This window comes from Thamnophis sirtalis, unplaced genomic scaffold (assembly GCF_051295495.1).
Source record: "Thamnophis sirtalis isolate CommonGarterSnake01/CBP01778 unplaced genomic scaffold, rThaSir2_p1.2 scaffold_6, whole genome shotgun sequence".
NCBI lineage: Eukaryota > Metazoa > Chordata > Lepidosauria > Squamata > Natricidae > Thamnophis > Thamnophis sirtalis.
This window is the reverse complement of record NW_028261386.1, coordinates 105,900,573-106,188,930: the sequence shown is the minus strand read 5'-3', so window position 1 is coordinate 106,188,930 and position 288,358 is coordinate 105,900,573. Positions and strand designations below refer to the sequence as shown.

At 38.8% G+C, this 288,358-nt stretch overlaps 5 protein-coding genes across 11 annotated transcripts; 3 read left to right on the top strand and 2 right to left on the bottom strand.

Moving 5' to 3' along the window:
* Nucleotides 1-71,407: 71,407 nt before the first annotated feature.
* ARMC2 (armadillo repeat containing 2) lies at nt 71,408-111,958 on the top strand. Of its 2 annotated transcripts, none has more exons than XM_014058220.2 (19): nt 71,408-71,473; nt 71,976-72,113; nt 76,801-77,022; nt 78,286-78,358; nt 80,062-80,233; nt 81,208-81,406; nt 84,558-84,634; nt 89,122-89,214; nt 90,563-90,738; nt 95,670-95,772; nt 98,340-98,560; nt 100,002-100,147; nt 102,522-102,621; nt 104,910-105,219; nt 106,384-106,506; nt 108,742-108,855; nt 109,425-109,557; nt 109,705-109,865; nt 111,612-111,958. In XM_014058220.2, exons 2-19 carry the CDS (start codon nt 72,091-72,093, stop codon nt 111,728-111,730), a joined length of 2,565 nt encoding a protein of 854 aa, XP_013913695.2. In that variant the 5' UTR covers nt 71,408-71,473; nt 71,976-72,090; the 3' UTR covers nt 111,731-111,958. The 2 variants fall into 2 exon arrangements, with proteins under 2 accessions (XP_013913695.2, XP_013913694.2); XM_014058219.2 differs by lacking the exon at nt 71,408-71,473 and adding an exon at nt 71,507-71,820.
* A 148-nt stretch (nt 111,959-112,106) lies between these two features.
* On the bottom strand, nt 112,107-162,911 carry SESN1 (sestrin 1). 4 transcript variants are annotated; one of them, XM_087718664.1, is made up of 11 exons: nt 162,770-162,911; nt 161,823-162,187; nt 128,345-128,410; nt 126,306-126,506; nt 123,006-123,188; nt 121,068-121,307; nt 119,630-119,777; nt 116,756-116,868; nt 115,148-115,368; nt 114,367-114,511; nt 112,107-113,669 (listed from the first exon to the last, which is right to left on the bottom strand). In XM_087718664.1, the coding sequence occupies exons 2-11, from the start codon at nt 162,108-162,110 to the stop codon at nt 113,583-113,585; spliced, it is 1,692 nt and encodes a 563-aa protein (XP_087574790.1). In that variant the 5' UTR covers nt 162,111-162,187; nt 162,770-162,911; the 3' UTR covers nt 112,107-113,582. The 4 variants fall into 4 exon arrangements, with proteins under 4 accessions (XP_087574790.1, XP_087574791.1, XP_087574792.1 ...); XM_087718665.1 differs by having other exon boundaries at nt 115,148-115,338; XM_087718666.1 differs by lacking the exons at nt 161,823-162,187; nt 162,770-162,911 and adding an exon at nt 133,418-133,622.
* CEP57L1 (centrosomal protein 57 like 1) lies at nt 162,710-182,228 on the top strand. 3 transcript variants are annotated; one of them, XM_087718670.1, is made up of 13 exons: nt 162,710-162,803; nt 167,485-167,566; nt 170,175-170,206; nt 171,794-171,917; nt 173,988-174,167; nt 174,458-174,579; nt 175,551-175,667; nt 175,992-176,069; nt 177,197-177,292; nt 178,277-178,345; nt 178,432-178,658; nt 181,163-181,307; nt 181,814-182,228. In XM_087718670.1, the coding sequence occupies exons 3-13, from the start codon at nt 170,201-170,203 to the stop codon at nt 182,021-182,023; spliced, it is 1,374 nt and encodes a 457-aa protein (XP_087574796.1). In that variant the 5' UTR covers nt 162,710-162,803; nt 167,485-167,566; nt 170,175-170,200; the 3' UTR covers nt 182,024-182,228. The 3 variants fall into 3 exon arrangements, with proteins under 3 accessions (XP_087574796.1, XP_013929138.2, XP_087574795.1); XM_014073663.2 differs by lacking the exons at nt 162,710-162,803; nt 167,485-167,566 and adding an exon at nt 169,653-169,868; XM_087718669.1 differs by lacking the exons at nt 162,710-162,803; nt 167,485-167,566 and adding an exon at nt 169,654-169,868 and having other exon boundaries at nt 178,471-178,658.
* A 925-nt stretch (nt 182,229-183,153) lies between these two features.
* CCDC162 (uncharacterized) lies at nt 183,154-259,934 on the top strand. The gene is made up of 48 exons (XM_087718663.1): nt 183,154-183,322; nt 186,113-186,245; nt 188,735-188,807; nt 189,087-189,197; nt 189,522-189,635; nt 191,931-192,125; nt 193,989-194,145; nt 197,630-197,778; nt 199,196-199,348; nt 200,205-200,306; nt 203,926-204,081; nt 206,021-206,136; nt 208,620-208,749; nt 208,869-209,072; nt 210,830-211,022; nt 211,692-211,819; nt 214,462-214,662; nt 215,396-215,517; nt 216,904-217,132; nt 217,638-217,840; nt 218,729-218,887; nt 218,956-219,046; nt 220,855-220,995; nt 223,560-223,696; nt 225,382-225,493; nt 227,553-227,602; nt 228,651-228,827; nt 228,984-229,101; nt 231,202-231,367; nt 231,857-231,995; nt 233,940-234,093; nt 236,266-236,361; nt 236,608-236,748; nt 237,870-238,072; nt 239,319-239,457; nt 241,832-241,952; nt 243,695-243,804; nt 245,421-245,570; nt 245,731-245,784; nt 245,922-246,089; nt 247,307-247,459; nt 248,705-248,839; nt 251,802-251,954; nt 253,182-253,391; nt 254,594-254,714; nt 257,722-257,781; nt 259,416-259,531; nt 259,797-259,934. The coding sequence occupies exons 2-48, from the start codon at nt 186,118-186,120 to the stop codon at nt 259,905-259,907; spliced, it is 6,549 nt and encodes a 2,182-aa protein (XP_087574789.1). The 5' UTR covers nt 183,154-183,322; nt 186,113-186,117; the 3' UTR covers nt 259,908-259,934.
* A 711-nt stretch (nt 259,935-260,645) lies between these two features.
* CD164 (CD164 molecule) lies at nt 260,646-284,115 on the bottom strand. Its single transcript, XM_087718662.1, has 6 exons — nt 283,839-284,115; nt 278,718-278,801; nt 269,955-270,035; nt 267,646-267,702; nt 264,836-264,922; nt 260,646-263,382 (listed from the first exon to the last, which is right to left on the bottom strand). The coding sequence occupies exons 1-6, from the start codon at nt 283,948-283,950 to the stop codon at nt 263,219-263,221; spliced, it is 585 nt and encodes a 194-aa protein (XP_087574788.1). The 5' UTR covers nt 283,951-284,115; the 3' UTR covers nt 260,646-263,218.
* Nucleotides 284,116-288,358: the final 4,243 nt, after the last annotated feature.

The following is a 288,358-nucleotide window of genomic DNA, read 5'->3' as shown; positions in this document are numbered from 1 at the left end:
TGGGAAAAACAGGGTAAAAAACAGGCAAAACCACAGAGAAACAGACACACGGATAAGAAGCAAGGATTTGCATTACCTGTGTTGAGATCTAAATATCAAAAAAAGGCAGAAAGTTCCAGAGGTCCTGGAAATCATATCATGGCTAAATGGCATGAACAGTTCCGAAGACAATGACTTTTGGTTATTCCAGCTTTATGACAATATAATGTAACAACCGCCAAATAGAGATGGAAAATATCGCTATTTTATCCCTTGGTGACCCAAGTGATGCTATCACTGCACTCTTGTGGAAGCTGTGGAGGCCTGGATGGGAGACAACTGGCTTCAGCTGAACCCCGGCAAGACCGAAAGGCTTTGGGTGTATGGAGCTTCAAGAACTGGGACTTTTGACATCTTTAATTCTGGATGGGGTGACACTACACCGCAACTCCTTTATTTGCGACTCTTGCTTGAAGAGGAGGTGACAGTTGCAGCCTGGAGACCCTTTGCACAACTTCAGATTATGTGCCAGCTGTGGCATTTCCTGGATCAGGAGTCCCTGCACTTAGCCATTCAAGCCCTGGTTATCTCATGCTTGGACTACTACAATACACTCTACATGGGGCTACCCTTGAAGAGCATTTGGAAGCTTCAACTGGTGCAAAGTGAGGCGCAGGAAGTCTTTGTGGCCCCTAGAGTGGATGGCAAACAAATTTCATTAATAAAGAAATAAATGGAACACCAGATGATCCGTGCTCAGTTCTTCACCATGAAAGAAATGGTTTGGTGGATGGAAATGATGCATTTACTTATTTTATTTAATTATTGATTAATTTATATTGCTGCCCACCTCACCTGAATGACGCAGGGTGGCTCAATTCAATAATTAATGCAATAAATAATTTTAAAAACAACTTAAAACACAATCACAACAAAAGTCATTAAAATAATTAAAAGTTAATTAAAACAGTATGACTAATTTGTGGGAGAGTACAGTACATTGCTAACAAAGCAACTAATCAGCAGGCTCTCTACCACTACCGGACCACCAGGCATGATGACAAAACCACATCTTAAGAGATTTCTAGAAGGCCCGCAGGGATGAGGCCCATCTCACCTATGGGAGAAGGAGATGGACGATGTTCTAAAGCAGGGGTCTCCAACCTTGGCAACTTTAAGACTTGTAGACTTCAATTCCCAGAGCAAAGCTGGCTGAGGAATTCTGGGAGTTGAAGCTCCCAGAATTCTGGGAGTTGCCAAGGTTGGAGACCCTTGGTCTAGCAGGACAGGTGTTGTAGCAGAAAAGTCTCTCCTTCTAGGTCCCATCAGATGACATTCCTTGCTAGACAGGATCCTTACCATGCCAGACCTGATGTTCTTCAATTTAAAGCAGTGTAAGATTCATTTCCCTTTCCCTCCAGCATTAAATGATGCTACTCACACTTTGGGCCATGTGTCATATTTTGAACCAGGCCACTAAAGCTTCTTTAAAAAGTCTGGGGTAAAGACATTATAATTTAGGATAACGTATGACCTCAATCTTTGTATCTTGGAGGCTTTCCCAAGCTTTCTTAGATGCATGTAGAATTGCAGCTTTGCTGCTTATTAACTATTTAGCAAAGAAAAGGGTATTGGAATCTTTGTGTTCCTTTGCTGAGCAGTGCAGACTTTGGAAATGAGGGAGCATATATAATAAATAGTATACTATGTCGGAGGAATAGTGGTTTTGATTATTCACAATATTGGTCAAAAGTAAAAGAATGGATCGTGGGAATTGTAGCTATTCTTATGGATGCCATGCAATAAACTTGTATTTTTTTTAATGTGGAATAGCCAATTTTTCTTTCTTAAAGCTAACTGGGAGGGCATGATTAGTGATTTGGAAATAGGTGGTCTTAATTGTATTTTTTTTTTAATCTCCACCATCTCCGAGAGAAGAGGCTGAAAAAGTTAGGAATGATGAGAGCTCAGCTGCCAAGAGTGCTAAAGCTGATCGTTAATATCAGAGGTATTTTACAGCAATTATTACATTATACGCTGTTTTGCCATGTCAGGCTACATCCTCTTGGTTCTCAGTATTTAATCTCCCTTGGTATTGTTTTTTAATGGAAGTACAGTCTGGGACAGTAAATCCTTCCAGAACCTTCTGAAATATTAATTAAAAAGAACATTATTCATTGTAAGACTTTAATAACTACATTTTTGTTACTAATTATTGCAAATTTACTCTGCTTTTCTGAGTATCAGTTATCTCTGAACTTGGTATTCTTTTTATGTTGCAACAGGGATGTTTAATACAAATTGAAAGAAGATGCTTTTTATTGTATTTCCTTCCCTTTTGTTTCATATCAAATCTGCTACCTGACTGCATGATCTTGCGAAGTGATAGCACAAATTGTAATTTTTATTCCTGTAGTTAGTGATTCTTGAAATTAATTCCATTAAGAGCTCATCTGTTTTCAGGTTGTGAGGAATGAGACCTTATTTTAGAGGCTTATCGGGTATATTGAAAACAGTATATTGGATACTTTGTTTTCCAGAGGTCTCAGATACATAAAGGTAAAGGTTCCCCTTGCACATATGTGCTAGTCATTCCTGACTCTAGGGGGCAGTGTTCATCTCCGTTTCAAAGCCAAAGAGTCAACACTGTCCGAAGACGTCTCCGTGGTCATGTGACCGGCATGGAAAACTGTTACCTTCCCACCAAAAGTGGTCCCTATTTTTCTACATGCATTTTTACATGCTTTCGAACTGCTAGGTTGGCAGAAGCTGGGACAAGTAACGGGAGCTCACTCTATTATGTGGCACTAGTGATTTGAACTATTGAACTGCCAACCTTCTGATCGACAAACTCAGTGTCTTAGCCACTGTGCCACCCATTCAGATGCATAGTGTATATTAAAAAAGATTAGAAAAAAAGACCTTCTAGTTCAGGGGTGTTAAACTGGATTTCTTTGAGGGCTGTATCAGGGTTATGTGTGACCTTGGAGGGGCAATGTGGACGTGGCCAGCTTGACGTCACTCCTGTCGGGGGTGCCTATGGTGGCCCAAGCTCTCTGCCAGCGAAAATGGGCTCCTGAGCTCTGTTTTCAGCTGTTACGGCCTCCTGCAACCCTCTGTCAGCGAAAATAGAGCTTGGGAGTACTGCCTGTGGCCCTCGTGAGCTCCATTTTCAGCTGCGATGGCCTCCTGTAAGCCTCTGCTATTAAAGACGAAGCTCAGGAGAGCTGCATGCAGAAGCACTGTGGGCCTGTCCTTCACTGTTTCCAGAGTGGCCCCGCAGGCCAGATCTAAGCACCATCCAGCCCCCGGGCTTTGAGTTTGATACCCCTGTTCTAGTTTCTCCTAAAGTATTAATATAAAGTGCATTTATTTTTAGAAGTCAGATGTGCGTTACATTATCTCTGTTTAAAAGATCATACACTGTGATCTACATTACTATTTAAAACTTGTGAAGAAATTATTTCTACTAATTCTTTCTCCACTTAATTCCCGGGAATAGAACAAATAAAATGTGAATAAGAACTAAATTATAGTTGCCTTCAATCTTCAAAGATCGTAATATCAATGTTAATTAGGCTGTTTTATCAACCTGTGTAACACAGACTGACATTTCAAATTCTGTTCTTTCTTTTTCCTGTCAAGTTAGACCTGGTTGACATTTTGTGATATTTCCTGATTTAGAACGGTAACATTATTTAGTTGATCACATTCTCAGGAAAAGGAAATACAGTTTAATCTAGTGAATGGTTCAGTTTGTAGAATATATTAAGTTAAAATGCGATTAGCTAGCTTGTGCCTCAGTATGCTGTGTGAATCCAGCCAATGTGGTTACTTTATTGTTCATGTAACCGGCAAACTCAGAAAATTGAATAATAACACAGCCACTGACATGATGCTGAATTCTTTCTTCTTCTCCTGTTTTCCATTTTCTTTGACTGAATTTATGGATCATGTTAAGCATTGACTGACCAACCATGATTTATTAAATAAGGCATAATTTGTGTGAGTGTATACAGCTCAGTTTATATATCACATGGATTAGGTGGAGAAAACATGTTGAAATACACATACAAAACTATATTTAAGCTTAGTTGGAATTCCATGTATCTTATCAGAAGTGGCCTAAAGTTCTTTGTAAAGGCTACAAAATGCAGTATTATGGTGGCCAGTAAACTACATGGATGCTACCAATTCACAAATTGTCCAGGAGCATCATTTTATTTATCACAAATGTTTCTATATCACCTCAATAAAAATCACTCTCTAAGTACCAGTAGCATAATGCTGCTGCCAATGTATAGAAGTCAGCAAACAGGATTATATTAATGCTTTCCATCCAATTCTTTTATCATAATATGGGGGAAAAGAATCTCACTGCCATGGTCTTTAGTCATATGTAGATTCATCGGTTTGAGATATTCTAAGGTGACCAGACGTCTCGATTTTGGCAGGACAGTCATGATTTCTAACAATTTGTCCTATGTCCCACTGCGTTTTTAAAAAGCCCCGATTTTCTGGCTTCATATTGAAAGCGCAGTGGATTTGCTTAAGAAATCCTAACCAGGGCAAGACAAAAGACACTCAGTCTAACCTCTCTCTCTGTCTCAGTATTTTCATTGAAGATATTAAAACGTTAAAGCAAGAAAACGTAACACCCCTCCCGCCCCTTTTACTTACTTTTATAAGAAAAGATGACCCAGTACCATAGAGCTCCAGGAAATACTTTGGCTAGAGTAGTAGCGACTGTTCCTTCCTGGATTTCCCAGAGGGGAGGGGCACGGAGGTTGGAGGTCGGCTCGTGTGGGAAAAATGGTGGCAAGGTTTCTTTGAAAAATATTTCCCTGGACTAATTTCACCATTTTAATTTGCTCAGTTCTTTGTATTAACATCTACATCATTCTGGATTGACTTGGAGTGCCTGCCTGCTGGTAAGTGAGCCGGGTTTTTTCTTTTATTTTTTTAATGTATTTTAAAATAATATTTTATTTATTGTGCATAGGATTTTTTAAAATAGTTTTATTCTGTGTGGATTCTTTTTTTAAATTGTCTTAGACTACTTAAAAATAAGATTCTATCCAAAATACAAAATACCAGCTGCATTTATTCACAAGAACTGTGGCAAGAAAGGTGGTATAGTGCGTTTAGTAACCAAAGTTACAATGGCATTGAAAAAGTGACTGATGACCATTTGTCACAGTTAGCGACCATTTTCACACTTAGCGACGACTGCAGCATCCTCATGGTCACACAATCAAAATTTGATGTTTGGCAACAGATTCGTATTTATGATGGTTTCAGTGTCCTGGGGTCATGTAATCGTCTTTTGTGACCTTTTGACAAAGTCCAATGGGAAAACCAGATTCACTTATGTTACTAACTTATATACTAACTGCAATTATTCACTTAAGAACTGTGGCAAGATGGTGGTATAATGTGTTTAGTGACCAAAGTTACAATGGCATTGAAAAAAGTGACTGATGACCATTTTTCACACTTAGCGACAATTTTCACACTTAGAGACCATTGCAGCATCCTCATGGTCACGTGATCAAAATTTTGATGTTTGGCAACAGTTACAATTTATATTTGTAAATTTTAGTTATGTTGAAATAAAAAAAATATTACAATACTATTTTTGCGTTGTATGAAAATTTTTGTTGCTCTGTATAAAATTTTTAATCAAGCCCCCACCCCCGGTCAAAGGTGTTCCCTCTTTACCAATCTGAAAATCTGGTCACCTTAGATATTCCCATTTTCATTTCTAATCCAAACAACTTCAAAAATGTCTCTATGGACTTAAATTTGTTTTTGAATGCACACAGGGTGAAGAGGTTTTTGTAATATTCTTTCATTCCACCTATTTATCATGTTCTTTCCTTTTTTATTGCCAAACAATGGCATACCATGCCTATCCATAGACTGCATTTTATTCTGCTCAAAATAGGATAGATAAATTCTCTTCCAGTACCAAAGTAAATCTGGATGCATTTCACAAGAAATTATCACTTTTTAAAATCTGATTTGTTTTATAGTAAGAGGCCATGAAATTAGCCTCTGACAGCCTGCATTCAGACATTGTTGCCTTCGGATTGTTCACATATCCACTGAAACACTTTGCAGATAAGTACAAACTGAAAGAGAATAGAACACTTTCTGGTAAAAAAGTTAGAGGAGGGATCAGAGGAGGGTTCTTAAAAAACAGCAAACAGCAACTGGGTGATAAAAAAAATGGAAAGAGAACTTGGTCAGAGTGTCCATGCATTATGGATGGCACAAAGAAAAATGGATCCAGACAGTGTTACACTGTTCAGGATTTCTTATTGGTTTCAATAAAAAGCAATATTGGTTGCTGGACCTAAATTGGACTGGCCTGTATATTAAAATGTGGAAGGCTTGTTAATTCAAACAAAAAATCTGGAGAACTTTGCTGTAAGGAAGATTTGGATGAGATCTGGGAGAAGATTTTGCTTACTCAACACAGATGACATCTCAGAGATCCCAGAACATTCTGTCAGTCAGGGCTGAAAACAGAGCATATGCCAATCTCGGAGAGTAAGAAGGCTGCCCAGTATATATTTAGCCCTTTCCTTATCTCTAAAGTAGGATGTAAATAGAGAGGAGTGCAATTATAAATAGCCCATATGCACAAGCAAATTGGAGCAACATTATAGCTTGCAATCATATATGAAGTTAAAGAAATAATAAGTTATGATATCCAGATGTAGAGAAGCAAATAAAAAAAGAGAAACAATGGCATCATTGGATGGTAAGGGGGAAAGAGAAAACAAAACAAAAAAAACATTTTGGAATGCAATTAGCTTGTTATACAGTAAATTCTTCTTGCAGAACTTACACTGGAGGAACTAAAACTAACGTTGGCTTTTCTTAATAAAGAAAAAAAAAGCAAAAAAGCAAAGGAAGCTAATGTTTTACTATGTCATTTATCAAATCCTATGAATCCTCATCTTAATCCAGTTAAACAAAACTGGGAATGATTGGAACCATATTTTCATTTCGATCATTTGTTTCACTTGTTTAAAAACCAAACAAAACTTATATCAGTCTGAAATGTAAAACTGTCTTTATTCCTATAGAATAGATAACTATGACTGCAGATGGTATGGAATTCAAAATAAAAACTAAAACTTTCTTTAGTTTAAAAAGCTGACACAAAAACTCCCATAATAATTTGTGCAAGTCAGCAAGTGGGCTGTTAATTTTATCAAATTCTGATTTTACAAAAAGAAAAAAGAAAAAACCAACCCAAAAAACAGCCTTTCATGGATTTCCATAATCACAAATTCAAGGCACATTGTATCTTGTTTTAAATGAATTCTCTAAATTGGTCTAAGTCTAATTGGGTCCTTTTCTATATAAGGAGAAAACTAATCGTGTGGCCTGGGCACCCTTCCACATTTTAAAATTTTATTAAATTTTTATGAATTACCAGGATATCATAGAAACGATCCTTTTTCTTTTCCTTCTATTTACGGTATTTCATCTTGATTGACATTTTGTGATGTTTATATAGCTGACACAGAAGTCTGTAACTTATTTTGTATGGGCCTGCCCTTGAAGATGACTTGGAAGTACCAGCTGGCATAGGACGCAGCTGTCTGCTTGTCCGCCAACACTAATCAGTCCAGCAGAATAATATCTATTTTGGAGGAGCTGCATTGATTGCCAGAAGGCTTCAGTTCAAGCAGGGGGTTGCAGTCTCTAAAGTCCTTGCTGACTTGGGCCCTTGTTACCTTTGGGACCATCTCCTCCAGAATCTGCCTTCTCTACATAGTTAGCCAAGAATGTAGACTATGGGTCCCATCCTTAGAGAGATGAGGGGGCACGTACCCAGTAAATGGTATTATCAATGGCATACTCTTCATTAACCCCAAGGTTAGGTTAACCTCCACCCTTTTATCTTAATAGAAGCAGGTAAAACCCTCCTTATTTCATAAGGCATTCCGTGAGGGGCCCTTTAAATGAGAACACTAACAGGCCTTGTTTTTAGTTTAGTACAGAATTGTTTTTATGGAGGTTTTAATGCATGCATAATGTTAGCCCTCTAGTCATATCAGTAGATGGCATTCAAATATGAATACTTCCATTTATTATTTTTAACTTGGCTTATTTTACTAAATTAATGAAAAGAAGTTATGGGCCCAACTTCGTTCTCTTTGATTGTATCAGAACTGTTGCTACCATACTCAGGTAGACCTTGACTTACAACAGATCATTTAGTGGCCATTCAAAATTACAGCAGCACTGAAAGAAGTGACTTGTGGCTGTTTTTCACACTTACGACCATTGCAGCATCCCCATGGTCACGGGATCAACTGACTCATATTTATGAAGGTTGCAGTGTCTCGATGTCATGTGATCCCCTTCTGCGACCTTCTCCATGCAAAGTCAATGAGGAAGCCAGGTTCACTTAACAACCTTGTTACTAACTGAAAAACTGCAAGGATTCCCTTAACAACTGTGGCAAAAAAGGCTGTAAAATGGGGCAAAACTCACCTAACAAATGTCTCACTTAGCAACAGAAATTTGGGGCTTATGTCTTAAGCGGAGGACTACCTGTATTCCGAACAAAGTTTGGTGAAAAAACAATGTGAGGACGTCTGCTGCATTTGATGATTTTTTAAAGAAAATAATGTGGTTTTTCTTTGGGGTTAAAGTTCAGCAAGACACAGTCATGGATTCTATGGATTCCATTCTGCATATCAGGATTCAAGATGGCTAAAGGGACATGCATCTGAACAAATTAGTGTGTGTTCTTCTCATCCAAAAGGTTCTTGATCAAGCAGATCACAACTTGTAGCAGTATTTTGGTGTCCAATAGAGTAAAACAACAGCTCTTTGGTTCATTTGTTTTTAAAGTACTTTGCTAGTTGTTCATTAGATTTTGGTTGTGATTATGTAATTTGAGAAAATATGGTATACATTTCTATATAGCATAAAGTTCCCCCAAAATGGTACAATCTGTAGAGATGTTTTTCTTGTCAGAATGACAGAGGCAGCTGCAAAAGAAACATATAATGAAATAAGCAATTTTAATTTGGGTAACAGGATGAATTCTTACTGAATTCTTAGAGAACATGACAGTTTAAGAACCTATAGCCAATAAGAGTGATGGCTAACTTTTTCAGCATATAGTGCCGAAACTGGAGTGCGTGCATGTGTGCACATGCGTGCCAGAGCACCAGAACCTGGAAGACAGCAGCTGCCTGGTATGCATGTGCGTGGCAGCCAGCTGCTCTTCGGGTTCTGGTGCACAAGTGCAGCAACCAGCTGCTCTCTTCTGGGTTCCTGGTCTTCACATGAAGTCTTTAAAACTTTGAAGTCAAACTTCGAAGTTGTGCAAAGTCTTCCAAACTTTAAGTCTTTTGCGCAAAGACCAGCTGGCCAATGCTCATGCGCTCACTGGAACCAGGAAGAGAGCAGGTGGCGGGTGGACATGCATGCTTGGCCAGCTGGCCAGCATGCATGCGCACAACGGAACCCAGAAGAGCAGCTGGTGATGGCATACGGGCCCACAGGGAGGGCTCTGCATGCCACCTCTGGCACGCATGCCACAGGTTCACGATCACGGGCCTATAGCTTCCTTTTAAAAAAAAAAACATTTTCTGTAAAGCTTGTAAATTAAAACATAATCCTTAAGCAAACTCTGGACTACAAATGTGTGAAAAGATACATGTGTATGAAAAGATACACCTTCCTTTGTGCCAATTTGTCATATATTTGTTTTAACCTCCAAGGCATTAGTACAGATCAATTTTCACTTATGGGAAGGGAGTGGAATAGTTTTGAAATATGCAAAACCTAGTCCAGGAACACAAAGGAGAGAAAACAAAAATGTTCAATGAAATTGTGCAAAGAAAAAAGGGATAATACTAATTTCTTTGGGCATATCTTCGTAGATTTCATCAGAAAGGTTCATATAGTACACCTGCCTTTATCTTGGCAGTCAAATCGTTCAGGTAGGATTCAAACCTTACTCATAAAATTCTGCTGGAATTGTGTGCTAAAAGTCAGAGTATAATATTCTCTTGAATTATAACAACTGGACAGTGTATATGGATTTCCCTGCCCTTTCTAAGGCCAAAAAGTGATTATCACAACACTGGAAGCATAAATGTATGATTCCATTGACTCAATGGATTGAAGACCTCATTATCCTTGCCACCTCTCAGTGAAATGCCTATAGATGAAAACCAGTGGTGGGTTTCCAATTTTTTTTACTACCGGTTTGCTCTCGCTCTCTCTCTCTCATGCAACGCTTCTGCGCATCTGGAGCCTCCCGCCGCCTACATTACCAGTTCACCCAATCCTGGCCGAACCAGGAGCAATCCACCTCTGATGTAAACATTGTATAATGATATATGGCATTCATTTGCAGTAGGTTAGTAAGCTTCATGATATAACTCCAGATTCAGAATCCTCCCTCATTCATTGGTAATAGCATTTTCTATATTGGCATTAAAGAACCCCATAGAAATTTTCTAAACAAAGAATTTATTTTCTGAAAATATTTTCTAGATATGTCAATTAGAATTATTCTCAGAATATAATTTAAACTGGGAAACATATTTACTTTTTAATATTTCATCCTTGCATGGCTGTAAATTATACTGCAAAGACTACTGCATCAACTGTTTTGATCTTTCATGCACTGTTCAGCTTTTGAGCCCAAGAAAATAAAATTGTTTACTACCTTCATTTGTTCGCCATAAACTGTAAATTTATTAAATACTGTATGTACTATAAATTGACATTGCTTTGGTCTTCTTAATATTTAACCTTATCCCAGATGTTCACTTTACATTTCTATTTTGATAATTAGCACTTTTCAGTCTTCCTTATATTTGGCCAATAAAGTGGGATTTTCTAAGTAGCTCAAGCTGTTACTGATTCAATATCAATTTTTTATAATAGTTCTCATCTCTTTTTTGCATAATTTGCAAATTATTTTATTAAAATTGAAACAAGAATTTAAAAAGTAACACAAATTAATATAAGGAATGTAAAAAGCAAAAGAAATAAATAAAAGAAAAAGCAAATAGTGCAAAAAACAATTTTTTAAAATAAAGAAATGGTTAATGTTCTTCACAGCAATTATAAATACAAACATGTTTTAATCTCTTTCTAAATTTACATCATAATTACTTTTCTTTCTACATCCTATGTAACCAAACCACAGATCACAAATCTATTTATTTTCAGTAAGGAGCTTCCAATCAATAATAAATATAGATAATAACTTTTATATAATCAAAGATGTCAATTCATCCATGTCAGTAAAATCTGACAATTCCACCAAGCATTTATCTAGAATGCGTAGTGTTGAATCTTTCCATCTTTATGTGTATAGTAATCTTGCTTTCATAATCATAGATTGAAATAATCTTCCATGGCTTTTTTCTATCTGTTTATCCATTAGTCCTAAAAGGAAAAGTTCTAGTTTTAATTGAATCTTTATCTTTAAAATCTTCTACATCAAGGTATATATTTGAATCCATTTTTTAAAAAAAATTGTATCTCAACATCAATGATAAAATGTCCCTTCATGTTGTTCACATTTCAAACATGTATTTGAAGCACCTTTACACATACTAGAAAATTTCTCTTATATCGTGTAGCAACAGTATATCATTTTATAAAAATTCTCTTTGAGATTATAATATGGTATAAATTTCAAACCCTTTAACCACTTATTTTCTCATTGATCCATTTGTATACTATAACCAAAATTCTTAATCCCTTTTATCATACATTGATCAACCTGTTCTTCCTGTTTCAAATTTCAACAACAGATTGTACATTTTAGTAATTAGTTTATCATAAGTACACAATTGTATTTCCAATTCTTACTTCGCTCCATACACTAAGTCTTTGTATTAATTTTAAGTCTTTCAGATAATTGTTCTGTTGATTTGATTTTAAATTCCCCCTTTGATTGTCTTCAAATAGGTTCCGGTAATTCAACCGTTTATCTTTATTAGCCCTTACTTTTCTATTATATGCTTCTTGAATTGAGATCCATAAAGATATTTTCAGACACAACTTTGGTTTATATCTATTCCATATTGTCAAGATGACATCTCTAATAATATGATTTTTACTGTCCACATTAATTTTAACTTTATCATTGCATAAATGTTCGTTTCATCCAAACTTTAGGCTGTGAACTTTTAACTGTAAAAGTATCTTATTTCTCAGCAATATTTCATTTTTATTTCATTCTTTCATTCAGACAAACCAACAACCAGTACAATTTCAAATTCAGAAAAGCCAAGCCTCCTTTCCTTTGCATCTTGTAACACTTTGCATTTCCCCCCCGTTTGCCACTGTTTAAATAATGCATCAGTTGCCAAAACTAGTATGGCCTGAAATAAATTCTAGGCAAAACATACATTTTTATCACAGAAATTCGTTACAACAGTAACAATTTTAATTTCTTCTTTCTTCTATTTTAATATATCTTTTTCACACAATGTCTTAATACTATTATTTTGAAGTAACATACAATTCATATTTAGCATAGTAATAACCAAGTATTTTACTTTTTTCTCAAATCTTAAAATCAGTTTTCTCCATCAGTTCTATTTTATCTTCTAATTTCATATTTTTGTCAACATCTGTCTTCTGATTATTAATCTTGAAACCTGCTAATGTACCAACCCCCCTTAATTTTTCCATTTCTAGTCCATTGAGTGGATCTTATCAAAAATCATCTGTAAATGTCTTCAATGAACACATTCTTTTTAAATCTTAACTCCCATAATTTTCTGTCTTATGACTATTTAATACCTCACGAACAAAATGAACAAAAATGCAGACAGCGGACATCCTGGTCTTATTCCTTTTTTAATCTAACATTGTTTTATTAGTTTTCTATTAACAATTATTTCTGCTTTTTGAGAAGCATAAATTGACCTTATCCACCTAATAACATTATTTCCAAGGTTCATATGTTCCAGAATTCTAAACAAAAAAATAAATCCAATTCAAATTGTCAAACGCCTTCTCTGCATCTATCAATGCAGATTATTTCGCATTATGTTGCTCCTACTATTGCAGAATATTAACATTTCTAACATTACCTTGTAATTGCCTTTTAATTAAAAACCTGCATTAACTTCATTAATAAAATCTTGTAAAATTATTTTTCGTCTTTCAGCCAAAAGAGTTTGAAATCATTATCCAATAAAAACATTGCTTGATAATTTCTTGTCCCTCATTAGATAATGTTATAATCTCTTTCCAACTATCAGGAATCTTTCCATTCTGCAAAATAATATTTCTTGACTTTAGTATAACGTCCCAATGCCAATTCAGGAAATCAACAGAGATTTGGCAATCTTTTCTCTGATATGCTCTCCATGTTCTTCTAGAATTGTTCTAAATCTTAAGCAATTTTTTCTCTGTTCTAATAATGCCAAACTGTCTGAATCCTTCTGCAATTCTCTTTATAACTTCTATCCTACTTCCCCAAACTTCCACTTTGTCAATAATTTGTTTGAAATCTGTAGCCAAAGTCCTATAGATTTTTCAGTTTTCTTAACTTTTTTTCTGATCTTTTTTCCAGAAAATCTTTCTTCTTTTTATCAAATTGTTCAAACAATTTCTGCAATAAATCCGACAAAATGGTCTTATCTGTAAGTTGTTCCAATGATCCCCATGTCCTTCTCCCAATTTGACAGTTTTCCTTGTGGTTGCCATGATAAGAAAGTAAAAGTATGTTAATTATTACAGAAAAAGTAAAAGGCAGGCTTCTTTTTTCTGTTTTGTTCTTCCTATATTTAACAATTTAGTCCTAATTGTCTCTCCATATTCAGTCATACAGTCCAGTTCACATTACTCTTCATAACTCTTCATAACAAGAAGTTCATAATCTTCTTGTTTTGTAAAATCCATCCATTATTACTATCCTTAAAAATAAACCATCAATATTTCCATAAAGATCCAATTTGTTAGTTTTTATTATTTTATTTTTCTAAAAAAAAACATTGTCCCCCTTGTCCATGTAAAACTTTCTTATATCATAATCTTGTTAAGCGTTTTGCTTTTTAAATTAAAATCCTTTAAGATAGCAGGGTTTTATTTTTTCTCTTCTTAAATTTCAAAAAGAAGGCACTCACGGGGTCTTTGATCTTCAATGCTATTTGGAATATCTCTCTTATGTTGTAAAGCAATTAAATTGTATAGTGATTAAGGTGGTGAGGCATTTGCAAGGTCAAAAGACTATAAAGGCTGCCCCGCAATTTAGGACACATTGTAAATCCCTTAACTCCCAAGCCGCTTGACTCACGATTGACCATAAGAAACTAATGTCCTGCAGCCTCCTCGAGAGACGCAGTTCTTCCAGAGCTTGTGTGGGTGATCCCCTAATTTCTCTTTCCTCTGGAGAAATTTGTCAACCTCAACCATCTCCTCCCTGGCAATTCCACTGCTGGGCTGTCTCTGCTTGCACAGTCACTCATAGAGACATCTAACCAGCTGAAACACTCACCCCTACTAGCTCTCATCTCTACTAGCGCTCATGCTGTATACTCACTGAGTTGATTTAGCAGATTATAAGGCCAATAAGCATCTTTGTCTTGCTCCCTTTTATATTCTAAAGCGTTCTGTTTTTGTCCAGATTAAATTTTTATGGAGGCTTCTTGCTCACTGTAAAGATTCCCCAGAAGAATAATCAGGTGTTCTGTCACAGTCACCAACCTTAACATACATGCTAACGTGATTCAAACAGTTCAAGTGCTGTAGCATCCAGGGACAGAGGAAATCTGTCAAAACAGACAAGATGGTGGTCAAAGTCACACAGTTAAAAACCTCGCTATTCTGGGGGTATTATTGTCCTACAAAAGTGGTGGGGCTTTAATTGTAATGTTGTAACTACCATCTTGTCTTTGATCCACCCCTGCAGATGCTGTTTGTCAAAGGGCTCTCAATAAAGATAAACCTCCTCCTTGTAATGCCTTTATTTCTGAAGGCATGCCTCTCTGCCTTTTCCAAAGCCTGATTTTTTTTCAGGTGTTATTTCTGTATGGTTCTACTATTCTTTGTAAATCTTAAGCAACATTCCACTTACAAGCATGGCCAAAATTAAATAAATGGAGTTACGTCAAAAAGCTAGATTATTACACAACTTTGTTCACATTTGTTGTAAGATAACTTTCATTGTCATTTTTTTCTTTGGGCACTCTGGCACACATTAAAAATGAAATTCTGTTGCCTGCTCTCTGTTAAGTGTTATACAGATGTTACTCTACGGGCTTAAATATTTAAATATTTTCATATCTATTCTGGATGCTTCCATATTTGACAGCAACTCTATTCCTCACTTTTTATTAGAATCTTTCATTTTATAATCCTGTTCATAATGGGTTTTTTTTACATCTTCTTTTAAAATAATTTGCCTCCATTAGATCTCTTCCAGAATTAGTCTTTTAAGTATTCCTTACATAGGTATTAATTTTTCCTACGATTCTTCTGACCTTCTTAAAAAGATCTTTCACTTTTTCTATTGTTACATTCCTCTGCATTCTTGCTGAAGATGTTTTAGCCTTTGTTGTTGGACATTGGGAGTTTACAGTCATTGTCCAGAGCTTTGTTTTTCCCTCACTGTCATGCTGGCTTGTTCTGCCAGTCACTAAGATGTTTTTTTTTTCTTTTTAAAATGTTGGTTTGGTTTGGTAGTATGTTCAGTGTTTCTTATCTTTTCCCATAGCCTTTCAGTTGCTCTTTCACATACGTTAACCGTATGGGACCTTATTTTTAACATTGATCTTATATTCTTATTGCGTATTTTCTAGGTCATACATTAATGGCACATCTGCTGTCTGTAATTCTCTAAATTTAACCTACATACTCAACACCAATAATTAATGGTTTGTCAATAATCTGCCCCAAAAGTATTTGGCTTCATCTTTTGTATCCTATTATGCAATTGATTTGGTTCCACTGTTGTCAATTCAATGAAGTTTGCATGTAAAGGCCATGCTTTTATTCCTGAAAGCAATATAAGCATTAATGATAAGCCAAAAAAAAAATCACTTCTCAAACCCCTGTTAATCTACCTAATATGTATTTGTTTTATATAATTTTATACAAAAATTGTACTCTATACAGAATTCTTGGATAGTTTCCTCCACTGCCTCTGCAGTAGAATAGGTACATACATTTACTGATGCTTACCAGATAGCTAATATTCTTGATAGATGTGTGGTATATCTTATTGGTTTTTAGCCTAGCAGGTACTTAGCAATTTCCTTTTAGAATAGATCTTGTTTTCTAGCCCTTCCACTGCGACTTTATTCCTTCAAAAGGATTCGTGGTCTAAACAATATATTCTCTGGCACCAGAGGAAGAAAGCAAAACAGCAGTTTCTCATTGTTGTACTTTAGCCTTTGACCCCAATACTCCCGCTACATGATTCCAGAGAACTGGATAGTATTTAGAGCATTGGGACAATGATGTTGGGGACTGCAGGTTGAAGAAAGAACTGTTGAATGTTGCTGTTGGAAATCTAAATTCAGATTCTTCCACAAATGAAAAAAAAAATCTAGTAAGACTGGATTATCCAGTACAAAAAGATTGATCAGAAGCAAGCCCTGCTAAAATTAAATGCACAGAATAATTTTGGGGTGTGAGAGATCTTGCTTGTGGCTTATTTTTAACAATTTAAGTCAGCAATTTCCATCTTGTCCTTGTATCACCGGTTGTTCTGTAATAGTATGAACTTCAATCTATACTGTGATCAGAAGGAAATAAAGAATTGTGGTTTTAATAGAGCATATAGTTTACCTTCTACAAAAATGTAAAAAAAATTAGAACAGTGTGTCATTGTTGACAATTTAAAGAGTGGATACAAAAACAGCTTTGACTTAGAGCTGCAATTATGATCAAATTACAATTCCCAGAATTTGAGCTAGCTGTTTAGTATAGTTGATATTTTATCAATTGTCTGATCATCTTTTTCAGGCCCAAGCTTTTCCTCATTTTCAGTGCTTGCATACTGTAAAAGGAAACTAGCGTCACTTCTAAAAATTGTCCACTGCCAATTGTCTACATTCAGGAATTATGCTTTTGGCCTGTGACATACTGCGGCTGAGATCCCGCCACAAGATTAGGTCTTAGGAGTTACCTAGATAAGTATTTGCGGGGGAAAAAATAGGTTTCATTTTGGAAGCACCTATGCCTTCAGTTAAAAACAAAGCGATCCCTTGTCAAGAGTCATGGATTTTCTGAAGAGCATCAGAAGTGATTTCTGGAGCTTGCAACCACAGGGCTCATACTTGGCACAAGGCTGCCTTTCCCTTTGCCATTTAAACTGTATTCTTTTGCTTGTTCTCACCAGTCCTGAACTCATCCAAGTGGCCGATTCTTTCAGAATCCCCCATCAGCCCCTTTTGCCTGGGGAACAGAGGCCAGCCTTGTCAAGGGGCTGCTAAATGAAGTGGAGGGTTCACTGGCAGAGTGTGAGAAAATTCTCAGCAGCTATTCAAGGCCATGGACCAGGTGCACCCACTTCCCTAGCACCAAGGAGCTGCTACTGCCTCATCTTGAGCTGCCAAAAAATTGTTTACTCTTTTTGGTAGCAAAACAACATTGTTTACTTTATTGGGGGGAAACAGCGAAGGCACAAAGTGTTTCAAACACACCAAGGGCTTCACAAACCTTCTAGTGTCCTATAACACTGAAAGCATTAAAAGGCAAAAAAGAATGCCGGCCTGCAAATGTGTGTGTGTGTGCACACGCAGAGAGAACGGAGAGGCCCGATACAAAACAAGGTTCTTCTCTTTGCCCCCAGTGTTCTGGGACACATTAAATGTAAGAAAGGGGAAAACAGAGGCTTAAAGGGAGAGCAGTGTTTCTTTATTTATCGCTTGGGTCTACAATAGCTACCTTTGTACTGCCTCACCAAGACATGCCTGCTTTCTGACCAAGAAAAGCCCATCTGCATCCAGTATATTAGAGATTGTTTTAAAAGATACAAGTTTCGTTCTTTTGTGGCTATTCCTCATATATTGATGCCAAAGTTATTGTCAGTTTAGGTGGTCTGCTAAATAATTAAAAGTCAACTATGAGCTGCCTAAGGGAAGGTTTAAAATGTGCTTTGTTTTTTTTTTTTTAAAGAATCATGCCTCCTAGGGACCCTTCCCTCATGGCTGCTTGGTATTTCCAGTTCAGCTCCCTTTTAGTTTTAAAGATGGGCTCCTCTGGAGGAGTGTGTGGTCCAAACTGCAGCTAAAAGGAGGCCACTCCAGCCTGTCTACCTTTGTCACCTGCTCACAACTGCTGAAGAATCAATTCAATATTTTATGTGTAGTTTTATCTGAGAAAATTGGAGATGTGGTCATGTTCTTTCTTCAAAGCTCCAAAAGTGTGAATATTTGTCAACTAAATCTGCCTACAAGGAAATGGAAGACTTGATGGGCTTCTGCACAATTAAGAGATTTTTGAATGCTGTGTTTTCTCTCTTCTCTGATCCTCAAGTCAGTTTCATGGACATAAAGGCATCTCCTGTGCTCCCTAGGAAAAGTTGACTCTTGGACAGATTGCTCTAGAACATAAAAGATTAGGCAATTCTTATTTCTGAAATTGTTCATGCCACTCTGATTCGATTACATTTTGCTCCCTTTCTTGTTTGGTGCAAGATGAGTTTCTAAACTGTTGCCTGTTTCCAAGTTTATAGATCTCAAATATGCTACCCATAAGTCACACGAACTCCATCTAGATATTTTTCGGCAGATTGCTTCCCAATTTGCCACCGACATTGCATTACATTACATTATAGTAGCATAGGTTGGGATCATATATTTTTCTATGGTCTCCACTACAGATTTTCAATAAAAGATTGGATTAAATTTAGAAATTTGCAGACCAGAGGGTAAATAAATGATACAGAAGAAATCATCTTTATGGGTATAGAAAAATGTGGTTTTTATTCCAGTTATATCCCCAGCTACTTTGGCCACACTCATTTTTTTCACAACACATTCTGTGAACTGCAGAAAAGATCATGCACTAGTAAGTTAGAGATATATTATGGGAAAAGGGACAACAAATGAAGTTTTTATGTACATCTTTTTAAACTTAAGTTTTGGGAGAAATTTTTTTCCAGAAATAGTCTTAGATTGCACCTTGTTTTTTCAAAATACACAAATTGGTGGTGTACTGGTTGCATGTGTACACCTATATTTTAAATTTATATAAATAGTTCAGAGCATTTTTTTTTAAAAAGACACTGATGTGGTTAATCTACTTGTGCTCTTCTCTTGGTTTATTTGGCGGCATCAAGTTGCACAATGCCAAAATCAGGATATCGGGATTATTCATATAGTTTAGCCCCTTATAGATTTACTTTGTTCTTCTGATAATGATGAAATGAGACAGAGCTCTTTAGATTTGCCACATTGGGTGATTGATGGACCTCTTGGGGCTCCAGAGAGACTTCGGGTTTTCCCCCCGAAAATCTGTTGGGCCCTTCAGATAAGGCTTTGGTAGCAGCCTGGAATAGGTGGATGACTGAGACCTTGAACCAGACTGCTCCTGTACTGCATTTCTCTATCTGCCAATCTTGATTTGTACCTTGTACCTTGATTTCCTGAGGGAGTACCAGAAGCAATCCCCAAAGTGACTTTGGAAAAAGACAAAGTGAATCTAACTAAACACAGGCCATCATTGTGGCAACAATCAGCATTTGCTGATAGCTGCCCAGTGGCAGTGGCCCTGCTTATAGTGACATGTACCTTATTTGGGGGGGGGGGCAGGCCACAGACAGTGTTTCTCAATATCTTATCACTTACGATATTGAATTCCTTGACAAGAAACACAAGGGAAGGCAAAATAATTTGGATTTGCCTGGATCATTTGTTCCACCTTCTCCAGTTTGATGCCCTTCAGAACTATTACAGTATCTCTTATAAATTAAAAAAGCTTGGGGAAAGCTTAATTAAAATTAGTTTTTCTTATGGTCTTTCATAATTGGCTAGTTTCTGCTGCCCTCTCTCTTTAAATAGAACAAAGCTTTTTTAACCAAACCACACTATTGGTGAGTGTGAGACGAAGAACAGCAAATTCCATTAAGTGCATAAATAAGGTGCATATATGGTGCAAGATATTCAGAATAGTTGATCAAATGATAAAAATGAACACGCATTTATAATAGTTTATCCTATACAATAGCTACTATGACTTTGATTCTTATGGCCCTCTCAGCTAATAGAATGTACATAGGTAGATGCAGTATTAATTTTCTGTTATAAAACTGAACAATTTAATGCAAATGCAATTTAATATATGAAATTTTTTTATAGATTCAAATGTGCTACAATTTTATTTATGTTGATAGGTTATATGTTTTGTACTATAAGTGCATTTCCATATATAGTACAATTACTCAAAAGTAGCTAATTCAGGGACTCTTTCTTCTAAGTAAATTGGTATAAGATTATTCAATGCACCACACAGTACTGCAAGGAGAGCAATCCTACAGTAAAAACAAAAATCTACAACACAGCTATGTTATTTGCACACATTTGCACTGTAAAATTCCCACCGCGCTTAAGACAGCGGTGGTAAGACCCCTCCTGAAGAAGCCGTCTCTGGATCCAGCTGTTCTTAATAACTATCGTCCAGTCTCCAACCTCCCCTTTGTAGGGAAGGTTGTTGAGAAGGTGGTGGCTCTCCAGCTTCAGCGTACCTTGGAGGAAGCTAACTATCTTGACCCCTTCCAGTCTGGCTTCAGACCCGGTTACAGCACAGAAACCGCTTTGGTCGCATTGACTGATGATCTCTGGAGAGCTAGGGATGGAGGCCATGCTTCCATCCTAGTTCTCCTGGACCTCTCAGCGGCTTTCGATACCATCGACCATGGTATCCTCTGCGACGACTGCGGGAGATAGGGGTGGGCGGCACTGTCTTGCAGTGGTTCTCCTCCTATCTCTCGGACAGGTCGCAGTCGGTGTTAGTGGGGGGGCAGAGATCATCCCTGAGGCCCCTAACTTATGGGGTGCCGCAGGGGTCGGTCCTATCCCCCCTACTATTTAACATTTACATGAAACCGCTGGGCGAGATCATCCGAAGGCACGGGATAAAATATCACCAATATGCGGACGATACACAGTTGTATCTGTCCGCCCCGTGCCAACTCAATGAAGCGGTGGACGTGATGAACCGGGGACTGGAAGCCGTTAAAGACTGGATGAGAGCAAACAAGCTGATACTCAACCCAGACAAGACCGAGTGGCTGTTGTGTTTCCCTCCCAAAAATTTGACCACCATACCATCACTCAGGCTGGGGGGACAAAATTTAAACCCCTCAGAAAGGGCCCGCAACTTGGGAGTCCTCCTGGATTCACAGCTAACTTTTGACCACCATCTCTCAGCTGTGACCAGGGGGGCATTTGCCCAGGTTCGCCTGGTGCGCCAGTTGCGGCCCTACCTGAATCGGGAGGCCCTCACAACAGTCACTCAAGCCCTTGTGATCTCTAGGCTGGAATACTGTAATGTGCTCTACATGGGGCTGCCCTTGAAGAGCATCCGAAGACTACAGCTAGTCCAGAATGCGGCCGCGCGAGTGATCGTGGGCGCACCACGGTTCGCCCACATAACACCGATCCTCCGTGAGCTGCACTGGCTACCTGTTGGTCTCCGGGTGCACTTCAAGGTCCTACTAACCACCTATAAAGCGCTCCATGGTAGTGGATCTGGCTATTTGAGAGACCGCCTTCTGCCAATTACCTCCCTGCGTCCCATCAGATCGCATAGAGTTGGCCTCCTCCGTATTCCATCCGCCAGTCAGTGCCGACTGGCGACTACTCGGAGGAGAGCCTTCTCTGTTGCGGCTCCGACACTATGGAACAATCTCCCCGTGGAGATTCGTACCCTCACCACCGTCCAGGCCTTCCGCACAGCCCTCAAGAACTGGCTAACCCGTCAGGCCTGGGGATAATCTTATTTCGCCCCTCCCGAATGCTGAGTGAATGTTGAGTTTTATTGTCTAATTTACTTTGTGCACATTTCTTTTTTCGTATTGTCCTACACTCCCCTTCCTTTTTGATTGTAAGCCGCCCTGAGTCCCCTCAGGGAAAAGGGCGGCCTATAAATAAATAAAACAAAACAAACAAAATTCAGAATTCTGAACCATCTACTTTTTATATTTGCTGATAAAATGTTTTTTAAAAGTTGATCTTATTTGCAGTGTAAGATTTCATATCATTTTCATGCAGTTTATAAAAATGTTATTTAAATTCTTCTTACAAACTTAACATAGGAACTAATTTCACTTGGGAACTAGATCTATATAAATTTGCATAGGACTAGCAGACTTATATGGAAGACACATAAAATAGATCAAAGAGGAAACCTATGAGAAACGAAACAGAAAATGTCTCTCTTCTAAAATTATGTTTTTTTTCCTTCTCTTGTTAATTTTATAAATTCTATTTATTCGTGTATCTCAGAATAACGTTTTAAATAAACTAACTTAATCAAATGGACTGCATTCAAAACTGCAGTTTTATATATTCCCAATAATATTTGCTTTACCATGTTAAAATAAATTTCAAGAAACTAAAGCACACCATTTTTTTAGACTAAACACAAAAGAAATAGGGAATCCAGGATTCTCATTATTACTTTACTTTGTAGTAACTTCTCGATGCACCCTGGAAATCTTGAAGCCATTCAATAATTGGGGTAGCAGACCTATCAAATAATTTTATTTCAATTTGCTGTTCACTCTTATGAAGATTATTTCTTCTAAGGTGGTATCCACAATCTATTAGAACAATTTTATCTGCGTATGCATACGCAGATTAAAACTATTCACTTTCTATCATCAGTTTCATTCTTGACTTTTAAAAATGTAGAAGCTTGTTGAAATTTTAAAAAAGGATGATGAGCACTAGCTTTATGTTATTTGGTAAGCTGGAAAGGAAGCATTAGAAGAAACATTAAAAGTGAGGTTTGGGATTTCAACCTGGAATATTTTTGAGAGAAATCTATATACTTTGTTTAATATTCAAACTACAATTTGTTATAGGAGCTCCATTTATTTATTGCACCAAGTGAATATAATTGTCCTTAATACAAACTCCTGGAACAAATTGAGCTCACAAAAATATTTTCAATTGAAAAAAAAATCTGTTGAAGAAAATAAATCATCTCAATTTAGCCATCCAATAACTGTTGTATTTTAGGAAAAACGTTATGGTTCCCAAAGAACTGCAATTTAAAGTAAGATACTGTGGTGAAAGAAAAAAAGATGCAATGGTGATAAGAAACCCAAAACCCGTATTGCACTATTTCAATATGACAAAGATGATTCTGGAGAACAACCTTACTACACACTACCCCTAGCTTGAAGCGAGGAGTCAAACATTGTTTGTGATATACAATTAAGGTCATCCATTTGATATCAAAATTATGACTGACATAGCTAAAATTATGGGCACAGCTGAAGTAGATTTATAGAGATTATAGCCAAAAGTATTACATGTTCAAGCTTGCCCATCATGACAACAATGTGTTTTTAGTCTCACTGTGTCTACATAGAAAGAATTAAGTGAGAACAATATTTGGCTGGGAAATTTTATAATGAACTAACGCATCTGAGAGTGAATTCCCAGGTCTAGCAGCAAGTATAAAAGAACGTTAGCGTTAATTGTTGTTGCTATTGTTTAGTGTGTTGGTATGTCAGCAATCGCAATTAGAAAATAGGGAGGAAAATTAAACTAGAATAGTGAGGCATGTGTACAGTTGCAATAGGAGCTAAAGGCTGGTAGCTATTTTTTGTTCAATCCTGGATACAATTGTTGTAAATTTTATTTTAATTAAATTGTCAGATCAACATTTCAAAAGCACAACAGACCTCTAAAGAGAAATGTCTGAATTTATATGAAACTCAAATGGATATTAGGATTATGTTAATGGAAATAAAATGTTCTGGAATAAGAAACAAACCTTTAAAATAAGAAAAGCCCTTTAAACTAAAAAATCTGACAGCCCATATTGCACAAATATTTCCGGTCTTGTCCTTGTTTCACCTTTTCAGTAGGAAAGAATATGATTTTTCTATATTTATCCAATGATGTATGAATCAGCTTTGGCAAATTTCAAGCAAAAAAACTGTTTAAACACAATTGAAAGAGATATGATTTATAAATTGTTGCAAGATCTATTTTTCTTATGTGAAATAAAATTTTCACAATTTCAGAGACTGATAACGTAACAAAAATTAAATTTTTTTTGTATATATTTATTTTTCATTGTTAAAATACAGAGCTGTTATCCTTTAAACATGCTTTAACTCTTGAATGCTATTTAGCCCAATTAGATATTTTCTCCTCCATAATTATGTTTCCTTATCAATTCTAATCTACATTTTTAAACTATAACAATCTAAAATTTATCATCACAATTTCCAGGTTTCTTATTTTAATTTATATATACATAGCAAATATATTAAAACACCATAGTTTTAAATGTTTTTGAAAAAAAACAGGAGTTTATTTAATGGTATGAACAACCGTACTTTAAAGTATTTTTAAAAAATGAGTTTCGATTAAAGCTAAAGCATGCATAAAAATTAGGTACAACTAATTTTTTAGAAGGTTTTTCAAAGCATGTACTATTGTACATAATAGAAAGAAGCTAATATACTATTTTACATAATAGAAAGAAGCTAATATAAAAGCAAATCAATGTAAGGGTTTAAACTGTTACCAATTTTTGAGACTAAATACTGGGGTGCATATGGATATGATACAGTTGTGTTATTTTTTACCATAAACTTGAATTTAATACATTGTAACACACACAACTATAAACATATTGACTTTATGGATATATATCTCTCATTTATCAGTAACTGAAGAACATGATTTTTTAAAAATGTATATGATCAAAAAAGAAGAAAAAAGGAAAATTACAACATGTCACATATTCAATTTCAAATGTTCCAATGAACAGCAGTTAAAATTTTAGTAATTAATTCTGTGCAGGACATGTGGATCAAAAAGATAATAAATAAGAAGAAATGTATCCTAGTGAATCTGGCAATTTGTTGAGCTATGTCTGATATTTCCAGAATACTTCTATTCTAAAGGAGTAATGCTCAACGCAGTGTAAATTAAGAGAATCCCAGCCTTTATAGATTTTCCAGTATAAGGAAGCCAAGGGTAGTTTTACCTATTTTAAATTTAAATCAGTTTTGTTATTTTTTCAAAAAATCCCCCTACAATATGTTTTTAATTTGGAAAGTGAAGCAAATGGCTACATTTAAACAGGATTCCTGTTCGTGCTATTTCATGATTGTCTATATTTCATTATGTAACAGTGAACATGAAATTAGGTCTCTTTTAGCTAGGCAGGAATATGCCTTCAACTATGATGCTTTGTATAGTACAACTCGATCCTGCAGAACATGTCAACTATATAACAGTATGCATTTTTTTTCCAAAGATGGGGAAATTACATCAAGAAGCATAAAGCCATAGGCACCTTACTAGAAAACCTACTGTCAACTTTGCTTTTTCATAGAAATACTTAGAATTCATATATTGCATCAATAAGGACTTGAAAAGCTTCAAGATATTCAGCATCAGCTTAAGATGCAAATAAAATGGTAAGCACCCAAAACTTATGTCCTTCAGAATTTAAGCAGCTTTCCATTGCCTATCAAAACTATAAATGTACATTTTAAATTCTGCAACAATTTATAAATAAGCAGTCGTACCAGGATATTAACGTACATTTGAGCCCATGCTAATTCAGAATTTCCTGTTACAAAACCTATTTTTATGCAACATGCATAATTGTTACCTTACAGAACATTATCTTACAGAACAATTCTGCTTATGTTAAGGCATAAATTGTACTTGGCTGAATACAATGTATAATTTCCTTTAAATGTAGTTAGTATTGTATTTATAAATAAAATAATTGCAAGTATAGATGCCTTGACTGTACCTTAATATATAACTTATAAACAAACATTCACATACATTTAATAGAACATGGTTGCCACAAATAATTAATAGAAAACTCTCCATTTTTGTGTTGTGTCTATTTCTTAATTTAAGTTGTTTAACAGCCTTACAAATGAATCAAATAACTTTTTTGGAAGAATGGGTCATTTATAAATCAAGTATATAAATGACTTCATTATTCTGCCTATAACAAAAAGTGTTAGGATTAAGCTGGTGAAGAATAAAATAATAATTAACTATTCATCTTTCACTTTTAAAACTGCAAAGCTCATATTACCAGGTCAGGTTTATCTATGGTTCAGTTGTACTTAACCAACAACTTGGCTCTGGATCTTAGTTCTATATACTTTGTTTCTATTGCTTGTAACAGCACAAAGGGATATATTTTGAACAGTTAAATAATTTTAATATTTTATTTTCTCACTGTGTTTTGGGCCTTCAAAAAATATCCTACAATTCTAACACTACTGATTATATGAAAATGAACAGGTTTCACTTTTGTATCTAATTTTAGTGTTTGTTTATATAGCAAAAAGGAAATCTGTATGAAAACTTCATTAAAATAGAATCTCTAGGAAAACTAAAACAAATACATGTCTCTTACATTTTCCTCAAAACTATTATTATTCTCTTTTGTTGGCTGGGGTTTTAACATATAAAGCAATAGACACTTTCACCCAATCGCCGTAAAATTTCATTTTCAATTGCATATCTAAAGAAGAAAGCACAGTACCTATAATCAAATTCTAGGTATCTTTAGTAAAAGTGTATGGGAATGCTTTGGTATCATGACTGTAACATTTGTTCTACTGATGTTCTTGGAACATTCATGTAGAATACACCTTTACACACCGTAAGACTAGATGGTAAGGAAAACCAAAAGCAAATGCTTTCTGAACAATGAGGAAAGATGACAACCACTAGCGTTAATCTTTCCTATCTTTTTTTTCTCTCTTTTTGTTAATATTTTCATTGGCACTTTGAAGCATCTTCAAATTCTTATTATTTTCATTTAAGTGGGTGCAATCTCTAATTTTAAATACAAATTGTGGATATTTCCCTTTCTTCCTCTTAGGTTTTTCACCCTTTCTCTGTCCTCTGATTGTCATGTCTTTATTTTAAAATAGCCTTTTCTCTACTACTGTCTTTCAAGTCATCTGCTTCCTATTTTCATTTTTTTTGGCAAAGATCTTACGAAGACACAATGTTCATATCATTTTTTTTTACTTTCTTTCAACATTACTATGCTCACTATACTTGCTTACTTCCTGTCCTTTCTGCTCACTTCTGCCCTTTCTACAGAGATAGCCCTCAACTTACAATATGGTCAAAATTCAGACTGGCAACTGGCTCATATTTATGATAGTTGCAGTGTCCCTGGGCCTTGGGATCATCTTTTCTGACCTTCTGACAAGCAAGGTCAATGGGGAAGCAGATTCACTTAATAACCATGTTACTAACTTAGCAACTGCAGTGATGCGCTTAATAAGTATGGCAAGAAAGGTCGTCAAATGGAGCAAAACTCATGGGAAAGGGCAGGAAGCAAGCAAGAGCAGTAAGCATCATAATGTTGACTACCTGTATTGCAACTGTCTTGCTTAGCAACATTTTGGGCTCAGGTTTGGTCATAAATCAAGGATTACCTATACTGGCATTCTTGATTGGCAATGGAATTTGTACGTTTTATGTAATACCTAACACACTGAGTGTATTACCAAGCATGTAGTATATTAATCAAACTAACATAGTAGTTTGCATGTCATGTGGATTAAAAGGCTGATCAGCGTAGTAGATGATGATGTACAAGCACCTTCTTTCAACCCCGCATGTCCTCGGTATGTAAAGTAGGAGACTTGTATAATGCATATCTTATTTATGCTGTTCTTCTTCCATAAGGAGTGTTTGTGTGGAGGGGACAAAAAATAATAGATCAGCTTATTGAATATGCCAATCTTTCCAAAACACATCTAGTCAGATGCATGAGGTGTCTGACATCATGATGCATGGAGCCGTGATGGTGCAGTGGTTAGAACGCAGCATTCTGCTGACAGCCTGGAGTTTGATCCCGCCAGGGCTCAAGGTCGACTCAGCCTTCCATCCTTCCAAGGACAGTAAAATTACGACCCAGATTGTTGGGGACAATATGCTGATATTTGTAAACCCCTCAGAGAGTGCTGTAAACAACTATGGAATAGTATATGTCTAAGTGCTAGTGCTATTGTTACTGCATAGAAGTGGGTAGAATGCTGTTCTGTTACAGGTACTCTTAGTTTAGTGACCACAATTGGGGAAAGCAACTCACTGATTAAATGAAGCAGTTGCTAAGTGAAACTGTGACTGCTTATTACGATCTTGGTTCAGCTTTCCTTTGCTTTATAGACCTGTAAAGGTCATAAATGTGAGCTTTGGTCATAAAGTTACTTTTTTATCACTGTCATAACTGCACACAGTCACTAAATGAGACAGTTTCTAAACAAAGGACTACCAGCATTGGGAAAAGTGAAGATTGGCCATTTCCCTAGATCTATGATTCAATGAGAGAATACTTGTGGGGATGCTAGGGTTGGCAGATAAACAGGGGAAAGAAAACATAGAACTTTGTTTTTATGCTTGACATCTGCTGCAAAGATATTATATATACAAAGATGGAAAGAGGAACATCTTTTTTATTGTTTTAAAATGCTTTTAATATTTTAATTGTAATTGTGTTTTTTGAATTGTAAACCAACCAGAATCATTGAGCAAGCTGGCTGGCTATAGAAACTGAATGAACAAACGAATAAAAGAACGAACGAATGAAATACCCATAGTGGAAGAATAGATCTTGAAACTAATGGAACTGGCTGAGATGATCAAAGTGATCCCATTGATTTGACACAGTAACCTGGCTAAATTTCTTGAGGCTTGGAAAACCATTGTTAGATTTTCTACAAGAAAAGGAGAAAAATGGATTTTTGACTCCGGGATTGAGAATTAGATCAAATTTGGTTAAAGAAATATTTTGAATTGTTAAGTATATGGTTATGATTTATATACAGTTGATAAATCATATATTTATATATAGTTTATATATGTACTAGATTAAATTTAAATTAAGAATGTATGAATATTATTTATTATTAACCTTGATTATTTGTATTTTAAAGGTTTTAAAATATTGATGTTATTTATTTAAACTTCGAGGAGTTTGTTGTATTTTATTGTCTGTATTGAAGAAAGCCAGAGGTTAAAAAAATTATATATATATATATATATATATATATATATATATATATATATATGTGTGTGTGTGTGTGTGTGTGTGTGTGTGTGTGTGTGTGTGTGTGTGTGTGTATGTGTATATGTATATGTATATGTATATATGTATATATATATATATATGTATATATTTGTGTGTGTGTGTGTGTGTGTGTGCGCGCGCATTTGTGTGTGTGTATAACATGTATTTTTGGTCACTCTTTCACTTTATCTTTTTATCCCTTTCCCTTTTTCCTTTAATCTTTGCACTTTGTGTTTTATAGTTATATTCGCACACACACACTGGATAGATAGATAGATAGATAGATAGATAGATAGATAGATAGATAGATAGATAGATAGATAGATAGATAGATAGATAGATAGATAGATAGATAGATAGATAGATAGATAGATTAGATAAATAGATAATCTAAAGCACAAAGGCCCTAATCTCACCAAAGGTGTTTTTCCCCAAGCACTCTTAAATTGGCTAATTCAACATGCTGCCCTAGCTCTTTTGTCTCCTATGGAAGCACCAAAAAATAATGTCCACAGAGAACTGAATTAAGAAAAATAACATAATTTATGTAAGTGAATATTTAGGAAAAGATAGGAAAACATTGCACAAGAGTGCTTTGCAATATTTTTATTTTTTGGGACATCACATAAAATGATGAAAAATTATGCATCCAAATAGTATCACTATAAGAATTGGGAGTCCTCATTTTCAGTGATTTATCCTTTTAATATATACCTTGTAATTCCATCACCGCATTTCAGTCTTTCCCACTAAACATTTAAAGGTCCACAGTAAGTTTTATGAAGGAGCATTTTATCCACATTCATTAATGAAGATAATTATAAGCTGTCACTTAACTTCTTGTATTTTTCATAAACACAGAACCTGTTCATTCGCCTCCAATCTAAACATATACAGTACATGCATCGTACAGATAATCAGCATAGTTTTCCCTCATGCCTTGTGTACACTTTGAACTACGAGTCCAAGTTTTCTATAATGAAATCAGACTGCCATCTATGGGTATAAGTTAAGACTTAGCAAACAATGTACCACAAGGCTATTTTTTGATACTCAAATTAGAAGATTTATAATAGGCCACGATTTTCAAATTTATTTGGATATAAACAGCATTAAATGTTCTGTGTTACTTCAACTATAGAAATTCAAACGTTTAGTATATTATTTCTATTTACATGCTGGAAATAGGAAAAACAATAAACCCCAAAATGTGGTAAGAACATTTAGATTTTGCTTCCCACAAGTAAGGAAGATATAGATAATAGCAGTATTCAAAAAGTTATATTGGGTATTTATTAAGAATAGTTCATATGTTAGCATTACATAACCATAACTGTATTTATGCAGCAAATATGTTTTCATGCATCAGAAATATTCCTGTCAAAATATAACAATAATGTTGTTGTTATTATTATTATTATATTATTATTATTATTATTATTATTATTATTATTATTATTATTATTATTATTATTATTATTATTCTGACAGGAATATAGAGTATGCCTTTACATATTAAAGGTAAGGAACTGCTTTCATCTTGAAATTATACATATAAAATCAAAAACTAAATGGATATAAAAGAGGCACACAAGAAAGCAAGACAAGAAAGCAAGTTGTATAAAGTGTCACATTATCACTGTTAAAAAAGTCAACAAATAAATTAAATATAATTTTAGCTTTACACCACTTTAAAGGAGGATTGTGATATACTTTGATAATCAATTGATTTCTAAATGATCTAAGAACAATAGCATGTAGCTGGATTTTTTAAAAACTGCACTGCAGTAAAGTGGCTAGTTTATACAATGGGCACTACTAGACAATTTTAAAAAACGATGAAAATATCTGTAAAATAATTTGTTTATAAATTAAACTTGTTAATTGAATATTATGGGGAAATTATAGCAATTTTTAAGTATAATGTTATATGTTTTGAGTAATGAAGAATTCCATTCAGTGTTATAGCCAGTCTCAAGTACAACTACCAAATCTCTGTTGAAAAATATAGGCTATAGACACATTATTGGTTTTAATCAGTTTTTCTTTCAATCCTTATTGACTCGGTTCTCTTATTTAAAAGTCTCACAAGAGCCATGTATTCAATTTAGCTAAAAATTTTATCTACCATATAATTTTTAGATGCATTCTGAGACAATCTCTCTCAGTTCTAATATTTAGGTTTAGATCTGCCCTCTGCACTTCATATTATAGATTTTGTTTATTTGGTAAATTATCAACTTTACAAAAGTTGATGAAACATTCTGGGGAGTAAAAATCATCCTTAGCCACTATGGTTGCTATGTCAATGTTGCAAATGCCCTGTTAGTCACCAGCACTTTGTGGCAACACTTGTGCAAAGCACAGAACAACTCATTTGCTGGATGTCTGATCAGAATCTCCAATAAAGAGAAGTATTTTTTGGGAAGGACAAGAAGAAACATTTTAGAAATTTCCCCCAAAAGGGGATAATGCATAAACTAAAAATTAAAAATATACTAACAGAAAAAAATAAACATGAAGTGTCTGTCTTATATAGGAAAGGAGATTTAGAGAAGAATGACAACAATTTAGCTTCATCACAAAATTAATATAAATAATATCCCTTAGATATTTCTTTCTGAAGAATGATAGAAACATTAAAAGAGAGATGCTGTAATTACAAAACCAATTCATTAATCATTTTGTATCCAAGATCTAAAAATAAATTTAAACATTTTAGAAAATATTTTGTGGTCAGGGTTGTTCATATTTTAATTAAGGAGAAAAAGGGATCTCTTCCTTTTTCCAAACTATGAAAGCACCTAAATTGCATCAACTGCCGCATAGTAGCTTCTAGATTAACCAGACTGTTACTTTCAAATGCAAAGAAGTTCTAATCTAATGAAATCTGTTCCATAACACGTAAGCTGATTCTATATATTGCATCGGAACATACTTATGTAATTGCTAGTATAACATATATATGATAATGCATTTTATTGGAAGACAAGATAGTATCATAATTTGTTAGGATAATATCTATAAGCTTCTTCACATTCTGTAGAACAATTAATAAACTAAAATAATCTAACATAAAACAGATACATTTCTGAAACCCTCTACTTTATGTTTTAAAGCAACTATTGGAAATCATATAATTGTTATAAAACAATTATTGGAAATTTAGCAAAGAATTCAGTGATAGTAACTATAGATGCAAATGAGTAAATGAAAGCTGATCTGGTACCTCTGAATCAATACAAAGTCTACTAAAAGGTATCTAAAATAATTATTTCACCTCTAATACAAAAAGAGGATATAGATAGTGATTCAGATCTCCAAATTCAATCAGTAAAGAATATGTTAGCTTTTCATTCAATGGTATTGGAATTGCTATATTTTGTATATGATAGAGGTAAAATTTAAAATTACTTTATTAAATATATCAAATGTATATTATATTTTCTAATGAATAGATTTAAAAGATAAAGCACATGAATGATATTGGCATACAGCTAGGTCTGATTTTATTAGGGTACAAGAGATAATTATCTCTTTGCAACAAGATTCTTTCACAACACATGCAATGTTACCAAAGTCAAATTGCATATCATTTTTGTAACCTGAATAAAAAGATTGTGTATATAAATAACTATATAATCATGCAAAGACCCATATTCTAGAATATATGTGTCTAATATTTATAGTCTAATAATATAATAAAGATAAAGGATAGTTAAAGCTTTGTGGATTTTGTCTCTCCCCATTTTTTTCCTTTTAGAACTATACAACGGGAAAGATGTATGTTTAAAAAAAATGTCTGTAAACTGAAGAATGAAATTTATTGCAAAAATCTGAATCTGTCTGAAAGTGTCTATTGTCATTTTTAATGAGGGAAAACTTCTGCAGTGATCTAACCTGGGTATTTCCTGTATAGCAGGACTGATTCCAAATAATAAAAACTGTGCCTTGGTGTGCATCTTCTGTTTTATTGCCAGCCTTACTGCAACATTTTGTTGATCTGAAATAAAAAAAACTTGTAAGAGGCCAAATGGATGCTGAAGGGTTTGTGGAGTTTCTTATTTTATGGCCTATATTTGAAAAGCCTTGTGTCCTGGGAAAAGCTGACATCTTTTCCCTTTATATAACTGTCTTTGTTGCATAACATCCAGCGTGCAAAGCGCACAGCTCCTCTAATTCTATACCAGTCTCTATCATCAGTATAGTCTGGGTTGAGGCTGAGGAAATTGTACTTATCACTTTACCATATAAATTGTTCCTTTTTTTTAGTACCTGTTTCAGAAAGATTTCAAAATGGAAGATGAGGTATGTGCCCCACAATTTAAAACAGGGCCTTTTTAATAGTGGCACTTCAAGTTTGAAGATCATTTCTCTGCAACTCTTTCACACCAACAATACCCCAATCAAGAAACCGCCAAAGAGCCATCAGTAAACAGCCCAACCAAAGAATCTCTAAGACTGCCCCCATTCATACAGAAAGGCAAGACACCAGAATATAAACTGACAGCAAACAGCACTCCTTGCTAGCACTGATGAGGTTACCTAGTTAGGGTAATGAAATGTCTGCAAGAAAACAAGTAATCTCAGAGACCACCAAGAACCCCTCAATCTTTCAAATGTCCAGGATATTTTATTTTTGGGAAGCTTTTATATTTCTGTCACCTTAGCAGGCATTTACCCATGTTTAAATTGCCTTTAAATTGTATTCTCATTTTTTTCCAGCATGTAATCTAATGTTTCCTAACATTCTTCTCTTAACCTCATTGGGACTTACTTCCAGGTAGTCATGAACTGAGTTGCATATTTAGTGATTTAAAAAAAATATCTATGCATTATTTTAGAGGAGGAAAGCTTTATAGAAAAATACAAAACAAAGTAAGAATTGTGTTAGATAATTTAAAAAAATCTTAATGATGAGAAGGCCTTATCACATTTATGATTTCTTCCAGAGCTCAAAGTGCAATAGAAATGCCAGAACAGTCTTTAGGGAAGAAAAGGTGTTGTAGAAAATGCATGGAAAGAAATTACATGGAAATGTGAGAATCTAATGTAATTTGGTGTTTATAATGTATACCCTCCCCCCTCCACTTTAAACCAAGTTCAAAATGGATTAATTTTTTTAAAAAGGAACGGGAGGACCAATGAAATCCAAATCTCACTAAGAAATTCCTTTGGGGAAGTCACTGTCTCCCAAAAATTGCAGGAATAAATTACTAAAAAGCTTTTATTATAGAAACCTTCCTGTAAAAAGCATAGTCCAAAAGAATGAAGTTAGGTTTTAGGTAATAGAAATTAAGACTGCCAACTAAGGCCTGCTAATATTTAGTGCCAACAGGTCCCCTAGTGGTTTAATCAAATATTGCTGAATGACACCAAATGTGATTTGGTCTCAAAATCTACAGATCACAAAGATTTATTATATAATATATGGGCAAAAAACAATCAACATTGCTAAACACAATTTCCTACTTTTTAAATTTCCATTTACTGGAATACTATAGGAAGATAATACGTATCTTTTGACTTCCAAATTATATGAGAACAAGTTCAAGATTAAAAATAGCCCTTCAATATTTCTAAACCTTTCATGATGCATGTAGGGTATCTGAAATACTTTCATATTAAGTGATTCTCCATAAAGTAGAACTAAACTAATATTGGTTTATATATTTGGTTTACTTACTGTATGCATACATTTCTAAAAAATCATTTCCACGAACTGCAAGTCCACTGAAAGAAAAAGTAGTATAGGCAAAGTACATTGTTTTTTCTTAGAGGAAGAATATAAGATGCACTTACATAAGAGCTTATTTTACTTTTCCTCATTTTAAATCAGAGGCAATGTATAAAAAGCTTGTGAAGAATCTATTATCACCAGTCCCAATTTATTTCTAACCTTTGGCATTATTGCATATCTTTAAATGCAGGTACCAACCACATTTCATGCCTCATGCTGAGAGTAATAGGTAACTTCAGAAAACATAAAGTGCCTAGATAAGAAATAAACACTCAAAGTAGTACTGCTTAAGTTTGTTCTTAGACGTTTCTAAGATTGGAGGCTTGAAGATTAGGACTGCCTGCTGTCTGTGGTCTCCCTCCCACTTTGCGTTCAATGAATTCTCCATTAACCACATTCCATCCCAATGTAAGTTTTCTCTCTTCTCATGCACTGTACGTTATTTTTATTTCCTAGACTTATAAAGAGCATGCAGAGAACGTTCTGTGAAGTTACTTAACAAGCCCCAAGTTGTCTTTTAGAACACCAGAGTAAGATTACTTTATTCTGATAAAGGTTTTATGAAAAAGATCTTTATTCATCCAGAGACATGTACATTTTATTTCATTTTTGTACCATTTCAATACAAATATGTTTATATAGATTTAACATAAACACGCCCTATTAAACATATGTCCTGTTTCTGCTTTTCCCAAATGTGACGTACACATTTGGGAAGACAGAGAGAAAAACAGATAACTAGTTGCTGCTCTACAAATGCTCAGCATTCCGAACAACTTGTGGCCAATGTAGTCCTAAGTACTGTTGATGTTTGTAGCACATTTCAAAGTAAGGGAGACTGCATAAATATGACTGGCACGGGATTATAAGCCCAGAACCTTCATTGTGTTATGGAATATATTTCTGCTTATCTAGGCCTGTCTTTTCAAGAAGCTGAGTAATCTGTAATGGAAGAAAACCCTAGATTTTTAATTTAGCCATGGTGTTCTCCTAACATTTCATTTATATGTGTGCAAATAGAATTTATGAATTATTATTAATATTGGTTGATTTCCTTTAATATTGTTTTAAGTAATGTTTGTTTTATCCAGGTTAGGCTTATGGAAAGCTGTTGTTATGGCCTTTCTCTCTCTCTCTCTTAAAAAGTAAAAGGACTAAAGGGACAGAGTATAGAGGGAAAAACACCACCAAAATCATTTAGATGGTGTAGTTGAAGTGTCCAGATTTCCATATCCCTCTTTATCAAAGATCTCCCTTATCATTTATCAGCAATATTCCTGTACACAACTCTGCCTGAGAATTCTAGCGATTGTACAGTAAGTACCAAAGCTTTGCCATCTCAACTTTATTTGGTACGTGCAGTGTACCAAACATTATGTTTACAGTTTAATCCATATTAAACTGCACATCTCTGAAACACAGGTAAGCAGAATTAAATCTGTGTTGACACAGATCATTTATAATGTTGCACATATATGCATTCATTTCTAGGATGTAAAAATCCCTTTCCAACAATTCTGTCTCTTTTTTACATTATGTCTTGATGGAGAAATTCTAAATGAAATACAACATTGTATTTACATGCTATATCACTTGCTTGCTACATTCTATCTATTTAAACACATAGGGAGAAGTATCTATTTCTTGCTGCCTTCAATTGGAAACAAAACAAGATTTTAAAAAAGTATTTAGTGCTAGCCTGCATCAATACTATTAGCCTGGATTTGTTATGAGTGAGTGAATTTGTGTGTGTGTGTGTGTGTGTCTGTGTGTGTCTGTCTGTCTGTCTGTCTGCTATACCTCGTTTTTAAGTAATGCAAATTCTTACTTCATTTTTATATAACTTAAGACGGTGCACATTTCTCCTCCTTATTCTACTTAAAAACACGCCACCAAAATACTTGTTAGTATATATAATATACTGAATGAATTCCTTCTCCCTCGTTTTCCCAAAACACAGAATAACAGACACACACACACACAGAGACAAACGCACGTTTCCATGTAAACAAGTTATTTACCTTTGTCTGTCTTCTTTGCATAACATTCACTGTAGGACTTAGACCCCCAGCTGTTTGTTTACAAACCACACAAGTCAGCACTAGGTTGTTTGTGTTTTGCTTGTCTTTTTAAACCCTCCAAGAAAACTAAAATGGAAGGAAAATAAAGCACAGAGCAAATGCATTCCGCCCGACATCGCGCTCCCATTTATCCCAAGGGTTAAAACACTGAAAACACACGCGAGAAAATTGTGTTTACAACCCACTCGTGCTGACTTCCGCCCCCTTCCCACTTTTGCAAACCCGAAAATGCAACACCTTCGCCTCCCTAGAAAATTCTGTTTTCTGGCTAACAAGAGGATCTCATTTAAGCCTTTAATCTACGCTTTGAAAGACGCGATGATCAGAAGGAAAATAATATCACCGACATGCCATGAAAATAAGCAGAACAGCCGACAGACCTTTTATTGCCTCTATGTATTTCCCTCCCTTAGTGACAGACGTTTCATTGGTTTTCAGCAGCGGCGCAAGCTCTGTTGCGATTGGCCGAACGGGTCGAGCTTAGCTCTGTTGGTAGGGAAAAGGCTGGCGGTCAGGCCGGCCAATCGCGTCTTTTGTTTCCAGGAGAAACATGGCACGAGGAGCTATTTCGATCCTACGAGAGTGATGTCAGCGCTGGAGGCCAGGCGGGCCGAGAGAAACGCGCGGTCTTGCAAAGGGGCAGAAAAAGTATAGGCAAAAAGCGAACTGGAGCAGTTATAGAGCCGGTGCAAGAGACATACACCTGACCGAACTAAATCGGAATGGTTGGAGGCAAAATATCCCAAAGTTGCTTTTTGCAAGAGGCAACTGAACTTTGTTTTTTTCTTTTCTTTTGAAGATACAAATACAAATACAAACACAATAGCAGAGGTGGAAGGGACCTTGGAGGTCTTCTAGTCCAACCCCCTGCCTAGCAGTGGTGGGTTTCAAAAAATTTTCGAACCTACTCTGTGGGTGTGGCCTCCTTTGTGGGAGTGGCTTGCCAGCCATGTGTTTCTCTCTCTCTCTCTCTCTCTCTCTCTCTCTCTCTCTCTCTCTCTCTCTCTCTCTTACTTTCTTTTTTCTTTTTTTTATTTATTCCTTTCTTTCTCTTTCTGTGTGTGTGTGTGGTGGGTTTCAAAAATTTTTGGAACCTCTTCTGTAGGTGTGGCCTGCTTTCCGGGTCCACTGGTGGAACCTCTTCTAACCGGTTCGGTAGATTTGACGAACCGGTTCTACCGAACTGGTGCTAACTGGTAGGAACCCACCTCTGCTGCCTAGGCAGAAAACGCTATACCGTCTCAGACAAATGGCTATCCAACATCTTCTTAAAGACTTCCAGTTATGGGGCATTCACAACTTCTGGAGGCAAGCTGTTCCAGTGATTATAGGAATAGCAGTTAGACTTATATACCGCTTCATAGGGCTTTCAGCCCTCTCTAAGCGGTTTACAGAGTCAGCATATTGCCCCCAACAACAATCCGGGTCCTCATTTCACCCACCTCGGAAGGATGGAAGGCTGAGTCAACCCTGAGCTGGTGAGATTTGAACAGCCGAACTGCAGAACTGCAGTCAACTGAAGTAGCCTGCAGTGCTGCATTTAACCACTGCGCCACCTTGTTCTAACTGTCAGGAAATTCTCCTCAGTTCTAGGTTGCTTCTCTCCTTGATTAGTTTCCACCCATTGCTTCATGTTCTACCCTCAAGTGCCTTGGAGAATAGTTTGACTCCCTCTTCTTTGTGGCAACCTCTGAGATATTGGAACACTGCTATCGTGTCCCCCCTAGTCCTTCTTTCTATTAAACTACACATACCCAGTTCTTGCAACCGTTCTTCATATGTTTTAGTCTCCAGTCCCCTAATCAACTTTGTTGCTCTTCTCTGCACTCTTTCTAGAGTCTCCACATCTTTTCTATATCGTGGTGACCAAAACTGCATGCATTATTCCAAGGGTGGTCTGACCAAGACATTATAAAGTGGTATTAACACTTCACATGATCTTGATTCTATCCCTCTGTTTATGCAACCTAGAACTCTGTTGGCTGCTGGCTCATATTTAAAGGGTTGTCCACTAGGACTCCAAGATCCCTCTCACAGTTATTGAAACAAGATGTTTCGCTTCTCATTCAAGAAGCTTCTTCAGCTCTGACAGAATAGTGGGGAATAGAAGGATTTGTATTCCTTGCAGACAGCTGGTCACCACATTCCTGTTGACCTCACCCCATTCGTAGGAGGTCTGTAAGGGGCGTGCATAAGCGCACCAGTGTTCCTGTCCTACTGTCTCCATTTATTCGTACCCGTTTACTGTGTTCATATTTATGTTTATTCTTATACCTGTTATCTTTTACATGTTTGACAAACTAAAATAATAAGTAAGTAAATTTGCATCCTTTTAGAGGAGGAATGTCAAACTCGCATGTCACGGCGGAGTAACATGACATATCAGGACTTTTTTCCCCTTGTTAAACTGGACATGGCCAACACATGACACATCTGGCCTACAGACCGGGAGTTTGGCAGCCCTGTATTAGAGGGTTGTTGAAGCACTTGGAGATTTATCTGTGTCCTCAGGGCCACCTGAGTAATGCTCCTGGTTCCTGTAGTCTGCATTTTTTTTCTCTAGAGTATAAATCCTTCCATTCCCCACTATCCTGTCAGAGCAGAAGAAGCTTCTTGGATGAGAAGCAAAACGTCTTCAAACAAAAAACAAGAAAGTACAATTGCCACCCGAAAAAACACCTTTTGGACAACCATGACCTGGATGACCGAGAATCTCTACAGACTTTTGGAAACAAAATGTGAAGGACCATATCACCACAGTAAATCCATACTGTAATGTTTTTTTGGGCACCCTAACCCCTCCACTAGTGCAGGATTTAAAAAACCCACTCTTTCAGTAAGACGGAGGTACAGATAGTCCTTGACTTACAACAGTTCACTTAGTTGTGAATGCTCCAACACTGGGAGTTTTTAAGAAGAGCTTGGATAACTATTTGTCTGAAATGGTATAGGGTTAACTGCCTAAGGTGGCGTAGTGGTGGCGCAGATCCGAGATGCCGCAGTGGTTAAAGTGTAGTACTGCAGGCTACTTCAGCTGACTGCTAGCTGCAGTTCAGCAGTTGAAATCTCACCAAGCTGAAGGTTGATTCATCCTTCCATCCTTCTGAGGTGGGTAAAATGAGGACCCAGATTGTTGGGAACAATAGGCTGACTCTGTAAATCACTTAGAGAGGGCTGTAAAGCACTATGAAGCGATATATAAGTCTAAGTGCTACTACTATTGCTAAGCAGGAGGTTGAACTAGAAGACCTCCAAGGTCCCATCCAACTCTGTTATTCTATTCTAGTGACCGTTCGAAGTTACAAAGGGACTGAAAAAAGTGACCATTTTAACAATTTTTCACATGTAGTTCAAAGATAATGTTCTTCCATGGTTATATTTTTTAAAACATTGGGATTCATTTGCAATTTGTTAAACACTTTTGCCAGTATAGTAAGGAAGCATTGATCTTCTTATAGTACATTTGCTTTAAAATGATATCTTTGAAAAATAATGCTGGTTCATTGCTAAAAATGGTGGCGTGGTGGCTATTTTTAAGTTTTGACGGAGGGACGACGCGCAGCCAGGTTTCAACTAACAACTATTTATTCAGGTTGACGGCGATTCAAAGAACGAAAACTCGCGCCAAGGTATTTATATTCTTTTTAAACCAATCACTGGCCGGGGACGAGACAGCAACTGCTGACGTCAGTCCCTCGGCCAATCAACAGTAACGTTAAGCCGGCAACACCCTCTAGAGCTCTCAGCCAATCAGAGAGCTAGAGGGTGTTACTGGCATCAAGAATATTTAACTAATATTTAACACCCCTTTCCCCCAGTTCTGCGCATGCCCGTAACGGAGCATGCGTAGTCCTTAAGGTACGTTGGGCGGCGCCGGACCCGCCCAGATCTTCTCAGTTCAGGGGAAGTCGTCGGCGGAGGAGGACCTCCTCGTGGTAGCTCCTCCCCGAAGGGAGTGTAGCTCCGAGGCACGCCCTTTCGGGAAGGCCCAGAAGGCGGGCTCAACTGTAACGGTAGGTATAGCCGTGGGGGCGCGTCACTGGTCGTAGGAGGGACCCTCTGGGTAGTGTCCTCGGATTGAGTTGTCGGGCCGGCGTCTCTGTGGTTGACGCTTGGGTAAGCAGGGCCTGGTGTGGCGAAGGCCCTTGTTTGCGGTCTTCCGGTTTGAGAATGTTGTGGTTGATACAGGAGGGGGCCTGGTGTGGCGAAGGCCCTTAGTTGCGGTCTCTCGGATTGAGGACTTTGTGATTGGGGCAGGTTGAGGCCTGGAGTGGCGAAGGCCTCACATTGCAACCCCGGTGCTGCGGTGTTGTCACTCGGGAGTTCGCGGCCACCAGCCTGCGATGGGAGACGCCTCCTCAATTGATCCAGGTGGCGTCTCCATTGGGATCCATCAGCCAATTGGACCCTAAAAGAACATGGGCCGGTCAGGGCAACGATAGAGCCAGGCACCCATTTTGGTTCCCCCGCAAAGGACCGAGCCCACACTGGATCCCCTAGCTTAAAGGACCGGGGAGGGAGAACCCCCAGATTGCTCGGCTGATCCCCTGAATAGAGCGGGTGAAGCCTATCCAGGGGAGTCCGCAGGCGCCGGCCCATCAAGAGCTCCGCGGGGCTTTTGTTGGTAGTTGGGCAGGGGGTGGAATGTTGGCTTAGCAGGTAAGCCGCCACCCTTGCCTGCCAGTCGCCCCGGTCCATGCGGCTCAGTGCCTCCTTTGCTGAGCGGACCGCCCGTTCTGCCCGGCCATTGCTGGCCGGGTGGTACGGGGCTATGGGCGCATGCCGGATCCCTTGCTCGGCCAAGAACTCCTGGAAAGTGGTGGATGTGAACTGGGGCCCATTGTCCGAGACCACCACATCCGGCAACCCATGGGTCGCGAACAGTCTCCGTAGGGCCCTGACCGTACTCTCGGCTGTGGTAGAGCCCATGAGGACTAGCTCCACCCACCGAGAGTAGGCATCCACCACAACCAGGAAATTCTGGCCGTGGAAGGGACCAGCGAAATCGATGTGGAGGCGCGACCATGGGCCTCTCGGAGCCTCCCACTCACGAGCAGGCCCGGCTGGGGGGTTGGGCCTGGATAATTGACAGGTCGTGCAGCGGCCTACATGGGCCGCTATTTCTGTGTCCAGCAAGGGCCACCAGACATAGCTACGGGCCAATGCCTTCATTCGTGCTATGCCCGGGTGGTCCTTGTGGAGCAGATCCAGAACTAGTGGCCGGAGCGCGGTGGGGATCAGCACCCGATCCCCCCAGATGAGACACCCCCCGTGGAGGGAGATCTCGGCCTGGCGATTTTTAAAGGGCTGGAAGCCCTCTGCCACTTTGTCTGCTGGCCATCCTCTTAACACCCAGGAAGAGACCTGGGACAGGACCGGATCGGCCTTCGTGTGGGCCGCTACGTCCGCGGCAGAGAGTGGAAAACCGGAGGCGGCAATGGAGAGGACAGAGAGAGAGGGGACGGGGGCGGTGTCCGTCTCCGGTAGTGGGCAACGGCTGAGGGCATCTGCATGCCCTAGCTGTTTGCCCGGACGGTAACGCAACGTATAAGAATACGCTGCAAGGAACTCCGTCCAGCGAGTCATGCGGGGGGATAGAATGGAGGGAGTCGGCTTGTCCCCCGCCAAAAGCCCAAGGAGTAGCTTATGGTCGGTGACAAGGGTAAAGTGCCGACCGTAGAGGTAGTCGTGGAACCTCTTAATCCCGGACACTGCAGCCAGAGCCTCCTTGTCGATCTGACTGTAGTTGCGCTCCGCCGAGGAGAGTGTCCGGGAATAAAAGGCCACAGGGGCTTCTGAGCCATTAGGGAGGATATGGCTCAGAACCGCCCCTACACCAAATGGGGAGGCGTCACACGCCAACGTCAGAGGCATCCCATCATGATATTGAATGAGGACTGCCGATGACGTCAGCGTCTCTTTGACAGCCGCGAACGCATGCGCTTCGCGGCTCCCCCAGCGCCAGGCCGCGGATCGGTCGAGCAACCGATGCAGCGGCTCGGCTAGTGACGCCTTGTGAGGGATGAAGGGGGCGTAAAAATTGAGCAGCCCTAGGAACGCCTGTAGCTCCGCCCTGGAGGTGGGAGCAGGGGCGTTCTTAATGGCGGCAATTTTAGATGGTGTAGGGTGAATGCCTTGGGCATCTATTAAGAAGCCCAAGAATTCTACCCTAGGGACAGCAAATGAGCATTTGCTGCTTTTTAATTTTAATCCCGCGCCCCTGAAACGACAGAGGACCTTCCTTAATATTTCGATGAGTTCTGAGCGGCTCGTTGCAGCGATCAGAACATCATCGAAATATGGAACTACCCCCGGAAGTCCGTGGAGCAGGCGCTCCATGAGGCTTTGGAAGATCCCCGGGGCCACGGACACACCGAATTGTAGGCGGCGACAACGGAAAGCCCCACGATGGGTGACGATGGTCTGGGCAGCCGCCGCATCGTCATCCACCGGGAGCTGTTGATAGGCTTGCGCCATATCCAGTTTGGCAAATATGCAACTCTGCCCCAAGGAATGGAGCAGGTGTTGCACAACAGGGACTGGATAGGGGTTTGCCTGAAGGGCCAAGTTGATCGTCGACTTGTAGTCGGCGCAGATTCTCACCGAGCCATCCGGTTTGATCGGGAGGACTATGGGTGTCTCCCATGGAGCATGATCAACTGGCTCGATGACCCCCTGCGCCAATAATTTGTCAAGTTCGGCGTCAACCTTGGCCCTTAAGGCAAAAGGCACCCTGCGGGCTTTCAGCCTAATGGGAGCAATCTGAGGATCCAAACTAAGGGAGATGGGGGTTCCTTTGTAACACCCGAGCTGTCCATCAAACACATCAGAGAACTCCTGTAGGATGTCCTCAATTGTAGAAGAATTTACCCGGTGCACCCCCCCAATGGACAGTCCCAGTGCCGGAAACCAGTCAAGGCCAAGAAGGGCCGGCAAGTCATTCCTTACAATTATAATTGGCAGCTCCCCCTCAAATTTGCCATACTTAACATGAATAGGAAAGGATCCCAGAACAGGGATCAACTTTCCCTGGTAGTCCCTTAAGAGTACCCGGGATGGGGCTAACTTAGTTTGGGAGACGGTCGGGCAAAGGTGTGAGAACATGTCCCATGACAATAATGATCGGGAGGAACCAGAGTCCACCTCCATTTGGCAAGGCTGACCTGCCAGGTGGACATTGGCTGTGATTTTGCGATTTCCCGAGGAGGCCTGATTGATGGAACTTTCCGCTTCCTGCGGCTCGGACACGTTGTGGCAGTCGTCTCCTCTGCGAGTTGGTCTCGGTGTCTGCTGGCGGCGCTGCTGCGGCTTGGGTTTCTCGTTAGCCCGGAAGAAAGCAGGAGCTGGCAAAGAGGCTCGGCAGACTTGGGCGATGTGCCCCTGCCTCTGACAACGGCGGCAGATTGCGTTTCTGAATTGACAGGTTTGGCGGTCGTGGCGGCCTCCGCAACTAAGGCAAGACACCTTGGAGTTTTGCGGTGTGGCTGTTGATGGTGCAGGTTGCTTCCGCCGTGGTTGGGCACGGACTTGGCCGACGTTGTCGGGCTCCAGGTCCTCAGTAGGTGAAAAATCATCATAGTCAATTTCATGTACTTGTGAGGCCATTGGAGTGAATGGAGCGTGCCCTGTCGTTTGAGATGACAGCTGCAGCCGCTCCAAATCTGCTGTTGATTGCTCAGAGAGCTCAGCTGCTCTGGCGATCTCTACTGCCTGGAGAAGTGTAATGTCGTGATGGCGGAACATGCGGCTTCTTAAATGTACATCCCGCACTCCGCACACGAACTGCTCGACTAAATTTTCTTCGAGGTTCGAAAAATCGCACTGGGCCGCCACAGTGCGCAGGGCTTCCAAAAATTGACTGATCGTCTCTCCCGGCTTCTGTACTCGTCTCCTGAACGCGAAGCTGCGGGCAATTTTGGACGGCGTTGGGGCATAGTGCCCCTTCAATTTCGCCATCAAGTTGTCCCAGCCTAATTTGTATGCGGGTCTGGGAGCAGCCATAGCTCTGGCTGAGGCAAACATTGAGGGTTCGCAGCATGATAAGAAGAAGCTGCACTTCTCCTCATCTGTTTGAGCCTGGTTTTTGGTAGCGATTAAATAAGTTTCAAAACGCTCCATGAATCCTTCCCAGGATTCGCCGGCGGAGCCGAAAGGAGCGAAGGGCGGCAATGAATTCATTTTAATTAAGAGTTCAGTAGGCTGACGTGTGAGGAGCGGAGTGACGGAGGTCGTGACAGGAAAAATTTTCCTCAGCGTTCGGTGCCGGCGCGGATAGCGACTTACAGCAGCTAGCTGAAATAACCTCTCTGTACTCTAAACTAGGCTTGCGTGGAATCGCCGGATCCCACCTTCGTCGCCAGTTTTAAGTTTTGACGGAGGGACGACGCGCAGCCAGGTTTCAACTAACAACTATTTATTCAGGTTGACGGCGATTCAAAGAACGAAAACTCGCGCCAAGGTATTTATATTCTTTTTAAACCAATCACTGGCCGGGGACGAGACAGCAACTGCTGACGTCAGTCCCTCGGCCAATCAACAGTAACGTTAAGCCGGCAACACCCTCTAGAGCTCTCAGCCAATCAGAGAGCTAGAGGGTGTTACTGGCATCAAGAATATTTAACTAATATTTAACAGCTATTATAGATCAGGGGTGTCAAACTGGTGGCCCGTGAGCCAGATGCATCATGTGCAGGCCATTCCCACCCCAGTTCCGCGAAGGAAAAACATCATGAAATGTCACGTGATGCCGTGAGTTTGACACCAGTGCTATAGATCTTCTGCCTAATGGTTTGTTTCAGAGCAGTGATCTCTTAATCTAGTATCTCCAGCTATGCTGACTACATCACCCTGGTTGCCTTAGGATACTAGTTGAGTTGATAAAAAGTTCATACAGAGAAATATAGAAAATTAAATAGATAGAAAGTCCAGTACATTTGAGGGCACTATTTTGTCCAAGAGTACCACTGCAAAGAATTATGGCCAGTTACTAAGAATGGAGGTGTGTATTTTAAGCTCCATCACAATATGATATTTTTAATTCCATCCGCATGTAAGTTCGAAAAGTCCAACCCTTCTTCCTTTCATGGTGATTTAATTATTCCACCCAATTATAAAGCAGTATTGATTTTGTTCTTTGTACTTGTCATCAAGAACAAGTACATTGAATTATTAACTAGGGCATACAAAACCTTTGCCAGACCAATTATCAAATACAGCTCATCCGCCTGGAACCCACACTGTATATTGGACATTAATATGATTGAACGGGTTCAGAGGTATTTCATGAGAATAGTACTCCACTCCTCTGCTCACAATAGAATCCCTTATGCCACCAGGCTCGAAATTGTGGGCTTGGACAATCTGAAACTGTGCCGCCTGCGGTTGCATAGTATAAAAATTGTCTACAACGTCTTACCTGTAAATGACTACTTCAGCTTCAACCACAACAATACACAGGTAAACAATTGATAAAAACCACTCCAAACTCGATTGCAGAAAATACAACTTCAGCAACAGAGTGGTCAGTGCCCGGAATGCTCTACCTGACTCTGTTGTTACATCCTCAAACACTCACAGCTTCAACCTTAAACTGTCTACCGTGGACTTCACCCCATTCCTAAGAAGTCCTTAAAAGGGGCGTACATAAGTGCACCAGTGTACCTATCGTCCCTGTCTTACTGTCCCCATTTATCTGTATTTACTTCCTTTGTTCATGTTTATGTTCATACTTATACCTGTTACCTTGTATATGTTTGACAAACAAACAAATAAACAAAATTGGACTAGATTTTTATTTATTTATTTATTTATTTATTTATTTATTTATTTACTTACTTACTTACTTACTTACTTACTTACTTACTTACTTACTTACTTACCACATCCTGGCATAAAGAACGAGTTCTGCATATGATTGCATCTGCAAATTCATTGAACTGGGCAGAGCTTTATAATTGGGAAAACTTGGAATTGCTTCTCATGATAATCTTGTATAACGTAATGATTCCCTTCAGTGTAGTCTATTTCTTCACATAATTCTTAAGAATAAAGATATCCCCAAATAGCAGAACTGGCTACTTGTGTGGAGAATAACATTTGAAAAATTAAAACTCAGTCATTGGGAAAACTCTCCAGTTATTCATTGGACTTTCAGTACAGTAGAATTGTTAATGTCTTAAAACAATGAAATTTTTCTTTTGTTGATTGAGTGATTGATTACTTGATGAGATTTGTCTAATGCCTGAAACTGAAGGACTACACTATACTTGTGCATAGGTAATTGGGAGAATTTACCTGGTGAAGTGACCTACTTATAGGTTTAGTGTTTAAAAGCTAATTACAGTTTCACATGAGATACAAAGTGGGCTTGAAAGATCAAGGGGTTATGTCTGATAGCCATAAGTGGATAGAGAAAGGTTCTGCCTTGATTTCCAAACTTGGCTTCTGAAGATATACCCCCTCAAAATCCTTCTTTTCACTTTCTGACCACTGTCTCAAAAATAACAAGGTAGTTTTGTAACATATTTTTCTTGCAAACGAAGTCCATACATAGATGGAAATGTGTTGAGGCAAATCTACCATTTGTGTGCATGGATGTATCCTGGAGTGCTCACGTATTAAAATAGAGTTAAGCAGTGAGTCATTCTGGGACATGGAAGGTTCTCACAGGGAAGAGGGTGTGGACTTACTTTTCATTGTGCTCAAGTGTAGGGCAAGAGCCAATGGATGGGAGCTTTACAGAGAGAGATCAAAACTTGAAAATAAAGAATTTCCTGATTGTGAGAGCTCTTAAGCAGTGGAAGAGCCTATCTCCTGGAGTTATGGGCGCCCATCAGTAGAAGTAGAAGTAGAAGTTTTCAGTAGAAGTTTTCAAATAAAAATTGAATAGCTATTTTCCTGGATGATCTAAAGATTCCTGTTCTGCACAATAGATTGTGAGTCACCAACCTTTCGGACCTCAGGGACCACTAAATTTATAATTTAAAATTTTTAAATTCCGCAGACCACTAATATGTTCTGCCTAATGACTGGCTGGGTGGGCATGGCTATGTGGTTATGTGACTGAGTCGGTGTGGCCAACTCGATGTCACTCATGTCAAGGGGAGCCTCGCTGTCCTCTACTCGCCCCTCCCTTCCCAGCCACTCCCTGCCTGGGCTCCTTAGGGCCTGTGAGAGTGCAAGATCAGGTACCGGTGCCTGGAGGCTCAGTGGGCTGAGATGGTCAGCCAGTTCCAAGCCATGATACAGTCCCACTGGAACAAGGCCCTCCAGCTCTTCCCCACCAGCGGTGCTTCCCTCCAGCCTTCGCCCAAAGCCCCGCACCAGGAGGCTGAAGCAGGCCTCAAGTAGGAATTTCTGCCCCACCCTCTACCCCACACAAAAAGACCCCGAAGGGGGAGACTCTCTGCAGCAACACAAATGTTCATTGTACGTATCCAGCCCGGGGGTTGTATTTTGAGGACCCATTATTTAGTGCAATATAAAAAATGTAAATAATTTTTCTGCGGACTACCAAAATTTTCTCATGGATCATCTCCATCTCCTGCTCTAAGTTGCAGAGTCGCTGGGCCAGGAGCTCCTTGTCCAGGACAGCGTTCTCGAGCTCAGTCTGGCTGTCCTGCAGGGTCTGTTTGAGACGTAGCACCTCATCTTGGAATCTCCCCCAACTCATACTGCATTTTCTCCACTTCCGTGTTCCAGTCCTTCGCCTGTTTCTGGGAGTCACTGATCTCCTTGCGCAACTTATCCTTGTACTCCACCGAAGAAGTCCACCAACCACTGGTTGGTGACCACTAGACTAGAAGACTCTAAAGTCCCTTCAACCCTATGAATCTTATGTATTAAGTTCAGCATTCCTTAGCAACAGTGGACAGAAATGCCAGTAGTGAGTCTTCAAACTGTGAATAAAGGTGAAGGCTCATGCCTGCTGTTAATGTTTATTGCCCATCCATTTCAGGGAATAATACAGACTTCTAGCTATGTGAAAGTTAGACATTTATTTTTACTTAATCTTTATACCATTTATAGTTACATAACCCCCCATTGTTACCTTCTCCATTAGGGTTCTTCCATGCAAGGGTACAATTCCATTACTGAACCACCTTTGAGCTTTCCCCAGGGGATAAAATAGGCTTGATCCATTTATCAAATGGAAAACTCTTGTTTCATAGCAGTGAACAAGATGTTTTCCTGAGCGAAGGACTATCTGGGTTAAGCTGTGTTATACGCACACCTAGGTTCAGCTTTTGTCATTCACACACAGCCTGTTGAGGTATGCAGATCTTGTAAGGCTCTACATCAAGTTCTTTGGAATACACAGAGTCTCGTGAATTTAAAGTAACAGTACAATTTTACTGGTTACGATGTGCATTTACTTTTTTTTCACGCTCACACATTCATCCACACTTACCTGTGTCCTTCTTAACTAGGCAGCTAGGCACTAACTAGATGGACAGAAGCCATCAAGTCTGGAGATGGCTTGAGTTGGTGGGTTTCATGTCCTCTTAATATGCCCAAAAATTCTTGTTTGGTTGATTCCTAGGACTCTTGCCTTGTCATTTATATGTCTGCTGATGGGATTGGAAAGGGTGGGGGGAGGGTTTCTGTGTGCTTAGACCCAATTTCCTTTATTTGATTTTGGTGACTTTCCCCCCCTATGTTTTCTTATAAATTTGTTTCCTTTTTCCCTACCTCCTTTAAAGGATCTTTCAGACAAAATTGCTGACTTTTTGTTCTCTCTGTTTATGTGCCTGCTTCGTCTTTAATTATGGCATCTTCAGCCTAGACTCACAGCTGTGAGGTGGAGAGAAAGAAATGCTTGGCTTGTTTCACCTTCCAGCCCTTTGGGAAACAGTATGATGATCTGGTACTACCACCCAGTATTATAGTAATGCCAGCCCAATGAGGAAGCTTGTTTCTATGGTGATCGCACAAGTACCCACAATTGTGATCTTTTCTGAAAGGAAGGGGAAGAATGTTTGAAAGAAAATTATGCTGGCAGGAAGAGTAACTTGTTTCTGGCCGGCAACCAAGCACTGATTGGTTGTTAGAGGAGTATCCAGGTATCTGCTTTAATGTGCTTTCCTCCAATCTGTGGAGCAGCACAAAAGTTTGCCAGCATAGTTTGCTAGTTAGCCTCAGCTAGAGGAGTGCTTTACTACAAACCTTGTTATAGGACAATGATTGGTGGATTTCCTGACATGTGGGAAAACACCCACCAATCATTCTCCCCAACAAGTGGGGGGTGGGAATGGAACTGAGTGAGGAAGTGAGTTAGGACAAGTTTCCCTGGAAGTCTCCACCTACTTTTGGATGACCTATGCTCACTGCTCTTTCTTACTTTCACACACACACTCTGTCTGTTTCTCATTCTCTCATTCTCTCTCTTCTTTCTTGCTTGTCTGTTTTACTCACAGTCTCTTGCTCTAATGCTCATTCAGTCCTTCACTTCTGGATCTCACTCGTCTCTTATTAGCTCGTCTTTTGCTTATTTGTCTTGCTCACTCATGTGTGCCTTGTATTCTTTCTCTGCTCCCTCATTTGTGTTCTTTCACGTTCTCTCAATTGTTCACACTCTTGCTCTGTTTAGCTGCTGCTGCTGCTGCTGCTACTACTACTACTACTACTACTACTACTACTACTACTACTACTACTAATGACAGGGGTCTATTGACAAACACTGGCAGGTGGACTTCAACCACATCAGTCAATGTTACCTATCAGAGCATTTATTTTTACATTTGTCTAGTGGTCTCATATGAGACTGATACACCTGTTTAGATAAGGAGGGATCACACAATGGCTCACAATGGAACTTTGCAAAGGCATTATGTGAATAGATGCCTGATCTTGTTATGCCTGTGTAGTAGTTCATTATCTTGCTATTGCTGTTGAATGGCCATGGCGGAGGTCACCAGTGCCTTGAAGAAAGGGCGGCAAAAAACACCCCATAGGAGCTGAACAGATCCCAGCCTAAGCCTCACTCTCACCACAATGTCTGTGAAAGTGCCATATATCATGTGCACTTCATGGTCTGTGTTGGAAGAAGATGGAAAACATGCTTTCAACATTGGATCAGATAAATAGAAAACAAGGACACCTCGTCTGTCAGGTGGGCATGAAAGTTAAGTGATGCAGGCACATCCTTAAAGAATGGTTAAAAGGTAAAGGTTCCCCTGCATATACATGCTAGTCATTTCCAGCTCTAGGGGCTCATCTCCGTTTCTAAGCCAAAGAGCCAGCACTGCTGAAGACGTCTCCATGGTCATGTGGCCAGCATGACTGAACACCAAAAGCACACAGAACACTGTTACCTTCCCATCAAAGTGGTCTCTATTTTTGTACTTGCATTTTTTGCATGCTTTCGAACTGCCAGGTTGGCAGAAGCTGGGACACGTAACAGGAGCTCACCCCATTACGTGGTGCTAGGTATTCGAATTGCTGAACTGCCGATCTTCTGATCGACAAGCTCAGCATCTCAGCCACTGAGCCACCACATCCCAACTAAGAATGGTTAGAAAGGTATTTTTGAGTAAATGTGGGAGGTACGCTTGGTTGTGTATCCTTAGTTCTGCTATCCTGTGCAGAGAGGCAAGTATTAATAATTGTTTCTTGGCCAATTATATAGGCTTACAAGCACGTGAATTCTCATATTATCCCATTGTAATTGACTTAATCTTGATTGCTTTTTAGCCATGGGATGAGAAGAACTTTATAGAGGTGGGGAATGGCAGGTCATTTAAAATTGTCCTTAGTTACTTTTTTCCTTTTCTGATCATTTGTACATTTGATATATTATGATTCTTGCCCCATGCAATCCTCTTGAAGCTGCATGTTTCTCTGACATCCTTGTCCAGTATATCAAGCCCAAACAAAGCTTGTTCTGAGATTTAGTTTTAGTTTAGTTCTAGTGAGATGTGGGTGATTTTGCAATTGTGGACATAACAGTTGAGCCAATTTTAGAAAATCTTAAGTACCTTTGCAGTATAACTATATATGTATATATAATAGGTAAATTGCCTTGGAATGCAGTCTTCTCCATGGAGTTCAATATACTATAGTGTTTTTAAAATGCATTTTTCAACTAGTCACAAGTTAGCTTTTTTTGTCAGGGTAGATTTATAATACAACATCTATACACAAAATTCATTAGAAAGGTACAAACTGGAGATAAACTAAAAATGAAGCTTGTCTATTTATAATGGATATAAATAATCATTATACGACAGAAATTGGAAATTTTAAGAGTCATGCTGGAAAAATCACATTTCTTTCTCCAATTTTCAGTTTTTATTTTTCTACAAGGAATACACTTTTATTGCATTTATATACAAATTAGGTAAGCAACAGCATTTAGTCAATATAAATATATCATTCTTACTGTGATTTGACATAGCTGTTCCTGGGATGCTTGAAAAACTATACAGAGGTTGTGAGAATCTAAATTTACCACTAAGCCCATAAAATGTTGATTCCCAAATAGGGCACAACTCAGAAACCCCATCTGTCTTTTTAAATGTTTTGCAGGTATGAGACAGAATATAAATCCAATTCTTTCTTGTGTTTCTTCACATCCAAGCTTGCTCACATCTTCCCCTTAATTCCATAAGAACAAATAGGATTTTATCATGCCATGTAAGAGTGGAGGGATTAAAAGGATGATGGATCTTGGCAGCGTGTTTAGCTCTGGAACTCTTAAAGTTGCAGGTAGGATATCCAAGCTGTAGGGTTCTCATGAGCTGAAGCAAACGTGAAAATATCTATGGCTTCTGGACAAAATCTGTACGATAGGACCATTTTGTCACTTCCGGTAAAAACATTGAAAACATTGTAAATGACTATTACAATATTTATTGGTATTTGTTCTTCTTGTGGTAGTAACTAGTTTGCCAAATGAGCAAGGCAAACTATCAAATATGTAATTATTTTGACTAAAAGCAGTTGTGGCTACAATAGGACTACTTATCTCTAGAGTTGGCTTGCTATTGAACAGAAGGGGGAGAAATGGTAGCTGCTGTTGGTAGTTTCTATTGGTTTTAGTACTTGTATTTAGTTTTTGTTAATTTTTTGAACTTTTTTTCAAGAAGCCCAGTGTGTAAAAATACAGTCAATCCATAATCAATCCAGATTGATTTTTTTACAATTTCACAAATCCCACATACTCATTAATAACTACTCATATAATTTTGAGTTCATTACATCTTAATGGTTACAAGATCACTTACATTTAAGCCCAGTGTACCCTAGAAAAAAACAAATCTCACCATTACAGGTGGCATGTGTCTTCCTCAATCTTGAGTCCTTTATCAAAGTGTCTATGGAGATTCTCAGTCATCCAGGTCATGGTTGTCCCAAAGGTGCTTTTTTCAAGAGGCAACTGGACTTCCTGGTTTTTCTTTGAAGACATTTCGCTTCTCATCCAAGAAACTTCTTCAACTTTGACTGGATGGTGGGCAGACAGTTGGACATTTGCATTCTTCTGCAGGTTGTTAAGGAACCTTAAAGAATGCAAATGTCCAGCTGTCTGCAAGAAATAGAAATCCTTCCATTCCGCACCATCCAATCACAGCTGAAGAACTTCTTGGATGAGAAGCAAAACTTCTTCAAAGAAAAAACAGAAAGTCCAGTTACCTCTTGAAAAAAGCACCTTTGGGTCCTCTATCAAGGGGTTGGCAGCTTGAAGGTTCTGTGCAGGATCTTAGCTGTTCTTAGTCCTGTATTCTTCTGGACAGAGAGTTCTGATGTTGTTCCTGGAATTGTTGGAGCCACTGTCTGACTTTAGGAAACACAGTCCTAAGTGCTCCTACCTTCACTTTTCACCTCCCGTCTAGTTCCTTATTCAGGCCCTAGTACTTCTCCAGCGTGGCACAACATAACCGCGAACGTCAAAAGCGCACCGACAAAACCGCGGCGCTAAAACCACGATGTCAAAAGCGCGCCGACAACAGCACACCGACAACAGCGCACCGACAGAAGCGCGATTTCAGTTAAGGTAAGGTTTAGGGTTAGGGTTAGGTTTAGGGTTATGTTAGGGTTAGGTTTAGGGTTAGGTTTAGGGTTATGTTACAGCGCGCTTCTGTCAGCGTGCTGTTGTCAGCGCACTTCAGCGCTCATTCGTCTCAGCGGTTTTGACGGCGCGGTTTTGTCACCGCGCTTTAGTCACACGCGCTTTTGTTATACGCGCATTTGTGGTGGAACCCTTCTCCAGTTTCTCATACTCCTTCCTCCTGAAGGGAAGATTAGGGGGAAATATTTCATTTTTGGAGATTACTCATTATTAGACTATGTGATTGGATTTATTCGATTTGTATGGATTTATTCGATTTGTATGCCGCCCTATTCCCAAAGTGATCTCTGAGCACATTCATTATTTGGATGTATACATATAGAATTGTAGCTTTGAGCCGCTCACGTGTTTGTGGAATGCATCGCAAGTCAGTGGACAAGGCACAAGCCTCCCTTCCCTTCTTTATAGGTAGTCCTCGACTTACGACTAGAACTGACCCCAACATTTCTGTTGTTACGTGAGACATTTGTTAATAGAGTTTTGCCCCATTTTACGACCTTCCTTGCCACAGCTGTTAAGTGAATCACTGCAGTTGACAAGTTAGTAACCTGGTTGTTAAGTGAAACTGGCTTCCCCATTGACTTTGCTTGTCAGAAGGTTGCAAAAGGTGATCACATGACTTTGGGACACTGTAGTGGTCATAAGTATGTTCCAGTTGTCAAGCATCTGAATTTTGATCACATGACCATGGGGATGCTTCAAAGGTTGCAACTATGAAAAATAGTCATAATTCACTTTTTTTCAGTGCCCTAAGTTTGAACTAAGTTAACTGTTATTAATTCAAGAGATGCCTGTACTCACACCAGATTCTTGTATTTTCCTAATGGCAGTAAAATCCTTGGAAGGGAAGATTTACTGGTGTTCTAACAAACATGCCCAGAAAAACCCTGGTAAGATGCTGACTAGAGTGTTGAAAAATGACAAAGCAGGGCATGGGTATGCATGGGAGAGAGTGTTGCTCTTTTCTTCTGCCTGCCTTGCAGTGCGTAACTTAGCACTCCAGATGTCTTGTATTATATATTGGCATATTTTGGTGCCTTCAAGTCACTGTTGACTCTTGATAACTGCCTGGAAAAGTCCTTGCAGTTTAACCATTTAGGATCCAAATATGTATTTGCAAAATATATGAGTTTTCATGTATTTATTTCCTGCTTACAAAGCAACTCTTGGGGCTGCTAATAATTAATTAGCTAATAGTTTATAATATATATAAAACAGGCCACAAAGATTTTGGGGAACAGGGGTCCCCAACCTCCAGTCTGTGGACCAGTATCGGGCTCCGGCATACCAGAAATGGGGTCAAGCAAAGTGTCATCTGTGAGATGCAGACAGCACATGAAACAACACTTTCTCCAGTCCATGGAAAAATCTCTCTCCAAGGGACTGGGTCCCTGGTGCCCAAAAGGTTGGGGTGAACATGGCAAATCATGCTCTTGTTACTTTTTATCTAAACTACTGCAATGTGCTCTATGTGGGGCTACCCTTGACTATTTGGAAGCTTCAGCTGGTGTAGAATATGGCTACAAGGAAGTAAAAGATGCTGAGAATTCAATACATGTAACACCACTGCTTTGTGAAATGCATTGGTTGAGAATGTGTTTCTGGGTGCAATTCAGAGATGGGTTCCTATTAGTTTGGCCCGGCTTGGCCCAGTTCGGCCAAGTAGGTAGTAATTCATCTGGACACGCACCCAAACCGGTTCTATGCTTGGTGCCGCCATCTTGATTTTCTGTTCTGCACATGCGCAGAACAATCTTCATTGGAAAAAATGTAATTTCCCCTCCTTTTCTAATGTGCACATGCACAGACATTTTAAGGTGCAAATATGCATGCATGCAGAGCGCAGGACATGCACATGCCCAGAATTTTTTGCGCGTCAAATCAGTAGTAATACGGGCAGGAACCCACCCCTGGTACAATTGAAGGTGCTGTAATCATTTTTAAAGTCCTTTCATGGCTGGGGGGGTGGGCAGGTTACCTAAGGGACCGTCTTTTCCTAGTTATTCCTAACCGTTCAATTTGTTCAGGCAGGTCGGGACCCTGTTTTGTCAGACAAAGAATATCTGTGGGGGAAGGGGAATGATTCTATGTGAGTGACAGGTGCGTGCACAAGCACGTGCAGCTTCATTGCAGTTCCTCATACAAATGGAGCTTCATGTGTAAGCAGCCACCATTCACACAAGTGGAGCTTTGCATGCAAGTGCCTGCCTCTCATGCAAGTGGAACTGCATGTGTGAGCGTGAGTGCCTGCTGCTTGTGCGGCCTGGTTCCAAACAGGCCACGGCCCTGGGGTTGGAGACTCTACTCTAGAATATACTCCCTTCAGATATCAGAGTGACCCTGATCCTGTTGGCCTTCTGTATCCAAGCCTGGGCCCTGAGTGGGTTAAGGGCCCTGTTTCCTGGTTGTATTAACCACCATAATAACAGTTTTACTTGACGCCATATGTATTAATTTTGTACTACTGTGTTTCCCTTAAAATAAGACAGGATCTTATTTTCTTTTGACCTCTGAAATAAGTGCTTTGCCTTATTTTTGGGAAGGTCTTATTATTTTTGAGGTGCAGGAGGTGGCAATTGTGATCACCTCATGGCTGCTGCTGTATTGCAATATTTTTAGGGAGGTCTTATTTTCAGGGGAGGGCTTATTTTAGTTGCATGCGTTCAACAGCCCAATTGGGTTTATTATCTGGGGAAGTCTTATTTTCAGGGAATCAGGGTATTTAATTGTTTTTAAGTATTTTTATGGCTTTATTTCTTCACCTGTTTTCAAGACAAAAACATAAATCAAATAATAATCTCTGAATAATCTTGAACTAGCACCATATACATTTGGTTTGGTTAAAAAGTGGCATAACAGGCAAGAATTTTTAAAAAAATTGAGATGCACTTTTGACTTCAGCATTAAAAACTATTTTTATTGTTTGCAAATTAATCTGCATTTAGAAATTGGGTTTTTAGCATTTAGTTAGAAAAATACTAGACACCAGTTTTTCATTTTAAATGAAATATGGCATTTGAGTTACTTTTCCATCAAAGAACATACCATTTTTAGAAATGATTCAAACTGTAGAGGCATAATGTGCATACTTTAAAATTTTGCTTCTTTCACTGCTATATTGTAGTAGCAATGGCACTTCTACTTTACAACTATGTCATAAGACAAAGAGTGTGCAGTCACGAAAATGCTTTTATTGTAACTGTTTTTAAATGGCATCTAATTAGGGCTCCAGTTTGAACTTGTGGTAGCTTGCACAATTGAAGAACACCAGGAGATAAATGTCCCTTTGGGTGCCCTTTGGCAGGCTTGGATTATAGCTTGATCAACCTCAGCAAGCAAATCTAACAATAATAAAAGGAAGCTGTCATTTAAGATGTCAGAAAGAACATCTGGGGGCACAGAATCTGATTCTTATGTTTATTATGAACATTTTCTCATGCGATATTAGCTTAGTTTAATGTGTCATGTTGCATGCTGCAGAGGAAAAGGCATCTGCTGCTGATACTTGTTTACAAATATTCCCCTTCCTGTAGATTTTTGCCTTTGTGATGATTAGCTGATACTTGTGGGGTCCTTGGTGCTCTCTGAGCTTGGTGGTTTTCTTGCAGACATTTCCTTGCCAAATTAAGTAACATCTCGTAACATCATGAGCTCTGATGAAGTTACCTAGTTTGGTAATGAAACGTCTACAAGAAAGCCACCAAGTTCAGAGAGCGCCAAGGACTCCTCATTTCAAGCCTGAGCTACCAATATTCTCTTCTATTGAACACTGTTATTTCCTGCTTGCCTTCAACAGGAGCCTGATGTAGATCATTGTGAATAGGTTGGGGATGGGTTTATCTTCTCCCAATCTCTTTTTGAAACAACTTTCACATCTTTGCAGGAGATGAAAAAGATCGGCAGCAAGAGAGACTTCCATAGGGGCATTTCCAGGATTTGTGATGACAATGCTGTGGTCTTTTGTTCTGGATTCTCCTCCTGCCATCCTCCTGTCTCAGCTTTCAAGTATAGTCAACAGCCCTGGAATTTTCTGGTGGTCTACCATCCGAGTACTAAAATGGCCTCCTTTTCAAAATTAGTCAAAGCTGAATTGGTGTGGCGAACCCATGCAACAATAAGCAAACCTGATCGACATCACTTGACATATGGCAGGGCTGGTTTGGGTTTTTTTTCCAACTGTATTTATTTTCTTTGAACAAGCACAAAGGGGCCATTTCCTAAAATGGAAGTCATAGCGTAGCACACATCTCAAGAGCACAGTTTGGGGGAGATTGCCTTTACTATTGCCATTTCAGCAATTTGGTTCTTAGCAATCAATCAAGCTTTTGAAATCAAGCTTCTTTCTTCATCTTCATTTCTTAGCTTATTCCTGATGTTCTTCTTCCTCTTATCTCCTTAAAATTTCACATCAAAAATAACAAGGATGCTATTATCCACTATTAATGTCAGTACTATTTTTTTAATATATTGTAAAAACTGATGTGTGCTGCTGGTCTATGACCATAATAAATATATATTCTATTCTATATTATATTCTATACACATCGAAAATTACTGTAAGGTTTTTCTTTCCACTTGGGACTGCTGAAAATTGTGGAATGAGACCATTTCCAGTATGCCAGGCCCTTAGCTTTTAACCAATGAAATGTTTAATTTCACATGGAGAATTACAGTCTTAGTGGATTGAACTGATAGCAATAGCAATAGCAGTTAGACATATACCGCTTCATAGGGCTTTCAGCCCTCTCTAAGCGGTTTACAGAGTCAGCATATTGCCCCCACAGTCTGGGTCCTCATTTTACCCACCTCGGAAGGATGGAAGGCTGAGTCAACCTTGAGCCAGTGAGATTTGAACCGCTGAACTGCAGCTAACAGTCAGCTGAAGTGGCTGTAGTACTGCACTCTAACCACTGCGCCACCACGGCTCATATATAGAGCTACTGTATCCGGGCTCTGGAATTCTGAATAATCGCTACATTTCTGCCAAGCAGAAGCCATTCAGATTTCTGGAGCCAATTAAGGTAAGGTGACCAGATTTTCAGATTGGAAAAGAGGGACACCCTTTACCGGGGGGGGGGGGGGGGGGGGGGGGCTTGATTAAAAAAAATTTTTTTTTGTCAAAAGGTCACCCCAGGACACTGAAACCAGCATAAATACGAATCTGTTGCCAAACAAAATTTTGATCACGTGACCATGAGGATGCTGCAACGGTCGCTAAGTGTGAAAAATGGTCGCAACGGTCGCTAAGTGTGAAAAATGGTCGCAACGGTCGCTAAGTGTGAAAAATGGTCATCAGTCACTTTTTTCAATGCCATTGTAACTTTGGTCACTAAATGTTTTCCCCCTCCTCGAGACTCCTCACTTCTTCCTTCATTCCTCTTGCTGATCTACCTTCACCTTATCTGTCTTCTGCTCTTTCCCTCTCTTCCTTCCTTCCTCCCTCCTTCCATCCTCTTCTTTCCTCACTCACTCCCTTCCTCCTTTTTTCTCTTCCTTCCTCCTTCCATTCTTTATACGATATAAAATTCAATGAGGGTGAAACACACCAAATCTGGCAAAGCTGCCTTGCACCAACCTGGCCTGCCCATAGAATAGCAGCCACTTTGAGACACATAAACCTGGTCTGAACATATTGCATCACAAAGATTTGCAAAGATCACATTTGCAAAAAGGAACATTTCTTGTAGTAAATACATTTTATAAACAATTTAAAAGTAAAAATCCCCCCAAAATAATAAAAAAGGTATTCTATAAATAAAAGAAATCCTTAAAAACCATTGTTAAGTATTACACCAGCAATAATTTATACTGTCACCATTTCAAACTATCATCAGAAATACGAATCTGTTGCCAAACATCAACATTTTGATCGCGTAACCATGAGGATGCCACAACGGTCGCTAAGTGTGAAAATGGTCGCTAAGTGTGAAAAATGGTCATCAGTCACTTTTTTCAATGCCATTGTAACTTTGGTCACTAAATGTTTTCCCCCTCCTCGAGACTCCTCACTTCTTCCTTCATTCCTCTTGCTGATCTACCTTCACCTTATCTGTCTTCTGCTCTTTCCCTCTCTTCCTTCCTTTCTCCTTCCATCCTCTCTTCTTTCCTCACTCACTCCCTTCCTCTTTTTTTCTCTTCCTTCCTCCTTCCATTCTTTCAGCTTCATTTCTTTTGCCTATCTACCTTCTCTGTCTTTCTGCTCTTTCCATTTCTTCGCTTCTGTTCCTTCCTTCTTCCCTCCTTTCCTATTTCTTCCTTCTTCCTTCCTTCTGCCTATCTACCTTCACCTTCTCTGTCTTTCTACTCTTTCCCTGTCTTACCCTTTCCTCCCTCCCTCCCTTCTTTGCTTTCTAGTTCCATCTTTTCTTCTTTCCTCTCTCCCTCTTTTTCTTTTTTCCTTCCTTCCTCCTTCCTCTTGCCTATCAACTTTTTTTATTTTTTTTTTGTTACATAGACGACACATACCCACAACAATAAAAACAAAACAAAAAGAAAAAAACCCATCATCACATATAGCATGTCATTTGGTTACAAGTGTTTTAACATTTATCATTCTTATACATTTATTATTTCATTTAATAGGTTATAATATACAGTTTGGGTTGCTTTGTTTACCATCCCTTCCTCCTGTTATAACACCACCTTATTTTCCCTTTCTTTTCTCCCTTCCTCCCTTCTCTACTTTCTTCCTTCCTGCTCTCCTTTCCCTTCCTTCTTCCCTTACCTTTCTCCTACTCCTGCTCTTCCTCTTCCCCTTTCTACCCTCTCTCCTCCTCTTTCTCTCTTTTCCATCCTCCTCTCCTTACCTCTTTCTTCTTTCCATCATCCTTTCATTCTCTCCTCCTTTCTCCCTTTCTCCCAACTCCCTTTCTGGGAGTTGAAGTCCACACACTTTCAAGTCTCCAAGGTGGAGAAAGACTGATCTATCTAATTAATATAATTATTTCTCCCTCTCTTTTTCACTCTCTTTCCAGCGCACACACGCAAATGCATAGGGCAGCCCACCTCACACACAGGTAACTCCGGGCGGCTTGCTTGCGGGAAGAGGACAGCCTACCACTCACCCACGCGGGGGGGGGGGGGCAGGATTTCACCAAGAAAAGTTAACTTTCCTGCAAAAGGGGCCGGCAGCCTCTCAGCTCTTCCCGGCTGGGAAGACCTCCCCCCACTTCCACTCCTGCGACCCTCCTCCCGCCTCCTCGGAGCTTCAAGCAAGCTAACTGGGAAGGCTGGGAAAGAAGAAGAAACGGAGGCGCGAGGTCAGCGGTCCTTGGGGGCGCGGCGGAAGCCCTTCAAAAGCGCCCATTTCCCGGCTCGGCTGCCGTTGCTGCTGCTCATGGCAGAAGGGGAGGAGGAGGAGGAGGAAGAGAAAGCAGCGGGGCGGTCCCTACAGCCGCCGACGCGGGAAAGGTGCGCTTTGACAGGGCTCCCACAGCCCTGCCAAAGCGCCCATTTCCCGGCTCGGCTGCCGTTGCTGCTGCTCATGGCAGAAGGGGAAGAGGAGGAGGAGGAAGAGAAAGCAGCGGGGCGGTCCCTACAGCCGCCGACGCGGGAAAGGTGCGCTTTGACAGGGCTCCCACAGCCCTGCCAAAGCGCCCATTTCCCGGCTCGGCTGCCGTTGCTGCTGCTCATGGCAGAAGGGGAAGAGGAGGAGGAGGAAGAGAAAGCAGCGGGGCGGTCCCTACAGCCGCCGACGCGGGAAAGGTGCGCTTTGACAGGGCTCCCACAGCCCTGCCAAAGCGCCCATTTCCCGGCTCGGCTGCCGTTGCTGCTGCTCATGGCAGAAGGGGAGGAGGAGGAGGAGGAAGAGAAAGCAGCGGGGCGGTCCCTACAGCCGCCGACGCGGGAAAGGTGCGCTTTGACAGGGCTCCCACAGCCCTGCCAAAGCGCCCATTTCCCGGCTCGGCTGCCGTTGCTGCTGCTCATGGCAGAAGGGGAAGAGGAGGAGGAGGAAGAGAAAGCAGCGGGGCGGTCCCTACAGCCGCCGACGCGGGAAAGGTGCGCTTTGACAGGGCTCCCACAGCCCTGCCAAAGCGCCCATTTCCCGGCTCGGCTGCCGTTGCTGCTGCTCATGGCAGAAGGGGAGGAGGAGGAGGAGGAAGAGAAAGCAGCGGGGCGGTCCCTACAGCCGCCGACGCGGGAAAGGTGCGCTTTGACAGGGCTCCCACAGCCCTGCCAAAGCGCCCATTTCCCGGCTCGGCTGCCGTTGCTGCTGCTCATGGCAGAAGGGGAAGAGGAGGAGGAGGAAGAGAAAGCAGCGGGGCGGTCCCTACAGCCGCCGACGCGGAAAAGGTGCGCTTTGACAGGGCTCCCACAGCCCTGCCAAAGCGCCCATTTCCCGGCTCGGCTGCCGTTGCTGCTGCTCATGGCAGAAGGGGAGGAGGAGGAGGAGGAAGAGAAAGCAGCGGGGCGGTCCCTACAGCCGCCGACGCGGGAAAGGTGCGCTTTGACAGGGCTCCCACAGCCCTGCCAAAGCGCCCATTTCCCGGCTCGGCTGCCGTTGCTGCTGCTCATGGCAGAAGGGGAGGAGGAGGAGGAGGAAGAGAAAGCAGCGGGGCGGTCCCTACAGCCGCCGACGCGGGAAAGGTGCGCTTTGACAGGGCTCCCACAGCCCTGCCAAAGCGCCCATTTCCCGGCTCGGCTGCCGTTGCTGCTGCTCATGGCAGAAGGGGAAGAGGAGGAGGAGGAAGAGAAAGCAGCGGGGCGGTCCCTACAGCCGCCGACGCGGAAAAGGTGCGCTTTGACAGGGCTCCCACAGCCCTGCCAAAGCGCCCATTTCCCGGCTCGGCTGCCGTTGCTGCTGCTCATGGCAGAAGGGGAGGAGGAGGAGGAGGAAGAGAAAGCAGCGGGGCGGTCCCTACAGCCGCCGACGCGGGAAAGGTGCGCTTTGACAGGGCTCCCACAGCCCTGCCAAAGCGCCCATTTCCCGGCTCGGCTGCCGTTGCTGCTGCTCATGGCAGAAGGGGAGGAGGAGGAGGAGGAAGAGAAAGCAGCGGGGCGGTCCCTACAGCCGCCGACGCGGGAAAGGTGCGCTTTGACAGGGCTCCCACAGCCCTGCCAAAGCGCCCATTTCCCGGCTCGGCTGCCGTTGCTGCTGCTCATGGCAGAAGGGGAAGAGGAGGAGGAGGAAGAGAAAGCAGCGGGGCGGTCCCTACAGCCGCCGACGCGGGAAAGGTGCGCTTTGACAGGGCTCCCACAGTCTGCTAAAACGCCCCTTTCCCAGCTCAGCTGCCGTTGCTGCTGCTCATGGCAGAAGGGGAAGAGGAGGGAGACCTCCCCCCACTTCCACTCCTGCGACCCTCCTCCCGCCTCCTCGGAGCTTCAAGCAAGCTAACTGGGAAGGCCGGGGAAGAAGAAATAGCGGCGGTGCGGGGGCGTGGCGGAAGCCCGGCTGCCGTTTCTCTTGCTGAGGGCGGAAGGGGAGGAGGAGGAGGAGAAAGTTAAAGTGGGGGCCCGATCCCTTCAGCAGCCGAGGCTAATTCTCTGCACGAACGAGAGCGTGGGGGCAGCGGCAGCCGCCCGCACAGAACTTCCACGCGCTTCAGTGGCTTCTGCCGGGCGGCGGGAGCCCCGGAAGTGAGAGGAAGTTCTCTGCGGGTGGCTGCTGCTGCCCCCACCCTCTCCTCCTGCCGCGGCCAGCGGAAAATTCTCTGATTAGATTCATTAGAATTAGATTAGATTACTCACCAACAAGCGCAGCTGCAACCCCAAAAGACGAAAGGAAAATGGAGACTCACGCAGGAGTCCTCAGGGTAAGGAGTCCAGCCAATCAGTGAGCTGGTTGGGATGGAAAATTTTCCATCCCAGCCAGCTCACTGATTGGCTGGACTCCTGGCCAATTAAATCACTGAGCGGCAGGCTGGGCTGGCTTAAATTTGTAGGTAGCAGATAGAACAGAACGATGAGCCAGCCCAGCAAGCTAGCAGCTGATGGGCGGGAGCTGCGAGCGCCAAAAAAAGCGTGCTTTTTAAAAAAGCGTGCGGGACGCGGGAAAATGCATTAAAAAGCGGGGGTGTCCCGCCAAAAGCGGGACGTCTGGTCACCTTAAATTAAGGTCATCCTTGCTGGTGATGTACCATATTTTTCGGAGTATAAGATACACCTTTTTCCCTCAAAAAAGAGGCTGAAAATCTGGGTGCATCTTATACACTGAGTACAGCATTTTTGGCCTCCCAAAACCCTGCCCACTTTGCAAAAATGGTCATACATAGCCTTTAGGAGGCCTCCAAAGTGAACCTGGGTGCTGGGGAGAACAAAAATGAGCGAAAAAGGGCCTTTTTGCCCCCCAGCCCCCAGGAACACTCTACAGCCCTCCTAAAGGAATTTTTTTTTTGCAAAAATGGGCCATTTTTAGGAGGTCTGCAAAGTGCAAAAACTTTTTTTTTTAAATTTGCCACTTCAAAGTCTCGGTGCGCCTTATACTCTGAAAAATACGGTATGCTCTACCTCTAAATTGGTGGTACCCAGAAGATCTTGTTTAGAGGGCTCATTCTCTTAATATGTACAATCACACCACAAATATTACATAAGGGTTAGATTCAAATCCACTGTACTGACTGACTATTATCTAATTAAGACTAATTTTGTATTTTAGTAAGTAAGAGAAAAAGTTCTAGAAATAGAGGTGTCTATCTAATCCAGTGGTAGTCAACCTGGTCCCTACCGCCCACTAGTGGGCATTCCAGCTTTCATGGTGGGCGGTAGGGGTTTGCTGTAACTCTGCTTTATAAATTTTATAAAGTAAAGTTACTTCCCTACTTTATAAATCACCATTACTGTGGAACCGGTGGGCGGTTAGAAAATTTTACTACTAACAGAGATACAAAAGTGGGCGGTAGGTATAAAAAGGTTGACTACCCCTGATCTAACCAGTTCTTGACTTTTTAAAAAAAATCAGCATAAATAGGTCATTCAGCATAAATCTCAGGGCCAAACAGCATGTGAAATACTTACACGTTTCCAACCAAAAAACTGAACCAGATAAGTAAATTTAACTTTTTCCTTATTATGGCTTCAGGTTTAGTGTGTTTGCATTCTATCCCTGCTGTTTATTTTGGAAGGAAATGTCTTTTCACTGACAATTTTTGAACTGGAACTAACTAGGACAGGAGGGTGGCTAAAATTCATATCAGGTAGCCTTTTATCACTATCTTATATGACTGTTGTCTTCACAGAAGGCTATGGCTGAGTTCCATCTGTGTTTCATCAGTAAACTGCATGTATCACACGTATTTTACATCTATTGCATGTCTTTTCCTCCCCTCCCCCTATGATGCAGTTACCTTCTTTTTTCTATGTAATCCGGGTGGAGGAATATATCAGTGATTATCCAGGCTATAGTCTGTTCACATAAACGCACTTCCTTAGAAGAAAAGTGGATTGTGCGGTGAAATTTATGCAACATGGCCATGTGCAACACAAAAATGTAGGAAGAGGCTATTTCTATTATGGGCGTAGGATAAAAATAGGGAGTGTAAATTGTGAACAAGCCATAAAATTAGCACAGCCAAAAAAATTTCAGGTTGCTAAAAATCACTAGTGACAAAAAACCAAGTCTCAGTTTTTACATTATTTTATAGCTATTCCACAATATTATTTCCTGTAGTTTGTCATGAAAATATTCAGGAAATTCTCGATTTACAACAGTTCGTTTAGTGACCATTCAAAGTTATGGCACTGAAAAAAGAGACCTATGACTGTCTTTCACCAATAGGACCTTTGAACCATCCTCATAGTCATGATCAGATTTCAGATGCTTGGCAACTTGTTCATACCATATTTATGACCGTTGCAGGGTCCTGGGGTCATGTGATCACCTTTTACAACGTTCTGACAAGCAAAGTCAACGGGGAAGCCAGATTCACTTAATAATCAGGTTACTAACTTATGAACTGCAGCATTTCACTTAACATCTGTGAGAAGAAAGGTTGTAAAATGAGGCAAAACTCACTTAACAAATATCTCACTTAACATAAATTTTGGGCTTATAAATTGAGGACCACCTGATTTATCTATTTAAGAGGCTGTCCAACTGCACAAGACCCTGAACAATTTGCAATTTATTGAAAACAGTGAAACCGTGGTATCATAGAAACATAAATCACAAGAGTCTGAAAAAAGAAATAGACCCACAATTAAACCAAAATCCTACAGGGTCTGGGCACGGATCCTAATCCAAGGCTTTAGGAAACATTGACTTTTTAAGATTACTTGAACATCGTGAGAGAAAGAGAGAGCATACAAATCAGGAATGTAGTGTAGGAATGCTGTTCCAGAGAGCAGGCACCATGAGAGAGAATAACTATTTCCTTGAGTCTCTCTAGATAACAATGGGGGGGACTGGCATATACTCAGTCTGCCTGATTGTACAGGATAGGCTGAAACTATTGGAGATACAGGTGGTCCCTCAAAAAGTCAGGCCTTGTGCCATGAAGGGCTTCATAGTTGGTAACCAAAACCTTGAATTCCACCTGAAAACCAACTGGCAACAAGTTCAGCTCATGGAGCAGTGAACGTGAGCGAACTGAATCATGCCCTACTACCTACACATTCTGGAGCAGCTGCAGCTTCTGAGTGGTCTTCCCAGATCAACCCCATGTAACCTTGATTTCATGTTGCAATAATCCACCTAGGACAGTGATGGTGAACCTTTTTGGCACCAAATGCCGTAAAGGGAGTGTGTGTGTGCATGCTTCGCATGTGTGCTCATCTGGGATGCGACCCAGAAGAGGAGCTGCCCAGTGGGCATGCACGTGCCAGAAAGTGCACTTCCTGTTTCTGGAAGGTGCATGCGCGCCAGCCAGCTAGACTTCTGGTTGCTGGTGCACATGTGCGCACAACAATCAGCTGGCCAGCGCACATGCTCATGCTGGAAAATGGAAGACCAGCTCTTCCAGTTTCTAGCACTGCTGCATGCATAAAGGCCAGCTGATCATCGTGTGCATATGCAAGCCAGAAATCCAGAAGAGGAACGGACAACACTGCCCCTGCCAGGCAACATGTCTCCTAGATCTTTCAATCTAGGAATGTGAATAATGGGTGCATAAAATGAATCTCTACAAAGCCTTTCTTGGCCATAACTACCACTTGGTAGTTATGTAGTTAAAGAGGTAGTTCCTCTTTAAGCAGGAACTGCAGGTTCAAGAAAGCCCATAGAGTGAGCACTAATCTCAAATGGGGAAGGGTGATCCCATCCACAATTAAGACCGACAGTTCCCAAGAATAGGGAGAAAAAGGCCCTTATCTGGTTTTGTCAGGATTGAACTGAAGACTGGGAGACTGTCCCAGACTCTCTCAACTTCCAGACACAGAAACATGTGGGTTGCTCAGGTTGCACAGGATCAAGTACCAGATTCTGAGTTGACAGAACTCAGGTTCTGAGGTTATTTTAAGCAGGAGGGGTGAGAGCACAGAGCAATCCCACAAATGAGGGCTCAATCCTGATTTAATTTTCATCATTACATAATTTGCATCAGTTTGCATCACTTGTATAAGTTTGAAATTTTGCAAATGATATAAATCAAATCAACACAAATGATGTAAATTATGTCAATTAAGTATTCATGCAAATGATGTAAATTGATGCAAATGATCAAAATATGTTAATTATGACAATTTGGATTTAACAGGCATTCTGTTTTTATGGAGGTCCCTTCCCCACAGTTGGTCTGTAAAATTGAGGTTTTAATGTAGCTAAATGCCCTTTTATCATCTGCCTTCCATTTCTTTAAGCTTATTACTGCCTATTCTTTTTCTGTGCTCTGCATAATGTTGCTTACTCTGACAGTGAATAGTGTGGTGACTTAATATTAATAATAGAAAAGGCTTAATAATAGAAAAGATAAAAGGCTTCCCTACCTGTAATTTAAACTGCTGGAGCAAAGAAAGTAGTGAAGCTTTTGCAGAAAACATTGTGCATTCAGCATTAAATATATACTGTATCATGGGGTGCTACGGGGCATGTCCCTGTCCTTCCTGCCGTTTATGAAGCTGCTAAGAGAAGTTAGTTTTGGGTGAGGTCACAGCAATATGCTGATGATCGCCAGATTCACCTCAGGCCAAGCTGAAAATGCTGTGGAAGTCCTAAACTCAAGCTTGGAGGCTGTGAAGGTTTAAATCCACGATCTCCAAAATTGGCATCTTTAAGATTTGTGGACTTCAAATCCCAAAATTCTCCAGCCTGGTCTAGATGGATAGAAACAAGCTAAACTTTTGTGTTAGCAAGGCTGAATTACAGAAACATTTTGGCTCAGACAAATCCCCAGTGATTATTACAAATGAGGTCACCCTCAAGGAGCAGATTTGCACCTTGGGGACTCTCCTACATGTTTAATTACCACAAAAACACTGGAAGTGGCTGTGACCAGGGGAGCTTGTATTGGTGAAACAATTTTAGGTTTACCTGGTCCTGGACCATACATCACTGGTGACTGTAATTCCCATTCCCATTACTATATTATTAGATGAATGGGGCTGCTTTTGAAAATAGCCTAGAAACTTAAATCTAGTTCAAACTACAGTAGTAACCACTGCAGGTGGTTCTTGTTTAACAATCAGCTATGCAGGAACCATTTAGCAGTTAGACTTATATACCGCTTCATAGGGCTTTCAGCCCTCTCTAAGCGGTTTACAGAGTCAGCATATCGCCCCCACAGTTTGGGTCCTCATTTCACCCACCTCGGAAGGATGGAAGGCTGAGTCAACCTTGAGCCGGTGAGATTAGAACCGCTGAACTGCAGATAACAGTCAGCTGAAGTGGCCTGCAGTACTGCACCCTATCCACTGCGCCACCTCGGCTCTTGAATTTATGATGATACTGAACAAGCTGTAGGTACCACTAATCCTTCTATTTACAACCTCTCAGTATCCCATAATCATGAGCTTGTGATTCACTACTTTCTTTACCAGCTTCTGACAAGCAAAGTCAATGGGGAAGTCAGAAGGAAGTCAAAAGCTTAATGACCTACGCAATCCTCAATAATGGCAACTGCTGGACATTTATGTGTTCACAACAGCAGTGAGTTCACATTATGTTTTTTTAACTTATCAGTGGATTGGAATGTCCAGTCTAATTAATGAAGAATACCTGTCCTGCAACATAGAACCTATAGATAATCCTTCAGTGACCATTTAAAGTTACAGTGCCTCTGAATGAGTGATACTTATGGCTGGTCCTCAAAGTTCCAGTAGCCCTCGGACCTTCACCCACCCACCAGCAGCCATCGCTGGCCAAGCTGTACTTGCGCCATGCCTCACCAGCCCCCCCCCCATGTACTCTTCCCCATCTGGCAGCAGTCATTTACCTGCCTACTGGCCTCCTTGTGAGCCTCCTGGGTCTTGTTTAACAATACATAATCCTTGCTTAATGATGGAACAGAGAATGCCAGGATTGTTATCATTGAGCAATGTGGTTATGTAACATCATGCTTTACCACTCACTCAGTTAATGATGGAAATTCTGGTTCCTAGTTACTGTTAAGTAAGGACTACTTGTGTTTGATGGTTATTTCCTTTGCTCATTGCACAGTGTTAGGGTTAAAGAAACACATGCCGTTGCTAAGTAGGGTGAAAATCCTTAGTGAAATTCTTGTGGATTAGTTTCCAAAGTTCTCATTTCCATTGTTTGATTTTTATACACAGACTTGAGAATATTGAACTGTAATCAGTTTCTGATTATGAAGTACTGTTTTTGTGTACAAAATTCTATACAACTTGGCTTTAAAATACATGAAGGATCAAATATCCTGAAAGAAAACAATGAAAAATCAGTTCTGTATCATTGCCAGGAAAACTATGTAGATGTGTCCATGAAGCCATCAGGATTCTCACCTATTTATGTGTAGATGAGGGGTGGAAAGGATTGGAACTTCCTTTTAATTAAACAGTAAGGAACTGCAACTGCTAAGTGAGAAAATTATAAAGGAAAGCTAAGCCCAAAAGTTAAAATTAACTCTTGAGTTTGACAGTTTAGAGAATGAAGAAAAGAGAAATAATATGCCTATGAAAGAGGTTAGAGAAAGAGCCAAGAAAGCTTGGTGACTCTTACACAAAAGTGGCTCAATTAAATGTTACATTATTATAATCACAAGGAAAAGGTTCATGTTCATTATTTTGGCAGCATCATGGCATTAGACCCAGAGGTTTTGTCTGTGCCACCTCATAAGTAAGGGAATAATTCTGGGGAGGATGCCAGAGAATATAATGAATTGTCCATTCGATGTTTAAAATGACTTTTAGAAAAAAAAAATCCTTTTGGTTCCTAATCCAAAAAGTGCTTCAAAATGGAACACTAAGGGGGAAAAAGAGTTTATCGCAGATGGTTTTTCATTTCCTTTGTGGTATCTCTTTAATTGAGAAGACACATGGATGAATATATATGAGAAGTTATTAAAAAGGCAAGAAAATAATGTTCACTTTGTGACATTAGGCTTGGCTTGATTCCAGTTTTTAATGCTTAGTGTTGACTAGTGAAATCCAGTGAGATAAGTTGGTCATGAATAACTTATAACTTGCTGATTTTAGTGTGTTTGTTGTCTAGGTAGATGAATAAACCTGAATCCAGCCTATGTAACTTGCATCTAAATGTTGGTTTTCAATATTAATATTGTATAACTGATGTCTGATAGGAAATACTAATGGGCTGATGTATAAAAATGGACTTAATAATATGTATCAATTTTAAATTCTGCTATTTTTGGCGGGGGGGGGAGAACAATCCTAATGTAAATGTTTATTTACAAGCCAATAAACTTGTTTTAGGATAAAGCAATTTCATTAAATGCGCACACAGGCAACTGAATTATTTTGCAAGCTAGTAGATTAGCATGAACCAGTCAGGCTTTATATGTGATTAAAATTAAAAGGGAAAGCTACGTAATTCATATTTGGGACAAATTAATTTGCTGAGGTTCGGTGGTGTAATACTGGCTACAATATTCTATTATTGCAGTTATGTCATGGCAATTAAAAGAGAGAAATCTTTATGGGGGGGAAACAATTATAGAAACCAGATAGTGCTGCAAAAATAACGTTAAGAGTTATATAAGGAATATTCAGTACTGTTCATCTTCTGAATATCTATTACTCGCCTTTATTTGGGGGCGTACCACAAAAGAAAAAGAAGACAAATTACGGGCACAATAGACTTCATTTAATGCCACTGAGCATGCTCAGTCTTGGCTCGCTAGTTGCCAATAGGCGAAGGGCAAAGGCGTCAATCGACGCTATTGGGCATGCTCAGTTTTTCTGAGTTTGCGCAGTATTTAATTTTAAAAAGGGCAATTTTCATGCTACACCGGCTACGGCGGGAGAAGAAAAGCAACTCTGATTTTTGTACGGTGACAACCTCTCGTTTCTCGGTCAAAAGCTTTTTTTTCTCGGTCAAAAGCTTTTTTTTTGCGATAGCTTTAAGCTAAGCAGCGAAGAATCAAGGGAAGGCTTGTACTGAAGGAAGGGCCGTGCGTGTACGGTTGCTAGGGTAACGGGTCGCCGGGAACTTGCCGCGCGGAAGCCTGGCGAATTGCGTTCGGTTTCCCGCGCGTGGGTTGAGCGTGCGCGGGCATAAGTTGTGTTTGCCTTGCCATGGCCAGCGCGCGTTAGGAATCTGGCCGATCTACTATGGCAGGTGCCTCTTCGCACCCTTCTCGCCTGTGAAACTTTGATGGGCATGACTGCTGTTGGTGAGATTCAGTGATTGTATACAGTAACCATCGGCTACCAGGATCCACCGAGTCTTAGGAGATAATGAACATTAAATACGTAATTGAAGGGGCAGCCTCGGAAACGTAGCTTTCCTACGAAGGTCCCTACTTATTTCACCTTTCTTCTCTTGTAGACAAATGCTGGAATCAACTTGCATTTCATCGTAATGCTTGCCAGTAGTAGCTAATAGCGAGTTTGCAACAAAGCAAACGGCGAATGTGCTTTCTTATATCAGAAGTTGATGCAGTATGTACAACAGATACGTTGCCAGGTTAGTATGATAATAACAATGCTCACATAATGTGCAGAAACACACCTAGCCAGCCACATTTTAGTCTAGCATCTTGCATGATCAGCTGGTGAGGTGGTTTATGCTGTAGTTCACTGTCTTGTACCAGTCTAGAAAACGGAGTAAATTTTGACTTAGTTAACCATGGGCTAATACATTGTGGAAACACCTCTCAGTATAGAGTAATTTTGGAATAATTCTGAGCCCATCTGATGAACTATGATATTTCCTTATCAAAACTTCATTAAAGTCCCCCGCTGTTTAGGAAGTAAATATAGGACAGTTTCTTCAGGGATTAAGAATTTAATAGACTGAGAGGAATATATATGTAAGAAAGAGACTTAAATAGAAAATTGATTTAAAACCATGAGGGTAGGAGAGCTGAATCTCATTGATTCTTTTAATCACACTTGTCTTACGCAATCTGATGTCTCCATATGCATCATAGTGTCTTCCAGATGTGCGGAGAATCAGAATCCTCAGTTCCCATGGCTATTGTTCAGATGTTTGCAGATTCTGAAGGTGTAAGATGGGGAACTACCCTAGGATCTGAGTGTTTGCCATCTTCCTAAATCACAAAGTATGAATTATAAAGCATAGAAGCCAGAGTCAAACCAAATAGTCTACATTATGTCTTTTGATTAAAATAGTACACCATAACATCATATAACCTTCTCCCACACCCACAAAACTCTAAAAACAGTACAACAAGCATATGTTTGCTTGTAAATATCAGTTGAGGGAAGAGGGGAAAATTGAACTGGGGAGAATAGAAGGGCTGCTAACCTTTTGGTGCTGACCTTACATTAAATTTCTTGCAAGGAAGGATAAGAATTTAGGTGATGTGTGTCATGAATTTTCAAATCCTCCTTCAACTATCACAAGATAAAAGGTATGAACATAAGTCTCCTCTCAGAATGATTTTGTTCTTTACTCTATAAACTGTGTTGATTTAAGGCCATGGAGTTTAACTTTCCATGCAAACAGAGACTATTACCAAAGAGACTATTACCAGTGGTTGGAAAAAAGGGGTGGAGATTAAGAATAGAACCTGTATTGTTAAGCAAATTAAATACCCAGACAACACAATGTTTATTAAGCACTAGGAAATGTAATTAATAGAATATTAACAAAAATTATATTAAAAAAAAGAAACAAAAAACAGATTAGAGAGGATGGGAACAGGGAAAATGTTATCTCTCTTTTTGTTTCTGTAATTCTTGCGTTACAGAAAAAATGGTTATGGCCAAGAAATAAATTTCACCACTTGCTTGGCTTATCTGAGTTTGAAAATTCAACAAGGCTGGTAGTGTTTAAATGAAACCATCACAGAATTTGGGGGTTATAAGCCAGACTTGGAAATTTGAAAAACTTTGCAAAGAAAGGAATTCTTCTGTAACTGTTGGCAATGAAACGCTATTTAAGCATCCTATAGTTAGCTTGACTCAAGGGTTTCTTTACTGTTGGCACCACATATTTCTACCTAAACATAGAAATGTCTACATCTGCTGAATTCTTTTTGTGATGAGGAAATTAACACTTTATATATCTTTGCTTACTAGGAATCTTATACAGTAATTTTGAACTGTACACAAGGGAAATATTTAGACCTAGGCCAGGAGTGTTTTAATCTCTGTTAGACAGATCACTGATGATATTTAAATGGAGATTATATGGTCAGCAATTAGGGATGACTTAGTTAATGTGAGCATGGGATTGGACTAAATAGCCTATAGCGACTTCTCCATTTTATTCTTTCTATATTTTGTGTTAACATTCATGATAGTGAAAACCATACAGGAATACAATATAACTTTAGAAGATGGGCTGAAGATCCAGAAGGATCTTGACAAACTTGAATACTGGGCCATATACAACAAAATGCAACTCAGTGGTCAGAAAAGTAAGGTTTTACATTGGGCAAGAAAAGCTAAATGCACAAGTATTTAGGTAGTACCTGGCATAACAGCAGTAACTGTGAGAGGGATCTAGGAATCCAACCACTTAAATATGAACCAGCAGTATGCTGCAGTATACAGATTTATACTGCTTTGGGAAACCCATAGTTGGAATACTATATCCAGTTTTAGTCACTGTGATACAAATTAAACAAATCAGAGTTAAACTGTTTTCTATTTTTCTAGCTAGATATTCTTTAGGGACACCAAACGCCTAATAAGATCTGGTCAGAATTCTGTTTAAATAAAATATATTTTGTTTTTGATGCCAATTTACAAGCTGCCTCTAAAAATTTATTGAGAGTAAAAAATAGTCTTCTCTGATGATTGAAGAATTACTATTTACAATTCTCAACTAAAGCCCTCTTGGGTTTCTGACTACTAAGTACAGCTGGAAAAATTAAGTTTTTCCAGGGCAGCTTGCTTTTATTCTGTGTTTCTTATTCATTATTTAAGTGGTTGCTTAAATAAGGTGCAAAATAATTAATTCAGAAGCTAAAAACAGACAAACTGGACAAAATAAAAGTAAATGGAATAGTTGTGTGGGTGGAACTATAAAGAAGGAAAGGAACAGCAAGGATGATCTGATTGATACTAGGAAAGTTACTTGAATCACCTACAAAAACTGTAGAATAAGATTTTTCATAAATTCATTTGCAAGTAAACACAGGCATGGATATACTATTACAACTAGATTTTAATATTTCCTTTTTACTTAATGCATTCCAGTGGAACCAGTTCACACACATTTAGCTTCAGAGGTTTGGGTTTAATTAAGTACAGATATGTAAAACAAGCCACCTTCTCTGTGATGAAATATATATTTCTGCTCTCTGGGCTTGAAAAGAAATAATTTGGAAACGAGCACTGCATAAATTACACTGAAATTGGTGTGTCTTTTTATGCCTTGCAAGTAACAAATTAAATATTCTAAATGGATTGCTGACTAACACAGAAAGTAACTGATTTGGTGTGCTTTTTTAAAATTATAAATGCATTAAAACAAGTTTCGTTTATATATAGTGAAAGGGAACGTAGTTATTTTTTAAATTGATTATTCTTCTAAAATGATATTAGTATTTTTCTTGACTAATATTTAAATACTAATCAGCAATAGTGTTGCCTTCTATCTTTTGAAACTAGTTTTTTGTCTTTATCGTTCAAATCCTGCTAAAATGTCATTATTGCATCACTGACTAAAGTATAAACTAATAGGTGTTTAAGTGCTTTTATAAAGGGATATCAGTGTAGTTTTCTTTCAACTTGGAGAATTACCATGTTTGGCTGTGAGAGCATGTAACAGAGACGCTTTCAATGAGTGGCTTTTGTGTATCTTTCATCTTTGTAAAAAGATTTTCTGTGCTTATACTTCTGCGTGGGTTTTTTGTCATTAAGTAGGGCAAGAATAATTGTAGCTCCAGTATCAGAAGAAGCTTTGTTAGCTGGAACAATTGCTGTTCTTTAAGCAGGTTCAAAAACTCTTAACTCTGAACAGTTCAGATGGTCTATAAACTTTCTTTAATAACATGGTAAGAGAGTGGATATGCTGTTTTGATTGGACCTTTGGTACTGTAGGTCTAAGTGATCTATAACATTTATTTTTGGGGTATTGAATATTTAGAAGACTTAAGATGACACGCTGCTTTGCTACTTGTAAGACTTTCATCAAACTTTAGATGTGCAGTCATTATTTCTTACTATGCTGGCTGGGGGATTCTGGGAGTTGAAGTCCATAGGACTTAAAGTCACCAAGGTTGAGAAACACTGTTCTAAGGCATTCTATTGTGTTTCTATCTTATTAACTCTGTCCTGCTTGGGCCAGTTCTTCCACTGATAAGTGCAGAACAGCAAAAAAAAAATCAAGAAGTGTTTCACATAAAGCATTAATATGAGAGAAAGAAAATGAAAGCCCACAATTTTTCAGAAACGAGGTAAAGTTAGGCAACATAAAGATATTTAAATGAGACCTTAAAAATTCTTAACACTGTGATTAGCATTAGCGGGGAATCTAGGAATCTGATCTGGTTTTCCATATTTCGATTAGATCATATTTAGACTATTTAAAATAGCTCTACTATTGAATAGGTTCCAGAGATTGGAACAAAATTCCATAGGTTGTTGCAAAATGCAGCAATTATGCTTGTTAATTAACAAATAATATTACGATGTTTTTATTCCAGTATGGAGTTTTATTCCAATATGGAATCTTCACTGATTCCATTTGTTTGTTGTTTTCCAGACTTAATTCTAAGTGTTGGTCTTAAGCTTTAAAGCTTTGAATAGCTTAGGACTCTAGTTAACTAATAGGCTGACTGGCTTGATATTCAGCTGTAATCCTGCCAGGGTCCAATTTTATTTTATAAGATCTACATTCTTCAAATTTATCAGAAATGACTATGTTTATTACTGTATATATGTCTTATGTGTATTTGTTGATTTCTTGCTGAAGGATATTCATTAGAGTTGGAATTTATATATCATAAATGTATGTATATCAGCGTACTGTATTGAGAATCCTGTCATAGTATGGTTTTTGCTTATGTATAGACTAGACTGATTATGCTAATCTGCAGTGCAGACAGATGGCTAAGCAGCATGGACTAATGTCCAGTATATTGGGAACTACTAGGATTAGATGTACATTACTGTGTAATCTGAACTCTAAAAACGTACATAGGAAATAATCCTGTCTTTAATATTTTTCTGTGCAGCAATATGCAGTCTTCAAAGAACAATAATGTAGACTATTCAGAAGCATTCTATAAACCTATATTACCTGTCCAGAAGACTAGTGCTGAGATAATAAATGAAGCACGAAGTGCACTAAGGACGTTAAGAACTCAAAGGCCATTTACACCAAGAGATGAACGAAGGAAACTTTTTGGTTCCACCTCTTCAAGAACACCTGAAAATAGACCACCTTCTGCTTTTAGGTATGAAAAAAAAGGGGGGGGGATACGTTCATACCGAACATAGGCTTGAAACTTACTTGAATATTTGTGATGACTAAGAGTGTGGCATGAAAGCAGTACAGCCAGAAAACAGGTCTAATTCCCCTTTATTGCTCCAACTTTGCCCCCAAATGTCCCCATGTTTACTACAAGCCCGGAGCAATGCTGTCACACGCCTCTGGCTATGAGTAGTCCAATAAGCAAGGTGAGCAAAGCTGTAACTAAGGTCAGAAGTCCAGTAGCAAAACAGTAACCAGAGCAAGAAGTTCAGTGAAGCAGGCAAACTGGGCAAGCAAGACAGAGCACAGTAATCTTCAGGCGTCAGCAAGTGCACATGAGGTTCCACAGATTCCCAATAAATGCCCCTCCCACTGGCATCTCCTTACATCTTAGTCCCCAGGTGTGCCTTGTGAAGGGGGGCAGGGCACTCTCCTCCCTCATAGCCAGCTCAGTCTGCGTTGTTCTAGCCTGCTTTCTTCTCTTCATGCTCTAGGATCAGGAGGGGGTGGTCCTTGCTCATTACCTGAGCTCTGTGTCTCCTCCCCCCTGTCTACAAGGCTTTCTAATCATGAAAACCTTGCCTGGACTGGCTCTGTCCTTCTCCAGTTTTCTCCAAAGCCAACAGAGCTGCCCCGTCTGTCGGCTCCTGTTCCAGTTCATCTTCCCCTGCAGATTCAGGCTCCGATGGGGGCATGACAATATTTCTCATAATTCTCAATTTAAAAAACAACAGCTATTCAGTTGTCCATATCTTATTACAACATAGATCCTCTAGAAATATTTACTCACTTCTAAAATGAAAATTCCAATCCAAAACCATTACTAGGTTTGTATGTAGGAAGCAAAGCTGTTGCAATATACTGGCTAAAACTCGTCTTTTTTCTATTGGTTTTGTGATTCCAGAAACAGTTGCTTATATAGGAGAAGCTTTGTCACTGAATGGCTAACCACTGTAATTATTCATCACCCCACATAGAAGGGACCAAAACAATAACAGTGTTAATTCTTCCACTGAATTTACCAGCTAGGAATCTATGAGATAAAACGAACATTTTTGTTTTTCTTTATAACAAAGCATTTTTATCCTTTACATGTTATTCCAAGAAAGGAGTTTGAGGTAAATTAAGCAACTTGGCAGTAAAAATATTTTCACTGCATTAGTGACACACAGAAGGAAATCTTGTGGTGAAAAGCACACAAACAGCTGCTTACACATTGATTATTATGATTTGTTTTTCATTCTAGTCTCCACTCTTCAAGCTTTGAGTCAGTTGAGTCAAGGCCTGTCTCTTGTGCACGCCTCAGCCCACTGGACCATGTGCGTATTTATTTTTGGCAATGCTTGTATACTCTATGCTCAATTAAATCTTGACATTAAGAAAACCTGTAATTTGTAGGGATTATGTAACGTGATGCTTAAACCTACTGCCATAGTCCACTGGGGAGTTTGTCATCTGCTCAAGATTGTGACCTGGCTGGGGGTATGCATCAAGGGGAAGGTACTCAGGTCACAGGAGGGGCAAAGAAGTTTGAAAAGTTGCCATCTTTACTGTTGTTACCAGGCAATAAACTGTAGGTTCAGAACAGGAGAGCGAATTTGCAATTTGAGAAGAGAAAAATATATTCCACAATTAGCCTATAGCAACCAGATAGTTCACATCTAGGCCAGAATACAGCCCTTAGCTATCACTCACTATAAAAGATGTAGCATATTTTTTCTGTGACCATTGGCTTCCCCAGTGATGATGGTGATTAGGCTAAAGAATGCTCTTGTTCAGGAGAAAAAAAACCCTGAGCTCTACTCCTTTGATTCAAAGAGCATCTGCACCTTTTGTTAATTATATGATTCAAGGGGCAAGAAGATACTTCCAGATCAGAAGGACTAAATTCTGTATTTTTCACATTATACGATGCACCAGACCATAAGATGCACATTAGCTTTAGAGGAAGAAAATAAGAAAAAAAATCTGCCTCTGCCTCCCAGCATCCATCCAGTATTCGTCTGGCTAGCGTCCTTGCAGCAAACAGCTTGGTTAGCTTCAGCATATTATCGCAGCCCCAGCACGTGGCTCGTCAATGTCTCCGCTCCGTTGCTTCCACCACCGGTCAACTTAGCTGAGCTGCTGCCGCTGGCGGAGAATGCTGGAGCCTTTGCTGCCGAGCAGCTGATTGGCGATTGGATCGGCCTCCTGGAATACCGCCAATCAGCTGTTCTAGGCAGCGGGGATCGCCATCGCTGATCGCCACTGGTGCCATTCGGCAGCAGTGATTAGCAGTGATGGTGAAGGCAGCGATTACCATCTAGAACAGCTGATAGGCGGTATTCCGGGTGGCTGATCAGCTGCTTGGCAGCGAAGGCTCCAGTGTTCCTTGGCGGTGGTGAACAGCAGCGGTGACAGGCGCAGTGGCAGTGACAGGTGGTGGCAAACGGCGCTGCCGCACCAACCCTCTTCCCTTCGCCACAATATTTACCCTATAAGATGCACAGACATTTCCACCCACTTTTTTGGGGGGGGGAAGTGTGTCATAGTGTGAAAATACGGTATTGGTTCTTGCATTTTTGGAGGATGCAATCAATAGAAGACTTTGTTATAGAGTACTTAACTATAATCCCACCTTCTGCTGAAAATTAATTGCTATTTTTCTCATTTTGAGATTGTTTTACAAGCATTTCTCATATTATTTGCAGTCTTAAAAAAGTGCATTCTGTGTACATTGGCACATTTTGTCAAATTTTACCCAATAAATATCATATATATCATGTAAATAATATGAAAAAGAGAAATGATTGTAAAAAAAACCCTTAAAACCAGAGAAATAGCTCTGCCTGTTGGGAATTAATAACATGATTAATGCCTATGCATTTTTACAAAATTTACTCAATACAATCCTTTTTAGTTTTGGTTCAAATTTTGTCATGTCCAGTGTAAACCTTTGTGAGAATATCTTCTAAGCAATTAGGAATTTACACTTTTGTGGTTGAATTATTCATATGCTACATTAAATTTTGTTTTGTAACAGAAGCCAAAATTATTGTCATCAGCCTCTAATTATGAAGACTATTGTGTTTCCCCACCTGTATCACCAGTGGATTCAGAGGAGATCAGAAAAGTCAGCAATGCTCGTGCAAGGTTGTTTAAAAATGTTTCCTGTGGAAATCTACTTCCAGATAAACTATTTCTTCCCAATGACTGTAAGAATACTAATCCATAACTTTCTCTTTAACACAAATCCCTTTTTAAAATAATGAAGGTAGCCTTTGAATATGAATCTAGATTTCACTCTTCCATCAGTAAACCTATTGCCGATTTAATCAATGCAACCCTACACATATTTCCACCTTAGAAGTAAGTACTGCTCAATTTAGTGAGATTCACTCCCAGGTAATGATGTATGTATGATATTATAATCTCCATATATTAGTTTGAGCTTTAAATTAGCCATCAGTCCATTATGCTTTCAGTCTAGTGAGTGACCTTGCTAGAAAGGGTTAAAGACAAGCCTCTTCAGGAGGTTTTAAACAGTTGACATTTTGTTGAAACTTTTTTACCAACACTTTATACATATATATACCTTTAGAAAAATATTTGATGCAAGGAAAAACCAATCACCTCTATTCTTTACAAAGGTACATTATACAGGTAGTCCTGGAGTGAACAACTGTTCAAAGTTATGACAGACTTTCCTGTATTTAACAACCCAGTTTCAAAGTTCTGATTGCAACTCTTCCCCCCCCCCCCCATCAAATTACCCCATGTTGGCTTCTCTGCCCACATTTACAGTCATTTGCAGCATCCCGTGGTCATGTGACTATGGTTTTTACAATGTAGTTTTGCTGAAAACCAGGATTTACTTCATTGTTTTGGCAAAACCAACCCATTGGTTCACTGAACAATGGCAGCATACATCTAATGGACCACCACCAAAAGGTCTTAAAATTGGCTCAGTCACATGACATTTTTGACATTCATGATTTATGAGTATGATGGGCAGACTCCATTACATTTGTCAGGTTGAGGACTACCAGTAGTTGTTCAGTTGCGGTTAGGTGAAACAGCAAATACATGAGCAACTGTTATTTCTGAACAGATGTTGTTTTTCAATCTTAAAAGGTATCTTTCTGCATATTTTACCTAGTGAGAATATTGCAAGTTTTGTTTAATACAGGTAAGAGGCTGTATTTTGAAGAGCATTTTATTCCAAGGAGTGATCATGAAGGTTTTTCACAAAAGCTGCCGGTCCAGTTCAGCATCAGGGATGCCTGTCTTCCAGTAGTTTATATAGACCAGCATAATAAGACAGTAGGAGAAGATTTTTTTCCACAAGTGAGAAACATACCATTTCCAGCACAATTCAGCAGGCAAAGGTCAGTATCTTTTTTTTTAACTGTACCATTTTCTCCACACATATTGTCCTGGAACAGCATTCTCCCAGAGATTTGCATGACTCCCAACTTACCAGCTTAAATGCATTAAAAACATATTTCCATAGACCTTAGGTTAGAGTAAAGCAGGATTGGGGTGTTATCTATTTGTATCTCTGGGGGGGAAGGGGGGAGAGTTAGCTACTGCTTCTCCTGGGTAACATGTACTTAGAGTTTTATTTCAAATTTTACTGCTTTTCGGTGTTGGCCAGAGTTGTAGAAGTTGGGTGGCCTAGAAATATAAATTTATATATTTATATCTATTATAAATATAAATAGATAAGATTTTATATCCAGCATCCTATACAAAAATGTCCCTAAGTTACTTTCAAAATATAAAATAAGAAATACATTAAGAATAGTACTGTAAAAAAAAACACCATACAAGAAAAACAAACAAACAAACAGGAAGAAAACTTTCTCCATATGGAAGAGGCCAAGATCAAGGGAAGGCATATTTATGAACAGGTTGGGAATATAAACAAACAACTAGAAGTCACTTTTAGAGTCTGTCAATTAATGTCTGGATCAGTACGGTTGAGCCATCAAAATATCTAGTCCCAAGTTGGTTAGGTTCTTACATGTCAAAAGCAAAACTTTAAATCTGGCTTTACAAGCCAGGGTAGTTATTTCAGCAGAACTGTTATATATAAATACCCAATTGCTCCATTGTAGCTGCAGCTTTAGCTTCTGCCTCAGTTACAAAAGTAACCCCATTTAGAACAGGTTATAGCCTTTGAAGTTCAAAATTATCAAAAGAAGCACATCATTAGTAGCTGTTTGTGTTCAGGAAAGGACAAACTAGTTGATATACTAACTGAAGCTGGCAATAGCTGCTCCCCCCTTGCTCCCCAGTACACTGTGGTTACTTCAGGGTATACAGTTTACAGTGTTGTTTTTAGGACCAATCAGATCTTTGTTCTTTCTGAGTGAATGCATAGGATTGAGGCCTGAATTTGATCTATATCATTTCATCATATGCTTTAAAATAATTTGAATGCCATAATGTGTAAAAAAAAATTCCAGTGTTCCAAAATTTGTTTTTATTCATTGTATATAGAAACTGAACTGAGAATTAGTTTTTGTACCCAAGTGAATATTAGGTTGCAAGAGGAGTGGTATATACTCTTCTTTATAATTGCTAAGAGTAAACCCCCTGCAGATTGTTAATAGTTAAATGTACTCATTTGTTCATATATTTATTTTTGTATTTTACATTTTAGAATTATTATGTCAGTTTGTTGCAATTACCTATACCTAATCTAACTAAGCTCTGACCATGTATTTTCACTTTTCCTTACTCAAAGCTACTTGCTTAAATGCCACAATTGCTTAAGCGTAATTTACTGACAATATTAATTGTACCAGTAAACTATGAAATCTTAGGTGCATTTCCTTTTAAATAGAGAATTTACACTCATAGGTAGGCTGGGTTAAATGATACATCTCTAATTTTAAATGTCTCAACTGACTCTATTTTATAACTTCATAGGTATGTAGGCGATAAAAGTTGCTTATTTAAACAGTTCCCATGAAATAGTAACACAGCTCCTAATGTATGGTTTTAAATCGATTTAGAAATAAAAAAAATTAAAATTAAGATTTTTCTATAATAAATATGAATTATCCTTATTCCCAATCTTTCCTAAGATAAATCAGGTGCCTTGTTAATGAAAATCTTTTGCTTAAGACTGACAAGTATTAGAACTCCATGTAGGTTTTTCGCTTTTCTACACATTACAAAGTGAAACTGGAAAATGTCCTGTTTGTGAAAAAACAAAGGAACAAAGTTTAAAACTTTTTAAAGCTAATGTCAATACCTAAATGTTGCATTTATATCGACTGCTGATCAACTAGTGTTTATGGAATGTAAGGTTTCCATGCTTTGTTCCCTATCTTGTGGCTTACATTTTGTGTTACACGATTGTAGCTGCTCAGGCTCACAAGCTCATCAGTTTTTATGTTCAGTAATGATGACCTCTTGTGGTATGATTCTTTTACTGCAACATGGATATATTAAATTTAAAACACTGTATGAAATCATGTTAAATATATTACGTAAATAAATGAGACCAATACATTTAATATTAAATCATTTATGAAAAGAAGCAGCAGTTTCATTTCTGATATGAGGAAACAGGCAGAAATCTAAGAGGAGGTAAAATATTTTGTCTTTTAACCCATTTATATTCTCTGTTAATTAAAAATAAATACATGTAGCATATAGGATTGGGTATTGCTTTCAAGACTTTGACCAGAGGATATAAATAAATGCTCAATTTCCTTTCCTCAGCTTATCCAGGGGGAGAGCAAACAGACTTCTGCTCCTTCCCAGCTGATTCCCAAACTGGTTGTGGTGAGACAATTTAGCTTGAGAAACAGGTGGTTTGACCGCCCACTCATTCTCAGTGCTGTATCAACTCTTGGTAGAGTGTGCTAAAAACAAACCTCTTGGGAGCACTGATCATCTAATTGTGAGTTGCAGTTAGCTGTAATGAGTGTTGCTATCCTCTGACCAAATTAGATTACAGGAGATTTCTTTTGTTTGCAAGAGAAGGGTGAACTCCTTAATCCAGGGGTGTCAAGCTCGTGTCATCACGTCATCATCACGTGACATTGCAACTCCCCCCTTTGCTAAACTGGGGGTGGGCGTGGCCAGTGTCTGACGCATCTGGCCCCAGGCCACAAGTTTGACATTCCTGCCTTAACCTGTCAGAAAGTTATGAATTTACTTGAAGTACTTGGTCACAGCGGTTGATTAAAAGTTATGATAAATAATTTGTATAAATGGAATAAAAGATATTGATGAATATCCCTGCTCAATTTGTTTAGCAATTGTCATATGAGAGAGAGGAAGAGAGAAAGAGTGTGTATAATTTTGGTTCCTGAGGAAATCCAAATTGTTTGGGATGCAGAGAGATCTAGTAGCATAGTTTGTGGCAAGATCATCAGTGTTAAAAAGGGGTTCTCTACTTATTAAAATGCATTCCCAGTTTAGTGGGTGAAAGGTCAGAGTAAATATATATATGTATTCATAATTTTGATGGCTTTTTGGCATTTTAAAAAATTACTGCTAATTTCCCCCTCCTTTTAGTGACCAGTTTAATAAACAAGAGTCTCCTTTATCATATCCAGACTATACTGAAATGACTAAATCGGCAACTAAATCAGGTACATGTTACATACTTAGCCCATATGTATTTTTTCATTGTAATGTAATAATAAGTGAATGAGCTTTGGCAAGCCAGAGCAAAGTTTCAATCTTAAGTAGTCTTCCCATGTGTCCAAAAGGAAAAAATAAAATAAAATTTGACTTAACCTAATTGTTCACAAGTGCTGGTTTATCATAACATACAAAGCAGGAATTATGTTGTCAAATCATTTGATAAAATAAAACTAAATGTTAATTTCTTTCTTCTCCTGATCTTTGGCTTGCTCAAGCTCATTTGTATTGACTGTCTTGAGTTAAGCCTGACTCCTGGAGATTCTATGGACCATTACCTTCCATCTTGATGTGTTCCTGGTGATGATCCACAGTTATTCTATGGACATTCAGGGTTATCTCTGATTTCATCTATCTACTTTGCCTTCCTATCTTCTACATCTCTCAACTTTACCAATTTAGTACTGGTAATTTTATCTAGTTTCATCCTCTTTTCATCCTCGGCTATCATTACATGCCCAAAATTGAGTTTCTACTTAGTAATTATTGCCTCAGTCTGTCAGTCTTTTTTACAGCATGGATTGGTTGAGTTTTTCTTGTCGTCTGGGGCTATTCTTCGTATCTTTGATTCAGAGGTCTACCTTTTTTCATTCTTTTTTTCAGTTTCTAAGTGACTATTGCTTTAATTATTCTATGTATTGGCATAAAAATATACATAGTTTTCATGATCTTTTATAAAAATGCCATTGCTTTTTCCTAGACATAGTCTCTTGATTTCTTTAGCATATTTTTCAGCTCAGGAAAACAATTATATACTATGTTCAATATTTACACTCAGCTACGATAGCTAAGCATACTGGTTAACATTGCTTTTGTGAATATCTTACATTAATAAGGATTTTTACCTTTCAATGTATACTTTCCTAGTTAAGTTTTAAAAATCTTATTTATTTTTAGTTCACAAAAATCAAACTGCTAGTGCTTTAACGTCCAGTTTGAATTTAGTGTGGCCAGCCAATTTAATGTAGTGGTTAAGGTGCTGGCCTAGAAAAGAGAGACTGTAAGTTTTGTTGTGGGAGCAATAGGAGGAGAAAGGAGTATTAGGTATGTTTGCAGCTATGAATTACTTATAATAATAAAGGTGGGATAACAATTTAATAAATAAACATCCCAAACATTTTCCCCAGTCATAAAACGATGTTGGTTCCTTGAGAATTTGGACAGTTGAAAATGCTGGATGAGTGCTGCATATGTAATAAAGACTAACATATATAAGACTTTGTTCTTTGATCATACTTTTTCAAGCGAAGTTTTTTCATGAAGCTAAAAGCTGGATATTTTTTATATAATGTTCATATTTCTTCTGGTTTAGATATCCTTGTTTTGTAAGAGTCCAAGGTAAACAAAAAATAATATATGATGGTAAGTCATGTACAAATTATTGGAAGGTTGATCCTTAGACTTTTATTTGCCCTGTGAAATTGGCAGACATGGGATGAAAGACAATGAGGTGTTTGAAACTTGGAGACAGCCACAAAGTGTTTAATTAAAAAGATGATTTAATTTATGAATTAATTGCATAATTATTGGGCAAAGCATTGGAATTAATCTAGCAGTGTTAGATTATATTGATTAGAATGAATAATCTTGTTTTAAAGTTATCACAGAATATAATCGATATTTGTTACATTGTAATATGATGAGAATTATAGAGCAGGAATGCAGTGTCACCCAGTGGTTTATCTGTGGAGGACTTAGAAACTGTAGTCCTTAGTTGAGAAATTATATCAGTGATTTTGGGGACTTGTATTCCATTCCACAACATTAAACAATATAATATCATGAAGTTCCATTGTATCCCTCATGTTTGTCAACACTTATCTGAAACTCTTGAGATTAGTCATCCAGAAATTTGGATATATAAAGTATCATTAATTATCATACCTAGTGTCTGGAGATTTTAAGGTGGAAAAGGGGTCTAAAATGAGACTTAATCTGGCTCCAGATACAGCTATATAGAATCTGGGATCCCAATGCTAGTATAGTCAAGGAAATCTTTGAGTATGGCTTACATGTCCCTTCTAGGAATTGCCACCACCAATTAGAATGTTAATATGACTTAAGGAGAAAATTATTAAATGCACAAAGACTGCTATACACCGTGCTTTTACATTTCATAAATTTCAGTCAGTTGGTCAGATGAGATGGTCAGATGTAGAAAATTAAGCTATAAGTGCTGACTACTGATGCATTTCTAATCCCAATTAAAACCTATGGTTCAAATTTGAAGCAATAAACAGTTTAGAGCAAGCAACTTATTCCGTTGCTTTCCAAGTTCCTGTTATTCCATCAGGAGCTTGTATATTCATATATGTCAATTTTTGTCCTTAGGTTAGGGGATGTTTTGGGGTGAGAAAAGCCAATGGCTTGAAGTCATCCAGTGTGTTTCTATGGCGGAAGTAGACTTGAACCATAGTCTCCCTAGTTCTGCTCCAAAATTGAAATCATTTGTCCAGAGTTCTTCATACAACCTGTTAGTTAAAAAAGGATTTCCCAGAATTCTTCCTGCCTATCTCTCGAACAGACACAGAATGATGACAGTTTGAGCACAAAAAAGGGGGGCTTTTTCATATAGCTGGTCCTTACTGTTATATCACAGAAAAATTGCTATGGACTCTCTTTTTTTATTTGCCTTTAGTCTTTTGTGGAACCCTGGGGTTTGAAGAAATTTGCATTACACCATCATGATCCTGTAGTTTTATTAGCCACAATTAAATTTATCAGATGGGTTGTGTTTTATTATTAATTTCATTCTTTTGTTTTTCACTGAACTTTATTACCTAAGAATGTCTCCCCCCCCCCCACACATGTACTTTTATTCGTAAACTAGCCGATAACACAGCATTGCATGTGTATTTATTTATAAGGGGAAAATGTCCAGACCAAAAATAATTTCTAATGTTGGATTTTCCCCCTTACCAGAGGAAACCCCCTTGTGGAGTATCGTGAAGCTGTTACCATGGCAACTCCACCGTACAATAGTATCCATTTTAGGGCAGTACGATAGAAGCCATTTTAAGGCAAAACAGGCTATATCTTAACAGAACACCCCATCCCCCCAGGGGTGTCTTACTTCCACAGTACACAGTATTTTTTTTCCAGACAGTAAGTCATCTGTATACCAAGTTTGGTTGAAATTGCTTAAGGTGTTCCAGAGTTATGCGGAAACCTACGCGCGCGCACACACACACACACACATATACATATGTGTGTGTGTGTATATATGTGTATGTGTATATATATATGAGTATGTATGTATACACACACACACACACACACGCACACACACACAAATACATATATAGATATATTTTCGTAGATTTTCACGGGTACAGGTATGTAGGTTTTGGTGTATTCAGGTCTTTCCCTGTTCACGGTTGAGAGTTTGACCAAGATACTCTCAATCTTACATGGGAAAAGACCTGAATATACCAAAACCTGCATGTATATGTGTGTGTGTGTATGTGTATGTATATGTATATGTATATATAATTTATATATATAAATAAATTACTTGGGGATTATGAGAAACCCACAGCATTTCCATGAGCATTTTGCTACCTTCCCTTTTTTGTTCCTCACTAGTTAGTATTCACTGATTTTTAGTAAACTTTTCCCATCTGTACCTGATATGATCTCATTATATTATCAAATTTGGACTGTCTTCTAACTCTAAAAACATCTGCTATATTTCTTATCAACTTGGGAAGAAGGAATGGAAGAGATTTTAAGCCATACTGAGCCATATAAATTTATAGCACATAATTTTAGAAATAAAAATGGGTGCCATTTGTGTGTTTGTGTATGTGCACATATACATGTAATTTGATTATACGAAAGAAAATAGAGATTCGTTTTTTGACATGACAGCCCAGATCACGTTTGGCAAGGCTAAACTCTCCGGATTGATCTATTGTGTGTTTACAGGCACTTTGCAGTGGCTCAGCTTTTTGTGATTTTCTGTGAACCAAAATAAAATGTTAATTTATTCAAGTGAAAAACTAGCAAGTTAGTACTAAATAGAATTGTAATGATTCTCTTCTGTATAGAGGGTAGATTTTTAAGAAAACTAACATTCAGTTATCTGAAGCTCAGTGTTGCTAAGGCTTTTGGATTTTACATGCTAAAAACAGCAGCCAATAAATGTAGACCAGTGTCATTTTTGTGACCAGCATACAAAGCTGTGGTTATACCAATAAACCACCTAGAGAAGGAACTTCTGAACTTGTCTGCCATTGCTTAAGTTTCCTGTTTTTCTTTTTTTTATTATCGAGATTGTTGAAGTTAGATAACTAAAAAAAATATTTTGAAATATTTGTTTTACTTGATTGTTAGAAAACAAATTAAAGTCTTATTAAATGTTTTGCCATAAGTTTTGTTGTGTGACTATTTGAAAATAATTGTTAATATATCTCTTCAATAATATATGTTTCAGAAAATAATTTGGAAGCAAATGAAATGGAAGAAGAAGAAGAAGAAAGCTATTGGAAAATAAAAGTTTTACCAATTTTACATATATTAGAGATTGGTAAATATTATTGTTCCATAAAATTTGTTTGGGTTTCATAAACTAGACTTTTCAAGGCTTAATTTTATTCTAATAATATTTTTTCCTATTACCAATTTTAAACAGTCCCATTGCTAGCAAGATAGCCTATATTCCTGCTCTTACTTTAGACTGGGGGCAAAGTGGGATGGAGATATAAAGATGTATTTGCAAGGTTTAAAAGTCAGTTAGCAATGCATATGATAAGTATTCAAAGCGGCTTTAAATATTAATGATATGTACTAGAAGTAGGCTACCTGTTACATTTTAGATGTTTTGAATGACAAACCCCATATTAGGAATTAAAAGACCAAAATGAGACCATATTTGTGGGTATTTTTTTTCTAATTGTAACAAATACAAACCATTACTAAATACAGGTAACCCCCAGGTTATGAGTGTTTCCTTAGTGAACGTTTGAAGTTACGCAATAAGCATTTCATAGTGTTTACAAACACATCCCAAAACTACAAATGTTGTAGCATCAGAGGAGTTGTTCACCCTTACGAACAACCGCAGAGGTTCTGCAACATTTGTCCTGCCTATTCCCCTCCGCCCCGCACTTTGGCATATTTGAGGCCATGTTTCAAAAATAAGTAGAGCCATGACCTGTTTTGGAAATGGTTTTAGGAATTTTAAGAGGTGAAATGAATGCCTTAAGAAATTGAGCCAGGGTGGCACAGTGTTTAGAGTGCTGTACTGCAGGCTACTTCTGCCGGCTGCCTGTAATTTGGCTGTTCAAATCACACCAGGCTCAAGGTTGACTCATCCTTCCATCCTTCTGAATTGGGTAAAAATGAGGATCCAAAATTGTTGGGGACAATATGGTGACTCTAAACCGCTTAGAGAGGGCTGTAAAGCACTGTGAAGAGGTATATAAGCTTAAGTGCTATTACTATCTACCAAGTATAATATATTTATTTGACTCCTTCAGTTCCCTCATCTTAACATCAGCGCAAAGAAGCCCCATATTTTTGATCCCATATCTCTGGGAGAACTGTATTGCCTATGGAAAGGATGCTAGCAGATTACACGTGATCCTAGTTTGGTATCTAGTTGAAGACAAATGCATACTCTTTCTAGGAAAGGTAGGGATAGTCACATAAACATATATTAGAATGATACCGACCAAAAGCTATTTATTTAGTTTTTATTCCAGGATCATTTTCAGAAGGAGTACTGAACTTCTCCAGTTGTGTCCATAAAAAATTTAAATAGCTGTGTTTGTTGATAGTGCAGGTTTTGTGGTATTTGTTAAAAAAAGTTACTTTCTCCCTCTTTAAAATACTTGATCGCTAATTTACTTTCTGCTTTTTTTCAAATCAAATAGAAAACAATGTAGAAAGACTTTGCGATGCCTGCACTATTCTTTATCAAACACTGGAAGAAGGAAATATGCTTGGCAAGCGATTCAAGAGACGAAATTTACTGTTGAAGATGTTATATAAATTAGTTGATGTTACTTCAGATCCTCTTGGCTTGAAATTAGCAAAAATCATTCTGGGTGTAAGTTAAATATGTCATACCTGTTACAGAATGTGATTATAGGATACTTGTATGAATGTGGTAGTTATATCCTGTGAAATATGACTAAACGTTAACTACTAAATCAATTTTTCACAAGAGATTGCAAAACTCAATTTTGCAGTGTTCAAAATTACACTTAATTTTCTTTTGTTTACTTAAAATCCAGGAGATTAACAGTGCAGTTATTCCTTTGTCTACTTAGAATTTAGTTTACTTCCAAGTAAATAAATATAGAATTTCAACCCAAGTGATAGCACACAATAGTAGACAAAAATACTATGTGCTCATTCTAGTCGATTTTTTTGAACTAAACTGTATGCCAAAAAGAGCTACACTTTGTGAGAGTTTTTGCTTTCAAGGCATAACAACAAATGCCTTCGTTTGAATATATTTACTGGAGTCCTAGAATAAATCATAAACTACATTCCCTGACTTCATTCTTGATTGGTTGAATATCAAAGGGATAGATAGCAGAAGAAACTCCAGAGGAAAACAAATATTCATTATTATAGTGTATGATATCTCTCCTAAACCATTCAAAAATTTATACAACATTTTTACAAAGTGCTGGCAATTGTTACTATCATATCATGCTTGTGTAATTTGTGATATACTATTTAATTTATTTGAAAATATGTTTGTCATAGTTGTAACTGAGACATTTGTCAGGACCTTCTAATCATCACCTAGTAGCTATGCCATACTTTTAAGAACTTGTTGCAAAGTTTTTAACAATTTTCTACTTTCAACAACTTTTCCATTCACACATTCAGAATGGTATGCTGGATTCAAGTGATGAGAAAATGTATTCATCAAGGAAATTAGGATTCTCTATATGTGCGTGGGTATGCAATTATCTGTGTGGATAACAATGATTACATTTTTCTTCCTGTAATGTAGTGTCTAAAGCAGGATTATTTCAGTTAGAATTACCCAAATGCATATAACATGGGAACTGATTTAATGTCATTAGATTAACCATTAGATTAGATTACGGCGGGGACTCTAGGGCAGGCCATTACCGGGGAAGGAGGGTTCGCTACATCACAGAGATCCCTCCTTCCGGCCCTAGGAGTCCCACTCCAAGACCAGATGGTGTAAGTAATCAGGACCCTGGTCTCAGGCTGTTGTCGCTAAATGCCAGGTCTGTTGTACATAAAGCACCTCTCGTCCGGGACTTAATTTTAGACGAGAGGGCAGACCTGGCATGTATTACTGAGACCTGGCTGGGCCCAGAGGGAGGAGTCCCCCTTGTAGAACTGTGCCCAGAAGGATTCCAGGTGCTGCATCAGCCGAGAGCCCAGGGAAGGGGTGGGGGTGTGGCCGTTGTTATCCGGGAGTCGTTAGTTCCTCGTAGGGTCCCTGCTCCGGAGATTGTTGGGTGTGAGTCTTTGCTGCTAAAGTTGGACCTCAAGGGTCAAGTGGGTCTGCTGCTAACGTACCTGCCTCCCAACAGCGTTGCAGCAGCCCTCCCCTCGCTCCTCGAGTCAGTAGCCGAGCTGGCAGTTGAGTTCCCTAGGTTGATGGTCCTGGGGGACTTTAATCTGCCGACGCTCGGTGAAAACTCTGATGGGGCGCAGGAGTTCATGGCTTCCATGACAGCCATGGGCTTGACTCAAGTAATCCGAGGCCCAACCCATTCGGCGGGACACATGCTTGACCTTGTATTTCTCTCGGAGCAGTGGATGTGTGATCTTGGTCTGAGGGGGAGTGACATCATACCCCTGTCGTGGTCAGACCATTGCCTACTGAGGCTCGACTTCCGGAGGCCAAACCCCCACTGTAGGGAGGAGGAACCGACCAGGTGGTTCCGCCCCAGGCGTCTTATGGAACCAGTAAGGTTCCAGATAGAGCTTGGGGTTATTCCTGATACTTTCACCCACAGCCCGGCAGAGACTCTGGCTGCTGCGTGGCACTCGGCAGCGTCAGAGGCCCTCGACCGGATTGCGCCACTGCGGCCCCTCCGAGGCGGCGGATCCCGGAGACCACCTTGGTTTACCGAGGAGCTCCGGGAGATGAAGCGCCGGAGGAGATGCCTGGAGCACCGTTGGAGGTCCGATAAGTCCGCAGCGAACCGAGCAATGGTAACCACCTGCACCAGGGAATATACTAGGGCACTTAGGGCAGCCAAAAGATCACATATAGCCTCCCTGGTTGCGTCCGCTGAGTCCCGCCCAGCCGCCCTGTTTAGGATAACCCGCTCCCTGTTGAACAAAAGGGAGGCGGGGGAACCCTTGCAGGGCAGAGCTGAGGAATATGCCCAATTCTTAGCGGACAAAATTGCTCGGTTTCGGGCGGACTTGGACTCCACACCTGCAGTTCCAGCCGAGACTCAGGGGGACCAAGTACAACAGCTCTGGGTTGAGTTTCAGGAGGTTACCCCCGGGGATGTGGACAAGGCCATGAGAGCTGTGAGTTCCTCCACCTGTGCTTTGGATCCGTGTCCCTCATGGCTGGTTTCTAACTGCAGTGAGGTGACACGAGGCTGGATCCAGGCGGTTGTAACCGCCTCCCTTCGGGAGGGGAACTTCCCCGCCGCACTGAAGGCGGCGGTGGTGAGACCCCTCCTGAAGAAGCCATCCCTAGATCCAGCTGTCCTTAATAACTACCGCCCGGTCTCCAACCTCCCCTTTCTGGGGAAGGTTGTCGAGAAGGTGGTGGCCTTCCAGCTCCAACGGTCCTTGGAGGAAGCAGACTATCTAGACCCCTTCCAGTCAGGCTTCAGACCCGGTTACAGCACTGAAACCGCCTTGGTCGCATTGATGGATGATCTCTGGAGAGCCAGAGATGAAGGACATCCCTCCATCCTGGTCCTCCTTGACCTCTCAGCGGCTTTCGATACCATCGACCATGGTATCCTTCTGCGAAGACTGCGGGAGGTGGGAGTGGGAGGCACCGTGTTACGGTGGTTCTCCTCCTACCTCTCGGACAGGTCGCAGTCGGTGTTAGTGGGAGGGCAGAGATCGTCCCCAAGGCCCCTGAAATATGGGGTGCCGCAGGGTTCGGTCTTATCCCCCCTACTATTTAACATTTACATGAAACCGCTGGGAGAGATCATCCGTAGGCACGGGATTAGATACCATCAATATGCGGACGATACTCAATTGTATCTGTCCGCCCCGTGCCAAATCAATGAAGCGGTTGACGTAATGGACCGGGGGCTCGAAGCCGTCATGGACTGGATGAGGATTAACAAGCTTGTGCTCAACCCAGAAAAGACCGAGTGGCTGTTGTGTTTTCCTCCCAAAAATTCGGCCATCAATCCAACACTCAGGCTGGGGGGTCAAATTTTACACCCCTCAGAGAGGGTTCGCAACTTGGGAGTCCTCCTGGATTCACAGCTGTCATTCGACCATCATATAGCGGCTGTGACCAGGGGGGCATTCGCCCAGGTACGCCTGGTGCGCCAGTTGCGACCCTACCTGAACCGGGAGGCCCTCACAACAGTCACTCGGGCCCTCGTGATTTCTAGGCTGGAATACTGCAATGTGCTCTACATGGGGCTGCCCTTGAAGAGCATCCGGCGACTTCAGCTAGTACAGAACGCAGCCGCGCGAGTGATTGCGGGTGCACCCCGATTCACCCGCATTACACCTATCCTCCGCGAGCTGCGCTGGCTACCTGTTGATCTCCGGATGCGCTTCAAGGCGCTATTGACCACCCATAAAGCCCTACATGGCAGTGGATCTGGATACTTGAGAGACCGCCTTCTGCCAATTACCTCCCTACGGCCTATAAGATCTCATAGGTTAGGCCTCCTCCGCATCCCATCGGCCAGCCAATGTCGGCTGGCAACCACAAGGAGGAGGGCCTTCTCAGTAGCGGCCCCGACCCTTTGGAACGAGCTCCCCGTAGAGATTCGTACCCTCTCCACCGTCCAGGCCTTCCGCGCAGCCTTGAAGAACTGGCTCGCCCGTCAGGCCTGGGGATAAGGACCACTACCCCGCCCGAATGTTGTATGCATGTTGCGTATTATTTTATTATGTGTTGTTGTCGTAGTATTGTATTGTATTGTATTCCCCTCTCCCTGGTTTCTGTGAGCCGCCCTGAGTCCCCCCAGGGAAAAGGGCGGCCTACAAATAAAATCAATTCCAATTCCAATTCCAACCAGCATTTTGCAGATAGTTTTATATCACATTCAAGTACATTGGATATAACAGGAAGCCCTGTTTTATATGATGTAGTATTGAATGCTGGACCTGGTGTATAAATGGAATACCTGTCTTAAGATTGTATTGAAATTTGTTTTCCACTTTCTTTCTTGTAGATTTTTTTCCGTCTCCATTAGTCTTGGATTAGATAAATGGCTGTCATATGTTGATCATTTGATATAGGAGCTCTTATCTGAGCACTTGTTTTGGAATATGTTTGAAAGCTGTGATAAGGCTGCAAATGTTTCTAGTTTCAGTTAAGTGCAGCATGTACATATAGGTAGTCCTTGACTTGTGACCACAATTGAGCCCAACATTTCTGTTGCTAAGCAAGACCATAGTTAAATGAATTTTGCCCCATTTTACAACCTTTCTTACCAGAGTTGTTAAATGAATTACTGCAGTTATCAAGTTAGTAACATAGTTGTTAAGTGAACTTGGCTTCCCCATTGACTTTGTTTGTGAAAAGGTCACAAAAGGTGATCACATGATATGGGACACAACAGAAATAGGAAGCAGTTGCCAAGCATCCAAATTTTGATCACAGAACCATGGGGATGCTGAAATGGTAAGTGTGAAAAATGGTACCAAGTCACTTTTTCCAGTGCAGTTGTAACTTTAAATGGACACGAAATGAATAGTTGCAAGTCAAGGACCACCTATAATATGAGCTGTGTGGCATATCTGCTGTTAAAAGAACAGCTAAAACATAAGGTATAGTTATTTAAGATATATTTTCTTTTCCATTTTTCCTTATAGCTGAAAGTGAGTGGGAAGAATCTGCTTAATGTTTGCAAATTAGTATTTAAAATCAGCAGAAGTGAAAAAAATGATTCCCTTATTGAGAACGACCAAATATTGGGTAGGTAAATATGCTATTCTGTGATTGAGTAAAATGCCTTTTATAATGTGGAAAATATAATATATTTGCTGTGGGGGAATATGAAACTGCCAGATATTTCAGTATAAATATGATTTCAACCTGCGTTTTGGTGTTAATTTTTTTCTGATTCTAATTTTTCCTATTCTAAATGTTTTTGAAGCTAATGAAAATAATACTAGCTAATCAGAAATAGAAATATTATTACTGGGTAGGAACTAGATATAAAAATTGCAACTGGAATCCAAGAAAAATATATAGAGAGAAATGAAAAGTAATCACCAGGCTTATTCTTTGATCTCTGTTTCATCGTGGAATCTAAGTAACATATTTCAAAAGCAATTAGAAAGATATTGTTTGACTTCTCCCCACCTGATTTAGCTAAATTACATTTTTTCTGCATCAAAGGATGTAAGGCATTTAAATGGTGAATGGGAGGGAACTTAAATTATAATCCTAATTTACATGATACATTAATACTTTGTTTAAACATTGCACACAATTCTTTCATCTGGAATTTTGGGGCAAGAAAATGGTAACATTTTGGATCTGATTATTGTTAATCAGACTTAGCATTAATGACCTTTTAGTTAATCAGACTGTGGCATGTATTGCAACATGCATTTCACTTTCATAAAATTGCTAATTATGTTTATCTTTTGAAATTCCTAAACTGTTGTTATAATTGAAAATTTAGAACTTTTAGGCAACTTGGTAATGAAGTATTGAAATATTTTCATCCACCAAAGAATGGGCTAGAATGTAAAAAAGAATGTTGATTTGTATCCTGTCATCTTAATAGGTGATTAATTCAAGGAAATACTTTTGTGTTTATAGGGTAATCTAAAGAATGTTAGCAAGCATTGGGTATCAATATCTATATGTTGGAAGTACAGGTGGTTTTTGACATGTCCACAATTTGGCCCAATATTTCTGTTGTTAAGTGAGACATTTGTTAAGTGAGTTTGCCCCATTTTACGACCTTTCTTGCCACAGTTGTTAAGTGAATCACCACAGTTGATAAGATAGTAACACAGTTGTTAAGTGAATCTGGAGTCTCCATTGACTTTGCTTGTCAGATGATTGCAAAAGGGGGATCACATGACCTTGGGACACAGCAACCATCATAAATATGAGTCAGTTGCTAAGTACCTGAATTTTTATCACATGATGCTACAAAGGTCATAGTGTACGGTTATAAATCCCTTTTTTCAGTGCCATTGTAACTTTGAATGATCACTAAATGAACTGTTGTAGACTGAGGACTACCTGTGTAAAATTATGAAATGAAACATGTTTAAAACTTGTTCTATAATTTAGTTTAATAATCATACGATTCATATGATGCTGGAAAGAGAAATATAATATAATATAAATACATTATTGTGCTATTAATTATATACTGACAATTTGGAATGCATTGAAATATAAAGAACTCTGAATTTATTTGTGTGTGTGGTCAGTAGCTAAAAAGATGTTTGCTAAAAAGATTTTGCTACATCTGATTTCAAATGCTAGATTGAAGATAAGTGTTAGCAATCGAAAGAGTGGTCAATATTACTCCACATGGTCAAAGTTTGTAACTTATAATCTGAGTTGGTCTTCCTCTCTCATTCTCTCTCTATATGTGTTTGTGTTTTTATTTCTGTTTAATGTGCCTTTAATTTTTTTCTCTTTGTTTTTAAATTAAAGTAAGGCAGTTGAATCAAAAAGTAAAATCTCTGCATAGCTGGGTATTACTATCAGGAAGACAAGATACTTTTTAGCTGACATAAGACACATGATTAGTACCTACTAATAATCAGAAATAATTAGTCTGTAATTATTTTTATTATTGTGACGAAGACTTTTCATTATATGCAACTTCCATTTAAGCAAATCAAATTCTGTGCTGATTTTCTTTTTAAAAATGGACCCTCTTGCAATCACTAAGGGCTATATTTGCAAAAGGGAAATTTCCATTGCTTTGCCCTCATCAAAAACTTTCCTGGACTCAGGAGAACGTTTAATCTAGGCCTTGGATTTGGGATATGCTCACATAGTTACAATGGAAAAAAAGCAGCCAAAAATAGCTTGTATAAACGTAAACTCCACTGTTGCAAGTTCCTTCTCTTCAACAGATTTCCTAAGCTATTTCTCTTCCTTATCCCTCATCTGAATTATTGCAGTGGTAGCTAGTAAATTAATCTTGAGCAACTGTCTTTACAGTCCCATTGAATGCCTTCATTCAAAGTACTTTAAATAAATAATGACACAAAATTATTTATTTATTTGATCCATTTTATATTGCTTACTATATCACAAATTTTACTGTAATTTTGTGTACAATAATCAATAGTTTAGGAATTAATTAATTTGAAAAATGAATACGGCTGCCCATTTCACTCATGGTGACTCTGGGGCAGCTTAGTTAAAAAGTTATTACCTTATTTGACAGCTCCTTTGGAAAAAAAAAGGCCTGGAATGAACTAAACCTCATTCTGCCGAGCGGGGAGGGGAGAGAATTGCACTGGAGAGGAAGAATCTCATCATGCTAAATTTTTTTATAGACTCTCTGCTTGAGATTCTGAAAACTGAAGATTTGCAAACAAACACTGAAGCTTTTCTTTATTGCACTGGTGCTATAAAATTTATTTCTGGCAATGCGAGTCTCATTAATGAAATGGTCAATAAGGGAGCTATTGAAATCCTGCTGCAAGTAATGAGAATGATTAATGAAATTAATGAAGATGGTATTCGATTTTCCAGTTCAGGACATCTCTTGGTCCAGGTCAGAATTACATTTTTATTTCAATTATTCACTTATTTTAGTGTATTGAACTAAAAAGTTTCAAACTTTCTAATGGTGTTCCCTTGCCAGGGTTTGACTCTTGGTGGACTGTTCAAGTATTTTTTTCTTAACACTATTGTGGAAGTGTTTGTTGCTACTTTTGTTCTGAGATATTTTCCAAGTATTCAGTCTAGTCTATATTATTCCAGTTCTAACTTTGGGTTACCTTGGTGAGTTTTTCTGAATTATCTAAAGCAATCTAAGGTGCAGCAGGCGCTTTAACTTAATAGTTCTAGAATGGTCTATAACACGGGTATCAAACTTGCTGTGTCATGTTGCCATTGTGTGACATTTCACAATGTTTTATCCCTTCGCTAGCTGAGGTGGCCGTTGCCTGTGCATGACGCATCTGGCCCACAGGCCGCCAGTTTGACATCCCTCATCTATAATGTCCATTATTGGAAACTGATAAATTGTTACTAGAATTATTGGAAAATTCTTACTACTGTACATACCAAAGGAATAGTGAATAAGGCATTCCTATCCTGTTGTGTCCTCCTGCCATGTGCAGAAGCTCTAACTGTGTACTTACTGAATCTGGGTCTTGTATTTATCTATTTCATTTTACTTTATATATAAAATATTTATATAGCGCCTCTTGTCTAAGATTAAGGCAGCGTGGTTACTTCTTTCTGATAAGAGTACAACAACCACAGTAGCTCATGGTATTGTGTCAGTATAACATTCCTTTCTTGGAACAAACAGTTAAAATTAAGACTCATTGAAGTAGAGAGATACAAGCCTAGTGGGTCTCTGTTCAGTTGTGAAGTGAGAGTTAAAAATAAGTCAAAGATAGATGGCATAGTTTGGAATCTGTCATTTAGGGAGCTACATTTGATGGGATATTATGTGGCCTTCTTGGCTATGGCACCTGCATTGTGGAATATCCCCTCCACTGACACAATCACTTCTGACTCTCTAAAGGCCTCTCAAGAACTGCTTGTTGCCAGCTGAGAACTGGTAAGCTAGTAAGATGGCCCTCTCATTATAATCTCTTCACCCATGATTTGTTTTAGCTGTGTTTTATAATTGTTAATGTTATCAATAATAATAATTGCTGTTATTTGTAAACTATTTTTTTTAAATTTCTTCTACTCCACTGAGAGTCCCTTGTATTGTAAGATGGACAATCCTATAAATTTGATAAATAAAATAGAAGCAGCAGCTCCGAACGATGAATAAAGTTATAAGTAGGTATGTTTTTAGCAATAAAGCCTGTATCATTGTTTCATATTTTGAAGTTTAAACATTTATTTTAAATTTTCCACAGAGCTTCACACTACTGCCATCAGAGGAAGGCTGTGCAAAATTTAGTTACATTTCCTAATAAAATTATGTTTACCATGTTTGTTTAATTCATATTTAAATGTATTTTCTTTAGCTCACTGCCACTTTACGAAACTTGGTAGACTTACTTCAGTCAAGGTGCAAATTCCTTGAGTATGGAGCTATTCCAGAACTCTGCCTCACATTGGAGAAACGTATGAGTGACAAAGATGTATGTACCAATGTGGCCAGAATATTCAGGTAACCCCACTGTTTATTTTTAAATACAATGTAGATCTTTTTGCTTCTTCAAGCAACCATGTCATTATCTATTGAAGTGGTTGCTTCCATGGAGATACTGTTTATATTTCTGTTGAAATACTTTGTATCAGTATAGCGGTTAATTCCTGAACGATTGTCTCGGCTCGCTTTTTTGAATAAGAAAACACAAATCTTCTGCAATCCAAACAGAAGTAGGCCACCCAGTCTGCTGGACGCCCTTGAGTACATTATCTTTTTTGACTTGTGGTTTCTGTTAAGAGTGTTAGTATTTCTGTCCCTCACCCAGCCAGCAGATAATGTGGTGGGAAAGGATTATTATTCTTTGCTTCTAATGCTGTAACCTGCTTTAGGATTGCTATAAGAGGGGAGGAAGAAACGTTATTGCTTCCTCCTCCTTTATAGCAACCATGTTCAAGATTGTGGATTTTTAAAATGACTGCAAAACAGAAATTGGCCTCAAAATCATTAGGCATGAAGAGCATAAGACCTCTTCCATTGTCCCTTTTAAATATTGTCGCTTTTCACTGTTAAATATGGTGCAGTACTAATTTTGAGTTGTTTTATTGGGAAGGGATTAAGTTCTGCCTACTCCCTAAAAGATCTTATACTGAATACTACTGTGTCTGTCTATGTGAAGGTGTATTTGAATGGATATATATATGTATGTGCAAGCAACCAATAGATATGGCCTCAGGTTACTAACTTAACTCACCCATGCTATAAGGCAAAGGTCATCAAAAACATCCCCATAGGAGTGAATTAGGGGCATTGTTTGGGTAATACACAAAACTTCTTATATTCCATCCCTTGTGTGATTTCTTCAGAAAAAGAATGCCACTATATTAAAGAGGAAATCTGTCTCCTGTAGAAGTGGCCATTGGCAGCAGGCAGCATTTAAGACTGAATACAATAATACGTTGATTTTTTTTTTCTGTTCAGTAATCCATAATTAAATGGTCCAGTAAAACAGGTCAAGGTCTTCTTGCCATCAGCTGAGGGCCTCAGGACTTTGTTTCGCCGTCACTGCTGTTGTTACTTCTTTTATTCCTTCTCATAAAAAATATACCACTTTGCTTTACCGCAGCCACTTCCTGTATGTGGGACTCCCTTGGTACTCTCTGAGTTTGGTGGTTTTCTTGCAGACATTTCATTATCCAAAACTAGGTAACATCCTGGGTGCACTGATGATGTTACTTAGTTTGGGTAATGAAACGTCTGCAAGAAAACAACCAAGCTCAGAGAGCACCAAGGATCTCAACCCTGAGCTACAAACACTCTCCTTTATTGGTACTTCCTCATGTTTTTTGCTGCTGCATCATCCTTGGCTGCTGCCGCTTTGTCTTTCTTGTTGAAGTGCTTGAAGATGTTTGTGTTGTCTGCAAGAAATCATAATGGTACTCAAAGAAACAGTAGCGGGATTTGGGGTTATCTTCTACTAGCAACGTAAATTACCGTATTTTTTGCACTATAAGACACTCCGGACCATAAAATGCACCTAGCTTTTGGGAAGGAAAACAAGAAAAAAAAATCCTGCCTCTGCCTCCCAGCAATTTGCCTCATTGCAGCAAACAGCAAACAGCCCTGGTCAGCTTCAGCACAGCCTGATTTAGCACAAGCAGCTGATTGGTGGTTGAATTGGCCTCCCATAATACCACCTATCAGCTGTTCTAGTCTGTGGGGATCGCTGCTGCCTATCACTGCCTCCGCACGCCCATTTTCAGTCTCTGTGTGCTCCATTTTCGGCCTCGGCGCGGCCTATTTTCGGGCCATTCCAGGTGGCGGGGATCCCACCTGGATGTGTGAAGGCAGCGATAGGCAATGGCAGCAATGGGTGGTGAAGATGGTGATGGCCGGTGGCAATCCCCACAGCTTGAAACAGTTGATTGGAGGTATTCCAGGAGGCCGATCTAACTACCAATCAGCTGCTCATGCTAAATCGGGCTGTGCTGAAGCTGACCAGGCTGTTTGCTGTTTGCTGTAAGGAGGCAAATAGCAGGGAGGCAGAAGGGTGGGGGCCGGTGGGTGGGCGGGGCTTCAGCAGCATTCACTCTATAAGACGCAGACATTTCCACCCACTTTTTTTTTGGTGGGGGGGAATGTGTCTTATAGACCTAAAATACAGGAAGCTTTTGATTGTCATTATTCCTTGTGATAGAATTGGGGGTTTTTAGTCATCAAAGTCATAGCCACTTGTTTCTTTAATTGTTACTTCTATTGAGCTGTACAAAAATAGAGAATGCTGGCCTTTTCATTTTGTACTATGAATAATGTTTAAAACCAAAACAAAATACTTAGATTTAAGTTGGAAATCATAAAAGAAAAATTCATCTATATTATTGTTTCAAACATGCAGCAAACTTTCATCCTTCAATGACTGCTGTACAGCTTTGGCAGATTGCTCCAGATGTTATGCCTTATTTTTAGCCCTGCTAAACAAATATCCAACAAAGCAGGTCAGTTTTTTAATCTCCTGGTTTTTTTATGTATTTTAATCCTTTAATGTGCCTGTGGTGTTGTATGTATGTTAGTCCATTTTTAGAGACAAATTCCATGTGTATTTTCCAGATAGAAATGAATGCCTTTAGCCATTTAAGCACTTAGAAATAGGTTCCTGGTACAATACAGTCCTTTACTTATCATCACAATTAGGACCAGAATTTCTGTTGCTAAACAAGATGGTTATTAAGTGAGCTCCACTTGATTTTATGACCTCTTTTGTCATGGTTGTTAAGCGATCACTGCAGTTGTTAAATGAATCGCCTGGTTATTATGTGAATCTAGTTTCCTCCATTGACTTTGCTTGCTGAAAGCCAGTTGGAAAAGTCACAGATAGTGATCGCATGGCCTTGGGATGCAACAACCTTTGTTGTAAGTCACTTTTTTTCAACGTTGTAACTTTGAACAGTTACTAATAGTTGTAAGTCAAAGATTAAATGTTGATGTAGATAGTACAAACCTCCTACTTACTGAGATGTAATAATAGAGGGGAATCTACAGATTTAAGGGCTTGGGAGTTTCTTGGTTGTGAAGATTCTGTATTTTTTTAGCCAAAAATGGAATGAAAAAAACAATAAATAACAGGAAAAAAATGATATTTAAATAATAGGGATGCATTAAAACAAATAATGTTTTCATAATAAGAACAGATTTAATGTTTCTTTTGACCGTGTTGCTATGTGACGATCCCACTTCATTACAAATTGACGTAACTATATATTTTTACTTGTGTCAATTTTTAATGTGGTAATTTATACTGAAAGAGTCAGTAAGGCATCAGGTTAGAAACAAGGAGGTCTTGAGTTCTAGTCCCACCTTAGGCAGGAAACCAGCTAGGTGACCTTGGACCAATCGTGCTCTCTCAGCCCCTGAGAAAGAGGCAATAGCAAACCACCTCTGGAAAACCTTGCCAAGAAATTTGTAGGTTCTAATCTAGGCAGAAATCAAACTGGCTCAAAAATACACACACCTCTCTCTTAATGCTAATTCCATTATTATTGTTGTTTTGGATGTCTATGCCATAACAGTGGAATCTTTTCCCTTCTTTTACTATGAATTACTACAGAGGAGTACTGATGCACACAAGGCAGAGTATGGATTATTCCAGAGGGTATCAGTACACTTTATTAAATGGTAATGTGCTCAATTCAACTGAGTAGTGATATTTATTCAGATATACGTAGTCCTATTCCGATTCTATTGTATCTTTTTTAAAATCTGTTTTGAGAACTGAATAATGGGACTCTGTTGACTAGCAAGTCCTAACCCTGATTCTCTTATGTGGAAAATGAAGATGTTTCAATGTGTCAGTAATAAATTCTTATTAGTAAGGGTTGTTTGGAGTAAATGTTGTTATTAGCTGCGAAGTTGTGTCCAACCTATCACAACCCCATAGACAACGTTCCTCCAGACCTTCCTGTCCTCTACCATCCTCTGGAGTCCATTTAAGCTCACGCCGACTGCTTCAGTGACTCCATCCAGTCACCTCATTCTCTGTTGTCCTCTTCTTCTTTTGCCCTCAATCTTTTCCAGCATTAGGCTGTTCTCCAGTGAGTCCTTCTTTCTCATTAGGTGGCCAAAGTATTGGAGTAAATACACAGATATAAAACTTTTAAGATGAGAATGAAGTTAATAATAATAAGCCTAGCTAATCATTGTTTAGTACTTCCTAATTCTCATTAGGTAGCCAATAACTTTTAACAGTATTAGAAAATGGGCATCTTGAAGTTCATTGTTCTGATACAATACATTAGTGCTTGATGCATCTATTATATTCTTTTATGCAGAAAGGAATCATTCAAAAATTATATCTTTATGTTAATATTACATGTTATAATAGAAGATAATTATGTCTTAAAGATAAAAGTGAATCAGTTTTCAAAATAAGTTTTTCTTTGCTAAGTATTTGTTTCAGACAACATTTGTTTGTTGTACATTGTAGTTTGTAGTTGGGTAGTGTGGTGTTGAGATATGATTTTATTGAAATCTGTTATAGATGTGTTATAAATGTGTGCTTAGAATTGTGGGAAGTTATGTTTTGAAAATATTGCTAGAGATTATATGCTTCTGTAAGGAATGTTTTATGTCATTTGTATATGTAAATATGATAGATAAATAAAATCATGCTTGGTTGCATTTTGCATTCATTCACTTTTGTACTTCTAAGTATGAACTGTTTATTGAATATTGAAAATTATAGATTTTCATTTACAGCAAATTATTTCTTTCTTATGTTCAATTTCAGGACTTAGTTATCCGTATCATTTTCATTCTTGGCAATTTAACAGCAAAAAACAATCAAGCCCGGGAACAATTTTTTGAGGAGCAAGGAAGCATTGATACACTCATAGCACTTTTCCAGACTTACCTTGAAAAGGTTCCTAATCATAAAGTGTGGAAAGATGGTGAAATAAAGAATCTCAGACACCCTTCTGAAGCAGAAGATATTCTCATTAAGCTGATAAGAGTGATTGCCAATCTGTCCATTCATCCAAATGTAGGTTCATCTTTGGCAACTAATCATCACATTGTGGCATTACTTATTACAGTACTTGGTAAGAACTGCTTTTGAATATATAATCTGTAGAAGACAAACTATCAGTGTTAAAATCATTTGGCTGACATTATGTCAGACTTCCCAGCGCCAATGTACATTTTCTGAAAGCACTAAACACTCTTAGAATTGTTGCTCGGCCACCTTCCTGAACTATAAGTAAATACTTTCATTATGTTAGGGAATTTCTTGAATTTTTAAAAAAGATTCTTGGGTACTCATGCCCAACGGATAATCCAGATCTGGTCATGTCAGTTGGAATTAAAATCTAACATAACTTGAGGGCACCAGGTTGGGAAGGGTTGGAAGGTTCAGAGATATAGAACTAGATGCATAGTTAAAAGTTCACCATTATCTATCTATCTACCTACCTACCTACCTACCTATCTATCTATCATCTATCTATCTATCTATCTATCTATCTATCTATCTATCTATCTATCTATCTATCTTTCTTTTATCTGTAAACTCATTGACTGTTTCAGTGTCCTGCTATTTAATCCACATCCTGGAAAACGTGTTAGTTGTATTCTGTATAAAGTGGCCATTTTAAATGATGGATTTCAATTTGCTTTGGCTGCATCGTAATTGTGTAGCCCATAAAGACCATTATAATTGGGACAGCATTCCTGTAATTCTTTGTTTCAATTCTGTGCATTTAAAAAAATATGGTGACCATTATCTAGATGGTACCAATTGTATCAGCTGATCAGAAATTAGAAAAGAGAGTTGGCAGGAATTTTGTCTTCAAATTTTTTTCTTTCCTTTTTTCCAAACTTTCCAAGGTCTTGCTGGGCATATCATGTATTCAGATGTCAGTGTGAAGGGCTTCTCCTGAAAAAAAATCTACGTGGCACTAACAGTCAACATTGACTTTGTGCCACCTAATCAATCAATCTATGAAGAACTTCAGTAAAATGAATGTGTACATCTACTTGTATAAAAAACACACGATTTCACACTTTGAAATGGCCTCAGACAAAAAGGCTGAATTCAGCATCAGAATTTTATTGAAATATTGCCAGTTCCTTATTACAGCAGTTAATTGTTTGGCTTTATTTTATGATCTCAGTGTAACTTTTTATAGTAGAATGACTGAAGTTATGATGAGCTACATAATCGGTATCGTGATAAAAGACTGAAGTCTTCTCTTCTAAATCTCTAGAGTGCAAGTCGGTTGAGGAATGTGAGGAACTGGTTATTAATGCCATTGCAACAATCAACAATTTATCCTTTTATCAAGTGAAGAATTCCGTAATCCAAGAGAAGAAATTACATATTGCAGAATGTAAGGGTATTTTAAAAGTTAATTATCTCATCTTTCTATTACATGGTAACAGACAGTATTGCTTATAAATAATATAGGTTTGAATGAAAAATCATAAAAAGGAGCTGATGTAATTTAATAACTTTTTCAGACAATTTTGTAATGATAAAACTGGCCCAATTTGGCTTAATCTTTGTCATGTTTGCTTTTATTGATTAGCCTTATAAATGTTGAATTTGTAAGCTGGTTGATTAGCATATTACCACCCTTTCACTAGTTTGTCTTTTGTTTTTGTTCCTAACTCATGTCAAAGGTTTGACTAGTGTAAAACATTATTCTTTGATTCTATAGATAATAAAGCTGAACTGCACATCACTCAAAGATGTCAGATGACATCTCACGGAATAAAATTTTCAGACACACAATATGTTAATAGGGATTTTCTGTTTTTGTAGATATTGTTCTTCTAGCATCTCTCACAATTGGCTGTGCTGGCTGAGTTTGCCAGAACTTGCTGTTCAGCATCTTTTGAAAGGGCGGAAACGCCACAACTCTGATATGCATGGTATTTTTAAAAGTTGGAGTCTTTGTTTACAAGAGATTTAGCAATAAAGAGGAAAGATAACTTCCTGATTAAGTAAGAAAAATGCCAAGATTGTCTGGATATTCAGTAAGATTAGTAGAGGTTTGTCAGCAGATAAGGAACAAAGGCAGAAAAAATAATGTATTTTTCGGTATATAAGATGCACCCTCCCAAAAAAACGTGGGTGGAAATGTCAACCTCCCAGCAATTTGCCTTTCAGCAAACAGCCTGCTCAACTTCAGCAGAGCCTGATTTAGCACGAGTAACTGATTGGTGGTTGGATTGGCCATCTGGAATTCCACCAATCAGCTGTTCTAGGCTGCGGGGATCGCCGCCACGGCCTACCACCACCTCTGTGTGCCCCATTTTCAGCCTCTGTGCATCCCATTTTTGACCTCTGCACATCCCATTTTTGGCCCGTTACAGGCAGTGGGGATTGCTGCCGCTGGCTGGAACAGGCTGAAAATGGGATATGTGGAGGTTGAAAACGGGATGGGTGGAGGCTGAAAATAAGGCGCGCAGAGGCCAAAATTGGGGTGATTGGCGGTGGCGATCCTCGCAGCCTGGAACAGCTGGTAGGCGATATTCTGGTAGGCCAATCCAACCATCGATCAGCTGCTCGTGCTAATCACGCTGTGCTGAGGCTGACCAGCCTATTTGCTGTTTGCTGCAAGGAGGCAGATTACTAGGAGACAGAGGCAGATTTTTTTTCTTGTTTTCCTCTGCAAAAGCTAGTTGTGTCTTATAGTCCTTATCGTGTGAAAAATACGGTAGTTATATCAAAATGTATACAGTCCTAGTCTAATTGTATGTTTCAGTGAATAAGTAAAAATAAACTGGCATAACCTCTGAATGGTGCAAGGTTAAACACATCATCTTTGTGCAAATTTAACCGCACACTTATTTGTGTGCAATAGTGAACAGGTTCAAAGTTTTAAAAAATCGCCAGTAAATATTGCGGATACAAAAGTTTCAAAATCTTTTCGGTGGACATTTTGAAATACCTCCTTTGGCAGAAAAAAAAGAGCTTTCAAACATTTTTGGTAATGATGTAAGAAAAACTTTTGGAACTTTTCCTTGGAGAACTTTTCTAAATCAGAAATATTTTAGAGTTCCTTGCATGAACTACACATTTGCGTTCTCCCTGTAGATTTTCAATATTATTCATTTGTGGGTACTGTGAAAGATTGCAAAAAGCTCTCTTTACTGTAAATAGGGTTGATTTTAACATTGTCTTGCTGAAGTATCCAACGGTTTTAAACTTCAGTTTCATTGACTTTGGATATTACTTCTATACTATGTTGATATCCTGCTTTTAGTGTTAAAATTTGACCAAAGGTAACTCTAGGCATACCATTGTATAAATTGTATTTATATGTAGGTGTCATGGCACTTTTAGCCTGAAGTACAATATAATACAATACAATAGCAGAGTTGGAAGGGACCTTGGAGGTCTTCTAGTCCAACCCTCTGCCTAGGCAGGAAACCCTATACCGTTCCAGACAAATGGCATACAACACACAACAATTTACCCTCTACTCTGAGAGGCTAAAATAAAGATGTACTCATTGCTTAATTGGCCCTTCTGGGAGACATATTAACTGCTCTGCTTTTGGAATAAGATACTTATCCCTTACAAATATATAAAATTCTGTGTTTTTTTCCATTTATAGTGCTTTTAAAGATGTTAATGAGCAGTCATATGGATGGAATTCTGGAGGCTATTCGTGTCTTTGGCAATCTTTCTCAAAACCATGAAATCTGCAATTTTATTATACAGCGAAAAGGTGAGTTCCTATCCCATTAGAAATAACCATGTTACATGAAGTAACACAATATATTCGCAAAATGTTGCCTGTTAGATTTGGCTTAAAACAAATGGCTGTTAAAACAATCTGCGTAGAAATAGTTCTATTTGCGAATGCTTGGAGAAAAGGTCATTAAAAGGAGATGGTTAAACTTAAGCAGAATTTGCAAAGGCAGGTATGTCATTTCATACAAGACCGTGATTGCTTCCCAAGTAAACTACATTTTACTTTTAAAAAATTGAAAATGTAACGAGACAGCAATGCATAAATTCAACTTTTTTTTTAATCAGGGGACTTTTTAAAAAGACATCAAGATTAATTGTGCTGAAAGTAGTCATACCAAGTGCTCATATTGAGATTGTTGGGATAAGCCTGTGAAAGATATGGCATTTTCATTAATTGCATAGAGAGCTGATAACTGCTGCAGAAGAGAAGTCAATATTTCAGTCCTTTAGAAGTGGCATAGCAGTATTGTAATGATGCACCTGATACAGTTATCTGTTGTTAAAAGTAAGTTTGTTCTCTTTGATTTTTCTTCTGTAATCTAGTGTACAAATTCATGATTGCTTTGCTTGATGCCAAGCATCAAGATGTCTGCTTTTCAGCCTGTGGAGTTCTCCTCAATCTTACCGTGGATAAAAGCAGGCGGAGTATTTTGAATGAAGAAGGAGGAATTAAAAAGTAAGTCCTAGAAAGTAGCTGAGTCAGAAAAGATATTGCTGAAATTCACACAGGGGCGGGGATATTGTTCTATTTTCCTACAAGGCTTCTACAAAGACACTATTTTTCAAGGGTTTATTAACAGCTATTCACCTATTATTACAACAGATTGATCGATTGCTTGAGAGATTTTGGGCCCACAGACTGGCAACTGGCTGGTTTGATATGCAAAACTTTGTGGAACTACAGTGAGAATGTTACAAGTAATGACCCCTGCTTTGAAAATGATGACTCAAACGGTCTACTAGTTCTTCTTATGACATTTCTTGGTAAGCTGTAAAAACAGTTTCTTTAATGAATGGAAATAGGACATATAGAAAATTGCTCACATGACTTTTTTTTTCTATGTAGCCCATTATTTTCTTTAGAGTCTTTCCAAGAAATCTTGCTAAGATTTCTTAGCAAGAAATCATTACTAGAAATAACAAAAAAACAAAATATACTGCTTCATAGTACTTTACATCCCTCTCTAAGCAGTTTCCAGAGTCAGCAAATTGCAAATTGCGTCCAACAATCTGGGTCCTCATTTTACTGACCTCGGAAGGATGGAGGCTGAGTCAAGCTTGAGCCTGGCAGTAAGCAGTGAGTTAGCCTGCAATACTACATTCTAACATGCTGCCACCATGGCTCAGAATGTTAGAACCACAGTTTGATCTAGTGGTTAAATTGTTGGACTAGGAGTTTTATTCCTGCATGAAAGCTAGCTAGGTAATATTTGGCTAGTCACTCCCTCTTGGCCTCAAGAAGGTGGCAGTGGCAAACCATCTCCAAAAATACTGCCTAGAAAACTCCATAAAATAATCAGGAGTCAAATCTGACTCAAAGGCAGGGGGGAAAATCAACTACCCAAACCTCTTGGGATAATTAAGATTTTTATGCACATTCTTTTCTTTAGATCAGGAGTGTCAAACTTGATTTGAGGGCCACAATAGGGTTGCATTTGACCTCAGGGGATGGGCATGGCTGGGTGTATTGTGTTTGGCCAGCTTGATGTCACTCATGTTGAAGATGGCTGTGGTGGCCCAGGCAGGGCTGGGGAGATCGTCTCCAGCAGAGGAAGGCGAGACCAGGGAGAGAGCCAAACCCTTGTCCTCCAAAGGAACCTCGCCATCTCAGGCCATGTAGAGGACTCCCCGTAGGCAGTGCAGGCTGTCCAGAGCCCTAGGCAGAGCCCAGGGCACCAGGACCCCACAGCCCAGCTCCCCTTCTCCAAGGGGGTGCCTGGCTGCACTTACCTCCTCGAGGCTGCTGCTGCTGTGTTCACTCTCCTTGGCCATGTTGCTCATGGTGTGTGTGGGAGGGCAAACTGTGTATGTCAGAGGGAGGAGTACTCCCTCTCCATGCAAGGAGACCCAGCTTTGTAACAAAAGCATTCCCAGTGATAGGATGGGAGACCACCAAGAGGGATCAAATTTTTGTGCGCGCCGAACTGATAATAATGCCGGCAGCATCCCACATTCCTTCCTTCTTTCTCTTTTCTTCTTTTTCCCTCGCTCATCATTTTCCTTTCTTCTTCCCTCCCCTCTTTCCTTTCTCCTTCTTTGCTCTCTTCCCATCCTCCCATCTTTTTTTTTGTCTTTCCCTTTCTCCTTTCTTGAATGCTCAAATGCAAAAGGGGAAACATTTCTCAATGCCTCCTTGTCTTGTGATCAAATGCCACTTTTGCTAGTAGTTTTGTTAGCACTCTACCAGTGAAAATGGAGCTCATGCGGCCCTCCCGAGCTCCGTTTTCAGCTGCCATGACCTCCTCCAGTACACTGCCAGCCGCTACCAGATTGTAAATCAGCACCTGGTCAGCCTGGGCCAGTCCTTTGCTGTTTCTAGGGTGGCCCCGCGGGCCAGATTTAAGCACCTTGTGGGCTGGATCCAAGCCTCCGGCCTTGAATTTGACATTCCTGCTTTAGATTATTCTCTGTGTTGGTAGCAGATACATCCAAATACATGTGTGAATAACTCTTTAATTGTTTTAAGTTATATTTAATGCTGATTGGTAGGCATTCTTTTTCTTGCTGTAGATGAAGACCTGGCACTAGCTTACAGTTTTGACAGTGACTTAAGAGAATATCACAAACTTTATTGGGAAACAGAGTTCAAACCTGTGGCACACAAACTTCTCCAGAGAATTCAAAACTGAAAATCATTACTTGAGTTCCTAATATTGCGTTTCAAGATGGGTGTTGAATCAATCAATGCACAAATCACTTCTGCAGCTGCTTTTGCAAATCATTAGATATCAAAACATTTCAGTATGTTTCCATGAAAAATGCCTTTTGCTTTTAATTTTTCTATGTAGCATGTACATTCATTGTAGAATACCTTTTTGTTAAATTTCCAATGGCATTTAGGAAACATAACAATAAACTAATTGCAACATCTGAATTGAGTATCTTTTTGATTTAACTTTATAACAATGTTATGCTTTATATTTAAGATTTTATAAAAGTTTGCAAAAATTACTACCATGGTTATAAAGTATTGATCAAGGAATTCAGACAGCATTCATTGTTAAATAATTTTGTTAGGTTTTAATATATAGAATAGTATTGCATTTGGTCAACAATTTCAAAATGAATTTTTAGATGATTCAGACTAACATTCTCCACCCAATATTTTAAAAATGTATTGAAAATCACAGTATAAATGAAATTTTTTACTTTTAAACGATTGTAAATGTATTTATGTGATAAAATTATAATCCTTGTCCCTTTATTGATAAGCCAATCTGGTAAAGCGAGATAGTTATTTGATTTCACAGATGAAATTCATAAGAGCTGGGAATAAAATTAGTATTTTTAGTCAAAGCCAACTTTAAAATTGCACATTTGGCTTATATGTTTTGGATCAGCATTTGCCTTGCATTTTTGACTAAAGGAAATAGCAGATGCTTCCTGTTGAACTGTCAAGAATTGCAGTTTAACTTTTGTCGTTTTTCTCTCAAACACAAATTAGAAATACACACCAGACACAGCATTCATTTGTCTATTTTGTAATGAATTATACTGGTACTAGTGTACGAAGTATGAAAAAAAGAGGAAAATGTTATTTTTTTATTTAAACAACCCGGTAATACTAACAAAGATCTCATACAAAAAGTGTTCATATATTTTACACATGCACGCACTCACACATGTATATCAAAGTCACTTACAGGGTTTTTGTTCTTGTTGTTATGCTATTTTCTTGTTTAACTACGTAAGCTGCTACTTAAGGGGCAAACTGTAGAAATGAGGGTTTTAGTAAGAAGCTATTTGAGGCCTGAATGGATATTTCGACATCTTTGATAGCTTCTAGGAATACTGAAGAAGTAAGATTATCTATCCTTGCTCTTAACTATTCAGTTTTTTCCCAAAGTTGCAGGTTTTTAAGCAGCTTTGATAGTCTTGCACTGTCTCAGTCTGAAATAATAAGACCAACCTAGACAGCAAAAGATTCTTTTAACAATCAAAACTGTTAATGTAACATCCTGTTCAGCTCTGCATTATCAGCAAGGAGCTTCTCTAAAATCACATACAATGTAGGCTCAGACGATAGCATTGCTTGCATTTGTTTATAGCTTAATAACTGGAATTGCTAGTCTCTTCATTTAACCAGCACGTTCAGCAGCATCAGGACTTTTATAAAAACATTATTCACTCATATCAAAAGCAAAATTCTTATCTTCCAGATTCTTATTTATTTCTGACAACACATGAGGATTTTGGTAATTAGTTGTCTACCAGAAGCCATTGCCTCCTGTGCTAACTAGAGCAGGCTGGAATCCGTTTGATTGTGTCTCTGAACAACTGTCCTACCACCAACCTCAACATCAGCAGTAATATCCCGCTAAGGAAGGAGCTGCAATAATACTAGTAGTAGCAGCAGTAATAATAATAAACACTATGGCACAAAAAAATTCATGGCTTTTAGCCCCTGCTGGTTGAGAAGCCCCTTAACAAGCCCTGGTAAGTTGCCCCTGTGGCACCTTCGATTATTACTGCCCAAAGTTTTCACGTCATGTAACGAGTAATGGCTCTCAGAGCGTAAAGCAGTTCAGCTTGCATCCGTGCTTCTATGAGAAGCAAATTGACGTGAACCTTAAAGAAAACAATAAAAAAGTTGAGTTTAGTGTCTTTTATGCATTACAGCATTCTAAGGCATGCAGAAATGTTGCTAATATTTGAACAGAAGCCAGACAGAAATCCATGAACATACTAATGACTGATTATGACAGGGATATTATGCAACAGTCAATTAGGTAGACTGCTGTCCCCATACGATAGCTATATGCGTAATATTCATTAGGCTATGATAGTAATAGCACTTAGACTTATATATCGCTTTACAGTGCTTTTACAGCCCTCTCTAAGCGATTTACAGAGTCAGCATATTGTTCCCAACAATCTGGGTCCTCGGGACTGCAGACTGCGACCTCAGAAGGATGGAAGGCTGAGTCAACCTTGAGCCTGGTGAGATTCGAACTGCCAAATTGCAGTCAGTCAGCAAAAGTAGCCTGTAGTACTTGCATTTTAACCATTGCACCACCGGGCTTTAGGCCTGGAATGACTTAGGTTTTATCAGGTGAGGCAAGGACCTACATAATTTTCTTCAATACAGTAATGATGTGGTTTCTACTAAATAATGCAAAGACAAAAATTTTACAGGCTAGAGAAAGTGTAAAGATATTTAAGTCAATGTAAGGAAAATGATTGCTTTTGTAAATGCAACTGTCAAACAATATTCAACCTACTAAGTCACAACAAACAGATATATAACAACACATATACAACATACCTTCTCAGAATGTTTGAATTGCCTCCAGAAGCTATCGTACATTCTATTTGTGGTCCTCTCGGGAGCACACACTACAGTTTTGATATAAATTTTAAAGCTGCGGTCCAACAGCTGATTAATTTCACCATAGTCGTAATCATCGTATCTGTAATCAGGAGAACAAATATGTTCAAATTTTGCATCAAACACATTGTTGCCAGTTATAATTATTACTGTACTATTGCTCGCTATTTCATAGCCATTTATATTTTCTGGTAGATCTTAAGCTGGTTTTGCTAGAATCCCAATTCTAGTATTTTTGTCCATTCTCAATATGTTGGAAACAGCACATGTCCCCTTTTTTGGGTGGTTTGCCCTGTTTCCATCTTCTACTCTATGTAGTCCTATCTAAATATTGACTTTCAGAGTACTGCAGCTGTCTTTTTGCCTTTTTGGATCTGCTGCTTTCCCTTGACAGCTTTCTTAGTATCTTCTAGCCATGGATTTGAGAGCAACACAAAACGTTTTTTCTAGAATTACTTTTAGCTTTAGCTTTTTTAGCTAGTTAGCTTTCTTGGGATACAAGGTTCTTACCTCAAGCACAATTGGTATCAAGAATTTGCCTTTAAAAGCATTTGTTAGTAAGAAGTTACCAATGCAATTATTTTATCCAGTTCATTGATTGTATGCTCATGGCTTTTGATGTAGATTTTTTAATACAAATTTCCATAATATGTGTTCAAGCAATATGAGGAGCAAAATCTCCAAAATTAATAGATAACTAATGCAGATCTCGACCAACCTTATTCCAAACATACAGTGGATGTAATTCCAAATTGCACGCCTAAGCATTGATGTATCCACATCTTTATGCATAGCCATTGTGTTGTAAGTCAAGTTGTAGGCAATTTGAAACTTCTCATCTATTAGTTGTCCTACATCTGGATAGAGACGATTTACCAGAGAATATCCGTGGTCTTCCCACGAATAGTCCTTAAAAGCAAAATAGGTAGATGGAAGCAACTTTGACAAAGTTGAATGAATGAATGAATGAATGAATGAATGAATGAATGAATGAATGAATATATATATATATATATATATATATATATATATATATATATATATATATATATATATATATATATATATATATATATATATATATATATATATGTTTTTATTTGTGCTGATAAATAAATAAAGGAAGACTAGTATAGATCTATTTCAAGCTATTTAGCTCTCATCAGCTAGCCATATCCTTACTGGGATTCGAACCTGTGCTCTATTGCTTCCCAGGCAGGGAGTTAACCATTTGAGCTACAGAGAACGACTCCTTTTATCAGCCAGCCAGGGTGGGAGGTATATACTTAAAGTCACAACCCCTGGTATGCCCAAATGTGGGAGGAAGGTCACACTTCCACTCTCTGTCATTAGGCTCGTCACAAGAGTCCATAAAGTGCTGACTTTAAGTATATATATATATATTTATTTACTGCATTTTTAAAATACAAATTAATGAGATAATTGCTATGTATTCCAACAGCATGGATACTCTTGTTCTCCATTGGTTTCAACTACAGATAGTCATCCACTTAGGAGCCACAATTGGGACAAGAATTTCCATTCCTAAGCAAGGCATTTTTTAAGTGAATTGTGCCTCATTTTGTGAACTTTTTTGCTAGGTTCTTTTACGAATAGCAATAGCACTTAGACTTATATACTGCTTCATAATGCTTTTTACAGCCCTTTCTAAGCGGTTTACAGAGTCAACATATTGCCTTCAACAATCTGTGTCCTCATTTTACCCACCTCGGAAGGTTGAGTCAATCTTGAGCTGGTGAGATTTGAACTGCCGAGCTGCTACTAGCAGTCAGCTGAAGTAGCCTGCAGTGCTGCACTCTAACCACTGTGCCACCTCGGCGCTTTTTGCTAGGTTTGTTAAGTGAGTCATTGCAGTTAAGTGAATCATGCCATCATTCAGCTTGCCCCTTTGACTTTGCTTGTCAGAAACTGGCTGGCACGATAATTGCCCCCCACGTGATCCCAGGATGCTACAACTGTCTAAATACATGTCCACTGTCAAGTGCCAGAATTTTGATCCCTTGACAGTGGGGATGCTATGACAGTTGTAAGTATGAGGACTGGTCACAGTGCTGCTGTAACTTTGGAAGGTTACTAAATGAATGGTTATAAGTTGAGGACTATCTGTATAGCTTTCAGTATATAATCCCCTTGCCTGAGAATGATTAGTAAATGTTCAAACCTGCAGGGATCAAATTGCCTATGCTTATTTTAAAGTTATAAAAAAATGATATGTGTAATTTATATACCTAATATTCTGTGTACTTTATACAACTAATATTCTGGGGAACACTTTACATTTTGTTACTGATAATATATGATTTACCTGTACACGGAAGGTAGGTACATGCATCCCATGTCTTGAAAAATCTTTATAACCATAGCTAGTATCCTCAAAGTGACGAGATACATCTCTTGTTGGTGATATTTCTTCATCTTCTGTTAAATATGTAACAAATACGGTAAATATCTATGGAGATTCTCAGTCATCCAGGTCATGGTTGTTTCAAAGGTGATTCCCCCCCCCCCCCAAGAGTCCAGTTGCCTCTTGGGGGGAAAAAAGCACTTTTGGGACAACAAATACAGTAATTTCACAAAAACAGCTTAAATCCCATTGCCAAATTATAATAACTTCTGTAATCAATACAGGAAAAGCATTTTGCAGATAAAATATAGCTTCTTCAGAAATGCAGTACTGAAATTCCTCCCCATATAACCTTTGCTTTTAATAACAAGGATCAATATATGTTGATCAATATATGTTGATTGAACATATCAATATATGTTGAAACGGAGAGCTGTAACTTATTTGAATGTCACTTATGTGGTAGCAAATTAAAAATGGACAAGCTTATTTTCTTCTGTAATTATTTCCAAATATGAGAAAACTAGCCCTTGAGAATGAACTCCTGCTTAATTACTGTGAAAGGGGTCAATAATGTACACAGGACCAGGAATTAGCATCAAAGATCCTTGCTTATGATCTTACTTCCTCTCCATAAGCAGATTGACAGGGTAGATACCATTAACATCCAGTCTACAAGCATATTAGAAAGGTTCACCGCTTTAGTGGCAATGAACCAACTATACAAGCTTAGCTGTATTGTAATTGCTGCCACTGCAATTTTTGGGCTATAAGTTCCATACTGTAAATACGTCAGTTCTTCTGTTTATAAGTCTTAAGTTATTCTAGAGGCTGGTTGTGAGCACCCTTTCTCTGAGAGCTGACAGGCAGGGAAAATGAACCAAGTGAACAGAAGCCTTGGCTTGGGCGTGCCAAAAAAACACACATTGCTATTTGCACAATTTTATCTGGTACACCATTGCATATTTCCTAGATTGAAGGGGCCTGGTAGACAGCCACTCATTCCCTAGTCAACCCGTGGCTTGATTACTATAATGCATTCTATGTGGGCTGCCCTTAAAGACTGCCCCGAAGCTTCAATTGATCCAGAAGGTAATGGTGCGAGCAGTGATGGGCATGTATTAATATGTTCACGTAACCCCTGCACTTTATGAGTTGCATTGGTTGCCAATTTGCTTCTGGATGTAATTCAAAATTCTGGTCGATGCCTATAAAGACCTACATGTAACAGGTCTTGACTGAGATTAGTCAACCAAATATTGGCATTTAGCATTTTAATCCACCAATCCAACCCTTCTCAAGATGTTAAAAGATATCGCAGGATGTAAGTTGTTCCAAGTAAAGCTGCCTTTTACAACTGACTAATGGCAATTTTGTCAATGCGATGATGGTGTTCAAGAGGTGCTCCAGATGTTTTGGGATCTGTCACTATTGGTACTACTTTTACTTTCTTTTACCATAGTCAATTTACTTCTGTTTGTAGGTCTTTGTATTTTGTTATTTTCTATTTCTTTCCTATCCCTGCATTCCTGATTTACTGTGACATTCAGTTTCCAGATTTTTTTGTTTTCCTTATCAACAATTATTAAATCATTGTGGTTATTATACCTACACACATGGAATTGTCATTTTGTACATGATATAAGGGCAGATTTCTGGTTTCGAGTGTAACATTTTCAATATTTCCTAGTGCTATTGAAAACTTATTATGATATGGAACACAAAACCATTTTTATCATTTGATAAGAGGTATTTTAAGTCCATACAGAGCCTTCAGTTTAAAATGAAATGACTGAATAGAGAGAGCCAAACTTGCTGGCCTATTCCATTGAGCTAATGAATTCACATTTATTTATATAAAAAAATCTGTTTTGTCCTATTAGTGATTATGCATCTTTCCATTTTTTAAACCTCTTAAGTTTTAACAGATTAATTTTAAGGATGATTGTTATAAAATGAATGTCTGTTAAACTGGCAAGTGCTAATGTGACAATTTGCATGTCTGCTTGATACCATTACACTAATTATGTCACTTGTGTTAATTTATGTCATTTGCATAATGGTGCTGTTTCACAAATGACAAATTATATTATTTACTTTGTGTGTGTAGTATTATGCAAATGATATCAATTTGTGCAGAAAATTGGCCTGAGCCTTATAAAATCATTTTCATCAAGATAAATCAAGATTTCACTGCATTTACTAAATCTAATGTTCTTTTAAGTTCCTGAATTGTGAGTCACACAGCCAACAGATAGATACATTAGTTGGGAATTTTGTGGCTGGAAACCTAATACTTTTGAAAGGCAGCAGTTTTGCGACATCTGGCTTAGGGTGCGCAAGTTTTCCATTTGTGCCAACCTGAATTGCATTTTTCAGCAAATCAGAAGACACCAGTTAGTTAAGATGTCATATTTTTCATTTTGACGAACCCATGGGCAATCTCTGACATTTCTTTTCTGTATTATTGTTCACCTGGCTTAAGAAATCTGACTGAGTTGTGAGATATTTTAACAACTTTTTGAAGGACAGTTGGATTCTTGATTTCTTAAAGGAAGCAATTTCAGGCCTATATTATACTAAGGGCTGGTAGCTTAGGCACAAATTTTCTAAAAATTACTGCCCGATTGTCAGAACCTTTTAGAGTGTGCTGGGTTGGAATGTAAGTTTGGATGAATATGATGGTGATAATTCTGCCCCGTTCTGACCCTGGTTTTAGAAGAGAGCAGTTATTGTTGTCCTGATTAACTATTTAGGTTACAGAATAATGTATAAATACCGGAACTGATAAATATACATGTGAAATTAAAAAATAAATACAAAATACGTTCTGACCTGAGCAACGCACTAACATGCTTTCTCTCTTCTCCTTCTCAAATCGGGTGGCCTTTTCCTCTTGACTAGCTTCAACATCGTCTCTGCATTCCTGTATTTGCTTCATTTTTTCCATAAGTGCTTCTACTTCACAGGAGGGCTCGGGAGTCTTTAATAGCAACATTTTAAAAATTGCAATGTAGCACTGATACTCTATTATGATAAGCACCAGATGTTCTATTTTACACCTAACATAGTACTTGCAACTTTTTAAGGATACCTATGTATAGAATTAGGAAGAAAGCAAATACAATTTTTCTAATGCTTTAATTAAAGGAACAATTTATCTTTTGCATAGCAGATACGTGGAAATTGTTTTACCACTTGAAGGAATTTTTAAATGTCCCAAAATGAGAAGAATATGTAAAGTTGATGCATAAATATATTTGCGGGCAGGAATTGCTAGCAGTGGTTCCTTAGTAAGGCATTACATCACAGGATAGTAACATTAAATATCCTGTAATTCTGATTGCTATTATACAGCTAATTCTTTATTTTGAACTTGCTAGAACAAATTTTAAAAAGGCTGAGTCCTTGCATTATTATTAATGAAGTCTCAATTGAGTGCCAAACCACGTTTCTAACTGATACACTTCATAGCCCCAATACTTCTTATAACTAAGAACTAAGTGACTATTTCTGTTTCTTTTAATGAAACCAACATAGTGCAAACAGAGAACACTGTCCACTTCTTAAGAACTTTATAATTATCTTCAATCTTATAATCTTGAAAAATAAAAATCTTACAACCATTCTTTGTCTTACAGAGGATATATCAGATAATTCCAGGTGCTAATTTAGAAAAGTCAGACCAACTCTTAGAAGAAAAACATTTCTTGAACATTGATGTTTCTTCTAGTTCATATTGAGAGGAATCCGAGTCTGTATCTCAAGCCAATTGGGCTTCCTGGCATGCAATTATATCTAACACACTGCATTTGCTGCAGGAAATATTGTTAACATGTATTAACAGATATACACTATTGGTAACAGAATAAAAGGTGCAGCTGAAATAACATGTTATGTTCTAGACTACATTCAAGTTAGATTGCCTTCAGCCTCTTCCCACACCTTTTGACTTCCAACAATTTTCTCTCAATTTCTTTTGATGTCCCAGGATCCATGTGTTCAAACACTATGGTTAAAGTCATAAAGAAGTCTCCTCCAATGGTTAAGTAACAGATACTCCATTTCAGTATTCCCCTTTGTAGCATTCATCTTGCATTTCTATAGAGATTTACTTGATAGTTTAAAGTATTCATTTTCTCCATTAAAAAAAGGAGAAGGGAGGAATGAAGGAGAGAAAGGCAAGTTGTACAACTTTGCAAATATACACCACAACAAGCAGGTGCCTTTTAAAAAGGTAAACACACTCAACCTTTCAGAACATAATACTCACTGTAATATCTGTATCGGGGGTGTGCATCTTATACTCATCATGATTGCCATTTGTTATATCACAAATGCAATAACCATCAACGGAGAGCAGCCTGAAAGTGTGACCGCCATCACAATGGATCTCTGGATTGATTCCACAGCCAAAAGTGAAGGAAGCAAGTGAGTGATAGTGTGTGAGGAGTACTACAGCATGGACCAATTCTGCCAATGACCAGCTGTGTTCTTCGGTTTTTAGAAGTTGCTTTAAAAGAAAAAGCAGGGAGAAGGAAAGTAATCATTGCATCAAATTCTGTCAGGCCCCAAGAACCAACTGACGTGTGGAATTACTTCTGAGAAGTTTCTTTATTGTTCATCTACAGGCAGACTCTTGCCAGATTAAAGCAACTATCTGCATAACTATAGATGTACTCGGTAAACTACTAGCAGACTTTTGAAGTTCCGCTACCTTTTTACCCTCTGAGCAGTCTCTCCCTTCTGGGACTCCTTATATTCCATAACAAACTTATAACCATCACACCACAAGTAATATCACAAATCTAAGTCCACAGTATATCAAACATACTACAGCAAGAGATTAATGTTAAGTGTGCCCCATTCTAAAGAGTCCTTTTAAAATGCAGAAAGCCATGTTAAATATTTTATAGCCCATTTTCATTTGGTGGCTATGAAAATTACACCGTGTACATTCTTGGTAAGGCCACCCTTGGAATGCTGCATTCAGTTTTGGTCGCCACAATGTAGAAAAGACGTGGAGATTCAAGAAACAGTGCAGAGAATAGCAACAAAGATGATTAGGGGACTGGAGACTAAAATATGAAGAATGGTTGCAGGAACTGGATATGTCTAGTTAAATGAAAAGAAGGACTAGGGGAGACATGATAGCAGTGTTCCAATATCTCAAGGGTTGCCACAAAGAAGAGGGAGTCAAACTATGCTCCAAGGCACCTGAGGGTAGAACAAGAAGCAATGGGTGGAAACTAATCAAGGAGAGAAGTAACTTAGAACTGAGGAGAAATTTCCTGACAGTTAGAACAATTAATCAGTGGAAAAGCTTGCCTCCAGAAGTTGTGAATGCCCCAACACTGGAAGTCTTTAAGAAGATGTTGGATAGCCATTTATCTGGAAAGGTATAGGGTTTCCTGCCTAGGCAGGGGGTTGGACTAGAAGACCTCCAAGGTCCCTTCCAACTCTGCTATTGTATTGTATTATTGTATTATTGTTTGTTCTATAGATCTAGGACAGTAATGTAATAAGAGCCGTGGTGGCGCAGTGGGTAGAGTGCAGTACTGCAGGCCACTTCAGCTGACTGCTAGATCAGCAGTTCAGCGGTTCAAATCTCACCGGCTCAGGGTTGACTCAGCCTTCCATCCTTCCGAGGTGGGTAAAATGAGGACCCAGATTGTTGGGGGCAATATGCTGACTCTCTGTAAACCGCTTAGAGAGGCCTGAAAGGCCTATGAAGCGGTATATAAAAATCTGCTATTGTAATAAATAAAAAGCAGGCAGTGGTGAAGGATGATTAAGCACAAAGTCTATGCAGGAAATGGAGTTTGAAGCAATATATTTTAACAACTATAAATACTGTAAAAGTCAAACATCCAGAAACAATTTAGTCATTAAGTGCTATAGGACTCAAAAATTTTGGAGAGAAAATATAATGAAAACAGATACAATTTTGCACTTCTGGAGAGGATGGATATCTTTTCTTGTTTCATTTTGAGCTGGTAAAAACAAAGAGAACCTTTTTTAAAAAAATATTGCAACAAGTGATGGGGGGAAAACCCTGCTGAGTTTATTAAAGTGATTTGGAAACAGATTCTGTAATAACTTAAATTTGAATAAAAAACATTAAATTCGTAGCTTAAGAATTATGGAATAATGAATAATGGCAGCCATTTCAAATATATAAGATCATTATAGATTCAAAAAACACACTTACTTCAATATGTTCCTTTGTAATGAGCCAAGGTCTGTGTGCCAAAATTTTATTCAAATCACCCAACTTCTGCAACTTTTGAGGTGCATTTTCTAGACCATTCAGCCATTTAGGATCTCCTCCAACTTGTAGAAAATAATTGACATGAAGATTTACCAAGTAAGAGCACTGATGTCTTGCTGCAGCCTAGAAAACATTGTGCACACAAAAATTATGGAACAGAGATGTTCCATAGTCATTTAAAAAGATAATTACAGAGAACACTGCTTAGGTAAAGAAATAATGCATACAACACAATACTGTACACTACTGAAAATAATATGCATTCTTTTAATTATTTCATTTTTATATATGCCTTGTATGCAAGATAAAAATTGAAAAGTAATACAGTGAAATTGATTAAATTTGAAAGCAACTTGCAGAGGCAAATCCCATGATTTACAGGAATGAGTTAGATTTAGGATGAACTGCAACTCCTTCATCTCTCACTAATGATCCCACTGGTGAGGATTGATGGGGAATAGAATTCAGTTTCATCTGGCAAGCTGTATATTGATCAGCCCTGATTTAAGGATTATATTTCTAGAAATAAATTTAATTGACTGAAATGATATCCAAATTTTCCCCTAAAAAGCATTTGCATATAGTGGCTTACAAAAAAGAATTGCTAGAATAAATTGCTTAATCTTTTGGGGCAATGACTATTCTACATTTATTGCCTACGCAATCCTAGGCAATAAAATTTTACTGTTGATCTTCAAGTGATCTCTGTTAACAGTTTTACACAGATGTCAACAAACAGGATACAAATCATGGGATGCAGGCCAAAAGGTTACATATAAGCCTCTGAAAATATACTATCAAAATTAAACTGGAACAATAAAATATTCTTCCTCTGCAAACTCCTTGCAACACGGTAACCCAAAAGAGCCCATGTATGATATCCAAAAATCCAGGATTTTGGATGTTGGATCATCACTACATATTGATGCATTTAATAAAAATAATGCCACCTAATACCGTGTTTCCCCGAAAATAAGAAGGGTCTTATTTTCTTGTGACCCCTGAAGTAAGCACGGCCTTATTTTCGGGGAGGTCTTATTATTTTTCAGGTGCAGGAGGCTGCGAGCATGGGCACCTCATGGCTGCTGCTATGTTACAATATTTTTGGGAAAGGCTTATTTTCAAGGGAGGGCTTATTTTAACACATGCGCTCAAAACCATGATAGGGCTTATTATCCGGGAGGTCTTATTTTCAGGGAAACAGGGTATTTATAGCATTTATATCTAAAGTTATCTTCTTGACCACTGTTAAACAGGATATACAAGAACTAACTGTATGCACCACTTAGTCGTTGGCTACTTTTGAATCCAGGATGTAACAAGCATGCATGTGGACAACCTGACTGAGCCAAAAATCCTATTCATAATCTCAGGATGCAATCCATTACCAAAGTTACAATCCAACTTCCTACAAGAGGAGCTGTGTAAGAACATTATTCAGACAAGCACACACTGCAGCAAGCCCATACATCAGAACAAGAAAACAGAATGCCTATGCAACATCTGTGCATAACTATGGTGGTGCAGTGGTTAGAGTGCAGTATTGCAAGCTACTTTTGCTGACTGCTGATTGCCAGCAGTTCAAGTCCCACTGGCTCAAGGTTGGCTCAGCCATCCATCCTTCTGAAGTTGGTAAAATGAGGACTCAAGTTGTTGGGGGCAATATGCTGACTCTGTAAACTGATTAGAAAGGGCTGTAAAAGCACAAGTCCAAGTGCTATTGCTATCTTCCAACAAAATGGATATCCATGCAGCTTTATCAAAAGGTTTCTGACTATTCAATCAACTAGAGTATAACCAACACAAGCTATGAAAAGGATAACACTATTACAACAACAAAAATCTCAGAAAAAATCAGCAGGACTATTTCACCCACACTGCATTATCATAACACACAAACTAAATTAAATTAAAGCCGTCCAAAACCTCTTAAGTAAACCAAAACAATGAAGGAAAAAACATGAAGGAAAAACTGAAGGCATCTACTACCTACAGTATAAGGACTGTAGCAGCCACTTTGTAAGATAGACAGGCAGAAGACTAGAAGAGTAGATCCATGAAGGACACAATGAAAACTCCTTAATCTCTCATGCAGCCAAAAAATGGACAGACTCAAGTATAGTTTCAACTGGGAAACTGAGCATCCTAGACCAATTCCAAAAATGTTAGAGAATTCTGGAAGCTTGGTATTCAGACAAATCAGCTACTGTAAGAAATAAACCACATTTACATGCTATTCAAGAGACAAAAGCTAAAAAGGAATCAAAGACCAGAACAATCTCCTCCAGCAGCCAACACCCGGATAAACATGAATTAACACCAGACAAACAAGCAGAAAACAATGCCGTCATCAAGGAACTTCCAAGTAGAAAGCCTCATCCCCATCAAAACCGGGAGGGCAAGCTAATGCATATAAACAGGGATCAAATCCACTCTCACTACCACTGATGATATTACCTAGTTGAGTAATGAAATGTCTGCAACCAAACAATGAAGCTGAGAGAACACCAAGGACACTACAGTTCAGTTCTGAGCTACATTTACTCTTCTACTGAAATTATCATAGAGCCCTTGGCAAGATTATTAAAAGTATAGGAAGTTTCCAAATTTACAACTGAACTCACCCAGTTCATGTTATCAGATTTTGGGAACAACATTTTTGATTGAATTTAAATGCAGCTATAAAACATCAGTATTGAGTTAGGAATCATTTAAAACTTTTCCCTTGAACTCTTATCGAAATCTATGTAATAATTTTAAACCTATTTCCCTAAAAGCCCATTTAATCTTAAATTAGCTTTGCTTTGGTGCTTTAGAGCTGTATGAGGTCTCTATTCAGCAAATGCTAAAAAGTGAGTAATATGAGTAAGGGCTTGTAGAATAGATTTAGATCAAGAAATATTGAAGGGGGAATGAGAAAACCACTTCACTCAGCACCGTTGATACTAAATTGAGTGCTTTTATGGAACATGACAATGTGAACAAAAGCCAACTTCTTTGTTGCTCATGTTAATAAAGAATTTGCATCTATGGTACTGTATAATTTTGAGTATAATATTTAGTGCAGATAGAAACTCATTAGGATTCTTAAACTATTCCAGAGATGGAACACTGTTATTTTCTTTACAAATTAATAAAATTGACAGAGATACTGAGATTTTCTAAGCACATAGTCATAAACTTTAAAGAGAAACACTAATGCTGTAAAAAAAAAGTTTCATGGGTCATAATTCAACATACCATTATACCTATATAATGTCGATAGCAAAGAGGCAGTGGACCATCCATCTGCAATAGATAATGCTGAGTTTTCAAAAAACTCTCCAGATACCGTGGGTGAAAAACCATCACCAATGTAATGTTATCCAAATGCCCCAAAGTTGTGAAAGACTCAGCAAACAAAGAAGACATCTGAGGATCCTCCGCGCTCACTTGAAGAATCTGTGTGAATGAGAACCACAACAACATTATTTTCTAGGAGCAAAAATAACATATTTTAAATAATTATAACCTTCAAGGCCATTGTTTTTCAACCTCAGCAACTTTACGATGTATGGATTTTAGCTGACAGAATTCCCCAGCCACAAATGCTGGCTGAACAATGAGGGGAGTTGAAGTCCATATATCTTCAAGTCTCTGAGAATGAGAAAAACCGTTCAAATAAGTTGTGAAGTCTATATACTCAGGATGGCGAACCTATGGCACGTGTGCCACAGGTGACACGTGGAGCCATTTGTCAGGGCACGTGAGGCGTTGCCCTGTCAGCTGGCAAGCGTGCATGCGCACTGGCCAGCTGAGTTCAGCCTTTTTTAAAGCCATTTTTCGCCCTCCCCAGGCTCCAGAGGCTTTATAGGAGCCTGGGGAGGGTGAAAAGAGCCCCCCCCCCGAGGCCCTCCGGAGTGCAAAAATCCAGCCCTACGAGCAAACTGTAGGGTCCTTTTTAGTCCTCCGGAGGCTTCAGGAAAGCCTCCTGAAGGTCTCCGAAGCCTCTGGAGGGCTTAAACTGACCCTCCGAGCAAACCAGAATTGACTTCTGGTTTGCTCATTGGTTTTTTTTTTTTGCCCTGAAGGTCCCTGAAGCCTTCGGAGGGTCTCCGGGGGGATGGGGGGGGCTGTTTTCGCCCTCCCCAAGATTCTATAAAGCCTCTGGAGCCTGGGGAGGGCGAAAAAAGCATGGAAAAATAGGGGAGGGAGTGTCTCTCATGCGCGCATGCGCACTGGGGTGTGTTACACATTGCATTATGGGTATAGCACACCCACGCATGCCCCCCTGCGCCCCCCTTTATGGCACGCGAGCCAAAAAAGGTTCACCAGCTCTGCTATATACTGTGCACACATTGAGTTGGAGCACAGAAGAGATTCTAGAAATTAATCATTGCCCAAATATGGCAAATAGTATGTGAACTACAAATTAATAATGTGGCTGATTAATTATCTGGAGGCACATTTTAACTGAGAAATAAATAGAAAGCATATATTTAATTATCAGCAATGGGATAGTCAATAAAGTCTTCCAAATTGCTAAGTAGTGGAAAATAAATCACTCTCAGAAGGCCACTTGTGAATCTTAATTTGGAATTAAAGTTCACCAACTAATTATATTTATTGAACATGCAGGTCTGTTACAATTATGGATCAGGTCAAACAATATTTGATGCCCAAAAGAATTGGGCAACCACTTTAAAATGGCCAATTAAATACTAGTTGTCCTCAACTTACGATTACAATTGAGCCCAAATTTTCTGTTGTTAAGTGAGACATTTCTTAAATGAGCTTTGCTCCATTTTACAACCTTTCTTTGCCACAGTTGTTAACTGAATCACTGCAGGATAAGTTAGTAATCTGGCTGTTACGTGAACCTGGCTTCCCCATTGAATTTGCTTGTCAGAAGGTTGCAAAAGATGATCACATGACCTTGGGACACAACAACTGTCATAAGTATGAACCAGTTGCCAAGCATCTGAATTCTGATCACATGATCATGGGGATGCTTCAAAGATCACAACTGTGAAAAATGGTCATGACTCACTTTTTTCAGTGTTGTAACTATGAATGGTCACTAAGTGAACGGTTGTAAGTCAAGGACTATCTGTATTAAAATTACATGAACATGAATTACTGCTGCCAAACACTACTAATGGTTTGTTGCACTCTGGATGGCCAATACAATTTGCAGATTAGCAACTGATCTTCAGTCAACATTAAACTTTGAAAATCCCCTCCCACCTGGGCAAAAATGTCACAATTTCATTGTTTTCATACAAAACAGAAAGACTTACCTCCATTTCTGGGATAAATCTGCTTGGTCCTTGTCCCAGTGGTCTGGGGATCCTAATTCCAAGTTCCTAGAAAAGAATGTTACACTACAGTACCTGGACTTTTTAGTTATAAACATTTCAGCTGTGGCTTTGAGAGCAATTAATGCTTCACCACTGAAACAGAACCAGCCTTGTATTTCAGAAGTGCAATCAGTGGAAATGTTCTGCCCATGCTTCATAACAAGCCACACTTGTTTACAGTGCACCATTCTGCTGCCATTAAAAACAATGAAACCTGGTTCAGTAAAAAACCTAGTTTTGCATAAAGTACTTGGCAAAGGGTCAAGAACAAGGAGTTCAGTACACAGCTGCTAGCAGGGTAATGTCAGCGATACTGGAGGCTTTTGAAGTACATCTGCATATCCGCAAAACAGAATATGTATGAAATCTCTCTGTTGTATCTTTCAGGAAGTAACAGGGCTGTAATTTTATCAGGGCTTGAAGGGGGAAGCCACAAAAGTACATGCAATAGGATTTTTAATGTCTATTTAAAAATGACAAAGAACAAACAGTAATTTCTTAGACTGAATTTATAGTCAACTTGAAACTTTTATCCACCGCAAAACTTTCGCTGAATTAATTTTCAAGCCCCATTGCACAACTAAAATGTTTTCAGCTACCATCTTTTAAACATATTACAAAAGCAGTGAACTCAGATTACCCAAGTGGCATTTTTAAAAACACCTTTATGCAAACACTGCATGAACTAATTTTGCAATTGTATGATTATGCAGTTAAAAAGATAACCTTATGGAATTCACAAAACTACAGCAGCTTGCTTTTGTTATTGTGAACAAGCCCTAAGTCACATAATCATTTCTTATTTTTTTTGTGCAGAATCACTTCATCCAGAAAAGAAGTTCTGGGTTAGAAGAAAATATTTTTCTTTTGAGTTTGGAAAAATATATATCAAATTATGATATATAAGTACCTCCACTCATTAAAAAATAATAAGTAGTAGAGACCAGCATTTTTTTTTTTTAAAAAAAGCAAGACTTGGCCTTTTGAAAAGCACTGCTGGAGTTTTGGCTGCCCACTGAAAAAGCAAAATGAATATGTGGGCAAAGTGATTATCTTACAACAGGTTCTGGAGAACAGGCGCCAAGTCCTCTCCTGGTCAATTATCAAATAATCAAAAGAAAGACTGATCCAAGAGCCAGTTTAGTCTAGTGGTTAAGTTACTAGGCTAGAAATCAGAAGACTGCAAGTTCTAATCCTCTTGCTTTAGGCATAAAAGCCAGCTGGGTGATTTTGGCCAGTCACCCTCTCTCAGTCCAACCCACTTAACAAGGTTGTTGTGGGGAAAATAGGAGGAGGAAGGAATATTAGATATATTTGCTGCAGGTATTTATAAAAATAATAAAGGCAGGATTAAAAAAATATTTTAAAAAGGATGGATGAATGGTTAAATGAGCCACACGTTACCGTATTTTTTGGACTATAAGACACACCTAGATTTACAGGAGGAAAACAAGAAAAAACATTTTTTGGCCTTTGTGTGTCGTGTTTTTGCTCTCCCTGGTCCCCAAAAGCACTATGCAGACAAAAAACGGGCCCATTTTGGTGAAACTGGATGTGCAGAGCATGTAGGGTGCTTCTGGGGGCTGGGGAGGGCAAAAACGTGATGCACGGAGGGCTCGGGGCCCCAAAAATGGACCCATGTTTGGCAAAAATTGACTATTTTTGGTGAAAACAGGACATGCAGAGCACTGCAGAGTGCTTCTGGGGGCCAGGAAGGACAAAAACATGATGCATGGAAGCAGATTTTTTCTTCTTCTTTTCCTCCTGTAAATCTAGGTGCATCTTATAGTCCGAAAAATACAGAAGGTTCAGGAGGCCAAAAACGCCCGTATTCGGTCTATAAGACGCACCTAAAATTTCACCCACTTTTAGGGAGGAGGAAGGTGCACTGACTACTGTATTTTAGGTCTCACGCACACATACACACATTCCAATTATTTTAGAAATTGACAGTAAATGAAAACATGGCATTTGTGATGTAGCTATAAGCATCCCAATAGATTATCACAACCACAGCTGCCACACCATCACTATTCATTCACCCTGGCAACAGCTCTCTTTTTATGGGAATATAACAACTTTTTTTGGGAGGGGGGGCGGGGGGAATAGGCACACATCCTTTATCTTTAATGTCATGTATTCAATATATCTACTTGATAAAACACATTGCTATTTTTTTCTTTGATCAGTTTGAATAAATAGGTAGGCAAGACAATACACAGGACTAATATAAACAACATGAGACACCCAATCTTTTCTGCAGTCTCTCTCAAAACAGTATGGGCAAACATTGAAATGCCCCATCTTCCTTATTCTACTTTCAGGTTCTATCAGTTCGTTCAAAAATAGCAGTTCTTCACCACAGACAAAAGGCAAAGGCTGCCAAAAAACCAGAAACATTAGAGAATCAGTACATATGTTTTGGACCCCACCTTGATTCCTCAGTCAAAAATAATTATGCTTTAAAACTTTTTCTTCAAGGTATCTTATCAGTACAGTATCTCTCCAATCAGTTCCTCAAATCCAATGTATTTTATTTCATTTTGTCATAATCTACTGAAGTTCCATATCCCAAGATTAAAATGTCTTCTTATGCCTTTTATCGCATGTTCCCTATTTTTACCTCTAAAATATACTGAGTACAAGACCCAAAAGCTTAGTTCTGTCTTAAGATTTATTTCTTTGTTCTTTATTGCCCCCTTCCTTGGGGAAAACTCTTTATCATGTTCTGCCTCTCATCTACACTTCTTGAACCTTTCTTGTTTTTTCTTTTCTATTGCTAAACCTTTATTCGGAACTGTTTCATTAATTCACACAACACAATTCTTTTAGTCCATGCACTGATCTTCTAACTAGTTCAGAATCTATCATCTTTACAATTAAAACCATAAAAGATTTCCTATACCATTTCTCAACTTTCATTTACTCCCTACCATCCTCAGTAGGTGTTGGTTTCCTCATACGATTTTTCCCTTTCCCTCTCTCGGTTTATATTTATGTCCGAAAGATCTTACAGTTTTTAAAATTCTTCCTCAAAACTATCTTTCCTCTGAGGCTTTTAATAACCCCTTAATTTCTATGCTATTGTCATCTGCATTCAATATATAGCTTTCTTTTCTCATTTATACCTGCCTACTCACCGTTTTTAAATGCTTATCCACTTGGGACAAGGATCCATCCTTATTCCCCTCACCCTTTCCCTCTCTCTTAGAAATATTTTCTGGTCAATTTAGATATTTAAATTGGCATGCAACCACATGCATCTTTAAATCCCTATAGCTCTTTTCAGTTTCTAATGAATGATTTCATATTATGTTTTCATGTAGTAAGATTTATGTTGGTGGTTTGTAAATTTCCCTTTAAGTACAATCAATGGCTAAAACAATTATATTTTTCTCTACTCTTATTACTGAAGTGGACAAGACAGGCAAGTTGGATCTCTAGAGCTAAGCAATATTTTTTATGGGTGGGAACATTCACAGAAACCATTTCCACCCACATACTGTTCTCTATTTTACAATTGGACAACAACAACACAACTGGAGATTTTCCTTGAGTCAGCCTCCAAACAACCAATTGAGGAAGTGAGTTGATGCCAAGTTTTATAAGAGATTATACAAAACTGATATTGTCTATAAAAATTTTTATGAGGTACAAAACTGACTTCATATAACTGACACGTTACATTTCCTAGAAAAAGGTCTTCATAAGTAGAGTTTGCCTGTTCTATTATTCTCTTATTTCACTCCAAAATTAACATACAATTCCTTAAATCTTATTTCTAGGCTTTTTGATTAAATGATAGCACAAGCCGCACTATTCATAGAGACACCTTGAAAACATTAAACACCCACTCATAACACCATTAGAGCCCAATATCTGTCATATTTTCATGCAACCGGCAACTCATTTCAGATTGCAAAAGTGATATCCATGAACAAAGCATACTAAGCATGTCAATGACAGAATAAACCTGAGACCACAATATATGGAATGCTAATATATTAGAAGTCTAAGTTTATCAAAGAATAAGAACATTTAGAGCCACTGGATGAGTATTCTTGCCAGATGAAAAGCATTTAGCTGCTGCTTGCATAGCTCCTGCACAAACAACCCACCATCTTTTACAGCAGTCTGGTCTGCTGCCAACAAGTTCTATCCACAAATAAGTTATTTGCATGGCTTAACTGCATTTTATTTCTCTGCAGTTTCCAATCACTCATTTTAGGATTTCAAACGGCAAAAAAAGCATTAACCCAGTCTGTTCACCTTGGTTAGTTGGTATTTAATGGCAACAAGGGTGAAAAGTGGTACTGAATAGGAGCTTCAACAGCATAAACTGGGGGGAGGGGGGATCTGATTTTCAAAATCACCTACAAAGCAAATCTGACTAGCATTACACTTCCACTGGTACCATTGTATTTTATGTATAAGAACAAGTATTGTTGAGGCCATACTTTTTCTATTTTTCTGTATCTTAAACCAAAAGCAAACTAGATGGCAAAACAAGCAACAGTATGGAAAATCTTCCAGGGAAAGAGAAATGCACTACCAAATAAGCCAAGCTACTAATTCCCATCGTAACTGCTGTCCCCGTTCTTCCCCATTAACAAGGAGTTTAAGGGTATATTTTTAACCTCATAATAAAAATAAAATTATATTTCAAATACTTTAGAAAGATTCTAACAAGACCTTACCTTTCTATCCTAGGGACCCATTTCATTCTCATTCCTGGGCTGATTTCAGCAGAGACCAGACCTGTCAATAGTTCATTCTTGAACCCTTTCACTGCCAACAAACCTTCTAATTGCTCTGCTTATTTTCCAACCATATATTTGATGCTCTTGCCTTCGCATCTTGCAGCTCAATATTTGTCATCTCCATTCAGCTTTTCTAGCGGACCTCGAAAAACCCAAAGAGTATCTTCCCCACCCCCACCCCACTTCCATCAATCATAAAAGACTCCCTGCTTGATCCTTGCCAAGTCCTCCGTCCCGCCTCCGGTCTTTTTACCTTGTTCCCACAGCTAGTACAGCGAAACGATCGCCCTACTTCGCGGTCCCGAGTTGGATTGGGGTCGCTCGCCAGCTTCATGCCTAAACGCGAGTTCGGGTTGGCGCCGCTGTGCTGCCACGGCCGCCGCTCCCTTCCCCACCGACAGGCACCGCTTAGCACTCAGAAGAGCTCCCGAGCACAAGCCGGTTGAGACTTTAAAAACAGCTGGCGGGAGGGGCGTCCCGAGCCGGGTACAAACAAGACAAACGGAGCCCTTCCTTTTGGCCCGCCGCCCACCAATGAGCGGGCCCGGAGCCTTTTGGGGCGGGGCCCGATGGGCTACCTTGCGGGGAAGGGAGCGAATGGTCAGAAGGCTCCGGGATGAGAGCGGAGAAGCGGGTGGCGCTTCTCAACGCAGCTTCTCAACCAGGCTGGCCGAGACCTGTAGAAACGCGGCAGGCAAGGCCTCTGGAGTCCTTTTAGTCCTCCTCTCCTGTTCTTCATGCAACATTAAGAGGAGGCTATTTTTAAACGGCCTCTTTGCAGTACAGCAGGAGGAAGCTCGACTATGATGAGAATCGCTTGGCCGCCTTCTGCAAATAAATGGAAGAATTGTTTGTAACAACGGGAAGAGTAAAAAAAGGACTCTTGCCCCAGCCTTCCAGTGTCCAGATTTGTTAAATTATCTTAAGGGCTTCGGCATTCTCAAGTACAGATGAGTGCTGGGTCGATAGACAATATAGCAATACTACTTAGACTTACATACCGCTTTATAGTGTTTTACAACCCTCTCTAAGCGGTTTACAGAGTCAGCATATTGCCCCGGACAAGCCTCATTTTACTAACCTTGGAAAGATGGAAGGCTGAGTCAACCTTGAGCTGGTGAGATTTGCACCGCAGCTAGCAATCAGCTGAAGTAGCCTGCAGTACTGCCCTCTAACCCAGTGTTTTTCAACTTTTTTGTGCAAAGGCACACTTTTTTCATGAAAAAAATCACGAGGCACACCACCATTAGAAAATGTTAAAAAAATTTAACTCTGTGCCTATATTGACTATATATAAAGTAATTTTCCCACGGCACACCTTACACTATGTCACGGCACACTAGTGTGCCGCGGCACAGTGGTTGAAAAACACTGCTCTAACCAATATAGTTTGCATGTTACCCTCCCCCTTAAAAAACAAAACAAAACGCAACTGTATGCTTGTAGCAATATTTGAAGTATTTTATTTGGATCCCAAAAATATGTTGGGAGAGTGTAACAACCTTATGTCAGTCTAGTAAGAAAGAATATGGAAAATGTTTGTTTTATCCAGTGCAAATGTTTGTTGCAGTAGAAAACACACGAAAAACAAGTGCTAAGGGAATTCATAGGGAAGATGATCTTGCTACCAAACAAAGCCCATATACCTAGCACATCCTTTGCAAGTGACTTCCAAACACCAGTTTCTTCCACCTACACCTGATGCAGAACGAAGAACATTTGCTAGGAATTCTCCTGGCACTCTGCCAAAGGCAAACTTTCTGTATTTCAGGCCAGATACTATTTCTCCTCATAAAAAATGTCACCTGCATTATATGATGCAATCAAAATCAGTAACAACTTTTATAGCAAATCAGTCCAATCACCAGCACTTTTCCAGCATTTTAGACAAGAATTGTTCCCAGCCTGACCTAGAGAATGCCAAAGGATGTTTTATACACAAAATATTCTATTGCTAGAACATTATGTTTTGGTCAGCTGTAGCAAAAATTTCCTACAAACAACTGAATGGGAATTCCCATATATCTCTAGACCAATCATTGTATGCAGTGTTATGGACCAAATTGATAATATTTTCCCCTCTTAACTAAAAATCATATTTGATGTTCATAGCAATGGATCTCGTCACATTATCTTATTTAACCTATTCAGAGAAATGCTCTAAATGTTCTGATGATTTGTTTAATAATTCTTGGGCACATTAACTAAACCATGTCTCTTTGCACTTAAAAGAATACATAAGTTACATAAATTAAAATTTCAGTTTACTTAACACATATTTCCTTTGTTCTCTCACATAAACTCAGTACAAGGATTTCTGTACAGTTAGTAAACAATAACACTTTTCTCTCCCAAGAAAGGGAACTATTTAAACTGCAAAATTGAAATATTGCTATCTTTTACATGTTCGTTTTTAAAACACAGAAATAACCATGTCTTCTTGGTTATTGCTGCATTTAGTGTGACATGAGAAGAGATCTTTGCTATTATTGTTTCAACAGAGCAATGTGGCTACTTATTAGGACTGCCTCAGACACCACCACTATGGATGAGTTGGAAAAGCATCTAATTGATTGCGGCTATATACTTTGTGCTTAAGTATTCTAAGAACAGATTATTATGAGGCAGCTACAGGCCACATCCACAATTTCCCCTTTGAATTTCATTTCCATTTGCTTTAACTCTGGGAACATATGGTAATTTTTTGGGGAGGTGGTGGGAAACCCTAATCCCCTCCACTAGCTGAGTTGGAGATGTACAGAGAGAGTAAATCTCTCTGGGCATGGGCATGGAAACTACACTTGCACAATCTTCAAAAAGGAATCAGAAGAAATGCTTTGGTTCTTTCCCGAATATAGACCCGCTACTAATTGCTGAACCAGCATGACTCTTTCCATGCTTTTATCTGAGTTTGAAAAATATGTAGCACCTTTAAGGAATCTATTTGTTAAAGTTAGGAAAACGTTTTAGAAACCCATTTTCCAGGTTTCCATGAAAGCCTGGAAAAAGTCAGACTCCATTAATCAACAGCAGAGAGATAATGTTCTCAATCATTTTGTGTGAAAAGCCCTGAAGAAAATTCTCCTCTTGAGGTAGGTTTCTCCTTTTTGAGAGCAGGTATAGCATCACTTTTTTAAAAAAAATGCCCATATATATTATTGTTTAACTTCTGATACTGAAAAGTTCTGTAAATAGACTAAAATGTTTGGCAGCTCACTACAAAATAGACCACAGTATTTTAGAGATACTAAATTGACAGATTTTCCTCTTATACTGGTAGTCCTCAACTTATGACCACAATATAGCCCAAAATTTCTGTTGCTAAGTAACACTGTTGTTAAGTGAATTTTGCTCCATTCTATGACTTTTTTGCCACAGTTGTTAAGTAAATCACTGCCGTTGGTAAATTAGTCATTCACCTGCTTAGTGAAACTTGTTTCCCCAGTGACTTTGCTTGTTAGAAGGTCGCAAAAGGTGACCACATGACCCCTGGACACTTCAACTGTCATAAATATGAGTCAGCTGCCAAACATCTGAATTTTGATCATGTGACCACGGGGATGCTGCAATGGTCATAAGTGTGAAAAAGATCATAAGTCACTTTTTTCCGTGATGATGTAACTTTGAACGGTCACTAAATAAACTGTTGTAAGTCAAGGACTCCCTGTAGTTAATGATATATATTTTTCAGCTGGCAGGCTTTGCTCTTGGGCAGACATTATTACATTAATCAATTATAAAGTTCTTTTTCTAGCATTTCTTCATCTACTACAGACATTTCTACTACTCTACGTTCATGCAGTTACTACAGTTTAATGCAATGATTATTTAAAACTTAGTTCAGCATAGTTGAATTAAGGAAAAGCCAATATTATGTGTTAAGAAGACAAAAAGCTTAGCTCCTTCACTATTAATTTATGGAAATAACAGAGGTCACTTTTTACAGGGATGTTTTCTTTATCTTCTTCTAAGAAAATAGTTACCCATAATCTAGAAAGCAGAATTTAGAAAGCTCCTATCATAAATTAAATCTCATTTTCCTTTAGGACAGGAGAGTGGGTATAAGGCATATCCAAAATCATATACACGGCTTGTTCTTAATAACTCGAGAAAATTATAATGTTATTTATCTAATATAAATAGAATGTAAATTTGGGGAAATTAGGAAAATGTATTATTGTCAGAAAGTGTGAAGATTCATTCTGCAGCAAACAGTTTGAGTTTGCAGCTCTTTTATTAGTTAAGATCAATAAATGCTCTATTTATCATTCATTTTTAGTTTAGTTGTTAAAATTCCTGTATTCTATTTCAATTTGAAATAGCTGCTTCCAGCAATAATGGGTTGTCCTTCCCCGTGATCCCTATAGAATACACTTTATTTGGGAAATTTAGAGCCACAATTATACCTAGTAGCTTAACTATTTAATAATATTCATTAAATTGTTTGTATTTCCATGCCTTCCTAAGAGACAGCCATGTTTCTATGTATTCTAATAGCCTTAATTATATGTACCATCTAATTGCATTGTTATAATTGTAACATTATTGAAATTATTGCTACCATGGCCTGGTGTTGATATATTTCTGAGCCACATAAACCCACTCCATATACAGGTTATAACCATCAGCTGCTTTTTAAAGTCACTATATTTTTTGGTGGGAGAAATACTTTTCAGTAGTTTTCAAAAGGAGAATCAAAGTAGTATTCTGCAACAGAAAGAACAAAGAACCCTTAAAACATAAAAACCCCCACAATTGTGCAGTCTATTGGGGATCACAGTCCACTTCATCAGATATATAAAAGCTCTGTTGAACTGAGTGGTGAGTGATCTTCAACAGCTTATGCAATGATAATTTTATTCGTCTTTAAAGAACTATACAATCCTATAAATATGCTATAGAATTTTAAAAAAACTTTTATTCTTTAACTTAAATAGTGCCTTTGCCAGGTGAAAGAAACATATTTTTTTCATTTTGATATACAGCTCTAAAGCTGAATATATTTAAAACAATGTTTACTGCTTAGAGACTGCTCAGCCTTTACTATATGTGTTGCAACTTTAAAAAAATCATGTGAACGTATCTTATTTACTGTACCTTCTGGGGAAAGAACAAAGGCAAGAAAGAGAGGCAGACAACTGAGAAAAACAGGTCTTGTTCAACTTCCTAATTTGCCCAGGAACTAAGAGCCTAGCAACAGTTCTTATCCAATCAGAGATACAGGTACAAGGCTCAGCTCAAAACCTCCCAAAAACCAGCCTCCTCCAATAGTTTCTTAGCAATGCCTTGCAACAAAAAAAGAACTGCAGTTTCATAAACTGAAACGGGACACAAACTTACCAATCTTCAGATATAGCCTCCTCTGCCTGCAACACCAAGACTTTTTTTTTATTTTTAATCAAGCTTTTTAAAACTGCAATCTCTTTCTTTAACCACCCTTTGATTAAGACTCCCTGTGTGTGTTACTGTTGGACCTTAGCAAAAAAAAAAAAAGTTATTGTTTCATTGTACTCATTTCATTCCTCTGAATATTTTCCTTTTTCAAACTCTTCGTTTTCAGTAGTTAACTTATTGCACATCTACTTGTACTTTGTTCCCAGACACTTCAATGTTTATATTTTTGTAGTCCAGTTTCATAAGCTGTTTTGGGAAAGAAAAAGAATCAGTTATTATACAATATGAATCGAGTTCTCTCTCTCCAAGCAGTTTATAATCAGCTTCCACTGAAATTTAGTAAGACTGCAGATAATCTTTTTGACACTCTGCAGTATAATTTTCCAGCCACTCCTGTTTAGCACTACAGCTATTTTAAGTATGGAACAGCCACTTTTACTTTCTAGAAAACATGTTTATGGCTATAAAGCAGTGTTTGCTTAAAAGTAATTCATGATCAATATAAAACTTAAAAATCTATTAATTAAAAAAAAATATTTTAAACCATCAGCCTAAGCATCTTACACAGAAATCTAAACTGTTATTGAAAGCCAAATTCTAAAATATTCAGTTTACCTACATATAATAAGCAGAGAAAAACGATTCCTTCTTTTTTGTTTTCAGAAATGAGATTAGTGTTACATTCAGACTGTTCCCAGAACTCATGTCCTACAGAAAAAGGATAAGATGGGTTTGTGTTATGTTTAAATAAACAAGTGGCAAATAGCAACAGAGAGTACTGTGACTGAGCTATGGAGTCCTGTTTTTCTAAGAGACAGATGAAGCTGTTATAACTGTAAAGGATTCAAAAACAATTAGTAATATCACAGACCATTTTTTCCATACACCGGGATTATTGATCCCTCACTGGTGTCTAATTCTCTCTAGGCCAGGGGTGTCAAACTGATGATACAGGGCCTCGATCCAGCCCATGGGGTGCTTAGATCTGGCCTGTGGGGGAAAGCATAGGACCGGCCCATGGTGCCTCTGCAGTGAAAACAGAGTTCGGGGGGAGGGGGTTCCTTGAGGCCCTCCCGAGTTTCGTTTTTGCTGGCAGAGTGTTGCAGAAGGCCATCACAGCCAAAATGGAACTTATGAGGGCCACAGGTGGTAGTTGAGAGCCCGTTTTTGCTGGCAGAGCGCTTGGGGCCACCACAGGTGCCCCGGCCCTGAGTGACGTCGAGCTGGCCATGCCCACCCTGACTACCCAAGGTCAAATACAATCCTTATGTGGCCCTCAATGAAATAGAGTTTTGACACTTCTGTTCTATGCTATATTTAAGGAGTCAAATCCAGGCAGAGGTTCAACTTCTTCCTCCATGCATGCCCAACTATAAGTTATCTATATGGTCAGTCACGAAATTGCAATGGCAGTAAGGGGAAATCCTGCCCTCTCCAGAAGTTCTCATTCTGCTGCTGTCTGGCCATCTTTCCTCTACCCAAATAGAGGGTGGGAGCTTGAAGAAGAAAGAAGAGGTTGGTGGGAACTGCCTTGTTTTCCAGGGGCTAGCTAGGTTCTTTAGTCCCGGGGCCAAAAGAAATGGCTTAACACTGGTCAGACAACCTTCTATTCTCTTTCTAGAACTGTCGAGGGGTGCAAGGCTCACTCCAGAAAGAATGGACAGGTAGAAGTATCTGGAACGTGCTACCATTTGATCAATACAGCACTAGTTAAACAGTTGTATCTGAGTATACTTTAATGGGTCCAACGTCAAGCTGAGGTGATGTGCTGAGTGGTACATTGCAGCACCACTTCTTGGCTTTCTGCAATTCATCGTATTTATTAATGACTTGAATGAGGGGTTCAAAAAATATGGATATTTGAATCCAACACAAAAATAGAGAATAAGTTGGAAAAATAGACAAAAACTAGCAAGCTGAACTTAAAAGGCAAAGGCAAAGGCAAAGTCCTACATTTGGGTAGGATAAATCAAAGGCATGACTATAGGATAGGGGTACAACAATGGTCAACGGTATATATGAAAAAAATGAGGTTCTTGCTGGTTCATCAGGTAAGCATGAGTTAACACTGTGGGGCATCTTCAAAAAGGAGAAATTTAATCCATATCAATATGGCATCAAAAATTCAAATGATGTCTACCTAAACAAGAAATATCATTATTTAAATCCCCTTAACACATCTTAAGATTTCAACTGGTCTACTCTAAATTACTCTAAAACCTCAAACTAGCAATGGCTAAGTCAAGGGTAAGAATATAACTTATTTCTTAATTAGGATTTTTCAACAGAATTTATATGGTGATGAGAGTTTTAACAGGATTAATTAGAATTTAAGTACTTTAGACACTTCCTACTGAAATGAGCAAGCCAACAATTTACAATAAAGGTTATATTAAAACTACATTAGAAATTCAAAATGAAGCACGTTTAGTTTGGAGAAGGCAAATATGTTACTAGCCAAACAAGCATTTTTCTAGTTCTCCATTCTATAAATATTCACCATTCATCAATCTGCAACAGTGTTTGTGATTTACACAACTTTATAGTCTCTATGAGTAGCTTCTGCTGACAAATGAAAATTCCTTTTGTGCATATCAATGAGATTAGTTTTCATAAAGCTTCCAATTGTTTTTTATTCCTTAATAAATAAAAAGTTGCAATGCTTTTTCCTTCTGAAAATTTTGTAAGTAAATAACAAAGTTATTTAAAACCTTATCTAAAAACCAACTTCTGTAAAACAGCAAAATACAATTAATAAATAAATATTTATCAATATTTAATCTGTAAAATCCATTCTTCCATTGTAGAGAGTATTTCAAATCAAAATGTTTATAAATTGAAATGTCTGGGAAAAGAGAAATGTTTCTGTTCAGGTGTGCCTCCTCAACTTGCTGGCTGGAGAATTTTGGGAGTTAAGTTCACTTCTACCTCTGTATTTTAATGTTTACTTGACGCCATTGGGTGATACCTGACTGTATAGTTGGACATCTGGCCAAACATGAAGTGTACCAATGGATTTCCAAGTGCAATTTAATGTGCTGTTGCCATCTCTAAGACCCTACATGGCTTTAGATTCTTGCGTTCGGGAGCTCTTCTGATTCTTAGATCCACTAAGATCTGGAAAAGGTGGCTCACTTTCTTTTTTTAACTTTTCAACTCTATGTGTTGCTTTTGGTTTAACGAATTTATTAAGCTTTGAAGAGGAAGAAAGGAAGGGTGAGGAGAGACAGGGAGGATGGTATATTGATACTTACGGAAGAGAATTTACACTATGTTGTATTGATGTTTTAAGAATTTTTCTATAGACTTTTAGCAATAGCAATAGCACTTAGACTTATATATCGCTTCACAGTGCTTTTACAGCCCATTCTAAGCAGTTTAACTGAGTCAGCATATTGCGGCCAACAATCCGGGTCCTCATTTTACCGACCTTGGGAGGATGGAAGGCTGAGTCAACCTTGAACCGGTGCAACTCAAATTGCCAACTTGCTGGCAGCTGGTAGCCAGCAGAAGTAGCCTGCAGTACTGCATTCTAACCACTGCGCCACCACCCCTCTTTTATCTATAACAATGCTGTTGCCAGACTAATTTCTATCACTTCACTGTCCTTGCAGGTAATGATTTCTCTCTTAGAAGATAACAACACCATTTAAAACTCAGAGTTTGCATTTCTTCCCATAGCAGATTGCTAACCTTCAGAAATATTCATAGTTATCATACTCATTTCACCCCCGTGACCCAAAGGTTCATTTAGCGGTTTCTGACAGTCAACTGAGAATGTGAATATTTTAATCTGAATTATTAAAAAGTCTTTGCCTTGCACATTTTTAAATAAAATATTGGAATTCTTTTTCTATTTACATCACTCCTCTCCTATAACAAATAAACAGAAACAGGAATAAAGGACAGGCTTTATTGAGAACTCGGCCATTCCTAAAGTTTTTAAGCAGAGCTGCTTTGAATCGTATCTCTTAGATAACACAGTCACTGAGAACAGAAAAAGCACATTGCCCGAGAGGGATAATAGGGACGGAGAGCAAAGAACAATTTGGTGGAAAGGAAAAATGATCTCCGGCATCTGTGCTGCGGCTATTTGAGAAGGGAAGTGTAGAATTTGACTAATTAAAAGTCTTCGCTGGAGTTCTCTGATATAAAATAGTGTAAAATTTAGGGCTTTGTTAAAAGGCAACCAAAACCTCAAAAAAGATGGGGTGTGGCACGCTGTGGGCTTTAGTTATTTTCCAGAGACCACCAGTCTAAGAAGATGTTAGTCTAAGAGTGAAACCAGCTCCTAGTGTTGCCGTCAGCCATTGAAGCTCCCTGGGAGGACTTTAGGGAGGCCAGCCAGTCTCTCCCATCGGATAAAGTAACTCTTGCAGAGAAACATTAGAGGAGGGAGCATTATGTACACTGCCTGATGCTCCCGAATGAAAAGCAGAATTTAAAAAAATCAATCAACAAAACAGGTAAAGAATGTTATGCTGGTAAAAAGGTAAATGTTCTGGTTCCCCTCGCAGATATGTGCTAGTTGTTCCCCACTCTAGGGGGCAGTGCTCATCTCCGTTTCAAAGCTGAAGAGCACTGTCCGAAGACGTCTCTGTGGTCATGTGGCCTGCATGACTAAATGCCAAAAGTGCACGGAACGCTGTTACCTTCCCACCAAAAGTGGTTCCTGTTTTTCTACTTGCATTTTACATGCTTTTAAACTGCTAGATTGGCAGAAGCTGGGACAAGTAACAGGAGCTCACTCCGTTATGTGGCGCTAGAGATTCGAACTGCAGACCTTTCTGATCGACAACCTCGGCGTCTTAGCCACTGAGCCAGTGGATCCCTATTTTGTGCTGGTACACAAAGGCAAAACCCAGAGGGTCATGGGATGTTTAATTTTTCAAACTGTAAAAACTTCCCTTTTAAATTATGAAACTGACTACAGTGGTATTTTCCATTATTATGCAATTCTTACATTATGGGTCCATGCTTAGATCACACTTTTAGTACAAGGCTAAATATTACTGTCAATTCCTGTGTTAAGCCTTTAGGGCTTATCATCATCTACAATGAAAAGCCCACATAATACATAGTGTATGTGATGGCGAACCACTTTGGCCCCTAGACCTGATGATAAAATGAGGTTTTCAGAGACTTCCAGAAAATCGATAGAGATGGAGGTAACCTCACTTCAGGAAGGAAGGAGGGTATTCCATAAGGCAGGCACCAGGGAAGGTCCACTGCCTGAGTCCCAGCACATATAGTTGCCTAGCATATAGAAGTCATACCATGCTTCATCTGCAAGATCTGATAGCTGGTCCCATACCATGAAGGGCTTTAAAGATTAAAACCAGCACTCTGAATTCAACCCAGAAGCAGACTGTCAATCAATGCCATTCACAGAGACATTTCACATCAGCTGAAGTTTTCCTGTATTCTTCAAAGGCAATCTCATGTAGACTATAGTAGTCCAATTGGTAAGTGACTAGAACATGAGCAGAGTCCCCAATCTAGTAATAGGTGCAACTGCTGCACGATATGAAGCTGTGCAAATGCCCTCCTAGCCACAACTGCCATCTATGCTTTGAGCAGGAATCATGAGTTCAGAAGAATGCCCAAATTGAGCACAAGGTCCGTTTGGGGCAGTGAAACCCCACCCAGCACCAATGATGGCATAGTGTCAGAAATGTCAGGTCCCCAAACTCAAAACTACTCAACCTTGCCAGGGTTCAGCTGAAGCCTGTTGTTTTACTTCCAGATCCTCACAAGTCTCCAGGCATGGGGATATGACCTCTATGGCATTGCTTAGTTTGCCAGGGGCAGAGGTGTATAATTTGGATATCATCAGCATACTATTGATACCTTATCCCACAGTGATGGATGACCACACCCAGCAACCTCATGAAGATGTTGCATAGGAGTGGAGAGAGACCACCGATCTCTGCATCACCCCACATAGTAGGAGGCAAGGGCAAAATCTCTCCCCCTACATCATGACTGACTGCAATCGAATCTGGAGAAAGGAGGTGAATCAGCACAAGACAGTGCCTGTATCTTTTGAGCCGATTCAGAAGGATATCATAATGATGGCATCAAAAACTACAGTACAGCAAGGATGGATACACAACCTTCATTCCAGAGATCACCCAAAAGCCCGACCAATGCCATTCCTGTCCCATACCCAAGTCTGAATCCTGACCGAAAGGAATCCAGATAATCTAGTTTGTCCAAGGTCCTCTGAAGCTGTCCTGCAATCACCTTCTCAACACCTTCTTTCAAAAGGTGGGGCTGCTAGACACTGGATGGAAATTGTATACTCTAGGGGTCCAGAGATGGCGTCTTGAGGAGGAGGTGAACCAAGGCCTTCCTGAAGGTAAAGGAAAAACCTGCTCAAAGAATTAAACATTGCTAGACTCCATTCACATCCCCAGGACCACTTTAATAAGCCAGGAGGAGCATGGATCTAAACAGCAGGCGGCTGAGCTCTCAGTCCTTAGGACTCGGTCCACTTCCTCAACCCAACAAGTGCAAATCATTTCCATATAACTAGGTAACATGAATGAGGTTAGCGTTCAAGTGCAAAGTGATTTCAACTTATTTAAGCTATTCCACAGGTCTAAGGCTCTATTGAAAGAGTGTTACAACTGTATAGTTCCGCCAACAGGTCACAGGCCTAAAGAAGATTCCTGCTTAGTGACAGGTAACAGCAGATTTGTTACATTTTTAAAGTAACGAATAGTAATGGAAATTTCTTGTAGTGCAATGTATGCCATACCCTTCCCCAAATAAAGATATTTGGAAATATAGGCACATTATAATAAAAAAACCCAGTATTTATTGCTTGCCACCAAAATTCAAAGCGTTTTAACAACCTACATTTCAATCTAGTAGGATCACAACAGAAAATTGGAATGAATCCTTTAATCAAATGAGTTAAAATACATTTATATTTGAACAGTATAAGGTAAGAAACAAAGCACCATTTACAGAAAATGGGAAAGGGATAATATAAAGGATTTCTGAAACTGGAAAGAAAATTAATTCAATTATTAGATATGCAAGTAACTAAAACTCCAAATTCTCAGTTTAATTATAGCCCCATTCTTACCACTACCAGAACAACTTCCTTCAGCAGAGGTCTGCAATTTCAATATGACAATCAAAAAAGGCCTCAGGTTTTTGGTTTTTTTTAATGATATCAGTAAAACAGAGAATTTCTTACAAAATGGCATCTGATATTTTTCTAACAGGACACTGCATCAGTGTTTCTGCTTGCTACAAAAACATACTTATATTCTGGCTTCTAAAACAGAACAAAATGGAAAATACTTAGTTTGCTTCTCTAAAGCAGAAAATGAAGAAGAAAATAGAAAAGTAGTATTTTCACCTTTTCCTTTCTTCTTTTTTCTATATTTCAATGCCTTTAATCCAGGTTTTTTTATACGGCAGCAAATGAAGTCTGGTTTTGAAATTTGAGAGTAATAGTTCAGGATTCTGCCAATTTAATTACCAAAGTGGCTTCACAGGAAAAGAATGTGCAACCTTCTGAATTCTAGACCACTGTCACTATGCAGAAAATTTACATGCATTATTCTCAGAAACAATTTGGAAACTTGGCGTGAGAACAATTTAAATAATATTCAGTGGAAAAATAATATGCGCCCATTGGCAGTTATTTTTCCCTAGACAGCTAGGATTCCTAATTTTTTTTTTTAATGCAAGAAAAATTTAAGAAGCGGTGTCCCTAAAAACAACTACAGAATTGTAATTCTTACCACTTATGCATACAGAACATGGATCATAACCAAAGCCTCTCCCTGGGCTATCTAAACAATTCCATATTATTAAAGAGAGGCCGGTTTGTAAAAACCTAACACTGTTCGCTCACACAATCATAGTATTATTTTAGCATTTTATAAAAACACTTGTTTTAAAATCAAGTGTAATAAGGGATATTTGAGAAACTGCAGCCTACACTAGCCACCCACAATCAGAAAATGTCATAGAATTTCAAATTAAGAATATTAATAAAGTGTTTGTACGATTTGCTTGCTTCCTCAAACACACTATTTGCAATTAAATAGCAGAGGCTTAAACTTTGTGCATGAATAGATATATACAAAAATGTAACCAACTATGTTCTTTTTAAATTATTATACTATCTCTCTGGCCATCTTCACTATTTGAGAAATAATTTTAAATTTCTTTTTAAAACTTAACATATAGCTTAGCATGCTTACATCACCACCCACTACATAAAACCTGAAGCTGCAATCCTATATATGTGATAGCCAGGAAAACAAATCACCATGAAAGGAATAGATTTTGTTTTCAAGTAGACATGTATACAACTGTACTGTCAAACAAGTCAAAGGACTTACTGTTCTCAAAAGAAACACTTATTCATTCCCCTTATTCATTAGTAACCCACCCAAATAATTTGCAAATACTGTAATCATGTTTGTTTGAATATGAAGCATTGCATAAAAGGTTCTCTGAAATTCAGAGAAGATTCTATCTTGCTTTTAGGGATAAACAGATTCCAAGGGTGTGATCTCCTTCAGCCAATCACAAATCTCAGCCACAATGCTGCCATTCGTTCATGTCCTATTGCAGCAAAGAAAGGCTTGTTTTTCTGCTTTTGTCTGAAACCTTAATGATGAATGGCTGCTTCAGGGAAAAGATTAAGCAGTGTTGTTAAGGCTTATTATGAAAAACAGATGAAACAAACCAACAGCAACAGTTAATAGAATAATATCTCTAAAATACATCCGAATTTCAGAAAGAGAACATACTTTAACCCCAGGATCTGTAATATTCCAACACGAACTTTTGTGACCAAATTAGACATGACAGCAGCAAAATTGGATCAGTGGCTAAATCTCTAGGAAGGTGGGGGAAAGGAACAATTTGAAGTACAATATGGCCAAATGTGAAGAGCTGAATTTCCTGTTCACCCTTCCTCCACAAAACTACTTTAAGTGGGCATACTTTTTTTTCTTTTTCTAAAAGCAGGGTTGTTTTCCATGCCCAGACAGAATTCTCTCTGGAGAAAAGGTTTTAAAAGCAAGTAATTATGGGTAAAAAGGCAAATGCGATCGGGGGGGGGGGGGATTGAGCTCTCATTTCCACTGATACTCTTCTTGACAAAGTTTGCATACACACACTTTGCAGAGGATGTGGCTTATGCATTACTTTTGCCAGCCCTCCCTTGCCAAGGAAAACATCCAGAGTATGAATTTTTACAAACGTAATTTAGGATACTAAAAACAGGTCATCACTTGAACTGAAAATGGTGTCTACTCTCTACACATTAATTTATATGACATAGTGATACTTTTGGCTGCCCTGAATCAGAGGTGGGTTGCTACCGGTTTGCACCGGTTTGGGCGAACTGGTAGTGGAAATTGTGACTGGGTCCCCGAAACAGTAGGGACGGCAGGCTCACCATGCCCCCGAACCAGTTCTCTGTTCGCTGCCGCATGGTTGTTTTTTTTTTTTGGGTGCCATTTTTAATGTTCTGCACATGCACTCCACACACACTGAACTGGCAGTAACACTGGCAGCAACCCACTCCTGCCCTGAATAAAAATGTAAGGTGAGGGTAAAGGGTCCTAATAATCTAGCTTGTCTCCTGGTGAACTGGAATAAACAAATACATTACAATAGCAATAGCAGTTAGACTTATATACCGCTTCATAGGGCTTTCAGCCCTCTCTAAGCGGTTTACAGAGTCAGCATATTGCCCCCAACAACAATCCGGGTCCTCATTTCACCCACCTCGGAAGGATGGAAGGCTGAGTCAACCTTGAGCCGGTGAGATTTGAACCGCCGAACTGCAGATAGCAGTCAGCTGAAGTGGCCTGCAGTACTGCACTCTAACCACTGCGCCACCTCGGCTCTTATTACAGGTGGTCCTCCACTTATAACCATTCATTTAATGATGGTTGAAGGTTGCAACATTTTGGAAAAAGTGACTCAGATTTATGACTATCATACCCCCACTACCCTATGGTCACGTGACCATAATTTAGGCACTTGGCAATTAGCTCACATTTATGGTATTCACTTAATTATTTGCTGGTTGATTTGCTTAACCAACCACTGAAAAACTTGTTGTAAACCCAATAAACTCAAATTTATGGCCACAACTACTTACAATGGAAATTCTGGTCCCAATTGTGGTTGTAAGTCAAAGACCACTGTAGCTTTGTTGATAACAATACCAATTACTAGCCGCTACCGCCTTCTGAGATTTTGACCCTGATTCCCTTGATATCTCCTATCCATCTAATAATTTGATAGTTAAAAAATTGATACTTCGCTTACTTCATTACCCCAAATCCTGCCTCAATGTACATTTATATTTTTCTTGCTATCACTTCATACATCACAACATTTCTATATTAAATTGCCTACTGTTGGGATTATGAAACTCTGCATGCCCTTAGGATATGTAATAACTTAATGCCTTTGTTCAATTTCAGGTTGCCTGACTCCCCACCAGTTTTGCGGAGCTTAAATTTTTTTTGAATGAAAACTATCAGTGAAAAAGAATACAGCATCCCAAAATAGGGGACATAAACCTAAAAGGGTACAATTATCACTCTAGCTCGGCCTGGGAGAACAACCAGGTCTTTAACAATTTACAGAAAGTAAAAATACTGGGATAATTATATATTAATAGAAGAAAATGTGGAAATTTGATGTGACAATAACAGGGGAGCAACACAAACAAATGGGAAAGATCATAGAGGATCAACATTTGAAAATGTGTTGAAATTTTATATTATAAATTGGCAGTGGTGCTCCCAGTGGTTATCAGCATATTGGATAGATCAGCACCTACAGGTCTACCTATACTAGTCCTGTATCATTCATTTATTGATCATTCAAGGTTACTATGGGACCGAAAAAAGTGACTTATGACCAGTCCTTGCATTTATAACCATTACAGCATCCCTACGATCACATGGTCAAAATTCAGGCCCTTGGCAACCAGTATGCATGTACAAAGATTGCAGCATCCCAGAGTCATGTGATTGGCATATGCTGGCTGCCAACAGGCCAAGTCAATAAGGGAAGCTGGATTCACTTAAAAAGCACATGATTCACTGAACTGCAGTGATACGCTTAATAATCATGGCAAGAAAGGTAGTAAAATCAACGCCACTCACTTAACAACCATCTTACTTAGGCAATGGAAATTCCGGTCCCAATTGCAGTCATAAGTCAAGAACTGTCTGTCATTGACTTACAGCCATAATTAGGACTGAAATTTGGGTTGCTTTGGACTATGTTCCCGAGGTATAGTGGACTGGCTTCACACTGTAAAAAATTGAGGGGGAAAAAGGCTGCTTTTGGCTGCCTCCTCCCCATTTTCACAAAGCCAGCCCTAGCGCCACCCAGGAGCTTTTTGCAAAAAAAAAAAAAAAGTCTTTTTACTATTGCAGCAAATCAATGAAAATTTTATTTTCTAGATAAAGGTAAAGGTTCCCCTCGCACATATGTGCTAATTGTTCCTGACTTTAGGGGGCGGTGCTCATCTCTGTTTCAAAGCCGAAGAGCCAGCGCTGTCCAAAGACGTCTCCATGATCATGTGGCCAGCATGACTAAATGCCGAAGGCACATGGAATGCTGTTATCTTCCCATCAAAGGTGGATCCTAATTTTTCCACTTGCAGTTTTACCTGCTTTTGAACTGCTAGGTTGGCAGGAGCTGGGACAAGTAATGGGGGCTTACCCCGTTACACGGCGGTAGGGATTCGAACTGCCAAACTGACAACTTTTCTGATCGACAAGCTCAGAGTCTTAGCCATTGAGCCACCATGTCCCTTACATTTTCTAGATACTATAATCTAAAATCATATTTTTAAAATAGAGAATAAACTTAATCTGTAAAATGTTATTGAACTGGATTCTTTTCACCAGGAAGCTTTCCACTTGTCATAGAACTTGTGCCGTTATGGGTTGTCCATTTTTGTTGCTCTTCAGAAGAACTGAGTGCAGATAATACTTCCCATATGATAACACTGAAAGTATTTTGTTAAGTAATTAAGCAGTATTCATACAGATAAGGAATTGATGCAAAATCTATTGTGGCTCTCTTCATTAATCTATGAGCAAAATACAAATTTTCACCATGAGAACCATGCAGTACTTTTGAAAGATGTCATATTTTTTAAATATCCCCCCCCCCCCCGACTATTAAGGGTTAGAAAATTTAAGTAAGAATTAGGGCTATATTGTTACTTAGCAGAGTCAATTACAGTAACATTGCCACAGAAGGAAGGGAGGGGAAAAAGGGGGTGAAGCGAGTTTATTCCTTTGGTGGCAAACCAACTGTTTATTTTTTTTTCTTCATCTGTCGCTTATTAGTAGTCATTCCCATCTGGACAACTAAAATGTTTCAAGTTAGTCGTAAGTTTTATACATTTAAGAATCAGTAGCTATATTTGATTATTCTTCTTCTTTCCTATTCCTTTTGCCTTGTTCATATCTTATTTATCTACATAAGCAATTTATATAGCCTCCTATCTCATTATAATGGCTCTGTCTTTTAGAATGTCAGTAACCATGTTTTAAATTGCTCTGGGGATGGGTTATTATTTGTACAGGTCCATAATGCTGTCCATATTGTTAAAAAATGGAAACATATAGATCATTTGGGTCCATTCTTAACATTACCTCTTGGTTTCCATGTTCTCCACCTAAGGAAGCCTTCATGCACCAAGCCTTTGAGTAACTAGGTCTACTTTGCTTGTATTATTTTCAGAGATCTATTAAACTTAACCAATTCACGTATCAGCTAATAGAAAGACACAGATGCAGATACAGATGCACCATTTTTATCTCGGACAACTCAAGGCAGCATGCATAGTGGTCTTGCTTCCCATTTTCCCCATTTTCCTATGAGGCAAGGAGCTGGCCTGAGAAAGAATGGCTGACCCAAAGTCACCCAGTCAGTTTTCAAGCCTAAGAGATGTAAGGTAAGGTCAGTTCAAATGCTTTGACTCAAGCTGGACTCTATATGGACTCATCCATATACTGTACTTAATTAATTAATTCCCAATAATACTGAAGTTGCATGTCATTGCATTATTCTGCAATGGTTTTTCAACTCTTTCAAGTCTAGCCTACAGTCCTTATATTTCCTTTTAGCCTCCAATTAATCAAAGCTGACCTGCTTCACTTTCAAATTTAATGAAGATGTCTAGGTGCTACCATGAAAAAAGACAAACTGATTTAACTCAATTATTTTCTTTCCATGATAGTGGCAAGCTTTACCCGTAAAACAGATGACTACATATATCAGATTGCAAAAAGACCAAGCAGAGAAAGTCTTTTCAGTATAAGAACCTTTATCCAGATCTAGCCAAGGGCGGATTTTAGTCCAGATTTTTGACTCTACTTTTGTTATTTTGGTTTTGACCTCTTCTTCAACTTCTTAACTATTAGATTATATATTTAATTATTTATACCCAATTGCAGAATTTACACCATTTTTCTTTTCCAGATGTTCACCCTGTTCCTACAATTACCAATGACTGAACCAATGATTGTAGGCTAAATTGTGGAGGTGTACAAACCATTCTGAACTTTGAAAAGATTTTCCAATTTTAGTGAAAATGTTCCAATATTCCTCTGACCATTACACCAATGTCCCAAGTAGCCTAAAACAGTTTTGATATAGTAGAAACATTTCTGCTAAGGTTGGAACTCATCTATTTTGAGTCCAACCTCAACATGTTCAGACTTTGAAACAGTCTAAAAGTTAAATAGGGAGTATGAGCAAAGTGACTTAATGCTAGTGTGTCACAAACTAATTTTGTATTAAAATTAGACATATGTGAATATCTTTTCACAATTTCCATTCAATTGCCATGGATTTGACTTTTCTTATCTAGAATTAAAAAACTCAAATTCCCATTCATCATTCCCTACATGCATATTTTATATTGTTTCAAAGGAATCAAATCTTTCAGGCTTGTCTCAACATAATTTTAACCTTACTTCTTTCTCAAGTGAGTCATAGAGTAAATATTCAGTATTGCACAACAGTGGCAATGTAGCTTATGGTAGCTCTTTGCATGCCGATGCATATTAAAATTTTACAACTTAAATACAAATATTTATAAGAAAACCTAGGGCAGGCCACATCTTACAAACACAAAAGAACATTTCATTAAAAAGAAAGAATCAGTGCAGCCAAGTGAGATAACAAATGAAGTTTCCATTGCCTATACAGGCAAATTCTTTACCTGAAGTTAAAAACATATTTAAACATGTGCAGCACTTAAAAACAGTTTTTAGCATGATAAACATAAATAACAGTTTCGATTCCCAAATAGCATTAATTATTTAATTGGAAGCTGGAGCTACAATAGTTTTAGTCCAACTTAGTAAATAGTTAACTCCTAATATATCACTCTACGGTCCGTAGTCAAGGACCAAATTTTTTTAATTTATTTTAACTCAAGGCAGTAAACATAATAATACTCCGTCCTCTTCACAATAACAATCTTCGGAAGTTGGTTGAGCGGAGAGACTGACTCAAGTTATATAGCCAGGTTTCATGCCTAAAATGGGACTAGAACTCACAGTATCCTGGTTTTTAGGACATCATCTTAACTACTGCAACAAACAAATTTATTTGCTCTACATAGCATTGTATATGCTATGAATATACAACCCGGTTGTCTCCAAATGTTTGTGAATACAATTCCTACTCTCTCTAAACATGGCCATAGAATTATATTTATTGTAACAGTAGTACAAAACATACCCTTAACTCCGCATATTTATGATTGCCATAACCACACAAATTTTCCTTCTAAACCTTAGAAACAAAATCTTACAAACACTTTAATTTATCCATTCCAAGAACCCAAAGCTCAGTAGGAGTTATATGGTTCTCATGCTGATTTGTTGGGGGATACTCCCTAGCCCTAACACTGTTTTACTTAGAATTAAAAGTATTCTTAGCATATCTTAACAATCATTAGAGTCGGAATAGGAAAGGACAACATAAAGCTTGAGAAGGAAGTTGTGGTACTTCTATTGTGTTGTAAAATAGCCTTGGCTTCCTTTCATCCTTGCCATATCAGATTAGAGGTTTATATTATACCCTGGCAGATCATATGCCACTTTCAAAGAACATCCATAAGTCTTATCAGAGATCAGGATAAAACTGGTCTATCCATCTAATTGTAATTTTCACTGGTGGTTCTTAATGCATATGCTTCACTATCACTATGTTCAAAGCTTATTCAATGAATACACATAATTATTTTAAACTGTATTATACAAAGGGAGATTCTATGATAAGATGTTTGTGTACTTTGAAAACTTCTCTTTCAAATTCAGTAATTTATAAGGAAAACTTACAGTCGCCCTACCCTCTATGCCTGCTTTAGAAATCTAATTCGGTGCAATTAAGAAGGAATCTAGGCAGAAATAATTTTTGGTTTGAAGTTAAAATCATATATTAGTTCCGATAGCAAAATCAATTACCTCACAAGCAGCCAATAAACTACTGTATCTCTAAACTCATTTATAAATATTTCAAACTAGTAGCATAAATAGGAATCCACACTTGCAAAACTCATTAGGGATATTAAGTATATTTTTAAAACTTATGAATCTAATTTAGACTATTACAAGAATAGTTAGCTATATAAAATATAGACAAAACCTTTGCAAAGCTACTCAAAGAGCAACATTTCCTGATCAGAATAAATGAATATTTCAGGACAGCAGGTACAATTGGATAGTTTCCAAAGGAGTCCTTAATTTGGTCTTTTCTTGAAATGTGGTACTTGCAATACAAGTCAGTAATTCTTATGGTGACACTGTGCCTTCCCCTGTACTTTTTTTTATTACTCATGTGAGGATGGGAAGAAGAGCATTTTGTATGACTTCTTGAGCATTGTAACTATAGAAACTCTTCAAGATGAAATTTTCTTTTTGTGATGGACAAATATGGTATCTCAAAAGTGATAACCCAACATGTTCTTCTTTCATGGAAGAATAATGGCTATGAAGTAGTAGCAGTAACTAGAAATGCAATGCCCTCTTTTCTTAAGTAAACCCTTTAACTATCAATGATTTAGTCAATTAGCACCCTTTTTGTCCTTGAGCTTGACAATTGCTGTAGGAGGCAATGGTTGGCCTCAAAATACATGTTCTAGAGAGTGTATGTAGCTGACTATATGCAGACAGCAATTCTCCCATTATTCTTTCATGTATACTCTTCAGTGTACATGGAGAAGGTTTAAATGATCTTTCCTTTTGTTCTTGATGGGCAAGAAAGCACATGATTCAATCAAGCCTATATATAGTCTTCTCTATCTGTCTCCATGCATTTCCCCAATTTAATTAATTTTCCCAACAAGCAACTATTCGACTGCATTGTAAACAGATGCATTTTCTCAAATGAAATCATGGAAACAGGGGCATGGAAGCAGATATGAACACTTTTGACCTTTTTACACTATGTATGCAGAGAATGGCAGCTTTAAACATCTATATATCCATTCAGTAAATTGCATAGCTTTAATCCATGTCCTAGATAATACATCTGATTTTTGTTCTGAGTTGTGAAAAAATGTAATGCATGCATGCTATAGGTTAACACACTATTATTAATAGTTGGAAAAATTAATGTTGTATAGAATAACTAAAAGATTGGAGCTTATTCTAGTGAGTATTACATTTTTGCAAATATTTTATTTTGAATAAAAACATTTCTTTAGCCAGGACTAGATAGCCAAGACTTAAAACAGAATCCAGGGTACTTAAGAGAAACCACCCATAAAAATACACTTCAAGATACTGTTGACTGTTCTTTCATATTCTTGAATGTTTCATTTGGAAAGTTAATGTACCACATTAAACAAAATGCTTTGAGTTGGCAGAATGCTTGGAAAATTCTGCTCTCAATTTAGATTTACATATACCCTTTTCTTTAGCACTTCCTGCCTGTGCCATCCTAACAATAAGTGCCACATGAACATACTTTCTCCAGTAATCCTTTGTGCATCACAATAGAAGGAATATTTGCAGGATTTAAAGCTTTTCACCTGACACTTGTCAAAAGCTCTCAAGAGTAGAATAAAGTAGAAAAGAAATATGGGCAGACAGAAGACCACAGTACATTGATAGGCCCAGGCTTAAGGTAGTTTGTTGATATTATTTACCAGATCTGAATTTTTTACAGGACAGAAATCATTCTGATAATTACCAGAATTCCCATCATCTGCCCAAAATCTCAAAAAATGAGTATTTTTTTTCTGAAACAAGCTGGACTAGTCACCCCCTAACTTTTATCCAGCAAAACATTCTGCACGTTCTCAAATGAGAAAGCAGGTTTAGCTTCTTTAATATAAGAGGCCCTAATCAACCAATACTCCATCTTGAACTTCTCCCTACATACCAAAGCAAAATTGCACTTTTATGTAGGCAAATCCTTCCGTTTCAAGTGAGGCAGCATGCTGGTAAATAGGCAGTTTATCACCACTATTCCATGCCAAGCTAGAAGACCTGTTGTGGAAATCCAAACTCAGTATCTGTCAGAGCTGAGGACTGGATGGGTAGAAATAAATTCAAAATTAATCTCAAGAAGGTAGAGTTGCTCCTTGTATCTCAGCTCAGAACCAACCCCAGGTCTATTTGGACCATGAAATCCAGGTAATTGTTCTGGATGGGAATTTTTAGTGCAGTGTTTCTCAACCTTGGCAACTTGAAGATGTCTGGACTTCAACTCCCAGAATTCCCCAGCCAGCATTCGTTGGCTGGGGAATTCTGGGAGTTGAAGTCCAGACATCTTCAAGTTGCCAAGGTTGAGAAACACTGTTCTAGTGCAATGGGGTAGGTGGAATGAGGTGGCAGAAATTTCTAAGGGCCTCTCAGTAAAAATTCCTGACAAATTTAGCAGTTCTTGCATGAACTGGTATTTAGCTAAAGAATAGGAAACAAAGATTAGAAAGATGGAATTATACAATGGAACTTTCAAAGGATCCATATTAAAAACCTGTGTTTGTTAGCTTGCTCACAGATAAGTAACAAATAAGCAGTGAGGTCAGTAACACAAAGTCCCTACTAATAACATATAGGCTATTTCCCTGATAGTAATTTAGAACATCTCCATATTATCACTGAATAATTGCTTAAATGATATAAATCCTGTTGTCATTATTACTATTTTGGCACAAACATGGTTGAATAACTGCAGAAGATAGTCTAATGGGGAAATTACCAGAGTCTTCTAAGTTTCACATAGTCATTGCTGTGGTAATATGAAACCCATCCTCATTATTATTTAAACTTCACCATTTATTTGTATTTGCTGCTAATGTTATAATGCTAATGATTCCAATAATATTCATTTAATAATAATAAACGAAGAGCTTGAAATGTAGAATAAAAAGTAGCAAAAACAAGAGTTAAAATAGCAAGTACCATATTTTTGGGAGTATAAGGGACACCTTTTTCCCTCAAAAAAGAGGCTGAAAATCTGGGTATGTCTTATACACTGAATACAGCATTTTTTGCCTCCCGAAACCATGCCCCCTTCACCAAAATGGCTGTGCATAGCCTTTAGGAGCCTTGCAGAGTGCTCCTGGGGGTTGGGGAGGACAGAAATGAAAAAAAGGTTTTTGCTTAATTCCACCCGCCTGCCCCCAGTCCCCAGGAGCACTCTATAAGTCTCCTAAAGGCTATGCATGTCCTTTTTCTGACAAAAAGGGGGTTGTTTTTGTGAAAAACGGGGTTGTTTTTTGCTCGTTTTTGGCCCCACCCCCCCAGGAGTACTCTACAAGTCTCCTAAAGGCTATTCATGCCCTTTTTTTGGGGGGGAAACGGGCCGTTTTTGGGAGGTCTGCAGAGTGCAAAACCATTTTTTAAAATTTGCTTCTTCAAAACCTTGGTGCGTCTTATACTCCGGCGCGTCTTATACTCCGAAAAATACAGTATGTTCAAAGTAATCCAGTTGTAAATCCAGTTATGCATCACTAGCTTATTGCTGAAAGAAGCCAAAGTAGTATTAAGTGTTGCAGTGTAAAAGAAGCATTTCTTCTTTATCCCAACATAAAATCTCCATTGTGGACAATTTAGATTCTAGAACATATCATGGAAGATCAGAGATCTCTTCAGCTTCAACAGTTCTGATTTCTGTTATGGGAACATAAATATTCTACTGGCTGAGGGAGACTACAACAGGAACACTAACCAATCACTTTCTTACAATGAGACTGCATACACTTATGAATGCTCCACAGTTAAACACTTCTATATTTTGTTCACACATACAAGCCATTTTCTGAAACTCCAGCTTTTCAGGAATATGGATATGATTTTCTTTTCTCTCAATTATTTTTCAGTTAAGTAGTACTCTACCTTGTATCTCTACAAACTATCTAGAGTTAGCTTTGTTGTATATGACAATGGCTATCAGGATACTTCACATGTAAATTCCCTGTTTAGAAAAAAAAGGCAAACTAAATTGTAGGAGTATACATCAAGGCCAAAAATAATTTATCTGAAAAGAAAGGCTGACACACAATGTCATTCAACATGGAAACCACTTATGTAGAAACATTCTACACTGTAAAGAGACTATTTAAATGTCACCATGGGGAACTCCCACAATATAACTATGAAAACCTGGGAAAGCAGATCACCTGGTATTTTATTCAAGAGCACTCTTAAATAAATAACAGCTCAATTGTCACTGTGTACCTGGACTTGCCTCTCCTAATAAGTTGGGTAATATGCCTACACCTTTTACTCTTGCAAATCAGGTACCTTTTTCTTTCTAATAACAATGGTGTAGGATCAGTGGAGGAGGAAGATGAACAGTGTGATATATCAGACATTCATGCTCTGAATGTGCCAGGAGGCAATACTGAAGGTGAGAAGTGCGTGGGGTGTTATTTGATATAGTTTTTTTAAAGTTTTCTTAATAAAAAAATTACTTAGAAATTCTGAAATTAATATATCAATTTGCGTGCATATTTTCAGTCCTGCTTCTTGGGTTAAACCTGACAATGAATAGCATTCCACATTCCAAATGGGGTATTACCTATCTACCATTACTTACTATGCTAACCCCTAACTTGCATACTCTGATTATGATTGATGCACTTTGGGTGCTGTAGAGGACATAAAAGCTTGCTGACAGATGTGCTTTGCTGTGCAATTTGACTAGCTAAAGCATTTTTATTGACATAAGCATTTTAAACCAGTCTTCATTTTTCTTCCATGTGTAGCGGCACAGAAACACAACTTTGGTTTATGGAGGGTGGCTAATTTCAGGAAAAATAGCTACCCATATCAGAAAGTCAGCTACTTCCTTTTCTCAGTATTGAATAGTTTCCAAAGAACTGTAGACACAGAATTGTTAACTGTGTTTGATTCCTTAATTCCAAATATATTTCTGCTAGAGCTATGCAGCACTTTGAATCTGAATCTCCAAAGGTGATCTGGAACACATCAGTGCAAACATAGTACCTGACAGCAGTACCTTAAAAGAAATACATTTTTGCCAGCTCATGTGGGTTGGTTGAGAGGGCAGCCATTCAGTACAGAAAAAAACTGCTTTAAATAGAAGTGCAATGTTTGTGTCTCCACATGCTCCAAAGTATTGCACAGAAATATATACATACATACATACATACATACACACACACACACACACACACACACACACATTTGGTTTCGTAGATTTTCACGGATGTAGGTATGCTGGTCTTGTTGTATTCGGGTCTTTTCCCGTGTAAGATTGATATTGTCTTGGCAATGTTTCGGCGATGTATCACTCGCCATCCTCAGGCTGGTGTTTTTGGCTTAAAGCGTGGTCGTAGATGCCGTCATTCTATAAATCTGTGTGTGTGTGTGTGTGTGTGTGTGTGTGTGTGTGTGTGTGTGTGTAGTGCTGGTGTTGTTTCAGTAAGTGGATTGATTGGCTGTGTGGCTATATCATGATTGGTAGATTGGTGCTGATTGGTTCTGGCTGTTTACCAGGGCTGGTTTCCAGATGTCTGGCAGTTAGGAGGCATCATCACGTTTATTCATGTTGTGGGGGTGTTTCTCTATTTCGATAGCTTCCATAATTATTCTCTTGTTGAAGTGTTCAGTTTTGGAGATAAATTTGGTTCTTACAAACAGATAGAAGGAACACCCATGGGATCACCCCTCTCACCCGTCATTGCAAACGTATACATGAAATTTTTTGAAACTAACGCCTTAGATAAATCTGAACACAAACCCAAACTCTGGTTTAGATATGTTGATGACACTTTCGTGATTTGGCCAAATGGGAAAGAAAAACTGGACAACTTCCTCACACATCTCAACAGCCTACACCACAAAATACAATTCACTATGGAAATAGAAGCAAACAACCAACTTCTCTTTCTGGACGTCCTAATCTATAAAAAAACCAATGGCTCCCTAGGACACCCCATCTATTGGAAAAAAATACACACCAACTGCTACTTAAATGCACAATCTCATCACCACCCTGCATAGATTAACTCTGTAGCCAAGACCCACATCTCCAGAATCAAACGCCTAGCCGACAAAGACCACCTGAAAACTGAATTACACACTCTCACAAACGTATTAATCTCCAATGGAGTCCAAAGAAAAACAATTACCAACCTAATACAAAGGGAGACACCCCCCAAAAAACCGAGACACAGAACAGGACAATGGCATCCTCCTCCTCCTTTACATCAAAGGCACCATCAGCAAAATTCTCCACAAGCACAATATCAAGACAGCCTTCAACACTGACCAAAAAATAGCCAACATCTTAAGAAACCCCAAAGACAAGATCCAGCTAGAAAACCAAGGAGTCTACAAAATACTATGCAAAATCTGCCCTGCAACATACATAGGACAAACGAACAGGAGAATAAATGCACGCATCGCAGAACACAAAAACGCAGTAAGAAAAAAAGAAAAAACATCCTCTCTTTTCCAGCAGCTTAAAGTTACAGGACATGAAATTAATTTTGAAGGAACCAAATTAATCTCCACAACTGAACACTTCAATGAAAATAATTATGGAAGCTATCGAAATAGAGAAACACCCCCACAACATGAATAAACGTGACGATGCCTCCCGCCTGTCAGACATCTGGAAACCAGCCCTGGTAAACAAATGAGCCCCACCCACCACCCAGGCTGTTACAACACAAAACAACAATGGACATACAGCCAGCACCAATCAGCACCAATCTACCAATCATGATACAGCCACACAGCCAATCAATCCACTTACTGAAACAACGCCAGCACTCCACACGCCCCCACCAAGATTTATAGAATGACAGCATCTCTGACCACGCTTTAAGCGAAAAACACCAGCCTGAAGATGGCGAGTGAGACCTCGCCGAAACGTTGCCAAGACAATCTCAATCTTACACGAGAAAAGACCCGAATACAAGACCAGCATATATATATATATACACATACACACATATACATACTTACATACTTTTAACCCATTATTTTGTTCTTCAGTTCTTTTATCTCAATATTCTAAGATAGCAGAACTAAAGTCCTTCCATACTTGCTATCTTACCCATGTACTGTTAATAGATTTCACATGTGAGAATGGAATGATGAATTAGGTAAATCTCTCATCCAAAACATTTCTAATCCTCATATCTACTAGGGGGAAAAAAGTAGACCAGTCCTAATACATTTTGTTGTAAATCTTCAACAAGTTAATCACCCAGAAATGCATATCACTGTGGGATACAGTGCAACTAACTAACTAACTAACTAACTAACTAACTAACTATACATACATACATACATACATACATATAACATACATATACACACACACACAGAGACACACACACACAGTTCATATATTGAATGTCTTGCAAATCTAATCATATAACTTATATTTTGATACAACGTATGTTGTGCTTATGATAGTTATCCTTTGCATAGCCCTTTAATGGCACAGAAAATAATTAGATAAAAGCTTTGTATGCCTCAGCTTACTATTCGATTTCACGCTAAACAATGAAGAAAAAACTTTGTCTCAGATTTTTGCAGATTATATTTTTATATGCTGACTTTCCATATTAAAGAGCATGTGTGCACCATCATTCTATGATTCTGTGATGTTTACCCCCGAGGTCACTGTTCTGTTTGATCACTGCCACTCCAGGTCCCATTCATGGGTGCCAAGTGTCAGATAGGCAAGACAACCAAAGCGTAATGAAGAGCAGAAGGTTATAAAACCATGCTTTTTACCTGAACATGCTTCAGAATGGCCTCAGTCTTCTCTTGCACATCTCTGAAAGGGCATCTCTTGGAAAGTGTGAGCAGCCGAGCAAGCATTTGGTTCAGCTCACTTGGTGCACTATTTGCAGAGGGCAGGAGCCCTCCTGCAGCTGGAGGACATCCGCCGCCTTGGTCCAGAGCCATTGCCTGGCTTTTCTTCAGGACCACCTGCTTTATGTTTTCCAAGGCGCTGACTCTTGCGCTGGCATCCCGGCTGCACAGCCCATCCCATCTCACCTCTCCATCTCCCTCAGCCATTCTTGGACAAAAAAAACGATCCTCCTCCACTCTTCCGAGTCTCAGTTTGTGGGCGGTGTCCTCATGGTGAGCCTTCTCTGGAAGAATCACACAAGGAAGACTTTAGAACAGAGCCCCCCAAATTTGGCAACGTTAAGACATATGGAGTTGAAGTCCATATGTCTTAAAGTTGTCAAGTTTGGGGACCGCTGCTTTAGGAGAACGGCTAAAGAATAGGGGAGGCCGACACCACAGGGTTACCTGTCAATCCCTAGATATCCCTCCGTTTGCATGCCCGAGCAGCGCCAAGTTTTCTGCCACGGTCAGGCAGCGGATACTTCGACTTCCATAATCCCGAGCCAACTACAAACTTGCATGGGGAATGACTGGGAAATCTGGGGTGTTTTGTTTTTTTGTCGCACAAACTGCACTAGGAAGGGGGTGAAAAAGCGGCTGACTTCCACGACTCGCAGTTAGTTTCTTCCTTCCTTAGGTCTGCGAGCCACTTTCACCCTCCGGAGGGGAAGAAAAAAATGAAGCCCGAACTCCCTTTAAATTCTCTCCCTTCTATTTCTCGCCTTGGGCAGCAGAGCCAAGATAGGAGTCGGGGGGGGGGCGGTGCGGGGGAGAGCCAAGTATGCAAAGACCAGTGTTTGTGTGAACCTGATATGAGATCTTACCTAAGGAGACTCGCAAGTATAGGAGCAGGTGAAGGTAAACGTCCTGCACCCGATTCCAGAAATCCCCGCTCCTCTTCCCCGACCCCGATCCAGAAGGCGGCCGCCAAAGACGGCCAAAGGCGTAAAGTTACACGAACCATGCGCCTCGGAGGGAACGCGACAGGGATCCGCCCCAGCCAATCCCGTTTTTTTTAGAAACAGCCAATCAACGTGAAGTATTCCCGCGGTATCTGGGATTTGTAGTGCCAATCGGGCAGAATCAGAACTAAATCCGAGGCCGGGAAAAAAATCCCTTTTAAAAGGGGGAAGGGAGGAGAGTTCATGAGTCAATCACGTGGGCGTATAAAATGAAAAACCTGGATGGGTTTCTTTTGTTTTTCGTTCGGTGGCGTCAGCATTTTTTGGATCTGGGTAGAATGCCATAGGATGAAGCGGACGAGTTTACTCAAGCTTTTTCTCAAAACTTTCAAGTTCATTGTAACTTTTGTATAAGAAAGTATTAGCCTTAAAGTACCAGAAATTATTGTACCCTCTGCTGATTTTTATAAGGGACATTTTGTATCTTTTTTCTTTATTTATTTCGTCAAGTATGAATTAGATAACAGTTATAAGTATAAATAATGTATAGGTATTACAGATTTATATAAGCAGCTTAGCAGGAAAGGTACTTTACGTTCTGTGATTCTGTTTCTAAGAAGTTTCTAGGAAAGGTTTAGAATCTAAACTTTAGATAATAAAGATTATACAGACTCTATATTACCTTAACACAAAGAACCACTTTGAATGCATGGAAGTTCACCAGGCTAAACTTTTACTGTGGGCCTGAATTTTAAAATACTATATACCGGTAAATAGAACAATAATAATTGAGCTCTTGGAAAGAGTACTTTAATAAAATCATTGTCAGGCCTTTCCAGTCCTTTTTCTATGCAGGGATTGTTAAGCAAAGTGAAAAAGGCGAAGAATTAAGTAGCCTCTCATTTTCTAATGCAGTTTGCCTAACACTAAACGATCTTGAATAATTTCAGCTTCATTACTGTGGATCTTACCTAATCATTGCAACCATGCAAAGGCTATAGGTGGGTGATATCACCAAATGCTGATTCTCTTCTGATGTTATCATTGCAACTGTGGTGTGCATGCTTGCCCAACTTAACAGCAGAGAAGAGAAGCAAAATTGTTTTTGTATCAACATGATGGTATTACATAATATAACAGGTTGCACCACAAAACCGTGGACAACAAAATTGCGGTCGACGAAAGCGCGTATGTGACGTCATCACAGCGCGACGAAAAAGATCGAAAAATGTAAAAATAAAGCGAAAACCTTACCCTAACCCCCCCAAACCTAACCCTAACCCTTAACCTAACGCTAACCCTTAACCTAACGCTAAACGTAACGCTAACGCTCTAAACCTAACCCTAACCCTAACCCTTAACCTTTATGTGAATCGGCTTGCTGTAATTTAATTTTTATTTAAATTTTTCTATCTTTTTCGTCGCGTTGTGATGACGTCACATACGCGATTTCGTCGACCGCGGTTTTGTGGAACGCGGTTTTGACGGGTCACGCTATAACAAACCAGAGGAGATAAATTCATAACAGAGATAAAGGAAGCCAATTTATTTTGGTATTTATGCACTGATCAGGCTTGCAATCATGCTATTCCATATGATTTGTCTGTTAACTTTTAGCTCCTCCAGAACTTACAGCTTAAATAGCAAAACAGTTTTACCATCCTAGTACTTAAACCTGCCAAACCACCTAAAACATTTCTGATTGGATCAAGGTGGCTACATTATGAAAAAAAAATATTTTTAAAGTCAAATGTGAGCAACACATAATCTTCCATGTTTGATTAAACCTCATGCAAGCATTATAATTGGTCATGCTGGCTAGGGGCTGATCTGAGGTGAAGTTCAGCAACACAATCTTAAGGACCACACACATTTCATCCCTTTTAACAGTGACGTGCAGTCAGGGGAGGCAGGGCCTCACCACTGTCATCACGAAAAGAAAAATAAAAGGAAAAAGGCTGAGGTAGTTGCTGCTAGAGTCACAGTGGATGACTCTGCTTAGTGCTTAACTGTTTAAAAAAGCCTCTTTAAAAAGTGCCCTCTATAGGAGGAGGCGAGAGAACCACGTGCCTCATTTAGTCTATCTTTATGATCACTTGAGCAGTTAAGCAAGAGTTAAAAGCCGAAAAATTCCTTATGTAGATGAGGCACGTGGTTCTTTCACCTCCTCCTGTAGAGGGCACTTTTTTTAGAGGCTTTTTAAAAAACAGTTAAGCAGAGTCATCCATTGGGGACTCTGGCAGCAGCTAATCCAGCCTGACCTCAGCAGCTCTTGCCTTTTTCTTTTTACATTTTCATCATGGCAGACAAGAGCAGAGTTGAAATCCTCTGTGACACAGCTGAAAAAGGTATGTGGGTCGCAGTGACGTGGAGGCAGGGCCTCACCACTGGGTCGGAGGGAGGAATTCAAAATTAATGTAATTTGTAAGTAATTGTATTATTGTAAGTGGTGTGTGTGTGTGTGTGTGTGTGTGTGTGTTTTACCCGCCTCTGCTGGCGCGCGGGCTGGCACTTTTATTTTTTATATGGGATATAGCGGCCGGCAGGTCACTGCCTTTTAATGTAAATTCCAAACTGAAATTCAGGAAAATAGCTGGACAAGTAGACTTCCAGTCTGGAGATAATAGCTTCAGTTTCTAAAATTAATCAGATATTTAATATAATTGTATTTTTCCAAAGTAAAACTTCAATTATTACTAAAATAACTATTTTAATAATTCTAATAAACCAAAACTAACACATATTCAAAATAAATAAAGGGTATATAAATCCTATTAATTTTAAAGCCAGGATTTCCTGCTAAATAATTTGATAGTCATTAGTAAATGAATATTCTATTTTATCTACTGTAGAGCATATATAGAAAGGGAACAGATACAATACATCACTAATTTAAAAGATCACTAAGTAATATGGCTAACTACTAGCAAAAAATATTAATACCCTTCCAGTTATAGGATTTAACTACAAAAATATAACAGACGTTATTATGAACTATATACAAACTTTCTGTCATTTCAAGAGAAGAAAAGTAATGGACAAAAAAAAGTATAGGATAAGATTTGGGACAGTGGACAAGTACTGCAACAACTATTGTCTTCTAATAAAGATAATTCCTGAAATTAAGAACCTAGTGTTTGTATAATGTGGGGTTATATTGAACAAACTGGCTTTTCCATAAAGAATGGAATTTAAAAACATGAGACCAATATTAGGCTTAAGAAACATATGGCAATTACCATTCATTCAATATCAATCACAAAGACCAAATCCAAAAATAAAACTCTAGAGAACGTCAACATCATGGCACAGTGTACAAGTGATTTCTGTAGAAACATTATAAATTTACAAACATTCTAATAATTGAAAGAAGTAGAACGATTATATGGTGGCTGTTGATTAATTGTGGGCATTCTGTTCTATCAAATACAGGTACGATGGCATTGGTTGCCATGGGCCTAGATAACCTGGCCATCTGTTGATTATATTGATTTTCTCTAGCCTGAGAACTGGTTCTTTGCCATTTTCATTCCTTATACTAAAGAATTATTGTGTAAATTCTTTTAAATTTAAAGACAACTTTTTAATTAGGAAATATTTGGAATTAGGCTCATTTAAACCCATTATTTTCAATTGATACTGAATAATAGTGAAATCCTAAACTTATTTGCTAAGATACAAGTGCAAATAAGTTGCATAACTTCAGGTAATTAGGTTCATGCCTGCTGCTTTGGTTTATTTTTACTATTATTTATTTTTTAAGGGTTAGGATTAAATAAACAAAACACCCTTCTTCCGATGGCTATAATTAAGGAGAAAAAAATGAATCTATTTGTAGAGGCATACAAGACGGGAGGACAAATTTTATCTTCATCTCATCCATGTCTTCAACTTCAGTTCTTTTATTTTCTTTTACAGAATTCCAATAGATTGATTTGACTATAGAGCAGCATTTCCTATCTGGTATTTTTTATTCCAAAATAGCATAACTGATACGCTACATTTGGAAGGAACTAAATGTGCAGACTAACACATCTGAAGGATACCAGTGGGAGAAAGCTGCTTTAAAATAAGAACATTTCAATAAAACCTCAACTTCTTGGAAAAAGTTTTGTGCTGCCACACTAGTGGTCTAGCTGCTATATTCTGTCTTCCCATGGAGTTAGTCAGCAGACAAATGGCTGTCAGCCAGTACAGTACCCCACTTACTCTTGTTCTTTTTTTGCTGCAAAGGAAAAATTGATATATTTTTTTGCTGCAAAGGTATAAAAAAGAAAATGCTTGGAGTGGTTGCGGTGTGTGTGTGGGGGGGGGGGGTGTTTGTGTGTGTGACAAGTTGCCTTCGAAGGAATTGATGATAATGGCAAGGTGTCCAAATTTCTTTGCTACAGTTCATCCAATGGGAACCTGCCTACAACATAACCCTAAAGGAAATGCTATAAAAGCATATCCCATGAAGCAGAAGCTACTTTGAGTTAGCTGCTTTAGCTTCACCAAGTTCTATGGCACCACTGGATGCATGAAAGGAGCTTGAAAAACAAAAAGCATTTTGGGAAGCACTAATAGTTTAGTTTAGCACTAATAGTTTTGTGTTATTAAATGCATATTTCAAACATGTGACTTTTCTTCCTTATTAGATGCCCCCAAAAGTAATCTGTTGAAAACATATTCCCCAAAAACTGGACTGCTTATATAGACATTTCAAGCTTGCTTCAGAAGGTAAGAGGATGCCAAAATACTTCATTTTTTAGTTATTTACTAATATATTACATTGTAATATTTGTTTCTCTACACTGATGTAAGAGTCCTAAATATACACAACTATTCTCAGAACTGAGGAATTCTCAGTATAGTTGTGATTATATAAGTTGTTTACATTATATAAATGGCCTTTTAAAGTCACTGAATGATTATCTGAAGATTTAATATGGTATAGATGGAGGTAGTGGGGGTGGTTTTCGAAATGTTGGGAAACAGGAAAAGAAGAACAGAACCAAGTTTTACACTGTTTGTTTCCTTAAGCTAACAAGTAATTATCCTATCAGGAGAAATTCCTAAAGTATCCACTGAAATAATATGTGCAGATGTTCAGCCAACTATTCTGGATAGAAAACAAGTTTTAAAAGTTCACATTCCAAGCTGGTCTTTCTAAACAGTTCATTGCCAGTTGTCTTGGATCCTGAGAACAAGAGCCAAAAGAGAAGGGAGTTTCCTCATATTGCTGCTCATATTGCAACTATTAACATGAATTTTGTTTGGAATGCGGTCAGGAACTGTAAATGATTCAGAATACTGAAGGTTGCAATATGGTCATATTTTGTGCATAATCCAATAAACTATCTCAAAAGGTTTGATACAATAGTTTTCTTGAAAGGCAAAGCATAATAGCATTTTTCAAACTTTTTTTAAAGTAATCTTATCAGAAAGTATAAAAGGAAATTTGAATAATAAAGCATATTTATTGGGTTAAGCATTTTTTGAAAGTTTGGTTTATCCTGTATTTTGATATAAGATTTTACAAAATAATACATTTGAAAATCAGAATTTCTTTTGAGTCCTAAATAGTCAAAATTAGGGTTATTAGTGAAAAACTAATATTGTTACCATATGTTTCATTCAGACACTGGAATGTTTTCCTGTATGTTGATATACTTTTAAACTCAGAATCTGAATACATGATCCTCAGATAGGTCTTTTGCATTTTGCTCTAATGCAAGTTTTTTTTTATTGTAGCCTTTGATTGTAGAATTCAGAAAAATAAATATCAGGATCAAAACCCTACATAAATTTTTTGGGAGTAAATTTTATCAAGCCAACTGTGTAAACTGTGTAAACAAGCAGCTTTATTCAGATTCATTACTAGTGGTTAGCACATAATTTTATTTCTATTCAGAATGGTAATGGGTTTGGGCGAAGGCCTGTGATTTTAAAAGCTGCATACAATACACTACTGTAATTTACTGTACCATGTGAAAACAACCCCTCAAAAATAACATAAAAGTAGAAAGAAAAAAACACCTTGAACCACAGAAAGTGTACAACGAAATTAAATGCTATCTTCAGTGTACATGATTGTAAAAATAAAACACAAACACACATCCTTCACATTCTATACAATTGAATGGAAAACCGATATTAATATTACACTATACAGTAGAATTCAATACAGTTACTGCCCTGGGATAGAAGCTGTTTTTCAGCCTACTTGTCCTTGATATGACATATCAAACTATGTTTGATACATTTGGGAGCAGTTAGTCAACAAACCAGAGTTTAATCACAATGGTTTAGCATTGGGTATAAATAGCAAAAGCTAGGAAAGTCCCCTTCCCTCTTTTTAATCCTCTTAGTAGCTCTGCATCAGTCTAGACATTTAATAAGCGCTGTTCCTGTGTGTGTGTGTGTGTGTGTAAAAAATGCAGAAAAAGTGCGTCTCTGCCTAGCAAAACACTGAATTAATTACATTCCAAGGGGAAGCGAAGACACTTTGATTACATTTTTCTTATGCAAGAAGGATATTGGGATCAAACCGGAGCTGCCCACGAGCCTTCCGCACGAGCCAACAACCAGCAGGCGTCTGAGTGAACAGGAGAATAGCAGCAAACCCCTATCAGCCGTCTCGAGTGCACAAACCTTCTCTGATTGGTGCAAGTAACAGCGAGTCTGGGCGGAGGCGGGCCTCATCCGGGTCTCTGTGCCGGAGGCGGAGATACGTTTGAGCGGGAGGGGAGGCGGTCTATTTAAAAAACGGCCCCCTGGCGAGGGCGCTCTAGGAAACAGACTGTTTTCTATGGTTGGTGCAGGATATCGAGTTCCTAGGTGGGAGCCTAGGAAAAGTCGCCCGCCTCTTTGGCCCCGTTGTAGCTTTTGCACCCTCTGTGAGGAGGAGGAGGCCAGGATCGTCTTCTGCTGAACTTCTACTCGAACCTTCTCCTTCGGGGTGGTTTTTTTTGGGGGGGGAGGGGAGAACTGGCCTAATCGTTCGGAGGGACCGACTGTATGGCCTCCGTCAGAGGGGAAGGTACTGTAATTGTGTATTGGCTTCATGTACGGGCTTCTGGGCAGCTCTGAATGGGAAAAGCTCTCCTGATTTTCGTTTCCCGCAGAAATGGCCGGGTCAATCGGTGGTCCTATTAAGCTCATAGACCGCCACTTGTGGCTTCCCGAAGGAAGGAGGAGGAAGGAGTAGGGTATTAAATGTGTGTGATGAAAATAATATGTGTCTTAATTCGACACAGAAATACAGGAATTTAAATATTAGAGATAAATTATTCCAGCTGGAAGATGGAACAAATAACCGGTTTATTTTTGTTTTCTTTTGTTTTAGTTGAATGCTGTTCTAGATCCTATACAATGGAGGTGAGTAATGCAACTTTAAAAATCCACCCGTTTTAAAGTGATAACTTAGGAATAGAAAAGGCCTCACTCAGCCTTTTATATAAAGTGAAATGATCCTGCTACTATGTTGAATTTGTCAGTCAGATTCTATTGTTTTAAAGAAAATCGGTGACAATCTAAAATGATCCTTGAATGTGGTATCCTTCCACATTTGATTCAAATGACAAAATCTAAAAAGAAAAATGTTGAACCCAGTATTTGAATTTTGATATGGATTTGAGGCACTTTTCAAAAGTAGAATTCTGAGATCTGCTAAGTGAAACCTGATGGAAAAAGTCCTTATGATTCGAACTGTTGAACCCAGGAAATTATTTTGAGTAGTCAAAATGTTACTAGAAGGTATTCTACATCAAATATATTTTGGATTACTGTACTTGAAATGTGTTTAATTTCAGTCGCATAATACAATGCCAGGGGAGTTATATTTATGCTGTAATTATCAAATAATTAGGTATTATGAGTCCCTCAACATCTACATTTGAAATCTATGCATATAGATCTTGCAACTAATGTTATTGGTTTTAGGAGAAGAGGATACATTTCCTGACATTTGTACTTTAGCCCAATTTGACAAAGTAACTTTTTGGTGGCAGAAAGCTCTGACTAATAATGAAACCATTGATGATTGCTAAACAGAGACTCCAAATTAATTCCAATCATAAGCAGTATCTGCTCTTTTGTATCAGTGAATAGATCCAAACAATTTAGTGGGATCTGAATGAGGCCTTACAACAAGGGCATACACATCATTTTCTTTGCTTATGCAAATATTTCATTAGGCACCAGCAGAATTTGCAAAAAGTACTACAAAATTAGAAAATTAGTTGGGAAAGAAATAGGTGCTATACTATTGTCTGTAAAAGAAGATAGGGGAGAGTTGTCAGTAATTAATAAAAATACTCAATAATCCTCCTTTACCATTCAGCACAGTGTTCCATTATAATAAGAAAATTGTATTTAGTGAGATCACTAACTCTTTTATCCTACATATTTTATTAGATATAAAGCTCATGAAGTTTCCCATAAACGTCTATATCTATATTTTATTAGATATAAGGCTCATGAAGTTTCCCCTAAAGCAGTTTATATACCTGAAATTTAAGTCTGTATAAGCTGTATTATTCTTAAGCTCCTTGATCTACAATTTCTCCAATACAATTATAGGTCTTTTGTTAATCTAAATTAGATATAAAGATTGATCATAAATGTGCTTTATGAGGCTTGCATACAAACAATTTTCACTACTCTTGTGACCCCCAAGTTCCGCAGAACCTTTTTTTATTTAGTCATTTTTACACATTTGAGCAAATTTTAAGACATAACTCCTGGTGCATGAATCTTTGTAGGGGTTCTAGAACACGATTTCATCCCTTAAATGTCAATAACCCTAAGAAATTGGGATCCTTTTTCAAATGTGACATGCAGTTAAAGCTCTATGTAATTCTCAAACTAGTGGAAATTCTGTGTATTCCTGATCTATGTTTTTAAAAGGAAATGGCTGAATAAATGCTGATGAGGAATTATAAATGCTACTGTATCTTTCTGCAGTCTGTGGATAGTGAATCAAAACATAGCTATATTGGAAGTTTTCTTCAGCCTCCAGAAAGATTAAAATCTGCTTTTGCTGATCTCAGGCCAAAAAGTGTTATCAACATCCCACCAAACAACCAAGGTAAAGTACAAAGCAATATAGTGTGACATACTATTAATGTGAAACATGGTCAGTTTGTCTTCTTGGCCCATGTTTAATGTCTTTCAGAACATTTATGTATTTATTTATTTATTTATTTATTTATTTATTTATTTATTTATTTATTGGGTTTGTATGCCGCCCACTCTCAAGAGACTCAGGGCGGCTTACAGATAAAAAGGAAGGGGGAACATACAAAAAATAAAAAACAACATTTAAAAATTCCACAACATTCATAGCTTAGGATGGGGCTGGATAATTCAACAGCCCCAGGCCTGCCGGAACAGCCAGGTCTTGGTCGCTTTGCGGAAGGCTGGAAGGGTAGTAAGGGTCCGGATCTCCACAGGGAGATCGTTCCATAGGGCCGGAACAGCTACAGAGATGTCGACATTGACCGGCAGATGGAATCCGGAGGAGGCCTAGTCTGTGCGTACAGATACTCCTTGATTTACAACCATTCATTTAGCAACTGTTTGAAGTTACAGCAGCACTGGGGAAAAAAAACCTCTTGACACTGAGCCAGCCAAGATATACCATCAAGGTCCTGTCCCAGTGTCATGAGACTGGGCAGATCTCGATGGGGAGAAACTGATTCTGAATTAATCCTACCAGGACTGAGTGCGGATATCAAGGCCTGCAGATCCTGTATTTCTCATCCTTAATCTTAGATGGGGCTGCATTTCCCCATTCAAGTTGGTGTGCAATCTAGGAATTGTCCTTGGCTCTCAGCTTTTTTTTTCACAGATCGTTCAAACAGTTACTCATTTACCCTAGTTACCCCATGTCTCAGTATGCCCATGTCCTTTCACTGCTTTGTGAGCTGCCAATGTCTCTGTTTGCCCAATATCTTTGCTGGTGCACTTAAATCTACTTGACATATTGGCTACCTGCCCATGATTTCTGTCCATCTATTAATAGCTGGCAGGGTCGATGTACTCTGGGTCCCCTTGATTAAACAGTGACCCAATAAGCATGCCTTCTCTGTAACGGTACCTGCTTTGTGGAATGAGATAGCAGTAGCACTTAGACTTACATACTGCTTCACAGTGCTTTCGAGCTCTCTCTAAGCCGTTTACAGAGTCAGCATACTGCCCCCAACAATCTGGGTCCTCATTTTACCCACCTCGGAAGGATGGAAGGCTTCTTGAGCCTGGTTTGATTCAATCTGCCAAACTGCTGGCAGCTGGTAATCAGCAGAAGTAGCCTGCAGTTTTGCACTCTAACCACTGCGCCACCCAAAGATTTTCATAGCTCCCATCCTGATGTTATTCTGGAAGAACTTGAAAATGTGGCTGTTCTTCTGGCCAGGCCTTGAGGTAGAATAGACGAGATTCCTTTTTCTAGATGCATTCCTGTATATATAGTATGTTGTGACAGATGCTGATCTTGTATACTTCATATTGTATTTTCTATATTGTTGCTTTATTTTAAATTGTGAGCTGTCCAGAGTTGTTTGAGTGGTAGGCAATCCCTAAATCTAATTGATTAATGATCTTGCTATGTTTATGAAATCCCAAATGCAAAAAATGATTCCAAAATCTTCTGGACCATTAAAATGTATAGTCATTTCCTTTCTTTCATAATTATTGATTTTGCGTGTATGTCAGATCATGTCTAAGATATTGAACATATTAAATTTATTTGGTCTGCTAACCACCACCATGTTAATCCTGTGAGTTGGACTGTTGGATTTTTGATGCTGTCTGAGTCTCCTTATAGCCTTGCCTCAGACAAACAACCAGGGAGGAAGTAATAACCAATCAAGAAACCATCAGGGAGGAAACCACACTCCCACCAAGACTGGCAGGGCAAGCTATTATGCATAGTAAATAGCTAGCAAACTGTACTGTCTCTTACTCTGGTGATGTTACGTAGCCTGGTAACAAAACATCTGCAAGAAAATACTAAGAACCCAGCATTTTTAACATCTGCTTAGATACTAGAAGTGTAATATCACACTGTTACATTGTGGTATGTAATAATGCATACTGCTTCTTTTTTAATTATCAAAACTGAAAAATTAATTAAAGTTTAGTTCGACCTGTTTACCAGCTCTAGTGGCAGCCCTGAAAACTCTTCAAGAAAAGATCCATCGTCTTGAGATAGAGAGGATACAGGCTGAAAATGACCTGAACTGCTTGTCCAGAGAAGCTGCACAATACAGAAGAGCCTTGCAGCAGGAATCAAATGAAAAGCACATAGTTCACCAGGAGCTGATGGAAGAAAAGAAAGGTAACTTCCCAGAAGTATTTGTAGCAGGTGTTCCAGACTACATCTGTTCTACCTTAATCTGAAGGACCAGTCATAGTATTGTGTAGTATTTTTTGCATGCCATCTTAATAGATAAGTAAGGTTACAATATGGTTAAAGGTATCTTATTAAGTTTACATGTTATTTTAAGACATTGTAGGAAGTATGTAACAAATAGACCTACTCTGTTCATCCAATTTGTTTTTTTTTAATCTAATGAAACATACTATTACAATTAAAATTTCTCTCCCCTGTTTTTCCCCTCCTTTCAGATGTAAGTGTGCCATTAAGGGCAGCACAATCACGCTGTTCTTTGCTGGAAAAGCAACTTGATTACATGAGAAAAATGGTGCTTAAAGCAGAGATGGAAAAAAAACTGGTTCTGGAGCAGCAGGTACACAAATTTAACAAATCATTCTTAACATTTGTTTATCCATGTGGTGTTTAATGGTAGTTTTCCTGATGTAGGTTTCTTCGTAATCTTGCATATTCAGATCAATAGCACATTGACTCATGGACCTGCTGTTGCTGATAGTTCTTGCAGATTCTTGAGCTTTTTCTAATAAACCACCTGCTGATTAAACTGAGCTCTTGACAAGCTCACAGATGACAAGTATTAATTTTTTCTCCCTTGAACAGATGGCTATCTAGAAATGAAAAATGCTCATCTAGGCTTTCTACCCAGATTTCTTAATATTAGACTTTTTAGCTTTATCGTGCTTTCGGCATTATAGGCTTTTTGAACATTTTAAAGATGTTTTAAAATAAAATATTCTTTTCTATGAAATGCATTGCTTAATTCTTAACTGCATGCATCAAGAATGATTCTGATGCTGAAGAAATGCACACATACATACCTTGCCTACAGATAAATGAAGATTGATTGGATGTTTGCTGAAAGAAATGTTGTGGAAGTTGGCATTTGGATTGTGATCCAGAGATACTTGGTTACAGCCAGATATTATTTATCAGAAGTAATTAGTAGGTATGAGCTATTAGCAGAGGATCTAGATTGTAGATAACAGAGATTTCCATTTATGTATGTTCCTACCCATATTGTAAATTGTTAGGGTAGGCATTTCATTTGACTACCATGCCCCTGAAACACGTCACAAATATGTCCATTCTTTGTCGACTTGCCATTCAATTTCCAGTTATACCCAGAAATCTTGCTGTGGGCAATCTTCCATGGGCAACATTTATCTGTACAAACAGTGCTACATGTCTAAGCTTCCTGTCCATACCTCTTGTGCTTTGTTCTATTACACCTATATCTGCTGTTGTTTGTAGGGCTATTGATTCATCTTAGAATATTTGTTTAAATATGGCTTGCTATCAATGGCATGTTTTGTGCATATTTTACAGACACATCTTCAGAAGGAAGATGACCAAAATCAAATGGAACTCTGTGCAAAACTTGAAAAACTTGAAGTTCTAGAAAAGCAGTGTTGGACGCTTATTAGCACTCAGAAAACTGCAGAAGTAAGAAAATATTACGGTATCACCCAAACAGACTTACACCATGTCTCCTTGTGTGCTCTTATGTCTTAATGAGGACATTTTCAAAGTGTCCATAAGAAGATGATAGTGCTCTTCAGCCTCCTTCATTCCTCCCAGCCTCTTTTCTATCAACGGCAATTTGGCTTGGGAAAATTAACTAAAAGCATTTTTTTTCAGCTTGTTTGTAACATAAAACCCAGGGCACCATTAGTCTTAATTTGCCCTTTTGGGGACTCTAGAGGCTATAAATGGTGAACTGTTTGCAGCCTACAAGTTCCATATCTATTATATTTTTCTTTTTTTCAGGAAAAGATCAAACATTTGGAACAGAAGCTTCTGGAAGAACAGCATCAGCGCAAGCTAATACAAGATAAAGCTGCACAGGTAAGGAAAATTAGTCAATATTGCCCTAGTGAATAAAAACAAAATAACCTGTGGATTAAAAATTATTAATCAGTTTTTGATGAAGAATATTGTTATATTTAGAAACTGCTCTTTCAAAATACTTTTTCTGGACTTATTACAGTAGGGGAGTAATAACTGTTCTCATAATAAGGCCTTGAGCCAGTCTAGCTGCTGGGATTTATGATTTAAAAAAATAACTCCTCTAGTGGCAAACATATCCATATCCTCTAGTGGCAAACATCCATCCTCCTATATTCTCCCCAACAACAAACCTGTAAGGTGAGTTGGACTGAGAGAGTGACTGGTCCAAAGTCACCCAGCTGGCTTTTATGCCTAAGGTTGGTCTAGAATTCAGTTTGCTGATTTCTAGTCTGGTACCTTCGTCTCTAGACCAAACTGGGTCTTCAGTTGAGCCGATATGTTAATTTCACTGTCAGTAACATTGCATGTTTTAAGAACATGTTAAAGTATGACTTACAGGTTGTTGTAGCTGGAGATGTTAGCTTGAATATTATTCTCAAAAATACATAACTGTTTTTAAATAGTGCAGCCATTAAATGCCATTTCTCTAATAAGACAACTTGATATGAATCTCTGCTAATTAAGATTGCTTGCTGCAAATTTTGTCAAACAGTTCAAAGGATGTGGTTAGGATTCTCAGGAAGCTTCAAAATATGCTGTGTTACTTGGGCCTATAAAGGTCACCATTTAGTTTTGTGCCTCAAAGAATACAGTCCGTTTGATTTCTCGATTGGCATTGATTGCAAAAAGAAAGGAGGGGGAGGACCTGTCAAACAATCCTTGATACTGTGATGAAAATAATAGTTTTATGCTAAGCAGATATTTTTAAATAAGCTTAGGCGTGAAATAGCTGACAAGAGTTCCTGTCTAATGTATTGCAAAAGTGTAGTTTTTAATGCATTTGGCAGTAAACCATTCTTAATTTACTGTGAGTTGTACAATTTCTATGACTGATCATGCAAAGCACATTTTAAAAGGTATTTTTCGAGGGAGCATTCCTGTCAGACTCTTAAATCAGTCATGTATTCATATTTTTCATCCTATTTATTTATCTGACTGCTGGCCGTTAATAATTTTTACTACAGCTCCAGACAGGTCTTGAGATGAATAGAATTCTTTTGTCCTCACTTTCACCTGAAAAGGAGGTGAAGAAGAAAAGCAGGAAAAAGAAAGTCATCAAGGTAAAATGTTAGTTTTCAACCATATTGTTAATAATATTGCGAAGTTAGACAAGCGATAACCTTCCATGTATTTTGTCCAAGGCAGGTTTCTTAGAAGTGCCTCTTAAGATGCATGTTTAATCTCAGCAAAGAAATGTAAATATGCCCAATCATTTCTGTGATTAATAGATCCTACTCCTATTTGTAGTTTTCAAATAAATTCAACTGAATTCTGCTTTTCCTCAAAACTATTAGGCTATTAATGAAGCCTTCCAACTGGATTCCAATATTTTTTCTGGGGATTATCCCAAGACACATTTCCATTAGGCATATTTTGGTTTTTCTAAGTTTCAAAATGATCAATGTTATTTGGTATGCTTTTTGACCATTTTTTAAACTAAAAGAAACCAGGTTGGATCAATTTTTAAATTATTTCTTAAATATATTTAAGAATGGTCCATTGAAACAAATTGGATTTAGGCAGGTTGGATTAGTCATTTAAAATTATGACTAATTTAAATCCCATTTATTTTAGTAAGTACATATTATATGATTAAGTCTGAGCCTACCTGACTTCCTAAGTTGCGCCCAGTTTTCCATTTGTGCATATGATTTCTTGTTTCCTTATGGAGTACCCATCATCCCTTACTCTGAGGTTTGTGGAAACATTCAGAAAATGTTTGATAAGTAATGCAAGAAGACTATAAGAAAGGAAAGGACTGGTAAACAAAAATCACAAAAAAGGATTAAAGTGTTTCTGTAATTCAGTAATAAGAAATACTTTGAATATTGATATCATGAAACTTAAATGTTCTAAAGAAAAAACTATAACCTTTCATATTTTGTCGAGTGTCAAAGAAGTTTCGAGTCTTGAAATTTTTTTCTTAAAAGTAATAAGGCATAGGATTAATAAAGCGTTCTCATTCATCTCCCTTCTTTAATTAAAGTTTAGAACCTCACTTCTTTTTTTCCCAATGAATAATAAATCCAGGTTTTAATTTTCAGAATAATTCTACTGTGAAGAGAACACAACCAAGCTTTCAGGGTGGAATGTTGCCTTTTGTTGCTGGCAAGGTAAGCATTGTGTCTTTGGAAATGAGAATTGAGTCAAATTATTATTTGCTTAACAAAATGTTATACTTTGCTGCTTCTCCCTCAAGTCTGCCAGCTCAAGTCACTCTGTTGTTGCAAATGTACAGAGTGTCCTGCATATGATGAAATACCGTAGCCCTTGTATGACTTCACAATGTCCAGAAGGCACTGAAAAGAGGACTTCAAGATGGACTGGCCTTTCCAAACCAGTGCCTTGTTCCACAACTTCCTGTACTACTGAAATGCTTTCTGATCTTCTTCTGGGTATGCAAGATGAGTTGGGACAAATGAGTTTGTAAGTATTTGTATATAGTTTTCCATACAATCTCTGTGGGTATTTTGAATGTTTGAATGTTTATTTCATTTGTATGCTGTCCTTTTCCCCCGAAGGGGGACTTAACAACATATAACACATTTTTCGGAGTATAAAATGCACCGGAGTATAAGATACACCAAGATTTTGAAGAGGTAAATTTTAAAAAGTTTTTGCGCTCTGCAGACCTCCCAAACCCTCTGCATGCCTTGTTTTTTGTGAAAAACGGGGTATGCAGAGTGCTCCTGAGGGCTGGGGAGGGGGGCAAAAACGAGCAAAAAAAATGGCCCGTTTCCCCCTCGTTTTTGCCCTCCCCAGCCCCAGGAGCACTTTGCAGACCTCCCAAATCCTCTGCATGTCCATTTTTGTGAAGGGGTGGGGTTTTGGGAGGCCAAAAATGCTGTATTCAATGTATAAGACTGAACAGATTCTTACCCTCTTTTTGGGGGGGGGGAAAGGTGCATCTTATACTCAGAAAAATACGGTACTTTTTGATCTCGTGTCACCTACTAGATACCTGGGCAATGTAAAAAGCACCAGATCTTTCTTTCTTCACCTGTCCCATCCCATATATAGGCAGATGTGGAAAATGGCAAATTGCTTTTTGAAAGCAAGTGGTGATATAGGTTGATCCTATTCAAAAAATTTTTTTAAAAAATCAGATGCTATTTTTGTCACATCCACAAAGTTAGTGGAGCAAGATTGAACTTTAGAAGGACCTTACTAAAAGCAACAAAGTATCCTTAAGTTCTTAGTAGCATAATAGGCAGTTATGGGTTCTTGGGTTAATGGCCCAGCTATAGGAACTAGCACCTTGGCAGAAGAGCCAAGGTGGCGCAGTGGTTAAATGCAGCACTGCAGGCTACTGCTAGATCAGCAGGTCAGCGGTTCAAATCTCACCGGCTCAGGGTTGACTCAGCCTTCCATCCTTCCGAGGTGGGTAAAATGAGGACCCAGATTGTTGGGGGCAATATGCTGACTCTCTGTAAACCGCTTAGAGAGGCCTGAAAGGCCTATGAAGCGGTATATAAGTCTACTGCTATTGCTATATTGCTATTGCAGTCTTTGGCACATGTGACACTCCTGAACTACATTGGTTGCTAGTACAAGTAGTCCTCAACTTACAACAGTTCATTTAGTGACTGTTCAAAGTTACAGCAACATTGAAAAAAAGTGTGTTATGGCAGTTTTTAATACAACCATTGCAGCATCCCCTTGGTCACATGATCAAACTTCAGATTTCTGACTCGTAGTTATGACCATTGTTGTGCCCCAAAGTGATGTGATCACCTTTTATGACCTTCAGACAAGCAAAGTCAGAGGGGAATCCAGATTTACTGAACAACCATGTGACTAACTTAACAAAGATTCACTTAAACAACCGTTGCAAAAAAAGGTCATAAAATGGGACAAACCCACTTAATATTTCACTTAGCAACATAAATTTTGGGCTGAATTGTGGTTGTAACTCAAGGACTACCTGTCTGGTTTGAGCTTCAGTTTTAAGGGGCTTGTAATTAGCTTTAAAAGCTCTTGGGATGGGGTTAATTGTGGGACCATGACTCTCCAGTTGTATCTACCCATTCTGTTAGATTCAGCAGGAAAAGCTTGCTCTGGGCCCTGTCCACTTAGGAGTGTCATCTGATAGGCCCAAGAAACAGAACCTTCTCTGTCGGGATGGCTGCCCTTTGGAATATTATTCCCCTGGAGATCAGATGCTCGCACTTTCGCTGTGTTAATTGTTGTGGTTGGTTGATTTTTGTCAACTGCTATTATTTATGATATACCTTACTAAGGTAAAATAACTGATATGTTATTTATGATGTACCCTACTAGAAATGTATGTGATTTACATTCCTAGTAGGGTGCTCAATTGCATGCCCAAATAACATCTGTCTAGTCTCAACTGCGAATATTCCATCTCTTTCATTCTGCTGCTTCTCTAGTACCATCTGGCTTCACACGGCGACACTTATTGGCTGCATTTATTTCTCATGTCCAATTAATCTATACAAAACTTGAAATTTGGAGCTACTCTGCTCAAGTAATATCCTCATTCTGGTAGTCCTGGACTTACAACCATCTGTTTAGTGACTGTTTCAAAGTCACAATGGCACTGAAAAAAATGATGTACAACCGATCTTCTTGCTTACAACCATTACTGCATCCCCATGGTCACATGATCAAAATGAATGTGCTTGGCAACTGGCATGTATTTATAATGACTGCAGTTTCCCAGGGTCATGTAATTGCTATATGCAACTTTCCCAGCTGATTCCTGTCAAGCGAAATCAATGGTTTAGATTTGGCTTAACGACTGTGATTCATTTAACAACTGCAGCAATTTGCTTAACAGCCTCATTATTTTCTGACTCTTGCTGTACAAGTAATAGGGAAACCTACAAGGATGAACAAACAAAATGTAGATGTAGAGTAGAAAAACGCTAAATTGTGTTTAAACAACTGATAGAATTTGTCTTCCACAGTGAACATCAAGAACTATCAAAGCAGATAAAGGAAAGCCAAAACCAGGACATTCGGGAAGACCTAGAACGTGAATTGGATTGTCTCGTGAAGCAGATGGAAATTAAAGGAGAACAGATTTCAAAACTGAAAAAGCACCAGGATCATGTAAGAGACAGTTCTAAAATCAGGAGATGTGACTAGTTAGAATGTGCCTTGTTAGACAGCCAATGCTTAACACTGTGATGCTTGGGGAATGGGGAAAAATTGAGAATAAATTGTATGACATTTCATACAGTTGAGACAATTATGAATGTGCCTGAAAGGACCAAAGATAGACATCTACACAAATGGTGACATATATCGTTGCTTTGCTGAATAATATGCACCATCATGCCACTGAAATGTTAAATCAACCGTTATGTATTACTTCATTTATTCAAATACAGCTCTAAAAAACATTACCCATTTAAATCCTTGCACTTAAAACATTATATCCATATTCCAAAATTGTAATTAAAAAAATATTTAATAATGCTTTTTCTTACCTTCCTGTATCATATATAAATGTATCTAAGCTGGTGCTAAAAAGAAATTCCTAGCTTTGCCTTGCTGAAGCAAAGTGAGTCTATCTTTGCATATCAGAATTATTGTACACTTTTTCTTTTATTTAGGTTTATAAACTAAAGCAAAGAGCTCAGAAGCTGAAGAGAGAGACAGCATATTCAACATCAAATCCTAATGAATTAAAAGGAAGCAAAGAGACTGTAATCGCTCCAAGTATCTGTTCCACAAATAAAACCACAAATTCCCTTCGGCTATTAAAAAGTGCTCAGAAGCTTCAATCAGTATTGAAGAAAGATGACATTGTATGGGAATCATAGCTCCCACGTCTGATTTCATACATCACTACCTGCTGAGATTTGATTTTATACGTTTGGTTTGCCTTAATAGTGTACCCACTAATTCCGAAAATAAGATGTGAGGTAAATAAATTCCATTTTCTGTACTGGCTTTTAAAAATTGATTATTTTAACAAAGCTTGTACACTATTTTTAATTAAAGGACTCATCACTCTGTGTAGTCCAATTATTTGCCTTTCCTTACTTTCATGAGAGACTTTGAACAAAAAGTATTATTTTGCATCTGGATTGATTTATAAAATACCTAGTGGTTCATTGTTTTATTTCTATAAAATATTTATAGACTGTTTTTCAGTAAACCAATAAATTTCAGAGTCTTAAAAAAACACCACAGTAAAGGTCTAGGTTGAATCTCTATGCTTGCTTGTCTAACTAGTATTGTTACGCACCCATTATGCTCTTCTGCTACCGTAGTTAACAAAGCAGATGTGTTACATGGGCATACTAAGGCATACCCATCACTCTATGTGAAATCTTTGTCAGAGTAAAGAACCCTGATACTGCCAAATATAAATACTAAAACCCAAATTTATCAGGTGCAAGGAGATTTGGAGGGTTCACATGGAATTCTCCCCTTTTTTAGCACCCCAAGAATTGACCACTTCATCTCTGAACACTTCAGAGAGAAGAATTTTAAGTGCTTTAACAGAATGGTCAGGGGAAGGAAACCAGTTGAATGCATCTCATGGTTATTATATTCAACTCTTATTGTTTTAACACCTGATAACAAAGCAGCTCTTAATAAATGAATGTATGGAGATGGTGTGGATTTGCAGTTGTTTAAATCAGTGTTTCAAAAGGGCTTCATTTGTGATATCTGCCTTAACTTCCAAACAGGACTGTCTATACAAATATTCTGGGCACCTGCCGTCTCATTCAGGCATATTAACCTTTCACATGGTTTTAACCGTCTCTAGCACATGGCAAAATATTTTCTCCCTCTTAGGCAGAAGAGCCCCATTTATTTATCTGGTCATTTTTGGATTAAAATAAATCAGCATGCCATCTATGAAACTGAGCCCAGGAAGTTATTTTTTCATCCCTCAGCTTTTGTGTATAGATGTTGTTACGGTTACCACACAGCCTACCCAGCCACTGACATACCTCTCGATTGCATTTTTAGTTTTGATCACACTAGTTATAGAATCTGTGGGAGATGTTTGCTGATATTGTTTCTAATAACGCAACTGAGCTCTTTGCTTTGCTAGAAGCTGTTTACCTTCTGTGCTTGTGAAGCTGTGACCTTTCTATTGAGACCAGGTATCGTATTCTCTTAAACTATGTGTTCCAAGACAGAGAGCAAAAGTAATAGCAAATTAATTTTATTTGTCCCAGAAAGTACATTTGCTTGTGAATATATCCTAAAATAACTGCATATGGAAGCCCTTCGAAGAAGAAAAGTACTGGACCTCAGATGATACACAGAATCAAGTCTTGCTCTGTTGAAGAAACAACTACAGCTCTTAAAAGATTTTTTTTTAATGGTTTCCTGGAAGGAGGTTAAATGCTGTTTTTAGAATTCTCATTTAAATGCTTCAAAAATTAAGATAATGGGAGAAGAAATTCTGACAGATTTCCTCCTTTTCTCTCTACCTCCCCTTCTCTCCCATTATATTGAAGGTCATTTCTATTTTGTTTGCTTTTAGGGAAACAGACATGCTTTCTAGTATTAATTATGTCTATTCTGAAACCTTATATATGGGTTGCTGGTATTCTTAATCTCATTACCTAAATCGGCTTAAGTTAGCTAAATCATGCCTGTGGCTTTTTCAGGGGCAAAGATATCAACTGGCCATGGATTATTTTTGAAATTGTGATCTGGCATTTGAAAACCCTGTAAGCATCAATTATACAATAGACTTGTTGCTTACAGAAAAAAAAAGTTTCATAAAATATTGGGGGGAAATTGTTTTGTTAAGGCATTTCTATATCTTGGCAAAAGCAATCGCTCTGATTTAAGAGACCTGCTTAAGACAAATTTTAAATCCCTCACAGTTTTAATTTATATATTAATTAGATGGAGTACTTTTTCTAAAGAAATTGCATTGCAAATTTGATTTGTTGTGTGGCTTTGGGCAACAAGTCAGGAAAAGGGATGTGTTTTTCCTTAAGTCAATAGGAAATTATCTGTGTGGGTTCAGCTGCAGCTTATATAACGAACCCATATGATTTATTCTGATAGAAATTGTGCTACCCAAATCACATTGAGAGTTAGTTTCTATATAAAAGCTACACTAAGTTAAGAACTGGGACTATAGAGTCATGCTCAAAGGAGAAATGGACAGTTCTATGTAATTATCAAAATCTTTGATACAAATTATTATACTGTTCTATGACCATAATAAAGATGTGATTTGATACTGGTGATTAGTTATGTTCTTGCTGCCTTGAATTATATATAAAATGTCAGGATAAAATAATAAAAAATAAACATTTTAAAAGACTTATGTTTCAACTCACCAGAATGAGCCAAAGATGTGAAGCAGTGTTAGAAAAATGCACTCACTGTTCTACATTAATTACAGTGTTGGACGTGACTTGTTTCAAATTCCTTTCAGTCATTAACCTTATTACTTTGCCTTGCACCAATCACTATGCTTTTAGCTATCTCACAATCTGATTTTGAGGGGAGAAAATGGAGAGAAAGAAAATGATGTATTACACCCTGAGTTTCTTGAAAGAAAGCTTACATATAAATTAAATAATTGCCACCACAGTAAGAACAAAGAGGACAGAATTTGTCATGGAATTGACATTTGAGGCAATAGATATATTAAGTCAATTTTTTGACCTTTATGAAATATTCTGTACTAATACTAAGCAAGGAATCTCTGATGTATTCCAGACAGGCAACATATAACAGTCTTGGTACCTAACAAACTATCCTTTAACTGCTAAAATAAATTTGTAGGCCTGTCAAAGTTTATAATGGTTTGGGTAACTAGGCCAGGAATATGTATATTTCTTTCCTTTCAAAGTTCTTTTGTGCTATAATGTTATAGCATTTTATAATGCTATAAAGTCTGCTGATGTGGATCCAATATTAATGAGGCCAAATTTGGCTGTACTGAGAATGATCAAGAATCTAGTTCATATATCATAATTGATTGCATTTGGTTTGGTCTTAGCATAATGTGTGAAATTGTAATTTATAAGACATATTTTATGGATTATAATTTCCACAATCTTGCTAAATTATGCTTCATTCAGTGGGCCATTATAAAACCAGTAATAATGATGTGTGAACCCAGTTAGTATATGACACGAAAATACCTTATCTGTGTTTGTGTAAACACTATATAATAGATATTTTTGATCTCTGAATAGTTGCTGTTTTATGGATATTATTTGTCTTTTTTTCATTCTGTAAAGCTGCCCAGAATAATTGGGAGGGATGCAGAATTTAACAAATAAGTACCTTACACTGATAGAGGTAGTAATTAGCTTTCAGCTTGGTCAGAATAAACCAGAGTGATGTTTTAGTAGTTAGTGCCATCAACCAATAACCAATTTTTGGGTATTGGGGTGTACATGCTTTGAATAAGTGAGCTAGGAAAAACTAAAGGATAATTTGCAGATCATCTTCTCTTTCCTACTAGTGACATAAAAGAAGCTTGAATCACAGCTAGAAGATATGCAGAACTTGCTTTCAGGTTCAGACACAGCTAATCCAAATGATCATTTGGTCTTTCGAAATGCCAACAGTTTCAAGTAATAGAATGCAACAGGTAGTATGCATTTGCAGCTTGAAATTGTTCTGTTGCAATTAATAATGCAAATAAAAGCAATGTCACTAAATTGTTTAAGTAACTGGCCTTTTTACTTTTGTGGCATGTATTTTTTTTAATACCTAAACTGATCAGTTAACATGAAAAGGTAGTTACACTTCTGCTGGTTCTTTTGTCTTGAAATAAGAAATGAAACATACATTATAATTTATTTCTTTGGTTTGTGTGCATTATATTTATGCACTTCTAAACTACTTGTTATGAAACTGTATTGTTGAAAATTGAATATAAGTTTATCTACATTTTCTCTTTATGTTACAAGACCAAATGGATGACATTTATAAGATCTCTTCTACTGAGAGAGTCCAACAGGTAGAGAAAGCATTAGCTGTGCAGCTGACTGAACTGAAGACAGAAATTGAAGGAAATGGGATCTTACAGGGAACTCCACATTGGTAAAAACATCATTTCTTATTTAGGACCATAGCTGTTTCGTAAAGGGCCACATAGCTTTGCTCCAATGCAGCTCCTTCCCATTCTTGGCAAAGTTGCTCAAAGGTTTTCCCATAAAATAATTGGGAGGAAGGTATTGGGCATCTGTGGAATAAAGTCAGTTTGCTCTAGTTGGACTTTAGTCTTGTAACAGGTCCAATGTTGGGTTCAGTCTTACTCATTTACCTGGGAGGAGGATGGCCCTATTGATGAAGTGAACAGGATTCTCCTGACTGTTACCTTGGTCACCTGTCCTCATTAAGGCATCAGTAGACCCAATGATGTTAGACAAATTTCTTCAGAGGAGGTTATAGAAAAGATAGTTGTGCACAGCAGCTCCAGAAAACTCTGGTGAAAATGGACTATTTGGATCCCTTTCATTCAGGATTCAGGAATGGGACCATAAAGCATGTATCGTGCTTTTAGATGACCTAGATAAGAGCAGGATGGAGGCAATACATCCATCCTTGTTCTTGACAGCTGTTATGATCTGCCACAATGTCCTTGAGAGACAGGAGGAAGAGCTGCAGCCTACTTAGGTGATGGTCAGATAAGAGATAGCTGAGCCCACAGAAGGAATGGGAACCTTGAAAATGTCTCAGAAATGACCCACCTTGGCTTGTTGGACTGTAAAGAAAAGGGGGAGAGAAATGTCTTTTCAGATTTTCAAGATTCTGTTACCCTAACCTTACAACAAAAGGTAAAATTAATAGTCATAGTTAGCCCTTTTTGTCTGAACTACCTTCAAGGACTGAAATCCCCCCCCCAATCAACATCTACTGGGATCAGCCCTGAAGAAAAGAAGAAAAAGCACCAATGACTGTCAATACTACCTTTAAGGGTTTTTTTACATTTGTTTTTAATTATTATTAGAATAATGAATTTGAGATGGGTGGCAATATAAGTAGAAACAAATAAAAAATTCACATTATAAATATAGGCTTAATTTCAGAAAGAAGAGCTGAACAATGATAGATGCCAGTCAATTGTATATTTCTCTGCAGCATATTTGATTTTAATAATTCCAACACATCTTATGTACCCTTAAAGCAATATTCTTTAGGCTGTCCAACCCAATGTTTATCTACTTATAGAACAATATGTCAGGAGTGAATCAGTGACTCACATACTGATCTCCAATTCATTAGATTACTGCATCTTGTTTATGGTGTTGCCTTTAGAGATAACCCAGAAATTCCTGGCATAAAAGATTAAGTGAGATTAATAGCAGGGCAAAGATTAAGTGAGATTAATAGCAGGGCAAAGTTGCTGCATTAGTTGATTCACAGAACATCAAACAAAGATGGAAGGAGTATATGGTAGTTCAGTTAAGGTGTAGGATGCATCTTATCTTAGTTATTCTCTTTTTAGAAGAACTTCTGCAATAGAAGATTAAATTAGATCAGCACATCTGGTTGTTTCCAAATTTGAAGCGTACCAAATTGATGGAATGGCTATAGGAATATGGGAAGCAACAGAAGAAGAATCAGTAAATGTTCTATGAAAATTATGCCAGAAAATCTGAAGAATTACATACTGTATACCAATACTAACGAAAGGAGGCATAACAATGTTTGCAAACTATTATACCACATCCTTAAGTTCACACATTAGCAAGAAAATGCTTAGGATCATCTAACACAGAGCTGATGGAGATTCTCTGGTCATGGTTGTCTCAAAGGTGCTTTTTCATGAGGCAACTGAACTTTCTGTTTTTTTTTTTTTTTTTTTTAAACATTTCACTTTTCATCAGCTGAAGAAGTTTCTTGGCTGACAAGTGAAATGTCTTCAAAGAAAAACCAGAAAGTCCAATTGCCTCTTGAAAAAGCACCTTTGGGACATTTATCCCACAGTGTAATCCCTTGCCAACCTTTTTTCATTTCATTCTCACAATTCATGGAGGTATTTACTACTGTGTGACCCCCTTTAGAAAATTTCATGGCATCAGTTTAGAATTAGGGCCTTAGCATGCTCATCTCTGGTTTTGACTGCATTCTACTGAAAGTGATGTTCTATTCAAAATGTGCAGTTATACAGTTGTTAACTTTCTCAAATAATCAATTTTCCACATCAATTGCTACCCATTTGTTCAATTAGTATTCTAATATTTGTGATTAATAAGATGAATTAATCTGTATCCCAAGCCCTTCCACTGAGTGGGAATGATGAAGTCTGGCAAAGGTGAACTAGCTTTTTAATTTTAGCAGAATAATTCCAGTAGTTGGAAATAATAATATATTTAACAAGAGTAGGTGGGAATAAATATTGACTTGAAAGTCTCATTCTGTGGATATTGGTGGTACAAGTGGAATGAAATCCTTGACTTTTCATGTGATTATTGTTAAATTCATTCTATATATTTGGCAGCTGTTAAATCATTTCATATACCGTATGTTTTACTGCTAATTTTGCTTTGGTCTACGCTACAATAATATTTCATCATGTTTCATAGTTCTGTGCCCCTTCCAAAAGACATTGATTATTTCAGAAGAGAAAGGGAGTGGACCCTGAAAAAATGTTTACAGGTAAATAATAAATGCATCACTATAAAAAAAAAAACATCACAACATAATCCAAAAGTCATACCTCTTATTTCTTTTGCCTGTTGTTAAACCTATTCAAACTGGAGAAGCTTATTTCTGATTTTTTGTAATTATTTTATTGAATAACAAAATTGTCATTAGAATGTTCTGATCGCTACTAAACAGCATTTTCTACGATTTTAACAGATCCCACAATACTATAAAACATACCCTATATTCAATACTGCTGAATAATTTTACGCTGTTGTTGATTTTTGTCAGGTTGCAGAGGCAAAGCCTCTTGTAATTCAGACTGATGTCCTGAAGAGGGAGCTAGATAGCTGTCTAAAAAGGGAATATACACCAGAAAGTTTATCCTTGTTGTTGTATCAGGTAATGTTTGCTTTTTCACGTTTGAAGGGGTTTTTTGACCCTAAATTTTCCGCCAAAAAAATCCTGGCATATTATGGTTTCTCAGTCTCTAGATTCCTCAAAGTTATGTCTCTGATTGCCCATATTTCCAATTTCATTGTATATATGATGACAATAAAGGTTATACTACTATATTTTGTATTGGATTTTTTTTTAGTTTGATGTGGACAAAGAGCCAATGCGTATGTGAATGATATTCCAAGGAAGTTATTTATGATGCATAATTTTTTCAGAAGTAAAACTGTAATTTTAATCTGTAAAAAATCTCTTATTTTTTTTACAAAGTTTTATATCGACAGGATCCCACAGTTAGTCCAAAGCAAATACTTACATATGCTAAGATGGAAAAGATTTTGTCAGCACAGTAGTATTATTGAACAACTGTACCCTTTCTACCAGGTATGAAATCTCAAAGTTTGCACAGTTGTTAAATACAAGGTAAAATGTTTATTTTCAAATGAACATAAATATGATTTAATATTTGTTAAGTGCGGAGGCAAAGCTATAGAATTTTCCTTTCTGTAAGTTCAATTTAGTTTGAGAAAAATGGAATTTTCCAGCATAATAACTTAAAAACCTTGTAGGGGAGTATTAAAGTCTACCAATAAAAATAATTTCTATAGAATTATCTATATAATGTATAGAATAGACTCTGTAGTGTGATGGCGAATCTATGACATGCGTGCCCGAAGTGGCATGCGGAGCCATGTCACGTGGCATGCCGGGCGGCACACATTCCTCTTCCAGGTTTTGGCACACATGCATGCATGGTGATCAGCTGGCCTTCGTGCATGAGGCAGTGCTGGAAACTGGAAGAGCTGGTTTTTCTCTTAATGGCGTGAGCATGCATCTTGGCCAGCTGATCATCACGTGGATGCGTCCCAGTAACCAGAAAACTAGTGAGCATGCATGTGCCGGAAACCGTAAGTTCATTTTCCGGCGAGCACATGCCCCCTGGGCAGCTCCTCTTCCAGGTTCAGGCGCCCAGACAAGCGTGCATGCTCCCTTTTTGGCACTCAGTGCCGAAAAGGTTTGCCATCACTGCTCTATAGAATATAGAATGTATAGAATATCTATATCTATTGAATATCTATAGGATAGATAGTAACTATAGAAATTGTAACGTGTGTGTGTTCCATGTATAGATCGGTTCTAAAACCAGGAGTCCAGTGGATCAATAATGTGATGTTAACCATTTTGTTAGTTATACCAGGCAGTAGGAAGAATTGTTGAAGCTTCAGGTGGTGCCAAAGAGATAAATTTAGTTTTAGAAATCATTGATGCTCAACAAATGTTATGCTTCTAGTTCTCAGCAACACTTTTTATAAGTAGGGGAAAAACCCTTTATAGCAGTAGGCAAACTTTTTGACACTCTGAAGGAGATGGTGGTTTAAAAATGTGAAAACAAACAAACCATTTCCCAAGATTTTGGAAGGATATTTGTGGGTCTTGAAAGCATTCCTGAAAATAAAAATAAAAATAATACTACATTGGCAATTTGCTTGTATTTATTATTCTTTTTTAAAGGCCCTTGCTAACGGGGCCATTAAGCTTCATTTTTCATTTTTTTTAACTGAAGTGATCATAAAAAAAAGCCTTGTAGAAAAGGGAAGTCTAGGATACTACTATAATGAAAGAGTGTTTCTTATTCTTGTAAAATACATATAAGGAATTGCCAGAAGCTAAGGCTACTGGAAGCTAAAAGAAAGTGGAGGTAGTTAAAACAGAAGCGACACTGATAACTGTTGGGCAGAGGGAAGACAAGATAGGATATGACCTTGCAACCTTGTGACAAACTAAGTGATTTATTAAATAAGCAAGAAGGGGAATTTTGATTATGTACCTCTTTAAAGAAAAAAAGAATTTTGATAGAATCATAGAACCGTGGAATAGGAAGGGAGCACAAGAATTATCTAATCTAAATCTCTATAAAGTTCTAGAAAACAAATTAGATATACCGGCAACCTTTTACTGTCACCTTATACAGAGTTACTGTAAATAACTATAAATACTCTAAGAAAATAAGAGACAGAATATACTTTAATCTTCCTTCTTTGTCAGATACCACACTACTAGGGGAAAAATAGCAAGAAAGATATATGGCCATATATATGTGATAAATAAATAAACCTCAGTGCAATAATTCTTAAAATTTTTCATTTGTGGATAAACTTAGTTTCTGGCAACCATATTTTATAGTACATTCATGTATCTGCAAAAATAACACAGAAATTATGCTACTTCTGACCAAATCAACTTATATTGCAAAACCCCCAAAGATGCTATTGGAGTGCACCAGTGGTGGGATTCAAATTTTTTACTACCAGTTCTGTGGGCATGGCTTGGTGGGCGTGGCATGGGAAAGATACTGTAAAATCTCCATTCCCTCCCCACTTCAGGGGAAGGTTACTGCAAAATCCCTATCCCCCCCCCAATCAGCTGGGACTCGGGAGGCAGAGAATAGATGGGGGTGGGCCAATCAGAGCTGGTATTTACCAGGTCTACAAACTACTCAAAATTTCCGCTACGGGTTCTCCAGAACTGGTCAGAACCTGATGAATACCACCACTGGAGGGCACTTAAGCAGCTGAAGATATCATATTGTTTGATAATGGTGCTTGATGTTCTAGGTAGTTCGTTAATTCATCTTCCTGGGACAAGAAAGCCACTTCCATCTTTTTCTTCTCTTTGTAGAAACAAGTGACTCAAATTATGCAGGAGTATAATGATGCCATTCAAAGAGCTGCAAGACTCTCAAGTGTACGAGAGAGCTTTCTGACTGGAAAAGAAATTCCTATAAACCTGGTGACCCAGGAAGATTTGATGATCTACACACAATGGCTGATATGTCATTTGCATTCACTTAAAACCATCCATGCCTATCTCCAGGTAAAATAATGGCTTATTACCCTGAAAGAGTCCATGAAGCATTATGGGGAAGTTGAATCCCATTTCACAATTAATACTGGGTTTCCCCGAAAATAAGACAGGGTCTTATTTTCTTTTGACCCCTGAAATAAGTGCTCGACCTTATTTTGCGGGAAGTCTTATTATTTTTAAGGCTCAGGAGGCGGCGAATGTAGTCACCTCATGGCCGCTGCTGTGTTGCAATATTTTCAGGAGACGGCTTATTTTAGTGCATGTGCTCAAAAAGCCCGATTGGACTTACTATCCGGGAAGATCTTATTTTCAGGGAAACAGGGAATTCATACATTTCTGCTAAAGGACACTTATAGAGGTTGTGTTAAAATTCTAATTACAATATTTATTACAGTAAAATGGCAGCACGGCAAAAATGGCAAAGTCTGGTTTCCTTTCTCCTTCCCAAATCTAAACCTTTGAGCATTAATTGGATTCCTTGAAAAGCAGCTCTTTTTTTCAGATGCTAAGCACCAGGACCAGCCATAAAGAGTTCAATATTTATTCTATAATTAGATAGCAGTAGATAAAGAACTAAAGATTTGTAAATGTTTCTACTGAGGTTGCCTTCTTATATGGACATTTTTCAAAGGAGTAGCCTGAAGAACTCAAACCCTTGTAGGCTAAATCATTTACTGGGGTATAAATTTGATTGAGCATGAAAATGTGCACCATAAACTGATTGGACCTCAAGGAAATATGAGATTATCTTTCTCCCTAATAGATAGGAAGTCTAGAGCTCTCCAGACATTGCTGAGCTGCAGTTCCTAATACCATACAATAACAATGAATTTAATAACTAAATGAGAAAGTGAAGTCAGGGTCCATTCTTATTTATTATTTCTTTTATTTATTTATTTATAGGCCGCCCTTTTCCCTGAGGGGACTCAGGGCGGCTAACAACTTATATGGGAAGGGGAACATACAATGACATATAACACAATGTATAATTAAAATCGAGCAACATTCATTCAACATTCGGGTGGGGGCGGATTATACTCTTTACCCCAGGCCTGACGGGATAGCCAGATCTTGAGGGCTGTGCGGAAGGTCTGAAGGGTGGTGAGGGTACGAATCTCCACGGGGAGATCGTTCCAGAGGGTCGGAGCTGCTACTGAAAAGGCTCTCCTCCGCGTAGTTGCCAGCCGGCACTGGCTGGCAGATGGCACTCGGAGGAGGCCTAATCTGTGAGATCTGATGGGTCGAGAGGAGGTAATTGGCAGGAGGCAGTCTCTCAAGTACGCAGATCCACTACCATGAAGGGCTTTATAGGTAGTAAGAAGCACCTTGAAGCGCACCTGGAGATCAACAGGTAGCCAGTGCAGCTCACGGAGGATAGGTGTTATGTGGGCGAACCGAGGTGCGCCCACGATCACTCGCGCGGCCGCATTCTGAACTAGCTGAAGTCGCCGGATGCTCTTCTTATTGCTTTACTTGGGCAAGTATATAAAACATGAAACAGCCTTGACTTTTTAAATATTTCCCCAATTGACTTTCAGTATAAAGTAGAGTTTATAATAATATTTCTTTTATTAATAGCAGGATGCAGCCTACATTTTCTGAGATAACAGTCTCATAGAGGTGTTTGTGTCTCCAACCAATATAAAAAAGAAGAGATAACCTTAGATGAACAGTATATTTCAAAATGTCCTAGGCAGGATTCCCTAAATTATATTTCTTTATAAAGGCTGGGCCTCTCAGTCCATTTCCCATAAAACAACAGTTTCTATCATTCTTTGGGGAGAAGTATAAAAAGTAACTATTAATTAAATGTGTATGCTCTGCTGCTTTAAAGACATATAATGAATATAAAACATGTGCTCAAATCTATAGGTACTCCAACACTTGCCTATCTCTCACAGGACAGAGGTAACCATTGACAGATACCAATTTCAAGGTGATGGAGATAAATCCAAAGCTTCTGGAAAAATGGATTTTTTGTCTCCCAGGATGCAAGTCTCTGTCCACCCTAGCACTTTAGCCATGGAGGGTAAGGAATAATGCTATCTGTATTCTTTGAGAGCCACAGCCTTGAAGGGCTCTGGGGCCTATAAAAATTAGCTGAGAGACTGATCATGGGACTCTTTGTCTCCCCGTTTCTGTACGAAGTAATTGTTTTTGCCCAACAGCCATGCTGTAGGGGTCTACCGGCTAAACGGAGCTAGATGTCTTCCTGAAGTTTTTAGAGAGAACATGTTTTCCAGTCTTTCCATGTTTCTCAAAATTAGAGCAGGAGAATTGGAAAAATACTGATTCATGGTATGATAAGGTAATGTAAAATAAAATGATAATAAGACAAGAGATAAGAAGATAAGATATTCTGTTACCTGCTCTCAAGAGAAAGTATATATTTACCCAAATACATACATAACACACATATACACATGCTATAAACATACATATAAATATATATAGTACTATTTATATTTAGCATTTCTTCAGGATATAATATCCTTTCGGTACTCAAAGCAGTGTTGATAGACCTTTACCTCCTATAACAAACTCTGATGATAAGACTAGGCCAGGGGTCAGCAACCTGTGGTTCAGGAGCCGCATGTGGCTCTTTCATTCCTCTGCTGCAGCTCCCTGTTGCTGGTCAGCGCCACAATTTTGAGAGGAGCTTCCGGTTGAGGGGGGAAAGCATGGCTCCGTCAAGAGGAGACTCTTATGGCAAGGGGTGATATGGCTTTCAGTTAGGACAAGTAGAGGAAAAAGAACACCGTGCTAGGAGGAGATTCTATGGTGGGGGAACCAGACTTCCGGTCGGCTCCAGAATTTAACGGGGGCTTCCAGTTAGGACCTTTGTGGCTCTTTGAGTGTTTATCATTGCCCACCCTTGGACTAGGCTAAGAGAGAGAACGACTAAACCCAAATTATCCAGGGAACTCTATTATTGAAGAGAAATTTGAACCTGGCTCTCCACAGTCCCATTCCAGTAGGTTTACTACTATTTTGTGTTGTGCTTGACTTATCACCAATTGATTAGCTATCATTTCAAGTTTGAAGTTTTGAGAGACTCCCCAAAAGATACCTCTGACCTGGCTGCACAATCCCACCATCATGTGACTACATTTCGGATACATTTACAGCTGTTTATAAACATCCAGTGGTCATGGGGCCAGAGTTTACCATGTTTTTGCTGAAATTCAGTGTTTACTTCCAGTTTGGGTAAAAACACTCCCTAGCAGTAAAAGTCATAAAATCGGGTTGCTTATGTAGGTGTCTAATTTTACGACCTTCAAGACTTATGATCGTAATGAGCAATCTCCTGTTTGGTTGTAAATCAAGGTCTGCCAGTATGATTATACCAATATTGCAATTACGTCTTAGATTGGATTAACAAACATGAACAAATATGTGCATATTCTACCTTTAGACTGAATCCAAGGTCATTTCAGGATTCGGGCCATGTGATTCTGTGGTCTACTCAGTTCATATCTGGCTATAATTTCAAAGGAAAATAGGCTTTTATGGAGCCAGAAAGATAATTTAAATGATTTGTTTCTTTGCTGTTTACTTTCAGTAACAAGTTATCCCAATCCATTTATTTCGAAGATATTCAATGAAGCCTACAATTTCATCTGCTGTACAGTATAGATTTAAATTGGATAGATTAAATGAGAAGATGATTAAGTAAAACATTAAAATCAAAGGCTGAGTGAATGTAGAGTAGGAGCACAGATGGCTTTATTCATGCCAAGCCATCAAACAACAAATTAGATTACCTACAGTTCTACAAATTCTGGTGAGCCTGATTGAACTTTAGCAAGTTGTTGCACAGTAATTAAAATACTTCTATCAATAAACTTCTAAGCAAAGGACATCTGTGCAGGGAAACATAATTATATTTGGGGTTTGAAATATACCTTGAAAATGTCTCTTAGTAGAATTTGCATTAGGCTCATGTTTGAGCTACTAAACTGTAAAGTAGAACTTAGTGTTCTGACCATAAACAGTTTTTCTCACTATAATACTGTCTCTCATTTTGGGGTCCAGATTAAGATAATATTTTTTGCTCACTTATTTTGGTCTTGTCTTGTACAGCTGGTCCTTGACTTACAACAGTTCATTTAATAACTCTTCAAATTACAACGGCACTGAAAAAAATGGCTTGTGGCTGTTTTTCACACTTATGGATTTTGCAGCATCCCCATGGTTACATGATCAAAATTTGGATGCTTGGCAACTGGCATGTATTAATAACGTTTGCAGTGCCCTGAGGTCATGTGATCACCTTTTGTGAGTCAGTGGGGAAGCCAGGTTCAATTAACCACCATATTACTAACTTAACAGCTGCAGTGATTTGGTATTTTGGTATTTATTGTACATTTATAGGCCGCCCTTTTCCCTGAGGGGACTCAGGGCGGCTTACAATAAAAGGGGAAAGGGAGTGTAGGACAAATACAAAAAGAAATGTGAACGAGAATAAATCAAACAGTAAAACACAACATTCACTCGATATTCGGGAGGGGCGAAAGTAAAAACTTATCCCCAGGCCTGACGGGCTAGCCAGATCTTGAGGGCTGTGCGGAAGGCCTGGACGGTGGTGAGGGTACGGATCTCCACGGGGAGATTATTCCATAGCGTCGGAGCCGCAACAGAGAAGGCTCTCCTCCGAGTAGTCGCCAGTCGGCACTGACTGGCGGATGGAATACGGAGGAGGCCAACTCTATGCGATCTGATGGGACGCAGGGAGGTAATTGGCAGAAGGCGGTCTCTCAAATAGCCAGATCCACTACCATGGAGCGCTTTATAGGTGGTAAGTAGGACCTTGAAGTGCACCCGGAGATCGACAGGTAGCCAGTGCAGCTCACGGAGGATCGGTGTTATGTGGGCGAACCGTGGTGCGCCCACGATCACTCGCGCGGCCGCATTCTGGACTAGCTGAAGTCTCCGGGTGCTCTTCAAGGGCAGCCCCATGTTGTCACTTAACAACTGCTTCACTTAGCAACAGAAATTGTGGGCTCAATTGTAGTCGTAAGTCAAGGACTACCTGTATTAATTTTCTTTTTTTTTCTGATTTTTATTGGTGTATATCTTCTGGGATCACAGATTGTGGAAACAGCAGTTTACAAATCTTTTAAACAAGCAAGCAAGCAATTTGTCTAAGAAATATTTAGTCTGGGAGACTTCTCATTTCTCCCTGATGTATGTGCCCCAAAATAGAGAATTTTCTCCACCACAAACTACAAGAGGGGCAGCTGCTGGGGTTGAGGTCTTTCAGCCAGTATCACCCCTCTTTAGGACTGTCCTCCCTAAAATGCTTGTCTGGTCCATCTTTCTGTCCTTTTCAGCACAAGATGAGGGCTGACTAGACAGAAAAGACAAACAATTTTGAGAACATGTTTCAAACATGCAAAATGAGCCAAAAGTTAGGCCACCTATAGTATGAGATTTGGAGGGCAGTGGTTGTCTTGAGAGTCAGGAGGCTCTAACGTTTCTTATATTCTTCCATTAATTTTGCTTTTGTAAAGGAACCATTGCAAAGATTGCACTTCCCCAACACACTGCAGAAATTGACCAACTGAAACCCCAGCTCAGACTTCTGCTCTCTCAACTGGATATTAATTATGATGTAGAGAATTTGAAACATTCTGCGAACGAGATGGAACTTTTTTCCATGGTAATAAAGATCCAGGGTTTTTTAAATGTCTTGTATACTGATGAAAGTCAGTTATGTTTTTAATTATTAGCCTGATATGTAACTTTAAAAAATTCTGAGTTAGTGTAAATTAGATCCCATTACCTAACTCAGGCCTGTCAAACTGGCAGCAGGCCAGATGTGTCACATGCAGGCCACGCCTACCCCACCCCAGCTCTGCAAAGGCAAAAACTGTCACAATACATCATGTGATGCAATTGAGTTTGACACCTATGATCTAACTATTTAATGCCCTTATCAGACAGCTATAATTTGCAATTCTGCAGACACAAAGTAAAAAGTGAAATTTGTTACAAGTTGCATTCAGTTTTGGTGAGTTAATAGATACCTTAATAGATATGTTGTTTTTCTTGGCACAAATGTAAAAGTGGTTTATCACTGAGTTCTTCTGAAATCAGTCCCATTTGCTACCAGGCACAATGAGCCCAAAATGACAAACCATGTGTTGCAATGTCCCAATTCACGCTCTACCATCTATGTACTCGCATGTGGTGTTGTGATGCAAACAAAAAGGGGCAAAGTTTCCATGGTAACTTTGTGATACTTGCTCCACTGCTGCAGAAACGTCTTTCTAGAATATTTCTGACTTTCCTGGTTTATGAATATTCTAATTCTAACTCATCCAAATACTGTATTAACCAGGACCAGTCCACTTAGATCCTGAACGAGACAAGATCAGTCAGGAGCTGCTATCTTCTGAGACATTCCATGTTTTTTAAGACAGCATAATTTGCTGACATTTCACATAATTTGAATATCTTTCTTAATAGATTTAATCTGAGATGAAGCACATTTGGAACAGAATTCCTTTCTCCATATGTGTACATTGCATGCACAGTACATATGTATTTGTGTGAGTGGGCAATTGATTTGTCTAAAAATAAACTACAAAATTATTCAAAGGTTTTTAGAATGTTATATAGAAAGTGAAAGTTTAAAAGTATTTTGTACAGCAGCATAAAATGCATTGAGAGATACAACAAGGAGATACCTATCACCTCTAACATAACCAGGTAGCAGCTAGATTTTTACAGCATGTTAATGAATTTCATATAACCAGTAAACCATTATGTATCTTGTACAATGCAGGTCTGGATTTTTTTCTGAAAGCCTATAGTTAACAACAATCTAAACTATTACTTATTTTAACATCAGCAAAAAATATAATAATCTTATCAATCTTCCCTTCCTTTATGTTAGGTAAAATTAAATTTGGTTTAAAGTAAACAAGACTTCAGTGAACTCAACCTTTTCCTTGATTATAATGTTTCTGTATTTTGTAAGTGAATTCTGTCCTAGTACTGATGTAACATTAATTCAGTGTAAAGCAATGTTAATTTTTCTAGCTTAATCAGCATGATCTCCCCAACATCCTCAGGTCAAACATAAATTTAGGAGCATTTTCAATAAACAGCAAACAATGAGAACATTTCCTGTTTATGATGCTGGAACCCCTGGATCAGAAAAATTGGGCCTAATGAACTCCAACGTGACTTTGAAAAAGAGAGCAAATTGGACCTCTTTTGTAAAGGTAAAAGCTAAATTTCAACTTCAAGCTATGCAAGCAGCTATCTGAACTTCTGAATTTTCAAATTCTCAATAGCTAACTGGTATATAATCATCCTAAGTGAAACTGAAATGAAATATACTTATATTTAGGAAGACAGATTATGTATCTTGCGTGCATCGGTGTATGCGGAGAACCATACAAGAGCATCACCTTAAATATGCTTCTATATACTAAATGTAAAAGATGTTTGACATCAGGGGTGGGTTGCTAACAGCATTACTGCTGGTTTGGTGTGCTGTCAATTTTGCGCACAAACGCTTGCTTTGCTCGCACGCGTGCCTGACACGCACTCTGTGCATGTGCGCAGTTGCCCATAAATAGGACTGCGCATGCACAGAACAATAAAAAATGGGGGTGGGAAACATGCCACGCTGACTGGGGAACTACCAGTTTGGCTGAACCGGGCTGAACCGGTAGGAACCAACCTCTGCTTCATATATAAGTGATTAGGGTTACTCTTTGAAGAGGGGGATATATTGTGGACTGAGCAGATGTGATTTTCTTTCACAGCATTGACTGCACATTATTCTGGAAGATGGAGGTCCCTTGATGCTCTCTGCCCATTTTCAGAGGTCTTGTTACTAAATTAACAGCACCAGTGCACTGATAATGTTACCTAGTTTGGTAATGAAACCTTTGCAAGAGAGCCACCAAGTTCAGAGCACCAAGGGCCCCATAGCTCAACCCTGAGCTACAAATATTCTACCAACACAGTATTCTTTTTTACACATACAAAATGGTTAATCCTCACCAACTTCTAGATTAGCAAAATAAATTTTCAGTATTTTACTTTGAATATCTACCTCTTGTCTGACAGATTAAACCTCAACAAGATCCATGGCAACAAAAACTATTGATAAAACTTAAACAGTGGAAAAAGGTAGATGAACAGCTAGAGATTCAATCAAAATTGTTACAGGTAAACAGAAACTAATTTTTAATTTTATAGGTGGGTATGTAACATCTTAGAGTATTAATGACATTCTCAAATTCATTGTAATATGCATAGTAATATTACATGATACTTTCACTTCAAACAATTTCAGAAGTTTTGGGGTGTTAAGACAATATGTAAAATCACTGATGGAAGGGAATCTTGTTTATTCTACCAAACCATGGAACTTATTTTCTAGAACATTTCCCATAATATAGTTCTCCTGGATTTTCACATTATTTTGACATTCCTATAACCTTACTTTTGACGTACAACCAATCTATTAGTTAAATCTAACTCCCACCAATTCAGATAGTTGATCACTGATGTTTATCACAGATTCCAATAAACATACAGGATACTGGATCCTACTTTTTTGGAGCTGTTTCCTGTGGAGTCCAATTCTCTGATTTTATCAATATTCATTCTGACATGCGACTCTCAAAACTGGACACAGTATTATTAATACATGAAGCTGCTGAACAGTGAGTGCCTTTCAATTTAGTTCTAAAAGGCCCTGCACACAATCAGAGAAGAAACCTATCAGCATTCCTACCTGACATAATTTGCTCAGGTGAGAGAAAGTGGGGGAGGTAGAATGGAAGCGGTTGCAAAAAGAAAAAGAGAAGAGAGTGGTAGAAAAAGAATAAAAAGAAAAATTCCCCCACTGATTCTGTCTCAGTGATATACTCTCCATGTAGTATCTAACACATAATTCCCAACTCTCAGGAAAAAGCCTCCTCATTTCTGCCCCAAGCAAATGTGTGGAAGTGATTAAATATTCAATATTATGAATGTTAAAAGTACATGTTGGTAATTGTTAAGGTAATGATGATTTAATAGCTGACCAGCTGCTGTAAGGCTATAAACTGAGATGATGACATGAGGTTGAGTCAGCAGGGTTACTGCCACTTTAAGAAGCTGTATATATAAGGGAGGCCATATGAGTGTGTCTCTCTCTCTCTCCTTGTGTATTTTTCTCCTCGTGTTCTATATCTTAATTGTGGTTCCCCATGTAGAGTTGAAGATTGACTGCTTGCCTGTTATTTGCCTAACACAGTGGTAGTCAACCTGGTCCCTACTGCCCACTAGCGGGCGTTAGAAAGACAAAACCTCTGTGTACTGTATTTTGCTCCTGGGTTGTCTCAAAAGAGTAGTCACACTGTGCACACTCTGACAGTAATATATAGCTACATATAAAAATCTAACAATAATTGATCACATATCAATATTATAAATATAATAGTATATATTTGCAGTTTTCCACCCTCTAGTTTTTTATGAATATCATTCTTTCCTTTTCCTAACCAGAAATATTTCACTTGCAAACATGTTTCCTGCTAGTTCCTTCTTCCCGGAGGAACTCCGGGAGATGAAGCGCCGGAGGAGATGCCTAGAGCACCGATGGAGGTCCAATAAGTCCGAATCGAACCGAGCAATGGTAACCACCTGCACCAAGGAATACACCAGAGCGCTTAGGGCAGCGAAAAGATCCCATATAGCCACCTTGGTTGCGTCCGCTGAGTCCCGCCCAGCCGCCCTGTTTAAGATAACCCGCTCCCTATTAAATAAAAGGGAGGCGGGGGAACCCTTGCAGGGCAGAGCTGAGGATTATGCCCAATTCTTAGCGGACAAAATTGCTCGGTTTCGGTCGGACTTGGACTCCACCCCTGCAGTTCCAGCCGAGGCACAAGAGGATCAGATGGAACACCTCTGGGTTGAGTTTCAGGATGTTACCCCCGGGGATGTGGACAAGGCCATGAGGGCTGTGAGTGCCTCCACCTGCGTACTGGACCCGTGTCCCTCATGGTTGGTTACCAGCAGCAGTGAGGTGACACAAGGCTGGATCCAGGCGGTCGTGACCGCCTCTCTTCGGGAGGGGAACTTCCCCGCCGCACTGAAAGCGGCGGTGGTGAGACCCCTCCTAAAGAAGCCATCTTTGGATCCAGCTGTCCTTAATAACTATCGTCCAGTCTCCAACCTTCCCTTTCTTGGGAAGGTTGTTGAGAAGGTGGTGGCCTTTCAGCTCCAGCGGTCCTTGGAGGAAGCAAACTATCTCGACCCCTTCCAGTCAGGCTTCAGACCCGGTTACAGCACTGAAACCGCTTTGGTCGCATTGACTGATGATCTCTGGAGAGCCAGAGATGGAGGACATTCCTCCATCCTGGTTCTCCTTGACCTCTCAGCGGCTTTCGATACCATCGACCATGGTATCCTTCTGCGACGACTGCGGGAGGTGGGGGTGGGAGGCACCGTGTTGCGGTGGTTCTCTTCCTACCTCTCGGACAGGTCGCAGTCGGTGTTAGTGGGGGGGCAGAGATCGTCCCCTAGGCCCCTAACATATGGGGTGCCTCAGGGTTCGGTCTTATCCCCCCTACTATTCAACATCTACATGAAACCGCTGGGAGAGATCATCCGCAGGCACGGGATCAGATACCATCAATATGCGGACGATACTCAACTGTATCTGTCCGCCCCGTGCCAACTCAATGAAGCGGCAGACGTGATGAACCGGGGTCTGGAGGCGGTTATGGACTGGATGAGGGCTAACAAGCTTGTGCTCAACCCAGAAAAGACCGAGTGGCTGTTGTGTTTCCCTCCCAAGGATTCCACCAATATTCCATCTCTCAGGCTGGGGGGTCAAACTCTATACCCCTCAGAGAGGGTCCGCAACTTGGGAGTCCTCCTAGATCCACAGCTATCATTCGACCACCATTTGACGGCTGTGGCTAGGGGGGCATTCGCCCAGGTACGCCTGGTGCGCCAGTTGCGACCCTACCTGAATCGGGAGGCACTCACAACAGTCACTCGGGCCCTCGTGACCTCTAGGCTGGAATACTGCAATGTGCTCTACATGGGGCTGCCCTTGAAGAGCATCCGGCGTCTTCAGCTGGTACAGAACGCAGCCGCGCGAGCGATTGTGGGTGCACCGCGGTTCACCCACATTACACCTATCCTCCGCGAGCTGCGCTGGCTACCTGTCGATTTCCGGATGCGCTTCAAGGTGCTGTTAATCACCCATAAAGCCCTACATGGTAGTGGATCTGGATACTTGAGAGACCGCCTTCTGCCAATTACCTCCCTGCGACCAATAAGATCACACAGATTGGGCCTCCTCCGTATCCCATCGGCCAGCCAGTGTCGGCTGGCAACTACAAGGAGGAGGGCCTTCTCAGTAGTCGCCCCGACCCTTTGGAACGAACTCCCCGTGGAGATTCGTACCCTCACCACCGTCCAGGCCTTCCGCACAGCCTTGAAGAACTGGCTAGCCCGTCAGGCCTGGGGATGAAGATAGTTGCCCCTCCCGAATGATGAATGCATGTTGGTTACTGTTTTTATTATATGTGTCTTTGTTATTGTCTGTATTTCCCCTTCCCCGATTTTATGTGAGCCGCCCTGAGTCCCCTCAGGGAAAAGGGCGGCCTACAAATCTCAATAAAATCACTAAAAATCACTAGGAGAGCTGGAAAATTATGAACAAAATGCTTTACAGCAGTCATTGTTAGAAAGCAACCAGCCAACCTGGCACTAGCCTCAAGAGCTTTGTTCTTTGGATTGTACAGTTTGTTTTCCTAAATGAAAGTATGTGGTTGTATTGAACTAGGCTTCCAATTTGGAGTATGTGATGGAGGCTCTCCAGGAGCAAGCGGTAGCCACGCTAGAACCACCGCCAATGACATCTGCCTTTATGACTTCTTTCCATTCGAAACATTACAGTCAGATCTGGGAAAAGCTTTATCGTAATCCAGAACTCTATCAGGTAATAACAGAGACTCTATCTGACGGTTCTTTCTAGGCAGCAAATGAAACAAATGAAGTTTGGCAAAAAAAATCGTGAAAATTCAACACAAAAATAGTTTGTTGTGAAAGTGACTGCCTGCAAAGGCTCCTGGATTGGGGCTGAAAGGCGAAAGCAGAAGCAGTACACTCCATCCCATAGTTGAGTAGACCAGGTTGCCCTGATAGACCAGTCTCATCAGAAAAAACACTTATTATCTCATCAGAAAAAACACAAAAGATTTATATAATCTGAAGAAAAACAAGACTATGGGATTTTTTAGAGACTTTGCCCTTATGGATCCAGAGAGACCAAAACTCTTGCCCATGTCCCTTTTATGATGCCCTATGACCATGATGGCGAATCTATGGCACGCGTGCCACAGGTGGCATGCGGAGTCCTCTCTGCGGGCATACGAGCTGTCGCCCCAGCTCAGCTCCACCACACATGCATGTGTGCCTCCCGCCAGCCAGCTGATTTTTGGATCTCTACTGCGCATGCTTGGGACATGTGGGAGATGTGTGCATGTGCAGGGGTCTTGCATGCATGCAGGAGGAGTGCGGGGAGTGCCTGCTAGGCCCAAAATGGGCCAAGGGGGGGGTGCAGCAATCCCCCCGCACCCTGTTTTCTTGTCCCAGGAGGCTTCAGGGAGGCCTGTTAGGTCCAAAAGAAGAGGGGATCCCATGCACACGCAAGAGTCGAGCACATGCGGTGGTGTCACATGCACATTGCATTATGGGTGTGGGTACGCACAAGTGCACTGTCGCGCACAGACACTTCCTTTTGGCACATGATGACAAAAAGGTTAGGCTTCACTGCCCTATGCCATCTGATCTCCCCAATTCTGTCTAAATAAAAGGGCCATATAGATACATTTTATGCTTAGTATTTTTTAAGGGATGCTAACTCTACACTCCCATATCAAGTAGCCAATTAGTTTAATGACTGTTCAAAAATACAATGGCACTGAAAAAAATGAGTTATGACCATTGCAGCATCCCCATGGTCACGTGCTTGAAATTCAGATGCTTGGCAACTGACATATATTTATGATGGTTGCCGTGTCCCACGATCACGTTCTACTATTGTGCGAAATTTTTAATTAGATATGCTGCTTTATTATCTTGTTACTTTTCCCCTTCTCCATTAACTAACAGATGTATTAAACTATTTCCCTTTCCCCCTTTTTATTGTAAAGACTGGACCATAATAAAGATGTTTGAATTGCATGTTGGCTGTTTTCACTTTCCTAAGTCATATGTTATTTAAACATAAGATTGAGGGAAAGGATTTACAGGTCCATTTTGCATTGGCATCCTTCAGTCTCAAAAGACTATGGTATCGTGCTCTGGAAAAAGGTAAAGCCGGAGTATTCTCTCCAGAGCACAAGGCCTGGGTAGATTAGTATGGAGGATAAAATGTTACCCAAGCAGCAGATCCCCCCTCTCACCATCGCTGAAATAGTCCAATGGAGTGGCAGAGCAGATGCTGCATTACAGAAGTTACCAGAACGTGGTTGTACACAGTCACAAATTGTTTCCAGGACCCCGGCTCCGGATTTTGCCTTGAGGTTGACTCCTGGAGCCTTTTCCAGTAGTGGATGTACCCACAAGGCAGTGGAGGTTTGTAATCAGAGTTTCCCTTCTCCTAGAAGATGGTTCTGCCGCTTTATCTGCCGTTGGGGCGTAGAGCCCTCTTCCGCCTTCAAAACCGTTGATCATCTTTTCCTGTAACCCTGGAAACCTGTCATCACTCACCCTTTGTCCTGGCTTGTGACAGGCAGAGCCTGGATTCCCAAATGTTGGGCCCAGGAAGGCGGGTTTATTTATAGGTCCATGTGTTCATAATTTCATATTTACTGTATGTAACATTGAAAAGTAAAGGTGCGTGTATACATTTGACCCTAACATTTCATCTACAGAGGCAGCAAACAAATGACAATAATAACAATCTTATGGTGGCAATTGATGAAAAAAGCATGGAAAATGTCAACTTTAGAGAAGGTTCTGCTTTTTCAGGAAAGAGGAAACATGGAAGGTAAAATTGATTGCTTATTTTCTTTGTGTTGAGATTATGCTCACACATGCAAACATGCACAAAGACAGATTTTGTATATATAGCAAGAGACAGTGATTAATATGTATGTCACTTAGTAATCTGGAAGCTTTGGGATTTTCCCTTTCCCATTAGACATTTCCATAATGAATAAATAATACAGCTGTGCAGGATTTCTAAAACAATGTGGGAAAAGCAGCTGGAAGTGCTTTGGGGCATGAATATAGCACTTTTATGTAGCAATTTCAAATAGCTGCAATTTACTGTGTTTCCCCGAAAATAAGACATTCTTTTGATTCCTGAAATAAGCGCTTGGCATTATTTTTAGAGTGGTCATATTATTTTTGAGGTGCAGGAGGCGGCAAGCGTGCTCACCTCTTGGCTGCTGCTGTGTTGCAATATTTTCAGGGGCAGCTTATTTTCAGGGGGGCTGATTTTAGCGCATGTGCTCAAAAGCCCGATTGAGCTTCTTATCTGGGAAGGTCCTGTTTTCAGGGAAACAGGGTATTGGGCAATTGTTCTCTGAAGCTACTACTTGATATTAAGAAAATACATGGCTGATACCACCTGAGCTATCCAACAATCTGTCTGATTCATCTTCCTTTCATTTAACATCTAACCCTGTATTCAAAAGCTGGTAATCTAAAGCCAGTCATCAATAAATAGGTGTCAGGTGCTGCTTCATTTAATAACCAGGAAAGAAACCACTCAACTCCATTTGTTTGAAATTAAGTGTACTTTTACTAATTACAAACAAATAGTAGCAAAGCAAAGCTGAGTCTGGTTAATTGGGCGCGAAAGCAATGAATATCATGTATAAGTCAATCCCCTCCCCTTGGCACCCCAGTCCATAGTCCAATTATAATTCACCCAACTGTCAGGTGGGAGATATCTTCAAAAACATCATCAGGGTGGAATGCTGGACAGTTAACCTTGGCGGGAAACTCCCTTCCTCCACATGCGCAATGAGATGGTCAGGACAGCGTCTAGAATATTCCTCCAGCACATAATGATTCCCCTCCCAAATACCATGCCCCCCCTCCCCGTTTCAATGGCAGCCGAAGCAGCAGCAAGGCAGAGGCTGACAATAGGTCTCTTTCATATGTTCCTGGTACAATTTTCTGACCTATCTGTATTGCTCCTATAAATGAACTTCCCGTAGGCAGCGGAGTTCCCCACCAACTTTCCTACTGTAGATAGTAATGGGATAGTACTGTAGATAGTAATGGGATGCTGATATAAGCAAATATTTGTGGCTCAGGACAGAACTGTAGGGTCCTTGGTGCTCTCTGAGCTTAGTGGTTTTCTTACAGACATTTCATTACCAGACTAGGTAACATCATCAGTGCCAGTGCTAGCGGGAGTTCCAGTTCTTTCTTAGGGTAATGCTTCAAGCTAAGCTTCTATCTACTTTTCTTCCCCAATTATCCCTTTATAGATGTTTGAGTACAGAATTTAGGTAGATGTGTCCACTTTGAAAATTCTTTTTTCCTTTGATCATCCAGAGATTTCATTTTTATTTCGGATAAAATTGCATACACTGTTCTGTTTTCTCACTAACTCATTCATTCTTGAATTTCTTTGTTTATCCAAGTCCACAATTAGTTCTTCAGCAATATTAAAGGTGCAAGTTCTTGTCAGGCAGGAAGGGACATGTATGATTAACTATATGATTTAGGAAAGAATAGATATAGATACGTCCTTGATTTACGACTGTTTGCTTAATTACCATTATAAGTTGTGATGGACTCAAAAAAATTCATGTACGACCTATCAAACACACATACATACACACACCACAGTCATGTGATCACATTTATGGTGCTTGGCAACCAATCTGTATTTACAACCAATTGCAGGATCCCAAGGTCACATCTTGTAACTTTTTGGCCATTTTCTGGCCAAAAAAACTAAAAAAACACCCATTGATAAGCAGGATTTGAACTTACAACCATATGATTCATTTAATGACCATGGTGACCCAATTTAAAAATATTTGTAAAAACAGTCGTAAAATTGAATCCGATCATGTGGGTGATCCACCTTACAATAGCAATGATTTATGACCAAAATTACTAATTCAATTGGGGTCGTAAATTGAGGATTATCTGTAGGTTAGAACAAACATTTCATATCCTATACTGTAAATATTATAAAAGCTGAAGGTGCTATTCCTTGACTTCTATTCCTTGGCATTTTCAGATATCGCAAGCTTTCCACAAGCATAAATGATAATGGCATTTATATGGTTTTTCATAAATTCTCCTTATCCTAATCTGATTGCATCAGAATCCATCCGTTCTAATTATTGTTCTGGTACAGAGGCATTCTATATAAGTGAATTCGGTAGGAAATTTACTTCTAGGAAGGAAATATAAAGAGATTATTTAATTTAGATATAACAGAAAATCTGTCTGAGCTACAGTAATGTGATTTAATTTCTCTTTCTTGAAAAAAAAACCTAGCGAATTGACTGTCTCAGAGCTGCTGAGTTTAGATGAAGACCTGGAACCACCCAACAAAGACAATTCCATGAGAAAAGGTGGATACTTGTCTGTCCTTTATTTACGCCACTTGAGAATCAGAGAATTACAGGTAATTAAAAAAAAAAACAGAAACAGGGCTGTATAAAAGCCTGAGGCTGTGTATTTCTGCCAGTTGATATTGTTATCATCATACTCATCCTTGTTTAATCCCATTGACATCGATACCAGAGAATTTGCTTGGGAATCCTCAACTATTTCCGATCCATTGAAAGAACTTTGACCATCAGCACCTCAGGTCTTGCCTCGTGCAGCGGACATCTGATCTCCACTGCAGAAGATGCCAGCTGGGTGAATGCAGCCAAAGGAGGCACTGGAGCCTTTGGGGGTCTCAGCTCACATTCTTACATGCATTACACTCCAGCTGACTATAAGGTGAGGCTTTGGTCACACTAGAGCAGAATTCCCCAACCTTTCCGGGCTGATGAGAGGGAGGGGCATGAACAGTGGGTAAGTGTGCATGCGCACCTCCATTTGCATGTGTATCGGACGTATATGCCTGCTGCTGGCACAAATGGAGTGTGCCCACAGGCTTGGGTGTTGCTCACGCAAGTGGGGATGTCTGTGGCCTGGTTCTGAATGGCTCAAGGTCCAGTAGTGGGCTGCGGCCCAGGTTTTGGGGGACCCTGTATTAGATAATATTTTCATAGTCATAGATCTTTAAAAATAAAACATTAGGCCCAGTATATTGTCTTTAGGAAAATTCCCAGTACATTTGCAAGAGGAAATGGGCAAAGTAATAAAGTCTAAACCTGAATTCCAAGACCATCCAAATTATGTAGGGTTTCATTGGGTGATTTACTTTTGACCTAGAGCTTAAACTTCTTATCTGTCAGAATGCCAGTTCCAAAATAGAAACAGTAAACCAGTGCATAAAGAAAGAAAAAAACAACTTCCGGTTCTCTGAATATTAGTCATGCAAGTCTGAGCTTATTTGAGGAAGGTTTACTAATGGGCTTAATTCTTTTTAAAAAAAAAAATTTTTTTTTTATTTCTCATATATACATTCACAATGATATGATCTCATAACTGTTATTAAAAATATGTATTTGTAACAATTTTTCTCCCCTACAGTTGACAATATACTTGAAATTGCTTTCTTACCATCCCATAAACCCATCTTATCTTACAACAATCCTACTTCTTCTTCCTTCCTTCCCTCCTTCCTTCCCTCCTTTCTTCTCTCCTTCTCTCCTTCCTTCCCTCCTTCCTTCCCTCCCTCCTTCCCCCTTCCCTCCCTCCTTTCTTCTCTCCTTCTCTTAATTCTGTAAGCCTAAGTATTCTGATCAGCCAAGTATCAAATACAGGTAGTTCTTGATTTACAACCACAATTGGGACTTGAACATCTGTTGCTAAGTGATGCGGTCCTTAAGTGAGTTGCAGTTGATTTTACGTCCTTTTTTGCCATGGTTGTTAAGCAAATCACTGCGATTATTAACCGAATCACATAGTCACTAAGTGAATCCCACTTCCCCCATTGATGTTTCTTGTTGGAAACCCTCTGTGACTGTGGTAAATGTCGATCATGTGATCTTAGCATATTGCAAGTGTTGTAAATACATGTCAGTTGCCAAGCACCCGAATTTTGATCACATGATCATAGAGATACTGCAACAGTTGTCAGTGTGAGAACCGGTCATAAGACATGCTGTTGTTACTTTGAATGGTCATTAAACAAATGGTCATAAGACGAGGACAGTATGCTAAAACTAAGTTCATACATCCCACTAATCCATAATCTTGGTTTGTTGGACAAGACTTAGTGATTTGGTTCATACATGGTGCTAAGACATAAATCTTGGTTTACAAACCAAACTAGCCTAGATTGCATTAAGCTCAGTTCAAACAAACCACATTCTATGTGAGGGGGACTTCAGCTCTTGCTAGAAACGCAGAGGAAAAAACTAGTCAGAGCTTCAAAGTATTTCAATATGAACCTGAGTGAATGGATTTATCCCTTCTAGCTACAACCTGGATGAATGAATAAGGAATAAGAGGTTTCTTAAATTTAAAGGGTGATGGATTGTGGATCGGAGGCGATCCCGGTGGGCTAAAAACCTCCGAACAACTATTTGGTAATGGATTTATTGGTCAGCGGTGATGTTTTCTTTTCAACATCGATGGCTCCATAGGTCCAAAGTGTGCAGTTCATGGAGTTTGCTGAGGTGGAGAACCATGATGATTTTTACACCGTTGAAGAGGCCTACATTCATACGCAGGATCAGAGAGGGGCTTTTGTCATGTATGATGTGGCCCTGCAAGACCTGAAAGAGACAGAAAAGCAACTTTTGCTCGTGGCAAGTCAGTACATTGAGGTGGAAAAAGGTAAGGCCTTTATACAAACTTGGGCCTGAAATATCTCTGATATTACCAATAGTTGAGGGATAGAAACTATCACAAAAAGCAGCCATCTCCAAAAGAGAAATTACTTAGTACATTAATAATAGAACCAAAGATAGTTGTTTTGAAGTAATTCTTGGAGAAGTAGCTCCATAGGCACTGCTTGTTTGAAACTTTAACCTTACTGGTCATTCGGGGTCACTATTTATTTGTAATGCATCTGTAATTATAGTAAGCATACATGGGTGGGTTCTGGCAATCACTACTGCTGGTTTGCTCGTAAGTATGCCCCGCGCGCATGCGCAGAGCAATAAAAATTGCTTTGCACATGCGTAGAAGCAAAAAACACAATGGCAGCACATACGGCGCTGTTCAGAAAACCAGCATGGCAGGCCCGGGTCACTTCCAGTTCCAGCGACCCAGGCCACCAAACTACTACTGGTTCGGCCGAACCGGTCCAAACTGGTAGGTACCCACCATTGAAGTATATCTATATTGATAATTTTCAGTTCTGTGAAGCAGGAAAATCTTGATAACAGAGAGAGAATTCACTGCTTATGTTTTATTTGGGCCTCATTAACTGCAAGTGTTTGTGACTGCTTGAATGTGTTATTGCTGGGTTGAAGTCTTTTGTGTTATCCTTTTCTTTTTGAGGCCAGAAAGCAGGGCCTGATTCCTCTAGCAACCGCTATTCAAGGCGGGCAGAAACATCAGTGGATCGATCGGCAGTCTTGCTTGACCTTTGGACTTGTGAAGCAGATTTCTTAAAAGATAAGTGGCAGGTATACATATTCACGCTTCATTGGTCTTCTAAGAAATCAAGGACCCCCCCCCCAAAAAAAAACCCTGTAGTGTAACGTTCCCGTGGTTCGCCCATGAGGCCAATGTTGAGAAAAGACAGGACACAACCTTTCTCGGGATGGAGCGACCCAGATTGGGGGTCTGAGAGCCCCTTTTATTGAGATAGGACAAAGGCAGGAGGAGCAATGGCATGTGAGTAAAAGCAGCCTGTAAAAGTACAATTTCTAATCTACTGCTCAGTCTATATATGGTCAAATCCTGGACGTCAATGGTAGGGCACATCTCAGAATGTTATGTTATGCACTATCAGGATGTTATGGCGTTTTAGGAGTTTGTTTTCTCCTGTGTGATTCAGCGTGGCTCTGCATGCCCTGGTATGAACTGGGCCATGGGTGACTGCTACGCCTACACAAGGAACTATATTACAACACTGTAGAAAGTAAGAAAGATGACTTTGACAGAGATATGCAAGATCGGTGGCCAGAGTAGAGGTGAGGGTGAGACACATTTTAAAATTATAAAAGACAGATAATATTTGGAAGTGGATCAGAGAGCTACCTCCCTAATTAACTGAACTATGAGACGAAGGAGGAGGTGCAGCACAATCAGATTTGGGAGACTCTGCTATCATAGCAGAATTTATCATCTCAATTTAGCCTTGCTGCAGAGTTGATTTCTTAGTTTAGTCTTCCTAGTGACACTGACAGATCGCCAAGGGCAGTGATTGCTAATCTCTTCTGGACCGAGTGCCCAAAGCATGTGCACGCCCGAGCCCCTAAAATGCAATGTGCGCATGCCCTGCCCCCGTGCATGTACGCCTCATCACTGCATGCTCCCTGCCCCCCACTCATGCCTGTGCTGCTCCAGCATGCGCCCCTGCCCCCACACATGTGCATGCACCCCCCCATGCACCCTGGCCTCTGTTCATGCCTGCTCATGCCTGCGCACCCCCCTGCAGCCCTCTCCACACTTGTGCGGCAGAGACCTAAAGACCTGCTGGCTGGCAGGAGACACATGCCCATGCGCGATGGAGCTAAACTGGGGCAACGGCTCACGTGCCCACAGAGAGGGTGCTGCATGCCATAGGCTCGCCATCAGTTTGTATATATAGCAATCATTGCCCCTAGGGGCAACTAATTGTGTGCTGGACTGGAAACATTATTCATATTTGCAAATGGGTTTACTTAATAAATTGATTCATAAGGCTGCTTGTCTCAAGTACATGACTGGGCATCTTCCAATATTAAATCTTATGTTCTGTTTACATTTAGAAATGGAGGCCCTTATTTCAGCTTGTGTCTTTTTTATGATTAACTTGATGAGATGCATTCATGTGTCACTTCAACCATAACATATAAGAAAAGGAGGGAATAGTGGATGTTTTCCTTCTGCCCTAAATTACAAAATTATACAGTATTTATGTAATCTCATCCCCACTCGGTCTAGCTCAGGGGTCGGCAACCTCAAACACTCAAAGAGCCATTTCGACCCGTTTTCCACAGAAAAGAAAACACTGGGAGCCACAAAACCATTCCCTTGCCTGACTATTTCCTGAGTGCCCCCCAAACCAGCATATCTATTAGAATTAAAGATTCTGTTTTCTTCTGAAACTTTTCTTCTCTTGGATTTATCCATGGTTGGCATACTGGGGGTTGAAAAGCTCAATAAATGGTGTGCTGATGGGTGTCGCACATTGGCAGTTGTGACACATATTTTTAGCGACAGGGAGCCACAGCAGAGGGATGAAAGAGCCACATGTGGCTCCAGAGCCGCAGATTGCTGACCCCTGGTCTAGCTTACTAAATATTGCTGCCTGAAGCAAAGGTGAAAAGGCAGTCCTTGATTTACGACCACAACTGACCTCCTCTTAACCCAGTTGTTAAGTGAATCACTGCAATTGTTAAGTTAGTAACACTGTTATTAAGTAAATCTGGTTACCCCCTTGGCTTTTCTTGATAAAAGGGGATCCCCTGACCTTGGGACACTGCAACAGTCATAAATATGAGTCAGTTGCCAAGCATCCTAATTTTGATCATGTGATCATGGGGATGCTACAATGGTCGTAAGTGTGAAAAATGATCATGTCACTTTTCCAGTGTCTCTTTAACAGTCACTAAATAAATTGTTGTAAATCGAGGACTACCTGCATAGCTAAGCACCAAAAGTCCATTCTTGATACAGAAGATGCCTGGGATTTAGTTTTTGCTTGTCTCTGGTGAAATTATAACCTCTTCTATTGCTATTGTGAGCAACAGTTTGGCTTACAGGCTACAAGGGAGGCTGGATAACATAAAATAAGGCCTTTATTTATTTCCTCAGCACATGCACTTTGCCTCACTCCGCCACTCCCTCTGATTTAACTGAACTACCTGGATTATTGTTCTGAACATATTTATTTTGATTTTTGAAAAACTGGTGTGATACAGCGAGACACTAGATATATAATAGGCAGAGCAGAGAATCTCATTGAGAAATTTATATATGGCAGCACGCACAGAAGTATTTGCTTCCAACTGAAATATTTACGTTATTAGCAGAAAGCAAAAAGAAACTAAAACAAAATGAAGGAAAAAATAAATATTTCTTGCTTATTGTTTTGGCTATGCTTGAAATATATTTTCAGCTTCTCGATAGTTACTTTGAAGTATACCAACATGCTTTAGATTCAGAAGAAAGATTTGCATTGGCCCAAGTAATAACTAACATCATGTACAGACGTCCTCGATTTGATTTCCACCTTGGGTATTTTGTGAACACTTACAGAGATGAATGCACTTGTCTCAAGCTTCACCTCTGCTTGGTGAGAGATATTATGCACCGACAGGTAAGTTTTCACTCTATGCAGTAGAACTTTGCAGTAGAGGGTCGCGGTGGCTCATGGCTAACACGCTGAGCTTGTAGATCAGAAAGGTCGGCAGTTTGGCGGTTCAAATCCCTAGCACCGCGTAATAGAGTGAGCTCCCGTTACTTGTCCCAGCTTCAGTTCGAAAGCATGTAAAAATGCAAGTAGAAAAATAGGAACCACCTTTGGTGGGAAGGTAGCAGCATTCCGTGCACCTTCGGCGGTTAGTCATGCTGGCCACATAATCACGGAGACATCTTCGGATAGCGCTGGCTCTTCGGCTTTGAAACAGAGATGAGCACTGCCCCCTAGAATTGGGAATGACTAGCATATATGTGCGAGGGGAACTTTACCTTTACCTTTAGCCAGGATAACTTTGGATCTAATTCTTTATCTTTTCCATTAAATACATGACATTCAATTTTCAGTATATGAACTAGTGATGTCCCAAGGCATGCTGACTGCAGGTATCCAAATACAGATGTTAGCATCTATTTACTGTTTATGTAATGTTTCTGCAAAAGATTGAAAATGGGGATAGGGATGAGAAACAGATGGAAGCTGGTGAATCTAGCAGATTCAATTTATGTGTCACTTTAATTGCTTATATCAGGCTTCCTGTACCACTTAAGTCATGATACAATGTTTTTTTTTTAAATCAGAAAATGCTATATTTTATGTAACAATGTTTTTTTTTATCCCCCCCCCCTCCCAGATAGAGAATCAACGTAAATATAATTATCAAATTTGGTGTGGTGGTCCTAAAGGTTGTATCTCTGAATTTGGCTTCCCCACATATATAGTTACAAAACAGTTAATTGCTCTCAGTAACAGCCCGTGAGTATCATTTGTTTCTCTAATATGGCACATAGGTTTATAATGGCGCTCATGCTTGCTATTGTTGTTAAATAAGAAAGTCACACAAGCAAATCCCATTGTTTATTCACTTGGGTTCAAGCAATTCTTATTTAAACAAGTCAACCAGCCAAGCCATATGACAAAATAGCTTTATTTACACTGTTCTTCCACCTGCAAATGCTCATTTCTCAGACTTAGTAATAATAATAAGGCATTAATTCTGTGTTCAGCATGCATATATGTACATAGAGTAATTTCTAAATTAATAGTAGACATGCAAACAATTAAGATTTATAATATTTCATTATCCCCTAAAATATTTGTTTAAAAATTGTAATGTTGTATTATTTTAAAAAGTCAGGATCATGTCACTGTACTTGGACTCAAACGTATAAGAGTGTTTCAACACAGAAGGCTCCCTAAACCTTAAAATCCAGAACTACAAGCAAAACAAAGAATCTGTGACTTTTTTAGTTGTGTTATCTGCTGTGTGGTGGCAAAATCTATTCCTCCCTTCCATTTTGTAATAATGTATTTGCTCTTTATTTACTCCTCTGCTTTCTCATAAGATAGACTTAAGAAAGTCATCTTTTCAACTGTGTATTTACATTATAAATATATAAATATATTTAAAAAAATAATTATGTTAAACTATCATCATTCTGGTATATATGGATATATATATAGTGCACTGAGCTAAAAGACTGCAGCTACGTTTATATATGGATAAATAAGAACATAAATTGAGTCATACATTCAATTAAGAAAATGCTTGTTTTCCAATCCATTTCACCTCTAAATAGTTACCATTTTACATTACTTATCATTTATGGTTATGTTTTATTATCGTATTTTTCGGAGTATAAGATATATAGATATGTTCAGAACAATAATCCAGGTAGTTCAAAAAAAGGGCTGAAAATCCGGGTATGTCTTATACACTGAATACAGCATTTTATGCCTCCTGAAACCCCACCCCCTTCACCAAAATAGCATGCATAGCCTTTAGGAGGTTTATAGAGTACTCCTGGTGGCTGGGGAGGACAAAAATGAGCGAAAAACAGGCCGGTTTTTGCCCCTTCCTTCCCCAGGAGCACTCTATAGGCCTCCTAAAAGCTATGCATGCACTTTTTTATGACACAAAACGGCCTGTTTTCATGAAAAACGGGCTGTTTTAGGGAGGTCTGCAGAGTGCAAAAACTTTTTAAAAAAATTTGCCTCTTCAAAACTTGCTGAGTCTTACACTCCGGTGCGTCTTATACTCTGAAAAATATGATAGTTTTTTGGGGTGGAATAGTTTTTATTAATTTGTTTTCAAATAATCCTATTCTGTCATAATACGTTTAACCCCTTTTTCCTTTAAAGTACAGCTCTGAAGAACATGTATTTATTGGAATTCCATTCCTCCCTTGGCCTAGTATCTTTAATTCCTAAAGCTCTAGATCATGCCCTTCAAGAGTTCCAACAAATCTGTAGGCCAAACACAGCCAGTGCGGTCATTCATTTGGAGGAACAAATACTTCAACTTTCGCTGGATGGATGGATGACCATGGAAAATCCAGAATCTTTTTATGGCACTCAAATTCAGAGAGATGTATGTTTTTGTTCTACATACAAGGATTTGGATGGGTTTCTGGTGCTAAAAGGTCCTAATCTCATTAAGTAGACATATAGGATTGGGTTAATAGAGATAATTCAAAATGTTTGTAGACCTATTATAGATTCTATGTAATTAAATTTCTAATACAGAAGGACTCATATCTTGATACAAAATTGAATTTAACTGCAGTGTTCCACTGATACAGTGGAGTAAAGCCATTTCTCTTTGTGAGCTGGACGTGGGGTACTATTTGTACTTTAAGAGAACCTATTTGCTGTTTATGCTTAAAAGTAAAAAAGAACATCTCTTCCCATAATCATACTTGCCTGTTGTCCAGTCATCTGAAGGTTCTTGTTCCATCTTCTCCTATCTTTCAATCAAATATTTCCATGATATAAAATAATGCCTTGAACAATAAAGTATCAATCGTAACATCAGCACAACAATCCATTGATATTCTTTGAATTAAACATTGATAAATATTATTCTTTCATGGTAGATATTTGCAGATGTTCTGGTTGAGAGTCCTCTTATTATAAGAGAAATCGTTACTTTAGCCTTGAAATCGGTATCAGAAGAAGAACAGCGACCAAGTAAAGAAAAACAAACTATTACTTTGAATGTCTTTTCAAGACTCCTTGAACTCCTAACTCTCCGTCATCGGTTGATTGAGGCAGCAGTAGAAGGGGCACAACTGGGCAGGTTAGCACAAAGGAAATCATTGTAGAAAGTTGTACTGAAATTCAGCAATATTTTTTTTTTAATCTAAGTCTTTTCTGTACTATTGTTTTAATCTTTAAAAGCATAATGGCAAAATCCATATTCAATGTAATAATTGTCTTCTTGCTTCAATTCTCCCAAATCACAATTGACATCATCTTATTGACTACTAAGTTCTTAACTGAAATCACTATTCCTCTCCTTCCATCCTGACCGAGTATAAAGTCTGATCCCATGATCTATAGCTGGCCCTATTAGTTTACTCAACTGAAAATCATGGGAAAGCCATTATTTTAAGGGAAGCTCCAGATATTTCAATCTGAGCTGTAACATCAATAGTTGATAATTGCAGTTGAATGCTTTTGATTAGTACTGTTTAAATGTGTTTAACAAATCAAATTATACTGGTTGTTTTTACTTTGGCATGTTCATTAGTTAGAAAATATTACAAATATAATACACCAAAACCTTCTACTTATCTTTTCCTAATAACCCAAACTGCAACTTGGCTTAGCAGGGAACAAGCAGCATGTTGTCTAAACCTAGAACTCTGGTTTTATTCCATGCCAATCTAGCCATGGAAAGAATTCAAAAGAAATAAGCTAGAATTTCTGATGCAGTGATCACAGTAATCAAATCACAGATAAAATTGCATGTAGTTTTTTTTAATTTGTGGTAGGTGCCAGCAAAAATTATTTGAGCGGTGGACAAAGTGAAAGTATGGATTGAAGTATTATACAACTATATTTATTTTCTCTGGGTATAAAACTCAAAAAAAAAAATGACAGGAAATGAATGTTTGTGTTTTGCGTGAGCAGAGTGACCACTATAAGCGGTTGGTTCAAATACGTACATTCTTTTTCTTCTTAGACTGTACAAAGAATTTGCAAAAGAAATGGGCTTTAATGAGTTTCATTTATACTTACGGCCTGTGTACTTTGAATGTGCAACTCACAAAGAAAAGGCTGACCAGTTCTCACCAATATTCATTGCTTCACTTCTAGAAGATCAGGACCTTAACCTGGACAGGTAAGTCAGAGGCTTATAAATGTTTTCAGCAGATAAACATGTATAAATTCTTTTCTTTTCTTTTGCAGATATATTCCTTCTAACTTAATGTTAGAGATCCAAGATATAGACAATCAAATTGGAAAATTTAGCTTTTGCACCAGGGAGAGCATTCTGCAGGTAACTGAAATATTCTTTATTCCTGTCTCAAAGCTATTATATTACTTCATTTTACTCTTCCGGCCCCTTTCCTATTTGTTTTATTTTGTACTAAATCAGTAGTGTTTATGACTGTACTTCTGACTAGAGTCGTACATATTCCATAAATAACAAAATATTTTGTAACTGCATTTTGAAGATTTAGACCTCTTAGCATCTAGATTTTCACCAAACCTTGAAGCAAGAAATGCAATTCTAAATTATACCAAAAGTCACATTATGCAACAATTTAGTCATTCTGAAGTCTTGGGAGAGGGGTTAACTTCAGTGAATCCCCCCCACCCCCTTATATGCTCTGCCCAAAACAGAAAAAAAGGATATTTGTGTTCCAAGGAAAATTCAGTGTTAAATAGTGGAGCAGATTTAGCAGAGGTCTTGGGTGGAAAAATAGATTACTGATTTTAATTGTATTGTATTGTATTGTATTGTATTATTTGTATGCCGCCCTTCTCCGGGAGGACTCAGGGTGGCGAACAATTCAAGGGGGAAAAAGGGGAACATAAAAAGACAAAATACAAATAATAAAAGTAGTCAACAGTCACACAACCATACATGTCGAGAGGGGAGGGAACTTATCACCCCCAGGCCTGCCGGCAAAGCCAGGTTTTGACGGCTTTTCGGAAGGCCTGGAGAGAGGTGAGGGTCTGAATCCCTGCGGGGAGTTCATTCCAGAGGGAATCACATATCATTGCTGAAATGATTATTGCTTCTGTATGTTCACTGGAGATCTTCTGATCAACATTATTACTTGTCTATGGCATTTGATTAAATTTGTTTTGGGCTTAACTATTGTCACAGAAGGTGGCAGCATGTAGTTAATTTTGGCTAATGTTGAAAATGCTATGCAGCATCAGACATGGTGATAACAGAACAAAAGACTATTTGGAAATGACAAGGTTATTCATGGTAGACTGGAAAGCCTATCAATGCACAATATGTTTTTGCTTGTATATAAACCGGGGAGGGGGAGGGAGGAGTAATGACAAAATCTTAGGTATTGCTACACACACATCTTAAGAATGTTACACGCACATATAGTTATCTGGAGTGAAGGCTGACTAAGAGATTTTCTGAATTAGATCCTGTTGCTTCCAAACTCCATGCAAAATCAGTCCTGGGTTTATGACCGCATTTGAGCCCAAAAGGTACGTTGCTAAGCGAGACAATTGTTAAGCAAATTTTGCCCAATTTTACAATCTTTCTTGCCAGAGTTGTTAAGTGAATCGCTGTAGTTTTTAAGTTAGTAACCAGTTTGTTAAGTGATCCTGGCTTCCCTATTGCTTTTGCTTGTCGGAGGGTCACAAAAGATGTTCACATGACCCTGGGACACTGCACATGTCATAAATATGACTCGATTGCCAAGCATCTGAATTTTGATTACTTCATGGGGATCAGAGGTGGCTTCTAAATCCCGGCATTACCAGTTTGCTCATGCTCGTGCGCGCAACGCTTTTGCGCATGGGCAGAAGCGTCCGAGTGGGTGGACGGAGCCTCCCGCCGCCGCCACTACTAGTTCAGCCGATCTGGGTGGAACCAGGAGCAACCCACCTCTGATAGGGATGCTGCAATGGTCATAACTGTGAAAAACAGTCATAATTGACTTTTTTCAGTGCAGTTGTAACTTTGAATAGTCACTAAATGAATTGTTGTAAGTTGAGGATTACCTGTACAACTGAAGCATGTTTGTAGCCTCATGGTCAGACCTAAAGGAAGTAGATGTGCAATGTTACACTGTAATGACCACTAATCTTTTTATCTTCATCCTTCAGCTGTTACTGAAGCAGTATGGACTGGAAAACTTGCAGATTGCTCTTGCTTGCCAGATCACACATAAAAACATGCTCCTTGTAGCTGTTCAGCAGGCTGCATTTTGTCCTTCAGTGCACCTGACACTAACTGGAGATTTAAAGGTTGGCAACTTTCCCCTCTCTTCCTCCCTTTCAAAGACCAAATTCCACCACTGTCTTTAAAAAACAACAACATAAAAATCAGAAGCAAAAAAGTTACAAGGGAGTCTTTCTTTGCTATCTGCCTTCCATGCTCTTTGACTTACATTCTACTGGGAAAATGTTAGACACATCTCTGTTTCAGGAGATTATTGTCAAAGAAAAATAAAATGTGAGATTATGGGTACCTTTCTGTGTTAGCCTTTTTCGTCTGGGGTATATTCCAGATATGTTGATGTCAACTATTTGAAGGTCACATATCCTGATTGAGAAGGCCCTATTCCAACGATGGAGTCTTTGTCAATAGATGTAATTTCTCCATAAATAAGGCGATGGCAGATCTCACTAGGTTGCATCTGCTTTATGTGATTACACACATTATTGTTAACCTTCTGGGATTTAGGAAATCTTGTTTCTGAAACTAGATATTTCTTTTAGTCATACATAGGACTTAGGCTTATATATATTGCTTCATAATATTTTACAGCCCCCTCTGAGTGGTTTACAAATGTCAGCATATTGCCCCCAACAGTCTGGGTCTTCATTTTACCTCAGAGGGATGGAAAGTTGAGTTAACCTTGAGCCCATTAGGATCAAACTCCTGGCTGTAGGCAGAGTTAGCCTGCAATAGTAATAGCAATAGCACTTAGCCTTATATACTGCTTCACAGTGCTTTACAGCCCTCTCTAAGCAGTTTATAGAGTTAGCATATTTTCCCCAACAATCTGGGTCCTCATTTTAGTGACCTTGGAAGGATTGAAGAATGAGCCAACCTTGAGCCGATGAGGTTTGAACTGCCGAACTGCTTGTAACCGGCAGTCAGCAGAAGTAGCCTGCAGTACTGCATTATAACCACTGTACTCTAACCACTGTGCCACCAGGGCAATGTAATAATGTAAGCAGACATACAATAATGTAAGAGTCATAGGACAGGTGATTCTTTTATAGAGTCATACAAGGCTAGAAATAATATACTGTCATTATGAATAGTGGCTATTGATAGCCTATAAGGAAGCAACAGCATTTATTTATTTAACAGTGTGTCATATTATGCAAGATTAGGGTATTATACCAGCCACACCACTTTTCTTAATCCTTGCAGCCCTCCTTTGAAAAAACTAGGATACCTCCTCCTCACCAGGATACTCTTCAGGGTCTGCCTTTAAGTTTAACCCATGTTGCTTGGTGAAAGTCAAACACTATCATCATTGCTCCATATAAGAATTTTCTGAGAGAGGAAAAGGATTGCTGGTTGTGATTTGTAGGCAACCATCTTTTTTCTCTCTTCTTTGCTCACATGGTTTATCTTTTTCAAAAAAATGCATAATATAAAAAAGAATAAAACGGAAACCAGTGCAGACTTATCATTTAGCACGTGCTAACAATTTGCCTCAGGAGATCATAATATTCTTCTTAAATGCTCTGTTAAAATTAGATTTTAACTAATTTTTGTTTCCAATTGAGCCTGGGTTTTTTTCAGAAACAGGAGAGGATTAAAAAATATACATGTATTTAAAAATCTCATTAGTTTTCCACCTGGATAGCTATTTTCTGAGTAAAAAGCAGTGTGTTTAATATGCACATTTCTTTCAGTAACATTATTCAGCTCCATACCTATGCTGCCTTCTGGCTATTTAATGCTTTCTTGTTCTTTTTTATTTTCTGTTTTTCTTTTGGGAATATTAGAAGAAGCCAAATTAAAGGAACTTGAAACTGCAGAGTCAAAATGTTCTTCAACAGGGCCCATATGATGGCATCAAGCTGTTGTGGCCCACCAGCGACCAGCAGAGCTGGCAGCAGATTTGGACAGTGAGGAAATTGGGGAGGAACATGGGCCAGTCCTGGAGTCTGGGGAAGGCTCTGGGTTGGAGGCAGAGATGGGGCCAGGGCCATCTGACAGTTACCAGTTGCCTTCAGAGTCAGACATCAGTGAGGCAGATGAACAGCTGGAGCCTGTTCCCAGTGTGCACATGCACAGAGTTGCCAGACGAAGGGAACAGCTAAAGAACAAGTAAGCCCACAGGTGGATGGTGAATGGCCCCTCCCATAGGGCTGTTTGCAGGAGACAATTAGTTCATTCCTGCATTCTTGCCAAGTATTGTGGCATCTGAAAGATATCGGCCTGGCCACTCTTCAAGCCTGATAAAAGTCGGTAATTGTGAACTATCTGGAAAGACTGTGGGCTGGGACTTTGCTGGAGAGGAATTCACCGTAAATTAAATAAAAGGGGTTTGTCGGGACGAGGACTCGGCTTTGTGTTGCTGGGGAAGCCTAGGTCAGAACACAAGCATCCAAGAGCATGTGCTGAGTTCCAGGACACTTACAAGGGCCTCCGTTTACAGTGACCTTTCTTTCTCCTCTATAAAAATATTCAGTGTAACAATCTGAGCCACTGAGACTTTCATTTCCACTTCCATTTCAATTTCTCATAATGTCCTCAGTGGTGGTGGCTTTCCACAGCAACAACTTGCCTGATGGTATCTGAGTGGCTTCCCTGAGTAAGAGACCTCGTTGCTCTTCTCTTTCAGGAAGGACACCTGAGTGTGAAAGGTCAGAGCAACAGTTCACCAAATGGAAGAAGTTCTACAGTTGGGAGTGAAGCAGAGGATACCTCCATGTCTCATTCCATTAGGCGATTTGCAGCTGGAGGTTGCAATTCAAAGAGGTAGCTTAAAGAGACACACACAACTCTTATAGTGTCAGGGGCGCATACGTGCCGAATGAGGACTGGAGAGAACCCCAACCAGCCACAGAAAACCCATTGGATGACTTTGAAACCATAATTCTCTATCCGCATAACCTATTTCATGGGATGGCTGTAGAATAAAATGGAGGAAACTTCCTTCTTGATGGAAAGAGAGAGACTTTAAATCTAAACAATAATTTTTTAAAAAAATCAGTATTTAGGCTAGGGCTAGGTAGAGCAGTTGTAAGACAATGGCTGCTGTTCTCGTGTCTGAATGCTCTCTGGGTTTAAATACCAATTGCAGAAAGGAACCTTACACCCAAAAGGTCGTTGCTCCCAAAGAGCTCTTCCAAGTAACTTATCCCTCCTCTACTCCTTTTCTGAGGGATCTTCCAAAAGGGAAGGCAGGTCTTCCAGAATATAATATAGCTCCGCCTCTGATTTTGATTTGTAATTTACTCTGTACCACTGGCATCTTAAGACAGCTAGGGCTGCTTCAAATACATCAGTGCGTTACTGTTTTGTGCCTTATAGGGCGGTCTGTGTTTTCAGTGGAGAGATTCCAGCTCCTGGTTTAGCAACATGCTGACATAGTTGGGAGAGATTCCCAAACGCAGCACTGCTTCTAGGCCAGCATTACAGATCGTAGGGGTTCAGAAAACAACATACATTCACTTGAAGTTATTTGTAAAAATAATAAAGGTGTAATATAAATAAATAGATGGATCAATGGATGATAATGTTGGAAGAAATATCCATCTGGTTCAGTTCCAAGCTGGGAAAAAGACACTGGAAACACGGAGGCTGATTGATAAGATGGTTTAATGACAAAGCAGAACCACCAAGGATGTGTGATTCTGGTTAGCTGACCACATGGTGTTGAGAGTGAGGGGCTTTTATACCTTCTCTTGGGCTTTGCATTTGAACTTCCTATTCCTGTGCAGGAACATGTATTCTCTTGGCTGTTGTAGGGGTCATAGCTGGCTGTGTAGCTTGTCTGAGCTAAATTTGGTTGACACCTGGAAGGTGATGCACTGTCCCCAGGAGATTGTGCAATGTGGTGAGCTCTACTGTTAGATGGTAGAGGGTTAATTCTATTAGGTCCTGAGGGGTCATTTCTTAATCCCATCATCTGGTAGCTGGAGATCTTTTGTTTTGTAGATAGGATGGCCAAATCTTTCTCAATGGGCATAAAAGATCTGCTGGGGGCTATTAAGAAAGACTTGGGGGCTGTTTTCTGTCTCCAAGAGAATGATTCTCTATTTCTCCTTTAAGGAAATATAATATTCTGCCTTTTTAATATTTCCTAAAATATTTCATTCTTCTGGGAGGGAGTGGCTTCCCACAATAGATGATAGATACTAGATAGGTAAGTAGGTAGGTAGGTAGACAGACAGACAGACATCACAGAAAATGGGAAACTTTCCAAGTGTTTGACATATTTGTGTACATATTTAATATATTGTAATACTTTAATTCATCCTGTTACTATAATCCATGGTTTTCAATTCTTCGTAAAAGCAAGAAAACCCCCCAAAAGCAACAGCATTATGTGTAAAGAAAGTTTAATGCCTGGGCACAGCCAAAGAATAAAATGGTACTTATGAATACAGTTTGCATTCCAGTATTATTTCTTAGTAATGTTATTTTCCTTCATTCTCCAGACCTACTGAGGCTTTTGTTTCAATTCAGCTGGAGAAACAGGGTCCAAGGGACTTGATGTTGAATACATTCATTCAGAAGAAAGAAATCTTGGGAAGTAGAATACAAAATCCAGTAAGTGTATCTGAAATTGTTTAGGAATTAACCAATGTTTGATGATAATTTTTAAAGGGTTATTCATCAACTTTACTATAATAGCTTTGGCTTTAAGCTTTTGGATATTTTTTGTCCTTGCAGATAGATAGTCCTCAACTTAAAACCACAATTGGGGCCAGAATTTTCATTGTTAAGCAAGACACTTAAATCAATTGTCTCAATTGTATGACCATGTTATAAGCAAATCACTGTAATTCTTAAGAGAATCACATGGTTAAATGAATCTGGCTTCCCTCATTGACTTTGCTTATCAGAAACTGACTAGGAAAGTCACAAATGATGATCACACAACCCGTCAACGCTGCAACCATTGTTAAATACATGCTGGTCACCAAGCCCCTAAATTTTGATCACATGACCACGGAGACTGTTGCTGCAGTCATAAGTGTGAGGACTGATCATAATTCACTTTTTTTCAGTGCCATTGTAATTTCAGTTGCTAAACAAATGGTTGTAAGTGGAGGACTACCTGTAATTTAAAATATAAAATATATTTTAGGTATCTGTAGCCATGTTTTATGAGATTGGTGGCCATTTAAACAGGATCAATAAATAAATATTTAAAAAATACCATATTTTCCGGCGTATAAGATGACTTTTTAACCCAAAAAATCATTTCATAAATCGGGGGTTGTCTTATACGCCGGGTATCGTTCCAAGCCTCTCAAAGTCAATCTTCCCTCAGGCGCAGCCCGAAACCTCTGAGGCAAGTGCAGTGCAGTAATTGCCAATCGGAAAGGGAGATAAGCATAGCGAGCCACAAGACTCAATTTTAAAGCACTTCACCTCTCTATCTGGCAAGCAGGGGATTTGATTGCAATGCCTAACAGGCGATCCGGCTCCTCTTAGGGTGACTATGCTAGAGAGCCCCTCTCTACTGCCACCTCAATTTGTTAAATTTAGTAGAAGCCAATTAAGAAATTTTAGAATATCCAATTTTCCAAAATTGTTTAGATATCAGAGCTGGCCTGCTCCAACTGTCTTGGAGTCAGGAAGGCGGGCTGATGATGTCACACCCTCTGCCAATCCGAGCAGGCAGGCCTTGTATTCATTAATAGAAAATACATCGCTCGCCGTGATTGGCTGGGCACTGTATACTGCCATAACCACTTGAATTAAAATTACCATATTGAAATCAAATCTGATGTTTTTAAATTTTTATTTGGTGTGCCTCAGGAGAGGGGTAGCCTTATACAGCGAGTATGGCCCAAACTCTATATTTTAGCAGGAAAAGTAGGGGGTCGTCTTATACACCCAGTCGTCTTATACGCCGGAAAATATGGTAAGTCAGTCTTGTAATCAGAACAAATAAGAACAAGAATGTGTGTTTGTATGAAAAGAAATAATAGAGGAGTAAAGTCTTAGGAATACTTGAAAAACAAAACTTAATAATGATTGTTTCTTTAATTGTTACCATAAAATGCCAAGTGGTGATTCTTTAGATATGGTAACCTTTCAAATTTTCTTTTGCTATTTGAGGGAACTGTTTTGCAAAAATGTTTCTGAGAACAGGGATGAGGATCAAATCCTATTTATATTTTAAAATCTATATATTTATGCAATTTATTTGCATATTTATTGTTATATTCCCAGATGTTGGGGCATTAGATTAGGTAAATCGTCAACACACTGAAATAATTCTGAATGTATCAGGTTGGGATTGGAATCAGAGAAGTGTTAAGAGGATTCCTGAATCTTTCCACTACAATCGCCTGCTTTCCTTTAAAATATCCTTTCAAAGGTCCAAGACAATATAAAAAAATCTCGAATGGGCTGAGCCGAAAATCAGAATTTAGGGGCCACTATTGTGTTATTTTATATAGCACCTAAAGAATCTGTAGCAAAAATATTTTAAAAATATTTAACTTTTAAAAAAAATATAGTTGTGCAAACAAAGGTGCCTTTCCACTCCTATATGTTAGCTCTTGAATTCAAGGTATTCTATTTACATTTCATATATAATTATTACAACTGTGTACAGTTTAGGTAACAAACAAGTGGCATTAATTTCTTCTAGGATGAAGCTGAAAAAGTCAAAAGAGAAGTTATTGCTGAATATTGCCACAGGCAAGTACAGGAAATGTATGCAGTATCTCTCCTGAAGAGTCATACGTAGTGTGTTTGTTTTTCCCCACAGTCTATGTTATGGTAGGAAATGGTGCAATGTTGACTTTTATTCAGCAGAGGTAATAGAGCAGTGTTTCTCAACCTTGGTCACCTGAAGATGCATGGACTTCAACTTCAATTCTGGGAGTTGAAGTCCACGCATCTTCAGGTGGGCCAAGGTTGAGAAGCACTGCTATAGAAGAATTAAAGAGTAAATATAATCCTAAAATGAAATAGATTGAAACATCTGATACATAGCGTTCTGTTATTAGTTAAAGCAAGAAAGAAAATCAAAAACCCAATTAATCCTTTATATAACCTTTCAATGTGTATTATGCGAACTGGATATTTACAGCATTTATATAAATAAACCATTCATCAACCTTGGTGTTACATATAAGGCAGAAGAAACTGCCTTGATATTCAAGCCATGAAGTTTGGATTGTTGCAGTGCTGGTTTTGTTATTGAGTCTCGGAAGGAGGTAGCCATTGCTACTGATATCGTATATCATGACCCAGAATCAGAGATAAACAAACAGAAGGATTCCACGGAGTTCAGATTATAACTCAAACAACATAACTAGTATTCAGGGATTTCAGGAATTGTAGTCCAGAATATCTGGTGGGGGGCATGTAATTTAGATCTGCATTGCATTCTTTCTGATATTATAAGTGTTGTGACTGGAATTTTTTTAAAAAATGGGGGGAAAGTATGTCACAGGCTGGGAGGTTGACTTAAAAATCTACAATAAATAAGTTTATTTTCCAATGTAGAAGTCAAGTAATGACTTGATACCGTCACAATGAAACAATAAGAAATATTAACGAATGTCTGCATTCTTCCACCATTAGCCATTTCTAAGGCTGAAAAGATAAAATCCTATGCATTATTTATCTCACAGCAGCACTGATAAATTTTTGAAACTTCTTCCTTTTGAAGTTGGTCATTTGAATATCAAGACACTGGTTTTGATCATTCTTCTGATATTAAGATTTGGATCCTGTTTAGGTTGACTCACCGTATGTCTCAGTACTCTCTTCGAAGTCAGATCGTTGCCTATTATAACAGTATAAAATCAATGCTGGATGGCTTTCCCAGGGTGAAAAACAAATACTTTACCATAGGATTGCCACAAGAGAAAAAAGATGAAAAAGAATCCAAAGAAAAAGTTAACAGTGATCCCAGGTTTGTAACTTGTTTGCAGAGTTCCTTACCAACTTGATTGAAGTGCCAAAAAGAATAAAGCAGTGGGGTTAAAGCAATATCGATTGGTGGTTCTTGAGTGTTGTGTACCATTGAATTTATTTGTACAAGTAATTCAATTATTCTGTTAACAATCAGGTCATTCCAGCCACGACCTCGTTGCTTGCTGTCCAGTGATGGACAATCCTTCTTGAACCTGTGGTTCATCCCTCACCCTTCAGAAACCCTAGCTACATTCAAAATGCTACCAGAGAAGGTCAGTGCTTTGACAATCTTGTACAAAGTTCTTTATTGGCCAAACGGCCTAGATCTGAGATTGATCAACTAGTAGAGTGCGAATATGAACAGCACAGGAAAATATATTTTATTGGGAATCATGATTTTAAAAGTGACTGAGATGTGACCAAAGATATTTGATACTTTGCGATATTTTCTCTCATCATCACCTGCCATACACAATCAGAGATACTATGAAAGCAAAGAGAACTATCCTGACTCAGAATTATGGACTTAGTCCACCCTAATGGATGCTCCATTTTGGGAAAGTTTGGCCTATCCTTTGGCGGATAGCAGGTACAAAGATTTTATCAGCTTCTGTATAATAGTTATCCTTAGCTGAATGCAATGAAATTTCATTTTAATGTATACTGATTAGTGTACATTTAAAGTGACAATAAAAGTTCTATTCTATTCCATTCCATTCCATTCCATTCTTTGTTGGGTGATATCTGTGATAGAAGGAATACAAGTCAAGCAGGCCTTTCTCCTGTATAGAGATCTAGCAGGGATACTCAAATTGCTACAGAAGCTAAATTGCACTGCTTCTTAATATACATAATAAATAACTGTAATGCAATGAAGATCCTCCCGGTTTACTCTGAAACCAGGAGGATTTGGTTAACCCAGTATGCTAATCCATAATTGTTTAAACTATGATTTGTTTAAAAAAGACATAATTGGCTGATTTCTTATGCACTGGGATAATCATTAAAATGTTATCATTTTAAGGGGTTCATCAGTCCTGCTGATGATTTAGTGCAGAAGTGGTTAATTTTTGGAGGCCAAAGACCATGCCTAATATTTGGAGAGAAACTGGGGGAGGCAAAAAGACTGGGACCACATTGCTGATGTGGAAGGCCAGTGGTTGGGGAAACAGTTTTGAAGGTTTACTTTGTTTTTTTAAATGTATAGGACTAAGGGCTTACCTTATACTTGTTGTATCTTTTGTATTTTCATGTTTAGCTACTCATGATTTATGAAATAACATAGCAATCATGGACAGAAGGCGGGTTTGGGACCACAGAAAAGGAGGTTCAGGGACCTCATTTGTATCTGCAACCTATGGCCCCCATGTGATTTAGCACAGTGTAGGAATTCAGTCACCAAAAAGATGAAAAAATGAAGAAATACAATAGAAGCCTTAAATAAACTTAGTTAACTCCTAAATATTGTATGTGCTACTGTTTCTAAGTAAAATACAAAGTTCATCCGTTAAATTTTAATTTACTTAGAAAAAATAATACTTGGGCTTACTGTTTGGTAACTACTGTAATAGTAGTTGCCCTTGGGATACAAGCAGAAATGAAGCAGCCAAGGGAATGGTAAGATAAAAGCTGCTTAGTCTTCAGTAGGAATGTGGGCCGGGCAGTTTCTTGGGCTTAAAAGGGATATGGGGAGAGATGTAATTTCAGACTGCAAGACTCTGTTAATGTAAGCTTACAATCAAGTAGAATCATTTGGCTTTGGACCTCATCTACCTCGCAAGGTTGACATCCACCAGTAAACAACTCAGCACACTGCTTGTTGACACGAAATAAATAAAGACAGTAGGACACTTAGTGAACCTATTTGGAGAGGATTTATGAAAGGCAGCAATTACAGCAGTTTATGAATGATTGAATTGGTGTCACTCTGATCTGCTCAATCAGTTTCTTTAAAGCATTTCTCTGTCTGTTCTCGAATTGGATAGACAACCAAACGGCTTATGTATACCATAAAAGCACGACAGGATTGCCATCCAAACAGACAGACATAGAACAAAAAGAAAATAAGGTGTAACTTCTGAAAGTTATAAAGTCTTTATAATGATCAGATAAATGGACTTAATTCAAGTGGAGTATTGTTTGCCCTCATAACATATCAGGCAGGCAGTTCAAAAATGGCGAATCACCCAGATGAGCCATTACAGCAAGTGTGCTTCCTGCTCTCCCTCTGCTGCCTAATGGAAGGACTCCTGGATGATCAGCCTAGAAGAGGTCAAACCAGGTGGAGCTGGCTGCTACTTTCATTTTGTGATTGCTGACTGCTTGATGTTTTTTTTCTGAAAGTCTGTCCTTTAACCCCCCCCTTCTCACAGGTTGGCGGTACCGCCCTGCGGCATACATTGCAAATCGTGTCATCCTTTCACGACATTATTGCATACATTTTCAGTTTTGCTCAGCTAGGAAGTGCACCAGGCTGTTTGGATTACAGGTGTCCTTCTGAACATCTCACAGCAGACTGGGGAGGGACTGAGCAGATTGGTTAGTATCCATTGCTCAATATTGAGATATGATTTGTTCTGGTTGGGGATAGAGTATTGTTTATTGTAGTGAATGCTGGAAAAGGAGTGGATCTATTTTGCCACAGCTGTTCCATAATGGTAGACTGAATGAAAACCTGGGAGATAGGGCAAGTAGGAATAATTTTCTCTATTAAAAGAATGACCTGTCCCACAGGTTGCAGAAATGAAGCTACACTTTTCAATGTACTAACAGTTGCAGAACACCGAGGTTTCAGTCCACTAAAGATTTCAAATGCAAAGCCATGTTTTCCAGAGGAGCGGTGCTAAAGGGTGGAGGTAGCATAGACTGTATATCCCATTTTGGATGGGACAGTGAGAATAAGTCAAACTAGCAACAACTTTGTTGGTTTTAAGAGAACTGCATCGTAACAACTGGATAAAAGTATTTGATGTGATATTACAAAACAAAAATCACCAAAGGTACCAACACATGCTCTTTGGATTCTAGGAATTGAACTTCTTGAAATACAGAAAAAAATAGACAGCCTTCCAAATTCCTCAAATCCAAAGAAGGTGTCTCACATGCTGACCATGCTCAAAGAAGTGAAGTTTCTTCAATTTGAAGCAGCAGTGAGATATTCAATGAGGTAAGATATGAAAAAGAAGCAGATCAGAGGTATTTTCTGTAATATTTGCAACTTTTTCCCGATTATTCTTAATAAGAGGGGCAGTTCAGCCCTTATCTCTGGGTATTTTTTCTATTCAAAACTATGTATAGCCCATTGTTTCTCTGCTTACTAGGGAACAAATATGGTGGGAAATTGGAAAGTGTGAGAAAGTTGGGGGCACACTTGCAAAAGGACTGCTGGGAGAGAAAGTTGCCCCCTCACAAAATGGCTGTCAAGAAGTGGCCTAACCAGCTATAAGATTCTATTGGCTCACTCCGTCTTCCTGTAAGACCACTTAACTGCCCAGCTCCTTCTTGTTCTTTTTTATAGCAGGTGGGCATTTTTCTAAATAAATATTGAATTGCAGTGCCCAAAATTTTGTGCATTTATTTACTAAAATGTATGGGGCCTCTTTGGGGTGGCATTGCTGGAAAGAATGCTAAAGGCTGATGCTTTAACTTTGCAAAGGATCAGATTCACATTTTTTTTAAAAAGAAACACCTTTTAAAAAAAATGTAGAATGGTTGGCAACCTATACAAAAGATTGGGGAGCTGAGTAGCACTCCATATTTTTTTTCTCCTACTGACTGTAAAGCAACTGGGAAAGGAGATAATTCTGATGCAAATATGTCTAGAAAGAAATGCATCTCTTCCACCTATCATCTATGGAGATTCTCAGTTATTCAGGTCATGGTTGTCCCAAATGTGCTTTTTCAAAAGGCATGTGGACTTCTTTTGTTTTTTTCTTGACATGCTAACAACTAGTTGACTGAAAGGAAGATGAATCCCTCCATTCTCCACCATTCAGTTAGACGTGAAGAAGCTTCTTGGATGAGAAGTGAAATGTCTTCATGGAAAAAACAAAGAAAGTCCACATGCCTTTTGAAAAAGCATCTTTGGGTTTTCCACCAATCATTCTTCCATTCCAAGTAATGTCCTCCAATAGTTATGAATTAAAACAATTGTGGGAAATCGCAGGTGACTTTTTATCTAGTCTAATGCCAGGTATCCAAAAGGTAAAATAGCAGGAACACAAGCAAGCTTACATTTGTTTTGCTTTGGTGTTTTTTTTAAAAACCTTTTTAAAAAACCAAGTGAAAAATATCTATCTTCATTCCTGGTACTAAAGTGATTATGAAGCTACAATCAGAGGATATATACACTACATCTTACAAAACCTGGTAAAGGAAGGCTCCTCTCACTCCAATAATTTTGGTTAGGGGGTGGGTTGATTTACATTCAGTGAGAATTTAAAAGGTGTAAATAAAAGTATTCAAATGAATTTTTTTTTTTTGGTTCCAGAAGCTATAAAAAGTGTTTTATTTCTACATTTTCTGGAAAGCTATAACTACAATATGAAATAAACAGCACTAATTATCACAACCTTTTTAGTTTATTAAACCTATACACTATTTATAAAATGCATTTAAGATCACATATGAAGAGTGAGTCTGCACGTCTCTTCAATGGTGAAATGGGCAAGCTGCGAATGTTCATGGGAAACTTATTGTGTAAACTGGAGTAAAAAGGATAGAAGAATAAGAAATTCCAAATTGGTTTCATTGAGTTCCAAGAGCATAATTATTAGTAATTACATTACTAGCTGAAATTAACATTCCTTCTCCATGAGAATAACAGGAAGCAGTACATTTTCAATGAGAAAGGGCTTTTTGACGACCTTCAGCATCCTGGTAGGGTTCAGAGATAAAACAATGGGAAATGCTAGATCACTTTTCAGGCAGACGTTGTCACAGTAACTTAAATAAAATGCAATGTTTAAGCAGAATAAATCAGAAATTGGATTTGTCTTTTCAGTATTGTTTTATTTATTTTAAAATTTTATATGGCCACCCATCTTAAGCAATTGTGGGTAACTCATAATAACAATAAGTATTGTTCTATTTTTTTCCAACAACCTTTCAGGGAAGCATTTTTATCATCTGGAAATGTTTCTGCATATCAGAGTATTACAGACAACATTTACCACGCATTGCCTCCCATGAGTAATGCAGTTTTTGGAAGTGCATTTGCTTCTCAACTCCAAATTCCACAGCTATTAGATCCACATGGGCAGAGAGTGAGTAAAATGGCTTTTTCAAGATACATTTGCTTTAACTTCTGAGACATCTTTCAGAAACATTTATCTCTCATCTATTCTCCAAAGAATTATGTTCAGCATTTAACAATTAAAAACAGCTGAAGTGCTGTGCTTCTCATCTGTACCAATCTGTACTATATATAGAAGGTTCAAATATGGATAATGTGCATGTTAAAATGAAAAGGTTCAAGCAAATGTCTATTGCAGAGGACTAGCATATCTTTCTGACCTACTTTTTCACAGTCTAAAAGGTATTGTAATTAGCAATTTCTGGTGTTACCAGTAATGATAGAGTTCATAATTTTAGCAGAAGACTACACAAATTTGTGGAGAGGAGCTTTTGAGCCAAAACATTTGACTGCCCTCATGGCGGTCAATAGGTTTCTTTCCATGATAGCTCTGTACTTCTGGGAAGCTCATGTTTCAGCATTTCCCTGTAATAAAAAATTGTGGTCTTCATCATTGTAATAGTAAAACTTCAACTCACACATATGGCTTTTCTGATTCTCTTTGTGTGTGTCTGTGTGTCTTCAAGTCAGTGTTGACTTCTGGTGATTGCCTGGCCAAGTTCCTGCAGTTTTCTTGGAAGATTTCAGAAGTAGTTTTGGTGTTCCTGGTGCTCCCTGAGCTTGATTGTTTTCTTGCAGATGTTTCCTTATGCAACTATCGGTAATATCGAGTTACCTAACTACATTACCTAATTGGGTAATGAAACCTGTGCAAGAAAATAACCAAGCTCAAAGAGCACTAAGGACTCCAGGGTTGAACCCTAACTACTAATACTCTATTCCAGAAGTTGTTTTTCCATTGCTTGCTTCCTAGGGCTGGGAGAGAAAGACTGGCTCAAGGCCACCCAACTGGCTTTGTGCCTAAGATGGGACTACACCTTTCCCCATTTGTAGCCTACTGCCTTAATCACTACATTACATTGGTTCCACCACAAAACCGCGGAGGACAAAATCGTGCTCGACGAAAGCGTGCATTTGACGTCATCACAGCGCGACGAAAACATCGCACTGTGATCGAAAAATGTAAAAATAAAGCGAAAACCTTACCCTAACCCCCCCAAACCTAACCCTAAACCTAACCCTTAACCTAACCCTAAATCTAACCCTAAACCTAACCGTTAACGTAACGCTAAACCTAACGCTAACCCTTAACCTAACGCTAAACGTAACCCTAACGCTCTAAACCTAACCCTAACCCTTAACCTAACCCTAACCCTAAACCTAAACCTAACCCTTACCTTTATGTGAATCGGCTTGCTTTAATTTTAATTTTATTTCAATTTTTAATTTTTTTCATTGCGCTGTGACATCAAATGCGCGCTTTCGTCGAGCGCGATTTTGTCCTCCGCGGTTTTGACGGGTCACGCATTACATTGACTCTGTACAATGTACTCATTTTGCTTCTAAGCCAAGAGCTGTTCTTGACAATGTAAAAGACTTTATGCAAAGTTTCTTCCCCATGTTCATATCAATTTTATTCTATTATTTATTTATTTGACCGCCCTTCTTACCACATGGTAACTCTGAGTGGTTGAACTCTTGAATCTTTTCTTTGCCCACCACAGCAAGCAGACTTTTGTGACATTCCATAGGGACCGTCAAACTCCATCGTGCATGGAAGAGCAGAGCTTCGCCTTTTGCCACAGCAACAATGTTAAATACTTGTCCAAGTGTTCACAGGACACTCTGAGTCCTGGAAGCTTGAGGATTTTCTGTCAAGTTGGGAATGGGTATCTCTTTCCATTCATAGAGCACCAGATGTGAATTTAATAACTTTCCAGTGCATTTCCAGCTAGCTGAAGCTCAGTTGCTCAGGGTTAAAAAAACCATTATTCTCTTGAATATTATGAATACCACTCACATGATGAGAAAAAGACAATGCAAGGAGACTTTTAAAATGATAGCGGCTGAAGATGAAGAGCAAATGTGACAAATTATGCCCATGTAGGAATTTCCACTGTGATGAATAAGGGTGAAGCATCTACAGAGATTTTTCCTGGAATTTTTCTGTTTCTCTTTTGCCTAGCACAGTTCACTGATCAATGCACACTTCTGTCAATTAAACTGGACTTAAGAATATTAGAGGTAATATACATCTGCCTGGGGCTTAACATTAGATCTCTACTATTATCACTTTCTTTAGGCATTAATGCTGTTTCCCTGGAGGTCATTCCTAGCAAAAGGAGGTCTATTTCCCAACACCATAAGTAACCTAAATCCCATCAATTCTAGTATGCAGGTATGAGGCTTTTATTCCTTAGTAATCTTAGATTTCTTTATGTTTCTGACACTATGCAGATGATTACAGAAATTAAAACACATTTATTGCATCTAGAACAAATCTATTACATCACCATGTCTGAATTCAACACCTTAGTACCATAAAATCGTATTTCATCCTAGTGTGACTTCTTAGATTAATCAATGATTGATTTACTTTTGTAAAAACCCAATCACGTTCTGAATTCATCTCATCTTTTCTTAGTTATGCCTATGTGGTTTGAGCAATGAGGATCAAAAAGTAGCTCATGGAGAGCTGATTGGGATACAGTTTGTAATGGAAGATGTTCTCTGGAATGCCGAAATTCTGACCGACCACCAAGAAGTGCAAAAACCATTCAGAAAGGTAAAACAGGTAGAATTGTGCATAAATCTTGTTCTGTTTGGGGCTAATTTGCATTTAGCACTAAATAAATAACTTTAACACTAGGGTTTTTTAAAATTTCTTGCATTAATTACATGATAAAATTTTTCAAGTTCCAGAAAAATTATGCGTGGTGACTTTTGCTAGAATGTATCAAACATATAACTGAATGACAGTTTATTTTTAAATGACATTTAAAAAAAAAAAATCTGAACTACCATGTCAGACTAGATACTAGTAGATCAGTGATCAGTAACAGGGCAATTTTTATATACTGTAATTGACTCAGAAATAAGAATAACTGAGAGATCCTTGGTGGTCTCTGAGCTTGGTTATCTTCTTGTAGACACTTTATTACTCAACTAAGTAACATCCACAGTGCTAGTCTTTTCTGCAAGAAAACAACCTAGCTCAGAGACCACCTCTACTTCAACCCTGAACTACAAATATTCTCCTTTATTGGTATAAGAATAACTATATGGAAAGTTTACAATTGCTAATTCACACAATTTTGGTCTCTTTTGACACCGAATATTAACATGGTGTCAGCCTCTGCTTTGCTGCTGCTTCGGCTGCCATTGAAACGGGGGAGGGGGGCATGGTATTTGAGAGGGGAATACTAATTGTGCTGGAGGAGGATCCTGGAGTTTGCTGCCTCTCTTGCTGCGCATGCGGAGGAGGTTTCCCGTCAAGGCCAACGGCACCGACATTCCATCTGGGTGATGCCTTTCGAAGTTATCTCACACCTGACACTTGGGAGAATTATGATTGGACTGTAACTGGGATGCCAAGGGGTGGGGAATGGGTTATTCTATATATCAATCGCTTTCGCGCCTAAATAATCAGTCTTTCGCTTTGCTACGCTTCTAATCATTTATAATTAGTAAAAGTACACTTGATTTCTATCAATGGACTCTCGTGGTTTTCTTTCCTAATTATTCAATGGAGGAGTGCTGACACATGGACTGAAATAAGTTAGCTGTAGACTTGAACCGTTCATTCAATTTTTGAATTTGTTACCTTGGCAAAAATGTGCTTTTGCAGCTCTGTTAAAATCTCTTTCTAAAAAGTGATCTTGTATTTTCCAATCATTGTTTCATCAGGTTTCAGCAACATCAACAGCTGAAGCAAAAGGAAAAGCTTTAACAGCACCACCTGATACAATGACCTCATATGCCTTGCAGAGATCATATCTGATACGATGGAAGCAGCTGGAAATGTTAAAGGCAGAATGGGGAAGACTTAAATTGAAAGTTGAGGATATCAACACAGTTCCTCTGTATAAGCAGTTTTCTGAATTGTATGAGTAAGTTACAGCTTAATGTAAAATATTTTTAATTTATAGATTCAGTGATATTAAATCTCACAGTGCAGATTATAAAATAAAACATTATTTATATTTCATCTTCCTGTTTTCCTTGTTACATTAAATTTAATTCTAAAACATTTTTTAATAACAACAGTATGCATCCTTGTTTATAAATAAGGACAAAGACAAATGGATTTACTTTCCTTTCTTGAACTTCTATGTTAAATAAAAATCAGAATATAACCAACCATGTATTTAATGTTATACTTGCCCTTGGGAATGAGGAAATATTACTGTGTGTTTCTAATTGAACGTATTCATAAACTGTTGAACTAATTGAACGTATTCATAAACTGAATCATATTGTTTTCACAGCTTTATGAAGTAAGTAAACAAGGAAGTGATTTGATTGACTTCAGTCATAAATGTTTATGGCAACTTTGCTAAGTTATCTAACAATTGTAATTTGTATGCTGATGCACTGGTGAAATCTACCCACTGTTTATAGGAAATAAAGCCAGTACGCTTCTGGGTGCAATTCAAGGTCTTGGTCAACAGCTATTAAGTCCTCCATAGCATCTCTCAGTTGTTTCTGCCCACCCAGAGTTGATACACTTCAGATCTCTTCCATAAATAGCTGTCATCTTCTGGGATTGAATAAGCATGGTCTCTCTTGCACACTGCCCTGCCCTCTGGGACTCCATTACCCCTAGATACAAATGATGTCTACTCTCCTGAGGTCCCAGAAAACTGGTCTGTTCCAACTCTGGCATTAATGATGTATCTTTAGAGGCCTTCTCATATTCATGTGGTTTGCTGTTCTGGTTGTTTTAGTTTCTGCTGCCTGTTTATATTAATTTTTATTGTTTTTTGAATTTTGTTAGCCACCCAGAGTCTAACTGAATGGATGGTTACAACCTTCTACAGGGTTGAACTGTAGAGTTCTTGGTGGTCCAGTGAAGTTGCACTGATGATGTTACATAGCTGAGAAATGAAACTTCTGCCAGCAAAGAGCCCAGCTCAGCACCAACAACTATGGAATTAAAATTTTACTTTTACTTAATTGCTTTAGTCACTTGACATTGAATGGAATTAGCAAAATGGAAATATTCTTTTCATTATTAGTAGCACCATATCAATATTAATAGAAGATATTTGTAAATATTGCTATCCTTTGAAGTCACTGAAAAGTTATTTAACAAAAGAACCTATGTATGGAGATTATATCTTTGCATTTTTTTAGAGCTGAAATCTTTCATGCTACAATGAAATCCGTAGCCAGACATTGTGGTATAGAGGATGACTTTGAAGAATATGGCACTATCCAACCATGTTCGTTCTTCCCTAAAGAAGTTTCAAAAATTGATGTAATAACACACCAGGTAAAATAGGGCAAAAGAAAAGATTGGTATTTGTTCATTAAAATATATATCAAGGATATTTCCTCTAACAAATTAGAAGAAGTCTATCTCTAGCCAGATTTTATTTGAATAGTTTTCATATGAATAGATAACAATGACTGTGTTACAATTAATATTTTATACTGTTATGTTCCCTTCCCATATTTCCATTTTAATTTAATTGAAATCTGGTGTGGTAGGTTAAACAGCGATAGCATCTATGATCATCCAGTAAATTTCATGAGAAATTTACTAGAGCCAAGGTGGCGCAGTGGTTAAATGCAGCACTGCAGGCTACTTCAGCTGACTGCAGTTCTGCAGTTCGGCTGTTCAAATCTCACCGGCTCAGGGTTGACTCAGCCTTCCATCCTTCAGAGGTGGGTAAAATGAGGACCCGGATTGTTGTTGGGGGCAATAAGCTGACTCTGTAAACCGCTTAGAGAGGGCTGAAAGCCCTATGAAGCGGTATATAAGTCAAACTGCTATGCATCAGTCCTTTTTTTAGGAGGCAAGTCAATTTTACAAGTGGCAGGTAAAATAAAATTTTATTAAAGAAAAATTAAAATTCTTTCTTTTCAAACTTCAAATATAAAAATGTAAACATTAAAATGTTGGTAGAAATAAATTAGAGCTGTTCAAGCAGCAACACACAAGAAAAATACAGATGAAAATATTTCAGGCAGGCACAAGATAACATTGGTTGCTAGAAATAGCATGATTTCTGCTAGAATCTCAAATGAGATACTATTACAATATCTCATAATAATATTACGAGTCACAAGATATTACGAAGGAAATTTCTGTCTTTTGCACATGAGTAAGATATAATTCAAAGGTGACAAAATCGAGTTTGATTTGCTCAGAACAGTAAAGAACAGGGATTTAACAGAACACTGTAAACAGAAATCAAGACTGGAAAAAATGCATGACTAGAACAGTTTTACTTATTTCTACAGAAATAGAACCCCCTTGAAACAAATATTTCTCTGCTTCATCTTGCTTTTTGGAGGTCCTTATATGTTTATATTGGAGTATATGCTGCAGAAATGGAACAGATCCTATTCTTAATCAGCCTCTCAATGGCTTTTCCCAAGTTTGTATTTGATTTAAAAAGGACCACAGGATCTATCTCCAGCAGAAATGAGTGGGAGTATCTATCTTTATTTAAATGACAGCCAACTGTTAATTGTGTACATGTGTACATCTGAACATCTGTTCAGGCAGGTTGTACTCTCACATGCGGGCCAAATGCATTCCCAACAGATACTATTATTTCTACATGTATTCTTGCTTCATTATTTAGTGTTATTTTCCATAATAAAAATAAATATTAATATATTGTATTTGGAGAGGTTTTTTAAAAATAAATCTTGCAACTTTGTAACAAATGTATTTCTTTGATTCCTATTCTGCCTTCTTACTCTGGAGAGTGTATATAAAAACTAAAACAGACATATGCTGTTGGGCCGCTTCACCTGATATTGCCTGGCATCCCTTTGATCATAATCTTCTCACCAACATATGGGGATCTACTTTGTGCTTTTCCTGTTGCTAGGAAAAAGAAAAACAAGTTTGTCAGAGGCAGCTATGTCAATCAGTTGTAGAAAAACCAGTAAACGTCCTCATGGATTCTTAAAGATTAGCAGGTCTGTTATGAAATAAGATTTAGTTGACAAGTTTATTTCATCAGGTGAGGAAGTGAAAATTGCCGTCTGAATGACGGTGGAAACCTGAGACAGTTTTTTTCTTTGTTAGAAAGCTGGTGGGGAGGAATCATAACAGGCTATTTCAGGAACTCTCTGTTATTGTTATCAGAACAAAGCACTCAGTTGGGTGAGCATAGGCCAGTCACTCACTTATAGCTCTATAAAGAAGGCAATGGCAAACTACTTCCCAAAATCTTGCCAAGAAAACTCAGGGATCAGTCCAGGCCATGACTCAAAATATAACCATACGAACGAAACAAACAAAGCATCAGGAACACAAATATTATTTGTTTGAAAATTTAGTTTCATATAGATGCATGTAAGGTATTTTTTGTTGATGCCCTTTAAAACAACCTCTTTCTCTTTTGTGAATGTGAAGAAAGTACCTGCTAGCTACAGTTTTTACAAATGTTTTCATTGATAATAAATCGACCTTACTATTAAAAGGTGCTGTGATTCATCTGATTATGTTTAGATGACTAGTTTTTTGAATGTTTTTTAACTTAACAGAATTAATCAAACTTTCGTGGATAAAAGTTGGGAGTAGTCCTTGAAAAACACTTCACTTTAAATTTGAAAGTACTCACAGTACTCTCTGAATCAATTTAGTTGCTCTTGATAAAAGAAAAAAAAATCTGTTTTTTTTCTAGTTTCAGAAACTTTTGGAAAATGTAGAAATACATATGATCCATGATGTACAAAAGAAAATTAACAAAGAAATAACACTGGTTTTATCTGAAAAAGCAAGAGAAGAGAGGCACCTCCCCACAGGTAATAACTGCAAATGCTTCAAATTCAGGATAGATCTTCAGGTGTGGTGTTAATAATGAGGAATAAGCATATGCTGGGAGACTCCTGGGAGCCACCGTACTCAACAATTAATTCATTTTTAGTACAGGTAGTCTACGACTTACGACGACAATTGTGCCCAAAAATTATGTTGCTAGGTGAGATGGTTAAGGGAGTTTTGCCCCATTTTATGAACTTTTTTTGCCACAGTTAATAGCAATAGCAATAGCAATAGCAGTAGACTTATATACCGCTTCATAGGCCTTTCAGGCCTCTCTAAGCGGTTTACAGAGAGTCAGCATATTGCCCCCAACAATCTGGGTCCTCATTTTACCCACCTCGGAAGGATGGAAGGCTGAGTCAACCCTGACCTAATAACTACAGTTGTTAAGTTAGTAACAGAGTTATTAGGTGAATCTGCTTCCCCATTGACGTTGTTTATCAGAAGGTCATAAAAGATGATCACGCGATACTGCAACCGTCATAAATATGAACCAGTTCCCAAGCATCCAAACTTTGATCATGTGAACATAGGGATGTTGCAATGGTCGCAAATGTGAAAAATGGTCATAAGTCACTTTTTCCAGTCTGTAGTAAATGTTCAAACAGTTACTAAATGAATGATTGTAAGTCGATGACTACTGTTTACTGGACTATTGTTTACTGAAAGTACTGTTACTTTCAGTCAACAAACCCTCTTCAATTATTATTCTTGTTTCCTAATGAATTTTCCTTTTCCTTGTTGGATTTGGCAGTGAAGGGTTTATGCATATTTAACTATGCACATAAACCTGGCTGACACATTTTATAAAAAATATTCATTGATTAAAAGAACAAATTTTGCTTTATAAAACAAAGACAATAGAGAAAAGAGAGGAAGAAAAAACAGCAACATGGTATGTGTGGAACTTGAATGAAAACTTTCCCCCACCTAACAATAATTGTGCAGCCGCGCGAGCGATTGAATGCAGCCGCGCGAGCGATTGTGGGTGCAACTCGCTTCACCCACATAACACCTATCCTCCGCGAGCTGCACTGGCTACCTGTCGATCTCCGGATACGCTTCAAGGTGCTACTTGTCACCCATAAAGCCCTCCATGGTAGTGGATCTGGGTACTTGAGAGACCGCCTACTGCCAATTACCTCCACACGACCTATTAGATCTCATCGATTAGGCCTCCTCCGAGTTCCATCTGCTGGTCAATGCCGACTGGCAACCACGCGGAGGAGAGCCTTCTCGGTGGTAGCTCCGACCCTATGGAACGATCTCCCCGTGGAGATTCGTACCCTCACCACCCTCCAGACCTTCCGCACAGCCTTCAGAATCTGGCTATCCCGTCAGGCCTGGGGCTAAGACTGTAACCCGCCCGAATGGTATGAATGTTGTGTTTTAATTATGTATTGTCTTATATGTAAAAAGTCTGTTTTCCCCCCTTTCCTTTTTGGATTGTGAGCCGCCCTGAGTCCCCCCAGGGAAAAGGGCAGCATATAAATAAACCTTCTAAATCTAAATCTAAATCTAATTGTAGCACTTGGAGTAAGGATACAGTAACAATTTTCTTTAAAGTTTAGTTTCTTTGAGTTCTTTATGCAAAATCCTTGCCCTCCTTATGAGTATTCAACTTTTAAAAAAGCAGTCATAGCATTGCATATAGCATAAAGTAGTGGTCTATATGTCATGAATCTGAATATTGTTGATGCAGCTCTTTTGTTCACGCTTTCAGAACTCTGGAAGCATCACAGCATGCAAGAAATGTTCTCTGTCACAAGGCCCGAAATAGTTGAATCATTTATACAGAGGCTAATGGAAGATCATCAAGAAATTAATGCAGAGGTATGTATATTACACCAGCTTCAACTAGTAAGAGGTTCGGAAGCATTATGTTTCAGATTTAGCTTCTCATGTCTCTGAATTAAAACCATCATGTTAGATAGAGGTAGTAGATCTTGGGATTTGATATATGCAGTACATTTTCTTCACTATCAATGAACTGTGGAGGAAGCACTAGGAGAAACCAAATTTGCTTGGGTTGCCTCACACTGTTTTTTGCCTGTCTTTGCCTAACACTGAGAGTCAGTTTGGTCTAGGGGTTAAAGCACCTGGCTAGAAACCAGAAGACCGAGTTTTAGCTCCATCTTGGAAGTCAGCTGTGTAATTTTGGACCAGTCACTGTCTTTCAAACCAACTCATCTTACAGAATTGTTGTGGTGGGGAAAATAGAAGGAGGGAGGGGTATTACCGTATTTTTGGAGTAGATGTACCTTTTTTCCTCAAAAAAGAGGCTGAAAATATAGGTGCATCTTATACATTGAATACAGCATTTTTTTGCCTCCCAAAGCCCCACCCCTTCACCAAAATGGCCGTGCATACCCTTATGGAGGTTTTCAGGGGGCATAGTTTTATGGAGGCTTATAGAGTGCTGCTGGTGGCTGGGGAGGACAGAAATTAGCATAAAATGGGCCATTTTTTGCCCCCCACCCCCAGCCACCAGCAGCACTCTATAAGCCTCCATAAAACTATGCATGCACTTTTTGGACAAAAAACTAGCCCATTTTTGCAAAAAGGGGCCATTTTTGGCTTGTTTTTGCCCCCCACCTCTCCAGGAGCACCCTGCAACCCCCCCCCCCAAGGCTATTCATGCCTTTCATTTGAAAAAAAAAACGGGCCCGTTTTCTTGAAAAATGGGCTTTTTTGGAAAGGTTTGCAGAGTGCAAAAACTTTTTTTTTCCTTTCAGAAAGCTCTTTAGTTAGAGTGATTGATGAGAATTAGAGTGATTGATGAGTGATTGATGAGAATTAGATTGATCAAATAGTTGAATCATTTATACAGCAGAAACAAAGTCTTAGGTGCTGCAGGTTGTCAGCAATTTCCTTTTTCAGCACATAGATAAATACACCTGGAAACATCTACCTACCTACTCTCCCTATCTACCTACTGCATTCCTCTCTCTTTATCCCTCTATCTACCTACTTACCTACTCTCTCTCTCCCTACCTACCTACTGTATTTCTCTCTCTCTATCCCTCTACCTACCTACTTACCTATTCTGTTTCTCCTACCTACTGTATTTCTCTCTCTCTCTATCCCTCTACCTACCTACTCTCTCTCCCTACCTACCTACCTACTGTAGTTCTCTCTCTCTATCCCTCTACATACCTACCTACCTACCTACCTACCTACCTACCTACCTACCTACCTACCTACTATCTCCCCCTACCTACCTACTGTACTTCTCTCTCTCTCTCTCCCTCTCTATCCCACTATCTACCTACCTACTTTAAAAAAAATTGCCTCTTCAAAACCTTGGTGCATCTTATACTCCGGTGCGTCTTATACTCTGAAAAATATGGGTATGTCTGATTGTTGCATTCAGTTATTTATAAAGTAATAACAGTAAGATAAAACAATTAAAAAAACAGGTTTATTTTCTGATTTTATTTTATTTCCAGATCATCTTTCAAAGGGACCACTTTAAAAAGTGCCTCACCTCTCTAGCTTGTGATGTCATGGCCAGAGAACGTAGCAACTTTGAAACCTACTCCATGTTCTATGAAAATCTGCTCCGTCGGCAACATCAGCTACTATATCAAAAAGAACAGGTATTCTCCTGCTACTGGTTCTATAACAGGAAAAGAGGGAAGTGATTCTTCATTTCTTTGAACAAAATGATCTTTACAAATTACTGTTCTGAAAACAGAAAAAAGGTAGAAATTTCTGAAAAGCAAAATTAGTTAAAAGTACATTTCCATTCCGTTTCAGGAAGTGCGCGTCGTAGAAAACAACACAGGAGCTGCTGAAGTGGATCTAAGTCAAGTTAGTGGCTGTGACTTTGGTGCCTTTATTCAGGGAGTCTATGAATGCCTCCTGGTGTCCTTACACTCTAAAGACTTATTTTGAAAGATTGCATTTACAAATAAAATTGTAAATCATTGCTTCTCCCTGTTTTATAGATAGCTAGACTGAGTCATGAGATGATTCTGGAAATAACTGCTCTGCGAGCCAAAGTAACTGATCTGCAAAGAGAAGATCACAACATCAAAGAGAAGATAAGAAAAGAAGTTCAAGAGGATTATGAAGCATTGGTACAAAATATATTTTTGGTGTGTCTGCAAATAAAAGTAGGTACAAATGATACAGAGGGATGTAAAATCAAGTAGATTAGTCCAATGCTTTTTCAGAAAGGTGTTGAAATTTAGTACAATATTTTATGCTTTTCAAGACTCCAAAGGTCAAGTTCCAAAGATCAGGTCCTGCGTAGACAAGACAACAGAGCAACCTGTACATTGTGCCATGTTAATTCTGTCCATGTTTTCCTTCTCAAACTTCCTAAACTGTAAATGGAATTGTTTAACTTCTTTGCTACTTAATTTTATTGGAACTTCACCAGTGAAAAGATCAACTGTCTGCTCATTGTTTTCAGACTACTGTAATGAAGGATGGTACGAGTTAGCAAAAGAAAAAGAAAAAAAAGCAAAATGTAATTCCCCCACATACTATGTCACTGGTCTTGTTTTCATTCATTACATTTTGTTTCTTATCAGAGCTCAGTGTATAGAATGTCAATACCAGTGGTGGGTTGCAGGCGGTACGCCCTGGTACAGGTGTACCGAAGCCAGCCCAGAGCACTGGATACTGTTCCAGTACGGTGCTCCGGAGGGCCCATCTGCCGCCCATGTTCCTTACCGGTGTTTAAAGGCTTCCGCGCAGTCGCATGATGCGTACAGCGCCTGTGCAACGCTCTGCAGAGCAGCTGGAGCATCATGGAGATGCTAGGACGCATGGATGCGCTGTACGTGTGTGTGTGCCCGCTGCGTACGTCCATGAGGATGCTTCCAGCCCTGTTCCAACCATACCGGTTGGAATGGTATTTGCAACCCACCACTGGTCAGTACACACTATGAAGTAAAAGCAAACAGCCCCAATGTGCTTTTTTTCAAGAGGCAAATTCACTTTTTTGAAGTCCAAGGGGAAAGTCCAGTTGTCTCTTGAAAAAAGCAGCTTTAGGACAACCATGACCTGGATGGCTGAGAATCTCCATAGACATAAAAACAAACAGAAATGTCAAATTTGGTTTTTATTTAATGGAAAGCTGGCTTCAAAAAGCTTTTGCCAGAAATGAATTGGTTTTATTTTCTCATGTTGCCTTTGTTTACTAGGTAGGGATTAGGAGAAATGTCTAGGTTGCTGGTCAGTGTTTATTTTACAAATCATAATGTTAAAAATGGGGAGATTTTATTTTTGTGTTTCCAGATTTTAAAAATCTTACAGAATTGTTTTCTTAAAATTCACTTATTTGAAAAGAGACATTAAGTTTGACTTTGCGTTATGGCTGCAGGGGAAAGTAGATGAATATCGTCTAAACATGAACAAACAAATGTCAGAAATCATCAGTGAAGTGAGAAAAGAAGGTGTGGAGAAAATTATTAATCTGAAGAAAAAGTTTGGATCTACAAAGGGTAACAGTGCGGTTGAAGAACATTTGGCTCAGGTAGCCCTTTAGTTTGCTCAATGCTTAGGAATAAAAGAAACAAATTATGACCTAAGGTCAAAATAAAAAACAAGCTTAGAATTGCAATTTGATATACATGCATTAGAGAAATCCCTCTGAAAGCTATTAAAGCAAAGAAAACAAAGCATGTAGACATTAAATTTTCTGTATTCTGATATTGAGTAAGAATTATGCTAGTTTCTATGGCTTTTTCTTTTGAATTGTTACCAGATATTGTCTGACTCTCTCATTTATTAAAATAATGTGTTATGAATTAAAATATATCTGGTCTGAATTTAACATCTTTCTGAGATTGATTGTATTTAGGTTTTGAGACTAGAAAAGCTGAGCTAATTTGAATTGCGCCTCTGCCTGAGTTAGCCTTCTCTTTTCTCAGTCTAAGTTCCTTTCACATCAGCCATATTGGGGAGATCAAGCATCTGATGAACTTAATGCTAAACAAAATGTATCCATTAGCAATTTTTTATTAATTTTTATGGACAGATATATACAAATATGTGATGAAGACAAAAGTTATTGAAAAAATGCATTATTGGGGATAAAAATCTATTTCTTTTATAATTGTTTAAATGTAGAAAATCTTCCTGTTTTCCATATAAATATATCCATATAATATTTAATCCATTTATATCCATATAAATATGAATTTAACAGTAAAAAAACAATTGCCTGAGATAAATTGTGTGCTAATTCTTGCTCATCGCATAATTTACAGCGTCATCAGAAACACAATCCTACTGAGTACAGTGAACATTACTCCCAGATTAAATGTCTGTAGAATTTCAGCCTGAGATGCTTTATAATGTTTCAAATAGCAATGGATGAACTTTTCACATTTTTAATTTTATCAGAAAACAAAACCTCTGAAAAATATATACTCGATATCAGGAATGGAAGATGATGATATCACAGATTTTATTCAGAACCAAAAATCTGATGATTGATTCTATACGTATCTCATTGTGAGCATAGTTATAATGCAAAAAAAGAATATGCTAGGGTCCATTTCATCATAAGCCGAACTACTGCTCTGGGTATTCCTGAATAGCCATTGAATATTTTTGTATTATGGAGAGAGATTATATGACATACAATTTAATATGTCTTGGAGTTTCTGTTTTGTATTCATATCTCTTTCCTCACTGGAACAGAGACTGATGCTTAAAGGGCTGTTGCAAGGATTTTGGGGAGAGAATGCTAATAGAAAGAACCTGTGCTCTTTAGCAGGGGAAGTTGCAGGAACTACGGGATGAAAACAGTGAATTGGAGAAGTTGTTATGCAAACTGAAGGTCTTAAAGTTCTGGAAAGAAACAATGCAAAAAGCACAATTTTTGAGAACATTGCAAGAAGTAGAGAAGGTGAGATTCCCTAAAAAAGGCTACTGGCTTTTTAATAAAGAGTATAATAAATAAACATGTAAATCATGACAATTTTTGTTTTAAAAAAAATAGCATAAATTGGGATTGGACTAGTCTTCAGGATAGAATATATGTTTTGCTTATATGCGTGCTCGCTTCTACACAAAGATATTAGTCAGCTTCTGAAAATAACACATGCATTAATTAAAGCATTGCATAACCTTGCAGGCCAAATGTGCACACCCTATGTCCCAAAATTGTGTTGCTGAGATTTAATGAATGCTTGTTTTAAATTAAAATAGGATTGAAATTACTTTCCACTCTGAATCCCCCTAAAAATAGTCATTTTTTCTCATTTTTATGCTAGTTATGGCTTGGTCCAGCTTTTTAAAGGATGGGAATAGAAACAGGAAGTGTTCCATTATAGAATGACCTCATTACATGATCAGTTAAAGCACTAAACCTGGCAAATAGTTGGAATCTGATTTGTGGCCTCCACTCTCTCAAATATTGCCCATACCCATATTGCAGGATCACTGAGAAAAGCAGAAGTTTTCATGTTATTTTCTTTCTGTTGCTTCCTTCAGTGATTAGCATTTGACTTTAGCAAGAAAGGAAATGAAATGTTGTCTGTCTGCCTCCTGCCAGTTCTGTGGCAGATAATTTTTAATGTTTACATCAGGAGTGGAAAAATATCTATTGCCAAGCATCTAGCTGCAGGCAGCTGACAGATGGGTGATGGGGAAAATGAGAAGAGCTCCTAGGGACTGAAATCCGCACCAATGTCCCCAAAGGTACTTTAAGGTGCCTCATGGGTTTGTTGTACAGAAAAATAGTTACGTATGCTGCCTTGGGTTGGCAAATGAGAGGTGCAACATTAATCAATCAGCCATAGCAACTGAGTGCTTAGTTCACCATAGCCTCATAAATCTAAACAGCCTATTTAACTGTACAGTTGCAAGAAAAAGTATGTGAACCCCTTGGGATTACATGGAGTTTTGCATGAATTGGTCATAAAATGTGCTCTGAACTTCATCTAAGTCACAACAATAGACAAACACAGTCTGCTGAAAATAATACTACAAAAACATTAGATGTTGCCATGGTTTAATTGCACATAACATGTAAACATTCACAGTGCAGGGAGGAAAAAGTATGTGAGCCCCTAGCCTAATGACGTCTCCAAGAGCTAATTGGAGCCAGGAGTGAGCCAACCTTGACTCCAATCAGTGTGATGATATTGGATGTGTTGCTGACAGCTGTTCTGCCCTTTAAAAACACACGCCTGTTGTGGGTTTACTGGTTTCAAGAAACACTGTCTGATGTGAACCATGCCTCGCAGAAAAGAGCTCTCAGAAGACCTACGATCAAGACTTGTTGACTTGCATGAAGCTGGAAAAGGTTACAAAAGTATCTCCAAAAGCCTTGATGTTCATGTGTCCACGGTAAGACAGACTGTCTACAAATGGAGAAAGTTTAGCACTCTTGCTACTCTCCCTAGGTGTGGTCGTCCTGTAAAAATGATTGCAAGAGCACAGTGCAGAATGCTTCATGAGGTAAAGAAAAATCCTAGAGTGTCAGCTAAAGACCTATAGAAATCTCTGGCACATGCTAACATTTTTGTTGACACATCTACAATAAGGAAAACATTAAACAAGAATGGAGTACATGGGAGGACACCACGGAGGAAGCCATTGCTGTCCAAAAAAAAAATATTGCAGCATGTTTGAAGTTTGCAAAAGAGCACCTGGATGTTCCACAGCACTACTGGCAAAATATACTGTGGAGAGATGAAACCAAAATTGAGTTGTTTGGGAAAAACACACAATACTATGTGTGGAGAAAAAAAGGCACAGCACACCAACATCAAAACCTTATCCCCACTGTAAAACATGGCGGAGGGAGCATCATGGTTTGGGGCTGCTTTGCTGCCTCAGGGCCTGGATGGATTGTTGTCATTGATGGGAAAATGAATTCCAGAGTTTATCAAGATATTTTGCATGAAAACGTACGAACATCTGTCTGCCAACTGAAGCTCTGCATGGGATGGGTGATGCAACAGGACAATGACCCAAAGCATACAAGTAAGTCAACACAAAAATGGCTTCAACAGCACAGAATACGCCCTCTGGAGTGGCCCAGTCAGAGTCCTCACCTCAACCCGATTGAAATGCTGTGGCATGACCTTAAGAGAGTGATTCACACCAGACATCCCAAGAATATTGCTACACTGAAACAGTTTTGTGAAGAGGAGTGGTCCACAATTACTCCAGATCGTTGTGCAGGTCTGATCTGCAACTACAAGAAACGTTTGGTTGAGTTTATTGCTGTGAAAGAAGGGTCAACCAGTTATTAAGTCCAAGGGTTCACATACTTTTTCCTCCCTGCACTGTGAATGTTTACATGTTATGTGCAATTAAACCATGGCAACATCTAATGTTTGTGTAGTATTATTTCCAGCAGACTGTGTTTTTCTATTGTTGTGACTTAGATGAAGTTCAGAGCACATTTTATGACCAATTCATGCAAAACTCCACATAATCCCAAGGGGTTCACATACTTTTTCTTGCAACTGTAGTTGTAGAAAGAATAATTTCTCCCACATTAAGATATGTTCTGCCAATTTACGTTGGCTATGGACATGCTTATTTAAACTAGAGAAAGGTCACATTTAATGATTGTATAGTACTTTTTATTTCAGAAGAGGTGAGATAAAGCAGCAGTGTAAGCAGCAATGATGTGAAAATTAATAGTCAGAAATGAAAGAAGTGGAGATTTTCTGATGTTTGTTCGGTATTAAGCCTTAAAAGATCTACAGTACACCCAAAAAATATGGGGACCTCTTAAAGGAGACAAAGTAAAACACATTGTAAAGGAGACAAAGTTAACAACCTTATAAATAATTCAGCCTCTGAGACTTGATTCTCTAGCTTAGATCTTGCTAAATCCTTTGCTTTTACAGGAGGCTATTCAGAATAAAAAAGAGTGCTTGCAATCCCAGATGAAGGCGGAAGATGAGGCCATTTTATTTAATCATCAGTTGAGAGCTGTAAAGAAAGTCTTGGCAGAATCTCAGGCCGAAAATAAAAGGCTGAAGCAACAACTAGAGAAACAGGTATCTGCCCAATCATATATCACGCAGCCAATAAAATCCTCTTCTTTTATTATTTTTACTAAATTCAATAACATCTGCCTCATTTTTAAACTGTATTTTTATGTATTTCGTTTTTCTTATATAATTTTAACAAGAATCTCTGTATTTTTTCCACCTACAAAAATTTAACCATTAATAACCTCAATCTGTTTAAAGTACAAATGGAATCAACATAAGCATTGCTTGCAAAATATCTCCACATTGGCGACAGGAAGGGCATCCAGCCAGTACATACTCTGCTAGCTCCATTCAGTTGTCCAGACTCCACCCCACAAGGGGGCATTAAAAGATGATGATTGTTTGCAAAATATTAATCATTTTGAAATCAAAATACACTCTCACATTAACTCCTCAAAATTTAAAAATATTTTTCTATCTCTTAGAAATCATCTAGATGATACATTTAGAAATGCTCTTAATAAATAAAATTGCTATTATCCTGGGAATAACAGAATAACATCTAATTTAATAACATCTGGATAGTGTATAAAACCTATTTATTTTCTATATCCTTTGGAACTTCATATTTCAAGTTGGGCCTGTTTTTCGCCCTCCCCAGGCTCTGGAGGCTTTCCTGAAGCCTGGGGTGGGTGAAAAATGCCCCAACAGGAAGTTCAGGAACAAACTTCCGGTTGATCCGTTGGGCCATTTTTTGCCCTCCCCGGGCTCTGGAGGCTCTCTTGAAGCCTGGGAAGGGCGAAAACGGCCTCCCCCAGAAGGCCAAAAAATCAGCTGGCGGAACTGAGGCCTGCCGTGCCAGCTAATATGGCTCTGCGTGCCACCTGTGACATAGGTTCATCATCACAGTCCTAGAGTGTCTCTCATACATTAAAAACGAGCCAAGTCTCTGGAAAGCAATCTGACATTACAATCTAAATCTAAATGACTGTTGTAATAAAATGATGTGTGAGGCAAATTACTTTACATTCTACTCCTAAAGATTATAAAAATGAAAAAAATAACTTATTTTTTAAATATGGAATGAAATAATTTTTGCTTCCTGCAGTCAATTTTAATCACTCTTTTATTTGAATGTTTTAGGCAGCATTGCAAACCATATCCTGTATTTTGATAAAAATATTGTCTCTGTATATAGTATAGTCTATATTAATAAATGTATTTATTCAGTTTCTTTTCTCCTGAGGTTAAACATAGTATTATACAAATCTTGTTAATATTTTCATATAGGAATATTTACTTCAAGAAGCAGAACGTAAGATTAATCGAGAATTTGGCAAAAGACAGCAATTAGATTTGATTAAGACAGCAAACTTGGATAAACTGTTAGAAAACCTTGGAGAGAGAGAAGTGAAGTTGTTGAACCTGACAGAAGAATCAGAAAAATCCTCTAAAACAAGACATCTTCAGGAAGCCAAGATGAAGAAAGAAATTCAACAAGTAAGGTTATAAATATTTTAGTGAGTAATCAAAGGATGTATTTTTGTACATGCTTTGAAAACTTCTTGCTAACATGAGTACAAAAAATGTCATGCACCAGAATGTATATTTGAATTTTAAAATGCAGTAATGATAGACAGATGATCCAGATTTTTTTTTACATTTTTTGTTGCACCTTTTATCGTTTTTACAAAAAAAAAAAAAAAAAAAAAAAAAAAAATCAAGGCAGCAAACATACTTAATATTCCTCTTTTCTCCTATTTTCCCTGCAACAACTTTGTGAGGTGAGTTGGGCAGAGAGAGTGAGTGACTGATCCAGTCATCCAGCTGGTTTTTCATGCCTCAGGCAGAAGAACCTGTTTACTGGTTTCTGGCCTGATGCCTTAACCACTAGAGTAGACCCATGCAGAAGAGCTTCCACCTTTGGCTTCCACTTACCTTCAGATCATTTTTGTCTGGCAGAATAAGGATACCATTATTTTGTAGCTAATATATTTTGTTGCTGCCTTACGGCTTTTCTGATTTTCTATAGTCATCTGTTCTAAACTGCTAGGCTTGTTCTGATGCTAGTATGTAGTTGATATGGAATATGTATGCCATCCTTGCCCCAGGGCAATTAATTTGTCTGTTTGTAGTAGTTGAGCACAGTTGTGGTTAATTTTTATTCATTTTCTGAGTTTTTCCAAACTAGTGCAGGGAAGTCTGGAAGATTGTCACTTTGTATTACTGTTGCTTTCTCCTGCTAGAATTTTTTTAAAAAACAAAATTCCAGGAGGGTGATTAGCATTTGCCCCATCATGGGTAGTCCTAGGGAGCCTAATTTACTATCAATCCCTTTATCAATCCCTTTCTGCCCCTGTGGTTGTACAGCCACCGGGGAGGGTAAAAAAAAAAGAAACAGAGAATCCAGAAAAGTCTTGTTTTCACAAAGCTCTCTCATATTTACTTCTATCTTGGAAGCAGGAAAGTACAATTAATCCCAACATAAGCTTCATTTGATCACATGGAATTGCTTTGTTCTCAAACAGTCCTATGGCTGCTTCCATCGAAATTTAATCCCTTCTGGTTTAGCTGACAATATTAATTTAACTAAGGTTAAAAGCATTTCCTTTCTTTTCTTGTGTGCACTCAAGTGTTTTAAGTATGGATCATAATATGAATTTGGGATTATTTATAAACATGTATATATACACCTATTTTAGATAAGAAGCCAGCTGACCCAGGAACGCAATTTAAAGCTGAATGCTTTCCAGAGGATACATGAGCTGCAGTGTCAACGTTATGACTCAGAAGCTGCAATTTCCCAGAAATGTTCCCCTGCAGGTATAAATGTAGTTTGAAAGATAATTGGTTGCAATTATACATTAGTTCCATTGCACGGTTATTATTCCAAACAAAAACAAAATCAGCAGTAAGAGTCTGTGGCCTTGGAAAGGCAGGGAAGGTGAAAGCAATTAAAGAAATAAAACCAGGCCTTTCTCTAAGAATTATGTCAGTACGTCTCATTTGCCAACATGCTCAGATGTACTCATCAATTAATTTCAGTGAGCCAAAAGCCGTGGAGAAAAATAGTAACAATGGCATAGGATATAATTCAAATAAATTACCATATTATTCTCAGAACTCTCAATTTTGAATGAAAAGGTGAGAGATTCTCTCACTCTTAGTTTTGCTAACTAATGCTATAGTCCTATGTTGAAATTAATCTAAAATGGACCTTGAAAATATTTATTGAATAGCTTCAGTACGAACGTTATCCATTATCCAAAGTCAGTATTTTAACACACTGCTGCCAAAAAGCAGACTTCTTGTAGCCCCCAGTCAGTTCATATTTGATATATGTGCCAAAATAGCAGGATCTTGTTCTTTTCTATTAACTTGGCATCCCAATTTCCCTTCTGTTGCATTTGTTTTTTTTTTTTGTACCATTTCACAAATTTGTTACTTGTGCCTCAGGGCTGAAAATATATCAGGACTTATATTGTAACAGGGGGACCAAAGCATACCTCTCTGCTCTTACTGCATGGACAGTTAACTGCCTATTGGCCTATTTCAGGTAGGGGTAGGGAGAGTTCGGGAAGCCCTTTCAAGACTGCTGTGAGTTGCTAAACTTCACTCAGGGTTGGACTCTGGGCAGATCCTTTGGAAATAAGCAAGACACATCTGAGTCCTGTAATCTGGGACTTAAACTGGTTGATCCTAAAGAAGTGAACAGGGCTTCGATGAGCTCAGCCAAGTATGGTCTGGACCCATGCCCCTTTTGACTGATTAAGGTGTCCTCAGAAGTAGCATGTTTGGCCCCAAATGGTTAATACATGTGGGAGGGCACAATCTGCCTTAAAGGAAGCAGATTCACCCCATCCTTGGACCAATCATGTTAGACAATGTTCATCCAGATGTTTTTAGTGAAGGTGGTTGCCACTCAGCTTCCCGGGGCCCTGGGGGAAGTGATTTATATGGACCTTTTCAGTTTGGGTTTAGGCTAGAAAAGATATTGGTTGTGGTTGCTTTTGACTTTTGATGGGCTTGGGAGAGGAGTGGTGCAACCATCCTCACTGTCCTAGAACTGTCAGCAGCTTTTAATACAATGGTATCTTTCTGGATTGCCTTTGGGGGTTGGGAGTAGGAGCCATTGCTTTCCATTGCCAGCCCATCCAGTTCCTCACAATCTCCAAACAGACAGCACTGCAACAGCATTGCCTATGTACCTTGGCTTGATGTATCATCAGCTTAAATGTGTCATTTAATTCCAGACAGGGTTGCATTCCCCAAACTGAGCTTGTAATGTGGGGGTTTTGTGGATTCTCTACTCCTACTTTATGGAGTAGGTGGCAGTAGCAATACCTAGAGTAATTGTTGTTGTTCCAACAATTGTGAACTTTTCTGGACTAGGAGGCTGTGCTTATGGTCAACTCCCTTTTGGAGTACCACAGTATACTGTACATGGGACTGCCTTTGAGCACCACTCAAAAGCTACAACAGTTTCAGGTTGCAGTACATGCAGTGTTGGGCACTCCCAAGTTTGCCCATGTTATAGCCCTGTGCATGAGTTACATTGATTCCCATTTTCCTTCTGGGTACAGTACAAAGTGCTGTTTATCACTTCTAAAGTCTTTCATGCCATGGGAGTATGTGGTGCTCTCTGAGCTTAGCTGTTTTCTTGCCAATATCTCATTACCCAGCTAAGTAACATTATTCCTGCATTACCCATTGGAGGGAAAAAACATCTGCCCAAAAAAATAATGCTCCAAGCACCAAGGACGCCACAGTTCAAACTCTGAACTGCATATATTCTTTTTATCAATGGGACTGCCTCTCACTGAGTGCATCTGTCTGTTCCACCAGATGGAAGGGGTAGGTGTGCTCCAGGTCCTTTCTTTGAAATATTGCTAACTAATGTCTTTTCTGTGGCTTCCCTATTTTGTGGAATATGTTCCCTGACGATCTGGGAGCCACCCACCCTTTTAGCCTTCCAAAAGGCCATCAACCCTAACCTTATTGTGTGCTCAGCTGGGGGTAGTGATGGGAATTTGCAGATGGTTACAGGGGCATCCTAGGAGAATGTTTCAGGCACGGGAGTTTTATGGTTTTAATGCTCTTGTAGTTTTGTTGTGAGTCACCCAGAATTATCTTCTGACATGAGCCATTTAATCTTTTCCATAATTATAAATAAATGCTCCACAATATAGATCCAGGTAATTTGATCCATGAAACACTTGCATGCATTTAAACCTGCATCATATAAGTTTATTACATCCCCATCAGTAATGAAGCATTACCTAAATCCATGCCATATAGGAATAATCTCTGTGAACACCTTCTTTGTACCAGTTCTTAATTGCTCAAATGACATGACTATTATCTATTTGTACAACTGGGAAGAAACGTTTTAAAAAACCATTACCGGGGATTTATTTGATGAACCCTGGATGAACTCTTGGTTCTATTTACATGCACAAATGCTTAAAGTTAAGACTCCAGTGCTTGACAATATCATACTGATCAAACAGCAGCTGCATTATATCATATCCCTATTCAAAAATACCTTTATTGAGTTGTGGGAAAGCTAAGCCAGTATGAGCAGTTGAGGATGATGTGGCAACAAAAATGTCAGAAGATCCAATCTTATCCATTTTAATAAATGTTAACTAAATTTGAAATCTGATTAATCATAACCTAAACTTGCCACCCTGAACTCCTAAAAGCAGAATACAAATCTAACAAAATGTGATGCATCCAGATCTGTTAAAAATGGGAGCATTTTGATATTTTTTTATTTTTCATAGTTTATCTTAAATTCATTTTAGATTATTTATGTTCTTGCTTTCAGTTACAAGAAACTCTGCTAATCTTTCATACGTTACCAAAAGCAAACCTTACTATTTTCCAGGTAAGAACAACTAAGCTATCAACATCATTTCTCATTTTAATTTTAGCGTACTATCTTGGAAAGCTTTAAGGAAAAATATATAAACACATAGGCTCTCTTTACCAAGTAGTTATTAATCTATTATATAAAAGCAAATAAAGTTCACGGATGATAAGTTTTTATAAACAGTGGAAATTTATTACTATCTCATTGCCACCATAATGTTTACAATGTCCCAAGCTGAGCTTGACCTCTGGTGATTACATGGACATATCACTTTGTTATACTGTACATGTAGACAGAGAGGTAAAAATATTAAAGCCTGTCATCGTCCAGAATGTTTTTCAACTTCCTAGTCAAACCTACTTGATTGCTCTGAGTGCTACACCTACATCCTAGTAAGAAAAGTAATTTAAAGGATAACCTAGCTAACTTGGACTAGTGTCAAAAAAACCTAAATTGTTATATTTGGATGGAATACTATCAAGACTGTCCAGGGCCTGGAAATTGAGAAAAAAATTAGAAGCAGTTGCCACCCTACTTCAAAAGTATTGCCAAGATTTCAGACACATTCTGTTTAGATTGCTATAAAGTTCATTTGCACACTTCAATTGTCATCCACACCAGCACTGGAAACATTCTAATGAATAAGCATCTCTTCTGTGTAGAGCTGTGAATGGGATGTATTAACAAAGAATACAATGCAGCATTGTGTACCTGTGCACAAAAATATTCCAGAAATTGTTCCAAGCTCTAAGATTAACTGTACACATTAATCAAAGCCTAGAATCTACTGCTGGTCTTGTGCAATGACATCATTGCATCTTGTTTACATTGTTAGAGGTAGAGGTACACCAAATGCTTTGATGTGGAATGTTTAAAGCACAAAATTCCGCAAAATGTCTTGCATCAAATGTGAAACTGACAGAGTATTTTGGAAGTAGCCTGAGCTCTTGACAGAGATTAATGAGTTTAAAACACCTCCAAAAATGCTGGAAACCACAGGATGTTTGTAAATGGTATATTTTCAAGAAGAGATATGTAATCGCTTTGATATGATCTAGAAGACATGCTTGGAAATTATTTAGAGACCAAATGCAGTACCTGTTCAACTGGAGAGAGGCTGTAACATTACCAGTTAACCTAAATAGAGCAGAACTTGCAGAGATTACCCAAAACAGGTGGTAGATTCTCATTCTCATGTGTTCTGAAGCACACTACTTTCAAGCCAACCATAATAGGTGCTATCACACTACAGTGACTTTCAAAGGGGAGAAAAAGTGATTAGTACCAATCTTGAAAATAAACACATCTGCTTCTAGTGTCTATTAGAATGATGGCTGTGCAATCCCACTCAGCTGCCATCTACAATTGTAAGGCAAGTTGCTATTAGGAATGCCTATGCAAACAAAAAATAAGTTATAGATTTGTCTGGGGAAAAAAAATCACCTTTTTTGATATGCGATGCTATCCCTATTCCCAGTGTGAGGAAGCATTCTTTGTTTTTGTTACAATATATTTTATAGGGATAGATTTGCCTAATAGAAGGTAAAAAGCTATCATTGACTTTTTTACGGGGGTGGAGGGTGCGAGGAGAGGTTTTGTTTTTAGATGAGCAACTATATAACATTATATATATTGCATTTATATTTCAGGGTCTTCTTCATGCAGTCAGAATGCAGAATTGCCAACATTCATATTAACCAAAGATTCCACTCAGAATCTTTTGACAGCCAAAACCAAGTTAGAGAAAATCCCTAGGCCAAAAACAGTGAGTAGTGAAAAGTTAATGAAAACATCAGACGAGAAGTAAAGTTATCCAGTCAAGAGTGCAACAAGTTTATTAATTTGAAGGCTATATTTTAAGAGTTTCATATGAAAGAATAACAATGGTAACAACCTGAGATATGCAGTAGCCTTTCCTATGCTCTGCTTCCCCAGATTACGCTGCTACAAAAAAATAGCTGTTCCCAAATCTTTGAAATGTTAGCTATTCAGAGTGCAAAACATAAACATAACAAGCTTTGTCTTTCCAGGTACCTTCAGGATGGAGAAATAGAATAGTAGATGTTCTATTGCCAGATCTTACCCAAACCTCAAATTCTACTTTTCCTGTGCAACAAGAGCAAAACCCATCTAAAAAATAAACTGCTACTAGATTTGTCATTGACCACGACTGAAAACATTACACTACACATAGTTGTTGCTGTCAGTAATTATTAATAAAACTTTTCCTACCATATTTTCTTCAACACTTTTGAGTAATAATGTGGGAATAAAAGATTTTGGTTTCATCATGGCATATTGAGATTTCATTGTTCTTTTGAAGTTACATATTGTCATTGTACAGGTATGACCACAATTGAGATCAAAATTTATTAAAAGAGAAATTTAAGTGAGTTTTGCCCCATTTTACAACTTTTCTCACCACAATTGTTAAATGAATCACTTTAGTTCTTAAATTAGTAGCACGGTTATTAAGGGAATCTACCATAGTTTCCTCATTGACATTTCTTGTCAGAAGATTACAAAAGCGATATGACTCTGGGACACTGCAAGTCATAAATGTGAGTCAATTGATAAGCATCTGAATGTAAATAACGTGACCATGGGGATTCTGCAATGGTCGTAAGTGTGAAAATTGTCATTAGTGCTGTTGTAACTTCAAACAGTCACTAAATGAATTGTTGTAAGTTGAAGACTACTTGTATATAATGCTCATGCATTGCGTAAAGCTGTAGTTTGATATTTCTTAAACAAATGATCTCTTGGGTCCCCTAAACAATGCCTTATAAAAATATGTAGCAAATGTTACATGCTGTCAATGTAACATTTATTAGGTTGTTTATGTAGTCTAGCTCTAAGTAACTTACTTAGACAAAAAAGCATTTTAATAAATGATTTATTATTTTGGTATTACGGTTGCAAATAATTTGCATTTCTTCCAATGACAACATCACATATGCAGTACATAATATCTGTAACATTCCATTCCCTATGCAGTACATTTGCATATGAGAGTTCTAAGAACAATCCAGTTAAGTCACAATTTACTATCTAAAGAATTAAGGTCCACGTGATCAGTTATTTTATACAGGCAATTGCTTAAAAAACAAACAATATGCTAAATTTCAAACAGCAAAGTGATAAAAATCTATTCATACTAATTCAAAAGTAATAGCATTAAACCGAAAAGTTTTATCTATCTAAATCTAGAAGGTAAAGAATTTCATATGTGAATAACCGGGAAGCCCCTTAATGTGTCCACTGTAGTTTGGTAGATTACAAATGAAGCTGGTTTAGAAAATCAAATCATCTGCCACTGCATGTAATTGTTAGAAATGCCCTAGTAACTAAACATACAGCTTTATGCCACCTAAATAGAAAATATAGATTTCCTGAAAGGTAAATATTAACACCTGAATTTTCTAAAATCATTGGAAAATAGCAATTGCTGACACTAAGGGGCAGAGATATTGATTAAAATTTCTTTCCCTGACATGAGGACAACATTAAGAAAATTTAAGGCACTTGAAAGAGGGTTCACTGTATTTAGGAATACATGTTTTAATGTCTTTGAAAGGTATTCTTGGCTCAGTAACAAAATCATCTCACATTTTGATTTTGGAAGTGCATACAGCACTGTCAGTTTTGAAACATTTTCCCCTTTAAATTTACAAGATAAATATTAACATTCAAGAATAAGCATGGAAGCAAAAAGTAAATAGCTTTTTAATCTTACTTTGAAGAAAATGTTTATGTAATATTAAGAATTCATTTTTAAACCGTCATTCTTTAGAATTTAATTAGCGTTGTGTTTAAATTGTCAGTTTCTTGCATTTATAAAGATCATGGGGAGGTGAGTAAAATGACTACCACAAGGCCATTAAATACACACCACCTATTTTGGAAATATCTGAATGGAGTAGTCAGTTCAACTGTCTTATTCACCTGAGCTATTGTCTTTTAGGAGTGCAGTTGTCGGAAGATTCTTTAAAATTACAGTACTCTCTACTAAATTATTTCATGAATTGACTTTCTGACTAATATTGAAGTGAACTTTACTCAACCTGGAAGGATTAAGGAAATTAAAATGATGTCAACATTTTTAACAATAAATCTACAGAGTCCATTTTGTCATCAGCATAATATCAACCACTGCAGTTCCTCTTTGACTGGAGCTCATCCAGCAGAAGCACTTAACCCTATAAATTCAGTTTTGATTATTTCAACTATATTTATCACATGACTTGCAAAACAAACATTAAGATGCTATCAAGTGAATAATCAAAATAAAATAACTTAGTTCAAGTGTTCAAGTTTGTTTCTATCACACAATTTGCTGTATTATGAAACTACAGGTGGGATATTGCTATGTGGGAATAAAATATTCCAAGATCCATGCAGGACTACAGTACCTTTAAAATATCCATAATGTGAGCACAAACTGTGTTTGCTAAATTATTATCCTCATATGAAAAGCACAGCATTTTCTAAGGCAGGTAATTTGAAGGCTACAGACAAATGGCTTTAGAAACAGTAAACAAAGCCTGGATACAGCAGATTGAATCCATACTTTGCCACATTTTGCCACAAAAATCAGTTGGATAAATTCATCACATGTAGCTTACCCAATCTATTTTCCTCAAAGGAAAATATTCCTCAAAATATAGATCCAATACACTGTATTAACACATATGAAAACAGTTAACGATGTTAGCATATAGTGCTGAGGTTCATATGTCTAATGGAGAAAACGGTGCAAATAAAATGACATTTTTCACTGAACCTCAAAATATAAGATGGCACAACACTTCAATTTGCTAATTAAGGCACTGGTCCTTCTTCCTTACGCACAGGGGAACTTGTATCTTTTGATCATCATTCTTCCTATAGATGCTTACACTTCCAATAGAAAACAATCATCGTAATATCATATAATATGGAAAAATATGGGCATTCATATCTGTTAAGAAAAAAATATCCTTAAAACATCCTACAAATCTCTTCCAATTTCCAAGCTGAACAGATAAAAAGTCATACTTTTCATAGATAATTTTATGTCAAATTAACAGTAATCTGTTTTTAATAATGATGCATAGGGATATTGTATCTAAACCTAATTAAATCACTATAATTGTAAATTTACCTACCAAGAACATTGCTGCCACTAAATACAGTAACTATCAAAAGCTACATTTGGCATATCAAATAAAATAATAGATTCTATAGTAGCAGCTGCTAAAAATTTAAAATAAGGGTTCATGCAGAATATTGCAAATATTTCTGTTCAGCAAGACATGATTGACACGTTATTCCAAGCACATTGCAGACCTATTTTTTTAAGTCTTGAAAAATAATATCTTGAACTGCTATATTCCATAAAGAATAAGCATCTTTTGGTGTAGCTAACCATAAATATTGAGCTAATCTAAGTCCACTTAAAAAGAAACGTGTCCTAGAGTGTGTTATAGTTTTGTTCTTTGGACTTGCAAAATTTATACAGAAAGAAGATAACTGCTTGCAGACCCAGCACAAGTACAATGCCACCAATGAAACTGGCTGCATCAAAACTCGCTTTATGAGGTGATGGCTTGGTAGTTGGTATTAGAGCTGATGTGCCTGTCAAATAAGAGGATTATAATTATTAGTGATTTTCTTCTGAATTATATTTTCTATGTATTTTTTATCATCTAAAAATCAGTTCTTCAGTTCTCTCTCTATGAAACAGAATTTGAATACATCCTTCAATGGAAAGATAAAAATTAGTCCTTTTCTAGATTACCGTATTTTTCAGAGTATAAGATGCACCAAGGTTTTGAAGAGGCAAATTAAAAAAAAAGGTAGGTAGGTAGAGGGATAGAGAGAAAAATACGGTAGGTAGGGAGAGAGAGTAGGTAGGTTGGTAGGTAGAGGGATAGAGAAAGAGAAAGAGAGAGAGAGAAATACAGTAGGTAGGTAGGGAGAGAGAGAAGGTAGGTAGGTAGGTAGGTAGGTAGATGTTTCCAGGTGTATTTATCCATGTGCTGGAGAAGGAAATCCCTGACAATCTGCAGCACCTAAGACTTTGTTTCTGCTGGCACAGCACTTGATCAATCTAATTCTCATCAATCACTCTAACTAAAGAGCTTTCCGAAAGAGAAAAAAAGTTTTTGCACTCTGCAAACCTCCCCAAAATGGCCCATTTTTCACAAAAACAGGCCTGTTCCCCCTCCCAAAAGGCATGAATAGCCTTTGGGGGATTTGCAGAGTGCTCCTGGGGGTTGACCTAGGGCCAAAGTGAGCAAAAAATGGCCCATTTTTCACAAAAATTGGTCCGTTTTTTGTCAAGAAAATTGCATGCATAGCTTTATGGAGGCTTATAGAGTGCTCCTGGGGGCTGGGGGGAGGGGGAAATTGAACAAAAACCAGCCCATTTTTTGCTCATTTCTGCCTTCCCCAGCAGCTCTCTGAAAGCCTCCTACAAGCTATGCCCGGCCATTTTGGTGAAGGGGCAGGGTTTCAGGAGGCAAAACATGCTGTATTTGATGTATAAGACGCACCCAGATTTTCAGCCTTTTTTTTTTGAGGGAAAAAGGTGCATCTTATACTCCGAAAAATATGGTAGATGCTACAGGCGAGCAAGGTCAATTGCTGTTTAATCCTGTTCAGATTATTTAAATCCTGTGTGAGGATGCTATAGAGATACATGATTAAAAAAAAATTAAACACAAATCTTATAAGATTTAATGATCTTGCAAACTCTCAAATAATGATGTTAAAGTGTTATATGATCTGGAAATTAATTGCTAATTCCCTTCCCACTTTGCAGTGTGGATATATAGTATCTCTCTTGGAATCATTATAGCTAAGCACAACTACTGCTCCATAAAGAAAAGTTTATGAATAGCTGACAAAAGACACTGCTGCTTTATGATTCAGATGTTTTGTACATGGTCCCTTACCTCTCTGGAAGGGACCTTATTACTCAATTTGCCTTTTTCTTTTTCTTATTCACCCAAGACAAGAACTGTCCTACAAGTAGCTTTTCTCAAGACAACAGTTCATTATGAGTGCCTGTTAAATTAAATTTTACCTGTTTTAGCAGTAATAACAGAAGTAGTGGCAATGGTTGTAGTAGTCAAAATAGGTTTTTCTGTTGAAGTTGAGTTAGTTGTATTACCTGTTATAAAGAAACAGTTTATATCATTTGATTTGCCTTGGAATATGAATGTAATGTATACTTACAGAATCCTATTTGTGATTCAAATCATTGAACATGACATATTTTAGCTGTTCCTTTCCTACATTTGAAGGACTATGAAAATTATAAAAATATCAATGAATGACATACTGAACACAATTTAAGAATCAAATATGAAAGAGCTCAATATCATAAATGGAAACCCACAAAAACAATGAACTTCAGTTGCAGACTGCCAAGAACAAAAATGTAAAACAAGACCCTTGTATTGTAATTGAGATTAATGGAAGAAAGAAATCAGGAAAAGGAGGCTATAGCTTGAACAAGTTATTATTATATATTTAGGCAGTGAGGATTTTGGAGAACAAACTACCATATTTTTCATAGTATAAGACGCACCAAGGTTTTGAAGAGGCATTTTTTTTAAAAAAGTAGGTAGGTAGAGGGATAGACAGGGAGAGAAAGAGAGAGAAATACAGTAGATAGGTAGGAAGAGAGAGAGAGTAGGCATGTTGGTAGGTAGATAAAGGGATAGAGAGAGAGAGAGAAATAAAGAGAGATAGAGAGAGGGGGGTAGGTAGGTAGATAGGAGGACAGAGAGAGAAAAATAGAAAGATTTAGAGAAATACAGTAGATAGGTAGGGAGAGAGAGAGAGTAGGCAGGTTGGTAGGTAGAGGGATAGAGAGAGAAATAGAGAGAGAAATACAGTAGATAGGTAAGTGTTTCTGCTGGCACAGCACTTGATCAATGTAATTCTCATCAATCATTTAAAAAGCTTCCCAAAAGGGCAAAAAAAAGTTTTTGCACTCTGCAAACCTCCCCAAAACGGCCCATTTTTCATGAAAACAAGCCCATTTTTTTCTTCAAAAAAAGGCATGAATAGCCATGGAGGAGCTCGCAGAGTGCAAGCCCATTTCTGCCCTCCCCAGCCCCCAAGAGCTCTCTGAAAGCCTCCATAAGGGTATGCACGGCCATTTTGGTGAAGCGGGTGGGGCTTCGGGAGGCAAAAAATGTTGTATTCGGTATCTAAGACGCTTCCAGATTTTCAGCCTCTTTTTTGAGGAAAAAAGGTGCATCTTATACTCTGAAAAATAGGGTATATATCTTTTTCTTATGTTTTTTTGCATATTCTTGATGAAATAGACAAATATCACCTTATGAGTTACTTCTGTAACTATTATGCATTTCACCACAACTAGATCTCTTTGTTGCTGGGCAAATTAATTGGGTTGAAATGCCTACAGTCAATATTATCACTGTGTAGTTTCAACCAAGGAGAATTTCTAAAAACAGTCAAGTAACAATACTGTAAATGCAGGTACATCTAAAATTTTACCAGTCATACAAGAAATTACTCATAAGACTGGAAATATAGAAACTGAAATTTTGGTTTAGAAAAATGCTAAGAAATAGTGATTTATGAATTGCTGTACATTTATAATTTTTATACTGTTACTTGAACAATATTATGATGTTTGTCCATCATTTTCAAAGAGGAGCTTGACATCTAGCGCAGCGGTTCTCAACCTGTGGGTCGGGATCCCTTTGGGGGTTGAACGACCCTTTCACAGGGGTCGCCTAAGACCATCGAAAAACACATATTTTCAAAAAAATACAGAAAACATAAAATAATTTTATGGTTGATGGTCACCACAATATGAGGAACTGTATTAAAGGGTCGCGGCATTAGGAAGGTTGAGACCCACTGATCTAGCGGCTAGTGGGCTGTCCACAGTGTGTCCGCAAGTGGCTGGTAAGGCCAATATGGGCACAGAATGTTCTGCCACATGTGTGGACACCACTGTTGCACCATTTGCAGCTCTGTCTTTGCAGAGTGCTTGCTTCTCTTGTGCTATGATTGTCCTTCTGTCTTCAAATGTCTGGCAGCCTTGGTGGATCAACGTGCTCCATGTCAATCTTCTGCCAGGGTTTCCCAAAGAGGTGGTGTTGATATCCAGAGACTTGAGGCTTTCAACATGTCTTTATATCACTTCCTTTGTCCCCCATGCGATCGTTTTCCTTGAGACAGCTCGCCATAGAGGAGCTGTTTAGGGATGCGATGGTCTGGTATCCTTATAACATGGCCTGCCTAGCGTGTCTGGGCTTTCATCCTCAGAAGTCCGCGGAGACACATCGTGTGGAAGTGGTTCAGTTGCCTAGCGTGCCTCCTGTACACAGTCCAAGTCTCATTGGCCTGTATCAGGGTAGTTATCACTACTGCTCTAGCACTACTGAACAATACTAACACATATAGAGCCGAGGTGGCACAGTGGTTAGAGTGCAGCACTGCAGGCTACTTCAGCTGACTGCAGTTCTGCAGTTCGGCTGTTCAAATCTCACCGGCTCAAGGTTGACTCAGCCTTCCATCCTTCCGAGGTGGGTAAAATGAGGACCCGGATTGTTGGAGGCAATATGCTGACTCTGTAAACCGCTTAGAGAGGGCTGAAAGCCCTATAAAGCGGTATATAAGTCTAACTGCTATTGCTATTGCTATACTCTCAAAGCAGATTTTGCTTGATCTATAGATTTATAAAAGTATTGCTATAACTGAACATAATTACATGAGCACAAGAATCACATAAGCATGTAAGTAAAAAATTTACACATCTCTACACAATACTTATTTTCCTACAGATTCATTACTGGATAGCATTAAGCTAAAACAATATGTCTGCATCAATGCAGATTTTTTTTTTGTTACCTGTTGGGCTAGTGACTGTGGTGGAATGACTATCTGTAGTAGTACCGACAGGAAAATCTAAAATAAAACAAAACAACTATGAAGCATAAAATTGATTTTTAAGAATAATAGTAGCGATATCTAAAATTCTTCTAAGGTTCTTAAAGGTAAAGATTCCCCCGCACATGGGTGCTAGTAGTTTCCAGCTCTACGGGGCGATACTCATCTCCGTTTCTAAGCTGAAGAACCAGCTGGGGTTTTCACCAGCATATAAATCTTTACTTGAGAAACTTGGGTGTTTGGCCTGGCATTTTTAAAAGAAATATTATGTAAAGTTAATAATTACAGCACTAATTATTCCTCTCATCAGTAGTCATAATCAGATGGATTTCATGAGACATCCAAATCCCTTCTAAGGTAATGGATATACAGCTCTTCATCTTCATTGGGATTGCCAAGCTATTAAGATTCAAGAAGAGAAAAATAATCTACCGAAGGGGCAGGATTGAAATCTTGTACATGACACTTTACAGGGAATCATCTGCCCTAGAGGCTGGGAAATATCGTTAGGTCCAGGTGTCTAGTCTGAACAACTGACAAAACTACTAAATAGTCTATTCACTTTATTTGGGTAAAATTCTTTTTTCAAACTTTTTTCAGTGTTTAGAATTTCATCAAAGGGTTATCAGTGTGTTAATTAAAATAACTCTTATATTTACTAATTAGAAATCCTAACTCTTTCATTGCCTACATCAGGGGTATCAACCTCAATTTCATTGAGGGCCGCATCAGGGTTGTATTTGACCTCGGGGGGGGGGGGGGAGTATGCAAAGTAGGCATGACCAGCTTGATGTCACTTGTGTCGGGGGCGCTGTGATGGCCCAAGCTCTCTGCCAGCAAAAACGGGCTCCCGAGCTGTTTTCAGCTGCGATGGCACCGTGCAATCCTCTGCCCATGAAAATGGAGCTTGGGAGGGCCGCCCACAGCCCTCTCGAGCTCTGTTTTCGCTGGCAGAGGCATTGCAGGCTAGTCGTTTGTTTTCAGTGTGGCCCCACGTGCCAGACCTAAGAACCCCACAGACTGGATCGGGTCCTCGAGTCTTGTGTTTGACACCCCTGGTCTACATAGTCATACTCCTGCTGAGTTGATGGAGATTGTATTAAAAGCTCTACATAGGGGTACTGGGCTATTGGGATTTGAAATGGGCTGACAGTCATCACCATCTTTGTCAATGGAAGTGTTCTGAATTGGTTGCCAATGTTGTGTTCTTCAAACCTCAGAAACCTCTTATGAAATGAGCAAACTGCAATGTTTTGGCAAGGTGCCTAAAAGCCATTGAGGTCAGGATAAGATTCTTTTTGAAAATATTCAGTGATGGAACTCAAGAGTTCCCATAAAAAACTTGTGACATTTTGTGGTACATCACTCATTTAGCTTTGAAATTGTATGCCATCTCATTTTTATTGTACAATGAATGGGGTAGTCCTTGATTTACAACAGCTTGTTTAGTGACTGTTCAAAGTTCCAACAGTATTGAAAAAAGTGTCTTTTGACCATTTCCCACACTAATGACCATTGCAGGATCAAGGTTTTTTTTTTTTAATTCAGACACTTGGCAACTGATTCATATTTATGACACTTGCAGTGTTCTGGGATCACATGATCATATTTCGAGACCTTCGGACAAGCAAAGGCAATGGGGAAGCCAGATTCACTTAATAACCATTTCACTAACTTTAGAACTGCAGTGATTCCCTTAACAACTGAGGCAAGAAAGATCATAAAATGGGGCAAAACTCACTTAACAAATTCTCCCTTAGCAACAGAAATTTGGGGCTCAATTGTGGTCTTAACTTGAGAAGTAACTGTACAGAACCTCTCACCTTGTGAACCCACGGAAAAACCTAAAGAATGTTCAGATTTTAGAAACAAACCTAAAAGAGGCTATCAGCCTGCTAAAGTTGTAAGGTCGCATCAGAAAGACCCAAACTGCATCATATTGTGAAAACAATGCAGAGGTCATTCTTTTTTAATAGAGTTCTCATTAGAAATTTGTATTCCATAACAATAGGGAAAAAGGATGTATAGAGAGAATCACAAAAATAGTAAAATGCAAGATTTTTTAGCAATGGAGAATTTAAAGAAAAAAGAATATTTTCAGTTGTCATCTGGCAGCTACAGTGCAGTAAAAGATTAGGTGCTGACCAAACATAATTAATATGTTTGTCCTGTTTATTATACTGAATAAAGGTTTCAGGCAGCTTTGCTTTCAGGTTTTTTGGCCCTTAAATAATTATTCTCTTTATCATCATATAAGCATAAATACTCACCTGTACATGTCCCATTTTCAGAAACAGTAGTACAACCAGGATGTGTACTTGTGGAATTTGTGCACCGAGTCAAAGTTTTGTCTAGAGAAAAAAAAAGTTTTTAATGAATGAAACTTTAAAGCATTTGGCTACAATTCTTATTACAAACATTGTTCTACAATATCCTTAAACACCCAATGAAGTGCTGATTTAATAAAATATTTAGGGAGAGTTTGTTACTCTCCAATGTCTGTTAAATTGCAAATTACATTTGCAGCAGTTTGTCAAACTGCATAAAATCACAAGTATAATTTATACATTATTTGTATTATGTTGCATTTACTGTACATACTGTAAATTAGTTCAAAGGAACTAAAATTAACATAAATTTAATTGTCTTACATTTTTCAGATTTGATGGATTTAGTCCATTTTTTGGAGGGGGCAGGGAGGGCCATTGACTTACCTGAAGGGTCGTTTTCAGGGTGCTGCAAAGAAGAGTCCAAGCAAGGGTTAAATACAGCCAAACTGCCCAGAACTAAATTGAAACTTTAAGCCACGCCTCTGGTGCTGTTGAGCTTCAGATTTTTTCAATGAAGACGTGGAACTGTTACGTGCTGAGAAGTCCAACCATGAATCCAAATATTCTCAAAAAAATAAGTCCAAGAAAACTGTCAACTTAGAACTGAGAACAGCGGAGGCAGACCCCAAGGATGGGGTGGACTCTTCTTCGCAACGCCCTGAAAACAACCCTTCAGGTAAGTCAATGGTCCTTTTCCAGAGCGCTGCTCAGGAGAGTCCAAGCAAGGGACATACCCAAAGCTAAATGTCACTAGGGCGGGAAGCTGCAGCAGTCAGGGTCTCTCCGCTGGTATGAATGCCCTGAAGCACACGACTCCCAAAAGCCCCTTCCGCTGAAGCAAACTTGTCCAACTTGTAGTTTCGTACAAACGGAGAGAAAGAAGTCCAGGTGGCTGCCCTGCAAATTTCCTCAATCGGAGCCCTGGTCGCCCAGGCCACCGTGATGGCAGCGGTCCTTGTAGAATGTGCCGTGATACGACTAGGCACCGGTTTAGACTGCAGGACATGAGCGAGGGCGATGCAGGCTCTAAGCCATCCACCAATTGTAGAAGATGATACCTTCCTTCCCTGGGAAGACGGTTGGAAGGAGACAAAAAGCGATTCAGAACGACGAAAACTGGCCGTAAGCTTGATATATCTGTGAACTGCCCTGCGGACATCCAGCTTGTGCCATTGTTTTTCCCTGGGATGTCTGGGATGTGGGCAGAAATCAGGGAGAATAACCTCCTGGGCCCGGTGAAACCAGGAGTTAACCTTAGAAATGAATGACGGGTCCAGGCAAAGAATCACCTGTCCTGCTGAACGAAGCACAAGTTCTCGCGGACCGACAGAGCAGCCAGTTCAGAAATACGCCTAGCAGAAGTGATGGCAACCAGAAAGTGGTCTTAAAGGTAAGATGTTTCATGCTGATAATACGGATAGGCTCAAACGGAGGCTCGGTGAGAGCACACAAGACAACAGCAAGGTCCCAAGTTGGATAGCTATGGACTATCTGAGGGCTCAAGTTGGTAGCCCCCCTGAGGAAACTGCGGATGGTAGGATGACGACTGAGAGAAGCCTGCCCATCAGGAGCCAGAATGGTGGAAAGAGCCACTACCTGACGCCGAAGAGTGTTGGGAACTAGGCCCTTGTCAAGGTCATCTTGCAGGAAGTCCAGGATGACAGGAACCGACGCCAATGAGGCTGCCAGGCCGCACGAAGAACACCAGCCGACGAAGGCCTTTGCGTCCTATATCCGGGTCGTGGACGGACGCTTGGATGGTACAGATCACCCTGGTCGAAAGGCTGCCCCTGCTCAGGAGATCCCTGTCAAGTGCCAGACGGCTAGTTGAAGCCACTAGGGTTCCGGATGTTGAAGGCTCCCCTGGCCGAGAGAGATCTCCTGCGGGGAAATCCGTCAAGGGGGTTCAACGGACTCACCAGGTTTGCGAACCAGGTTCTCCTGGGCCAAAACGGTGCCACCAGCAGGACCTCTGCTGCCTCTGCCAGAATCTTCCTGATGACCCTGGGAAGAAGGGTTAACGGTGGGAATGTGTAGAGCGGGCAAGGGGAGTGTAGAGCATTGACACCTTCCACACGCGGGTCATGGAACCTTGTGAAGAATCTGGGGAGATGAGAGTTGGCCACAGTGGCGAACAGGTCCACCTGCGGGCACCCGAACCTCTGGGACAATCGCTGGAACAGAAGAGGATGTAGGTGCCACTCCGAGTGGTCAATCATGGCCCTGCTCAACCAGTCCGCCTGGGTGTTGGTCGTGTCGGAAATGTGCTCTGCTTGGACGGAGAGGAGGTGCCTCTCTGCCCACTGACCCAGTAAGTCGGCCTCCGACATCAATGATCTGGAGTATGTGCCTCCCTGGCGGTTGATATGCACCTTCGTCGCGATGTTGTCCGTCAATACTCTTACGTGACGACCCTGGATGTTGATCTGGAAGTGAAGCAGGGCCAGCCTGACTGCCCTCAGCTCCAGCCAATTGATGGTGTGAGCGGCCTCTTTTGAGGACCACCTGCCCTGAGCCAGCTGGTTCCGGAAATGGGCCCCCCAACCGAACAGGCTGGCATCCGTCATGATGGTGAGACGTGTTGGCTCCTAGAACAGGGAGCCCTTCGACAGAGCCGGAGACATCCACCAATTGAGCGACCGATGTACCTCTGCAGAGACCAGGACAAGCCTCGTCGAGCTGCTCTCGTTGGCCCCTGGTAAGGGAGCAGGAGCCATTGAAATGGATGGGAATGGAGCCTCGCCCAAGAGACGATGGACAGGCACGAAATCATCTTGCCGAGGAGCTGTGAAAGCTGCATGACCTTGGCCTGCGGAAGCTTCTGCACCTGTGCGACCTTCTCCCTGAGGCTCGCCATACCCTCCAGCGACAGGAAGACCTGGCAAGCGACGGTGTCGATGACTGCATCCAGATGTTGTAGTCTGGTTGTCAGCTGCAGATGACTCTTCTCCATGTTTATGGAGAATCCGTGGGCTTTAAGCACCTGGATGATGTGTTCCAGGTCCAGAAGCGCCTGTTGGGCCGATTATGATTGAATGAGGACATCGTCTAGGTAGCAGTGCAGTCGAACTGGATGTGATCTGAGGAAGGCCGCCACAGCCGCTAGTATCTTTGTAAATGTCCTTGGCGCTGAGGAGAGGCTGAACGGCAGGGCCCGATACTGGTAATGGCAGCCAGCATAAGCAAACCTGAGGTAACGACGGTTTTGCGAATAGGAACATGGAGGTAGCCCTTTTTGAGATCTATGGAGGTCAAGATGTCTCCCGGCCTGATGCATCCCAGAATGGACTACAGGGACTGCATCTTGAACCTCCGGTAAGTGATTATATAATTTAGCCTTTTTAGATCCAAAATTCCCCTCCACCCTCCTGAACTCTTGGGAACCAGGAACAGGATTGAGTAAAACCCTGTCTCTTCCTGGCCTGGTGGAACCGGCTCTATGGCCCTGATATGCCTGATCTCCTGTTCCACAAGAGCCCTTTTTACTGGGCACGAGGGAACCGGGCACCTGATGAAGTGGCGGGGGGGGGGGAAGGGAGAGGAATTCCAGGGTGAGTTCTAGTCTGATTGTTTGCAGGACCCACTGGTCTGCTCCCACTGGGCGCTGTACAACTGGAGGCGCCCACCCCTATGGGAGTTGAGATAGTCACTTGTATCTCCTGAAGAGCGGGAACCCAAAAGGAACGTTTGGAGTAGTACTGCTGGCGGCCCCTGTCACGAAAGGACTGGCTGTCCTGGGACTGGTCCGCCTTCTGGGAGTACGTACGATGGGTCGGAGCGGAGCTAGTAGACGGCTCTGCGTTCCGAAAAGGCTGCCTCCTGTAGGAATAGGGGCCCTTCCTGTCAGACTTCTTAAAGGCTGATGCCTTTAAGATTGGATTGGATGCCAGAGCCCGCGACGCAAACTTGGCCGAGCTCAGGGTGGCATCGGCAGTATATCCGTAGCCGCCATGATCTTATTAATATCCTGCCTTAACTTGGTATCCCTGGCCGAATCCTAGTTAACAACTGCCACAACCAGAGGAGGGCAGCTCTGGAGAGAAAGGAAGCCAAAGTCTTAATTGCCCAAGCAGCCGCCTGGTGTGTTTTGACAGGCGGTCTCAGATTTCTTGACCTCCACCTTGAGACCTTCCAATAAATGAGGCGGGAGAACGGAGGTTGAGGTAAGGGCCGCCACAGGAGGATCAATGGGGGTAGCTTGAGCAAGTCCTCCAGACTAGCATCTACCGTATACAACTTCTTATCATTGCTACTGGGGGTAGCCATGGTGGCAGGCTGTGCCCATTGCTTCTAAACCATATTAAGAAACATCTTGGGGATAGGCACTATCTCCTGAGCCGAGACAGGCTCCTCAAAGAGGTCCCCGGAAAGATCATCCGGTTCGGTGGGCGCCTGAACAGGGGCTTGGACCCCATGCAGGTCGCTATCTTAGCCTTATCCAAGATGGTCTTGAAATTGGCCAACTTAAAGAGGCCAGAAAAAACAGGCTTCTCGTAGGTACCTCCCTCGTCTGCAGAGAACTTGGCCTCCTGCCTGGGTAACAGATCCCCCTCCTCCTCCCATTCTGAATCATCAGAAGCCATGGAAGAATGGGGAGACTGAGGCTCCTGGGAGATCGAAGCTGCCCCGGGTGTTACAGGGGGATGTAAATGTCGGGTCTTACAAGAGCGTTTGCCCCTCTGCTGCATGCCTGCCTGCCTCAATACCTTGAGAAATGGCTTTGTTAATGACCTCCTGCATTTCCGCTGAGAGATCGGGTCCCCGATCTTCAACAGGGTGCACCCTGGGGTCTGGTCCGGAGGGAGGATCCTGCGGAGTCAGGGGCCCCAAAACTGGCCCCTCCTCCTCCGAAGGACATGCAAACAGGTCGGCCTGGTCCACCAAGGACACACCCGGGGAAACTACCATGGCCAAAGAAGCCGTGGGGGAAAATTCTTGGTTTTCCTCATCACTTTCGGAAATAGGATGGGATTGAGCAGGGGGAACTCCCAAGGAGGGCTCCTCAGGAGACACCAGTTGAGAGGCTTGGGTATGTTGTTGGGCCTTGGAAAAGTGTTTTTCAAAGGCTTTCTGATGGCGCAAGGCATCCTTATCAGGCCCTAAACCCTGCTTAGGCCCAGGCCTGGAATGGGGCTTGGAGCCCCTAATGGCCTCCCTGGCAGCCACGCCTGCCTGCCTAGAAAAGTCCTTGGAGGAGACCCCTGACTGGCCAGGTTCCTCTAAAATCTGATCTCCCATGACCCTGGATTCAATCCAATAGATAAGGGGCACCCCCACTCACCACCTCACAACAGTCCACCGTCGACCAGAGTACTCACCGGAGAGACACAGAAAGGCGAAGGATCAAAGGCAATTTGAGAGTTAATCACGAGCAATCACAGCTCCAAATGTCCGCAGGAATAACAATTGTGACCCAGGGGGACTCAAAGCACAGCTGCTGCTAATGAGGTGCTTTGGAGATAAATTGCCAGCCAGGCCGAACCAGAAGCTCCAAGCGGCTCCTGCGATGAGTCAGGCTTCAGGCAGCTGCAGCATGTGCGAAGAGTTGAAAGCGAAACCAGCAGAACAGGGGGGAAATGGCAGGCGGCTCTTTGCCGCCACGCCTGCGCATTAACAAGCTGGCAGAATCAAATAACGCTCAGAGAAAACCGTGCCGAACGCCAGCTTCAGCAAGCACGGACGATGGCCCACGGAGCTCTCCGCGGGGAATCCAGCTGCAGCAGGGTTGCTGCAGCAGCGCTGGCGTCGGCACTCCGACCCACGCCCCCCCAACAGCTGCCTGTGTCCCCCGTGGTGTCTAAGGTATCCAGGACACAGGGAGGACCGAAAGGGAGAGAATGGCCAAATTCAAACAATTAAGGAAACCTTCTTTCTTTTGCTCTCCAAGCCTGCTTCAATATAATCAAATATAAACTACTTACAGACAAAGAGTCCAAGCAAGAGATAGAATTGAAGAAAAATTTAAAGTGCATCCACTGGGCTAGCTGAATTGAAAAAAACTGAAGCTAATCAGCACCAGAGGCGTGGCTTAAAGTTTCAATTCAGTTCTGGGCAGTTTGGCTGTATTTAACCCTTGCTTGGACTCTCCTGAGCAGCGCCCTGGAAAAGCAAGTATTTTATCCACTGAATCTGAAGTCCATCAAAAAAGGGACTGTTAATACAAAGTTTCACTATACACAATGTTATCCATTCAGCTATTATTTGTGACATTTTCATTTCTTTTTCACTATTATTAATTGGTTTCATATATGTTATATTTAAAAGATAGCAGTTATATAATAGAATGGAAGAGTGCTAGGGAACTGACATCAATGCTCGTGCTTTCCTGAATTATTAAAAAGCTCATTCTAAAAAAACAACAATCTGGTTTACAAATTAACAATATTTTGTTCAATATAACAGCATTAGCCCCACCTAAAATATATGCAGGAAATCCTGTAAATCATGTAGAAATCTACAGTAAAAAAACTGGCTTAATATGTAAAAGATAAATTCCGCTCATCTCTTAGCTTTTTTCAACTTTAATTTTATTAGGTTCTATCTTGTAGAAATAATAGAAGACACAAGAGGAGAGAAGAATTCTTAAACATTACCAGATTATAGTCTGAAACTCTAACAATTCAATGTTTCCTCATCAGTAGTTTTTACTGCAAATTGTTTCAATTTTTCATTATTCCAATGATTTCTTGCTATTTCCTTTTCAATGCAATCTCTTTTCTATGCTTTCATTAAGTTTATCAATACCGTGCCTATTTTGCCATTTTAGCAACCATATATTTTTGTGTCAATACACTGCACATATCTCATAGGTGGTAGATTAAGGCAGAATTAATCTAGCAGAATAATCAGAAGACAAAAGGGAGTAGTTTAAAATACCGTATTTTGCAGTGTATAAGATGCACTTTCCCCCCAAAAAGTGGGTGGAAATGTCTCTGCATCTTATAGAGTGAATGTTGCTGAAGTCCTACTCTCCCGCCAGCCCCCACTCTTCGGCCTTTGCCTCCCAGCAATTTGCCTCCTTGCAGCAAATAGCTTGGTCAGCTTCGCCCAGCTTGATTTAGCATGAACAGATGATTGGTAGTTGGATCGGCCTCCCGAAATACCGCCGATCAGCTGCTCTAGGCTGCAAGGATTGCTGCCACATATTGCTGCCTCCGCACGCCCCATTTTCAGCCTCCGCATGCCTTGTTTTCGGCCTCCGCATATCCTGTTTTTGGCCTCTGTGAATCCTGTTTTCAGCCCATTCCAGGCGGCAATGTTGGGCGGTGGCAGCGATCCCCGCTGCCTGGAACAGGCCAAAAATGGGATGCACAGAAGCCGAAAATGGGCAGAAGAGGCGGCGATGGGTGGTGGCAATCCCCTCAGTCTGGAATAGCTGGTAGGTGGTATTCTAGGAAGTCGATCTAACCATCAATGAGCTGCTTGTGCTAAATCAGGCTGTGCTGAAGCTGACCAGGCTTTTTGCTGCAAGGAGGCAAATTGCTGGGAGGCAGAGGCAGATTTCTTCCCCTTGTTTTCCTCCCCAAAAGCTAGGAGCATCTTATAGTCCAGAGCATTTTATAGTCCCAAAAATGCAGTAAGTATTCCAGAAACATATTAATGTTGTTACAAAAGACTCAAAGAATGAATATATTGTATTATGAATGCTAATAAGGATAGGAAAATATGGAGAGTTGTCGTTAATCCTTACTGACAACTTTGTGTTCATCCTGCTTTCTGTGTAAAAATTGGAACTTCTTCACTTTTCATTAACCCAACTTTGCATATTTGTCAACAAACATGCAAGTGATGTTGAGGCAGCATATTAAATATATTGGCACCTCATTAGATGTAGCATCTTTCCCAAAATTATAGTCTTAACCAGCTCAATAACCTTAGATGTGTTATATACCTAAATGAAATTACCTCTAAATATAGGAGGCCATTTTCTTTGGCTAGATATATGCCTTTCCCACTAGTCCTGGGAAATGCAAAAATATCCCAGTTGGGCTAAAGTTTAGCCCACACGGCAAAAGGGCTTTTGGAACACATATTATATTGTTCATTTTACGTTCAGACTTGATAATCTCACATTTAAACACATTTTCTGGTCATTCTGATTTATCACACAATTTCTATTTTCAGATATTTATGAATGTTACTCAAAATGCAGCTAAATTTTGATTGGTTTTGCAGCTGCTGCTTGATTTGTCTATATTTTTATATAGATATAAACTGTTATAAATTACAGCATTGAGTTTTTTACGTGCTGATCTTTAGCCAAAATAAATATATTTGATTTTCCAGATAGTGTTTATTAAGACTAGATTTAGTTTTCCTTTAAAAAAAAGAATTCAAATCCTGGCTTTAATTTTTCTTTACTATTTCTTTCCCCTTCTTTGTACTTTCCATGTTGCTTAACCCAAAAGAAACTGGTCGGCTGTCTGTCTTTTAGTTATTCGATTACTTAGAAGGTATCTCCACGTTTCATATACAAGCTTAAATTCCAACATACAATTTGAGGGGCACAATACATGATTGTGTTCTTATCTAATTACATGAATCCCTGAAGCTGCATATATGTAGCAATGACAGATTTTTATATACGTTTTGGCTGTGAAAAATGAAACCTTATAATGTTTAATTTTACAATGTGTGCAAAAATTTATAAAGTCAGTAAAACAAATGTAGCAAATCAGAAGTATTCAACATAATTCAATTTACCACTGCATTGAAGCCATGTGCAATTCAGTTGAGATGATTCAATAGCGATGCAGGAACTACAATTTATATGTCTTTCACAGCCAACTAGAACAGAAAAAAATTGTAAAAAGAGAAGCCAGTTAACAATAGATAGAAAATAGAAATATAAATCACAATAGTTTAAACTTAAAGGCTTTAATATATCATTGATGACTAAAGATACTTGCATGATACTTTATATATGTAAAATACTCAGAAAAGTAAAAATTCAGAAATACTTGTAATGGTCTTCATTTTAAAATGGAAAGTTAACAGAGAAAAGGGGAAGAAGGAGTAGACAAAGCATTAGACAGTATGAATTATTCATATTTAGAATTTGGTTGTTCAAAAGCTATTTTTGTTACTATTCTTGGATCACAAAAGTATTAGGTTAACCTATTGATTGCAGTATTATTTGAATGCCAAATTTACATGTCTATATACCTTAAAGCTCTTCTTCTTTCCCTTTCACTCTAAAAATTGATATAGTTTTAGCAACAGCAATAACACTTAGACTTATATACCATTCATAGAGCTTTATAGCACTCTCTAAGAGGTTTGCAGAGTCAGCATATTACCAACAATCTGGGTCCTCATTTTACCCACCTCGGAAAGATGGAATGGTGAGTCCACCTTGAGCCGGTCAGGATCAAACTCCTGGCATTAGACAGAATCAGCCTGTAATACTGCATTCTAATCACTGCACCACCATGGCTTCTTTTAATTATTAAATTCTATACACTAATGACACTAATTTAAATTTAAACTCAATTCTTTCAGGTTTAACAATAATATTCCTAACCATCACAATGAAATGTCATATTTATATTTATTGCACAAGTAGCGCTTTTCCTGTCTTAAGATATCAATGATCCACTCAATGACAAAATGGATTTTTCTAGATTCCAAAAGGCTGTCAAAGCCCTGATTGCTCTGTGGATGTAGATCTGTCCTGAGTGATCAATGCAATCATTCCTAAACACGTTCTTGCCAGCAGAGCCTGAGCAGCAGCTTGGAATGTATCTGAATTGAAAACTATGAAATAAGTAGGATATCCACTAGAATACACATGAAAGAAAACCCATGCCAAATAAGTTTGATACAGTTTAGGGCCCATTAAAAAGTTAATATGGTACAATAAGGAGGTCTTCCCAATGTCCCCAATGGAGTTTTTTCAAATAGCAAGGGCCATATTGCATTCTGTCCCAAAGAAAGACCCAAACTCTCAGTAACACATGAGAAATACACAAGAAATCTTGAAGGTAAATTGCTTGAATTCAGTACAATTCAACCTCTGGCAGATGCAAATCCAGATGTGGAAGCATCCAGAATACCATCCTGTCCCATTTTGGATAAGTAGTAAGGCCCAAAATAAGCTTTGATCTGTCAATTGTGTATTCAGCTCTTACAATTACAGGTAGTCCTTGGCTTACAACAGTTCATTTAGTGACCGTTCAAAGATACAAGACCACTGAAAAAGTGACTTATGAACTTTTTCCACATTTGCAACCATTGCAGCATCCCCATGGTCACGTGATCAAAATTCAGATGCTTGAGAACTGACTCACGTTTATGACCATTGTAGTATCCTGGGCTCATGCAATCATCTTTTGCAATCTTCTGATAAGGAAAGTTAACAGGAAAACTAGATTCATTTAACTGTTACTAATTTAACAACTGCAGTGATTCATTTAACTGTGGCAAAAGGGTATAAAATGGAGCAAAATTCACTTGACAAATGTCTCACTTAGCAACCAACATTTTGGGTCAATTGTGGTCGTAAGTTGAGGACTTCCTGTACTGGCTTATTAAATTAGTAGGCGAGGCTAGTTAAGGCCATCAATGCCTCAGTGAGAAAGGGAATGGTGCCATCCTTCTTTGTTCTCTATTGCTGTAACTCTATTGATCCTCTAAGACTTCTTAGTAGCTTTCATACCATTGATTATGGTCTTTTCTTGAACAGGCAGTCTAATTTGGGCTATGGCAGAATTATACTATAGTGATTTCACTTGTACTTGGAAACCCTTTTTCATGAGGGAGAATTACTGTTTCTCAACTGTTCTTGCACATGGCAACGGAGCTAAAGAGTCCCTGGGGTCTCATATTATTTCCCCATGCCTTTTAACATATGTAAATAAAAATGCTGAGCAGTCATCCACAGATGTGGGCTGAGGTTCTCTCAACATACAGTTTTCACCTGGCTCTACTTCCCCTTCTTAGCTAATGGGTGTGAGAACTGACATTCTGAACCAGTTATTGGGCAGGGTAAGGGACAGGATAGGGGCCAATAAACTAACACTTGGTGTAGCATGGGTTGTCTTTCATCAGTTTCAGATGATCTACCAATTATGAGCTTACGGAGGGAGGGAGGGAGGGAGGGAGGGGGAGAGGGAGAGGGAGAGGGAGAGGGAGAGGGAGAGGGAGAGGGAGAGGGAGAGAGAGAGAGAGAGAGAGAGAGAGAGAGAGAGAGAGAGAGAGATAGTCTTACAACAATATTCATATTCTGGTAACTTCCTGGTTGGATTATTGCAATGTATTGTACATGGCTCCCTTCAAAAACATTCTGGCAATTTCAGCTGTTTAAAATAGAGCAGTTAGACTGCTCACTGGGACTGGCTGACACAGATTATTCCAGTATTTCACCATCTATATTGGTTACTACTCCACTTCCAAACCATAATCAAAGTGATAGCTTTCACCTTTAAAGCCTTTACAAGCTTAGGAGCAGGTTGCCTAAGGAGCACTTTCTTTCATATGTATCTACCAAGACCGCAGTATTGTCTAACAAGGCTCTCCAAGTCCGTCTGTCCCCCCCCCCCCCCCCCACACACACAAAGGAGGTAATGTCTATAAGGGAGAAAGCCTTTTCTCTAGCATCCTGTCAAGTTACGGAATGCCCTGTTCCAGATAAACCAAACTGCTGCCACACGAACATTTCAGCACTAGGTAAGGACCTTATTTTCCTTAATAATTTTGAAATAGTCCTTGATTTACAACAATTTGTTCAGTGACCAGAGTATAATGGCACTGAAAAAGTGACTTATAATTGTTCTTCACACTTACAGCAGCCTCATGGTCACGTGGTCAAAATTTGGGCATTTGGCAACTGGCATGTATTTATGACAGCTGCAATATTCTGGGGGGTCATGTGATCACAATTTTCAACTTTCACTAGGCTTCCAACAAGCAAAGTCAATGGGGAAGCCAGATTCATTTAACAATCACATGATTCACTTAATTGCAGTGATTCATTTAATAACTGGCAAAAAAGTCAAAATGGGACAAAGTTAACTTAACAAATTGCCTTGCTTAGGTTTAAAAAATCATATCATGTTCTTATAACACAATTCACTGTTACAAATATAAACAAGGAATAAGAATCTTTGTAAAATACAATATTAATACAAGATTGGTATTCTGATGACTTTTATTCCTATATCATTTGATTGACAAAACTTTAGTTCAATATTTATGGACCTTCCTCTTTGTCCTACAAGCCAGCAACTCTGGTACAATCTATCTTAGAAACATAGAAAACGTCATCAAAAAAAACCCAGTAGTCCTTTGAGTTTTGTTTGCTCTATTTATTTATTATTTTTAATTATTTGGATTATTTTTAATTTTTATCTTGCATTGCGTCTCCAGTTCCCAACCCAATAAGTTTATCAGTTTACAGTACACAATCCAACACTTGGCAAAAAAGTTTTCAGATTCACATAGACCTAATAGTGGAAAATCATTTGTCCCTTATTTTTTTGTCTTCTCACAGACAGAACTTCTCAACTATAAATTCTAGCTTTTTCCTCCACTCAACGAAAAACCTACTTCATTACCAAAGAATAATAAAAATAAAGCGGTTTAAAGCTAAACCTGCCTTTCTTTGGCTAGGAAGAGGCAATATTACGCCTTCATTACCCCCCAAAAAAGTAATTCTGCTACTTCCGGCTCTAATTTGTCCCTCTTAGATTCGCCTCGCTCAAGTCGATCTTGCCGGCCAGCAGAAGAAACTCAAAAGGGTCCAAAAATGATGACCTGCCTCCATTTCGCAGGGCTCAAATATATCGGGCGTTTTCTTTCCCCTCTCTGCCGTCCATTTAAATCCTCGACAAGCCGAAAAGCAGCCGCGCGGCTTCTTTATACAGCAAGCAACGGCAGCGACCCGTGACAGTCGTTTAAAACCGTCTCTGCTCTTCAAACGGCTTTTTTTCTGGCTGTGAAATTCGGTCGCTTTTGCGGCAGACCAAAGGAAACGCTTGGCATCTGGATAATCCAGCTGAGAGTGCTTGCAACCGGTGTGCGGTGGGAGCTGGAAGGGGCCTCGGAGGCCTTCTAGTCCAGCGCCCCTGCTCAAGCAGGAGAACCTACACCATTTCAGACGAAGTGGCAGTCCAGTCCCTTCTTAAAAACCTCCAGTGGTGAAATACCCTCAACTTTTGGTGGCAAGCCGTTCCGCCAGTTAATAGTCCTCACTGTTAGGAAGTTTCTCCTTAATTCCAAATTGCTTCTCTCTTTTGATTAGCTTCCATCCCTTGTTTTTTGGTCTTGCCTTCTTGAACAAGGATTAGTAAGTAAGTAAGTAAGTAAGTAAGTAAGTAAGTAAGTAAGTAAGTAAGTATGTATGTATGTGCTGCAGGTATATATTTATGTACGTATATAGCCATGTATTGTGTGTGTTATGTATGTGTTTGGGTAGACATACACTTTCTCTTGGGAGCAGACAACAGATTTTCATTTTTAATGCAGGCCCGGGTGCTCGCAGTAAAAAAAAAGACAATAAATTAAGTTATCTTATCATCCTCTGGGGCTTTATCTTCCGCCTTCGGCGATCCCACGATCTTCCTCAGGCCACTCGTTTCTCTCCCCATCCCTCCCAGAAATCTGGCAGCCGGTTCCCCAACTCGAAGCACGGCCGAAGGAAGAACCGCAACGCCGCCTCCCTTTCTTTTTCTCACGCCTCGGGATTCGCGGCCAAAACCTTTTCCTCTCGGGACGCGAGGCAGTTCGGGCCCTCCGCCTGCTAAGTCGACAGGCCGCCTCCAAGTGAAGCCCAGGCGTTTCCAGCGCGGTGCCCCCCCACCTCACTCCTCGCTCCCTCGTCCTTACCTTCTTCGACAGCTGCTTTGCTCTGCGGAATAAGGCAAGAGGCGAGAACCGTCAGGAGCAGCGAACAAGCCAGGGTATCCCAGAAGTAGCGCTGGCGGCTGTAACGGCTCATGTCGGCAAACGGTGGAGAAAACTGAGAGCAACCCCTCCTCTCCCAGAAGAGAGTCGTCCGTTCCAGGTGGCCGTTTAACGCCCGTCTCGCGCCACTTCCCGGACCGTACTGCCCTCTGCAATCACGTGAAGCGGCTGTTGAACGGACGACGGAAGGAGGAGGCCAAGGGCGTGGCCTCGCTTACACCTTTTAGTATGAAAGTTTTCGACCACTCCCCCCCCCCTCCCACGCCCGTTTTACTGCGTTGGATCGGCCCCAACCACACCGGAATAGGCACGTTCTAGTCACGTGACCGACGCTTCGCCCGAGAATCGAAGGTAGGAAGCGCTGCGGCCGCTCTAGGCCCGTACCTTAGAGGCTCTTCTCTTGTAGATCTGGCGACGTAATTGGCGAGGAAGTGATGTCATGGAAATGATCTGCCGCCGCAAAATTTGCAAATGTTAATGCGGTATGCCGTGCAGTTCATCGGGACCGGATTGGTACTATCTTCATCCATAGCACAAAGGCTTTTCTTAAAACCATGAGTTTTAAAAAAAGTTTTTTTTCACGGTTTTAAGAAAAGCCTTTGTGGTATGGAAGAAGATAGGATTTTTTTTAAGAAAGTTTTTTTTTTAAAGAAAAAACTTTTTGGATATGTGCGAAAATTGTTTTTGGAATTTGGGACTTGTACCCCACCTTACATATAGATATGATTTGGAAGATAAATTGTCAGCCAAAGTTAACATAACCTCCCTCCAGATGTTCGGGCGTCTTTGGTCCTTCTTTGGTGTCTAATATGTTACATTTTATTTCTCACTCGTCCAAAAATTCAGTGTTGCTGTACACAAAATGAAACAATACAGGTATTTCCTGGCTTACCAAAGTTGATTTAGTGACCATTCAAAGTTACAACGGCACTGAAAAAAGTGACATGACCATTTTTCAGAATTACAACCTTTGTAGCATCCTCATAATCACATGATCAAAATTCAGATGCTTAGCACCTGGTTCATACTTAGGACCATTGCTGTGTCCCAAGGTCATGTGATCACCTTTTGCAACCTTTTGGCAAGCAAAGCCAATGGGGAAGCCAGATTCACTTAACAACTGGGTTACTAACATATCACCAGGATCGGATGGATTACACCCCAGGGATCTGAAGGAACTGGCAGACGAGAACTCAGAACCACTGAACTATATCTTTCATAGATCATGGAGCACCGGGGAACTACCAGAGGACTGGAAAAGAGCTGATGTGGTTCCCATCTTCAAAAAAGGGAAAAAAACATCCAGGAAACTACAGACCTATCAGCCTGACCTCAATACCAGGGAAGATTCTGGAAAAGATAAGCAACGAATTAGCGAACACCTAGAAGCAAACAAACTAATAGCCAAAAACCAACATGGGTTTGTCAAAAACAGATCACGCCAGACTAATCTTATTGATTCTTTGATAATGTGACAAAATTAGTGGACCAGAGGAATGTCGTCGATATAGTTTACTTGGACTTCAGTAGGCATTTGATAAGGTAGACCATAACCTACTACTAGATAAAGTAGAAGAATGTGTGTTAGACAGCATCATCACCAGGTGGATTTGTAACTGGCTGACCAACCGCACTCAACATGTAGTCCTCAATGGAACTGCATCTTCATGAAAGGAAGTATGCAGTGGAGTACCCCAAGACTCTGTTTTGGGCCCAGTACTCTTCAACATCTTCATCAATGATTTGGATGAGGGAATAAATGGGGAACTCATCAAATTTGCAGATGACACCAAGCTGGTAGGAATAGCCAACACTCCAGAAGATAGGCTAAAGATACAGAAGGATCTTGACAAACTTGAACATTGAGCACTATCTAATAAAATGAAATTCAATGGTGAAAAGAGTAAGGTTCTACATTTAGGCAACAAAAACGAAATGCACAGGTACAGTATAGGTGGTACCTTGCTCAACAGTAGTAACTGTGAAAGGGATCGTGGAGTCCTAGTGGACAACCATTTAAATATGAGCCAGTAGTGTGCAGCAGCTGCCAAAAAAGCCAACACAGTTCTAGGCTGCAAAAACAGAGGGATAGAATCAAGACCACATGAAGTGTTAATACCACTTTATAATGCCTTGGTAAGGCCACCCTTGGAATACTGCATTCAGTTTTGGTCACCACGATGTAGAAAAGATGTGGAGACTAGAAAGAGTGCAGAGAAGAGCAACAAAGATGATTAGGGGACTGGAGACTAAATGGAATACTGCATTCAGTTTTGGTCACCACGATGTAGAAAAGATGTGGAGACTAGAAAGAGTGCAGAGAAGAGCAACAAAGATGATTAGGGGACTGGAGACTAAAACATGAAGAATGGTTGCAGGAACTAGGTATGTCTAGTTTAATAGAAAGAAGGACTAGGGGAGACATGATAGCAGTGTTACAATATCTCAGGGGTTGCCACAAAGAAGAGGGAGTCAAACTATTATCCAAAGTACCTGAGGGTAGAACAAGAAGCAATGGGTGGAAACTAATCAAGGAGAGAAGCAACTTAGAACTGAGGAGAAATTTCCTGACAGTTAGAACAATTAATCAGTGGAACAGCTTGCCTCCAGAAGTTGTGAATGTCCCAACATTGGAAGTTTTTAAGAAGATGTTGGATAGCCATTTGTCTGAAATGGTATAGGGTTTCCTGCCTAGGCAGGGGGTTGGACTAGAAGACCTCCAAGGTCCCTTCCAACTCTGCTATTGTATTGTATTAACTGCGGTGATTCACTTAACAACTGTAGCAAGAAAGCTCGTAAAATGGGGCAAAATTCAATGTCTCACTTAACACAAATTTTGGCTTCATTTGTGGTCGTAAGTCAAGGACTACCTATATGTGAGAGAAACACTGAACTCTTATCCACCTTGAATGCCTTTTGGTTACAAAGATGATTACAAATATAATCATGCTTTATAAGCGAGATATTTAAAGTTTCTAGATCTATGGTCTCTTAACCTCTGCTGAACAAAACATTCAGTTTATACATTGATAAACTGATATATCCCTTCACTCCCTCTCCCATTTTAACAAGAACAGTTAAAAACTAGTGGTTGAACAGGTTTAGCAGGTTGGGTTGATGGTTTTACTGCCTCCTTTCCCTAAGGAGGATAGTTGCTCTACATATGGGACAATTCCCCATCCCCTTTTGCATTAAAAAAAAAAAAACCTCCATACAACCTGTAATCTGAAATATATATAGATTTGGGATGTTTCTGGGATTACTTTGTCTCGTGTTTATAGTGTCTTTCCTAAAATCTGATGAGGGGGAAGTGTGCGTTCAACCACTGTTATATAAGGTGAATCTATGAAGCCAATCAATTCGTAACCTGTAGACTGAAATATATCAGTTATTATCCTCCAAAGGGCAGTAATTTGGTAGTGCGCCACTCCTGAAACATCACTGGATGCGAATGATAACACAAAACCCATAATGTCTGGAGTTTCTCTGTTATCCAGGTTATGGTTGTCCCAAAAGTGTTGTTCAAAAGACAACTGGGATTTCTTGTTTTTTTCCCTTCCTCATCCAAGAAGCTGCAGTGGAAGAAAAAAACAATAAGACAGTACAGTTGCCTTTTGAACACCTTTGAGATTGACCCATAATATTTTTACTGACACATCATTATCACAAGTTAAAATTACATAAGACCAGTCTCTAAGAATCCCTTTAAAAGTTGTCATCAAGCTGTAATGTTGATTTAATGCGGATGTATTAAATGTGTAAGAAGTAACAGTATATATTCAATTGTACTTAAAATTTTTAAAAAATTAATCCAAATATTAATTTTGTTTTGGCCCTACCACACTCAAAGCTCAAATGCAGCACTCAGCTACAAAAGGTGGCAGATTACTAATGCTTAAGCATTGTTATGATGAACAAATTCTTTACCAGTCTAATCAGAGGTCCATTTGGTTTTGGTTTTGGTTTATATTTGAATAAATCAAATATACCTCATAATTCATTGTGATTCTCTTCAAGTTGAATAACAAAACATGTTATTGGATAATATTAAAATTAGAGAATCTCTTTAGTGCTTCCTGAATAAGAAAACAGTGTTATTTCATTGGTTATGAAATGCCCGACAGTGTTAAAATAGCAAATGAATTTGTTTAGTTAAACAAATCTAATTCTCTTTGAACAAAAGAGAAAATAGAAAATGATCTTTTTAGAATCTCAGATAAGTCTTTCACAATGTTTTTATTTACTTATTTACTCAGTATATTCCTCAGCTATCCTGACCTCTGTTTTACAGATTTTATAACTTGAGTTAAGTTTAATCAAGTATTTTGTCACAAAATCTTTATCTTCAGAAGATATCCTTAAAAATCTAACATGTGATTTAGCAACAAACTCAGTAGTTTATTCCCCTTGAGTCAACAAGTCCAAAACATAAATCCAAACCT

What these genes read in the sequence shown, in the direction of transcription:
- SESN1 (XM_087718664.1), bottom strand. Translation starts at nt 162,110, where the DNA reads ATGGCTGAGGGAGATGGAGAGGTGAGATGGGATGGGCTGTGCAGCCGG. An exon ending in TACCTACCTTCCGTGTACAG is followed by an intron (nt 115,369 to 116,755) that starts GTAAATCATATA and finishes ACTTTGTCAAAG; the next exon opens with TTGCTTCCATCTACCTATTT. An exon ending in AATTCAAACATTCTGAGAAG is followed by an intron (nt 113,670 to 114,366) that starts GTATGTTGTATA and finishes GTTTTCTTTAAG; the next exon opens with GTTCACGTCAATTTGCTTCT.
- ARMC2 (XM_014058220.2), top strand. Translation starts at nt 72,091, where the DNA reads ATGTACAACAGATACGTTGCCAG. An exon ending in GCACAATTCAGCAGGCAAAG is followed by an intron (nt 81,407 to 84,557) that starts GTCAGTATCTTT and finishes CCCTCCTTTTAG; the next exon opens with TGACCAGTTTAATAAACAAG. An exon ending in TAGCAAAAATCATTCTGGGT is followed by an intron (nt 90,739 to 95,669) that starts GTAAGTTAAATA and finishes TTTTCCTTATAG; the next exon opens with CTGAAAGTGAGTGGGAAGAA.
- CCDC162 (XM_087718663.1), top strand. Translation starts at nt 186,118, where the DNA reads ATGGATGACATTTATAAGATCTCTTCTACTGAGAGAGTCCAACAGGTA. An exon ending in ACACTCCAGCTGACTATAAG is followed by an intron (nt 209,073 to 210,829) that starts GTGAGGCTTTGG and finishes ATGGCTCCATAG; the next exon opens with GTCCAAAGTGTGCAGTTCAT. An exon ending in TGCAAAAACCATTCAGAAAG is followed by an intron (nt 236,749 to 237,869) that starts GTAAAACAGGTA and finishes TTGTTTCATCAG; the next exon opens with GTTTCAGCAACATCAACAGC.
- CEP57L1 (XM_014073663.2), top strand. Translation starts at nt 169,847, where the DNA reads ATGGCCTCCGTCAGAGGGGAAG. An exon ending in CTAGATCCTATACAATGGAG is followed by an intron (nt 170,207 to 171,793) that starts GTGAGTAATGCA and finishes ATCTTTCTGCAG; the next exon opens with TCTGTGGATAGTGAATCAAA. An exon ending in GCACTCAGAAAACTGCAGAA is followed by an intron (nt 175,668 to 175,991) that starts GTAAGAAAATAT and finishes TCTTTTTTTCAG; the next exon opens with GAAAAGATCAAACATTTGGA.
- CD164 (XM_087718662.1), bottom strand. Translation starts at nt 283,950, where the DNA reads ATGAGCCGTTACAGCCGCCAGCGCTACTTCTGGGATACCCTGGCTTGT. An exon ending in TGAAAATGGGACATGTACAG is followed by an intron (nt 267,703 to 269,954) that starts GTGAGTATTTAT and finishes GTTTTATTTTAG; the next exon opens with ATTTTCCTGTCGGTACTACT. An exon ending in CACAGTCACTAGCCCAACAG is followed by an intron (nt 264,923 to 267,645) that starts GTAACAAAAAAA and finishes TCTTTATAACAG; the next exon opens with GTAATACAACTAACTCAACT.